Here is a 279,280-nt window from a genome sequence, read left to right as displayed (position 1 = left end):
GGCAGTAGTGGGCAGTCGCTTCGAACTTTTATTTGAGAAAAACAGAAGATAGACGTATCAAAAAAGCATACAGATTGGCAGGTAGGGATGGTCAGTGATGGCTACTGAGGTGGGGGTGCGGCCAGCAGGGCTACGTAAGGCCTTTACTTGGCTCCAGGCTGCTCCGACTTTCCAGCTTCTGGGCCCCCAATCTGGGCACGTGCCTCGAAGGTGACAGGAATAGTGATTTCTGCAGACTGGGTGGCTGGCTTGGGCAGCGGGGCCTCCACGGTGAGCGTGCCCTCAGGGGACAGGGAGGAGGAGACCAGGGTGGGGTCCACACCAGGGGGCAGCCTAGACAGGAGGACAAGAGTTAACACACCTGGGCCTCACTGGCCCCCGCCCCCTGCATCCCTCCTCAGGTCCCCGTGGATCTGGGGCCAAGACTTACGTGTATTTTCGAGTGAAACACCGGGAGATGTAGCCATGCTCGTCCTGCCTCTCTTCGTGCTTGCCTGGGGAGAGAAGGACCGGTCAGAAGCTGCCCGGAGGGGCCCCACCCAAATCCACACACGCCCCCATGGGTGCTCGGACTGTCTCAGGGCCCCTCAGAAGCTCCTGGAAAGTTGGGTTCAGTGCTTTGGAGGGTTGGTGGGGATCGGAGCGCCACAAAGAAGGGCACACGCCCCCTCCGCAGACCCGGTTTTAGGGACAAGGAACAGGAACTGCGCCAGGGGACAATGGCCTTTTCGCCCGGGCCTGTGGGTGGCCCCAGGGAGACCTGGTCATTTGGGGGCGGGGCTCGGAGGGGGTCTGCGCTAGAAGGTGGATTTCTCCCCTCCATAGAGCTTTTTTTCAGGCCAGAGGGGCCCTGAACTACTCTCAGTGCCCCGTTCTAGAGTCTAGAGTCGGGGCCGCAAGCCCGGGGGCAGGGCGAGTCCCAAGTCTTCTGGGTCCCTGGTGGAGTCTCCCTGCCCCCTTCCCGCCCTGCCAGCCGGGTCCCCGCAGGGCCGGGGGCTCACCGGTGATCTCCACCACGCCGTCCTTCGTCTTGACCGTCAGCTCTTCGGGGGCGAAGTGGTTGACGTCCAGGGAGACGCGCCAGCGGTCGGCCGTCTGCCGGATCTCCGAGACGCCGCTGCTGAGCTGCCGGCTGAGCGCGCGGCTGTAGGCGGGCGCGGCCACCGCGGCGGGGCCCTCGACCGTAGCCGGGGGCAGCGGGCGCACGTAGCCCGGCCAACCGCTGTGGCCGAACCACTGCGCCCACTCCTCGGGCAGCCGGGGCAGCCCGAAGGCCTGGTCGAACAGGCGGCTGTGGGCCGGGTACCAGTCGCGGAAAGGGTCCCAGCTGGGGCTCCGCAGGAGCGAGAAGGGCACTCGGCGCTCGGTCATGCTGGCTTGGCTCCGCGCTTCTGGCTGAGGCTTGGAGAAGTGTGGAACGTCGGACCCGCAGCGCTTTTATGCGGCTCCAGCCGGGTATTTTTAGCAGGCGGTGTTTCAGGTCTCTATTAAAGGCAATGACGGGCTGGGGGCAGCCCCTCCCCCTGCATTCCTCCCCCTGCACACGGGGCGGGGGCGGGGGCGGGCCGAGGAAGGCCCTGCCCACATCTGGAACCTTCTCTAGTTCAAAAAAAACAAGTGACTGGAGCACCGGTCCTGGTGCACTGCCCACTGCTGGACACTGGCGGGCCCGGGCTCTAAGGCCGGTGGACAGTCCCATCCTTTGGTCCAGGAGCACAAAGTCCAGAGGGGCTGGGCTCCTTGTCCCAGACCACATGGATCTAGAAGTGGCAGAGTCAGGATTTGAACCACCAGGCGTCCATGAAATAGTGTCTTAAAAACCAGCCTGGCGTCGCAGATAAGAGTGTGGGCTTTGGAGCCAGACTGTCTGGCTTCACATCCTGTTCTGCCACTAATCGGATGAACCTGTGCAAGTTGGACTCTGGGCCTCAGTTTCCCCATCTAGAGAACGGACATGATGATGACCATAGTAATAAAAACGCTTACATCATTGGGTTGATGTGAGGATTCAGCAACTTAGTGCAAGTAATGACTTTAGTCCAGGGGCCTAGTACCTGATAATTGTTCACTATTGTTATGTTATCTATCTGCAATTAAAAGGGGTGGGGGCAGCGGAAGGAGAGTGTTTAAGTATCCCTGTTACAGAGGCAGTGACCCAGGTCAGAAACCCAGCGCAGAGAGGGTTTCAGGAGGAAGGTTGTTGTCAAATCCAGCCACGTAGCTACTGCTCCTTGAGGAGCCCTGGACAGGGGACTTGAAAGGCAGTAACCTTGAACCTAGGCTGGGCTTTGCTGTTGACTTACTGTGATTTGGGGCAAGGCCCCTCCTTTCTCTAAACCTCAGTTTCCCTTTTTGGAGATTATGATCTCAAAGACCCTTTTGTTTATGATTTGCAAGGGACCAAGGAGGGGAGATCTCCAGCACAGTTCACTCAAACTTGCTTGGAGCCCGAGGCCTACCCCTGGACCCCCCTCCCCCCACCTCCTGTCTGACCACCGATGGGATCCGGGCCCCCATCTCCCACCTCAGAGAGGGTGCTGCACCTAGGCTGTCTCTGACTTTCCCTCTCTCCTGCCTTCACAGGCATGAGCCCCCTCCAGTCGTCCTTCTCCCGATTTACACCCTGTTATACCTCCTTTTTAAGACGAGGAAACGAATTCAAAGAGCTACAGTGATGGGTGCCCGGTCTCCTGTAAGGCACTTAGCAGAGCAATCCTCTTGCCTGTCTGGTGCCCATGGCTCTCACCCTCGCAGGACTCCCACCTTGGGGTCCCCCACTTCCTCTCTTTCTGAGGCCCGCTCTGCTTGCTGCCCTGTTCCCAGGGCTGGGCTGAGGCTGAACCCCCCACCAGTTTTACTGGGGGCCTTGCCCTGCCCAGGACACCTGAGAAACCAGAACACAGACTCCAGCTACTCGCTTTGATGAGCTGGGGGTAGCAGCAAATCTCATGCCCTCTCTGTGTCTGCTTCCGCTTCAAGAAGGAGCTCCTGGATGCCTGCCGGACCCCATTTCTGTTCCACCTCCCTTGCTGGATCAGGTCATGGGTCCAGTGGGTCTCCTTTGGCTGCTACTGGCTACCCCCACCCCCAACAAGGGTCTCAGCTTCAGCAAGCCCCAGGTCTTGGCTCCCTGGTACTTCCAGCCCCACCCATTCCCAGCTCTATAAAGTAGAGGTGAGGTCAGGACCAGGGAGGGCACTCATCCGCCTCTGCTTGCTCACCTTGGCCCAGACTGGAGCCCAGGAACCCCACCCTACAGGAGCTGTCAGGTGTGGTCATGGATGCTTTCAAGTGTGGTCCTGCCAGGCCCAGCCACGCTTTGGGTGGGGGCGGCCAGGTTGCCTTCCCTGCCAACCCTTTGTAGACAGAGGCTCCCTTTAGTAGCGCCCTGCATCTTGCCCGAAGCCAGGGCAGGGAGGGTCCATTCCTGCTGCCCCAGCCAGGATGTTGTGCCAACCAGGACCTAGCTCCCAGCACCCTGCCCACGGTGGGTGGGGGAGCCCGGGCTGAGACTTCATATCCATCTTCAGTGGATCTGTTCTTGAGGGACCTTGTCAGTCACAAGGGAGGGGACATAGGTGGCTCTGAGCGGTGGTAAGAGGGGGCAGGGTTGCAGGAAAAACTGGGTTTTGGGGTCAGACAGGCTGGGCTTGAACTTGGGTGCTGCTATTCACCGGCCTGGTGACCTCTTTGAGCCTGCTGTCCCCATCTGCAAAACGTGGGTGGTAGTGACACACCCATCTTGTAGGGTTGTGGTGGGTCCGAAATGCAATCATGTGTGGGAAGTGCTTGGTGCTTGGTAGGTGTTCATCATTATTAACGAAAGAGGGCCTTTAATTTTGGAATACTGAGACTTAGACTAATAAGAATTATATGCAGTTGGATGTACTTTGTGGCAAGTCCAAGTATCTTATCAGAGTCCCATTTTTGAGAGGAGAAGACTGAGCTGGACCTGGCCCAAGGTCACAAAGTTGGTGAGGGGTAGAGGGATTGGAACTTAAGGGTCCTGACTCTCCGTGAGCAGGGGAGAGACTTCCTACGCAGTCCGGGGAGGGCTGTGGGCTGTGGGCTGGTGGGCCTTGGGGGAGGTGTGCAACCGAGGGGCGGGGAAGGTCGGGCCGGCCTCTCTGGAGTCCCTTCCAGCCCTGACCAGGCGCCCTTTCCAGAGGCCGCAGCCAGGGCACAGGGCAAGAGGAGCGAGGGCCGAATGTCAGCCCACCTGCCGGCGTGTTCTTTGACAATCTTCCACTCCAGCATTCTGGCCACTGAGCTGCCAAGGCTAGTTTTTCTGGGATTAAGAGGACAACTCCACCCACCCAGGGATTTCCCAGTAGCTACAGGGGCAGTGGTGGGGGGAGGCAAGCTTGGGTCTGGGATTCCTTAATCAGAGGGGGCCTTCCCCTTGCCCCCACCCCCCCGGCCCCAGAGTCTGTGGTACTCCACAGCAGCCTGAGACCAGCCTCCCGGCCTCCTTGCCTGGCACTGAGGCCTAGGCCTTGGCCACACTGGCCACACCTTTGACAGGCCTTTGCCAGCTGCTGCTGAGCCAGCCCCTCCTTCTCTGGCTCAGCTTCAGAGAAAGCGCGAGAGTCTTCAGGCAGCTGCCCGAGCTCCCTGGAGAGACCTGACAACTGATGGATTGCGCCAGTCACTGGGCTTACTGGGAATTAAAAATGTGGGCAACAGTAATTAGAGCACATGGGGGCGGGGGGGCACCAGGTCTTTCTGGAAGCATCTAGACACTGCCTCTCTGGGAGTCCCTCTCCAGCCTGCCTATCCCCTAGGCTTCTGCTAGCCTTAGATGTCACCTCACCCCCTCACCACTGAAGGGGGACCAAGGAAGGGCCATGTGGGGACGGCTGGTGATCCATCGTCTGGCCCCTCCCGCTCTGATGTCTAGCAGAAACAATCTGTCTAGCTGGGGAGTCTGGGGACCCGCATGTCTCTGGCTCTGTGACCTTGGCCAGCAGCCGGCTCCCGTGACTCATTTTCTTCATCTGTACAATGAGACCATTGGACTGGATGTTCTCGAAGGCTCCTTCCAGCATAATGAATCAACAGTTTTTCCTCCACTTCCCCCCCCCTGTCTGCACTGCTTGCTCTGCGGGAGGGGGTGTGTGTGTGGTGAGTGGTCGGAGGGGGTGAGGGAGGACCTGGCCTCCCCTGTGGTGGCTGTGGGGGTGGGAGGCTCTATGGCTAGAGCGCTCTCAAGTCTTGGATGTCCTTGAGTGGAGAGGGGCCTGGAGAAGGAAGGGCAAGTGCCTGGTGGTGGGGCTGGTTTGCTGAATATGCCGGCAGCATATTCACTCACTGGCTGGTGGGAGGCTGGGGGGGCTTCCGAGAGCATCTCAGAGAGGCAGGGGATGGGAGATGCTCGCTCCCAAACTGGGCGTGTGCACTGACTTGCTACCCTGGGTCTGGGGCTGCAGGAAGCCAGTAAAGGAGAAGAGAAAATATCTAACAGGACACAGGAAGCCCTGCCCTGCCTGACTCCGGCTGCTGTGTGTTCCGGAAGGGGAAGCACAGCGGGGTCCCTGAGGCCCCCATCTGCAGAGACGCGAGGAGAGGACCTACGTACAACACCCCAAAGGCCCACATCCTGAGAAGTTTCCCCCGTGCAGACACCCCACCTCCCCCCCCAACCCCTGACTACCAGATGCAGAAGTGGAGTTTCCTGTTCCTTTTTGCCCTCCTGGATGTATTTTTCCCTTTGCCCAAGGTATAGGACAGAGTTCAGGCTGAACCCTCAGTCTGTGGGAAGGCAGAGGCTTGGTACTGTCCCCATTCTTCCCCGGGGATTGGACACCGCTTCCCCAAGTAGCCAGGATGGGTGCGGAGGGCAGAAGCTCTCGGTTTGCCGGCTGACATGGACCCTCTGCTGGTGGCTCGCTCTGTTCCCGCCTGCTGGGTGCCATTCCTGGCCAGCCACGGACCGGCAATTTTCCGCCTCTCTGTCGCCCTCTAGTGTCTATCTGCCACCACCACACCTTGCCTTTGGTCCCTCCCCTCCCCCAAGGTTTCGGAACCAGCTCACTCCCTGGCTCCCCAGTTCACTTGTTTACTCATTTGCCGAACAAGAGCTTGGGACCCTAAAGGCAGGTACAGACCCGAAAGAGCTGGAGGGACCCAGAGGTGAGCGTGGCCCCTGCAGCCGGGGACCAGGAAGTCTCCTTGGAGTAGGAGGCAGCTGAGCTCATGGGTGGAGAGGCACGAGGAGGCCAGTCAGCAGGACATGGGTGTATTGGAGTCGAAGACAGTGATGGAAGAGGAAGCTAGGTGGGGTGTGCTGGAGAAGGGAAGTGGGGATGTTCAAAGCCCCCAGAATCTCCAGGCTGAAAGGAAGGTCTTCCTGGGTCCCTGTTTTCCTCCCCACTAAGCTGCCTGTTCTGCTTCTGCACTGAGCTTCTGGCTCATTGGTACCAGGTCTCTCTGGGGTGGAGTCTGCACCCCTCCCACTTCTTGGAGGGAAGGACCCCAGGCCCCTATGCCCTCCCCACATGCCCCAGGTGCCCAAATCCACAGAGGCCTGGTCTCACCACCTGCCATCCGGGCACCAAGTGTTTTATTAGAGTCCAATTTTTATCCGCACCGCGGAGAAAGAGGGAGGGGGGAATAGAGAGAGGGGGAACCCGGACCAGACCCCAGACCCCTCCCCCCATGGGAGCCCAGGGCAGGTGCCCTGTTGGGCCAAGGAAGACTTTGTGAGATCCCTGAGGGCCCCAGGAGGAGTGGGCTGGGAGCAGCAGCAGAGGGCTGGCGGGGGGAGGGCCACTGCTTCCCCAGGGATGCCCAGGCCAAGGCCCTCAGTCTAGATCTTACCCTTTCTTCAAAGGGCTGTAGCACCCTTCTCTGGGTAGCCTCCACTGACCACCTCCCCACCAAACCCAAGAAGGAAGTGCTCCCTTGGGCAGGCCCTGAAGTGCGTGTTATCCTATGCCGGTGATCCTGTGGCACCCTCCGGCCCATGTCCCAGACACAGGGCACACCGGGACACCAGGCCTTGCTCGGTCATCGGACTGCACTGCCCTCTCCTGCTCCTCCAGGCTCTTCTATCTACCCCTCTCTCCTCCACCTTCTGATCCGAACCCCTTTAGGCCTCATGGCCAGATACATTGTGGTCTGAATGTCCCACCTCTTGTCATGCAGAAGGCCTGGCTGCTGTGGCCTTGGCCCAGGGCATGGGGTGAGCGCTGAAGAGGAGAGCCTGGCCTGGAGAGGAGAGGGGGGACTAAGAGTGAGCTCCCCAGCTCCTCAGGCTGGGGCCCACCCGCTCGGTCTGGGGACTCCTGGGCCAGGGGAAGGGCTGCTGGAGACTGTGGAGCCGGCTTCCAGCTCTGAGCCAGGATCCTGCAACCGGTCTAGAAGGAAGCAGCATCCCAGTCTGGGTGGTGATGCACCGAAGGTTGGGCCATTCTTCCTTCTGTCTAACTTAGATCCTGCTTGCCTTCCCACGGCTTTGTCTGCCCATTGGTAGAGAGGATCCCAGGGCGCTGTGGAGAGGGTAGGGGAGGCTCCCAGGTCTGGCACCTTCCGAGGTGTTCCTGGGTCCACTGAGCTGTCCCCAGCCTGGCGAGCTGGCATCAAGCAGGAAGGGGGACAGGGTGATCCCTGTGTTCGCAAAGGCTCTTTGTTCCCTGGACACGGTGGGCAGGCAGGAGGTGGGGGTGGGGACCCTCTAGAAGCAGCAGAACCCAGCTCCTCCTCCTCTGCAGGGCACCCACCCTCAAGGTCTTCCCTGGCCTGGGGACCTCTTTGTAGCAGAGGGGTGCAGGCCCCCTCACAGGTCCTGGGGCCTGACCCCTCGCCTTTCCCTATGCCGGGGGCACCAAGCTCGGTCTCTCTGGGCTCAGAAGCCCCCACTCTCTGAGCTGCTCCGGCTGTGGTAGCTGGGACTGGGGGTCCGGGAGGGGCTGCGCGTGCGGCTGCGGGTCCCACGGCTGCGGCTGCTGTAGCTTCCGTGGCTGTGGCCTGGGCTGGGGCTGCGGCTGGGGCTCCGGCTTGAGTAGTCGCTGCTCAGGCAGCTGGAGGAGGACGATGGGCTGGGCCGGTAGTAGGGGATGGGGCGCTTTCGGGCACTGCCGGGAGGGAAAAAGCTGATTACAGGCCATTCAGCAGCCTGAGCTCTGTCCTGAGCTCTTTCTTGGGCCCTCATTCAGGCCCCGAGCCCTTTCCCAGCAGTGGCCAGGGCTTCCCTGCCTCAGTTTCCCCTGAGCTCTGGCCTTGGAGTGCCCCCTGCCCCAAAGGGATTGGACAGTTTCATCGTTTTATTTTTCCTCACTTGTCTTCAGAGAAAGGGGACCAACTCTCTGTTTGGCCCAAGAAGATGCTCGATAAATACTTGTTGAGTAAATTCAACTTTTAAATATAGACACCTCGGGGTACCTGGGTGGCTCAGTGGGTTAAAGTCTCTGCCTTCAGCTCAAGTCATGATCCCAGGGTCTTGGGATTGAGCCCCGCATCAGGCTCTCTGCTCATGGGGGAGCCTGCTTCCCCCTCTCTGCCTGCTTCTCTGCCTACTTGTGATCTCTGTCTGTCAAATAAATAAAATCTTAAAAAATAAATAAATAAATAAATAAATATATATATATATATATATATATATATATAGAGAGAGAGAGAGAGAGAGAGAGAGAGACACCTCACATCAACCAAGCTAAGCAGTTTCTGGACATGGAAAGGGTTGGGGATGGCCCAGCCCTGCTTCTCTGGTTCCCACAGAATCGAGGGTTTGGGTTTGTCAAGTCACTTTGAGGGGACAAGGAGGAAAGCCCTGGCCATTGCTGCCCATGGCCACAGCCCTGCCCAGTCCCGCTGGCCCCTTCTCACTCAGCTACCTCCCGCCGGCCCAGAGTTAGTTTGAAGCCAGGAGGCTGTGACCCAGAGAAAGAAAAGAGAGTGGTTAAGGGGGCAACAGTGCCCCATGGCGTGGGGTTAATTCTGAGGAAGAAAACAGGTGTAGTTAGTGGGAGGAGGAGGCAGCCTGGGAGAGGGGCGAAGGGGGGTGCCAGGTGGAGGGTGCAGAACTCCAGCAGGCTAGGGCCCTCCGCATACAGGTGAGGCACATGGCCTGTTTGGGGGTGTCCCAAGCCTGGCCATCTGGCCTCTAGCTCTGGGCTGAGCGCAGGAGCCGATGCTCTCTCCTCCCTGAGCCATCTACGTCACCAAGGACTTGGAGGGGCTCGTTTGAGAATCCGTCCATGTTAGAGCTGAAAAGATGCTCAGGGAGCTCTGCTCATCGTTCAGACAGGGACACCCAGAGCCAGAGAGGCACACCCATCTCCCAAGGCTGCCCAACAAGGTCTGTGGCAGAGCTGGGCTCAGAATTTTGCCTGTAGCCCTGGACCCCAAGTCAGAGGTCTAGGGCTTCAGAGTAATTTCCACAAACACAGACCATAATTTCACAGGGAGACTTAGGCCCACACTGTCGAGTCCTGGCAGAGAAGCTCTCTGCTGTGGCTTCTGCCATTATCTGCCACACACTCCCCAGGGCCCCACTGGACTGGGGTGGGGGTAGGGGAGAGTGGAAGGGACAGGCCCTCCCACAGCTGCCCCAGAGAGCAGGCTGCTGGTGCCCCCTCCTCTGAATTCCTGGGAGGGGGGAGGACGCTGGGAGGTGAGCACTGAGGTTAGTGACAAAAGGAGAGGCAGACAGATGACAGCTGAACAGAGCCAGATCAGCTCACATGGGCATCTCCCCGGCAGCCTGTGGGGAGGGGGTCCACCCGGCCCCCAGGCTGGCCACAGGCCACTCGGCAGGCTGGACCTTGAGATGAAGGAGAAAAGGAAACATCATTGTCGGGAGATGGACGCGGGGAGGACGGAGAGAGGGAGGGGCTCCAGGAGGGACTGCTGGGATCTTCCGGAGCTCAACTGCAAGCCCGCTGCTGCCCCACTCAGACCCAAGTACACAGCCCCCTCCCCACCGTGCGTCTTCAGACCGCGGCGTCTGCGTCCCGCCCTCCCCAGCACCTCCGGCTCTAGCCTCTCTCCTCCTACGGGGGCCTCTAGCCCTCACCAGGCCCTCTTCCTCCCCCCAACCCCACCTCCCCTCCCTTCACCGGGCTCAGTGCGTCGCGCCCAGGCCCCTCCGCACCTGGTGATGCGCCGCGGCTCCATGAAGCTGGGCGAGTCCCGGCGCCGCTTGCGGATGGGCGAGTAGCTGCGGGAGCGGCGCCGCGCGCGGGCGGCCTCGGCCTCGGCGTGCCTCGCGCGGCCCTCGCCGTCCTTGTCCCTGCGGGCGCGCGGCCGAGGTGAGCGACGCGGTCCGGCCCGGCCGCCCGGGCCCGGCCCCGCCGCCGCCCCTGCGCCCGGCGGGACCCCGGGCCCGCACTTACCGGCCCAGGGTTTTCTTGGGCGACGGCGAGCGGCTGGGGCTGCGGGTCCTCTTCTCCGCCGAGCGCGAGCGGGACTTGGAGGGCGAGCGGCTGGAGCTCCACGAGCGCGGGTGGGGGCCCGGGCTGCGCGACGAGCTCTTCCCCTCCGGGCCGCCGTGCCTGCCGTGCGCGCCCGGGGACGGGGAGGTGCTGGCCGGCCGGGCGCGCGGGGGCCGCTCCTTGGCCCTGGTGGAGAGTCAGGGAGACAGGGACTCAGCTAGAGAGACAGTGGGCTGGGCGGGGGCGGGGCGGCAGAGAGGGATTTAAAGGGGCGCGGGTGACAGGGAGGGGGCTCAGCCAGGGATTAAGGGGGTTCAGTGGGGGGGGGTGGGGATTCGGTAGGGAAGGAATTCTACGGAGGAGATGTGGATGGGAAGGGTTAGCGAGGGAGAAGTGGTGCTTGAGTTCGTGGGACGGACTCGATTCCCAAAGGAGGGAAAAGGGCTGGGGGTGGGTGTGGGGTGGTGACATAAGTATGGAAGAGTGTTCCGTGGTGTCAGGGAGGGTGATCAGTGTGAGGAGAGTGACCGCTGTGGGGAAGGGAGAGCTCCTGGGCGGGGAGAGTGATCAGTGAGGGGGAACTAGTGACTGGGGAAGGAGAATGATCGAGTGACGGGGAGAGAGGTCGTCGGGTGGGGAAGGGTGCTCCATGGTTGGGGGGATTAGAGATCACGGACGGGAGAGAGCTTACTGAGACCGGAGAGTGGTCAGTGCTGGGCGAGGGGTCCGTGGGCGGGGGGGGGGGTGTCGGTGCGGGGACTGTTCCGTGGGGAGGAGGGGGGGAGTCAGTGCCGGGAAAGGTGTTCCACGGGGATGGAGGGGGCGGGTGGGGGCCGGTGTTCCGTGGGGGCGGGGCAGGGCTCAGGGCAGGGAGGGGAGCCCCGTGCGGGCCCGGTCGAGGGCGGGGGGGCGGACCGCTCACCGTTTCCCGTGCGCGCCGTGGCCTCGCTCGGAACCGGGCTCCGGCCCGGGACCCGGGGCGCCGCCGCCGCCGCCGCCGCCACCGCCGCCGCCGCCGGAGTCGCTGCTGGAGCGGGCCCTGCTGAGCGAGCGCGACGAGCCCCGGGGCGGTGCGGGCCGGGCGCGCCGGCGGCCCTTGCGGCGGGGCGCGGACGCCGAGGACCGGGAGCGCCGCCGCCGCCGCCGCCGCCGCCTGGCCGCTCCGCCCGCCGCGCGGCCTCCTCTGCCCTGAGACGACGGCGCCGAGCGCGGGCTCGGGCTCTCCTTGCCCCGCGCGGGCGGCGTGGCTGCGCCGGCCTCCGCCTGGTCGCGGGCCCTGGGCGAGGGCGAGCTGGGCTTCTGACGGGGAGAGAGGCAGAGAGGGCACGGAGGGGGTGGAGAGGGGACGGAGGCACAGACAGAGACGGGGCGAGAGAGACGCCCGCCGAGACGGAGAGAAGCGACGAGGTCGAGAGTCCAGAGCAGAGAGAGAGAGAGACAGAGGGAGAGGGAGAGCCGAGGACACAGAGCAGGGGGGAGTCAGAGAAGCGGGGAGAGGAGAGGGCGGCGGGCAGAGAGAGGGGAAGAGGAGAGACGGAGAGGACAGACCAAGAGAAGGAGCGATGTCGGGGGCGAGAGAGCGGGCGGGTGGGGTGGGGGGAGAGAAGGAGAGGGGGCTTTCACCGGGCCCAGGCCGGGGGCTGCCAGTCCCGGAGCATCGCACAAACGGTTCCCCGCGCCTGCCCTGCCTCTGCCTCTCCTGAGTGTCCACCTTCTGGCCTCAACAGTGCAGCTCATGCAAGGTTCTCGGCATGCAAAACACAAGAGGGACGGAGCGGTGGGGGGAGGGGGGCTGAAACGGAGGGGGCTCCAGGACGGGCACGGGGGCTGGCATTGGCCCCCCGATGGGACGGACGATCCCGGCAGAGAGTAGAGAGAGGGCGGGCACCGGGAGGCCGGGCCAGGGCCAGCCCCCCCAGGCCAGGCCCCCCAGCGCGTGGGGGTGGGTGAGGGGATGGAGGGGGGCACACGGCACACAGATGGGGTGGGGGCGGGGCGGGACAACTGAACTCAAAACTGAACCGAAGAAAGGGAGGAAAAACAGAAAATATAAAATAAAAACAAAACAAAACCAAAATCCACAAATGTCATTAGATACCAAAATCAAAAACAATGTCTGAACTCCTGGGGAACTGACATTTTTTTCTGTTAACATTTTTCTTTCTTTGTTTTCCGGCCCTGCAGAGACCTGTGGAACTGTCAGTAGCACCCGACTGTCTTTCTGTTTCTCTCTTTTCTTTTCCTTTTTTTTTTTTTTTAAAGTTCTGATTTTTTTTTTTTAAGTCCCTCTTGGTTAACGTCCACTTACCAATAAAGTGGCACTTCCTCCTTTAGTAGGTAAGATGTGTAAGAGAAGGGAAAAGTGTGGTAGCGTAAGTTCATCATTAGATTCACAAAAATGCAAGAGATAGAGAGAGAGAGAGAGAAAAACGCAACCACCCCATTCTAGGCCGAGAGGAGAAGGACTGGCAGCGCCCGGCTCCTCGGGCCTGAGCAGACACCTCTGGGGTGACTGCCGGATAGAGATGTCAAATGTTTTTCCAAAAGTGCAGTTAGGACACAAGGGTTGGGATTCAGAAAACCAGAAAGGGAGCCTGGTACCATCAAAAGGTCCCTGGCTGGCCACCAGGGGTCTGAGAGCCTGCCACTACCTCACTGAGTGACCCTGGCTACGTCACCTCCCCATCCTGGGCCTCAGTTTCCCCATTCACAAAATGAGAGGGCTAGGCTTTGCTTCCTGATGTCCCTTCCGGAGAAAATATTTCAGGATTCTCTGTGCACCCCTGACCGCCCTCTCCATCCTCCTACCTTCACAGAACTGACCCCTCCCCCTGTCCTTGGGTTTCCCTCTGATAACAGGTGATTGCACTCCTCTGCTTTAGAAGTCGGTCCCCCAACCCCTGCCCCACCCCCAATCACCAGCACCAACTTGACTTTGAGCACTCCCCGGCAGATTATTGTGTTGGGTTCAGCTCTGTAACCTCGGTTTTGGTCACAGAACTTGGCTTCTAGGAGGGCCTCAATGCCTTCTGTTGAGGAAGGAATAAGTGCCTTTACAAGGGTCGGGGGCCAAACCAGGTCATCCTAGAAGAGGGGCAGGGTCTGGGCCAAGCTTTTTTGGCAGGCTCCTTGGATGGGAGAACAAACCAACTATCACCCCTCAGGGCTTCTTGCTGCCAAGAGACTGGAAGGAGCATGGCTTCCTTGGCATGGCCCTGGCGTTTCCTGCAAGAAGCAAGGTGGTGCCAAGGACTTTCTCTGCAAGTATCCATCCAGCCAGGGCTTGGAGGCAGAGCCAAGAAGTCATTCCCATTGGTAGAAAGGCACAGCCAGCTCATGATTGGCGGCTGAAGCAGCTAATGAACACTGGCCGTAGCAGGTGTGGCAGCTGTCCAGAGTCAAATGGGCCATGAAGGCCTCCTGGGAGAGCCTGGTGTCTCCCTCTGGGGCAGAGTGGATATCGCTGGGTACTGAGATGCCCCCCTGAGCACCCCAAACTCTCCTGATCACCAGCTCATCCCTCATTCTACGCGAGGAGACACGGGAACTGGGCTGACTAGCCATGGCCCCTGTGAGATGGCAGTTCCATTCTCAACAGACCTCACCAGGAGACCCTTGGCTCCCCTGGCACATATCCCCTCCACCCCAGCAGGTGGCCTGTGCCTACAGCTCCCAAGCCCCCAGGGCTAGGTTCTGTCATACAGCATCCTGTTCCCTCCAGGGGAAGCAAATGAGAGAGAAATCTCCAGGCTCTTCAAATTTCCAAGTTCTTTCTATCTCCTGGGTTGTCCGAGCGTGTAAAGTGAACAGATACTAGGTGGGGGAGTGGGACCCCTGGGAGCCAAGGCATAGTGACCCTTGCATACCCAGGAAACACTGGACCCAGCCTTTAAGAAGCCCTTGCTTGCTGTGATGGTGGTGAGGCATAGCAAGGAAAGCAGGCAGAATATTAAACTGGGGGTCAGGGCCTGGCTGTGAACCCTGGCTCGGACCTAGACTCTGGATTTGCACCTCCTCCTCTGACTCCAGGAGAGAGGCCAGCAGCTGGTGAAGGAGACTGAAGGCCTTGATGTTTCTTCCCACGGACACCGTGGGAGTCCTCTCTCCTTCTCACTGTTGGGCTGGGAGTGTGGTGGGAATGTTGGGAACAAAAATGGTCTGGGTTGGGTGGATGCCCGCCACCCCCCAGCCCTACCCCCATCATGTTACTACCCTCTGCACCAGGCACCCTGGGCTCCTCTGGATGCTTCCTGCCTGGCGTGCCTTGAAGTCAAACCCTCTCCCCTCCTCCAAGGAAAATACATAGCTTCAGATGATAGTAACTGGCAAAGTGGAACACCCTGAAATCAGCCCTGATGTGAGTCTGCTGTGAGTCCTCAAGGAAGCAACCTAACTCTTGGGGGCCTCAGTTTCCCCATTGGTAAATTAGGGATAATTGGGGTCTTTGGTGGGTGGGCCTGAATAGGCATTCAGAGGTTCTTTAGAGAGCATCAGTGACTGACAGTCCCCTCACAGATGCACAGGGCCAGACGAGTGCTAGAAGGTCTGGTCATGCCAGGATGGTGGAGGACAGGAGGAAGGTGCTGCTGGGCAGGGTGGCAGATGGTGCCTTCCCTGGGGGAAGATTCTTAGGGTCGATCTCACACCCTTATCACCATCCCTTCTTGGAGAAAGGGTCCCGTTGGAGGGTGGGCCTCATCCTCAGCTTGGCCGGGTCTCGTTCTTCCCAGGAACTGAGGAAGATCCAAGTTCAAAACACCACGGGATTTCATAGCTAGACAGGACTGCTGTGGCCAGGGACCTCCAAACATCTAATCCAGAAGCCTGATCTTTCTGACTCCTGTCCCCTCTTCCCCTTCCCTTCCTCATCCCTCACCCACTCACAGCCTGGCTAATGCCTATGGGTCCTCAGCTCAAGACCACCTCCTCCAGGAAGCCTCCCCTGACCCTCACCCTGAGTCACGTCTTTCCTCTATGATCCCACAGACCCTTGTGGTTTCTTTCCATAGGGACGGTGCCAGGCTGTGTTAGGGCAGGCTGTGAGCAGAGCTTCCCATCCACGCTTCAGCTTTTCTCTCTAATTGTTCTGAGTCATTTTCGCCAGTCCTCTAGCCTGGCAGGTGGGGGCCTCAAACCCCGGTCAGCCTGCCCCTCACCAGGCATGGACACCCAGGCCCGCAGGTGTGCTCAGCAAATGCTGGCTTAGTGTGCGGGCAAACGAATGAATAAATGAGCACACAGGACCTGGCCTATCTTTGAGCCCGGCTTCCAGAAGCGTCTCTGCTCCTTGCTACCTGCTATCTTCTCTTTTGCTTATGTAAAAAATCTCTGAGGGGAAAAGACAATGGAAAAGAGTAGCAAGAGATGGCGCGCTGGCCCAATCCTGGTATTTTTAAGGACAAAAACACTGAGCATCTGGGATGCTTTACCCTTGCTCCTCCCCACAGGGCTCACACAACGACACCCCCTAACTCCGCATCTGACAATCCCATTTCTGGGTCCCTGGTCACATCAGGTCCTCCCGGAAGATGGGGCTTCTACTCCTCCCATCAGGCTGGGACAGAGTCTCCCTGTGGGACCAAAGGCAATTTCTCCTTCCCTGAACAACTTCCTGTCTGCCTTCCCAACCCCCCTCACTGATGAGGAATGTTCTGAGTGGTGGAGCTCCTCACCACCTGCCCTTGGGGCCAGCATCAGGGCAGGGGAGGATAAAGAGCCAGACTTTCTCTTTCCCAAGCTGAGGATGGAGACCCACCAAAGCCTCACAAGGGCTGGGATGTCAGACTTCTGTGGCTACTCCCAGATGGGACAAGAAATAGCTCAAAGAGCCGGGATGGGGAGGTCAGTCCCTTGAGGACCTACTCCTAACCTGCACCCTCAATGGGACTGCATGAGCACTGGGCTGGGAGCTGCAAGTCTCAGGACCTAGGCTCAGTTCTGCTCCAACACTTTAGGGGGAGACTTAGCCCCACTGACTGTCCTTTCTGACTCCTCTGCACATAAGGCTCCAATTCAGAAGACAGAAAGATGCTGGGGTGGGGGGAGTTGAGGGAACCCCTGTCTGGGGTGGGTAGTGGTCCAGGCAGGGGAAGGGTGAGCTGAGAGTCCCCTCCATTCCCCAAATTGCCCTACAGAAACTTTGCTAAGTAAGCCCTCTAAGTCCAGTGCCAACTCACTTGCCCCCTGACGTTCAACTACCATTGCCCCCAAGAGATGGAGCCGGCAGGTTCAGCCCTGAGGCCAGCTGCTGCCCCAGAGTCTGTAGCTCCCACCTAAAGTTCCATCTGCCACCAGGACAGGACCCCTGGGAGCCCAGCAGGCCCTGGAGAAGGGGAGGGGCAGGCAGGGCTCTTTCCTCAGCCAGAACTTCTTCCAGGATCTGGAGGCCAAGAGGCCTGGCACAGGCCCCTCCACCACTGCTTACTGCCCAAATAGGCCCCAGGGGCTGGCAGGGGTGAGGGGCGGGGGGCTTAGCAGCTACTCCAGACAACAGAAATCAGATCGGCTCAACCGCAGCATACAGTTCAGGAAGGGAACAAGGACTTGGAATGCTAACCACACAGAAATGCATTCGGACAACAAAATGAGAAAGAGAGGGGGCGGAGGGGGCTGGGGTGGGAGAGTAAGAAGAAGGAGCAGGGCAGGTGGACGGGAGGAGGGAGAGAATGAACCAGAGAAATTGTCGGGGAGGGGGGAAGGGCGGGGAGTCAAGAAAACCAAATGATAAACCAGGAAACACAGCTTTGTAGCTCATTTGGAGAAAATGCAAGTTTACAAATGAGTAGTCACTAAAATAAAGAGAGAAAAGGGAGAGGGGGAGAAAACCAACCAGAGCGAGATCGAGAGAGAAAGAGAGAGAAAACCACATTCAAACCAAGCAGAGTGGCAGGGCTTATCTGGAGATGGGAGCGAGCGGGCGCACAGCTGAGCCGGGATACCTACCTTCTCAGTGGTCAGGGACAGGAATGCAATAATAAAAAAGAAAAGAAGGTCTCCGCATTGGGAATGCAGAAGGGGGGTGGGGGGAGAGAGACAGTGACTCTAAGCTGCGCTCCCCCTCGGGAACCAGCACCTGTGTAGCCACTGTGGCTTCTGGTCTAGTCCCAGGGATGGGATAGGGCTCCTGCCCAGCAGTTCTGTTTGCCATTTTTTTTCCTTTTTTTTTTTTTTTTTTAAAAACCCACAGGCTCCAATAAGCCAAGCTTTCCTTAACTCTTTAAACAACAGAAAACCTCCAGAAAGCATGCAGGAAGCAGCTGATGGAAGCAGAACCAGAGGGGGGGCCAAGGAGAGGGGCTGGCAGCGTGGGGAGAGAGGCCCATGTTGGGGAGAGAGATGGAGAGAGAGAGAGACAGAGACAGAGAGACACAAAGCGGGTGGGGCAGAAGGAAACAGACAGACAGGCAGGGAATAGAGAGAGGTGGGCCCAGACGGGAAAAGGAGAGAAAAGCTGTTTCAACAAGGCAGAGTGGGTCGATGGGGCGAAGGTGTTGGTACATTTAAAAGGGAAGGCAACCACAGATTCGGTTGGAGGCCAGATCCTGCCTCAGGCCTACCACTTTCCCAGGGCTTCTGCATCATTTTAGGAAAACGCATCCCTCCTGCCTCCTGGCTTCATCCTGGAACAAAGGCCAAGATGCCCCTTCCTATCCTGACTGCCTCCCTCCATCTGTGGTCACGGCTCTTTCCAGGGGCAGGTAAGGGGGGAGGCCTGGGGTGGGACAGGTCAGGCAGTGCCACGGGCACCTCTTCTTGGGGTCACCCTAGGCCGCCCGTGTTGTGATGACATTTGAGTCAAAGGTAGAGGCCAGAGAGAGCCTCTAAGGGCCTTGCTCAGGAACCTTCTCTGCCCCCTTCACTGAATAGTGACACTTCCAGTGCCAGGGACAGGTGGAGCCAAGGCAGGGGCCCTACTTCTAAGTCCTTAAACCCTGCACGCTTTTTCTGGGACTTGGGCTCAGCATCTCACTTCTTCGCCCCAAACTGTGTGACCTCAGGCAGTCCCCTTTCCTCTCTGCCTCACTATTTCTGTCCCCATGGGTGCCCAAACTGGGAGGGCACAGGGTTCCCTGACTGGCTGAAGCAGTTCTCCTATAGAGCTGGGCTCGCTGAATGCTGGGCCCACCTATAACCTGGTCTCCGTGTGGGCAGGGCCCAGTGCCAGGGAGCTGAGAGCTGGGCGTGTGCCATCGGCGTCTGGAAGGGTTCCACCTTCCACAGCCGGCGTCCACCTCCCGAATCCTCCTCTCCTTACTTAGGGTTCCCAGAGTGTGCTTTCCATTGACCACTCTCTCCACGTCTTGGCCGTGGCTGGTGGTCTTGAGGTAAGAGGGCTGGAGTCTCCTTTTGGGTCTACCTCTAAAAAGCTGTGTGACCTGAGCTGGCCACTTGACCTCTCTGGGCTCCAGGGAGCAGTCAATAGCAGAACCCAGAAATCCCTTTGGGGGTTTCTCCTTGGCCTGAGATAGAACAATACAGAAATATGCTGGGAGCCAGCACCCCACTGGCCTTGTTCTCTTGCCTGGGAGGGTCTGACTTTGAAGCCTTCACCTGAACTAAACTCTCTCGGGGGTGTACAGCTCCCTCATCTAGGATCTGAGGCCTGGCACAGAAGGTGCTCAGCAGCTTGGCCTTGTCATGCCCAGCCGTCTTATACTAGATGGAAGCATGGGCTCACTGCCCTGGGATGCTTCCCGGGTGATGGGACAAGGCTCTCTTCCTCCCTGGGTCTCCCAGCTTCCCTCCAAGGTTCCTTCTAGACAGGGACACGGTGGAATGGTCTGGACCCCTTCTGTTCATTCAAAAGCTGAGGCAGTTCCAACCTGTGCCCTGGGGTTGGGAAGAGAGGATTGGCAGCTGCTGCAGATTTGCCAGGAGCTGTTGGCCTGGGAGTCCCTTTTTAAGTTATCTTCCCTTTTAAATTCTGGTCACAAAGGAAAAAAGAATAAGGATATAGAGATATGTATACGATTAATGTTCGCTCGAGACTCAGAACCCATCTGCATTAGGAGAGGCTCCCACAGTGACACGCACAAAAGCGAAATTCTAGAACAACATAGAAGATAGGAAAACAAAAACCAAACCAAACCAGAGAGATCGTTTGCATTTCTGTACATTACCAAAGGAAACGAAAAGAAAGAAAATACAAATAAAAACAAAATACCAGGAAAAGTTACACAAACTTCCCCACCCTCTTCCCTTGCCAACTAAACAAGAAATGGAATCACAGTATTACCACGGTTCAAATGGGAGGCTAAAAAAACAAGCAAAAACATAGACGGGGTTAAAAATGGTGAGCTTTTCTTTCTTTCCTTTTTTTTTTTTTTTCGTTTGTTCTCTCTCTTTTTTTTTTTTTTTTTTTTTAAGGTAGCATCCAAGAATACCCCCGCTCCCCCCAAATAGCTGTCCCCGAAGACATTTTTGGTGAATGGCTAAGTCTAGGACCCCCCAACACCCCCGCCCCCATCTCACCTCCCCGGAGGTACAGGTGAGAGGCCTGGATGTCCTGAGGTCCCAGATCTCGCAGGGCCCAAGGGCAGGGAGAGGATTTGGGGAGCATGCTTCATGAAAGGGGTAACAAAGTGCTGCCTCCCAGGAAAGTCCCAGGGCAGTGCCCAAATGGAATCCCACTCTGGGAGGGAGTCAGGATTTGGGTGCTGTTGAGGTGGAGTCCTCCCCAAGGCTAGAGGCTAGGCCGTCTTCCTTGACTGCTCTCTCCTGGGGTCTGTGGAGACTGTTCTGTCTGTACAAACCCAGGGCCCGTGGTGGTCCATTGCTTAGGGAGGGATGGTACCAGAAGTGGGAAGAGCCCACTATTGGCCCTGGCTGCCTTCTGTGCTTTTCCAGGAGGATGGCAAGCTCTCATGAGAAGGTGTTTGGGACTCTGGCTCTGTGCCCTTAGTGGTGGGGGCCTAGGTACACCCTCTCCTGGATTTTCCCAGAAGGAGTCATTATCTCTGGGGCCTGTGGCACCAGTCCCTGTCCTGGTGTTCAGCTACCTCTGTGTGTCCTCTCCTACCGCGAAGGCAGATCCTGGGACGGGGATGTGATCTTCCCTATGTGATCCAGCCAGGTCCCTAGGAGCTCAGGAGCCTGGTACCCTGTCCAAGTGGGGGCAGTCTCAAAACAGGTAAAGTCCTTTAAATTTAACCTTGAGACCAAGAGCCTTTTGTCAGCTGCCTTTGGTTTTCCTCCCTAAGGCCTTGGGAGTAAGGGTGTTTGAGAAAAGAAAGGGAGTGAAGGAAACAGCCAAAAATCAAAATGAAACTGACCAACACGGACATGTTTGCTGCTGAGACCTGAGGTCTGGGGAGGGGCAGCCCCACCCTCCCTGCTGAGGCCTCTGGGGCAGTTTGGATCTGGTGGGGGGGAACCTGCAGGCCTGCTTACCCCAAGTCCCCCGTGCCCACCCCGAGCCACGCCCACACGGCCAGTACTGCAGCCCCTTCTCCCCAGGGGGGCTCTATCCCCAACTCAAGGAATTCCAGGATCCATAAACAGAACGGGATGTGGGCCTCCCTGGGGGCTCGGGAGAGCCCCACCCCCGACCCCAGCCCAGCCCAGCCACCTGAGAAAGGAGGAGAAGCCTGTCTGTTCTACCAGCCCCTACCATCACCACACTTGCTTGTGGGTCTCAAGGACCCTGTGCCCCTCCGCAAGATGGGTAGGGACGGTTTTTGAGTGGTGTTGGTGCGGCGTCTCCGAGGGAGCAATGGGTACTCTGGCAGGCGCCTTAGGAAGGACAGGACATGGGGACATGGGAACCTGCAGGGTTGAGACATCTGTCTGCGCGCGGGCAGTCCCTGGGAAAAGGACAGACTCTCCTTGCATCAGGGACTTTAGAAATGCAGCTCGGCGCCGGCTCAGGGACAGAGAAAGGGGAGGGCTCTCAGGGAGGGGGAGTGAGGCTGTGAGGGGGTTGAGGGAGGGGGGGGTGCTCAGAGAAGGGGAGAGGGCTTGGTGGGGAGAGGGAGACTCAGGGCCTCAGTGATGCCCAGGGGAGATCCTGTCTCTTGAATCCGGTTCCTGACTGCGACCCCTAGCATCGTCCACGCCCCTCCCACCCCAATATGCCTGTCGGGGAGGGAGGCAGGAGAGACCCTGGGTTCTCCTCAGCTGTGTTCCCAGCTGGCAGAGAGCCCCAGTGGTCAAGCCCCCTCTGGCCTTGCGTTTGCCAAGCTCAAGGGTGGCCCAAGCCTGCAGGGGCCCCCTCCCCGGACACTCTGGCTGGGTGGGCGCAACCACCAAGCATTCCAGGCCGCCCCCGGGCCAGGAGGGGGTCGCGGCGCCTTCCTCCCCGGTTACACGCTCACCGCGCCCGACCCGGCGGGGCCGCCCCCTCCTTCCCCAGGCGCGGCGCAGCCCGCACGGCGCGGGAACCCTCTGCAAAGCGAAGCGTACGTACATCTGGCGGGCTGTGCGCCGAGCCGGGGCGGCCCCCGTGCGCTCCGCTCCGCTGTCTGCTGCCGCCGTTCTGCTGGGGCGACCCCCATCCGCTGCCGCCAGACGGGGGGGGTGACCGGCTCCCGCTGGACCGCTGGCTGCCTGTCTTCCGCCCGTCATCTCGGTGCTTGGGGCTCAGCCTTGGGGAGGAGGGGAGACGGGGGGAGCCGGCGTGGGACGCCCCCTCTGCAAGTGGAACCGCTGCCCCTGCACGTAGGGCAGCCCCTCACCTGCTCTCTCCCTTGCATTTAGCGAACAAGGCCCGAGCCTGCATGTGGCCTTGATTTCCAGTTCAGGGTCTGGGGCATCTCTGGGCAGGCCTTGCCCGTTCACTGCCGGGTGAGGGGGCACCTGCTCACTCCTTGTAGGACCCTCCCGCCCCGGCACTGCTGTTCTGTCCACCATCCTCTTCCCCAGTCCCCTCTCCAGCCCTCCCGAGTGTTCAGTCTGAACCACCTCTGGAACTCCTTCCAGGGGCCCAGGACCTACCTGCTGGGCGATCTGGAATCGCTGTAACGGGAGGAGAGGGAGGGGCTCTGGGAGCTGCCGCTGCTGTGGCGATTGGACCTCCGACCTGGGGACTCCCCGTGTGGCCTGGGAGAGAAACCAGCCAGTACCTAAGTTCTGCCTGACCTCCCCAAGGGGGACCCCACCCCCTTTAGTCTCCTACAGAGATAGCCCCCCTAGTCCAGATGGGTCATTGGTGGGAATTAGGAAAATTAGGATAGGTCTTGGGGACCTCACTGACCCCTCAGCCGGTGCTCTTGTGACTAGGGTGGAGGGATGTGGGGCATAACAAGGGCAGAGCTTGAAAGAACCCTGGACTGGGAGGCAGGAGGCCTGGGTTCCACTTCCCAGCCTGCCGCTGATTCGCAGGGGCTCTTAGCTTCCTGTCTGGGTCTGAAATTTTCCATCTGGGCAGCGGGGACCAAATGGACCTACAAGGACCCAATTATGTGATTCTAGAAGGGGGAAGGGGGAGGAGCTAGAGAACGGGGAAGGGGGAGGGGCTAGAGAACGGGGAAGGGGGAGGGGCTAGAGAACGGGGAAGGGGGAGGGGCTAGAGAACCGGGAAGGGTTCTCACCTCTTCCTCTCTTTGTTCTTCTCTTTTCTTTTGCTCTTGGGGCTTCGAGATCTGTAGGAAGCAGAGGCAAGGTGACTGCTCAGCCTGAGCCTAGCAGGGGGGCAGGAGGAGGACTGTGCCTTGGTCTGGATCTGAGATCTGTTCTTGTCCGGGACCTGAGTCCCCACCTCCAGCCCTGCTGGCCTGCACTTGCTCATCCCACCCCACTGCTTTGCTCATCCAGCTCTCCGGGGGGAGGCCCCACAGTCCTTCTCCTTCTATCTTTGACAAAAGGATTGGAAAGCTTCCTAGTAGGTGTCTGAGGTCTCACTCCGCCCCTGGTCCCTGTGGGCCCTCAACCCCACCCTCCTTGATACCACCAGATTCCAGCTGGATCCTTCTAGCCCTGCACAGATGCCTTCTTCTGACCAAATATCCAGGGGATGCTAAGAAACAACAGGATATGTTTTTCACAGGAGCTGGGCGGGCGGGAGGCAGGCCCAGGAGGCCAAAGATGTCAGTTCCAGAACTCATGTTGCCTGCTTTGGGCCTCATTCTCCCCATCTGGAGCTGGTCTAGCCCTAGGTCACCTCTAGGTCCTTCGCAGGACCCATGGGAGCTGGCCAGAGGATCTGTGTAGACGGATGGTGACCACTAGGGGGCAGTAGCGGGGTGGTCCACAGTGGCTTCCAAGAAGAGGGGAGGAAAGGAAGTGGGGAATGGGAAACTGGGGAAACTGGAAGGTCAGGATCAGATGTTTGTTTAGGCTCCTGCCCCACCTGGCAAGTGGCCATGGGCAAAGTCCCACTGCAAGAGTGAGACTGGGGTCTCTGACCCTCTGCAGGGCCACTGGGAGGGGCCCTGTCTCTCATGTGGGCCCTGGGGATGTGGTGGTCCTACATCTTCCTTCCGTCCATGCTGAGTTTTCTACCCCCCCCCCACCCAAGGGCTCTTGACTTTCATCCCCTCCCCCAGTCCATCCTGAAGGAGTCACTGTCCTGCTCAGAGCCCCATGCTGGCTCCCAGCCCTGTCTGTTAGGAGGCCACCTCCTTGGCCTGGCAGTCAGGCCTTTTGGGGCTGGCACCTGTCTCCCAGACACCACGGCTAGCCACAGCCTGCCGACCGATCTCCTACCCACTGAGCTTTCCTTCTGTACGGGTGCCCTTCCCTGCAAATTTGGGATCCTGATGCTTCTCCCTTCCTGACACCTCTATGGAAACACCCCTTGGATAACAGACCTGCTGTGTTGTCTGGAAAATTCTTAGGACCCCCGAGTCAAGGCTGACTCACGGGACCAGCAAGTGTTGCAAACAGTTGGCCTCCACCCTCCTCCCCCTCCCCCTCCCCTGCTTGGCTCTGGGAAGCAGTCCCAGGAGGGGGGAGGAGGGAGCAGGGCAAGACCCTCCCCACCCTCCTCCCATCATTGCACCCCCTGGGTTTCGGTCCCTGCAGGGCGGCACTAGCCTCTGTCCACATCCTCAGCCGGGCATTGCTCACCTGTGTCGTCTCTTCCTCCGGGACCCGGAATCAGACCTGGAGGGCCACAGAAGAGTTCTCTTGAGCTTGTCTGGGGTGGCTCGGGGACACAAATCTGCACAGCCACAGCCCTGGGCACGCAGAGGGGAAAGGAGGCCCCGGGGGAGGGAAGGTACCTGTCTCTGCGGTGCTTCTTCACACTTTTCTTCTTCTTGCGCAGGGGTGAGGAGCTGCCACAGCTGCGGACACAAGGAGGGGGAGGTGCTCTAGTGAAATGCTGCCTGGGAGGGGAGGGGCGGGGGTGGCTGGACGTGGCTGGAAAGTCAGGGCGCCTGGGGCATCTAGCTGAAGCCTGCTGCCTGTTGTACAAAATGAACTGGGGCCCCGAGGGTCCATCAGGGTCCCTAAGGGTGGGTGACAGAACTGCCTGTGTTGTCCCCTAGCCACGCTTCCGCCACCTTGGCATCGTAAGTGAGGGCTGTTTCACACCCAAGTGTCAGAGGCTCCAGTGGTGGGATTTCTGGCCTCCGGGGGGGAAAGCTAGCACGCGGGCAGTTTCCCGGGTCCAAGCCCTGCTGTGGCAGGCCTCCTGTCTCTGGGGGATGGCCTTGGAGTCTTGCCCACCCAGACATCCCCACCCCTGCCGCCAGCCCCTGCGGGCCTTTATCACTGACCTGCACTCGGAGTCCAGTCTCCTCTTTTTGCTGAGGGCCAGGGAGAGAAAAGGACAGACAGACAGACAGTTGGGGCTCCAGACGTTTGCCAGGGTCTCATGAGGGGCAGGTGAGGAGGACATACAGAGGGGGAACCACAGATGTGACCCAGCTGACCCTTCCTCCCCAGGCCACTCACACTTGGTGAGGGGAGGGAGTGCAGGACGGCTGGTGACCCAGGGGTCACTGTGTCCAGTGGGGGGGGGGCGTTGGGTGAGTGCCAATGAGGGGACTCGGTGAGGGGAGGGGGCTAGGTGCAGGGGTGGAGCCCCGCCAGTGAGGGGCTTGTAAGGGGGCGGGATTCAGTAAAGGCAGAGGGGCTCCGCAAGGGTCAGGGCTCCCCAATGCAGCGTCGGGTCTCCTGCCCACAGAGGGGTGGGCGCCCCGGGGACCACCCCCCTCCCGCCCCCGCCCGCCCCCGCCCCGCGGCGCTCTCACCGGCTTCGTCGGTGGCCGCCTTTCTTTTTCTTCTTCTTCTTGGGAGGGGGCGACGCGGAGCTGCTGGACCAGTGCTTGGTTCTGGGGAAGAGGAGGAGGAGGGGTGAGGGAGGAGGGGCGGCCCCCGGCCCCACCCCCCCGCCGCCCCCTCCCGCGGGGGGCGCTGACCTGTACCCCCGGTGCCCGCGGTAGCAGGCGGCCGGGCAGTCGCAGTCCACGGGGCCGTCGTCCTCGTCCAAGGGCGCGTACTCCAGGCCCGGTTCCGCGCCCTCGAGCAGCCGCGGGGTCTCCGCCACGCTGCCGGCGACAGGGACGCTCACCACCCGCGTTTGGGGGCCGGGCCTTCCGCCTGCCACTTTACCCCCACGCAGCGCCCCCGGGACCTGGTCCCCCACAAGGTCGGCGGGGTGCGGCCCCGTCCCCTAGAGGGTCAGGCGGGGATCTGGATGACCCAAAGGGCTGCCTCCAGGGAAGACACCCCCCGCCCCCCCGCCCCCCCCTCACAGGTGCCCTCCCGCCCCAGTCGTCCTCGCCCCTTCTGTGTTCTCACGGCTCAGCGAGGCCCTCCGCTCACCCAGCCCCTCAGTCCCATCCACGGTGCTCCTCTGCCCCGCCCACCTTTCACACACCGAGCCCCTTTCACCGCCCCTGAGCCCCACCGTCCTACCCTTGGCCCCCTGCCCCTAGCTCTGCCCACTCCCCCTCCGCAGCCCCCCTTGCCCTCGTGAGCTCCCAGAGAGCCCCTTCCCATCTTCTAACGCCCCCTCTCTGGTGTCAGCCTTTCCCTAACCCGGGCTCCCGGGCCAAGTCCCTTTCCTCCCCCACCCCCACCCCCCACCCCCGCCCCGCCTCTCCCTCCACCCACCCCCAACACCCTGTCCCCAGCCCCCGCTGCCGCTCTGAAATATTCACGGCCTGTCCTCGCCCTCGTCTGTCTCTGCGGCCTCTCGAGGCCCGGCTGCTCTTCTCCCGCAGCCTGGCCGTCATCCATCACTGTCCGGCGGCGGCAGCGCGGGCCCCAGGCCTTCGCCGCCGCCTCCGAGGCTCCCCATCCATCTTGCGGAGCCCTCCCAGGGACCGCTGCGGCCCGTCCCCGCTGCCGGCTGGGGGGGGGGCAGCCCCCTCTGCCACAGATGTTTGCTCGCTGGGACACCTGGCGCGCGGGGAAGCTCCCTTACTAAAGGCAGCGGGGGGGGGGGGGGGGGGGGTCCCCACCAGTTCATGAGCTCCGGAGCTGCACAGGAGCCCTCCTTGCCGGGGGGGGGGTGGGGGGGGGGGGGGGGGGGGGGGGGGGGGGGGGGGGGTGGGGGGGGGGGGCGGCGGCAGAGTCCCTGTGTGACTTGGTACCTGTCCTGCCCCCTCTCGGAGCCTCTTCTCCAGGATGACTATGATGAGTTTGTTGTGGGCTGCTGGGCTTCGCTGCGCTATCCAGTACTGTACAAGCTCATTTTTTTTTTTAATTGAACAGGCCCAGACAGGCCCTCTAAAGGCCCACCTCCAGGGCAAGGGCTCCAAGGGGGTGGGGGCCTCCCCACGTGCCATCCTTCCTTCCAGGGTGGTTCAGACAGTGCCCCTCCCGGATGGAGGCTCATCCCTGGTTCATCTCATCCCCTATCCTCACTCCTGTGTGTCCTTTGGCCAGGCTCAGGCTTTCCCTGGCCAGAGGAGGGCAGGCCCGCAGGGGCAGAGCTTTAGGGCTATGACATGAGCTTTTCCATTCACAGACAGCTCTCTACCCAGGCATGACCATGCACACCTCATTGTAGCTCCACAAGCAGGAAACGAATATCCCTGCTAAGGAGAGAGGATTAAGTGAGATTCTGTCTGGAAGGTCCTGCCCACGACAGTAGTCCCATGCATGGTCGCCACTGATAGACGGAGGGACCTCTGGTAGACACTAAGTCACCTCCTCTTCCAGGAGGGGGACACAAGAAAGGAAGACAGAGCAAGGGAGGCAGACCACAGCGATGAGGTGGAAGAATTTCCAGGGACACACGTCCAGGAGAGCACCCATGAATCTGCTCTTTAAAGAACTGATTTTGTATTAAAAAAAAAAAAAAGAAAAAGAAAAAGAATTGGGCGGGGGTTGGGGTGGGGGCTGGGTGGCTCAGTTGGTTAAGCGTCTGACTCTGGATTTCAGCTCAGGTCATGACCTTGGGGTGGTGAGATGGAGCTCCAGGTCAGGCTCCGTGCTGGGCATGGAGACTGCTTGAGATTTTCTCTCTCTCCCTCTCCATCTGTCCCTTCTTCTGCTCTCTCTCTCTCTTTTTTTTTTTAAAGATTTTATTTATTTATTTGACAGAGAGAAATCACAAGTAGATGGAGAGGCAGGCAGAGAGAGAGAGGGGGAAGCAGGCTCCCTGCTGAGCAGAGAGCCCAATGCGGGGACTCGATCCCAGGACCCTGAGATCATGACCTGAGCCGAAGGCAGCATCTTAACCCACTTAGCCACCCAGGCGCCCTCTGCTCTCTCTCTTTAAAAACAAATAACAAACAAACAAACACCTCCCCCCCAAAAGAAGGTAAGCCAAATATGACAGTTAGCTAGCCTTGGGGCCAATATCAAGAATGCCATATGATTTCTTTTTTAAAATATTTTATTTATTTATTTGAGAGAGAGAGAGGGAGAGAGATTACAAGCAGGCAGAGAGGCAGGCAGAGAGAGAGGAGGAAGCAGGCTCCCCACAGAGCAGAGAGCCTGATGCGGAACTTGATCCCAGAACCCTGGGACCATGACCTGAGCTGAAGGCAGAGGCTTAACCCACTGAGCCCCCCAGGCACCCAAGAATGCCCTTTAACTCCTACACACAAACCTGGTCTGGCAACCTGAGGGCACACAGGTAGGATGGGAGATTTTTCTGGGGTGGTGGAGGAGGGGGTCATGTCACCTTCCCTATCCCCACAGAGCCATATGTCCCCCCATCCCTCAGTTCAGATCTCTCTGCTTTTGCCCGCATTGCTCTCTCTGAAGCCAGCGGCTTCCTCCTTCCTGTTCCTAAAATCTCCAGCTCCTCGGTCTGTCCAGCCCCCCTGCCAGCCCCAGCCCTGTCACCCCCACACAGCCCTCAGCCACACAGATGCCTGACACATAAAACACAGTCTTTAGCAAAACTTAAGGGCACCCCAAACATCGTGTGGGTGAGCTGATGGCTGGAGGGAGCCTCCGTTTATCTCGACACAAACGTGATGAAGGGTATTTACAAAATAGAATAGCTCTGTTTGGTCACTGCCTTCCGCAGGGATCCTCTGCTGCCTGTAACATCCAAACTCCTCTTCCCCGAGCTGTGTCCTCCTGCTCTGCTGCCCGCATCCCTACAGACATTTTTCTTTCTCTGGCCTAGGGATAGAGCTTCTGCCTCCTCCCTCCCTGGGATCCTCTCAAGAGGCCTTTCTCACTCTCTGGTCCTTTCTGAGAGGTTTACTCGGGGTCTTGTCTGCTGGGAGCCTTGAAAGACAAGCGTAGAGCATGCGTAGCGGGCTCAGGGAGAGAGGCACAAGGTCTCAGAACCTTCTGGTAAGACTTGCCCTGCATAATCCAAGGGTATAAATAAATGGGCCTAGGCCATGGCCTCTCTTGCTGACTTTGTGCAGCTGGTATCAGGACATCTGTTTTGTAGGCTCTCCCAAGGCTAGGACCCTGGGTTCTCCTAGTCTGCCCCTCCTGCATGATAATGTCACTAACAATGATGTTCTCTAACGTTTCCATGCCTCCCCATGGTCCACAAATCCCAATCCGAGCTACTACCTGGTTGAGAGAAATCGCCCTCCCCTCCCGCTTTACAGATGAATCAACTGAGGCCCAGAGAAGGAAAGGAACATTCCCTACAGTTTTGGAACCTTTAAGTAAAGAACATAAGTTCACTTAGGCAGTCGGCTCTGAGAAATCACGTGCAAACAGACAGACCTTGGCTTTCCCGGCTGGCCTTCGCTGCAGAAGTCCGCTCAGCTACGGCCTCTCTACTTTAGAGACACGGTCGTAGGCGGATGCACTGAATTCCAGACTAGTTCGGCACTTCCTGCTCTTAACCTCGTGTTTGTTAGCTTGCCAAAGCCTCACCACGTCTGTGGACTAGGCAGGGGAGGCCTTCCTCCCTCGTGGCAGAAGACACCAAGCCCCACGGAGCGGGCCAGAGCCAGCCCCACGGTCAGGGGTCTCCTGCAGAGGGACCAAGCGTGGATGGGGGTTCCGCACCGCACAGGATACCTGTCGGACTGGCCGCCCTGGGCAAGGCCCTGCCTGGGTAAAGACTGCCCATCACGTGCCCTTCTCATGCCAGCCATTTCTCCGATGGACTGGTTCCGTCTGCCATTAGCCGGGCGCAGAGTGGCCAGCTGACAGATGAATGAGTCCAGACAGAGACGGGGAGGACTTCAAGCAAAGGGTCTGCCCTCTCTGCTCATTCTCCCAGCAGCCAGCGAGCCAGACCTGCCTGGGGCCTAGGCGGGTGGACAGGGAGGGAGCAGCGGCAGGAACCAGGGATGAGTCAGGCCTGGGGCCTCTCCTCTGGCTCCTCACAGCACCCCGGGGCCTATGGCTATTACCACGATTACTAACTAACCTGTCACTAACAGGTTATAATACTAATGCAGGTGTTAGGGACTAGCCCAAGCACCTGACGTGTGTTTATCTCATTTAGTCATTTAATGCACAGAACAGGTCTGTGACATGGGTACCATCGTTAATATTCCCATTTTATGGATAAAATAATGAGGTCCAGAGACGTGGCTGGATGCAGAAAATTAGATACACAGGGAAAAAACAACAACAACAACAAACCCAAAACACTGGAATCTGCTCACTGTGTGAGGGAGTAGCTTATGAATATTGTTTTCCATAAACCCTCTCCCTCCCAAGCATTTTGTCCTGTTACGTAACTATGAAAGCAATTATTCTTAAAGGTTGTCTATCAGAGCGAGGGAGGGAAAAATAAAAACGGACCGATAGCCACTAGAAGAACTGACAGCACTAGAAGTAAGAAAGCATTGTGTGGATTCCAAGGTGGAGAAGGTTTTACTTTTATCCTGAGAATATTAGGAAAGTGGTTGTTAGATGCAGGCCGGGCGCATGGGGTGAATGTGAACCGAGGGCAGAAGGGGCCAGGAGGAGCAAAGGCTTGGACAGGAGGGCGTGCAGGAGGGACCTGGGATCTGCCAGCAGGTCGGGCTGCTGCTGTGTGAGGCTGGGAGTGGGGCGCCAGGCTGGGCTGAGAGTGCGGACAGCCTCTAGTGCTGGGCCTCCCGAGTCCAGCCTTGGCTGTGTGGATGGGGACGGAGGAGCCACAGAGGGTTTCTGCAGCAAAACAGGCTCCCCAGGTAGACCAGTGTCCAAGGACAAAGGTGAGTTCTCCCTCATGGTCTCTGGGACTTCCTCTCTCTCACCTTGCTTCCCGATTAGCGGGCCAGCTGCCCCATGATCTCCCTGCCGGGTTCCCCTTCTGATTCCTCTTCCCAAGAAGAAAGCCCCCAGATACCAGTCTGACCACATCACACCTCTCAGAAACCTTCCACTGGCTCCCATCACCTATGGAGTGGATGTCCCGTATCCAGTGTGGAGACTAGACCCAAGGGGGTCTGTCTCAAGAGACTGTCACTCAGACCAGCCCATTACCTTAAGGAAAAAAGATCCCTGGGGACAAAAAGCTTTAGGAGTGACTCGGCCCCTTTGAGACTCTTTTCTTGAGTTGGAGGTGCCATAATGGGTGAAAATCAGACTTCCCTCCCCACTTCCTCTCAGTGTGGTGACCCTTCTGCTGGCCCTGGCCTTGTCACCTCACTCTAAGAGGCCATGTGATTTCTCCAGGTCTCAAAAGGCTGGTGTATGAGGGGCTGGGGTCCCAGGGGCAGGAAGCCAGAGGCATGAGGACAGGGATGGCTGGGTGGTCCACTGTGTAAATAAAGAAGTTGGGGCGCCTGGGTGGCTCAGTGGGTTAAGGCCTCTGCCTTCGGCTCAGATCATGATCCCAGGGTCCTGGGATTGAGCCTCGTGTTGGGCTCTGTGCTGAGCAGAGAGCTTGCTTCCCTTCCTCTCTCTCTGCCTGCCTCTTTACCTACTTGTGATCTCTGTCTGTCAAATAAATAAATAAGATCTTTAAAAAAAAATAAAGAAGTGAAGGCCCAGAGAAGTCAAGGACCTGCCCACGTCACACAGCTGGGGTGTGGCGGAGCTGGGATCCAGGGCCCAGGGGGTTCACACTGAGCTTAGAGGTTACACAGGGGAGGTGTCCGGTGCCAGAGCCCACACTCACCCTCCAGTACCCCAGACTCTGAGGTAGGAAGTGAGGCCTGCTCAGAGGCCAGCTCGGCAGGAAGGCAAGGACCAATCTGTCACCAGCTCCCTATCACCTCTCTGCCTTGGGCCTTGGGTTCAGCACGGCAAACAGCTAGCGCCCCCCGCCCCCTCCAGCCTTCAAGGATTCCAGTCAGCCATCAGACTCCTTGGCTTGCTGTAGTCACCAGAGTGCTATTTTCACACTGTTGGGGCTGTCTGAGCTAAGAGAAGCCTCTGGCCCCGTCTCTTTCCCCATGTAGAGGAGGAAACAGACTTCAGGGGGAATCAGGCAGGCTGCACTGTTCTAGGCCCCAAGGAGATAGCAGTAAACAAACCTATAAAGATCTCATCTTCAATGTATTTGAACACAGGAGTGGGTCCCAGGACCCAGCCAAGGCTACGTTCTCCTCTGTCTCCAGAACAGGAGTCCTCCCTGACCCCCGAGTCTTCCGGACACTGCCCCTTCCAAGGGACCCTTCCCGACTGAACACCCTAGCCCGCCTCTCTCTTCCCCCACTGAGCACACACAGGCCTGAGGGCTAAGGGGTACCAGGGGCCACGCTGTTGTCTCTTCTGGTCAGGAGTTACTGCTAATTCCTGGTTTCAGGCTGCAGAGGGTGGGGGTGGCCTCACCTGCCCCCCTCTTTCTCCCTACTCCTAGCCCCAGCACAGGGGGAGGTTCGCAGCACAGACCCTCAAGCACATTTCTGCTGATGATGGACACTCTGGCAGATTTCCCAGCCCATCCCCTGTTCTTAAATGCATCAATCCTTCATCTAAAGGAAGACGAGATCAAGACGACTGGAGAAGACTGGAGAGTCACCCGCTCATAGGAGGCAGTCCTAGCTAGCACAGAGATGAGGTCCCCCGCCAGGGAGTGGAGGGAAGGGCCCAACATCTGGGATGGGGGCAGCAGCAGGAGACACAGAGAGAGCCCCCCGGGGGAGGAGGGGGACACAGAGATGCATCCTGGAAGCCAAGGGAAAAGGAAGCTTCCAGAAGGGGAAGCCCAGGGATGGCACCTGCCAGAGAGAGGCCAGGTCTGCAGAGAGAGGCACAGGCCAGGAGGAGTAGGGCTCTGGTGGCCACGGGGTAAGCGGGTCACAATGATAGTGTGGAAACCCACCATGGCTCCGTGGCCTAAGGAAGTGGAAGCGATGTGTGCCACATGCTCTACGGAAATCCAGCTGAGAAAGGAGAAAACAAGGTAGGGTGGTGGTGGAGGAAGAAGCGGAGTTGAGGAAGGCTGGGAATTTCATTAAAAGGAAGGAGCCCAGGGGTGCCTGGGTGGCTCAGTGGGTTAAAGCCTCTGCCTTTGGCTCAGGTCATGATCTCAGGGGCCTGGGATCGAGCCCCACATCGGGCTCTCTGCTCGGCGGGGAGCCTGCTTCCTCCTCTCTCTCTGCCTGCCTCTCTGCCTGCTTGTGATCTCTGTCTGTCAAATAAATAACTAAAATCTTAAAAAAAAAAAAAGTTAATGAAATACAAAAGTCTTAGTTTAAAAAAAAAAAAAAAAGGGAGGAGCCCAGGAGAGGGGAGAATGGCAGGGTTGTTGCCGGAAGGGCCGAGGAAAGTCCACATGGGCCTCCCGCCCTCACACTGTGTGGAAAAGCATGACCTTCCAGAAAAGCTCTCGGCTGATTTGAGGGGGCACAGGTCAGAAAGCCAGGACCTCTTGGTTTGGAGGAGGATCTGGTTGTCGGGAGCTCTGGGGAGGGGAGGGAGGCCTGGCCCTGCTCCTGGGGTGGGGGGCATCACCGAAGGGAGGGCACAGGAGTGGCCGAGGGTGCTGTGAGTTTGGGGTGGCCGGAGAGAGGGACCTCATCGCCTCTGAGGCTGGCTCCCTCAGATCACCCGCGAGCCCTCCACGAGCCTTCGGCTGCTCTGGCCATGTTTGCTCCTACCCATCCCCGAGCCGGAGAGGTGAGGTTTAGGTGAGGTAAGGTGACACTCCCCCTCAGCTGCCAGAAGGAAGAAGAAAGGGCTTCTCCGCTGCCCACCCAGGTCCGTCTACACCCGCAATGCCGCCTGTCCTTACGACAACAGCTGCGGGAAAATCTCCCAAAAGCTGCTGTCCTTTTCATTGGTGTGACATAAGGTGACAGGGATTTAGGGCCTCAGCAAGATGCCTGCTCCCCAAGTTAGTCCCACCGCGGAGGAAATGCCAGGAGCGTTTACCTCGCCTGAGTCCGGGTGGGGGCTCCCAGGCTTAGCAAGGGGAAGGTCCGCTGGGTGGATTCCATGATGCTCTCTCTGTGCCCACTGCCTGCCGGATATGGGGCTCGGGCAGCCATTCCCTGACCCCCGCCCCCGGGCCTGGACAGGCCGCCTCAATCCTCCTACAGCAGCCTGCTGCATTCTCGTCTGGCTTCAGGTGGTTCCCAGTTCTCTGACACGAGACAAACCTGCTTCCCCATCACTTCCCTGTTTGATGCCCAGGGGCACGCCGTACACTCCTCCTGGCCCTTGACAGGTGCCAGAGGGGACCCCAGCAGAGACCTTGCTCTCGTTACCCATGAGACTTTGGCCACGCGAGCAATGGCATTTGGTGGGTTGGTTCCTACTTTCCAGAAGCCATGTTTCCTCTGGGGCCCATTTTACAGGTGGTAATAGTTGGGGAAGACGGACTGGCCTGGGGCCACACTGTCAACCAGCGGCACTCCCCTGGGGTCAGAGTATTTCTAGGTTTCCCTGATTTATAGCGCAGGATCCGCAAGTTGGGCTCTGGGCTGCTTCTCTCACTGCTGAGCCATAGATAGAACCCAGAGCATCAGCGGAGCTCTGGGGGATGCCGGGGTCCCAGTGGTCCCTGATTTCTGTCCGGGCCAGACGGGAGCTTCCGGTAGATGGGTTGCACGCCCTCTCCTCCACCTTGCATTCCCGCCCCGGCCCCCAGAGGGAGCTTGGAAAGGCCCTTCTGGCACCCCATTGCTGCCTGAACTCACATTCTCCCTTGCCCCGCTCCCAGGCAGGGGAGCACTCACATGTGGCCCCCAGGTCGGTCCTCCCTGGCGAGCATTCCCTCCTTCTCCATCAGCATCTGCCGGAAAGTCCTGACCTTCTGCCGGGTCTCCTCCTCTGAGTACCTGTAGGGGCACAGGGACAGTGAGGGCTGCTTTCTTGGCTTTCCTTCCCCGCCTGCCTGCCCCCGCCCCCCCCATCACCGGTGAACCTTCCAGCTTGCAAGGACCTTTCCGAGGTCCCAGCACCAAGCAAGGGTTTCAGCGCTGGGGACGCTCAAGCCCTACCCATCTGGCACCACACCAGACAACCCACCAGCCAAACAAACAAGCAACGACTAGCCGAACAACCAAATGGACTAAAGGAGCTGTTGTTCCTAGAGGTGGGGAGACGGTTCAGCGGAGGCCATGCCCTTCCTCCCTGGCATCCTCCACTCCCACGGCAGCCCGCACTCCCACAGCCAGACTACAGGCGCTCTCTGGGGACATATTAAGGGAGAAATGAAGATCCAGGCCTTGTCTGCTTTCCTAGCCTCGAGGACATCTGATCCTCACAATGGCCTTGGGAAGGCCTCAAGATCATCCCGACCTCTGCATGAGCATGGCTGCCTAGTGGCTTGTCCCAGATCCCAGAGCTAGACCCACGGCTTCCTCGTCTGGCGCGGGAGGTGGGGGAAGTCTGGTCTGGAATGAATGCCCTGACTTCTCTGTTCCCTTCCCCCTTACTCACCTAAGCCCGGGCTCAGGCTAGGGACCAAAGTCCAGAAGGACCAGCCCTGCTTCCATGCCCCGGGGTCCATCACGACCCTCTCCTCCTGCACAGCTCTGGAGGGCTTCTCAGCTCCTCTGGAATGTCCCCTTCCAGCCTGTGTCCGCACTGCCCGGGGGGGCAGGCTTGTGGGGGAAATCTTTGCTCACCCAGCCCCTTGCCCTGTGCCTGGCACATAGCAGGCGTCTGTTCCTGAATGAATCTCAGGGTCTTTAACCCCTCCCCCCGCTTCCTGGGTTACAGGTCATTATCCCAGATGGAAAATTCGGCGGCAAAATACAAACGGGTTCCCTTCCTGTCTCCGTTCACCATCCTCTGTCCACACAGCAGGCCCAGGCCTCCGCGTGGAGCTTCTATGGAAACGGCCGGGTGCTGTCCTTCAGGGACCCCACGGCTGCCCCTCCTCAACTCCTCCCACCTTCCCTCCCCTTCTCCGACCCGCATTTGGGATTGGCCCAGGCCTTTTGGGAGAGCAATTTGGCAAGTCCTTGCAAAATCCTTAAAAAAGGAGCGCATCTTTTGACTCATAAAATTAACTTGCAGGTTTACCCTGTGGAAATAGTCATGGCCCAAGCACAAAGGCGTGACTCATGGGATGTTTACAGCAGGACGGACACCCCCCCCCCACCAGGTTAGGTGCCCACGTTTGCGTTTCCATAGCAACCTGTACCTCCAGGGGCCGGCAGGTGGCTCACAAGCTAGTCTACCTGTGACTGACTCCTCTGTATCCTGCGCAGGCCTGGGAGATCCCTGAGGGCAGGGGTCTTGTCTGTCTGGATTGCCATCGTGTCCCCAGCATCAGACATCTTGTCTGCCAAACGTGGGGTCCACATTTTTTTTTTTTAGACAGACGAGTGGCTGGTGATGGAGACGCATCAAACCGTTCGCAGGTTGGATGTTCCTTTTGGACATCCAACAGGGATGGTGGCTGCGTGGCTGGAGGGGAGGGATCTGGAGGCCAGGAGGCTGGCCCTGGGCTACTGCAGGGGTCTGTGCAATCGGAGGGAGAGAGTGGCCATGAGGATGCAGGGGAGAAGCGGACAACAATCTATCAAGGACGCAGGATGACTGGGGTCTGGGGACCGGCTGGAGATGTCAGGGCCTGCATGAGAAGCATAAGCTGCTTCTTAGCCACATATCGCCTGACCCCAGCTGAGGTCTGTCCCTCCGCAGGTTCAAGCACCTGTGATGTGGCCCACCATCGGGAGGATTAAGTCCTGCCTCCCTGGGGCAGGGGCCCCTCTCTTCCAAGCCTGGGTCTTAGATCATTCACATCCACCCCAGTCCCTGTTAGCCTCAGACCTGCGTTTGGTTGGAGGTGCCTTGGCCTTGCTCGTTGGGCAGTGCTCAGCTGGGCTGTCCTGGTGCCCAGGAAGAAGGGGTGGTGGCGCGTTCTGAGCAGTGGAGGCACGGAGGAGCTCCTCCCCGCCCCCCTCGGGAGACCAGCTTGTCATTGGCACTGGCATAGAGACAAATAGTAGTGGCCCTTTGGTACTGCCCAGCCCCTGACTCACAGGGCTCTGGGAGGGAGAGACAGGCTGGCTGGGCCGTTAGGCACGGGGCCCTGGGCCCGGAGGGGTTGGGGAGGAGATGGTCCAAGAACGAGGCTGGGCCAGATCCTCAGTTGAATGGGAGGAGCTTCAGGCCAGGGTCAATTTCCCCAGACTCCTGGGATCTGTGGAGGCTGGGAGGTAGGAGTAGAAGTCAGGGTTTCATTGATACGCGGAGCAGAACACATACAGGGACTGAGGGCTGAGCTCACAGCTGGTAGGTCCAAGGCAAGCTCACAGACTCCAGCATGTGTCATTGGGAGGCCGGAAGGGCTGGGCTGAATGGACGTGGAGGCATGAGGAGGACCCCTCTATGTCTCGGGACATCTTGCTGGGAGAAGCTGGGGACCCAGGGCTGGGCAAGGAGGTCTCAGGTACAACCACTACCTCCAAGTCTCCTGCTCCTTCAAGCCTCTTGAGGTCAACCCTCAGCTGGGGCCACGTTGGACAGCGATTAAGGGAAGAGGCCGAGAGCCAGGCTGTCCTATTTTTGAGTCCTGGCAACCCCCACTTCCTAGCTCTGTGACCTTGGACGAGTCCATACACCTCTCTTAGCCTCAGCCTCTACATCTGTGAAATGGGATAGTAGCTTGTCTTTCATGGCTGTCGTAAGGACTGCGGGAAATGATGCTTACAAAGCACTTTGTGCAGTGTGGGGGGGGCACGTAGTAGCTGCTCAATAAATAGTAACGACCAAGGACTATTTGTCTCAGAGCAGGAGGGACAGAGGGTCTCATGGTCCTAGGCCCCCTGCCTTTTTCCATGCCACACCCCTGCCAGGTCAGCATCATCCCAGGTTGGGAATCACCTGGGCCTCTTCTCCATGTTCTCCTCGAGGCAAGGGCCGAGATAGGAAGCTGGTGCCCAAACTGTCTACTCCTTGTGGGGGCAGCGGCACCTGCCAACTTAAGGCCATGCAGGGGTCTAGCGGCCATGCCAAAGTCTCAGACTAAAAGTCAAAGGCTTGGCCAGGGAACGAACTGGGGACAGGGAGGACGGCGACACCCGTCTCAGTGTCCCCACCCCCTTGCTCCAGCCCTCAGGCTCTCTTGTCTCCCCTCCACTCTAGGGACCACAAGGGAGGGACAGGCCAAATTCGTTGTTGCTCCCTGGACCACCCTCTGAGGTTGGAGTGTGGTTAAGGAGACACTGCATTTTCAAGGAGGTCCCCAGAGTACAAAATGTGTCATTCTGCCTGTCTCTGCCCAGACCTGGATGTTCCTGCAGAGTCACTTTCTCCGCCACTACTTGGTTCTTCCCCCGCAGCTCTGAGGCGGTGGGTGGCCTTCCTCTTCCCATTTGACAGATGAGGAAACAGAATAGGGAGAAGGGAAGCTTCCAGGCTCCAAGGCCCGGGGCAGAGCCATGCTCTGTGCACCCCGGGAGTCCTCAAAGGAAGGGGCATAGGTGGGTGTGTGTGTGGCGGGGAGTTGGGGCTGGGGTGGGTGGGAGCAGCACCCCACACAGGCCTGGGGCTCCGGCCCTAGCCTTCCGGGGAGTACAGGCCGCCCTCGGAGGCTGCCGGGAAGGCGACTCCCAGACGGCATCAATCACCAGTGAATTAGCCGGCCATCCATCAGTATTAGGGAAGGGATTGCTTTTTAATGGGGCCGAAGAATGTGTGTTCCTGTGACTAGTGGGAATATTTGTCAAATGCCTGAGAACCTGGTAAATAAGCTCGCATGCAGTGTTTGTGGAAATGGATATTAATGACCGGATGTCATGACAAGCGAGGGTGCCCAGGGCTGGTGGAACACCTTCCCGGGACTGGCCGGAGGTGGGGGAGCCCCAAACATCTCTAACTCGCAGGACTCTCGGAACGGCTCCCTATTTCCTAGGCCAGGAGCTGCGGCTTGCTCATGCCTGGACTGTGGGCTTCCAGAGCAGTTGTGCTGCTAAGGGTTGGGAGTGGCGGGGCTGGTGACTTGAGAGCTAGCTTTCCGGGGGACTCCTGTCTAAGGACCACCTGGAGTGAGGGCTTGGGTGGGAGAAAGGGCCCTGACTGGAGACCTAGTGGGTGCCTCCCAGAGAGGCATGGGTCCTCGAGGCTAGGGGGCCAGCATCAAAGACATGGCCAATGCCATCCCCTTCTGCCTGAGGCTGTCCGAATCTGAGAATGACCCTCTTGTATGCAGAGAGGGGCTGGGGGCTCCTGGAGGAGAAGGAGATTCAGCGGGGGAAGGGGGCGGGGCTTGAGTAGGGGAGGAGTGCCATGAGAGCGGGCCTTCGGAGTTCCCTGAGAGGATGGGGCTTTGCAAGCGGGAGGGAGGGGGCTCAGGAAGGTGGTGGGGCTCCAGGAGGACAAGGGGGGCAGTTTCCGAGAATATAGTATAGAAGGCTGGCCCTCTTCTGGCCTAGGCAGCCCTCCTGTTCCCTGACCGTGCCCACCTGTTCACAATCCCTTCAAGGCCTGAGTCTCCCAACTTAGCAGGATTTGTAGGTTGAATTAAGGTCCTCAGCTTCTCCTCTTCCCACCCCCTACTTGACCCTGTCCCTAATGGATCTCATTTCTTCTGTCCATATCCACGGCTCATCAAATGGGGTTTCATTGCCAGCTGGGAGCCTCCTTGCCTTCCGCCTTCAGCTGCCTTCCATCCTTTTATCGCTGTCTGTGGGGACCCTCCCCAACCCCACCTGGTCCCCAGCTGGAGATGGAAACCAAGTCTACGTGCCCCAGGGGCCCTGCTTGGCCGATGTCCCCTGAGGACCCTGGATCCAGGCCCAGCCTTGGCTCTGCTTGCAGCCAATGACTGTCTCTGAACCTCGGTGTCATGCTGGGCTCTCTGGTGATGGTGAGCCATGTCTTGGCTGCCTCTTGGAGAGCAGGAGGCCTGGATGCACAAAGAAGTGGTTTGGAAGCACTTTGGGGACACAGGCGTCTGCCGCCATGTGGCTTCGGGGCCCCAATGCACTGGGCATTTCTGATTTCTCAGTTCACGGACAGTTCAAAACTGATGGGTGAGGGGCGCCTGGGTGGCTCAGTGGGTTGGGCCTCTACCTTCGGCTCAAGTCATGATCCCAGGGGCCTGGGATCGAGTCCCGCATAGGGCTCTCTGCTCAGCAGGGAGCCTGCTTCTCCTCATCTCTCTCTCTGTCTGTCTCTCTGCCTATTTGTGATCTCTCTCTCTGTCAAATAAATAAATAAAATCTTAAAAAAAAAAAAAACTAATGGGTGAGCCCTGCTCCCCGCTTTGACTCCCTTGGCAGCCAGTTCACTAGTTTCAAAATACTCAGGGAAGATGCAAAATGGAACGTTGGGACCACCGGCTTTCTTGGAGCTGCACAAAAGGGAACAGCTTAATTCTGTTTCTTTGCCTCCAGCTCCACGTAGTAGGCTTGTCCTGTCTCCACTGGACTTTTGAGGCAAGTCCCTAAAAAGAACCTTACTGACTGATCAATGCACAAGCTCTGACGAACTCCTACTCATCCTTCAAGGTCCATTCAAATTTCTTTTCTCAGAGTCTCTCCTCTGAGCTCCTGAAGCACTTGACCCTCTCCTGTCCTGTCCCAGAACCATGATTCTAATCTATTTTATGGTGGAGCTGGTTGTAAACATGCTTGTTTCTCTTCTGAGATGGGGAGGGAGTGTGGGGGCGGGTGAGGGATGGTCTTTGAGGAAGTGACTCCAGTCTGGCTCTGGGGCCCAACATTGCCCAGCACAGTGACCGGCACCCTTGCGTGTCCCTGTGACTGGTTCTGAACTGCACAGGTAAAACGGAAGCTTCCAGATGTGGCTGCTGGCTGGGACTTCTCTGCTGAAACCACAGACAGCCTCCACGGGACCCCTACCCCCACCCCCAGTCAGGGCCCACTGTGCTCTTGTGCCTGGCTGCAGCACCTGCTTGCCAGAGTCCGGGAAGCTCGACAGAGCCATTTTAGGTATAAATTTTTTAAAAAAATTATTTTTATTAATATACGCTCTCTCTGATAGAGCCATTTTAGAGAAGCGCAAACTGAGACCTAGACTTGTCATGGATGTTTCATTACTTCTCTCCGCACTCCCCCTCCCCATCCCTCCCGGGGACTGAATGTTTCTGGAAGACATGGACTGGGTCTCGCTGGCGTCAGTGAATCTGAGCGTAGCTCAGAGCTCGCCCTAGAGCAGGCGTTCAAGACAGCTTATTGGCTGAATGAACTAATAAACTAATGTAGTTCCTCTGGCTTGGCAAGGGCCCCACCCCGACCCCGCCTGACTGCAGGGTTTCGAGCCCCTCCCGCCCCGCCCGGCCCCGGCCGGCCCCGCCCCGCCCCGCCCACCCAGCCCCGCCCCCGCCCCGCCCCGCCCCCAGCCCGCTCACCCCTGCTCCTCCATCATCTCCTGCAGCTCCATGCACTTGAGCTCCACGCGCCGCTTGCGCTCGTGGTCCAGGATCTCGCGGTGCGCGCGCTTCACCAGGCCCGGCTCGGCGGCGCGCAACTCCTCCTCCGTCCGCGGCCAGGCCCCCGAGGAGGCGCCGGGCTGCGGGAAGCCGTTCGCCGCGTCCGGTGGGGAGGGCATGCTGGCCGCCCCGTTGTTGACTGTGGAGGACATCGCGGCTGGCCTCGGCCCTGCGAGACAGACACCAGGCGGTGGTCACTTCTCGGCCACCTGCTAAGCTCCTGTGCGCGCGGGTTAATCCTGGAGATTTAAAGGCCCACTCATGGCTCTAATCCGCTTCCCCTCATGCTGCGGAAGGCCGGGGGCGGATGTCAGGTTAGCACCTTTGGGTCACACCTCAGGGCATTGGCGGAGGGGGGTGGATATTGGACACCAGGCTTTCCCATCTGCAAAGTGGGTGGATGCTGGACCAGAAGGCCTCCAAGGGCCGCGAGCTTAGAATAGTCCTCTCCAGGGACCTAGTAACCACCCAGGCAATGCATTCTTCCTTGTATCAGTTCCTGGGTCCCTGCTTGCACACCTGCTTGTAACTTGCCCCAGGCAACTACATCGGTCTCTGGGAAAATTTATTGTCTTTTTTTTTTTTTTGAGTTTATTTATTTAAGTAATCTATACCCAAGGTGGGGCTCAAACTCACAACCCTGAGATCAAGAGTTTCATCCTCTTCCAGCTGAGCCAGCCAGGTGCCCCAGGTGAAATCTGTTAGTTTTGTCTTTCCTTCAGTCTCAGTTAAACCTCCTAACACCCTGGGGTCACAGGCTGCATGGGGTCCCAGGCAGCCCTGCAGGAGACAGGGAGACTCAGTCCCACCACCCATGCCGTTTTCAGTCGATCTGGCCAACGTCTCCAAAGCCAGCCTTCCAGGTGTGGGCCAGGTCCAGAGGGAAGCCTGCAGGTCTGTCCCCTCCTTTGTTCTGGAAACACTGCTCCTGCACATATGACCAAAATGGCACTGACATGACCTTCTAGGACAACCGCATCTTCCTGCAGGCTCAGACTGATCTGGGAGGTAGCCCGGCCAGGAAGGTAGGCAGCCCTGGCTTCACACTAGGGCTCAGAGTAGCGTATGCACACGCACCCATGCAAGCCCACTCATGTGCACCGACAGGACCTATCTGGACAGAGGGGGGCACCTCCAGCTATTTCCACTTCCTTTCTCCTAGGCTCCAGCTAGTTGCTAAGCAACAGGGAGGCCTCCTTCCCCGGGAGTGGGATGGGAGAGAGGCAAGAGTGGAGGGAGGTGGGAAGAAGAGATTGGGCAAGTCTGGACATCCCGGATGGGGCCTTTCCTGCAACACACGCTCACCAAGCCCCACACAGAGCACTGGGAGCCCTGTTCTCCACCTGCCTTGACCATGGTGCTTGGCCGTGGGTGACCCTCCTGGCTGTTGGTCTCCTGCCCCAGGGACATGTGTGGAGCTTGGAGACCCCTCTTGCCCTGGCCCACCACCTGTCACCCAGTTTGGTTCCCTAGCCCGTCTTCTCAACATTGCTTCCATGCCTGTCACCAGCAAAATCCAAGCCCCTCACTCTGCTCCTCTGCCTCCCATATCCTGGCTCCCCCTACCCCCCGCCCTCCACCCTGCGTCCACCTTCACCATCAGTAACCTGAGAGTCAGTCCAGGAGCACACCAGACTGTGTCATGCCCTAATAGCCTCTAGTGGCTTCCCATCGCTTAAAGTCAGACACAGCCTGCCTTCTGGTCTCGCTGTAACCACACTCCCACTGCCACAGATTCTCCATCTCTCTGGTGTCCAGGCTTCTCCACTTGGTGCTTCTGTCCCCTGGGACACCTTTTTGACTCCTTTGTGTCCTCGGAGTCACTGCTCATAGGCATCACCACCTTCTCGAAGGCGTCCCTTACCCCTCTAGCTGGGGATACCAGGCCAGAGCTCCTGCCACTCACTGTTGGCCCCGAGGGCTCACAGGTCTGTGCCCCACCCCCGCCGCCCCCAAGAGGGCTGCCTAGCTTTAATTCCTAGTGCCAGCGACCTGCCTGAGTGAGCCAGGGGAGCTCGATGCCCTTGTGTGGAACCAATAGAAGACAGTTACAGTGGGAGGCGGGATTGAGGAATACTGGGCAGAGTCCTCAACAGGGTCCAAGACCTCTTCACATTTTGCCTTATACTATCTGACAACCTCCTCTCTCGCTCCGTCTCATGGTGCAACCAACATCCAGCCCCTCAGCCTTGGTCATCGGTCCCCAGACTTTGGTCATCGGTCCCCAGACATGTGCTCTCACACCTCTAGGCCCTTGCCCATAGAGTTCCACTGTGCAGGAATTCCATTTCCTCTCTTTTCCACTGGGGAGCTTCTGCTCATCGTTCAGGGTCCAGCCCAAATGTCACCTCCTCCGGGAAACTGTCCAGGCTTCTCAGGAAGAATGAGCCATTATCTATTCCTTCTATTTGGGCTCCAGCTTTTGTCCTCACCTCTTTAGATACTGAAGTTCAACTTGTTTGCATCTGATCCCATCTCCTGAACCATGAGCCCTTTGAGGGGAGGGATCCCCTCATTCTGGCTCCCCAGAGCCTACCCAGCCCCTGGCCATGGAAGAGGCCCCCGGAGGGTATAGGGAGAAAGTGCTTAGGCTCCAGGGGAGCCCAAGGAGCCAGGCTCTGAGCCATGCTGCCGGGCATGCTTCCCCTCTGACATGGAGGAGGCTCCCCAGCCTAGAAGTTGGCCTGAGCTCCTTGAGGGCAGGGGAGAGGGGAAGCTGGTGGCAGCAGTTCTGAGCACACTCAGATCTCCAGACTGCCCCCACCCCTGTCCCCAGCAGTTCTGTCTCCAGCTCTAGGAGAACACCTGGCTAAGATTGCCAGAAGGCTGAGGGCTATCCTTCAGGAATGGCTCTAAGAAGGAAAAGAGAGGGTACATGGGTACAGGGGCAGGGGTAATCTAGATTTTCACTGGGACAGACGGCGGATTCTGCCAGCTTCACTGGGTGTGTTGCAGGCGGCGCCACCAGGCAGGAATCAGAGATAGGTCATTGAGGGATGACCCCTGAGCACCAAGAGGAGGGGCTGGGCCCCTCAGAACAATCCCTGCATGTGCAGCCCATTTCCTTCCAAGCTGTAGGTGCTGGGGCAGCAGACCAGGGAGTTACTGCGGGCACAAGCTCTCTCTGAGAGGCATCTGACCTTATCTTTTATGGAATCGCTGTGAAATTGCATAAGGAGAGAGACTGATCGTGGTTATTGGAACGAATATTCTGCACTGTAGTAATTGGTCGATAGACTGACCTGTGCTCCAAGGGAGCCGATTCATGGGTTGGTATGACATTAGATGGACACGTTTAGTGGAGGACCACAAGGCTCTGTCTTCACCTATGTCTGATGTGATATGTTCGCCATTGACTGGATGGAACACTGATAATCTGATGATCTGATTCATTGATGACAGCACCTGGGAGCCTCATAAATAGAGTCATTTTCTTTTTTTTCCTTTATTTTTTAAAAAAATATTTATTTATTTGATAGAGATCACAAGTAGGCAGAGAGGCAGGCAGAGAGAGGAAGGGAAGCAGGCTCCCCGCCAAGCAGAGAGCCTGACATGAAGCTCGATCCCAGGACCCTGGGATCATGACCTGAGCAGAGGCTTCACCCACTGAGCCACCAATGCGCCCCTAGAGTCATTTTCTAAAAGGACTCACTAGACTGGACAGATGGAAACATTGAAGAAGGTGGAACAGGACAGAGAAAATTCCCTCACTCCGAAGCCAGATCCCAAGCAAACTCTCTAAAATTGGAATAGGATAGACATGATGGAGACGCAGCATATTTAGGAAGGATTCAGGGGTCTTCAATGATCACCGAAACGATCTGAATCAATACTATCCTGTGGCTGCCAAAAGTGCTTCTTATCTTAGGCTGCATCAACAAAGACATGATGTCTAGAATGGGGAGGTGATAAGAAATATACAGGTGGTCAGAATTCCTATCTTCAAATACTTGAAGGATTATAGAGGATTTAGGCCAAACCTGGCTGAATCTGTGGGGAAGCTTGTTAGGATCAGATAGGGTTGGGAAGCCTGGGTGGTTCAGTCTGTCAAGTGTCCAACTCTTGATTTTGGCCCAGGTCGTGATCTCAGGGTCCTGAGATCAAGCCCCACAATAGGCTCTGTGCTGAGCTTGGAGCCTGCTTAAGATTCTCTCTCTCCCTCTCCCCCTCGCACGTTAGTCCACACTGTCTCTAAGAAAAATAATTAGGTGGGGTTTCCAGATTTGGCAAATAAAAAACACTAGGGAAGGGCCCCTGGATGGCTCAGTGGGTTAAGCGTATGCCTTTGGCTCAAGTCATGATCCCAGGGTCTTGGGATCGAACCCCACATGGGAGTCTCTGCTCAGCAGGGAGCCTGCTTCCTCCTTTTCCCTCTGCCTCGCCACCCTGCTTGTGCGCGCTCTCTCTCTCTCTCAAATAAATAAATACAAGTCTTTAAGAAAAATACTAAGATGCAAGTTAAATTAAATTTGAATTTCATTAATTTCATATTTGGGGCATACTTATACAAAAAAAAAAAATCATTGTTTATTTGAAACTCAAATCTAACCGGGTATCTTGTAGTTTCTAGGTCAGTCCTGCCTGGGACCCACACCCCAGACCTACTGAACCCGAGTCTTTTGGGGATCGTTCATGTCTCCCCGAGTGATTCTGATACAGACTCTCTCTGGACCAGCCGTGGGGCGCAGGTGTCTGGAGCAGCAGTTCTCAGATTTTATTCTGCATCAGAGTCACCCAGAGGGTTTATTAAAACACAGCTTCGGAGTTTCTGGTTCAGTAGATCTGGGGTGGTGTCTAAGCATTTGCATTTGTAACACGTTCCCAAGTGTCCTTGATTCTGCCTGTCCCCCTGTCACACTGAGAAGAGGAAGGACTTGGGCAATCTGGGCTGTTCCAGAAGAAAGCCAGGACTCCTGCGGGGAAGTCAGCTCTAGCGGACTTCAACTAAGCCCAAGCCAGGATTTTTTTTCCCCCCTTAACAATCAAACCTTTAAGAGAAAAACTAAGCAGTTCAGTTCATAAACGAGTTCCCCATCACAGGAATGTTGGAACAGGAGGTAGACATCTTATCCGCTCGACAAACACCCACCCAGCATCTTCTTGGGCCCGATCCTATGAAAGGCAAGGCATTTGGAGATGAACATGACCCTATCCTAGCCATCTGGGAGCTCATGGACCAGTTTGGGAGACCAGATGGATGGTGCAGCCGTTTCCGGTGATGGGGAACATGGAGGGCAAATTGGGGGTGCACTGAGAGCGAGAAGCTTGTGGGGTCAAGCAGGCAGGTGTGGAACCAGAGCCCCAACTCTCACCCTGACCCTAATAGGATAAGGTCCTTGGGGACAATTACATTGAGTCTCTTTGGGGATACAGTAGGAAATGGGGGAGTCTTTTCTGCGGATTGGCTGTGAGACCCTGAGAAAGTCAATCCCCCTCTCTGGACCCTTCCCCCTAACCCCCCACAGGTCAATGAGGGCTATAGACTCAAAGATCCTGCACATGCTTTCCCCTCTGGAAATCTAAGTAATACTAACGCCTGTGTATACTACAAAACCTCCAGCCCAGTCCCTTCCTGCTGATGTGGTCAGTGGCCAGAGCCGCACCAGCCACCCCCAGAGCTCAACCCTGAGGATGTTCTCAGCATCCAAGGATCCAAGGTCCCAAGGGCAAGCCCAGATGCAGGGCCAGGTCCCAAGGGCAAGCCCAGATGCAGGGCCAGCCACATGCATGTGCACGTTAAGAATCTGGCTGATGGGCTGACTGGGGTGGGGGCATCTCCTCTCCTGCTGCTGGCTGGAAAGTGGTTCAAGGGCCAGAGCCCTGACTTCCAAGGCTTGTGGCTGAGTCCCTGGGCTGGCCTCCATCCCCCCAGACCCCAGCTGGGCTCCCCTGAGCTGCCCTGCTTGAGAACAGGATGGAATGCAGTCTGGATGCGGGTACCTTCAAGTCCAGCTCTGCTGGGAGAGATTAATGGAAGGTGAAACAGCCCATCCGTATGGCAGGGTCCAGTCTGCTGACAGGCTCAGTGCAGCTAATGAGCTCATCACTCAGCCCAGGGCTCAGAAGGGGAAGATGCTCAGGGCCTGGCCAGGTCTGGGAGAGAAGGCAGTGGACCACATATGCGTCTGATGGGGGAGAGTGGGACAGGTTCCCGGGAGCCCCTTGGTCAGATGACTAAAACTCTGTGCCTCAGTTTCCTTGCCTGTAACATGGAACTAATAATAGCATCCTCCCTCTGGGTTTGTTGTAAAGGACTAACCCCTGGGAAATGCTATCGGGGTGCCTGGTATGCAATGAGCATCTCATAGGTAGTACTCATCATCACTATCATTGCTTGTCGGGGCGACTGTCCTCTTCTGGATACAGCGGGTGTGAGGAACCCCTACACGTCCTGGTGAAGATGCCTAGGGAGCCTTATATCAGGTCTGGCACTGGGGAGGAGGCTATGACCTGGGCCTCACTTGGGAGATGTCATTACATTGGGAAGACTGAAACCCAGGAGTGGACCAGGTACTCGACTGGGGAGGGAAGAGAGGGCAGAGGTTGGCCGGGGCAGGGCGGTGGGCACCATTCCGAGGAGTTTGCTGGACTGACCTCAGCCACTTTCCCTTCCCTCTCTGCTGGCCACTTCCCCTACTCCCCATCTCAGCCTCCAGCACTGGGACACCCCCAAGGCAGGCACCCCAGGGTCCCCTCTGCTCCCTAGAGAACAGCACCCTTCCATTGGGGTTCCTTCAGCTGTCCCTGCCAGCAAGAGGCCCATCTCCCCAGATATAGTGCAGGACTCAGGGCCACCACCCCATCAAGATACAGATTTCCATGGCTTCCAGCAAGCCCTGGATCCATGGTCACACAATTTAACCACTATCCTGCCACTAAGGTCCTTCTGTCTCCCACTGGCCCAAGATAAGAATTGGGAATAGTCAAGGAGCACTGGACTCGGAGCCAGAAGACTTGGGCTTGAATTCCAGTTCTACCGCTTCAGTCTGGATGACTAGGGGAAACCCTTAAAACTCCCTAAGGCTCATTTTTCTCATCTGTAAAATGGAGATGATGCCCCCTACTTCCTAATGTAGCGGGACAGTTCATTCTTTCCATGACAAGCTTGCTATGAAGACAGGTCCCGATGACCCTCTTGACCCCACCCCGTGCTGGGGGAACAAGAAACAGACCAGAGGGGTCTTTGTTTGCGAAGCTCTGAGAAGGCAACGGTGTTTGAACTGGCCCTTCCAAAGATGAGTCTTGTCGGTGGAAGGGAGAGGGAGTGGAGGCGGGGCACCGCACAGGCCGAGGGCAAAGGCCTGGCAGGGCCCAGGGACATGGGACTCAGAGGGGCAGGGTGTGTGGGACGCACAGTGTCGTGAAGGTGAGGTCTCTGAACAGAGGGGGAGCCCTCCCAGAGCAGGAGCCCAGTGTGTGGACAGGGGGTGGGCAGGGGCAGGCCTCCTGAGTTTCCCGGACAAAAAAGATTCTGATGGGGCCCATCAGAAATGTGATGGAACTTATAAATTCATAGGAAACCAGGTACTCTGTTGGGAAACTAAGTCTGGATCTTTGTAAAAGTGAGTGTGCGACCATCCCCCCTGGGTCCAAGGAATCCGAGGGTGCCCCTACCCCACTCCCATCCCTGGCGCTGACATGTCCCCTGGAGCAGAAGGGGGAGGTTGCTCTCCTAGTAACCCTCCCCTCCCTGGGGGTCCCTTCTCCCAAACTCCAGGCCATAAACATGAGCATGGGGAGAGGGGCAAAGTCATCAAGTAGTGGGTAGAACAAACTAGAAGCCTTCCCATGCAACCTGTCCAAGAGGGTAGAGCTGGGGGCTAAGGGCCACTGGGCCATGGAACAACCCCCCACAGCCCAAGGTTTGGGCCACTCATTTGTGTCACATCTGTTCACCAAGTGGCCACTCTGGGCCCCCCCCCCCCAGAGGATAAGAGATCCAGGGGAAGGGGCACTGATGCTGAGTGCTGGGACGAGGGATGGGGCAGAGACAGCAACTGAGTTGGGGTGTGTGGGGAGGAGCATAGCTGGGAGGTCTTCCTGGAGGCAAGATGTGAAAGCATAAGGAGGAGTTTATGGGGGGCGCCTGGGTGGCTCAGTGGGTTAAGCCGCTGCCTTCGGCTCAGGTCATGATCTCAGGGTCCCGGGATCGAGTCCCGCATCGGGCTCTCTGCTCGGCAGGGAGCCTGCTTCCCTCTCTCTCTCTCTGCCTGCCTCTCCGTCTACTTATGATCTCTCTCTGTCAAATAAATAAATAAAATCTTTAAAAAAAAAAAAAAGGAGTTTATGGGACAAGGAAGGGGAGGAAGGATGTCCTGGGCAGAATGTGGAGATGTGTGGGAAGAAGACTTGAAGAGGAAAGATAGGAGAGTGTGGGCTCGTGCCTTGTGCATGGCTGAGCACAGAGGACCGGGGGACAGGGTGCTGGGGAGCTGAGGAGCTAGGTCAAACCCTGCAGGTCATGGGGAGCTAGTGAGGGCTGTTGAGCTGGGGAGGTCCTGGTCAGGTTTGCATTTTTGGAAAGATCTCTCTTGCTGCCCAGTGCCCTCACTTTTAGGGGTCCCTGCCCTTTGGAGAGAGGTCTGACCCTAAGGGTCAGTCCAGCCCAGGCATAGACCTGCAAGTGGCTGTTCAAAGTCACTTACTATGTGCCCTAAACTGACTTAACTCCTGTGCTCAGTTTCCTCATCTGTAAAATGGGATTAATATAAATGCCTCCCCAGCTTAGGGGTGAAGTAATTAGCCCTCAAATTAAGGGTAGGCAGAAGTATTAACTGCCAGTTTTACCCATAAACAATGCCAACCAGTCTAAAGCATTATAGGCGGGAATTAATCAGTAAGACCTGTAGATCAGTATAAATCAGAACAGATCAGGTGGATAAGTACCATTCCAGATCAGCATCAGCTTGCAAAACAAAGACCAGCAGGCCAACACGGGCAGCTGCTCACAGAGACCAACCCACACAGACCCCTTTTAGCTGGTAAGAGACCCTACAGCAGGAGGCTGGGGGGTAAAGTATTCAGACAGGCCGGCAATGAGAGGGTTAAGCAGAGTGCGCAGCCTCTTGGAATCTCTTGGGAGGTGCTGGCACTGCTGTTTGTTACCCAACCCTCGGGAAGATGCTGCAGCGGGAGGGAGAGCCTCAGAAAGCCTTCCTCTTAATTATTCAGCAGCCGGAGCTTCCTGCTGCCCCCGGAGGAGGAGGAGCCGGGAAGCAGGCTCTGGCCTGAGCCCCCCCAGGGCTGGGTCTGGCAGGGGGGTTGGAGGAAGGGGCAGACAGCCTGGCCCATGGGGGTGCTGGCCCCACAGCTTGGGCTGCAGGGTCCCACTCCTGCCCCTGCAGGTCCAGAGCTACGGCCAGGCCCAGGAAGGCCCCCAGGCCCCGGGCGGGGCTTGGAGCTGTCCTCTGCCAACAGTCTGGGTCTGCTGTAGCATGGAAAAGGCGGGGTTGGCCAAGCTTCTAGAGCCAGGGAGGGGTGTCCGGGGCAAACAAGAGAGGGAGGGCAAGCCCAGTGTCCAGGGGACAAAGCCCAGGCTGCTTAGCTGACACCTGGGTCCTGAACAACCTGTCCGGCCCCACTGGGTCTCAGACACACGGCTCAAGCATCTCCTCCTCTGTGAAGCTTTCCCTGACCTCCAGTGGCAGGTGCACCTCTGCTATGCTCCCAGAGCCTTACCCTCGGGCTGCCACTCTCTGCCTTTACTTCTTTCTACCATGACTTGTCCCTGGCCTAGTGGAGGCTCTCCCAGGGCAGTGGCTCCAAGGGCTCTCCAAGGGTAACATCCATCTTTGTGTCCCTCGTGCCCAGCACCGATCTTGGCACAACGCAACCACGTTGTGAACCTTACTTAAACCATCTGTGAACCTTTGTTGAAATCCAGCCTGGGTTTGCGCTGACGGGGAGCTCAGTACTTGTTTTTTACCACTTCCAGAGACCTCAGCAGGAGAGGTCTCTGGTTCCTGCTTCAGTGTGCCCAGACTTTGTGTGTCCGTTGGCATTTTTACACAGGTCACATTGTCATATACTTGGTAAACCTTGGAGTTCAGCTTTGTCTTTGGGTAGAAAGGACTTGCTTGGCACCCAGGCTCTTGCCGATCAGTCCAGGGCCTCTGTCCCTGTTCTGTTGGCTCTGATGTGGGGTCCCAGAGCAGAGATCTTGGGTGGCTGCTCCCTAAGGACAGGAGGCCTCAGCTGTCAGCTCCCCACAGAGGAGCCCACAGCAGAGGCGGTACAGCCCGAACGAGACCAGTACAGACCAGCGTAGCCCAGGACAGGCCACGGAGAGTCTGAAGCCAGAGTTCAGCCCAGACTCATCCACAGAGGCCGGGGGTGGGGAGAACCCACAGACCAAGGCACACCAGCATTACAGACCAGTGGAAGAGAGCAGACCAAGCAAACTGGTCATCGAAAATAATGCAGACGGGTCCAACCTGGAAAGCAGATCTGTACACACCGGTGCTGATGCCAAACAAGCAAGTAGTCTTTTAGTCCCCCTTCCCGTACTCCGCTGGAACAAAGGAACCCCTTCCCACCCGGCCCACTCTGCCTCTCTTCAGGGTCCCCTCTGGCCTTTAGATAGCAGATAGCATCCCCCTGGCTGCCTGAGCTCGGATGGAGATTTGAGGTTCAGGGGGTGGAGGCGGGTGGGGCAGTAACCTGAGAAAGAAGCTTTTCATGGCTGAGCTGTCACTGACAGCATGGGCTGCTAGGGAGTGATCTCTGTGTCCTGGGGAGGGTCCAAGCCAGATGGCCTTGGCGAGGCACCCTAGGGAGAGACACCTGTGTGCCAGGACTCCGTACTCTCGGAGGCCTCTCCCTCCCTGGCCTCTGGGGCTGAAGCTGCAGTGAAAGCAGCTGAGCCCCGGGGCCCACATCAGTTTCTACCACCCCCTTCCCCACCTTCTCCCTGTAAGGATCAGATCCTTCAGGCTCACACCTGGGAGCTGGACTGAGAAAGAGTAAGACGGGCCAGAAGCTGTAGGATCAGATCTCTTTTCCTTGTTGAGACTCAGTTTCCTCATCTGGACAAAGTGTCAGTGGCCCGGCTGTTACTACTACTGGGGCCAGGGTAGCTCTGGGCTCTGAGTCTCTGGTGGTCTAAGACTTAGAAGAGTCAAAGTTGGTGGTGAGGGGCTGGCCTGGGAGCTCTCAGCAGGAAGGATGTGTGCGGGACAGATAGACAAGCCCCTTCCACCCACTGGGGAGGGTGACGGGAGAAGGCAGGGCAGCTGCCTCCACTGCCCACACAATCTCATTATGGAAAATTCCCTCTATTGACTCAGCTCTAATCAAGCAGGCTGCCCTGGGCATCCCCCCCCCCCCCCCAGGTTTCTGCTGGGCCGGGTGAGATCAAAGACAGAGCCGAGCCGGGCTGGGGGCTGGAGGCGCCTCTGCCTTTCCCATCGATCCAGATGCGCCTCCTGTTGCTAGGCAACCGCCTCCAGTCTCTTCTGGTCCTTCCTCCCCCAGGGGCCGCAGGATTGGGCAGTAAAGAGGGAGAGAGAGAGACCCCACGTTCATTCTCTAGGTCTTCCCTTACCGAGCTAGAGATCTCTGTCACCAACGCCCTCCTCTTACCTGGGGAACACCCTTCCTAGCCTGGCAGCTTGACCCTCCCCCAGAAATGGACCCCTTTTCTCCCCTCACATTTGTATTAATCCCCAGAATACTTGAAATTCACACCTCCTGTGCTGCTCATAAGCACTCTGTCAGGAAGACAGGCCCTGCGATTCTGGAGGGGAGGAGACCCCACGGGGGTCTGCAGAAAAAGTCAAGGCTACCAACTTCCAGCCCAGTGTTGGGCTCCTAGATATAGGAGCCATTTAAGCTTAAGGGAGTGGCTCTGAATTCACACTCCCAGTTTTGAGTGGGTTGGCGCTTTTTTTTTCTCCTTCTTCCAAAACGTAGGATGCATTTCATAGTAGTTTTTTTTTCTTTTTTGTTTCAAGTGCTGTAATTTAAAACTGTAAGTTGTGTTTTAAAACAGGCATAAGAATGTACTGTGGGTTTTGGGGGCTGTAATTGACCAAATGCAAATCTGTTCACTTGATCACATTTTAATATTTTGCATATTTCATCTATCCTATACTGCTCATCTTTCCCTTTTTTTTTTTTTTCTTTAACCAAATATATGCATGCCATCCAGCAGGGATGTGCTGACCTACTTATATAATGGCTTATTTAGGATTTTAAGGTCTCTCCCCGTTCTGAGGTCTTTACAGCCCTCAGGGATGGAAAGTATCTCCCTTTCTCTCTGGTCCCTCATTAGACCTTTTCTTTCTTTCTTTCTTTTTTTTTTTTAAATAAAGATTTTTATTTATTTGTTTGACAGAGATCACAAGTAGGCAGAGAGGTAGGCAGAGAAAACGGGTTCCCTGGTGAGCAGAGAGCCAGATGCAGGGCTCGATCCCAGGACCCTGGGATCATGACCTGAGCCAAAGGCAGAGGCTTTAACCCACTGAGCCACCCAGGCGGCCCCCTCATTAGACCTTTTCTTAATGCAACTAAGAGACAGGAAGAGGGATGTGTTCCCCAAAGTATGAAGAGCCAGAACTTGGGAGTTCAAGGGACCAGCCCCACAGAGGGCCACCAGGAGATGCACGGTCTGTGTGCAGCCATCTGGGTGCCCCTGGTCCTGCCACTGCCTGCCACCTGCTCCCCCAGCTCTGCTGTACGGTGACAGCTCCTCCCTGACTCCCCTGCTCAGCCCCCATCACACTTCAACTCTGAGAGGCACAGCTTTCCAGGGTCCTTGACAAATGGTAGCCAATTAATGTCAATTAATCTGATTAGCCTAAATAGTTAATTAAGCAGTTAATTAACAACATCATTGACAATAACCTATGGCTCCCAAGGGATTGTGGGTGGGAGGCAGGGATGGTGGGGGGCTCTCCTCGTTCTGGAAGGGGTGAGTCCCTTAAGGTCAGACTGGGTGACTGGGCAGGGGCTGCTCTCTGGGTCTCCACCTTGCTCTATCATCAGCCGCAGAATCTTCATTGCGGCCTCGTCTGACACCTTCCCCCTTCCTCCGCTGCCAGCAAGCCCGCCCCTGGTCCCTGGCCAGGATTGAGAGGGTCTGATTTATGCTGGAGAGGCCACACCTCAGCACAGCAGAGGAGAGCTATTGTCTAGAAACCTGTTCTGCCCTAAAATCCCAGACAGGCATCCCTGTCTCTGTTGCTACTACCCCCACTCCAGACTGTGTCCCCTCAATGCCTCAACCCTTGTCAGGGCCATGGACTTCCCCAAGCTGCCAATCAGCCCTGGAGGAGAATCATTGCCCTTAAGCCCATCCTACAGATGACTGCCCTGAACCCCTCCCAGAGGCCAGACCCTGTGTTTGCCCTGGGGACCCACAACAGTAACTAACACAGGGTTTCTGCCCTCTAGGAGCTCCTAGTCTGTGGTATCAACAAACGGTGAGGCCTCTTTTTTACTACCGTGTCTTAGCTGGGTGATGCTAGGCACCGCTCTGTGCCTCAGTATCCCCCTGCTGTGTGGCCTGACTACCTCCTAGGACCTTGTGAGAGCTCATGAGTTAGTCCATGGGAAACCCTTAGAGCAGGACCCAAGCACATGGGAAATGGGGTGTTTACGGTGATTACCAAGGGAGCCAGGAGGGTAGATGACCAGCCAGGACAGAGAACAAGAGGGGCCGAGAAGGACGTAGCACGGGACCCTTGGGGGCACACGGCAGGAGGAGAGCTTGGAACAAGGTATTGTCCAGAAAACACATGAGCAGAGGCTGAAATTCAAAGAGGTAGAGGAAGGGAGAAGAAGAGCATCCAGACAAAGAAAACAGCACGAGCAGAGTGAGGAAGTGCTGGTTCCCGACTCTGGCACGGACACTTGCCTGGGAGCTTTAAAAAAAATGCAGATCCCCAGGCCCCATACCGAATCCATCGTTACGGGTGAGCCCCAGGAATCTGCTTTTCATAGGCTGTTCTGGAAACCCGATGTGGCTACCCTGCACCTAGAGACCCATGGCTGCCGTGGATCTGGGTGTCCCAGGTCGGGAGGAGCTGAGCTGCAGTAGGAGAGGCCCCTGGCCACGTGACACATGTCGCAGGCCCCCAGTTCTCTCCATCTGTCCACATCATGCTTGCCCTTCGGGGGTGACCTTCCTGAAACAGCTCTGGCCATTTGCTCACCTGCTGGAAACATCCCTGGCTTTCTCCACTGCCCACAGGAGAAAGACCAGACCCCATCCCCCACCCCCTGGACTGGCACTAAGACGCTTCATGAGGCCCCCCTCTTTAGCCTGGTCCTCAGCCTCTGGGCCCAGACCCCGACTCTCCAGCCACACTATCCCCCAAGAGCTTGGTGTTTTCCCTCCGCACCTCGGCGCATGCTGTTCCCTCTGCCAGAAATACCTTCCCCTTTCCCTCCCCTGGCAAACCTGTCCTCCTATCAAGTCCATCTGCGAAGCCCGCTCCAAAGTCAGCTGGGCAAGCAAACTCCCCCACTGCCAGTGCCCCAGCTGTCCTTGGAACGCTCCCTCATTAACCCATATTCTGTCTCAAAACATTCACCAGTTTATAGGCCTCGCTCCCCACTGGACGGACGGCTGCTCCTCCCTTTCTCCAGTGCCTAGCACAGAATTTGGGGATGCCTATATTAATTCAGCTATTGAGTTCAGAAGACTACTGAGCCAAAGTCTGATGAATGAATGAATGAATGAATGATCGTCTCTGCTTTCTGGTACACGAGGAGCAGGGGACAGAGGGAGAGAGCATTTGGAGGCAGGGAAGAGAGGAATTCTGATGGGTCACTGATGGGTCACAGGGATCAATAAGCATGTGTCAGACCGGGCCAAACAGGGAGAGGGGACCGGGCTGCCTGGAGGCAGGACCAGCTGAGTTTTCCAGCTTCCTTCCCATTCCAGAAGTCCCCCTCTGGTGCCCTCTTGGGAGAAGGGGTGGCTTGGCTCCTCTGCCAGTCATGAAACCTCCTCCCCCAGCCTGGGGGTCTCTGATTATGAGGGCTGGACCAGTAGCCGAGGCTGGGCCCTCCCATTCTGCCCTGCCACTGGCCCACAAGTCTTTCTTTCTTTCTCCCACGTGCACGTACACCCTTGTCAGATCTCCCAGCGGCGTGTCTCCAGTGCCTGTCCCCTTTGCAATCACCTCCTCCCAACCCCTGGCCTGTTCCTCTTTGGTCTCTTTCTTTCCACCCCCCGCCCCCCCACCCCCCCGCGCCGACCAAATGCAACCAGAGTGGGCTTCCTAGAGTGCAGATCTGACTATTTCGTGACAATGCTCCAAAGCCTTTTTCGACTTCCATTGCTTTCCAAATAAATCCCCAGCTCTTACAGTGGTTCTTAAGATCCTTCCTGACCTGGCCAGGCCTATCCCTGCCCCCTGGGCTGCCTTCCACCTTCTACTCCCAAGCGTGCCCTGCGTGCCATGGCCACATTAGATCATTCCTTATCCTCTTAGCTCACCAGGACTTTTCATTCCTTTGTGCCCACGCTGTTCTCTGGAGTGTCATGCCCCTGCCTTCTCTGTCTGGCACCTTCCCTGTTGTTCTCGAAAGCCCAACCTCAATGCTCCCCTCCCAGAAGCCTCCTCTGGCTGCCCACCGTGGTCCTCTCAGTCCGACCAGAACATCAGCTCTGTTCCCTCGTGCCTGCCTTTCCCACTAGTTTGGGCGCTCCTCAAGGTCATGGTTGGTGTCCGGTTCACCTGGGTCCTCAGCGCTCAGGCTGGGACCAGCAAATAGGAGGCAGCCAGTAGATCCTGACTATGTGGTCTCACATTCAGATGTCTGGGGGGAGTGCCCTGGATTTAATCCTGGCCCAAGTCACTTCTCATCGCACGTCTGGAGGCAGGTATCCTTATGCCCATTGTACAGGGGAGGAAACAGACCTGAGTGTAGAGGGCCCAAAGGAGATCAGAGCCCAGGAGACTGGTAATTGCCTGATTCCCCATTCTGAGCTTTCTTCTGAGGTCTTGCTGGATCCAAGGGGATGTAAGACCCTCACATGCTCCTTCTCCCCCAGCAGCTTTGGTTCTACCCTCCTCCATCCCTGGTTGACTGTCACAGGGCCCAAGGCCATCTCTCCAAGGGAAACCCTCCCTCTCCTGGCCAGAAGACCTGAAAGGTGTGCCCCACCCAAGAAGGAAGGACTGGGGTAGGGAGCAAGATTCTCTTCCCAGCTCTCACGGGCTCCCTTGGGAAGCAGCCCCAGCCTTCAAATAGCCATTGAAAGCAAGCTTTTTGAAAAATCTTTAAAGACATCAGAGAATTCTCATGATAGAGTGAAAAATAGAATGCCGGCTTCCCCCAACAGTGTGTTCCCAGTCATTTAACTCCATGTCACTATGAACACATGGAAAAAAATCCTGGAGACACCATCCGCTGTGTTCACTGTGGTTCTCTCTGGGCAGTGGGACTATAGATGAGCTTTATTTTCTCCTTGGCTTCTCTATTTTCTCAAGTCTTGTACAAGGAAGATGTGCCATTCTTCGAATCACAAGAATTCAGTGAAATTTGCTTTTTACCTGGCTCCAACCCCGGGCAGTTTTGGGGGGTGGGGTGGGGATGGAGCTCAGTACGGGGGGGTGGGGTCTCAGAGCCACAGGCCCTACTTGAAGCTAGAAATAAAATAGGTAGGCCAAGAGCTCCCCGGCTCAGGAAGCTGCCTGCTCCCCAGGGTCCGGTTCACTGGACCCAGACCCCCTCGTAGGCCTCAAAGATGCCAGCAGGATGCTAAGGGAACTGTGGTCCCGCTTGCCAGCTTCTTCTGGAAGAGCAGCCTCTGCAGCGGGCAGGAGGCCAGGGAGGGGCTAGCAGGAGACTGAGGCCAAGCAGGACGCCTGGGAGGCAGCGCCGCAGGTGGATGGGCTGGTAGCGTTTGGCGGGGGGTAGGGGTGACCCTGGGGTCGGGGGCTGCTCTGCGCTAAGGCACACATGACCACTGTGGCCTTCCCCCTCAGGCCAAGAGAATCAGTTTGGGCAGCCTGGACCTGCTCACCTGCCCCGGCCCCCTAAGGGCTCCCCCCCACCCCCACCCCACCCCGCTCTGGATGGCATGGGGTCAACAGGGCTTGGCCTCTGGGATTGGAGCTGTCCCCCTCCTGTGCCCAGAAGAAGGTGAAGGAGCAGAACCCCAAGGTGTTGGCAGGCCCTGAGCCACAGTGAGAACTCGGCTGGGCCAGCCTGGGGTCTGTAACTGTTGGTGATGAGCCGCTCCCCGTCATAATCCCTCTGCTCATCCCTCACTGACCCCTCTCCCCCCTCACAGAGCAGCCCACCCCCCCCTGCCTCTCTGAACCCACCTCAGTGAGTGCCCTCTCTGATCCTTCCACCTCTGTGAGCCCCCTACCTTTCCACACCTAACACAGGTGGGTGTTAGAATCGAGAAGGAATGTACTTGCCTGACATCCTCTCCCCGCTCAGACCGGACTCGTCCCCAGACCAGCTCACGCCCTCTCTGGGGCCCTGCACCGGCTTTTCAGAGCAACAGCTGCAAAACCCTTCCCTCCCACCCAGACGCCACGGATAAGCCTCAACTACCTCACCCCTGCCGATTCCCTGGGTTTGGGGCCTGTGCACTTGTGTCCTGGGAGCCTCCTGGAGTTTGGTGAACAACTCAGGGAGGGCCTCTTCAAAGTGTCCCTGTAAGTCACCTCCGATCCTGGGCCAGGATGGCTAAATCCTGGCTCAGAGAAAGAACCTGGGGTCTCCACGTAAGCCACTGGGCCTCTCCAAGTCATATTCTCCCTGTTTAGCCAAGATTGCAGATGAGAGGGACAGTGAATTTTAAATCTCAGCTTCAACTAGTAAGTCAAACTCTGAAACACTTGGAGGTGACTTCTACCTCTGCCCATAGCACCACAGGCTTCCCGACATCCAGATTTACAGAGCAGAGAGATCTTAAAATCGTGCTGCTTGGCAGGGCTTTCAGGGGTCATCCAGTCAAACCCCATCATTTTATGGCTGAGGACACTGAGGCCCGGAGACAGGCAGGGACCTGCTCAAGGTCACACATGGAACCAGGGGTGGAGATGGGCGCAGAAAGAAGGTCCTCAGACTCCTGTCCCAGGGCCCTTCAGCTACCTCTCCCTCCCGTCTCCTCCCACCTCCCGCCGGCCCACTGTGCCCCGGCTGACCGTCACCCAGGAGAGCCTAGGGAACTGAGGACAGAGTGATGTTGTGGAAGCCACACGGGGCCCCTGCGGCAGTGGGTGTGGGCTGCACCAAGACCTTGCTCTGTGACCTTGGGAAAGTCACATCACTTCCAGGCCCTGTTTTGCTCCTCTGTGAAAGGGAGCAAAAACACCTTTGAATACCAGGTTTGGGGAGGGTGAAATGAGGTCATGTATGTGAAGTGACAGGTGCATGGCTGGAGCTCGGAGGGTGTGAGGGAGTTAAGGAAGAGAGGGTGGGCTCCCCTCCTCTCCTCAACACAGCCCCCATGGCTGCTGGGACAGGAGGAGCCTTGGGGACAGTAAGAAGTGGGCAGAGGAAAGGTACAGTCAGTAGAGCAGGCTGACCCCAGCAGCGCTGGCAGTGGCTTGTGACCATGGCCCCGTCTCAGGGGGTGGGGGCTATCCACTCAGAAAGGAACAGCCAGTCTCTGGCTTGCTGAGGTCAACAAGAGGCTGGCAGGCAGAGGAAGTGAAAAGTGGGCATGGCAGTGAGCAGATGGGCCTGCCAGACCCAGGGTCCCGCTCTGGCAGGCGTGACAGCGGTAGGGGTGAGTTGTGCTGGGGGCACCCAGCTGGCCGGTTCAAAGCACGTTCCACCTCCAAATATCCCAGTGACCTTGGGGGAGTCAGCTCCCCACTGCGCTGCACACCCTCACTCCTAGTCTCAGGTTCCCCACCTGGAAAGCCGGCATCCCGAGTCAAGAAACTAGCATTTAATTGGGCCTTGCTAACAAGGGGCTAGGACAGGTCATCAGCTGCACTTCCGTCCCAGAGAAGACGGCTTGGGTGGCTTTGTGACCTTGGGGAAGATACTCCAATCTCATTTCTCAGCTGCGAAATAGGGACAACGGTGCCTTCCTTGGGAAGATTTTTTGAGGACTGACTGAGTCATCTGTAGCCCTGTGCCTAGCACGGAGCCTGGTACCAGGCCGTGGGCCAAAGTCCACCTCCTCTGGGAAAACACAGACATGCTTCAAACAATGCTGAAAACTTTCCCACCTTTACCCAGCTCCTCCTGAAGAAATTCTTACTTGCCTTTCATCGACTAACATTTGCCCAGCATTTTCCAGCCCCAAAGTCATCTCCCTTCTATTATCTGGATTATGCCTTGAAACAGCAAAGTAGATGCTGTTAATGTGACACCTGTTTTACAAATCGGGAAACAGGTTCAGGAAGGAGAAGTAGCTTACCTGAAGTCATGCAGCTGAGATCTGAACCCATCTCTCAGACTTCAGAGTCCGTGACACCCTACCTACTTACCCCCACCTCTTAAAATCCAATCAAATCTTTATTCACCCTTCAAGAATTCCTCCTCCACCCCTCACAGGAGAGTGGGATGGGGCATAAAGTTAAGAAACCCCAAAGCTGGTAATGTGTGGGAGCAAGTTCCTAGCCAGCTTGGTCCTATTTCTGGCTGAGGTAGAATTGTGTACCTGCCGGGGCCACGACCTTAAGATGCACAGAGAAAGTCTCCAGTCCCTGCCCTGCTCTCCGTCTAAGTTCCTGCCTTTTCTCTTGACATAGGACCAACGGCCAGCCCAGGCCCTCTGATGCCAGAAGTGGGTGAATGAGTGAGGTCTTAGGGGAGTGAGAAGTCGTGGCTGGGCTAGAGCACAGGCATTGGAGTAGCAGGCTAGACCTGGGTGCCCTTCTCTTGCTTCCCACCAAACCCATGCCCACAATGGACCTGCTGCCAGGAGCAGGAACTGCAGGAGGCTTCGACACTGCCCTGGCAGGAGCCCTGGGAGGGAGGGGGAGGAGGCTGCGAGGCAGAGGCTGCGTCTCTTCTCTCAACTCTCCTTTTGACCAGGAATTTGCTCTGAGCTTGGGCCCACTCTGAGCTTCAGAAACTCTCCCTGGGCGTTTGGGGAGGCCACAGAGAACCCCCTGAAACTCCTTGTGGTTATTTTCTCTTCTGTGCCCTCCATCCTCTTTCCAGTGTGAGAGTAAATGCCATCCTGTGTGAGACCCAGTTCTCGTTGCCAGGCCTGCCTCCCTAGGGGCATTTGGGCAGCTGGGAAAGGGGCCAGCCTGTCCCCTGTGCTGCCACCCTCTGCTGGACAGAAGCCCAGCATTCAGGTGGGGACTTGCTCCCTCCACCCCTGCCAGGGACCAGCATCTCCATGGGGTCCCTGCATTGATCTCTCCCTCCCCTAGGGAGCAGGTCCTTCTCTTCATTTGGGGGGAGGGCAATTGGACTGCAGTTGGGGGCCTCCCTAGCATCCTCGTGGGACAGGCCATGGTCATTTATGCCCAGGGGAGTCCTGCCCATGACCCCGCAGTGTTCCCACTTTCTCCATTCCGCTCAGTGAAATGAACAATGTTCCTTATCTCTGTTTCCCAGTACCTCGCACCCCCGGATCAAACACTCTTGCAGTCCCCCCAACCTGCCCCCTGCTCTGGGGCCTGCGGACTCTTGAGCCCCTGTCCGACTGTGGAGGCCCGAGGTTCAACACAGCCCCAGCCCCTCTGGGAAATGCCCCCGCCCCACTAGGGGCTCTCACCTCCCCGCTGACCGCCGCGCTCCGCCGGGTGCTGAAACCAGGCCCTCCGGCCCCGCTAGTCCCGGCTCCTTCCTCCGCTCGGCTCGGCAGCGCAGCTCGGCGGCCCCCGCGGCCCCGCGCCCTCCGTCTCCCCGCGGACGCCGCCGCCGCCGCCGCCGATTGCTGAAATGCTGGACAGCGCACCACCATGGAGGTGGCCTCCCTGCCCGTCCGCCGGCCAGAGAGGCCCGGCCCCCACAGCGCCCCCCGCAGGACCGGAGGGCCCCCCGCAGGGGAAGCAAGGAACGGGGCGTCGGGCAAGGACTCGCCACCGCAGCGACATCAGTTCCACTCCCCGCGGGTGGGAGCACGCCAGCTCCCAGGGGCGCCCCGGGCCAGGGAGGTTATTAATTTGGAACTGGAAGCCGAACTCGCTAGTCTGAGTTCTCGCCAGGACTCTGACTGCGCCGCTGGTGTCTAATAGGGCCCTGGAATCCAAAGGGGGACCCCCCAGGAGCCCCCTGTTATCGTGCATCCTGCATCCCGGTAGCTGCTAACCAAGGCTGAGAGGGGCGGGGATGGGCCATCCTAACTGGGAGAGGAATTTGAGAATGGATCCTCTGGATCATCAGTGGTGCTTGGTTGGGCGTCTGGAGTCGGGAGTTCAAGTCACCCTTTGGTTTCTCTTTTCGTGACTTTGGGTGGCCTGTCGGTCCTGCAGCTTCCACCTTCCTTTCCTTGGCCGAACAGGAACAGCGAGCAGGCAGAGTGTGGGGAATTCAGGGGTAGGGCAGGCTCCTGAAGAGGCTTTGGAAGCCCAGAGACCTTTCTCTAGTGGAAGCCAGGAACATGAGGTCTTTGTGGGGTTGGGCGTGGGGCCATTAGTGGTGTCCCCCTACAAGCTTTCTGTCCCAAGGAACAGGGCTGGAAGTGCCAGATCAGGCCTGAGCAGCATCCAGACGTGGCGGTCTTAGGGAGCAGGTTTTAAGGAGGCATTTATAGGACATGGAGAGTCTTCCCTGAATGGAGTGTGTTTGTGGTGTGTGTGGCTTTATGTGCCTGTGTGCCCGTCAGTATATATGAGTGTCTGTGTGTGCCTCCTCCCCTCGCTGCTCCCCCCCCCCCCACACGTTCTTCACCCGCATGTGTTTTTGGAGTGTGTTCAGGTTTGAGTGGTTGGGATCCTGGCGCTGCTGGCCCTTTCCAGTCTGCAGAACAAAGCTTGGGGTGGGGAGAAAGGGGTGGGCTACAGCTGCTGCCTCCATTACCAAAGCCTCGTAGCCCCAGGGGCGAGTCCTCTGCTGGTCTCCTGCCTTCTGGCTGCATGAATATTTCATCTGCTGGGGCCTGGGTCTGGCTTAGCACCAGTGTGCTCGCTCCTCCTGCCCCCTTTGCCTGGCCAGCCAGGCCTCCCAAAGCAGAGCGGGTTGTAGACAGATCAAGGGCTGGGAGAGGGCCCTGGAGGGGGACTTGCCTTGCCTGGGGAGCCATGGCTGAGTGTGTGGAGGGGCTGTGGGGGAGGCCAGGGAAGGGGCAGGGAGGGCACATTCTCAGAGGGAAGCCCATTCCTTAAATAGAGTCATGTTGGTTTTAGGAAACTGCATCACACTGATTTGTTTCTTGGGCAGCCCTGGCCTCAACAGTTTGGGCCTAGTGCCTGGGCACACCTTGTCCTGGCCCGGCACACCCCTTCTGCAACCCCTGCCCACCCCCCCAGCTTCACTGTGGGAGGTAGTTCAGGGCAGAAGGGGAGGGGGTCCTGCAGCTGGCGCAGGCTAGCCTTCCCAGCTGCCTTGGGCCCTCTTTCTATTAGACCTGAGATAGGGGAACCCCGGGTGCCTGGGCAGCCCCTCAGCCCCAGTACCTCACCCCCACCCCTTGTACCTCCTTGCCCTTACCTCAAAGGAATAGGTCTCTACCTTGGGCTCGCTACTGGCCAGCTAATTTTCCAAAGAGGGCTCCTACCTTTGTGCTAGTCATTTCATCACACGGCATCAATATCTGTGCTGGGTTTTCTCTATTTGCCCCTCTGGGTCCATTCTCCTCCCTTCTCTGCCCTCCTCGGGGCCTTACGAGGCTGACCTCTGCAGACCAGTTACCCAGGTTCCCTTACCCTTGGCTACTGCTTAGGTTCATTCATGGGGGAGCATCACCAGGAGAATGAAAAGCAGGAAGAAAGAGAAGCGAGGTATTTATTCCCCTGATGGGTTCCTCTCTGGCTCTGGTCCGGTGACCCCTCCTCTGGGGCTCCTGGCCTGACTCTGGCATTGTTTCCTCTCTGTAGCCTTTCAGGCAGTGTTGTTGGCTCCTACTGCTCTGAATCTGGGTGCTTTTCTGTTGTTCTTGGCTTGTTCTCAGATCCTGATCTACAGCTCTGCGCAAAGTCCCTTTATCAAGGCCTCTTCATTTCCTACTTGATACCGGGTCCCTGCCCCATGCACCTCCCTGCCCCACGCCCAGCCTCTAAGTTAGAACCTTGTGAGGCCTTAAGCCCTCTGGATTTTCTTCTCCTGCAGACCTTCTTCCCCCTGGAACTGTCTTCCTCCTTCACCTCCATGCTGTCTGCCTGGTCCAGGTGCTGGAGTCCTGTCCAGTGTCCGTTCTCTTCCCCATTCCCTCTCCCCTGGAACATACATCTCTACTCGAATCCCCGTATAGATCAGCATGCCCCTGCCCAGCGCTATTGTTCCCTCTTACCCTCCTTTAAAAAAAAAAAAAAAAAAAAAAATATATATATATATATATATATATATATATATATATCGTGGCAAAATAGACATACATAAAATTTACCCTTTAAACCATTTCAAGCGTATAGTTCAGTGGCACTGAGTTCATGCACACGGTTCTGCAGGCATCACCCAAAGCCAGACTGGAGCTCTACACTCGAAACACGAACTCCCCATCTCCTCCCCCCTCAGCGCCCTGGCACCTTTCTCTTTACTGTCGCTCTCTGTGAACGTGACCACTCTGGGGACCTCGTGTACATGGGATCCTATAGTATCTGCCCTTTTGTGACTGGCTTATTTCGTTTAGCATCATGTCATCCAGTTTTCTTGGTTAAGATTTGATTGATTGACTGATTGATTGAGCATGAGCCTGGGGGTGGGGTCGAGGGAGAGGGAGAAAAAGAATCTCTGGCGGACTCCGTGCCGATCGTGGAGCCCGACGTGGGGCCGATCCCACAGCCCTGAGATCACAACCTGATGCTCCCCCACTGAACCACCCAAGTGTCCCCCCCACTCTTTAAAATTGTTAATAATAGGTGTGAAGCTGGTGTCTCTTTTTGGTTTCTATTTGTATTTCCCTGATGACTAGTGATGTCAAATGCCTCTTTGTGTGCTTAGCGGCCGTTTGTCTATCTTCTGCGGAGAACCTCCCTCGTGTTTATCTTGTCAGCCACCATCCTATTACTCACCTGCTTGTGTTTTTTTTCTGCCCTCACACCCCTAAACCTTGAGCTCCATGAGGGGCGAGGACTCTGTTCCCAGTTCTCACACATGGTGGGTCTGCTCACTAAATAGTTACTGACTGGGGCGCTTCAGTGGGTCAGTGGGTTAAGCCTCTGCCTTCGGCTCAGGTCATTATCTCAGGGTCCTGGGATCGAGACCCACATCGGCCCCTCTGCTCAGCAGGGAGCCTGCTTCCCCCTCTCTCTCTCTGCCTCTCTCTCTGCCTACTTGTGATCTGTCTCTGTCAAATAAATAAATAATATCTTTAAAAAAAAAAGTTACTGGTCAGATGTCTAAATGTGTTCTGTGATGTTTTCCCAGTCCCTCTTCTGTCTAGTCTCAGCAGCCAAAAGTAGGTCTGCCTCACATCCTGCCATTTGTATCATGAGGACAATAAGGACATCCATGAGGGGCACCTGGGGGGCTCAGTCGGGTGAATGTCCAACTCTTTCTTGATTTTGCCTGGGGTCATGGTCTCAGGGTCCTAGAGTCGATGATAAGGATGGAGCCTACGTGGGATTCTCTCTCTCTCTCTCTCTCTCCCTTGTTGGCTCTCTGTATTTCTCTCTCTCTCAAAAAAATAATAATTAAAAAAATATTTTTATTTATTTATTTGACAAAGAGAGATCACAAGTAGGCAGAGAGGCAGGCAGAGAGAGAGGAGGAAGCAGGCTCCCTGCTGAGCAGAGAGCCCGATGCGGGACTCGATCCCAGGACCCCGGGATCATGACCCGAGCCGAAGGCAGCGGCTTAACCCACTGAGCCACCCAGGCGCCCTGCATGCTTGTTGAATACGCTGCTGTCCAAGTCTCTGTCCAGACTTATGCTAACGATAGCTATTGCTGTGTAACAAATACTCCAAAACTTAACGACTCAAGACAACACCAATTTTATTATGTCTCACAAGTTTGGGGGTCAGAAATTTGGGCAGGGATTGGCTAGGTGATTCTTTTGCTCCACAAGGCATTGAATGGGGTCACTTTTCATGGGATGGTTTTCAGCAAAGGGGTGGCTTGTGGATTGGAAGTTCCAGGACACTTTCCTTCACATGCCCGGGGCCCCTGGCGGGGACGGCTATGGGGCGGGACTCAGCGCGCCGTCTCTCCTTCTCTTGGGTCTCTCCGTGTGGTGTTTCCAGTGGAGTCTTCAGACTTCTCCCACGGCAGCTCAGGACTCTGAACGCAAGTGTTCCGAAGAAGAGGATGTAGGGCACGACACAATTTTCCCCATTTTTTATTGGCCAAAGCAGTTAGAGACCGCAGTGGGTTTAGAAGAGTGCGTTGGCACTCGTATTCAAAGGTGGGGGACATAGATCCCACCTCTTGATGGAAGGAGGAGCAAGCCGTGGCTGGCCATCTTTTTTTGTTTGTTTGTTTTCATTTTAAGATTTTATTTTTAGGGAACACCTGGGTGGCTCAGTCAGTAAAGTGTCTGCCTTCAGCTCAGGTCATGATCTCAGGATCCCGGGATCGAGCCCCACATCCGGCTCTCTGTTCAGCAGGGAGTCTGCTTCTCCCTCTCCTTCTTCCCCTCCCCTGGCTCATGCTTTCTCTTTCTCTCAAATAAATAAATAAAATAATTAAAAAAATATTTTATTAAGTATTTATTTATTTGACAGAGAGAGATCACAAGCAGGCAGAGAGGCAGGCAGAGGGGGAGGTGAGGTAGGCAGGCTCCCTGCTGAGCGGAGAGCCCAATGTGGGGCTTGAACCCAGGACCCTGGGATCATGACTTGAGCCAAAGGCAGAGGCTTAACCCACTGAGCCACCCAGGCACCCCCAATAAACAAAATCTTTACATTTATTTTTATGTAATCTCTGCACCCAGGGTAGAGCTCAAACTCATAACCCTGAGATCAAGAGTCCCATGGTCCCGGCACCTGGGTGGCTCAGTGGGTTGAGTCGCTGCCTTTGGCTCGGGTCATGATCTCGGGGTCCTGGGATCGAGCCCCACGTCGGGCTCTCTGCTCAGCGGGGAGCCTGCTTCCCTTCCTCTCTCTCTGCCTGCCTTTCTGCCTACTTGTGATCTCTGTCTGTCAAATAAATAAATAAAAATTCTAAAAAAAAAAAAAAAAAAAACAGAGTCCCATGGTCCACTGACTGAGCCAGCTGGGCGCCCCTTGGCGGCCATCTTTAATCCACTGTATCTACAGTCATACTCTGCAGTAGACCCCCAGATCATCCTCCTGAACTTGAAGACCCAATGCTGTGGCCCTCACCTGCCCGAGAGCTCATACCCCTCCAGCCCTGGGCTGTTCCTTCGCCTGGCATGCCTCCCGGCCCTGTCACCATGGATTTAGACTGCATTCAGCAGTCCCCTTCTTTGGCCTACCTCCGCACAGCACACGGTGACACTTGTGTGAGACACGTGGGTCGGCCACAGAAGGATGGCAGGATTCAAGCACACGCGGCCAGCAGGCGTTTGCAAGAGACGGCACCAGCCGGGCGGTGGATGTTGGGCGATTGCATAATCCTGTTCTCACCGGAGAGAAAGGCCTGGAACTGGGAGATAAAAATAGTCCCTTGAACCTCAACTCCAGGGGATTTGTGCAAAGCCACCCAGGGCACATAAGACAAGAGGTGACTGTCTGAGGCCACCTGGACTTGTTGGTCCTCCAGGAGGTGAAGAGTGTGTGTCTGGTGTGTCCCTGTCGGCTGTGGCTCTGCGGACTCTGAAGGCACGGCCACTGTCCTCCATGCAGGCAGAGGAGGGGTCAAGGTGCCTGAAATGTCTTCCAAGACTGGCTGGACTTGAGCCCTCAGGAAGCGATGGGAACAATCTGGGAGGTATTTTTGGAGGAGAGTCTTGAGTTGGGCCCAAAGCGTGGGGAGGGTGTGACAGACTCCGTGGGAAGAGTGGGGTCTGGAGCCAGATTTGCCACTGACTAGCTGTGTAGATTTGGAAGAGTGATCTAAGCCTTGCAGAGTCTCAGTTTTCTCATCTGCAAAATGGGGCCAGTAATACCTGCCTGACTGTCGTGCTCCTTTTCTAATTATTATAGTTCTTCTCAGGATGAGAGCCTGAAGTAAATTGGTGATGTGTGTGTTAAGCCAGTGATGTTCTGGCAAATGATAAGCCCTGGGCATCTGGGTCACTCGCCCTGTCCTGGTACCTTAACTGCTTACTCTGCCCCCAGCTTAACCCATCAGCGTTTCTCTGAAGTGGTCCTTTTCCTTGGTCCCATCCGTGACACCCTGGTGCCTCGTCTATGCCCAGCACTATGTGGGGTCTACACTGCATTCAGGGGGCCGTCACTTCTCTCCTAGTGCCCCTGCCTAGCCCACCACAGGCTTCCTCTTCCGGTCCATTTCCTTCTCCTCCTCTGGCACATCTCTCTCCCTCTCTCTTTCTCTCTCTCTCCAGAGCCTAGGAAATTGAGGAGTCCCCTGTGGCCGACGGGCAGGGCTGACCTTGAAGTGGATCTTTAATAAAAAATGAGCAGAAGCGGCCGCTTCCCCTGCTCGCCGCCCCTCCTCCCTCTTGCCTCCTGCTCTCTTCGCCTTCGCCTGTGAATCTCCCATAGGGGGCACTTGGTCCGGGGTAAGCATCGCCTTCATTAGGGAACTTTTGGAGGGTACAAATCCCTGGGGTGTGGGCACGTGAAGGAAGGGAGCTTTTGATGGCACTGGCGACGTGGTATGAAGAGGGGGTTCCTCTCTGAGGCTATGGGCCCTGCCTGATTCTGCCTTAGAGCTTTGCAGGGGACTTCACCCCCACCAAGCCTCACAACTGTCCCAGGGGTTCCGCCCCCACCGTGGCCCAAGGCCATCGTGGACTAGAGGTGGGGGGCCGGCAGCAGCAGCAGCAGCAGCATCAAGCGGACTCAGGAGCGGGAGTGGCTCACACTCTCGACTCGCCGTGGTCCCAGCAGTGTGTTCATTTCTCAGTCTTTCAAATCCTCGTGATGAGCCTGTGAGCTGGAGATCATTGTCCTATCTCACAGATGAGGACGCCGGGGATGAGAGAGGTTCAGAGCTGCCCACAGCCCCCTAGTCCGTAGGTGACCAGGGCAATGATTTGAGTCCAAAACCCAACTGTCCCCCCAAAACCACTGGCCTCAGAGCTGCACACAGTCTTACCTTTCCTCCCTGGGCCTGGGGCAACCAGCTTCCCTTCCCCACTAACGCTGGAACCCACTTAGGCTCTTGAATGTAGTCCCCGCAGGAGAGACAGGGCTCCCAGAACCAGGTTGCCAATTCCCTGGCTCCTCAGTACGTCCTTCTTTCCACCGGGGTCTTTTGGGACCCCGACCTCTGAACGGTGCCCATGGTGGGTGTGTGACCCTCGCTGGCTCAGCCACGGTGCCCTTAGGGCTTGACTAGGTCTTACAGGTATACGGGAGGTATAGACACGTGTATGGATGCGTGTGCACAGATGAGCAAATATAGCACGTGGAAAGCAGGCAGGGGAAAATGACTATATGAATTTGCAATTGAAGGAATGAGTGAGTCATTTAAATGGATAAGTGAATGAGGCGTTGAGTCAGTGAACTCTGCTTGCCAGGCAAGGTAGATGCAAGGGCAGACACCATGTCCTTTCTGGGCCCTCCCTTCCCACGAGGCCCGCAGTGACAGAGATGCCCCCCACCTGTTCACGCTCCCCTTCCAGAGAGGATAGTCATCAATGGAATGGGAATACCCATCCAAGGACTACAACTCCCAGCATTCTTTGCACGCAGACAGACCATGTGACTAATTCTCACCAATGGACTGTGAGCAGAAGGGACATTTTGCTGGCAGAGGAGCCTAAGAAGCAGGTGTGCCCTCTTTCCCCTCTCTTCCCCCACCTGCTGGCAGGATGCACAAAGCCCTGCAGAGGGGTGAGGGAGCCACAAGCGGGAAAGAGTCTGGGTCCCTGTGTTGTCACGTGGAGGAGAGCTTGCCTGCCTACCAGGCACATCAGCCCAGGACTGTTAGAGACTGAGAAATGATGAGTAGTGATAAGTCGCTGACACTTGTCATTCCCTGTCATAGCAGTTAGCTGCCTCAACGAACACACAGAAGCCACTTGTTCCTTGTCAAGCTATGGAACTTAGTGGGGGCCGTGGAGACGTCAACAGGTGTCTGTGACGAGGGTAGACAGCACAGTCTGGTGGCTTTCCCCTCACTCCCGCATTCAGGGACGAGTTCGTGCTGCTTCTGGGTTGAGGGAGGGGCTCCAATGTGGGGGCTAAAACTGACCCATGAGCCAAAACTAACCTATGGTGTCAGAAGTCGGGATGCTGGGGCGCCTGGGTGGCTCAGTGGGTGGCGCCTCTGCCTTCGGCTCCCGTCATGATCCCAGGGTCCTGGGATCGAGCCCCGCATCCGGCTCTCTGCTCAGCGGGGAGCCTGCTTCCCTGCCTCTCTCTCTGCCTGCCTCTCTGCCTGCTTGTGATCTCTGTCAAATAAATAAACAAAATCTTAAAAAAAAAAAAAAAAAAAAGAAGTCAGGATGCTGGTTTTCCCTGGAGCCGGGGACTAGAAGGAGCGCACGGAGGGCTGGGAGTGTTCTGTTCCTCGAACTAGATGCGGGGTGCTTGGGTGTGTCCTGTTTGTGAAAATTCAGGGAGCTGTATCTGTACAATTTCTGCACTTCCTGTATGTTTATTGTATTTTGAGAAAACGCATTTTTAAATGCCCAGCGGAGGGAAGGCAGGGTGTGGAGAGAAAAGGGTGGCCGGAGGTGGGGTGGGTGTCAGCAGAGGGAGGGGGGAGGGGCAGCGAGACGGACGCCCCCCCTCTCCATAGCAGGCCACCGGAGGCCCTCGCACACCAGCCATTGTCCCTTCATCCTGTGTCCAGGTCCAGGAAGCATCCAAGCTGTCCCCCTGGGCAAGTGCCATGGCTTGGGGACCCTCAGCCCCGGAGAGTGTACAGGGCCTAGAGCACCCCACCCCCCGGGTCCATGTGCCTGGGACAGGGCACACAGGGTGGGGGTCAGGGTCAGGGTCAGGGTCAGGGGGAGGGGAGTGGGGAGGATGGCTGCGGAGAGAGCAGCTGAGGCTGTCCTGGAGGATGTGACCCGGTTTCATTTCCCGTGTCCGCCTGCCAGCAGACTAGATTCTGGTCGTCTGAACCCCCTGCACACGTCTACACAGCATGCACACCAGACTCATGCACAACTCGACTATACCTCGTGTACGTGCCCCACGCACTGTCCCATACGTGCGCCATGTGTGTCCCCGCACTCCTTCATACCCTCCACACACGCCCGTACACACGCCCCCCACACATGTCCCGTACCCGTGCCTCAGGTACACACCCTGCACACGTGTCCACACTCAGGTCACGTGCACGCCTCATACCAGCCCCGCCCCCCTCACGCCATATCCACTCGTCCCACACACCTCGGTCGTGAAATGGCCGCACCTTCCGGTAACACGCGGCTGCACGCCACAGCGCACATGTCCTGACACACAGCACATACACACTCGGCATGCACACGTGTGTGCGTGCACCAGCACATCAGACCCCGGGATAGAGAGATGCCTGCCTTGGAAGGAGGACACCCACAGCAACCGGGACCCCCAGGCACCCAGAGGCGGATCGATCAAGGGTCCTTCCGTGGGTCTTAACCCAGGCTCTGTGGCTCCTAGGAGGGCCTTTCCCGACTGTCCTGCCTCACGTGAAAGGCGTCCTTGTCGGGATCCGCCAGAGCCCCAAGCCCCACCCCAGCAGCGGGGGCAGCAGCCAGAGTGGGCTGGGGGCAGGACTCGAGGCAGAGCTAGGTGGGAGCCCCCTGGGAAGCTCCAGGGTCCCTCAGCTTTCCCCAAGCCCAGCACACCCACTGGGGTGCCCCGTTCCGGGGAGGTGCAGATGGCTTGGAGCAGGCTGTCGGGGGGACAGGGAGACAGCCATCTACCTGGGAAAGATTGTGCATGTGTCCGTGCCCACATGTGGCGACTGGCTCAAGCGTGGTGCACTTCATTGCACGCTACCAAAGATCTCCGGCTCAACTGACTGCAGCAGCACCTCCTTCTCCCCCCGGCCCTGCTTTAATGACTTCTGCAGGGCCGCTGGCTGGCTGAGTTTGCCTCCCGAGCCCGAGGCCTGCTCCGGCAAAGCAGGACAGGGTACGGGTAGGTCCTGCTTGTCTGCTCTGCCTGTGGCTGGCCCATGGACCCCCACTTCTTTATCTCTGACTCCCGCTGGACCTGGCCAGAGCCTTCCTTCCAGCAGCCCCTGTTCTCAGACCAGGAGCCTGCCCGTGAGCCCCAGGAGGGCCCTGACCTCCAAGGAAGGAAAGTGACAAAGACAGTCACCATTTATCGAGTGAATGCCCATGGTGTGCTGTGGACTTCGTTACTTAGTTTTCGCCACGAGCCTGGCAGTGGGCAGTGTCAGCTCCGTGTTCCTAGTGAGGAAGCTGGGGCCCAGAGAGGTTTAGTAATTTGCTCAAGGCTCCACAGCCTCGGCAGGGTGGGCAGGTTGAGGTTGGGCAAGAGGTCTGGGGTCTGGAGTGAGATGACCTCCTGTTGGCCCTCAGCAGCCTCCTCTTCCAGGCTGTCCTTCCGGACTAACTCTTCTGGAAGGGTCTGCCGCCCTGGGGAGTATAGAGTCAAACTTATAATGTAGCATGTTGCCCGTGAAATTTTGAGCAATTCGAGAGTTCCACATTCTCATTCCCCCGAGTGCCTTCTCTGCGGCTTGCTATCAAGCGCTTTCTCGAAATCAGTTCGTGTTTGAGCTCAGCCTCGGGTGAGCCACGCGGCCCAGGATGAGGCAGGCTTGACGTGCTGGTTTCCAACATTGAGATCCACATCGCAGTACATATGCCCAAGCCATGCCAGGGCCCCGTGGAGAAGCCTGGCCTGGTGCCCAGCACCAGCGTGTGGTCCCTGTGCCCCGCCCTGAGGCCTCTCCCACCTGCAGTGACAGTCAGGCTGCTGACCCTGCTCCTCCCTGTGGAAAGCCCCCTGGGCTGGGGTCACAGGTCCCAGCGAGCAATCACCATGGGCAAGGTCACTTGACTTGAGCCTCAGTTGGCTAATTGTCCTCACACCATTCCCATGCCTAGTAGGTATGTGGTGCAGAGTAGCGGTCCCACCAAGGCGGCTGTGGTTGCCCTGGGCTCCCGCAGGGAAGGGGAAGGGGCGGCCAGGCAGTGTCTGTGCCTCACCCTTTGTCATAGAGCCCTCGGCACAGGCAGCTGTGGAAAGTTCTGGTAGGACAGGAAGCTCTGGGAGGCACCCGGGCACTTCTTGGCTTGCTCCAAATGGGCACCAGCGGGGACTCAAGGGTCCCACCGCACCCCCTCTTTTCCCTGAGCCCAGCCCAATGCAGGTACACCAGGCATTTGCTTTCGAAGCTTCTAGCGTCGCCCCCCCAACACATACACACACCCACATGTCCACCTGCACCACACACACACAGTCACCCCGGTCCACAAAAAAAGCATTTGCAATCACCCCGGGCCCAGGCACCCAACCAGCCAACCTCCCTAGCAGGAGGGGAGTTAACCTAATTACCGGCCTGGTCTGGCTGTCGCCTGGCTGGGAGAATGTTAACACCAGCAGGAGCCTGGGAGGGAGAGAGCAGGGCGGAGAGGAGTTATTTTAGGCGATGGGGTGGAGTTTGCAGAGGAGCTGGGTCCTTGGCTTAGGGAGGAGGGGGCTCAGAGGACTGGAGGGCTCAGGTCAGAGGATGGAGGCAGCCTGGCTGTGGCCTCCTGAAGAGGGACCAGGCCAGCCTGGGGCTCCCAGGGATGGGGGGAGGGGATTTGCCAATGCTCCCTAGCAGCGGGGTCCCACTGGGTGGGGGCGGGGGCTGGGGAGAAGGCTGAGCTGACAGCCCCTGCTCCTACACCCACACACACAGAGACAGGGTCGGGGAGCGGGGTGGGTCCTCTCTGTCCGGCCTTTGAGAGTAGCCGGGCAGTGGCAGGGACTGTGATGTGACATCTCAGCCGTGCCAGTTCCCCTGCGAATGGCCTCTGTTTAGGCCCCAAGCAGGGATCCATCCATCTGCCAAGAGTCTGCCTCCTGGGGGTGGGGTGGGCTACACCTCCCCCGAGTACCCCCCCCACCCCGACACCCCGACATCAAAGCACCAGCGAGCCAGGACCTCAAGAAATCCAAGGGTCTGGTTTCAAGGGACAGAACCAACCCACGTGCAGGAAGGGTTTGCCCCGCAGTGGAGGGAACTAGTAAGAGGTAAGATGTCTGAGACGCGGACATGCCGGGACTGCGGGCCCCTTACTGAAGGCGTTCGAATCCCGGCTCATTTCACCCGCTGTGTGACCTTGGGCAAGTTCCTCGGCCTCTCTGAGCATCAGTTCTCTTGGCTGTGGAACGGAGATGCTAATTGTGCCCACTGGAGAAGGGTGTGGTGAAGGTTAAAAGGAATATGCCTGCCAACACCTAGGACGGGGGCGCCAGCTTCCTGTGGCAGCCGCAGCAATCACCACAGACTCAGTGGTTTATTATCTAACAATTATCTAACAGTTCCGGAGGTCAGAAGTTCTAACACCAAAGTGGCAGCCGGGCTGCTGTTGTTCCGGAGGTCTAGGAGGATCTGTCTCCTTGCCTGCCTGCCTTGGCTGGTGGCCCCTGCCCGTTCTCCAGGCTCCAAGCAGCACCTTCCAATCTCGCTCTGACCTGCTTCTGGCCTCCCGCCTCCTCCTCTGGTTCTGACCTTCTGTCCTCCTGCTGTGACGCTGCAGGAGACTCTCCCCAGCTTGTAATATTGAACCTAATCACAGGTCCCAAGTCCCCTTGGCCATGTAAGTTTCCAGGGTTGAGGAGAGGATGACTTTGCACGGGGTCGGGGGAGGGGGAGCTATTCTTCTGCCTCCTGCAAGACCTGGGAAGTAGGCAGGACTTAGCCGATGGGAAAGAGGAAAAAATTGTGCTCACAGCCTGGACAGGGTGATCCAACTTAAGTGGTGGGAGATGGTGTCACCGGTAGGGCTTTCCAGGGGCAGCCAGGAAAAGTTGACCCTGTTTTAGGCAAAATGTGACATCAGAATAAGGTACCAGACACATCACAACTCCCTGCTGTGCAGGGCTTTATAGTTTGTAAAGGGCTTTTCATGATCTCTTGGAAGAGGAAACTGAGGCTCGGCCAGTGGGCAGTGCTTCCCCCCCAAGGTCACTTGGGTGTAAATGGCAGAGCTAGGACTGAATCCTGGGCTGCTGGATTTCAAGGTTAGGGGGCGTGGGTCTTCCCACCACCCGCTGGGTGCCGCTGTGCCCACCACGGCTGTTGAATGTGGGATGGGTCAGAGGCCGGAACACTGAGAAGAGCAAAGGGGCCTGGGTTTGGGGGCCAGCAGCCTGAGCTCCTGCCCTGCAGGGTCACTCACACTGTGTGAGCTGGGGCAAGTCACCCTCATCCCTAAAAGGGGCAGTAATGGGTGACCACTGCAGCACACGCCAAGACCCAGGGGTGAACACAGGGCGTGGGGCTAGAGTCTGGGGTCTAGCATCTCAATAATGTGCTTTGGAAAGTCACAGGTTTAAATTTAAATTAAAAAAAATTCTTTTTAAGGTTTGGGTTTATGGAGGGCAAATGACCTCTTTATTTATTTATTGGACAGAGAGAGACACAGCGAGAGAAGGAACACAAGCAGGGGGAGTGGGAGAGGGAGAAGCAGGCTTCCTGCTGAGCAGAGAGCCCGATGTGGGGCTCTATTCCAGGACCCCGGAATCCTGACCTGAGCCAAAGGCAGATGCTTAAGGACTGAGCCACCCAGGCGTCCCTCTTTTTTTTTTTTTTTTTTAAGATTTATTTATTTGAGAGAGAGGAGCGAGCGCTTGCCAATGCCTACACACAAAAGTGGGGGGAGGGGCAGAGAGCGAGAATCTTCAAGCAGACGCCCCCCTGAGTGCGAAGCCCGACCTGGGGCTCAATCTCATGACCCATGAGATCATGATCTGAGCTGAAACCGAGAGTCAGGCTGACCGAGCCACCCAGGTGCCCCGAATTTTCATTTCATAGGTGCCCCGAATTTTCATTTCATAAGTGATACTCATTATGCATTCCGACCTCTGTTGGGAGGGATCTCTTTCTCCCGGTGCAATATTTAGCTCTACAAAGTGTGTTGGTGTGTTGGGACTGCTGGATCAAACCACTGCAGAGAGGTTCAGGCAACAGGAATTTATAGCCTCACAGTTCTGGGGGCCAGACCCAGGCGTCTGGTGCTATCAAGTCCTTTGGGGGGGCCACCCCGTCCGACACCTCTCCCCTGGCTTCTGATGGTCCTCTGGCAATATGTGGCATTCCTTGGCTTGCAGATGCATCGCCCATTTCTGCTTTTGTGTTCACATGATGTTCTCGTTGCGTGTGTGTCTGTGCACAAATGTCCCTTTTACATAAGGACACCAGTCAGCTTGGATTAGGGGCCCCACCCGACTCTGGTGTGGCCTCCTCGTACCTAATTCCGTCTGCAACGATCCTATTTCCAAAGAAGGTGGCACCCTGAGGTGCTTGGGGCTAGGACTCCAATGAGAATTTTTAGGGGTGCAGTTCAGCCCATAACACAAAGCATATGGATGGAAAGCTGAGGGTACCCTACATAAAGCATAGACTCCAAAGACAATTCCCTTCCTCGTTCTCAAAATTAATACCAAGCTAACTGGTATGAATTCCTTGGAGAGCTTTTCCTACACGTTTACATTCACACACAAATGGGTATTTGGGGGGTTCTGTGGGACTTTTAAAAATATTGTGGTTTTTCTACCCTACATGCAATCATATTACACAGTTTCGTTCTCATTTATCAGGTGGGGGAGAGTCTTTTATGTCAAATCGGTGCTTCAATTATTAGCTTTGGCCCTGGGGAAGGAGATGGGGTGGGTGAAGCTGTTGGAAACTACCCCAAAACCAGGGCCTGGACCCCACCCTCCCCGGCCTGAAGCCAGGCTGGGCGCGCCCCCGCACCCCGCGGTGAGCACCACCAGGGGGCGCTGTGCAGGGAGAGGCACCTGTTCTCCCCAATCCCTCTCAGGTTCCCCTGCAGAAGGGGACCCGCTCCAGGGTGGTATTAAAATATTTAACCAGCCCCCCCCAAATAATAATAAAATTAAAAATTAAAAATAAATGTAACCACCAAAAGCACGTCGGCACTGGCTAATGGGTTCGGGAGAAGCTATGCTGCCAGGCGTTACCTCTGCACGTTGCGGAGGCCCCGGGGGTCCCAGGGGAGGGGCCAGGGGCCTGGGGCAGAAGCTATTTACTAGTCAGTTTCAGGGATTTATTTCCCAAACCAGATTAGCTGTACTGGGGCAAACCAGCCAAAGATGGGCAAACCCACCTGGCCCTACTCCGGGCATCCGGTTCTGCGTGACCCTGCCGGATTTTTCGGGGGAATTCGGCTAAGCATCCAGAAAGAAAGGGCACGCAGGAACACGTTTCTGGTTGGCCAGCTCGGGCTGCTGTTAGGAGTTTGCCCCAGGCAGCGAGCCCGCAGGCCCAGGGGGAGCTCCGGCGAAGCCCCGGGGGAGTAGACACTGCAGAGGTTGGGAAGGCGCGGCCTGGGAACTCGGGCAAGCACCTGGAGGCCCCAGGTCACTCCCCTTGCAGGGCCTGGCGAGGTCCTGAGGCTTTCTCCTTAACAGATGAGCCGAGCTATCCTTCCTGCGGCTCCGCCAACTGCCCGGGGGTGGGGTGTGGAGGGGAGGAGGGGGGCTGGGCCTTGGGTCTTGGGCCAGGTAAATGGTGAGGGGATGTTCTTCCCGCACCCCAACCTCCGGCCACCTCCTCCCTGCCCGTTATGTGTCTCAGCCGGTTTTCGCAGACCTCCCTGGGCTGGCCCCCAGCTCCTCTCCCCCAGTCAAGGCAGCCGCCGCTCGAGTCTGGGTGTGCAGAAGCGACGCAGGGCAGAGAGCCGGATTTGGCTCTGGAATGCTAATCCTCGCTCCGCGGCCACCTGGCCCGCCGGTCCCTCAGAGTCGCTTTGCGGCCTCCAGCTCCCTCTCCAGGCAATTTGGGAGAACTGCAGAGGAGGGGGGCTGCGCCCAAGTCCCTCCTAAGCGGGCTCAGGGTCATTCCAGGTTAAGCTGTTCAGCCGCCGCCGTCAGGGCGCCATGCTCCTTTCCTTGCATTTAGCCAGCCTGGCGGTGTCCACCCTTGACTTCCACGCGGTCCCTCTGCACGACCAAGTCTTCGGCCACGTAATTACCCCTCGGTGCGGGAGGTGCAGGCGCCCAGGCGACTTTTGTACTGGGTGTCCCTGAGCTCTCTAAAGCCTGGTCATTACCACCGTACACTCAATCCCTGGGTTTTCGTTCCTTGTTGAGGGACCAGAAGGTGGGGATGGTGACCAGTCCGGGGACCAGGAGGCACTTCACTGGAGCTTGCAAGCGCGGGCGCACTTAGCTTAACCCTGCCCGGTACCTGGCATAGGGACCCCCAAGTGGTGGGACCGGAGCTGGGAGATGAGGCTTTGTCCCCGTGTCCCTGTCATCCTTTCCCTCCTGCTCACTGCCACCCTGTTTTGGACCCTCAGCCCTCCTGCTGCTGAGCGTCCTGAGTGGGCCCTAAGTGGGCCCTTTCCTGCTTAGAGGACAGCCTGCAGGCCTGGAGCAAGGGGGTCCCCTGGGCCCCACCCCAGGCCCCTGGGATCGTGTCACCCTCCCTGTCCCCACTTCCATAGAAGGAGGTCCAAACTCTTCAGCCTGGCATTCCAGACCGTCCCCAGAACAGTCCCAGTCCCTCCTCCCGTGCCCTAGGCCACAAGCCCAACACTCGGCCCTTCCTCAAGCCGGATCCAGCCCATCCTCTGAAGCCCAGGCACTCCAGCGGCTGCCAGGCGAGCCCGTCCTGCTCTCCCTGCCGTGGGCATCAAGGCAGCCTTGCAGAACCTGCTCAAACGCTCCCCTCCTCCCTCCCGAGCTTGCTCGCTGCCTCTGCCAAAATATCCAGAAAGACCTGGGTCTTGAGTCCTGCACTACCGTATCCACGCTCTCCTCACAGGCTGTCCCGTACCCGACCTGAGCCCTGGAAGGCAGGAGGCCTGCATAGTAGAAAGAGCTCTCGGGTAGCCAGCACTGAGAGCGCGGTGTCTCATCTCCCTTCCCCAGCAAATTCTGGAAGAGCCTGCAGTGTTTTCTGTCCTTGGCCACCCCCCTTCTCAGACTGCTAGGTCAGAACTTTCGAGGGGTAGGGGGCTGGCATCTTTAGCAAAGCATCTAGGAGCTCCCCCCGCCCCCCGCCCCCATCCCCATGCGGTGACCGCTGGTACACAGCGATGCACAGGGATCTTCTTGAACGAGACAGCCTCCTCTGAGTCACCTGCACCAGGGTTGCAGCAAGGATCCCATGACGCAGCGAATGACCCCAGAGATGCTGGCGTGGCGTTTCACACATAGAGCTTCTGGGAGGAGTTAGTCCGAAGGCAGTGTCCAGAGTCGAGCTCTTTACAGTAGAAAAACCCTCAGCAACCTAATTAACCAACGGCAGTGGTGTAGTTACTGTGGGCTCCCTGTTAAGGGTGACCCCGTGGTGACAAGCGATAAGGGAAAATACATCTGGGGGCACCTGGGGGCTCAGTCGCTGGGTGACCGCCTTTGGCTCAGGTCATGATCCCCGGGTCCAGGGATCAAGCTCCGCACGGGGCTCCCTGCTCAGCGGGAAGCCTGCTTCTCCCTCTCCCGATCCCCCTGCTTGTGTTCCCTCTCTCCCTGTCAAATAAAGGAATACCATCTTAAAAAAAAGGGAGGGGGAAAGGAATACACCTGTGCTTATAGTGGTAGCGCGCCTCCCAAGTTGGCCCCCAAAGAACCAGGCCTTCCCAGGACTCCTGCCCTTGTGGGGCTGGTCCGCTCCCACTACACGCCCTGGCCTGCCCGTGGACTTGCTTCCACCTCGAGGATGGGACCGGTTCTGGCCTGTCCTACCGCCAGGCAGTTTCTGGCCCCAAGCCATCCAGTAAGAGATCTGCCCGCTCTGCAGGAGAGGCCCCGTGAAGGACAAGCCCGGCCGCCCGGCATCCCTACACCGCAGCCACGCTCCAGCCACCACCTCGGTGGTGCTGGCCTGCTGTGCCCTCCAGCTGGGGAAGCAGCAGCCAGTGGAGCCTCATCGACCTGCAGAGGGGCTGTGGGGGGACAACAGATGACGACACGGAAAATGGCTTTAAAGCAACTAGACCAGGTGCGTGTGCACGTGTTTCACAGGAAGAGCGGCGGGCCACAAAATGGCACCTGAGGCCCTATCTCAACTTATGAAAGCAGCAAAATTAAGAGGACAAATCCCATCTGATCTGGGATTATTTTCTGCTGTTTTGGGGCTACATTTTAGGTTTTATTTTTTCATTATTCTTTTTTAAGGTTTTATTTGACAGAGAGAACAAGCTTGGGGGTGCAGCAAAGGAGGGAGATGCTGAGCAGGGGCCCGATGTGGGACTCGAGCCCAGGACCCCAGGATCATGACCTGAGCTGAACGCAGACGCTTAACAGACTGAGCCACCCAGGTGCCCCACATTTTAGGTTTTAAACAGTGGATGCCTGTGACTCTTATAAGGAAATAATGATGTCACGGTAATACCCATTTTAAGGAAAGCAGCTGTAGATGGAGAAGTATCCCCGCCCAGGGCAGAGCTCCGCCCCCACCTGCCCTTTGACCATGTCACTAGGTCATCACCTGCTGCCGCCCAAGTTCCTTCCCAAGAGTGGGGCTCTCAGCTCCCCCTTCCACTGAACAGAGCACACCAGACGCTAACGGGAACAGGTCCTGCTCTAACCCCCATTTACCCCAAGCCCAGAGGATACAACCAAGTTCTTGTTCGGCCCCCAATGGGGACAGGAGGCCAGCCCTCCTGTGTCCCCCACGCTGCCTCGGCGGCTGGCATGGTGATTCCCGCCCCTGCTCCCGCCTTCACCCCAACTCTGGCCTAGCACGGCCCCCTGCCCGGAGACCGGGCTGGGCGGGGGAGGAGGAGACTCGGAGCAGGACAGAGGTCAGCTGAGGCAGCTCCGATGGGAGAAGCCGGAGCTGTAGGCTGAGCCAGAGTCTGCCACATGAACCTGGGAAGGGCAGCTGGGCATGGGCCACCAGCTGTCACCTTGGGACACTGAAGAGCCGGGCCGGAGCCGAGCCTTCCCCGGGCTCGTCAGCGGAGGGAGGCAGCGCTGCGGAGCAGGGTCAGGAGGGACAGCTACTGCTCAACTTTTCACACGTTCTCAGAGCTGCTGCTGGAACCAGCACGCGTCAGCCTGATATTTAAAGTCATCTCTCATTCTGGTTCACGGAGACACCAGACGGCCCCCCCAAGCAGCAGCCTGAACGGGGAAGAAATCACGCTTGCCGAGACCTTGAAAAAGAAAACCAAAGCCTGCTTTTACTGATGCGTCCAGAGTCGGTCCAGGGAGGACGACGCCAGCACGACACTCGTGTTTAACAGACACGAACACGGGGGCGGGAAACGGCTTTACAGAGACACGATGCTTTCACGAGTTAGGGCGACGGACCGCCGCGGGCCGCCCGCTCACTTCATGTTCTTCACGAAGTCCTCACCCTTCTTGATGGACGCCTTCAGCTCGGGGATGGCTTCCGCTATCATCTTCTCTTCGAAAGGGGAGATCTTGCCGATGCCCAGATTCTTCTCGATGCCCTTTTTCTGGAGGAGACGGGAGGGGATAAAATCGGACAATTTAAAAAAATTAAGAAAGATCACTGTGATGCTGTAAATTTTACACCAGGTTTCCATGAACGAGGCTGTTGAGGAAAACCTGATGCGTAACTTCACAACCCTGCCTGGCCCACCCACCCGGGAGGGAGCCCGACCACCATGTGTGAGCTGCGCGTGGAGCCCGGGGTTCGGGCAAGCTGCCCCCATCCGGACCCCAGCACTCACTCCATGCGCACCTTAGCCAAGGCGGTTTCCTTATCCAGAAAACGGGCGGACTATCCACCCCAGAGGAGGCCGTGAGAACGCCTGTGGGCGGCTTGGGCCACGGAGCACTCAATCCCCAGCAGCACCGAATGTCATTCTCCCGGGCATGGAGCAGACTTTCGGGTTCTCGGCTGCCACCAAATTGGTAATATCCACCCAAGTCCAATGTAATCACGTAGGGAGAGGGGAGACGTCAGGAAAACAGGTGTCTGTCACTGTCACCCGCACGGCTGAGTGGGTGTGCCTGCGCCAGCAGCCGAAGCTTCCCAGTCGCCTCCCCAGAGAGCCTGCCCTGACCCCAGGGCCTGCACAGCCTGCCACACCCCACAGTTCCAGAATTAGTCTGCTTAGTGACTGTCTCTCCACCCCACGGGGTCCCTGAGGCCTGGGGCCACGTTCTCAGGGATCTTTGGACATTGGGGCGTCTGTGGGAAGGGTTTCTGGGTGGCACGGAACGTCGACAGACCGTTTCATTCTGGGCAAGAGATGAAGGCAACCACCCTTCTGCCTGACGTCGGCAGCTGCGTCGGAAACAGAAAGCTGGCTAGACCGTGTGCGTGCAAGAGCCCCGGTGGGGTCTGCTCCCCGAACACTCGGGCAGTCACTAGACTGGACAGCTGCCCCTCAACAGCCTGGCCAAGCAACGGGACCGGAAGGGCTCCATCCTAGACGCCAGCACTTTGAGGGGACAACCTAGACCATGCTCCAGAAGAAAACCCGTGGCGGTAAGGCAGGGAAGCAGGAAACCCTCAGTTGGGCATCCTCTCTGGGTCTGGTGGAGGGAGGCCTTTCCTTCGGGACAGTCACGGCTGCCTTGAGGTAGAGCGAGTGTCTCATCAAGAAACACAGAGACGCAGCCGATACGCACCCCCAGCAGTAAGGGCGTGGAGAAGTAGCCGCAGTCTGCCTCCTGGGACTTCACGAAGGAACACTCGACGACGCCTTCCTTTCCGTTCATCGCATCCACGAGGGAGAAGACAAACCGCGCTCCGGCATACGCCATGGACAGGGTGGCGGAGCCTAGGAGAACCAGGCGGGTCAAATAAGCATCGTGGCCAGCCACAAGATCCAGACCAGCCGGCCCTGCAGCTAAACCCAGCAGCTGCAAAGCCCTCTGCGTCGGCTGTGCAGGATCTGGGTCGGCATCTCGTGCCTTGACAAACGCAGGGATGGCACGACCTTCAGCGCCGAGCCACTCCACAAAGCCGGGCTGCTCCCGGCCATCAGGCTGGCTCAGCCAGAGAACATATAGGAAGCCGAGAAAAGCATTCGCTGCCTGCCCGGGCCTTTCCAGTCTTCAGCTGGGAACTGCTGCGGGGCCTCTGGCATCAGCAGCCCACCCGGGCGCTGCCCCCGGGAACCCACCTGCTCCAGCTTTGGCCTTCACCACCTCCGTGCCGGCCTCCTGGATCCGCCCCGTCACGGCTGTCAGCTGGTCCTGGGGAAGGTCTACCTTGGGAGTGCACTGCGGGCCAAAGCCACAGGGACCACGTGAGCCACCAGTCCCAGACCCCACGCTCTCCTCCCCCACTCAGGGGAGACACTCCCCACCCCGCCCCGCACTGCCACTACACAGAAACCGAGACCGACTCTGCTTTAAAGAAAAAGTCAACTTTGCTGTAACGTGGCCCTTACACCCACCCCCCGCTGCACCTTTTTTCAAAGTAGGCTCCACACTCAATGCGGGGCTTGAACCCACGACCTGAAATGGAGTCACGTGTTCCACCAATGGAGTCAGCTAGGCGCCACCCACCACCCATCCCTACTCATTTTAAAAGACCCTTTAATATTTTGGACTAATTTTAGAGAGAAGTTGTAAAAACAGCACAGAGCTTTCCCACACTCGGCTTACCCTAACCTTAGCATCTTACGTAACCACAGCGCAATTATGAAGACCAGGAAGTTATCACCGATACATGACGTACAGACCTTACACAAATGTCACCCACTCGCTCACTGCTGTCCCTTTCCTGTCCCCAGTTCCCATGCAGGGGCCCACCTCAGTTGGTCCCCTAGCAGTCCTGTCTTCCCAGACACTTGTCAAGAGGGCTGGCTGCTGGTTTTGTAGAACCTCCACGATGTTAGATTTTATAGAAGGTTTTTTTCATGCTTTTCTCATAAAGTTATATGCACTTTTGGCAGGAACAGCATAAATATTTTGCGTCCTCCTCAGTGCGTTTTACTCAGGGACAGAAATTGACTTAATTTATCTTATCCTTGGTGGTACTCACCTTGTCTCCACTCAATTTATTATTTTTTTAAATTGTAAGTAATCTATACACCCAGCGTGGGGCTCAAACTCATAAAGCTGAGATCAAGGGTGCCAAATTCTACTAATGGGAGTCAGCTGGGCACCCCTCTAATCATTTTTAAATAAAGCAGCTGTGCCTGCCCTGACCCAACTGCGATTTCGGGGATTTCTTACAGCAGTTTTCGTTGTGTGCTGGGTGTCGGCCGCTGTGAGCACCTTCTGACCACACTCACTGCCACAGGCATGGACCCCTGAAGTGCTGGACCCTGACCACAGCCCCACAGGCCACTCAAGAATCCGCCTGCCCCACCCCCAACCCTGGACAATGGCTGGGGCTGTCTGTATCCCTAGCAGGAATCTTCTCAAAGTATGACAGATGCTTAGTTCTTTGTCCCTCTGTCTTCAGTACCTCGAGGCAGAAGCTCCTGAAGGTGTGGCTTCCTGGCACAGTGACACACTTACCTGCGAGATCAGGGGGATGATGGTCTTCCCGGCATGGCCGCCAATGACTGGAACATTGACTCGTGCAGGATCCAGACCCTGGCCATCAAAGTATGAAGCTCTGTTAATTTTTTTTTTTTTTTTTTTACTTATTTGACAGAGATCACAAGTAGACAGAGAGGCAGGCAGAGAGAGAGAGGAGAAAGCAGGCTCCCCACCGAGCACAGAGCCTGATGCGGGGCTCGATCCCAGGACCCTGGATCATGACCTGAGCTGAAGGCAGAGGCTTTAACCCACTGAGCCACCCAGGCACCCCTGGAGCTGTTAATTTTTAAAGCTCTTTGAGAATAAACTATGTCATATCCTCCTAAAGCACCAACACTGGAAAAATCCACAGAAGCCAGAACAAAGACACCACAGAAGCCCGAGTCCAGCTGTGGTCTGATCGCCTACCATGGCCCGCCACCTGTGGAACATCACGGAGAGGAGTACGGGTCACCCGGTGAGGTCCCTATGGGGGTCTTCCTTTACAGGGAGCAGAATTCTGCCTCCTTGCAGGGTCCCCACATTGGTCCCCGTCAGTCTGGTATCTTCTGAGAATCAGAGGATAGTCGTTTCCCCAGAGCTAAGGTCATTCGTCACGCACCAGCCCAGATTCACGTCCCCACCCTCTGTCACAGAGAACGAGTCCAATTCCCTCCCTCTGACTGGAGAGCAAAATTCAGAACAATTCCAGAAAACCCCGGGGGTGAGAAGTCTGTCACCTCAAACAGTGATCAGGACAGAATAAAACGGAGCTGCAAGGGGCCAGAACATCATGGTTCTTTGTCAGGGCTTAACAGGAGAGGCTGATTCATGGGTTAAACGGGAGGCACAACGCCCCCACAAATCTGTGGACCAGGTATTTCTTCCACTGGCCCGCAAAAGAAAAAAAAGAAAAGAAAAGAAAAACTCAGGTGGGAGTTATGGGAGGAAGTGAGCAGTCCCCCATGACGTCACCTTCCCCAAACGCCGCAGCTGCTGGAGAGAGCAGCCCCAAGTTGGGAACCCGCCTTGTCCCAAGAAGGGAGACCCAGCATCGAGAGGGGGCAGACCCTCAGGACCAAGTCCACAGAGCAGGATGCTCACACAGCGGCGCCTCTGTGCCAAGGCAGTGTGCTGGTGACCAGCGACACAGGTGTGGACAGAGCCCCTGCTTTTGAGACCCTCACCGTCGATTATGAGGCAGACTCAAGTGGCGCCCCTGAGATGGCCACACGGGGTGGCCCTGGCAGCAAGGGGAACACTTCATCAGCCTGGGAGAAGCTTTCTGGGACAGACGTCACGTCATCTGGGAAGGAAAGGCAGGACTTTGCCAAAGGAAGGCTGTTCCAGGCAAAAGCAGCATCAAGAGCAAAGGCCTGGGGCGTCAAGAAAACGAATCTATCCCAAAAGCCGAGAAGGTGGCCAAGGAGGCGGAATATGGCCGAGAGGACCGAAGGAGGCTCCAGACACTGGAGCTTTAAGGGTCAACTTTCATTCCTGATACAATTCAAGATATTTCCAGAATGCCCGAGAGCCTGAGGGAGAGGACACGTCCCTGAACTGAAGCTCGATAAGCACTAGGTTCTCTCCCAGGGCCCAAGATGCCCTTTCCTCCACCGCAGAAAGAACTTCCCAGTCTGTGACAGCCCCGTCCCACAGAGCTGTCTGTGACAATGCAGGAGTCTATGTCGCCACCGAGGATCTGAAATGTGGCTGGTGCAACAGAGGACAGGGATTTCTCATTTTCTGTAATTCTAAGTCATCTAAGTCATGTGCAGTTAGCCTGTGGCAGCAGGACCAGAGGCCGGGGGAGATGGCGTGCTTTGGGCCCCAAGAGCTGGAAGCACCCAGAGAGCCCAGACAATGAACACTGGGGCTCCCAGGAAGCAGCGCCGGGAGCCCCAGGAGGCTCGACCCCCACCTACCGGCCTGTTCTTGGTCAGACTCAGTGGGAGCGCACGCTCCTCGGGAAAGCCTGTCCTGACTCAACCACCCTCCACATCCGCACCCAAGTGCTGATCCAATTCTGCTGGCTCTTGAGTCACAAGGGACCCCCGTCCCTCGGAGAGGGGCTGCAGCATGAACGAGAGCAGGGCACCCCACTCCAGGGCGGACCTGTCTGGGGCACGGGGCAGTAAGATCAAGGTCAACAGTCTTATGGGTGCAGGACAACTGCTCCTACTGGCCCCCTCCTCTGCAAAGGCAGAAAAAGACGGCCCGAAGCTCCAGAGGGACACTGCTTCAGGCCTAAAGAAGCGGTGCTGCTGGATCCACCAACGAGCTGCGAGGGGCACGGAGGACACCAGGGCTGGCACTGGTGCTAACACCCCCTGCCCCCCAGCAAGGGCCCAGTGAGCCAGAGGTGACTGCAGTCAGAACGACTGCTGGGAACGACGATCCTGACATCTCGGGAGTTCAGGAATGACCCCCAATACTTCATGTTTGCCAATTTTATCATTTCTCTACCAATCAGCAGGCGAATCCTGTTCCAGTTTTCAGAGGCCATGAACTTCGAGACTATAGCCCAGCTGAGGCAACGAGAAACCCGAGGAAAAAGCCCGGACCCTCCCACGCACCAGGGGGACAGAGAGGGAGTGGCGTGAACACTCTGGCTGGCTGTGGTTGAAACGTGCGGGGGGCTGGGTGGACCCCCCCCCCCAACGAAACCTGAGAGCTCCTCTCCCCGACAGAGGCAGCTCCAAGAGCACTGGAGACCCCCTGGTCTCCTATGTCTGCCGCTCAGCCTCGGACGGCTGAGGGGGAGCCTGAGGGACACCCGATGCGGCTCTTACCTTCAGTTCTGCAATGAACGTGTTGGCTCTGACGATGTCCAGGGTCGTCACCCCAAAGATTTTATTGGGATTGTATGCCCCGTGTTTCTTGAAAACTTCCGTTGCGATTGGGATGGTGGAGTTCACCTGGCAAATGCAAGAGACAGGCGGGACTTGCCTTGCATCCTGAGAGACGAGCTACACACGACATCTTTTCCCCAGACCGGGGGCCAAGTCCTAAGGGGCCAAACCGTCCCGATAACATTTTCTGTGGGCAACCCGCCGTCACTACGGAACAGGTCAGTGTGCTGACTTCCTATTCTCCCCTCCTCAAACAACCCTTCGAGGGCCCGCAGTTCGGAAGTGCACGTGACCTTCAGGCTGTCAACCTAACAGGTGAGGCTGGCCCCACGAGACATGGCCCGTGCCCACTGGGGCCGACACCTGGACACAGCACCGCACTACACAGGGCCAAGACCTCAGGCAGCCCCGGGAACAAGTCCCAGCTCAGCCACCCTGTGAGGTTAAGCCCAGGAGAGTGGTTTCCTCACAGCAGAGACGACCACCTCCTTGAGGCCGTGAAGGTTCTGGAACTTAATATACAGCAAGTGCTAACACAGCGCCTGGTGCCCAGAGAGGGCATCATGAAGATGGACACAGCCACGGGATTTCCGTCAGGTGCTAGGCAAGCGTCCCAGCCAAAGTGGTGACCGCCCCGAGGGAGAGCTACTTGGCGATCGGCTCCCCAGAGGCCCTGGGAACAAGCTCTAGGGGAGGCCTGGCAGGCACGTCCTCAGTCAACATCACTGTCACTGCGCTTCCACCCCGGGAGGGAGGCAAGAATAATAAATGCGACCCATGGCACTGCTGGGGGGCCGCGGGGGGGTGCCGCGGTCTTCTCGGGGAGGGTGCAGCACATGCGCTTTTGAGATTGAAGGAGAAGCTCCCACAAAAGCCGTGAGCAGGGCCCGGGGTGGCTGAGCAAGCCTGATGGGGGAACCAGAAGCTGCAAACCCCGAGCAGAACAGGGTAAGGGAAGTGAATGGGCCACCACGTTCAGGCCTCAACAAGGGACGTTGTGCATGGGGAACGGACACAGAGAGGGGAAGTGATGTGTCCAAAGGCACGCGGTGGTGGGAAAAAGTAGGCTGGAATTCACACTTGGTTCATCCGATGTGTCTGCTGCGGCCCCTTCACTGTATTTTGGTCCCCGTAAGCACCTCCTGCCTCCTCCTCCTGCTCACTGGGGGCGTCAGGAATGGCATCAGTGGCCTCTGCCAGCAGAACTCACCGGATTCGAAATGATGCAGATCATGGCCTCGGGGCAATGCTGGGCGCAGGCCGCGGTCAGGGTGGCCACGATGGAGGCATTGGTGTTGAACAGGTCATCCCGGGTCATGCCTGAGAGTGATCCAAATCAAGATGTTCACAGAGCACGGGATGATCTGCCCGCTGCCTGCCCGGCGCCGTGTGGCAGTTGTTAGAGGGAAGCCAAGTGTGAGCGGGACAGGGTCCCTCTTCCAAGCCAATCTATCTTGTAGGAAAGGCAGCCTAGAGTGACAAGTTCTCACACAGCGGCTTGTGGGGGGCTGGAGCGTGGGGAGGGGGCTTAGGGAGGGAGCGACCTGAGGAGGCTCCAAAAGGGCCAGTAAGAGCTCCAGAGCAGCAGGTGGGGGAAGGGCACTCCGGGAAGACAGGGTGCCTGGGAGCACCAGACCGGGAGCACCAGACCGGGCAGGGCACAGACACGGCAGACATGGGCCAGGCCAAGAAAGGGATTTCTCTGGAATTCTTCTCTGCCACAGAGACACGGACTCAGTCCGGTGTAAGGGAAAACCACGTCCCCACCGGACGGGCAGGGGGATGCGAGGCAAGGCAAGGCCTCCGAACACGCACCTGGTTTTCTGGGGACTCCGGCTGGGATAACCACCACATCGCAGCCTTTCAGGCAATCCGGCAGCTGCTCAGGTCCGAGGTAGCCTAGACACCGCCCCAGGAGAGAGAAAGTTCACATTCTCTGATCTGGAGAGCCGAGGACATCTGTGGGGATGGAGCCAGGGCAAGACGGCACCTGCTGGGTCCAGTGTCAACCCCAGGCCCCCAGAAGGGCCGCAAAGCCCCCCTGCGAAGTGCTCCCTGACCACTGCCGCTCGCGGGTCTGACGGTCCCAGCCCCGCTTCATACCGCTTTCCCCCAGCCTCCCACTGCCTGGGGCCCACCCCCGTGGAAAGGATCAACCCTTTCGCCACCCCCCTCCCCCACCAAACCAAGCTCAGCCGCTTGTCTTTACTGGACCCGCTGGTACCTCTAAGGCCTTCCTGGCTCCCAGTTCCAAGAGCGGCTTATTCCCTCTCCCCCCACCACCGCCCAGTCGTCCTAACAAAAGCTCCATCTCCGTGGGGTCAGATCATAAGACACGCCGAAAGCTCCATGAGAAAATCATGGTGCTGCTAAAGTAATACATCTAATACTGGTATCTCTTTTGTTTATTCCTATCATCTGAGGGGAAAAAGGTCCATTTTCAAAGGTTACCAGGGAAATTTGCTCCAATGACTAAAATCTGCTTTGATTTAGGCTTTTCCCTTATGGCAGGAGCTTTCAGAAGCTCCAAAAGACAACGAGCAAACACATTCAGAGACTCCAGAAGGCACATAAACGTCCCAGCTCACAGCTGACCTCCCGAGTTGTGCCTGCAGGCGGAAGACGCGTGTGGATACCGTCCCGCGGGGCAACCCCACACGCCGGCAGCAGAGACAGGAATTACTACCACCTCTCTGGCCCGCAATCTGGGACTTTACAGGAAGAGCAGCTTTCCCAAAGAAGGCTGTGCTTCTAAGAAGCTGGAAGAGGAGCCCGGGGTGATGGGCCGGCCGGCCCACAGCACATGAAGGCAACGTGCAGCCCACGGGAGACAGCATTCCTATGGCCCCCCAACTCTGGAAGTCCCTGAAAGTTCCCCTTCCCCATCCTATTACTTTTTACATGAGGAAAAAAACTAAAAATGGGAAGATTAGACCACCTCTGTTTTTCTGAAAGACGCTATTTAAATCTTTACAGGCTCAAGTACAGAAAGACGTAGTCATTCGTGAATTCAACTCCATGATGAACGTGGAAACTGAGTCTCTGATCTACTTCCACTGAGGAACCGTGTCCTATCACCTGGACTCTGGTCTGCTGGGGAGAAGGGGAGCAAAGTCTCCAGGCACAGCGTGTCTGGTTACCTTTCACGGTCGCTCTGGTCTCGATGTGGCTCAGATCTGCGGCCACCCCGGGCGTATGAGCGATATCGTAGAGGGTCAGGCGGCTCACTAAGGGACTGTTCTTGAGGAGAAGCGCCAGGGGCTGCCCGATTCCTCCAGAAGCCCCCAGCACGGCCACTTTAGCATTTTTCTAAAAAGAGACACAGAGAAAGGACTCAATACAGAATCAGTATTAGAAGTAGTCACATGAACGCCTATAAAATACACCGCACTAGGCGTCTTTTATTGCGCTGGTGCCTGGTCCAAAGGTCCAGTTTCCTTCTGAAGCAGAGAGGCTTATCTCAGGAAAACAGGGAACTTAGGTCCACAGATGTTGTGACAGTCAGGGTCCTACCGCAAACAGCCCCCGAAAGATGAACAAGCTTTACTCAGGCAACCTTCCCTTCAACCTCCAGTTTTAAAAACTAGAAACAACCATACTGGGCACCTACTGACAGGCCGGTCATGTGGGGAAGCAGGAATGGGAAGAGCCCTGCTGGCTCTGGCAGGGGACAGGGAGCTGATGAGGGGTGCACGGAGCATCAGGAGGGATGCACGTTTCGGAAGGCTCCTTGCCCCACAGTTCAGTCGATCTGCAGCCTCGGTACCCGTGCCCCACACTCTGGGTCTAGCAGGATCACCCACCGGGCTGACAACGCCCACAGAGAGCCAGGCTCTTTGAAGCAGGACAGGGCTCAGGCCTCTGTGTTTCCAGCCAGATTTCTGGGTGACTCTGGCACTGGCTGGAGCCTGAGATCACTGTGGCCCCACACCACGCCCGGCAGAACACGCAGCAGGTGGCTCTGGGCATGTCAGCTGCAGGAAGGGTTAAAAAGTGACAGCTGAGAGACTCGACTGCCTTGCCAGCACCTAGAAGGCTGGAGCTAGCAGGGTTTCTGTCAGTTTATTGGTCACCTTAGTGGAGCTAAAAGTCTAAAGACAGCAGCCACTCCAGAGCTAAGTACATCTAAGGACTGGCAATCGCTTAATCCCCTTCTTTTTCTTATACCAAGGAGTGGGACTGAGGAGTCAGGTGGCAACTCCACGTTTAATCTTTGAGGAAGTGCCAGACTGTCTTCCAAAAGGGGCTGCTTATTCATGTTTAAGGCTCACCTCCAATTCAACAGGCACGGACTTCCTACCTGCCACACGCCAGACTGACTTGCCAGCACCAACAAGACCTGCGAACCCAAAGGCGTGCGGACCAAAAAACAGCATCTAGTGTGACAAGTGCCAGGGAGGGAGACACTAGGAGAGAAAGTGTGAGAGGGGGCTTTGGAGGAGGAGCAGTTTACCAGATGGATGCTAGGGGGGAGGAGCTGTGGAGTATGGCCCAGCGAAGGGAAGCAGTCCCCTATGGCTCGGGCGTTGTTGGATGCATGTGGAGGAAGAAGGTAGGGCCGAAGCTGAGAGCCTAGCAGAGTCTATCTGGTCCTTCTGGGCAACAGGGAACGGTGAAAGGCCTTAGAAGCTGAGAAAAACGTGTCCAGAACTGCATTTCATTATTTATTTATTTTTAAAAGATTTCATTTTTATTTGACAGAGAAGCACACGAGAGAACACAAGTAGGGGTAGCAGCTGAGGGAGAAGCAGGCTCCCCAGTGAGCAGGGAGCCCCCTGCCCAGGACCCTGGGATCATGACCTGAGCTGAAGGCAGTCACTTAACTGACTGAGCCACCCAGACACCCCAGTGTTTTAAAAAGGTTATGAGGCAGCATGGAAGATGGCCTGGAAATATCCAAGAACAGAGGCAGAGAGACTACTGCAACAGTCCAAGCATGACTCAAGGGTGGGATCCAGGCAAGCAAGGATGGGCAGGCTACAAGAGATTCAGTCACCCCCTTCCACTTCCATACAGCTGCTGAGTGGAGGGAGGAACCTGCGATGACAACTTGCCGGCCTGAGTGGACAACATTGCCTTGAAGCAAGATACGGAACTGAGGAGGGGTAAGGGGTCTTGGAGAAAGGATAATGAGTCTCATTTTGCATGCTGGGTTTGAGCCCCTTGAAACATCCAGACACACACGTGCCAGTAGGCTAAAGGCTTGGTCTGGAGGCGCGATGCATCTGCACTGAGATTACTGGCAGCCCCAGAAAGCACAAAGGGGAACACAGTGACAGGCGCACTAGGGACAGAGCCCTGTGAACACCAGCATTTAGGGAGGAAGAGGAGTCTGTGAAGGATGGTGACCAAATGGGGCTTACCACCACCCCCACCCCATCCATTTCCAACAACTAAGTCAATGACTGCCTCCTGGTAACCTTTCCCACGAGGGGCAGAATTTATTATACAGTAGGACTTCACCTGAAACTCACACCACCCAGCAACCTTATCTACTGGGAATACCAAAAGCAAAATGGTAGCCAAGGGCCATGTGTCAGTCTGTCCTGTAGCTGGAACTGAGCTAGGTCTTTCCTTATCTGACGCTCAGAACTCCATTAAGCAATATTAACTGACTCATTTTACAGATGAGGAACTGAGGCCCAGAAGTCGTAATACACCTGGGCCCCAAAAGATAGCAAATGAGGATGTGGGACACAAGCCAAACACGGGCAACTTGACCCTTCAATCTGGGCTTAAAAAAACCCCATCTAGTCTAAGCCATGGCCTACAGCTCACTCTCATTATATAAAAGGTACCCTTTCCCATTAGGGCTCACTCAAGGCCCAAACAAAACAGTCCTCAGTGAGCTTATTTGTACCCTAACCTTATGAATGAGAAGGGAGCCTACTCTGGGCCAGCAGACAGCTGCCAGGGAAAGAGACAGACTAATAGCGGGGACAGGAACCCAAAGTCCCACACATGTCCTCTTGGACAGCCATCTGCTTTGGGTCCCTAGACTCTCACCACAGACTGTATTTTACAACAATGGCCCCTAGTAATAATGGACTTTGGTTATCAAACCCTGAAACCAAAGCCCAAACAAAACCCAAGCTGTGTCATCTGCTTAAGAAAGGTAAACTCTAAAAGCACATAAAACCAAAAATCTTGACTTCAGTTTTGATTTTTTTTTTTTTTAAATTGGTGCTATAAAGGGGGACCCTTGACTTCCCAGGAAACTTAACTAGCCAGATCAACCCAGAACTGAGGTCTGGCAGTCTCTACTTCTAGATCGTCAGTCATGACTCACATCTTGTCTCTGTTCCTAGGGACCTCTGATTCCAACTCTCACATTCCCAGCTCTGTTAGGCACTCCAGGGGTCCCATAAACCTAACTGTCTAAATAAATGTATGCTTTCTACCTCTCCCACCCTGCTCCCAAATAGGACCGGTGTTCTCCCAAATTCAAACCCTCAGAACCATTTCCTGCCTCTTCCCTTATCAGAGACACCCAGTTAGGACACGGAAAACCTGACATCTCAAACACCTCCCTTACCTTCCGTTCCCATTCTATTATCTACGGCTCTACCTCAAAACCATCTTTCTGAAAATTAACTTTTAATCATTTCATTTCCTCACTGAAAAATCTCCTCGAAGTCCCTTATGGCCAGATTACTCAGCCCGACTTCCAAGGTTCTGCTGCGGAGCCCAACATCAGAGAGAGAGAGAAGAGAAGAGAAGGAAGAAAAGACAGGAAGAGGGATGGAGGGAGGGAAGAAAGAAAGCAAGAGGGAGCAAAGAAGGGAAAGGAAAAGAAAGAAAAAGAGAAAGAGAAGGAACGGAATGGAAGAAAAGGAAAGAAAGGAGAGAGACTGACTTGATGACCTCACTAGGGTCTTTAAGTAAATCAGTCCCTTACAATACCTAAGATGACCTCACTCATTCTGTTGCTTTGTGTTGAGGTGATGTCATTATTTGTATATTACAAAGTTTCAACAATTTCGTTAATATGGATAAAAACACAGCCCTTCAGGGGTGGAATCTTCACAGTGTAGACAGAATCTGCAGTACTGTGGAGATTAACTTGTGATCTCTTTGCAGAAGACCAGTCACCAAACCTGCAGATCTTCTCTGCATTGAGGAGTTGGTTGTCAACAGCACACACGCAGCAACTTCTGCAAAGGGGTAACACTTCCCTCATTTCTAAGTTTGCTCTACAATGTAAGTCTATTATGGTTTGCTTTTAAAGTTCTATTTCTTGTGTTATAACATATATATTAGTGTACACCCACAGAAATAAATATATCGAGGCCATGCTCTTGATACATTTTTACTCCCTTTTTAAAAAAAATTTATTTATTTGACAGAAAGAGATCACAAGCAGGCAGAGAGAGAGAGAGGAGGAAGCAGGCTCCTCTGCTGAGCAGAGAGCCCGATGTGCGACTCGTCCCAGGACCCTGGGATCATGACCTGAGCTGAAGGCAGAGGCGTTAATCCACTGAGCCACCCAGGGGCCCCTACATTTTTACTCTTAAGGATACCAGATTCAGGAGCACCTAGGTGGCTTGGTTAGTTAAGCCTCTTGATTTCCACTTGGGTCGTGATCTCAGGGCTGTGGGATTGAACCCCAGACTCTGCACTAGGTATGGGCTCTGCACAAGATTCTTTCTCCCTCTACCTCTCCCCCTCCCGACTCTCTTAAAAAAAAAAAAAAAAAAGGACACAGGATCCAAAGTCTCTAGACCAATGTACTTCTTTCTCTCAATCTCATCATTCTGACTTACTCCAGTTCCTTCTCAGCATCACCACCTCTATGTCCCATACGCATTTTAAACTTAACATCTCAAACGGAGCTCCTAATATCCTTCCCTACCCAAACCCACTCTCCTCCAACAGCCTTTCTCATCCCAGCAATTTCCAAAGCCCGACGTCTTGGTGACCTTCATTCTGGTCCCCCTCAGCCAACCGTCCCTCAGCAAATCCCACAATCTTACCGGAGCTCGGTTCCCTTCCTTCCCCCGCTCCTCAGCATCAGCCTCGGGCACCTCCACCGGTCCTAAGTTGGGGCCTCTCTCACTCAAGTGCTGCTCCTTACTCATCTTGGTCTCTCCTGCAGCGCCCAGCAGGGGCAGGGCGAGCCCGGACACTCGGTGCTCCTGTGTATTTCTTTTTCAAATGAATCTTATAAACAGGAAACCGAGCTGAAGGACAGAACCTAAAACAGAAATCTGGACTCTCCTTTACTAATCAACTCCCTCCTGGGTGCGATACTTGAAAGAGGCAACGTGGGTTCGCCAACTTTAGTTCTATTAGAATCACCGGGGCACCTGGCCCACATGCAAAAGGGGGCAGGTCCTACCCTCCTTCCGTGCACCCGGCCCCGGGCCTCATCAGCTTGCAGGTGATTCTAACACACGCCATCCTTCAGGTGCCTAAAAATAGCTTCGGCTCGCGCACTCCCAGAAGCCTTGCACAGTCACCACACCTGGGGGCAGGCCCAGGCCGCCCACCGCAAGCAGGATCCTACAAAAGGGTCCCGAGGAGCAGGCCGCATCTTCACGTTCTCAGAGGGAAAGCTGGGTTATCCAAGCCCCCCGGACAGTGCCCGGGAGAGCGGACTTGTAGTTGTCCAGCCCGGAGACTGCAAGCTTGGACCAGTGCCCCACCCCCGGTATCTCAGTCCGCCTGCACTGGGGAGTTAACGGGGACACGCTATTTGCACGGATGCCACAAGAACCAGGTTAGTGGCCTCAAGGACGACAGGAAGTTGCAAACAATCGTGAATTCTTTTCGGCGCTACAGCCCCGAAGCTTCCCAACCCTGAAGCTGTGCAGACCCAGGGCGGGCTCTCTGGGGGGTCCGGGGGGACGAGCCGGGGCTGGGGGGCTTCCCCCCTCCCTCTCCCGGACTTTCTCTCCGCACTGCCCTCCCGGTATCCCGGCCGGCCCACGGCGCCACAGGCGCGGGTCGGTACTCGACGACCCTGCGGTCTAGGCTGGCCCGGGGACCCGTCGTCCGGCCTACCTGGGCCGAGGTGCTGAAGCTGCGGCGGAGAGCGGCGCCGGCAGGGCGGGCGAGGGCGGAGAACATGGCTGGAGCGGGCGGGGAGCGGAACGACAGGCGAAGGAACGGGCGGCTGGCAAGTGACACCAACGACCTCCACACGGCAACCGGCCTCCCGGTGCCGCTTCGCCGGGTCTCGCGAGAGGGGCCCGGCTTCCGGCCCCGCCCACCTCCCAGATCTCGCGGTATCCGGTCCGTCGTGGGGCTCGGCGAGGAAGGAAGGTGCAGGGCCGCTTCCTGCGCACGGGGAGCGTGGTCCGGGCGGGGTCGTAGCGCGCCTCGCGTTCCGTGCGGCCGCTGGGGGAGACGCGGTCGCGAGTGGGAGGGACAGTCCGCACCAGACAGGTGGAAGAGGACGGGATTTAGGCTGGAAGAGCCTTAGAGGAGCCGTTTCCAGGTGGGGCTCCACACGCAGGCTCTGACAAGGAGACAGGTCAAGGTCGCCCCGCGGGCCGGGCGGAGAGGGTGCAGTCCGGGCCCTGGACCTCAGCCCAGACCACCCCTCCTGCTCCTGGCTCCGGAAGGCTCTGGGAAGGAGCGTGCGGAGAGGAGGTTGAGTTTTGGGGGTGGAGTGCGAGGATGGGGTCCCCCGTGATCAGTCATTTCGGTGCAAAGCGCCCCTCCCCCCATCCTCCCACCCCGCACGGCCCAGCAGCCAGTGCCCTCGGCCCTCAGGGGGCACAGGACCCGCGCAGACCCCGCCAGTGGGAATGGCGGACGCAGCCCCGAGGGCCAGGCCCTGCTCCACGAGTTTGCGGGAGAGCAGCCTCGTGTTGCAAGACGAGGAGCCTGGTATCGAGGTGGTAATTTGCAGGGTCCCCCGGCCCCTGCTCCTCAGGTCTGCGCAGCCACATTGTTGCAGCTTTAGGTGCGGAAGGACCTGGGGCTGGGCTTGTTGAGTTGATCCGGATGGAAACGCGAAGCTGCGGTTCTGGCTCCCCAGGAATGTATCGTTTACATTGACAAGTTGAATTAGAAGCTTCGTTCCCCGCCCCCCGCCCCCCCCATCTCATCAATTTTCTGGAAATACCGAATTCCTCAAGGAGTTCAGGCAGGTGGGGCAGAGGAGTGTGCCGCAGGCTGGTGGTTTCACAAGAGCCGCCCCATTTTCTGCCTTCTAAGGAGCTGAGTCTATGCGGGGGAGACCTATGCTGCAGGCAGCATGATTGGGGCAACATTAGGGAAGTTAAGAACTATGGTGGGAATGAAAGGAGATGCATCTTTTTTTTTTAAAGATTTTATTTATTTATTTGACAGGCAGAGAGAGAGAGGGGGAAGCGGGTTCCCTCCTGAGCAGAGACCCCGATGCAGGGCACCCAGGACCCTGAGATCGTGACCTGAGCCCAAGGCAGAGGCCCAACCCACTGAGCCACCCAGGTGCCCCAGGAGGTGCATCTAATCCACATTTGGGGTGGGGGCCATGTGAGAACCACCTCAGGATCAAACAGGGAGGTAGAGACATACAGGAAAGAGTTACTCTGGGGGACCATTCAGCTGCAGGAGGGTGAGATCCTCTTCACCTGGGCATGGGAGTTCAAGCCTTTAGATGAGCCCAAAGTCAAACCTGGGGGTGGAAAAACCCAAGTCCACGGATGGTGAACAGATCCTCTGTGGGAGTGGGGGACATGCAGAGGAGCAGTGTCCTTTATCTTAACACTGTTCTCTGGTTCATCACTTACCCTACATCTTAACCACTGGAACTGAGAGTTCCTTGTGGTCAGATAATGTCTGTCCTCTCTGAGTCTTTATTGTCCAGCCACAGCACCGGGCCGAGAGTGGGTCTCTGTTTTGGAAGAGTTGGATAGTTTTAGATAAGGCTGGCCAAAGCAGGGCGTGCAGGACCTCCAAAGGTTCACTGAGAATCTTGTATTTTATTCGTGGGGCAGCAAGTGTTCATCAGAGGTCTTTATGAGGCCACCGGGTTTATGAGAAAGATCGGATTGATCTTCGTGTGCCAAGGCTTCCAGTGGAAGGATACGGAACGCAGGGAGATTATTCAGGAGGCTGTCTTAGGAGAGAAAGACCTGAGTTATGATGGTGGCCATAGAAATGGAGGAAGTGATGGTGAGTCGTCCACATAGAACTGCCAGTGGGCAGATGGGGAGTTACTCCCAACATCAAATGTGGGACTGAATGCCGGAGAGAGGGTAGGGACGAAGGCATCTTTGTAAAGGGGAGAGGGGAGGCCATGAGACAGAGGAGAATCCTAGATTCTCCGGCTCACTCCCGGCACCAGGGGTTCAAGTCCTTCCCCATCCCTGCCAAGTGCTCTACTCAAGGCCACCCCAAACGACTTGACTGTTAGGAAAACCAGCTTCACATTCAGTTCCCAGCTTCTTCCCTTTCTATCCCAAGATGGTTCATAACCGTATTAACCGCTACTGTATTAAGCACTGACTCTGACTTTGCAAAGCATGTGTACTTAACACTGAACATGTTTAGGAAGCCCCTTGCAGTCCTAAAACAGCTTTGTCATCTTCCCACACATTCTTGCTTTGTTTCTTTGCCTGTTCCTGGGTCCCCCCGAGGCACGAGAACAGACTCGTCATTGCCTCCATGTCCAGTTTACATTAGTTGTCAAATCTCAACTTGATTCAGTGTCAAAACTTCTCTTCCCCTCTCAAGCTTGCTTTAGGCTCCTAGTCTTGGAGGGGAAGGTGCTGGGCTTCTCCATTTCCCTATCTTGCTTCCTCACAGCCCCTCCTCCCCCGATAGACTGTGGCTCCAGAGCCTTGGAGGTTGTAGAAGTAGACATGGAGGAAGGCAAGGTCCCCCCGTCATGTGGCTTTACTATTCTGAGCCGGACAGGAGTTTGTAGCAGATCCCCTCCATGTGGTGCTTTTGGGGTGCGGTACCTTTGACCTAGGTGGTGATGCCTCAGTCTCGCTGCTTTCCATTGTTCCTTCAGGCCCTGGTTTCTGGAATTCTGTAGTACCTGCAGCTGACCGATCGTTCCCCCAGGTGGCAAGTCTTGGGCAAAGTCTCTTTACAATGGCTTCTGGTTGACTGCCTCACTTGCCCGTATTTGATCTACAGGAAACACTTATGCCTCCTTTGCCCCAGCAATCCTGGGGATGTGTGGTGCAGGGCATTTCAAATGCCTCTGCCTCTCCAGGTAGCCAGCCTCAGACTTTTCCAGCACCAGCCTCTCTGCCTACACTAGCTCCAGGGGGTGCCGGCCAAGCTATTCGGAGGGTTTTCTGGTTTCATGAATTGTTTCAAGCAAGCTAAGGCTTGTGAGTGCTGGAATTCAGAAGGATGCTAATGGAGGGAGAAAGCTTTGAGATTACCGAAAGGAGAGAAAGTTTAGGTGGAAGAGGATGAGGTCAGAGGATTCCAGGAGGAAGCGTGAAGCCCCCTCACCCCTACCGCCCCCAGGGACAGCTGGCCGAGGAGGGTGGTTCACACTCAGGGGACTTACCCCTCCCGAGCAAGAACCAGGAAATGAGAGAAGTTGCTCCATGGGGACCCAAGGAGGGCTGAGGAGGTTTGGATAATAGTTAACAGCAATTGGGAAAATTCTGGGCAAATGAGCAGCAAGACAGACATTTGCTGGTAGCTGTGAAGGCTGGGCTGAATTCCGCAGGGTGTACTTTATGTGTGTCCTAGTCCACATGGTTCCCACAGCCCAGACCCCACACCAAGGTCATCGGTGTGTATGTAGGGCTACACACACAGGCTCCTATTCACACACACCTGCATACTCGTATCCCTGAACACAGGCACCTGGATCTACCTGGGATTCCTTTTTATGGCAACATAGTTTATATACAATACAGTAAACAGATTTTAAGTGTTCAGTTGGATGGTTTTGACAATTTACGCCATTAATCACCACCCCCCAAAACAATCTTTAGAACATTTTCATTGTTCCAGAAAGTTCCTTCATGCTCCTTTCCAGCAGGCCCCCAGGACTGCTACTTCCTGATTCCTATCCCCATAGTTTCATTTTTGTCTGTTCTGATAGCAACAATGTCCACAATAGCCAAACGATAGAAAGAACCTAGATGTCCATCAACAGATCGGATCAAGAAGATGTAGTATACGTATACAATGGAATACTATGCATCCCCATCATCGTAAATGACAAGCTTTCATTTCTTTTGATGGCTGCATAGTATTCCATTGTATACGTATACTACATCTTCTTGGGGGTCGTGGGGGCTAGGGAAGGAAAAAAATGTGGACATTGTTGCTATAAACATTTGGGTGCACATGCCCCTTTGGATCACTACGTCTGCATCTTTAAGATTCATACCCAGTAGTGCTGGGTCATAGGGTAGCTCTATTTTCAACTTTTTGAGGAAACTCCATGCTGTTTTCCAGAGTGGCTGTACCGGCTTGCATTCCCACCAACATTGTAGGAGGGTTCCCCTTTTTCCACATCCTCGCCAACATCTCTCGTTTCCTGACTGGTTCATTTTAGCCATTCTGACTGGTGTGAGCTGGTATCTCACTGTGGTTTTGATTTGTATTTCCCTGATGCCGGATGACGTGGAGCACTTTTTCATGGGTCTGTTGGCTGTCTGGATGTCTTCTTTGCAGAAGAGTGATAAGAGTGATATTTTATTTTATTTATTTATTTTAAAAGATTTTATTTATTTGACAGAGAGAAATCACAAGTAGATGGAGAGGCAGGCAGAGAGAGAGAGGGAAGCAGGCTCCCTGCTGAGCAGAGAGCCCGATGCGGGACTCAATCCCAGGACCCTGAGATCATGACCTGAGCCGAAGGCAGCGGCTTAACCCACTGAGCCACCCAGGCGCCCCAATAAGAGTGATATTTTAAAGTGATATTTTAAACCTCTTCTTTCGGATCCTTGGAGCTAGTGAAAAGTCAGAAAGGTGGTAATCACTCCACCTTGCACAGGAGTTTTATTTTTCTCTAGGTGCTCTAGGATATTTTAAAATGGAACTGTATTTGGGTAAATAGCTTTAAGTAGCCACATTGTGGCTCGTGCCTACCGGCAGCCCAAGGATTTGACTTCCAAGATACATTCCAGTGGAACAAGTGGGCAGTGGTGGCCTAGCAGGGGCAGAGGCAGCAGGAAGCACCAGGAGGAGCTCCCAAGAGCGGAGAAGATCGGGGTCAGGACCAGAGCCTTTGGTCTCACAGATCGGTCAGAGGTCAGGGAACTTGGAGCAAAGCCGAGTCCAGAGGCTGGTCAGGGCTGAGGATCTGTGTGAGGGGAGCGGAGGGTGTGGCCTAAGCCTGATCAAGGCACAGAGGAGAAGCAAGTGCTGAGGGCAGAGTTGGAGGCGGTGAGACCAGATGTCATGGTCACGGGCTTTGGGAGACCGCGTTACAGTTGACCGACCCCTGTGCCTGCCAGGTGAACTGCGTGGAACACACTCTCCCAGGACTGCAGGGGTTTCTCTCAGGTGTGTAGTGCGCCTAGGTTTGGGGATAGGGACGGGGGATCGCCTGGGTCTGGGCCTCTGGCCCAAACTTGTTGCTTCTGAAATTCAGAGATACATACTAGCGATCCCGAACAATAGGACCGGGTGCTTCTCTGAAACGAGAGACTGATAGCGAGGCCACTTCTCACCTCCACATCTCGGGGGTGCTCTAGCCTGCAGCTATGTCCTCTAGCTTTGTCAAGGTTCAGGCCACAAGGAAGGTGTCACCTGGATCCCAGGATCCCAGATTCCCGGGGGAGCCTGCCCCTCAGGCAGCAGCCAGAGCTCCGTCCACTTACAAATATGGCCAGCTCCTGTCCTGCTCCTTGGCCTAAGAGTCTCTGAATGGTGCTCTCTGTGGGATTTGTAGCTATTGGAGGCTGCTGGGTGAAGTTGGGAGGAGAGAGCTAAGGTAGCAGTAAAGGGTTACCTGTTTCCTAAGCTCCCGCCCGTGCCGGACAGTTGGTGTTGGTCATCTCGACATAACCTTCCTACAGCCTTTCCAGTAGAATTCCGTGTCAACTGCCTCCCTTTTCAGGCGAGCGTGTTGAAGTCTGTCCCTGTATTAAGCTTTGGCCATCTGCTTCATACAGAGAGTTGTGGCATAGTGGGGTTATCTCTGGGTCCTGAACCCTGTCTGTGCAGTCCCCTGGTCCCTGCTCAGCCTGAGCCCAGAGCCCAAAGTAAAGCTTACGCCTGGCTTCTCCAGGAACACTGTGCCTCTCCTCTCCACCGGAAGCAAATGGCCATCAGCTGTGTCCGCCCAGACTGCCTGCGGCTGAGCAGTAGATCAGGCTCTATGTCCTGGAAGTCCTTTGAGAGGCCTGGTGGGAGGCCTGGCCCCTGACAGCTGTGCCATCAGTCAGAATGGGAAGGCCTCATGTGTTGGTCAAGGCCAGGGAGGGAAGAAGGGCTGAGTCTGGCCAGTTTCCAGCTTCATTTCCGGCCATGCTGACCCTTAAGGAAACATCCCTTCCCTGGTTGGCTTTTGTTCCCCAAATATAGACATGTGTTCTCACTGGAGTTGCGTTCAGCAGCCCGGCTGTGTCCAGACAGCTCTGGGCCGACAGCCACACACAAACCTCCTGGTTTGGAGATAGGCCAGGTCCCTGCAGGGGAGGGTGAAGAACTTTCCTACCAGTGGATGTCCAGTATGCAAGGACCAGGCTGCTGCTGGCCCCTGGCTCTCCCAATAGAGTTCACGGCTTTGCTTGCCACCCAAAAAGCTGTGTGGATTTCCCGGCTGGTCAGTTCATAGGAAGGTCGGTCTCTCTGATCCCATGAAGCCAGATCTTCAAAGTGCTCCCTCTGGCCACTCTTCCCATCTGCCTGCCCCATTCACCTGCAAGGACCATCACACTGAACCCCTCCTGAAAGTCTCCGAGTGCCATCTGTGCTCAAAGAATCCACAGGAAGCTGTCTTCAACTTGCCACTTTGACGCTACTGTTTTGAACAGGTCACTAGGAAAGTCACTACATATAAAACAGTGGCAGAAACCATACCAGGTCAGTGCTGCTAGCATGAAAATCTGACTAAGGAATCAGATTTTTTTTCTCTATTTTTTTAAGATTATTTGGCAGAGCACGCAAGCACACAAGCAGGGGAAAAAGCAGGCTCCCCGCTGAGCAAGGAGCCTGATGTGGGATTTAATCCCAGGACCCTGAGATCATGACCTGAGCTGAAGGCAGACGCTTAACCCACTGAGCCACCCAGGCGTCCCTAAGGCATCAAATCTTTATTGTGAAATTCACACAAGAAAAAGACTTGAGCTTAGGAAAACTGATTTTGGCTAAACAAAATTGAAAGTAAAAAAAAGTCAGAATGGGTTAACCGTGAAATGTGAAATCGAGGAATTAAATTGGCTTAACGGAGCTCACCAAGGAAAATACTTTTGGCAGAAACTTGTCAATGTTCGTTTAATGGTCTATGTAGAAGCTCAAAGTCCAAGTATTCTTAGGACGCAAATGGCAGAGCCAGGAACATCTGAAACCTTGTAGAGTTTGGAGTAGCGCTGAAAGTGGGGAGGTGAGCACTCTGTCCACCTGCCCAGGCTAGCAGCGCCCCGATCTCCGCTCACAGGGCTGCATCCTCTCTCCGAACTGTGTTGTTAGGTTAGGAACGGTCCTCTTCCTCTATCAGCAGGTGAGGGGTCCTTGCTTGACCAGGAAGAGTGCTGCTTTTGGGAAGGAAAGAAGTCTCGAGGAGTTGGTTCCTGGAGCTGGCTTGACCCCTGGATGCCTGAAGACCATCCCCTCCCCCACTAGTGAATAAAGGGATGGAGGCTTTAGTGGGGAGAAAGCGCGTGGGAATTTGAGGATGGGCTCTGAGCTAGGGATGGGTTAGGTGAGGAGCCAGCCTTTAGGTTGGCTTACGGAAGCTGTAGGACTAGATCCAAAGCTTGTCCTCTCTCCTCGACCCACGGCCTCCCAAATGCCCTGAGCACTGGGCTTTCTTTCAGGAACAGAGGATCTGGGATCTGACTGGGCACCGGTGGGAGTGGGGAGGTCCTTAGGTACAATCCGCCAGTGGTATCGGTGGGTGTGGCATCAAGTCAAGGTGACCCCATCAGTGAGGAAGGCAGGAATGGTGACTAAGGATTTACTCAGTCCGTGCAGTAATGTCGGATGGTGGCGGCCACGTAAAGATTAGATTGTAGGGAGAAAACCGGAAGCAGGAAGTATGACATCCTCCGAGAGAGAGGACAGTATCTTAGTCTAGGATGTTAGCCCTGGAGCTGCAGCGAAGTGCTAGGTTTGGAATATATTTAAGTACTGAAGCTAATCGATTGGGGTGCGAGAAGCCAAGGAAAAGAGGAATTCAGGGTGTGGACTTGAGCAACTGGGTAGATAATGGTGCTGTCCTCCGAGGCTGAAAAGACAAAGACAGGTATTGGAGGCGGGGGCTCGTGTGGATGGAAAGTTCTGTTTTGGCCGTGTTGCATTTGAGACGCCCATGAGACATCCAGGTGGGGTCCAGATCCGTGGAGACATCAAGTAAGGGCTACGATTTGGGACTCCCTGGTGTACAAATGGGATTCAGGTCCCTTAGGCTCTAGCTCTTAGGGCGGTGATTCTCCAGTGGTGGGTGACTTGCCGCCTTCTGCCGGGGGACATCTGGCGACATCTGGAAACCTCTTTGGTGGTTACACCTGGGTTGGGGGAAATTGGCTACTGGTTGGAGGCCAGGGGTGCTGCTAGGAATCCTGCTGTACCCCCCCCACACACAGCACGGAATTACCTGGCCCCGAATGCCAGTGGTGCTGAGGTGGAGAGCCCTGTCCTAGAGCGAGTGTAGACAGAGAAGGAGAGAGAGGACAGCCACAGGACCTGCCTAATGTGAGAAGGTAGAGCTTGCCCCACGGAGCACTGAGTGGAGTGTCCTGGAGGTGGAGAGTGTAGGGAAGGAGTGGAGCTAAACCGGGTGGAGTGTGGACAGACTCCATCCTTCAAGCCCAGAGAGAAGCAACAAATGGCGTAGGCAAGACAGACATGGTTGATGACCTTGACAAAAGCGGTTCCTGTGGTCTGATGGGTTAGAAGCTCCAGCTTGGAAAAGGTTGTATTTCTTCCCTGATCAGAATGTCTCGTGTGTGCTTTCATTAATCCACACCCAACAGGGGGGTTCTGTTATCGTGGCCTTACAGAACAGGCAATACTATTCCGCCCATTTTACAGAGGTAGAAACTGAGGCGCAGAGAGGCTAATTACTCCCCATGGTCAAGCAGCCCACAGTAAGTGGCAAGGCTAGGAGGGTTTGGAGGGGAGGCATTGAAGGCAGTGAGCGGTGTCTCTGTACAGGAGAATGGAGTCAGGTACAGAGGAGGTTTGCCCGCTGATGGGAATGATCCACGTGGAGGCTGAAATGGACCATGTTGGAGGGGAGGCTGAGAACCGAAGTCTGAGTTCCTGAGGATCTCAGGATCTCAGGATCCCAGGGCCCATGTTGAGTGGTTGACCTTTCCCAGGAGCCCTCCCCGTTTTGAGCAAGACTAACCCTCGACTCCCCTTCTCTCCCACATGCCCGCCCCCCACCACAGCCCCACTAGGCAGCTCTCTGTAGCTGCCCACCCTGCTAACAGGTAGCCTCCTTGTAGGAAGTGGCTGCGTGGCCCCAGCCCTTCCCACTCCGTGTCTTGGGGCACCAGAGGCCAGATGGGCTCGGGAACCAGGATTGCAAGTAAGGGCAGCCCTGCGGTCAGGAGCCAGAGCCCGGGCTGGCTGCAGTTCTATCAGTACACATCAGCGATTTTCCTACCCAAACTTGACTGCCGCCATCCTTATCCTAAGCCTACAAGGCTGTCCCCAGGGTCTTCGCTCATCACTCTCTCCCTGCGGTGGTCACCGCACCAGCCTCCTGTAGACTCTCCCGAGGACTGAATGTTCTTGCTTGCTTCACCCTCTCTCCCTTCTCTACCCGGCTGAGTCTTGGCATAGCCTCCTGATTCGGGAGGCTCAGCTAGCGAGGGCTGTCTGGGAGGTGCTAACAGCCTCAACTAGATGATGCCCTCCTGTTAGCGCATCCGACAACGGCTGCTTCTTCGGTAGCCCTATTCCTGCATATAATGTGGTTTTTTGGTGTGGTGTCCGTATTCCATGCTGGGCTGTAAACTTCACGAGGCTGGGTCTAGTTTACCAGTTATTTCCGGGACCTGGCACACAGTAGGTGCTCAGTCCCTATTTGCTGAAAGAGGAAATGAATCGCTGACTGTGTTATAGCCCGTTTGGCATTTCTCTGGCTGGCGCCTACATGTTGCATTCAACACGTTATTCCACTCAGCACACCTCTTACTACAGATTCTTGAAGCTTGCCTGATCCCCCGTGTGATTACTTCCATCTTTGTCTGAAGGCGTATAAAGAAGTTTAATCCGGTATCTTTGGCACCATTCATTTCAAATAGAAAGCGAGGGATGCCTGGGTGGCTCAGTGGGTTAAGCCTCTGCCTTCGGCTCAGGTCGTGATCTCAGGGTCCTGGGATCGAGCCCTGCATCGGGCTTCCTGCTCAGTGGGGAGCCTGCTTCCCCCCACCCCTCTGCCTGCCTCTCTGCCTGCTTGTGATCTCGCTCTCTCTGTAAAATAGATAAAATATTAAAAAAAAAAAAAGAAAGCGATACTAAACTTGTATGTTATTGGTTCATCCCAATAGGATGGCTGGTTTGGTGTTGTGTGAACCGACAGAGCTTTACAACATCCTGAATCAGGTCACAAAACTATCCCGACTGACTGAACCCAACTATCTCTGCTTATTGGGTAAGTGCCTTAAACACACACACACACACACACCAACCTATGTTGTGTTCAGTGCCCTTCAAATACCATTTTAGGTAAAGCAATAAACTTATGAGACTTGGAATAAATGACTTTGGAAAACTCTTTTGCTTAAAATGCTACCACTAATTGTCACTTGACTTGGAATGAACTCCAGATGGAATGTAGAAGTTCTTGGAAGACGTGTGTTCTTATTGAGTGAAACATCTCAAACATCTAACACCTGCGTAGTAAGGCTAATAAATGCCCATGTACCATTGCTCAGATGTAACATGATAAACGTTATGCATAGATATGTACCCCTCTTTTGTGTCCCCATCCCAAACCCATTGCTTCTCCTCCCCCAAAGATGACATCTTCTGTATTTCTTACCTTTTTACTATATTTGTGCAGGCATCCCAAAATGTGAGGCTTAAACATTTACACACATTGTACCATCATGTACAATTACTCTGCAACTTGCTTTTTCTTGAAGTTTTTTGAAGTTCCCCCCCCAAATCTAAATGGGAAGATCTGTTTTAACTGTGAGTTGGGGCAGCAGCCATTCCTAATCAGTTGTGGCGTGCTGCTGGCATTTGTGTTTCTGTTCAGAACAGTGCGGCACAGCCCGGGAGACCCTTGACCTCTTATTTATATGCAGGAGTTTCTTCCGGATGCCTCCCTAGAAATGGAATTGCAAGTTGCAAGTTCTGCTTCATTACGTTGTCCAGTTGCCTTCCCAAAAGACTGTATCCGTCTGCATTCCTGTCCTCTGTGTAGGAAACCTACCTACCCCTACCTGGTTTTGTCAGCCTTTAGAATTTTTGCAGTCTGATTGGTGTGAACTTGTGTTGTAATGTTTCCTCCCCCCATTTAAAAAAAATTGTGATAAAATACACATAAAACGTACCAACGTTTTTAAAAGATTTTATTTATTTGACAGAGAGAGAGAGATCCCAAGTAGGCAGAGAGGCAGGCAGAGAGAGAGGGGAAAGCAGGCTCCCCGCTGAGCAGAGAGCCCCATGCGAAGTTTGATCCCAGGACCCTGAGATCATGACCTAAGCCGAAGGCAGAGGCCCAACCCACTGAGCCACCCAGGCGCCCCCAAAATACCAACTTTCAAATGTACAATTCGGAGGTGTTAAACCTGTGCATGTTTTACCGCCTTATGGGCACCACTTTCCCTCTCTGTAACTCTTCTCTTGTAAACTTGGAAACGAGCTCTGTACCCATTAAATACTAACGGTCCTTCCTCAATCCCTTATCCCCTGGAGATTCCCTTTCTCCCTTCTGTCTCTATGATTTTGACGGCTGTAGGGCACGTAGGTGGTATTCTACAGTATCTGTCTTTTGGCTTATTTCATTGAGCTTCGTGATGTCCTTGAGGTTTGTCCTATGGTAGCGTTTTGCTGTCTTCCTCTTTAAGGCTGACTAATATTCCATTGTTTGGATATACCGCATTTCCCCTGTCCATTTATTTATCAGCGGACATTGGGGTTGTTTCCACATCTTAGCTGTTGTGGATGATAATGCTACGATTGTGGGTGTACAAATACTTCTGAGACCTTGGCTTTTAGTTACTTATTTTGGGCACATAAACCAGAAACAGAATCACAGGGTCCTATGGTAACTCTGTAAAGTCTGAGGAGCTTCCCTACTGTTTTTCTATAGTTACATGAGCCCATTTTTCCACGTCATTGTCAACACTTGTTATTTTCTGGTTTTGGGGTGACCGTAATCATTCTAATAGGATGGAGGTAGTATTTCATAATTTTTTAATTTTAAATATTTTATTTATTTATTTGACAGAGATCACAAGTAGGCAGAGAGGCAGGTAGAGAGAGGAAGGAAAGCAGGCTCCCTGCTGAGCAGAGAGCCTGATGCAGGGCTCGATCCCAGGACCCTGGGATCATGACCCGAGCCAAAGGCAGAGGCTTTAACCCACTGAGCCACCCAGGTGCCCCAGTCAGATTTTTTCATCAGTGTTTTCCCAGATCTTTCATATTGTATTGCCAAAATCTGAAACCTGCCTCAAAGAGATCATCCGATAGAAGAAACAAATAATTATTTTGGAATAGAACCCAGGAGATCAGAGTGGTTCAAGATTCCCCATTGGGACCACACTTTATATTTTGCTGCAATGTGTAATGGTTTTCAGTGAGAATTGCCAAAAATCCTACATGCTTTCATACTCTCCGGTGACTGGCTAGAGAGGCTATAAGAAGTTTGGGAGGGGTGCCTGGGTGGCTCAGTGGATTAAAGCCTCTGCCTTCGGCTCAGGTCATGATCTCAGGGTCCTGGGATCGAGCCGTGTCAGGCTCTCTGCTCAGCCTGCTTCCCTTCCTCTCTCTCTGCCTGTCTCTCTGCCTACGTGTGATCTGTCTCTCTGTCAAATAAATAAATAAAATCTTTGGAAAAAAAAAAAGTATGGGAGTCCGTACCCTTTTTCATGTAAGCGCCCCATAGGGTGAGTTATTTGGGGAATAAATACCATTCATTCAAGGCCTCACCAGTAGAAAAGAGCAACCAGGACGCCTACTAGTTTGTGAACATCCTGGAGAAAGCATGATTTTGTAAAGATTTTATATTTTTAAGTTCTCTCCACACCCATGGTGAGGCTTGAACCCACAACCCTGAGATCAAGAGTTGTGTGTTCCATTGAATGAGCCAGCCAAGTGCCCCAAGTGTGAATTTTTTGTCCAAATTATACCTGAGTTTCACCATCCTTTCTCGCTGTATTATTTTTTTTTAAGATTTTATTTATTTGACAGACTGAGATTACATGTAGGCAGAGAGGCAGAGAGAGAGAGAGGGGGGGGGGGAAACAGGCTCCCCGCTGAACAGAGAGCCTGATGCGGCGCTCCATCCCAGGACCCTGAGATCATGACCTGAGCCAAAGGCAGAGGCTTTAACAAACTGAGTCACCCAGGCACCCCGTCCTTTCTCGCTGTATTTAGGGGAAGTTGTAGCGGGTCAGCCAACAACCCCACCACCTCTCTTATCCCGAGTTTGTTCTGAAGCTTTCTAGTCTGTCTGTATCATTTGAAGGAATAATCATGCCTCCCCTCTCCAGCTCTGCAGTTTCCAAATACCACTTAGTTTTTGATTCAGCTGAGTAGTTGATTATGGACAGTAACCGCCTATGAAGAAAGCGTTTTCTCAAATACATGATTTAACACTATGATTTAGGAAGTAGATGCACTGAAATCGGCCGGGAAAAATTACTGACGGTTGGTATTTGATCTAAAACTCCCTTCAACATAGAGCCTAGTCGTTGATCTATTGCAGAATGAAAACTGAGAGCTGTGAATTTACTATATCCATTAAAAACGAAGAACCTAGGAAATACAGATTTGGGCTTAGACAGAAGACAGGAAAATCAAAATCAGTGTATTGAACCTGCGTGTTTCCTTTGCTCACAAACTTTTACACGCAATATTCTACAAAAGAAACTACTATAGCTAAGAGAACTGCTCTTTTGATTTGCTTCATTTCTTTGTCGACCCATTAGCATGCTGTCAGAGGTCTGCCTTTTTGCAAACAAGCTGAAAAGCATCCTTCCAAAGAGACCTATATAAATATTCATATATAGGTCTAGGGTATTACTGTTCAACATAAATGTTATTTCGAGAAAAAACTTAACAGAAGTTAGAACAACGTGTGACATCTTTAGCCACTAAAAAAGTCAAAAAAATTTCAAAATTACTGTTTTTATGACAGTTAATATATACAAATAAATATCGGCCAAAACTCAGGAAATTAATGCCTGGGTTGAATAGTTGGGAGAATTTTTGTTCAATTGAAATGCCTTATCTCTCTCTCTCTTTTTTTTTTTTAAAGATTTTTATTTATTTATTTGACAGAGACAGAGATCACAAGTAGGCAGAGAGGCAGGCAGAGACAGAGGGGGAAGCAGGCTCCCTGCTGAGCGGAGAGCCCGATGATGATGCGGGGCTGGATCCCAGGACACTGAGATCATGACCTGAGCCGAAGGCAGCGGCTTAATCCACTGAGCCACCCAGGCGCCCCTTGCTTGTTTTTTTTTAAACCATCCAGACCATGTATCTGACTTCTTTTGCTCATGGTTATATTGTTAAAATTCACTCCTACTGTTGTATGTAGCTACAAGTGGTTGGTTCATTTTCATTGCTACATCAAGTGTAAACAAAGGCAGGCTGTGGTTAAAGTGGTAACAACACTACCAGGTATTTACACGAAAGATACAAACATAGTGATTTGAAGGGGTGCAGGCACCCCAGTGTTTGCAGCAGCAATGTGTACAATAGCCAAAGTATGGAAAGCGTGCAGATGTCCATCAGCAGATGAGTGGATAAAGTCGTGTGTGTGTAGGTGTGTGTGCGCATGTGTACGTGTGTGCGTATGCATATATAGTGGCCTCTGACTCCGCCATCCAAAAGAATGGAACCTTGCCATTGGCGAGGATGTGGATGGAACTAGAGGGCATTAAGCTAAGCGAAATAAGGCAGTCAGAAAACCGTGATTTCACTCATGTGGAATTTAAGAAGCCAAACAGAAGAACATAGGGGAAGGGAGTGGAAGAAGAAGGTGAAATCAGAGAGGGAGACCAACCAAGAGACTCTTAACTCTAAGAAACAAACTGAGGGCTGCTGGTGGGGAGAGGAGCGGGGTGGGGGTGGGGGTGGGGTAACTGGGGGATGAGCATTAAGGAAGGCACTGGGTGTTCTGTGCCCGCTGTTCTGGACCCCTAAACTCCATCTCTGAAACTAATAATACACTCTATGTTGATTGATTTTAAATAAAAAATAGAAGGAGGGAAGGACAGATTTTAATCAGGAACGGACTGTTTCAATAGGAAAGAGTCCAGCGTGAACCAAGTCTGCTTGGGTTTGTGCAGAGGTGACTGGCTTAGTTAAGGGGGGGGCGGTGAAGGAGTGGGGGGGGAGGGAGTGGGGCTCAGGGGACTGGGGGAGTGAACAATTAGAAGGGGAGGAGATGTGGTTCCTTTGAGACCCATCTGGGTTGGCTAAGTGGCATTTATTAAAGTTAAGCTCCTTCCCTTCCTGGGAGACTGGGAGGCAGGTGTTGGCTGGGACAGAGAGAAAGTTCTTTCAGTAGCCTTGAGTTTTTTTCCAGACCAGCACTGTCAGGGGAGCTGGGCCAGCCCCGGGCTGTGTGGCCTTAAGCTGTGTCTGAAGATGTCTTAAAGGTATCTTTATGGGGCGCCTGGGTGGCTCAGTGGGTTAAAGCCTCTGCCTTCAGCTCAGGTCATGATCCCAGGGTCGCGGGATCGAGCCCCACGTTGGGCTCTCTGCTCAGCAGGGAGCCTGCTTCCTCCTCTCTGCCTACTTGTGATCTCTGTCTGTCAAATAAATAAATAAAATCTTTAAAAAAAAAAAAAGGTATCTTTAGATGTCCGAAGTGTTTGTTACTGGGGTTTTTTTTTTTTTCCCCAGCCACTGAAAAACTCTGGATAGAAGTCTTCTGTTACTTTATCGCAGATCTTTTTTTCTCACTCTGTGCCTTGCCTTGTCACCTTTTTTTTTTTTTTTTTTAAGATTTTATTTTCAAAAGATTTTATTTACTTTTTTGACAGATGGAGAGCCAGAGAGCACCAGCAGGGGGAGTGGCAGAGAGAGAGGAGGAAGCAGGCTCCCTGCTGAGCAAGGGAGCCCACCGCAGGGCGCGATCTCAGGACCCTGGGATCATGACCCCAGCGGAAGGCAGATGCTTAACTGACTGAGCCACCCAGGCGCCCCAAAGATTTTATTTATTTATTTGAGAGAGAGACAGAGAGAGAGCAAGCGAGCATGAACAGGGGGGAGGAGCAGAGGGAGAGGGATCAGCAGACTCCCCACTCGGCAGGGATTCTGGGACTTGATTCCACAGCCTTGAGATCCTGATGCTTGACTGACTGAGCCCCCCCAAGCACCCCTGCCCTCTCACCTTCTTAATGTCATATATATTTTTTAAAGATTTTATTTAACAGACAGAGATCACAAGTAGGCAGAGAGGCAGGCAGAGAGAGGGGAAGCAGGCTCCCCGCTGAGCAGAGAGCCCGATGCGGGGCTCAATCCCAGGACCCTGGGATCATGACCTGAGCCGAAGGCAGTGGCTTAACCCACTGAGCCACCCAGGCGCCCCACATTTTTTTTTAAAGAAATAGACTATGTTGGGGAGCAGTTTTAGGTTCACAGCAAAATTGAGCAGAAAGTGCAGAGATTTCCTAAGTACCTCTGTCCACCCACGTCAGCACGGCCTCTCTGACTATCCTCAGCCCCTGCCAGAGCGCTGTTTGTCACAGTGGAGGAAACTACACTGGACCCTCGTTATCACCCGAAGCCCCGAGTTTCCAGTCAGGTTAGGGTCGTGCTTCTCTGGGTTTTAACACATTGATGGTGGACGTGTGTTCATCATGACCCAGATCCTATAGAATAGTTTCACTGTCCTAAAAATCCTGAGTGCTCAGCATGTAACTCCCTCCCCCACTCCCCCCACTAACCCCTGGCAACCGCCAATCTTTCCCCTGTCTGTAGGGCTTTGTGTTTTCAGGAATGTCTTCTAGTTGGAACCGTGCAGCAGGTGGCCTGAAACTGACTTGTTTCACTTCCATACGCGTTTCACTCTCCTCCATGGCTTTTCCTGGCTTGATCGCTCTGGGCAGGCATATGCACGCGTGTGCGCGGGCGTGTGCGCGCGTGGTCAGTACCATCCCATTGTCTGGATGTACCACGGTTTCTCCATTCAGTTATTTAAGGACCTCTTCCTTGCTTTGAACATTTGACCAACCCGAAAAAAGCTGTCCTAAACAATTGTGGTCCTAGATTCTCAACTAATGTGGGTAAATACCAAGGACCTTAATGGCCGATAAGAGTTTGAGTTTTCTTAGAAATTGCCCAGTTAGGGCGCCTAGGTGGCTCAGTGGGTTAAAGCCTCTGCCTTCGGCTCAGGTTATGGTCTCAGGGTCTCAGGGTCCTGGATCGAGCCCCGCATCGGGCTCTCTGTTCAGCGGGGAGCCTGCTTCCCCCTCTCTCTCTGCCTGCCTCTCTGCCTACTTGTGATCTCTGCCTGTCAAATAAATAAAATCTTAAGAAAAAGAAAGAAACTGCCCCACCGGTCTTCATAGTGACTACGATTCTGCGTTCCCACTAGCAGTGATGAGAATTCCTGTTGCTCCACATCCTCACCAGCATTTGGTGGTGACGGCTTTTTGGATTTTTGACGTTCAAGAGGCAAGTAGGGGTCTCTTTATTTGTTGTTTCAATTTGCATTTCTTTGAGGATAGACGTGCAGTGTATTTCCTGAGGCTTGTTTGCCACCTGCGTATCTTCCGTAGTGTGCTGTGTCTGTTCAAATCTTTTGCCCATTTTTATTTGAGAGAGAGAGAGAGAGTGTGTGAGCGAGCCAGGGAGAGGGGGGTGAAAAGCAGAGGGAGAACCAGACTCCCCGCTGAGCAGGGAGCCTGACGCGGGACTCGATCCCGGGACTCCAGGATCATGACCTGAGCCAAAGGCAGACACCCAACCAAAATGGGCACCCCTTGCCCATTTTAACAACCTTGCCATCAGGTTGTTTTTTTCTCTTGTTGAATTTAAGAATGATGTTTCGGGGCCCCTGGTGGGCTCAGTCAGTAGTAGAACATGCGACTCTTTATCTCGGGGTTGTGAGGTCGAGCCTCACGCTGGGTGTGGAAATTAAAAATCTTAAACAAAGCAAAACAAAACAATGTTTTGGATACCCTCCCTTTTTAGGATTTATGGATGAGGCTCTGTCCCTGTTCCACATCCCCCCCCAAACTCTGAGGACATCAGTTCTACCTTCTGCCCTAGCAGGGACATTAGGACCTCAGTTCTTGGGTTTTATTTTTTTTTTTTTTAAGATTTTATTTATTTACTTGAGAGAGAGACAGTGAGAGAGAGCATGAATGAGGAGAAGGTCAGAGAGAGAAGCAGACTCCCCATGGAGCTGGGAGTCCGATGCGGGACTCGATCCCGGGACTCCAGGATCATGACCTGAGCTGAAGGCAGTCGTCCAACCAACTGAGCCACCCAGGCGTCCCTCAGTTCTTGGGTTTTAGAGTCTGAATTTGGATCTAAAATTCTAGGGGGGCATGAGCTCACTTCCTACTTTTCTGGACCTCAGAGAAAACTTCCCTTAAATCAAAGATAGAAAATTTCACTACCCTTAAGTGGATGTGGAGGCATGGGTATGATGGGGCAGAGGCGTCCTGCGGGTCACCTAGAATAGTGGAACAACATCCCTCGAGTTTTATTTTTTCTTATTTTTTGAAGATTTATTAGAGAGCATGCACTCGGGGCGGGGGGCTAGGGGGCGGTGAGGAGGGGCAGAGGGAGAGGGAAAGAGAATCCCAAGCGGACTTCCTGCTGAGCGTGGAGCTTGACATAAGGTCCTCTCAAAACCCTGATGTCACAACCTGAGCAGAAACAGGAGTTGCATGTTCCCACTGTGGAGTCACATGCCTTGAGTTCTAAATGGACAATTACTGTCCCCTAACTGCCAAACAAATATCTGTCGGGGATGGTGCAAGTATTCCAAGTAGTTTGGTCATACGCTCCTTTGCAAATACGGCTCTTAAATACTTCTCCTTTCTAGATGTGCGTTCCAAACGGGAGTATGACGAAAGCCACGTGATCACAGCCCGTCGAGTGAAGAAGGTAGAGTGGCAGAGTGGGAATGCCCATGGGGCAGGCTGGCTATCTGACGAGGGCGGGCAATGGGAGATTTTACCCAGATCTGGGAGGCAGCATGGTGGGGGACACTGTGGGCAGCAGAGGTAGGACCACGCTGGGTGGGATGCTGGTCTCCCAGGCCCCTCCCATGCTCCCTGAGGTGTTCCCGCCAACCCCATCACGGCCAGCAGCTTCCCTGAGCAAATGTTGATTTAATTCCTTGACGGGCCAGCACTGTTCCAGACCTTGGGGGCTACAACCGAATGCAAGATGCCCCTGGCTCACTGTTTTCTGTCCTACTTACGGAACAGACAGTAAGAAAGCATCGAGGTAATTACTATAACCCAGATTGGCTCAGACCAGAGGCAAGCAACTCTTGATCTGGGGTTGCAGGTTGGAGCCCCACACTGGGCAGAGATTATTTGTATAAATAAACTTTAAAAAATTAGAATCCAAAGATGGAAACCACTTCCCTGCCCCTCCCCCATGCGCCTTTTAAAAAAAAATATTTACTTGAGAGAGAGCGTGGAAGTATGCGCAAGATTGCCCAAGCAGGGGTGGGGCAGAGGGAAAGGGAGAAGCAGACGCCCCACGGAGCAGGGAGCCCGACCAGGAGATCCCAGGACTCTGGGATCATGACTTGAGCCCGAGGCAAATGCTTAACCGACTGAGCCACCCAGGGGCCCTGCACTGAGCCCTGCACGCAGTCACCATGCTCCCCCACCCCCCCGCTCCTGCAGTGAGCCCCCTTTCTCTACCCCCACGGGGTTTCTTCTCTCTCTGGTCATCACCAAGCCGGGCAGCCTCGGCTTAGGATCCATCTCTGTCCTCTGTCCTGACCGCATTCTCCGCCGCCTTCTCCCAAGGTCCATCTGTCTTCCCTGGTTTCTCCTCTGTGTCCCTGCCTGGTTCAGCTTCCTTTTTCTCCTGGCGCTGCCTGAAGAAAATCACTGGTTGGTCCTCGGTCTCCTTCAGATCTGTCAGTGCACCTGCCTGCTCAGAGACCTCCCTCAGGCTTCCAGCTTCCGCTGTCCAGCCACAATCCGCCGTCCTGTCAGTTTTGCTTCTAAAGTTTAGTCCGGCAACACTGACCCCTGCGCTTCCCACCGAGGGCTGTGCTGGGATGACTCTCTGGCCCTTTGCCCCGGGCAACTTGATGGGGAGCCTGGGCCCTGGCTCATGTATTTTTCCAGGGTCAGCTCTATGCTACTTGGAGGTATAGCTCAGTGGTAGAGCCTTTGACTGCAGGATAAGCCTAAGACCCCCCTCTCCCAAACTCATGGTTACCTGCTGCCCCCACCCCACCCCCTGGGGGGCGGGTTTCAACTGTCTGGCTTCAACCTTTAGCCCTTAATCCGCATTTCAGAACTTTCTCTGCTTTCTGCAGCCTGTGCAGAGCCAGCCCCTTTGTCATGTGTGGCCCTTGGTTTCTGGTTCCACTCCCAGATCTGCAGATCCCTTTGATTCCAGCAGCACCCCCAACCCTGGAAGAGACCTTCTCTGGGGCTCAGTCAGGTTGACACCTCTTGCCTCCCCTCCCCAACTTTCCTGCCAGCAGCCCCAGCATGGCCACAGCAGGACATAACCCTCAGCTTTGGGGGGAGTGCCTCTGTCTCCAGCAGGCATACTTCTGCTCTCTCCCACACCTCAGTAGCATTGCCCTGGCTGCATTTCCTTGGTTCTAAATGCACAGACCCACTCCCCATATTTGAACATTTCTGAAATTGAAATATACCCTACAATTGATATGCACTTATTTATTTTATTTTAATTTTATTTTATTTTAAAGATTTTATTCATTTATTTGACAGACAAATAGGCAGAGAAGCAGACAGAGAGAGAGGAGGCAGCAGGCTCCCTGCCGAGCAGAGAGCCCGATGCGGGGCTCGATCCCAGGACCCCGGGATCATGACCTGAGCCGAAGGCAGAGGCTTTAACCCACTGAGCCACCCAGGCTCCCCCACTTATTTATTTTTTTAAGTATTTATTTGAAAGAGAGCAGTAGCAAGAGACTCCAGGATCATGACCTGAGCCAGAGGCAGATGCTTCACCAACTGAGCCATCCAGGCGCCCCCACCAACGGTCTAGTGTACATGCAGCCCCCCTGAGAGCTGCTCTCTCAGACTTCCAGGCCTTTCGCTGGGAGCACAGGGTTGCTGGGTGCCGTATCTCGCTCGTCTCTGTCCCGGAGGCGCTATCTGGTCCTTGGCATCTGGGATGTGCTCCACAGGTTTGCTGACTGACGTGAACCACTGGAAGCCGTTCCTTCCGTCTGGAACGTTCTCCCCACCCTCGTCCAACCAGCAGGTTTCCCCTCGCCTTTGCAGCCCCAGCTCCAATCCCTCCCGCCCCGCCGTGGCCTTTCGGAGTCCTCAGGGCCAACTTGGGGGTTTCCTGGGCCACCTTGAACCTCTGTATTCCAGACCCCCCCCACGGCGTAAGTGTAGACCTTCCGCCTACGCTTACTGAGCGAACAGGCGAGTGTCCAGCCGCGTCCGTCCTGCCCACGGCTGCTCCTGCTCCCCCCTCTACTCCCCTCTACTCCCCCCTCTACTCCCTTCCCCTTCGCGCAGGTTCTGCTCCGCATCCAGGAGCCTCCGTGCACCCCCTGCTCGCACCTGCTCTCTCCTTCCTCCGGACAAATAGGACTCCTGCTCTCTCCGTCCCAGAGAACCTTCTGGTCTGTCCTTCCGCGGGCCTTGCTTGATTGCCTTGTGGTAGAATCAACAGAAGCTCCCCCTCCCCCTCCCCCCCTGCACGTCCTCTGGGGGGCCGTCTTTGTCCGCCAGACAAGGGCGCAAGGGGCAGGGTCAGGCCCAGCGCCCCTGCCCCTGCGTAGCGGGGGCCTTCGGGAAGCATGCAAACGTGTGAAGACTAACCTCCCGCTGCCACCCAGCCAGGCCTCCTTGAGCTCTGGGACACCCTTTGAGGTCCCGGACATGGTTCCTGCCCCCGTGGCCCACCTTCCTGGCAACTCAGCCGCTCCTGGCTGCTCACTGTAGCCGCTCCCCAGCCGCTCACCATAGCCACAGGGGCGTGGAAGGTGCTCGGCGTCCTGCGCACTCTCCAGTCCCTTCTCGGTGCTTCCAGGCTTGTGTGTGTAGTTGGCGGGGGTTGGGGGAGGCAGGGCTGGAGTGCGGGGAGCATGTGCCCCGCTGAACCCACCCGCCAACAGACCTCTCCTCCGGTTTCTTTATTTTTTTTTAAGATTTTATTTATTTATTTGACAGAGAGAGATCACAAGTAGGCAGAGAGGCAGGCAGAGAGAGAGAGGGGAGGAAGCAGGCTCCCCGCTGAGCAGAGAGCCCGATGCGGGACTCGATCCCAGGACCCTGAGATCATGACCCGAGCCGAAGGCAGCGGCTTAACCCACTGAGCCACCCAGGCGCCCCTCTCCTCCGGTTTCTTTAGAGGGCGAATGAGTATCTCATCCCGGAGTCCGTGGATCTGGAGTGCGTGAGACACTGTGTGGTGTACGACAACAACACCAGCACGCTGGAGATCATCTTTCGAAGGGAGAACGAGGAGGAACAGCAGCAGCAGCAGCTCTCTGACAAGAGTAGACAAGGTAGGTTTTTACACGCATGGCCGGAACAGCAGCTGGCTGTGGTCTGGCCCTTTTGAGGCGCGCCGGGAACCACACCAGAGGCTCTCCCTGGGTCAGCTCCTGGGGTCTGCAGAACATGCCCCCGAGAAATGGGTTATGCCAAGGCCAGGGGAGGGCCTGGGAGGTTTCCTTCCTTGCAAGATGACAGGTGAGCCTGTCTCAGTCTCACGAGTGCTGCCAGAAGACGTGAGGCTCCTGGGTCAGTCGATGGAGTTTATTACTCAGAGCAGTGAAGGTAGCTGGAATGTTCTTTCCTTGACCTGGAGCCCAAGCCCCCATTCTTACAGGGTGACAGGAAGAGGGCCCAGGAAACCCTACCCACATAGTGGGTTGCATTAAAGGAGAGCTCTGAGCTTAGGGGACTGAAATCTTTTCTTTTTTAAAAGATTTTATTTATTTATTTGACAGACAGATCACAAGTAGGCAGAGAGGCAGGCAGAGAGAGAGAGAGGAGGAAGCAGGCTCCCTGCTGAGCAGAGAGCCCAATATGGGGCTCGATCCCAGGACCCTGGGATCATGACCCGAGCTGAAGGCAGAGGCTTTAACCCACTGAGCCATCTAGGCACCCTGAAATCTTTTTTTCTTTAAAGGTTTTATTTATTTGAGAGAGAGCGTGAGAACCAGCAAGAGGAGGGGCAGAGTTCTTGCCAAGCAGGGAGCCAGATGCGGGGCTCGATCTCAAGACCCTGAGATCATGACCTGAGCCGAAGTCAGATGCTTAGCTGAGTGAGCCACCCAGGTGCTCCCAGGGCCTGAATTTTTTATAGTGGGCAAAGCCCCTGGCTCTTGAGGGAGAAATGGTCTAGTTTCCCAGGCTCTTTGATATATAGATACTTTTGAAAAGCTAGTACCTTTGCTCACAGGACACTTAGAAACCTGGGAGGCCATGGAGAATGGTCTCTAATAGGTAACACCCCCATTTTATAGATGCGGAGATTGAGGCCCAGAAAGGCACATGCAGTAACTTGCTCAAGGTCCCATGTGTTGTGTTAGCTGTTTATTGCCATGTAATGAATTACCCGCAAACTCAGTAGCTTAACAGAGCAAACCTTAATGAATTAACAGTACCAGGTTCTGGTACAGCGTGCCTCCTGAGATCACAGTTGAGATGGTGGCCAAGGTCACTGTCCTCCGAAGGTCTGACTGGGATGATCTGTGCGCAAGGTGTGCCCCACTCTCATGGGTATGGCTGGGAGGCCTCGGTCTGCCACCTGGATCTCTCTGTAGGACCGCTTGTATGGCCTTGTAACACGGCCGCTGGTTTCCCCCGGAGCAGGCCATCTAGGAGACTGGGAGAGCCAGGGACAGCCACATGCCTCTTGCGCCTGAGTCCTGAGACTTCTGGTCCCTCCTGCCCCATTTTGTTCGTTAGAAGGAAGTCACGGAGTCCAGCCTTCCCTCAAGGGGTGGGGAATCAAACTCCACCTCCCTTTATAGTCTTTCAAACATTCTTCCTTGTGTTTGGAAGAATCTGTGGACTGTTACTGGAACCACCACATTTAGTAAGCAGTGGGGCCGGGATTTGAACTTCGGGCAGGTTGGCTCTGGTCTCGCGAGGCCTGGAGAGCAATGCAGAGTCACTCCAGTCCGGAGCCCGAGTGTGGTCGGCTCTAATCTTCTGTTTTCTGAGGCCCCCTGCACGGTCCATCCAGCCCCCGGTTTGGGGCTGACAAGCCCTCGCCATTGCCATGGCCCGGGTGTTCATGGCGGCGGTCACTGGGTGGCGCTAGGCTTCCATCTTTAATCAAACCTGTCTTCCCAGGAGGTCTTTTGCCAGGATTTCTTCCCAGGCTTATCCGGTTGGGTTCCGGTCTGCAATCCTAGGATTATAGGCTGGACCCTAAAACCATAGGAAACCGTGGTCAATAAAGAGAAACCTCTCTGTGTTCTACAGATGACCTCGCGGAGCCCCCATTTCACCCAGTAGGAAACCACACCAGTGAAACAACACAGCAAAACCCCAAACTGTGCACGTGCATGTACACACACACACACACACACACACACACACACACACACTCACCTTGTCCACTCAAGGCACTTTCCTCCTTTAAAATGGCATCTTCCAGGGCGCCTGGGTGGCTCCGTGGGTTAAGCCTCTGCCTTCATGACCTCAGGGTCCTGAGATCGAACCCCGCATCGGGCTCTCTGCTCGGCGGGGAGCCTGCTTCCTCCTCTCTGCCTGCCTCTCTGCCTGCTTGTGATCTCTCTGTCAAATAAATAAATAAAATTAAGAAAAAATCATCTTCCAGGTGAACACGGAGTTTCTGGGGTAAAAGACCATTTTGAGGCTTCTCTCTCCAGCCCCTTTCCGCTGGTAACCATTCACCTCCCGCCTTCCAGGGGAGTCTGGTTGAGGGCGAAGCCTCCATTAGCTCCTAGAACCAGGGATCTGGCTGTGTTCCTTTTACCAGGCAAAGGGTGGCCCCTTTCTTGGAAGAGACCTTTCCCTTATATTAAGCCAGCCTTTTGTCCTTACCACATGTGGATTATAGACCACATGTGGGCTGGGCCTTCACCAGGACTGTGGGGGGAAGCTTAGGGAATGTGGGCATGTTTCTTTTCTTCCTCTCTGAGCAAAGCCTGACTTTCAAGCCAGTTGCCTGGCAAAGGACCAAAAGTAACTGAACTTAAAACTCACTGCTAAGTAGAGAGCCCCTTGGCCTGGATGGGGTTTCCTGTCCTCCTGGAGCAGTGGGTGCCCCAATTCAAAGTGAGAAGCTTTGGGTCATTGGAGAACTCAAGATTAATGGGATTAAAAATAAATTTAATGTTAATAACCCCGTCCTATCTGTGGCCGGGTAGCCTGGGCCCTGGACTGTCCTCCTGGCTTTCCTCTGGAGTCTCTAATCATTCTCCTGGAAACTGGCCTTTCTCCAGCACTGACCCCTGTGGCACCCCAGTGAATGGGCCCCCGGCAGGTCATATGACCTTGGGGGGAGCAGCTGTCTGGTTTAAAGGCAGCAGCAGTGTTCCTGGGACTCCCCTCTCCTGAACCCTCTGACCCCTCTGCCATTATTCAGTCTGTTGCTCAAGAGGGAGATGGTGTTGGGACACCCGGGGACTCTGGCTTCGAAGCCGGGCCTTCTAGGATAGGGTTTGGCTCCTGTCTTCGCCAGCTACAGTGCCTCTCCTGGCCTGGCTGTGGACTCCAAGGTTCTGGATCCTCCAGATCCAGTCCCCGAGACCCGTCTCAGGCCCCCACTGTCCTCAGCAGCCCCTTTCAGCGGGCTCCAGCGAGGCATTTGTCTTTAGGGCTTAGATCCTGGCCTGGGGTTGGGTGGGGAGTCTCTTAGCTTGGCCTTAATCATGCAAACTTGCTGATAGATATCTAATTTGTATACAGTCTCCCAGTGATTCTGCAGAGCAGTGAAGGCATTTAAGATTAAATCAATGTCAAAAGCACAGTGCACTGTCCCTCCACTCCCATGAGAATGGCCGCGAGCACAAAGATGGATACTCACGGGTTGATGAGGCGGTCGAGAAACTAAAACACCCCTGCTCCACGGGTCAGAGCTGTCAGATCGGGTGCTAGGGACCAGTTTGGTGTTTCCGTCAAAAAGTTAAACGCAGAGTTATGGTGTGCACAGCTCAGTTCTCCGAGGTACGGACCCAAGGGAGGGGAAGACACGTGCACACGAGTGTCCACCCATCCACAGCAGCCGGGAAGCGGACATGACCCCGTGCACCGCGACGGACACGCGGATAAACGCAGAGGAGGACTCAGCCCTGAAAGGGAACGCAGTACTGACAGCGATGAACTTGGGAGACCCCTCTGTGAGGCAGAAGAAGCCAGACACAAAACCAGACACCATAGGACTCCGTCTGTACGAGACGTCCACAACAGGCGAATCCCCAGAGAGAAACTGGGTCAGTGGTCGCCTCCGGCTGGGTGTTTGAAGAAAGAAGAGTAAAACCTTCTAACCCGTACGGGTTTCTTTTGGGGGGTGATGGTCGCACAGCGCTGTGGATATGCTGAGAACCATTACCTTCCCGCTTCGGGGGAACGGTACGGTACACCATAGGTGATGCGTATAGAGACCAGTCCCTTCTGTTAAATCCTTTCTCCTCGAGGTAACGCAGAGATCTAGGTGGTCTGAGGGTTTACAGAGGGGAAGGGTCAGCTTACTTGGTAGCAGGTAGCTTTTTAAATTTGAGCTGCTTCGGGGTCCTAGACCGCTACGTTTCCAAATCGAGTGGCCCTCGGCCAGAGCTTTAGGCAAACGGTGAGCACGCGGGGGGCCATTCACCTCTGTGGTCTCTGTTCTTAGAACTGGTGCCCGGAGCGGCCGTGGAGTGTGGCAGAGCGCTGGCCGCCCTCACCCGTCACCCCGTGTGCATCCTGAGAGGGGGCTACGAGCACTTCTCGGCCACGTACCACTTCCTCCGGACGCAGAAGATCATCTGGATGCCGCAGGTGAGGCGGGGTGCTGAGCCCAGGCCTGCTTGGATGGATGCGTTGTCTCCCCCGCCCCCACCCCGGGGACCGAGGGATGGGGAGCCGGGTAGGGGAAGGCGAGGCGGGCGACGCGGATGGAAGGGGTGGAGGACACTGGTTGGGAAGTAGACCTGGGGCAGCCAGGAGGTCCAGGCCACGAGGGTACAGGTGAGGCCCGCCCAGGGGGCAGGGGTCTCGGGAGAGCTTTGGAGGGCGGGCTGTTGTCGTCAAAGACAGGCAAGGGCGCCTCTCCGTTCTCAGCTGTCTGGACCCACAAGCCCAGAGGACACAAAAAACATGGGTTAGCACAAAAAAGATGAGGAGTTCTTGCCTAGAGGGAACAGCAAGTGTCTGGAACGCAGAGGTGAGGCCCCTCCTGGAGCCAGCCCCGAAGGAGGAGGAGGAGCTTGCCAGGAAGAGAGATGTGTGGAGGCAGGCTGAGGCAGGCCCGGGTAGCCATGGCCTACAGGTGGGCGCTGGTCCCTGGAGGGCAGCAAGCAGGGTGGTGGGTGCTTACTGGAGTCTGGGTGCAGTGGGCTGTAGACACGCGGGGGCTTCATTCTTTCTAGTAATTACCTTTGGCTCTTAGCCCTTAGCCGCATCTTGGGCAGATTCTGGAAGTTCTGGCCACTGCCAACCTGACCATAAAGTGATCGGGGAAATGTGTGTGTGTTACCCGGATCTTTCAGAGATACAGAATGAAACGTTTATGGGGTTAAACAGCATGACTCCTGGCATTTCCTTCAGGATAATCCGGGTGTGTTGGGGAATGGTGAGGATAGGGTTAAAACTAAACAGGCCGTTAGCGGAGGATGTTTTGCAAACGGGCAATCCACCGGGGGTTTATTACACTGTTCTCTCTACTTAGGCGTGCTTTCGAAATAATTTCCTAAAAGAAAGGAAAAGCAATGGGGCCAGTACAAGCCGGGCTATGTTAGCATTCCAGTGTCCGCTCTGAGTCAAGTCTCGGCTCTTCCCATCCCCCCCAAAGCTGGGCAGTCTTCAGTTGTGGGGGGGTGGGGGCCTGGGGGGGTGGGAGTGGCCAGGGGTGTGGGTTAGCTGTGGGGACCTCTCCTCTCTTCCCTGCTTTCAACCCACCTGTGACTTCGGTGCTGGGGGTCCAGGGTGGGGCGTGTCTTGAGGGACGGGCTGCCCGTCAGTGTTAGGGCCGTGCCCCCTCACTCTGTCCAACCCCATTCTGGATGTTGCTGGTGGCCTGAGCTGCTGGTTTCCTTGGGGCCCAGCTCAGGGGCCCCTTCTGCTACTAAGGATCTTTCAGAGAAAGCCAGCTGGGACTTCCTGCCACGAGCCCTCCCCTCCCCCCAATTCCTGGTTTCACTGGGGCAGTCCATGACCCCCCCGCCCCCATCTGCTTTCCTTCACACAATGATCTCTAGCTCTGCTGGTGGACATCAGTCTCCCCGTCCTGCCCAAGTCCTGCTCACGCCTAGAGGAGCAGCCTTTACTGGCTTTTCCATGTGCAAAATAAGCATTTCTCTAAAAACCTCATCCTGCTGATAACTCCCTTCCCTTGGAAAACAAGCTTCCGTAAGGCTCGGTAACCTGTAAGTACGTTTGTCGACATCGAAGGAACAGCACGTAATTAACCGTATGTTTTGGTCCATGTTGATGTGTGTCTACACCTGTGACTTACCCTTGCCCCGCTTGTGTAGACTGGGAAGCGTGGTGCGTGGATTCTTGGTGGTGGCAGCTAGCAGGGGCTCTGCCCTAGGGGTCTGTGGCCTTCCATAGAGTGTAGGCACCTCGTGTTAGTCTCTCCCCGCTTCCGGACCTTTGTGAGTCGTTCCGGGGCAAGGATGAAAGCCCCAGTTCCCTCCTACATGTTCTGAGATGGTGGAAAACAGGGGTATCCCTGCTGCTCCCCAAGGAGCTCCTTCTAGGAGGGCGGGTGGCGGTGCTGAACGTGGCCTTTAGACAGAGCGACTTCTCATTTCCTCTGCTTTACACGTGGCCTCCCTTAAATGAGATTTCGCTGGGAGCAAGAGGTGTTGGGGCTACAACGTGAGCCCTGGGGTTTGGGGAGGACTGGCGCTCGACAAAGTTCCGCAGCGGTCATGGTTTTGGAAAGCAGACCCGTAGGGGCTGCTGGGTGGGTCTGGGGAAGGTGGAAGCCCCTGATGGCGAGTAGGTGACAGATTCGGGAAGCACTTGGGCAGTGGCACTGATGAGACACGGGGTGGGTGAGTGAGACTTCGGGGGGGGGGAGGAGCCTGGGGGGGGGAGGAGCCTGGGATCAGTGCCCGGGTTCTTGGTGTGGGTGACAGGTGGGGGGCACGGGAGGTGGAGGCAGTGTGGGGGAGGGCTGCGGGCTCAGTTTGGACATCCTCATGGATATGGGCGTCAAAGGCATGGCATCTAGAACTAACACACGCTTGCTCTCACCAGCCCGGCCTGTTTTCCCCTGCCACGCAGCCGCAGGAAAGGAAGCGGGTTTGGAAGCAGCAGGAAGAGTTGATAGGTCTGTGTCGGGTGTTTAGGGACATTTTCTGGATGACGCTGGGGGATGTCCTTTGGCTCCAGCAAGCTGAGCGTCCTGGGTGCAGTCAGCCCGAGCCCTGGGGAAGCTTTGGGTCGTATGGAGCGGGCCTGCCTGCAGGTAGAAGTGTCCTGTGTCCCTTTTGCGCACTTAAGCATTGGCTTGGCTTGCCGTCTGTTCTTCGAGAAAGGCTTTTTGAGGCTGACAGCTTGGGAAGGATGTCGGCTTGCAGTTAAGCTCACTGGGAGGGGTGTGGGCTAAGGGCAGGAGGCCTGCGGTTCTTCTGAGTCCCACTCGGAGCCCGAGGAATTTTAGAACTAGGTTTGACCTTTGAAATTACATAGGTCAGCATTTCCCGTGGAACATTCACACCCAAAAGGACTTCTAAACAGATTGTATTGGAAACCACAATTTATACAACGTGGGTGGGGGTTTTATTTGTTTTCTTGAGGTTATGCCTAGTTTTTTTTTTTTTTAAAGATTTTATTTATTTATTTGTCAAAGAGAGATCACAAGTAGGCAGAGAGGCAGGCAGAGAGAGAGAGAGGAGGAAGCAGGCTCCCCGCTGAGCAGAGAGCCCGATGTGGGACTCGATCCCAGGACCCTGGGATCATGACCTGAGCCGAAGGCAGTGGCTTAACCCACTGAGCCACCCAGGCGCCCCTGTCTAGTTTTTATTGTACTAAATACCACAAATAATTTGCAACCCATGTAAATAATAAACCTGTAGCCACTGTGCCATTATAAACATCTGGGCTACAAAACGTCTGCCCAAGGAACCACTAGGAAGGTTTTCCGCAGTTCCCAGGAGGTACCATTTGGGAATAGCATTAGCCTGCCATGTTTTACTGGCTGTTTTCCAACTAGTTTATAAATTATATTTATAAATATATATATTATAAATTATAAATTACTATTCGATGACAATTTTTTTTTAAACGACTTGGTTGACATTCTTGGAACAATCAGATTCTGTAAAATTTCCCTTCAATTTTCTTGAGATAAAATTGACACAGAACACATGTAAGTTTCAGGTGCATGAGGTGTTGACTTGATACATCTATATATTGTGAAAGGATCAACCCAGTAGGGTTGAGTAACCCATCCATCATCTTAACCAGTTGCCATTTTGTGTACTTGATGGTGAGAACGTTTAAGATCTACTCTCCCAGCAACTTTCAAGTATGTAATACGGTATTGTTAACTGAAGTCCCCATGCTGTGACCAGATTGCCAAAACTTGCGCCTCTTACGTCTGGAAGTCCGTGCCCTTTTGACCAACATCTCCCATTTTCCCCACTCCTGAGCCCCTGCCAACCACCGTTCTGCTCTCTGTTTCTGTGAATTTGGCCTTTTCAGCTCCCGCGTATAAGTGAGATCCTGCAGTAGCTTTCTCCGTGTGACTTATGGGCATGCCTTGAGAATATTGTGGGTTTGGTTCCAGACCACTACAATAAAGCCCATATTGTAGTAAAGCAAGGCAAATGAATTTTTTGCTGTGTATAAAAGTTGTGTTTAGACTGTACTGTAGTCTGTTAAGTGGGCAAGAACATTATGTCTAAAAAAATGGACATACCTTTTTGTTTTTTAAGATTTTATTTATTTATTTGACAGATCACAAGTAGGCAGAGAGGCAGGCAGAGAGAGGAAGGGAAGCAGGCTTCCTGCTGAGCAGAGAGCCCGATGCAGGACTCGATCCCAGGACCCTGAAATCATGACCCGAGCCGAAGGCAAAGGCTTAACCCACTGAGCCACCCAGGCATCCCAAAATGGCAGCATCTTCAAAGCAAAATAAAATGAAGCAATAAGATGCCATATTCCTGTGCCCTCAGGGCCTACCCACATTGTCAGGAATGGTGGGAGATCTTTCTTTCTGACGCCTGAGTAATAGCCCATTCTGGACACAGGCCGTGTTTTCTTTATCTGTTCATCTGTTGGTGGACACTGAGGTTGTTTCTGTGTCTTGGCTGCTGTGAGTAATGCTGGAGGGAGCACGGGAGGTACTCAACACCGTGATTTCCTCTCCTTTGGATATGTCCCAAGAAGTGGCATGGCTCGATCATTTGGTAGTTCTATTTTTAAGTTTTTGAAAAGACTCCATACTGTTTTCCACAGTGGCTGTGGTTAGTGGATTTTTTTTTTTTTTTTTTTTTTTTTTTTTTTTTTTTTTTTTACTGCTTTTTCCTTCTCCTGCCGTTCCTTGGTTACGTGCGTTGTGAATTTCTGAGACCGGGATATCCTAGGTGCTGTTCCCCGTATGTCTTTGATTCTTTACACCCCTTTTCCCCAGAGTGCCTCGGAAGGGACCACCGTTTCCTAGGACACATTTTGGAGGAATGTGGGATTAGTTTTTCTCATCGTGTCTTTGTTTTCCAAAGAGACCCCAATTTTTCGTATCATAACTTTGGACCTGGGATTCCAGGGAGCTTCCATGAGGTGGTGTCCTGGCCTCCCTACCTGCCTACGTCAGAACTCGCCAGAATTCACTTCCTAATGACACATAGGCTCTCTGTGAGTAGTTTCAGTGTGGGTGTTTTTTTGTTTTTTTTGTTTTTTGTTTTTTTTTTTGTTTGTTTGTTTGTTTTTTTGTTTTTTGTTTTTTTGCTTTTAAAAAGGTGTTAAAATTCTGGTGGCCTCCAGAAATATAGTACAATTATGTCATTAATATAAATATATAATTATATAATAAAGGAGCTGTCCCTTCAATGATAATAGAATATAATTATATGTAATAATGTAATGGGTGGCTCAGTGGGCTAAGTCTCTGCCTTCGGCTCAGGTCATGATCTCAGAGTCCTGGGATCGAGTCCCGCATCGGGCTCTCTGCTCAGAAGGGAGCCTGCTTCCCCCTCTCTCTCTGCCTGCCTCTCTGCCTACTTGTGATCTCTGTCAAATAAATGAATAAAATCTTTTTAAAAAATGTAATAATACAGGGGCGCCTGGGTGGCTCCGTGGGTTAAGCCGCTGCCTTCGGCTCAGGTCATGATCTCAGGGTCCTGGGATCGAGTCCCGCATCGGGCTCTCTGCTCAGCGGGGAGCCTGCTTCCCTCTCTCTCTCTCTCTACCTGCCTCTCCATCTACTTGTGATTTCTCTCTGTCAAATAAATAAATAAAACCTTAAAAAAAATGTAATAATACAAATCTTCCCACCCTCCCCTTTCCCCCTACTGGATATACCCTGGATTTATGCAGTTCTGCATCGAGGGGTATCAGAGGCCAATCTTTGTGCACCCAGAAAAGTGCCCACAGGTGCCATGGGGGGTAAGTGGGGTGTCCGTGTTGGGATGCAGCGTGCTGTCCTGTGGCTCAGTGACCCCATCCTATGACTATCAGCCTTCTCACTCCTCCTGCCAGTCAGTCTCATTTATTATTCTAGATTATCTTTCTAACACCGAGCCACATTTCAAGAGACAGAAAACAAAAACCGTTTCTTCCCTGGGGAAAGAATATCTCACCCTATGGCCTACAGCTCATGTATTCTGTACAGCAGCCTCTCTCCTTCCTCTCCCTCAGGAACTGGATGCCTTTCAGCCCTACCCTGCTGAAATAATTCCAGGCAAGCTCTACCTGGGCAATTTCAGGCAAGCCTGCGACCCGAAAATTCAGAAGGATTTGAAAATCAAAGCACATGTCAATGTCTCCATGGAGACGGGGCCATTGTGAGTAGAAATACTATTGATTTTCTTTTTTTTAAATTAAGCATTTACATAAGATTCCTAGTTCCATGCATTTCTAGAGCGGAAAGGGCCTTAGAAATCGGCATCCGCTAGTATAGGCTCTGTACTTCCTTCCTCTGTTTGTGGTTTGTAGTCTGTTTCCTGGCTTGGCCATGGCGTCCTCTGCCTCGAGACCCATTACTTACCCTTCAGATCTCAGCAAAAGGAGGGTTTTCCTGGTGTTTACCATTATGGTGCAGAGAATTCCATTTACCCAACTTCTCAGGGCCTCTGAGAAGTGACCCCTTAGTCCACTGGGGCTCCTATAGCAGACTGCTGGTTCATAAACAAATTCCTATGTTGGATAAAAACCATAAACAAAGTTTATCACCAGAAATAATTATGTAGATAAATGTAAAACACTTTCGCTGTCACTGTTAGATCTCTTCGAAACATAACTGATCACAAGGGGCACCTGGGTGGCTCCGTCAGTTAAAACATCTGACTCTTGATTTTGGTTCAGGTCATGATCCCAGGTTCATGAGTTTGAGCCCCTTGTCAGGCTTGTGCTGGGCCTGGAACCTGCTTAAGATTCTCCCTCTCCCCCTCCCTCTGCCTCCCACCCTCTAAAACAACAAAAACAAGACAAAAAAAAACCTAATTGGCCACAGAAAAAATAGTAACAATGTATTTTGAGATTATGACATGTGTAGAAGTAATATGTGTGCCCACAGCTTCCTAGGCAGGAAGAGGCTGAATAGAAGTAGACCCTTGGGGGACACCTGGGTGGCTCAGTTGGTTGGGCGGCAGCCTTCAGCTCAGGTCATGATCTCAGCATCCTGGGATCGAGTCCCACATCGGGCTCCTTGCTCGGCAGGGAGCCTGCTTCTCCCTCTGCCTCTGCCTGCCACTCTTGTCTGCCTGTACTCGCTCTCTCTCTCTAAATAAATAAATAAAATCTAAAAAAAAAAAAGAAGAAGAAGAAGAAGTAGACCCTTGGAAGGGTCTTACTCTACATGAAGTGGTATAGGTGTGAAAGGTTGAAGATGTGTTCTGGAAATTCTGAAGTAACTACCAAAAGCTAGAACAAAACAAAAAATAAAACAGTTATAATTCATAAGACAAAAAAAAGAAAAAATGGAATTTAAAATATCCCAAAGAAGGCAAGAAAAAAGGAACAAAACAGAGATGAGGCCAATAGAAAAGAAACAGCAGGATGATTGTCAACGATCACACTAAGTGAAAGTGGTCTAATTACCCCCAATTTAAAGGCAGAGGTGTTGTAGGCGATCTACAAGAAACTTTATCTTTTTTTAAAGTTTATATATTTAAGTAATCTCTGCACCCAGTGTGAGGCTTGAACCCATGACCCTATGATCATGAGTTGAATGCTTCTCTGACTGAGCCTGTCAGGTGCCCCAGAAACATACTTTTTATTTTTATTATTTTTTAAAGATTTTATTTATTTATTTGACAGAGAGAGATCACAAGTAGGCAGAGAGGCAGGCAGAGAGGAGGAAGCAGGCTCCCTGCTGAGCAGAGAGCCTGATGTGGGGCTCGATCCCAGGATGCTGATCTATGACCTGAGCCAAAGGCAGAGGCTTTAGCCCACTGAGCCACCCAGGTGCCTCAAAACATACTTTTAAAATAAAAAATGAAGATAGGTTAAAATGGATGGAAAAAGATACTTAAGGCTATGACTAATTAAAACAAAACAAAACAAAAAAACAACTTTTGGAGTGACTGCATTATTAGATAAACTGAACTTTATAGCAAAGAATACAACCAGATCTAGAGGGTCATTTCATTATGAGAAGATGATCAACTAATCTGGACCATAGATTCTAGAGTAATCCACAGTTATAATCAGATTTTAATCTCTCTATCAATACACAGAAAATAGGTCATAATTTCAAAGACTAGAAGAGCAAAATTGCCTAACTGACAATTATAGGACATTTCACCCAATAACAGTAGTGTTCTTCTGGTCTTTGAATGTGTTCTATAGGATACATTCTTCTCAAGAGAACATGGAATATTTTTGACAAGATATACTATTCTGGGTATTAAAACAAATATCAAAAGAAAAATAATTTGTTATAAAAAATTATGCTCTCTGACTACAGTGGAGTTAAGTTAGAAGCCAATAAACCAAACAAGAAATATGGGAAGAATCCCAAATGCTTGGAAACTAAGCAGTACATTTCTTTCTTTTTTTTTTTTTTTTTTTTAAAGATTTTATTTATTTATTTCACAGAGAGAAATTACAAGTACACTGAGAGGCAGGCAGAGAGAGAGAGAGAAGGAAGCAGGCTCCCTGCTGAGCAGAGAGCCCGATGTGGGACTCGATCCCAGGACCCTGAGATCATGACCTGAGCCGAAGGTAGTGGCTTAACCCACTGAGCCACCCAGGCGCCCCATAAGCAGTACATTTCTAAGTAGCCTATGGGTCACAAAGAAACCAAAAGGGAAGTCAGAAGGTATTTTGGACTGAATGAAAATAAAACCCCACATATCAAAATTTGTGGGTGCAGCTAAAGCAGTACATAGAGGGAAATTTATAGCCTAAATGCCTCTATTAGAAGAGTTTCAAATCAAATCAAGGTCCTAAACTTCCAACTTAAAAAAAAAAAAAATTAAAATACATAAGAAGGAGGAAGGAAGGAAATTATATGATAAGAGCAGAAGTAAGTGAATAGAAAACAACACACACACACACACACACACACATGCACACTTGAACAAAATACAAGCAAAACTGGGGAGATCTGAATACAATTGATGGATTGTATCAGCATCAATATCCTGGTTGTGCTCTTACAGTTCTGCAGAATGTTACCACTGGGGAAACTATGCAAACAAAGGGTACAGTAGATCTCTCTGTATTTCTTACAACTGTAAGTGAATCTACAGTGATCTCAGTAAAACTTTACCTGAAAATTTAAAAATAATTAGGAAATGTTATGAGTGATTTTCTGTCAGTGTGTTTGAAATTTAAATTAAATGAACCAATTCCTTGAAGGACTCAAGCTATCCATGCTCGTTTAACAAAAAAATGCATCATAGAATAGACCCCTACCTGTTAAAGGAATTGAATTCATAGTTAAAAACCTTTTCACAACGAGGACTCCAGGCCCATATAGCTTCACTGGTGAGTTCAGCTGAACATTTAAGGAAGAAATAATACTGATCTACATAGTCTTCCAGAAAACAGGAGAAGACACTTTCTTATTCACTTATGTGAGACCATCATTACTCTGATACCCGAAGCTGACAGAGACTTTATAATAAAGGAAAACCACAAACCTCGTGAACACCGGTATAAAAATCCTTGATAAAAATTTTAGCAAACTTAACAAAATTATATAAAGAGAAATACATGACCATGTATTTCTTCCAGGAAGGTCTCTTTGGTTCAACGTGAGGAAATCAATGTAATTTACCATATTAACAGACTAGAAAAGAAAAAAAAATTATCTTTATAAGAGAAACAGAAAAATGGCATCCTGCAACTGCTGAGTCTGTATTTTTAAAAACATTTACACGGAGGGGGACGCCGGGGTGGCTCAGTAGGTTGGGTGTCCGACTCTTGATTTTGGTTCAGGTCATGATCTCGTGGGAGGGGATGGTGTGGTGGTTATAGGATCAAGCCCCAGGTCAGGCTTCCTCAGTGGAGAGTCTGCTTCTCTCCCTCTCCCCCTTCCCTCACTCACACTCGCAGATAAATAAAATCTTAAAAAAAAAAAATAAGTTTCCGTGGGGGGAGCATTTATAAAACTCGACAGCATGAGGGTCCATAACGTAAGACTCCACCAATTTCAGAAGATTTAAAATCACATACAGTTGTTTTTCAACGTAGAAGGTTAGAAGTTAGAAAACTTATTAGGAGTTAGAAAGCAAGAATTTAAAAATATAACCAGAAAATTACTGGACACTTAGAAATAAATTTTTATTTTTATTTATTTCAGCAGGCTCCATGCCCAGCATGAAGGGCTGTGGGGCTTGAGTGAATGCGGGACTTGAACTCACAACCCCGAGATCAAGACCTGAGCTGAGACCAGGAGTTGGGGCCATCCAGGTGCCCCTAGAAATAAATTTTTAAATAGCATGGGTTAAAGAAGGACTCCTGATGGAAATGAGGAAATATTTTCAACTACAGGATAGCAAAGATATAATGTATCAAAACTTGTAGAGTGCAGTTAAGCTGTGGGTAAAGGGAAATTTATAGTCTTAAATGCATCTATTAAAAAGCAGGGCTAGTCATTTCAAGGAAGGACCAAAGGAACAGTAATCTAACCCAAATAATGAAGAGGGAAGGAATAGTAGTAGAGATTATTGAAATAGAAACAACGAAATGGAGAAGTTTAAGAAAGTCACAGTAGTTTTTAAAAAAACTAATAAATCTGATAAATCATTGGCAAAAAAAGGGTACAAATAGCCATTTTTAAAAAGAGCCCCTACTTATTCTATAAACATTAAAAGGATCTTAGGATATATGAACACCTAACTATAAGTATGAAAATTTAGATGAATGAATTTTTTAAAAATACAACCTATCAAAATTGACATCCTACAAAATGGAAAATTTGATTAGTATCAATAACTAACAAATTTCTTCTAGAGAAAATTCAGGCTTCAGTGAAGAATTTTACCCAATGGTTAAGGAGGAAATAAGCCAATATTAAATTTCTCTTTTAGAGAATAAAGGAGAGGAATAATTTTCACCGTTTTATGAGACTAGGATAACTCTGATTTTACAATCTGACAACATAATGCAAGAGAACTGTAGACTAATTTTCTTCATACACAGAGATGTAAAAATCCTACACAAAACATTAGCACGCTGACCACAGAGCAAGAGGAGAAGGCGGATATGTGATCACTAAATTGGGTTTATTCCAAGGGTACAGGGGTGTTTCAGCGTCTGAAAAATCTGTCCATGTAGTTAACCGTATCAATAACCTAAAGGAAAAGTCAGGATTATTTCAATAGATGCAGTGAAAGCATTTAATATTTACTGTACATTCACGATTTAAAGAAAAACTCTAAGCAAACTGGGAATCGAGGGGAATTTTGATCAAATGAAAAAAAATCTATAAAAATCTCTACAGCGAACATCACATTTAATGATAAAATATTGGAAATTTTCCCTCTGGGTCTGGAAACCAGGCAAAGATGCCGAGCTGTCACTGTTTAACACTGTATTAGAGGTTCTGGTTAGTGAATTTGACAGAAAGAAGATAGGAATTGAAAGGAAAAAAATTAATCAGGCAATATAATTATATAAGCAGAGAAGCGGAAACAAGTTACGGAGAGATTATTAGACTTAAATAAGTCTTCTGGGTTCCAGAAATATACGAACATCAATTGTTTTTTTGCAAACAAGAAACAAACTGAACATTTAAAAACACACAATAGGGGCGCCTGGGTGGCTCAGTGGGTTAAGCCGCTGCCTTCGGCTCAGGTCATGATCTCAGAGTCCTGGGATCAAGTCCCGCATCGGGCTCTCTGCTCAGCAGGGAGCCTGCTTCCTCCTCTCTCTCTGCCTGCCTCTCTGCCTACTTGTGATCTCTGTCTGTCAAATAAATAAATAAAATCTTTAAAAAAATAAAAAAATAAAAAAAATAAAAACACACAATAGCATAAAAATATTAAGTGCCTAGGATTCTACCTGATTAAGGATGTGTAAGATCTTACCAGAAAATTACACAACACGACTGGGAATTATTAAGGTACCTGAATAGGGGCGCCTGGGTGGCTCAGTCATTAAGTGTCTGCCTTTGGCTGAGGTCAGGATCCCAGGGTCCTGGGATCGAGCCCTGAGTAGGGCTCCCTGCTTTGTGGGGAGCCTGCTTCTCCCTTTCCCGCTTCCCCTGCTTGTGTTCCCTCCCTCTCTGTTTCCACCCCCTACCCTGATCAAATAAATAAATAAAATCCTAAAAAAGGATTTTACCTGAACAAACAGGTTTTATTTTATATTTTTATAAGAATTTTTTTTTAAAGATTTTATTTTTTTACTTGACAGAGAAAGAGAGTACAGGCAGGGGGGCGGGCAGCAGGCAGAGAGAGGGAGAAGCAAGCTCCCCACTGAACAAGGATTGCCCAATGCGGGGCTTGATCTCAGGACCCTGGACCCATGACCTGAGCTGAAGGCAGATGCTTAAGCGACTGAGCCACAGGTGCCCTATTAAAAAAATTTTTTTTAAGTAACCTCAATACCCAATGTGGGGCTTGAACTCACAACCCTGAGGTCAAGAGTTGCATATTCTACTGACTGAGCCATACAGGGGCCCCATAGAAGATATTATTTTATTTTTAAAATTTTATTTATTTATTTGACAGAGAGATCACAAGTAGGCAGAGAGGCAGGCATAGAGAGAGGCGGAAGCAGGCTCCCCTCTGAGCAGAGAGCCCAATGTGGGGCTCGATCCCAGGACCCTGAGATCACGACCTGAGCCAAAGGCAGAGGCTTAACCCACTGAGCCACCCAGTCGCCCCTAAGATATTATTTTAAATTACCTGAATAAATGGAGGATGTACTGTGGGTGTGGATTAGAAGCTCCATTTTGTAAAGATCTTGGTTCTTGTCCAATTGATCTATTGATTCTGTGTAGTGCCCATAAGAGTCCAGTAGGTTTTAGAGTAATTCTAAAATTTATATGGAAATGCAAAGAGTCAAAGTAGCTGAATATCAAAGAACAACAAATAGGAAACTTGTTTGACCAGATACCAAGTCTTAAGCAACAAGAAAGTCGTGATATTGGTACAGGATAGAAGCATATACCAATGGAGCAGAACGGAGTCCTAGGAGACCCGTGCTTGTATAGACACTTGAGTTTCAACAAGGATTTTCTCCTATATTTTTTGCTAAAAGTTTTATGGTTATACCTTTAACAACTTGTGATCCATTTTGAAATAATTCTTACATATAGTGCCAGATGGAGAATAAAGTTCATTGTTTTGCATATGGAGGCCATTATTGGGTGGGAAAAAAAGAGATCCTTTTCCTGTTGTCTGATTAGATATCTTTGTTGAAAATCAGTTGTCCATGTGTGTGTGTGTGTGTGGTATTATAACTGGAGTTTTTTTAAATCAGTAAATTGTTTAAATTAACATATAATGTATTATTTGCCCCAGGGGTACAGGTCTGTGAATTGTCAGTCTTACACATTTCACAACACTCACCATAGCCCATACCCTCCCCAATGTCCATAACCCAGCCACCCATCCCTCCCCCACCCCCCAGCAACCCTCAGTTTGTTTCCCGAGATTAAAAGTCTCTTAGGTTTTTCTCCCTCCCGATCCCATCTTGTTTCATTTTTTCCTTCCCTACCCTACCCTCCACAACCTCCGGCCCTGCTCTCAAATTCCTCATATCCGGGAGATCATATGACAATTGTCTTTCTCTGATTAACTTATTTCGCGCAGCATAATGCCCTCTAGCTGCCTCCATGTCATATAACTGGATTTTTGATTCTCTTGCATTGGTCTGTGTTTTTCTTTCAATCAATTCTGCACTCTTGTCTACTATAGCTTTATAATTGTAAAATCCAGGAGAGCTGGTCCTCTCCTTCTGTTCTTTTTCACAGTTGTCTCCTTTGCATACCCAATACACTTTGGAATCCTCTTGTCAGTCTTTACAAAGACCTTGCTGGAATATTGCTCAGGATAGAATTGAATCCAGAGGCCAATGTGGGGAGAACTGACATCCTTACCCATGTTGAGTCTCCCGGTTGTGAGCACGGTCTGCCCCTTCATTTACTCTGCTCTTTGATTTCTTTTGAAAATGTTTCCAGGGTACAGGAAACTTGCGCATCTTGTGTCAGCTTTTTTCCCAAGTATTTGGTGTTTTTGAGGTGGTCATTAATGGTATTTTTAAAATTTCACTTTCTGGCTGTTTGTTGCCAATGTATAGAAATGCAGTTGATATTTACATAGTAACCTTGAATCCTTCCACCTTCTCCACCTAGATGCCTCCTACCTTGTGAAGCTTTCCCCAGCTTCCTCGTCTTCTCCCTGCCCTTCCTCTCCAGTATCATGTGCAGGGCTTTATCCGTAAACCTAGCCCATTGGATTGGGGCTATTTCTTTCTAGGTCCACCTCCCCCACTAGACTGGGAACTCCTTGAAGCTGGGAGATGCCGGCCCTCTTTGGTTCAGCTTCTGTCCATTAAGGTCCAGCTCAAATTCTGGCACACAGTAGGCATTGAGTGTCTGAGGGAAGAAGGAATGGATGGTTGGATGGATGGATGGATGGATGGATGGATGGATGGTTGGGTGGATGGTTGGATGTATGTATGTATGGTTGGATGTATGTATGTATGTATGTATGGATGGATGGATGGTCAGATGGATGGTCAGATGGATGGACGGATGGATGGATGGTTGGATGGATGGATGGATGGATGGACGGATGGTTGGATGGATGGTTGGATGGATGGATGGTTGGATGGACGGATGGATGGATGGTTGGATGGACAGATGGATGGATGGATTGATGGTTGGATGGATGGATGGATAGATGGGGGAGGGAGAGAGAGAGTGAGAGATAGGGAGGAAAGGATGAACAGACAGATGGATGGATGGGAATTGTTCTTGTAAGTGCCGAAACTAAACCAGCCTCTTTTTGTTTCTGAATCTGCTGCAGCTTTCTGCATGCTACAGAGGTCTACATGCTGCCCAATGTCACCAGCAGACCAGTCTTCATAACTAACATTGCCCACATACTATGTGCCACACATTCTGCAGGCTCCTTGTAGGCCTCCTCTCCTAGAACCTGCTGCATGCCTCCTCCCCCTCTTCTCTCCCCCTTGTTCAGAAGTTCTAGTAACTCACCTCTCTGTTGTTTCTTGAATTCATTAAACATGCTGCCTCTCCGCACCTTCGCACTTGTGTTCTCCCCTACCCAGAACCCTCTTTCCTCAGATGGCTGCCTGGCTTGCTCCGTCACCTCCTTTAGCCTCTGCTCAAAGCCTTCCCTGACCACCCCATCTCAGAGAACCCCCCGCCACCCCAACACTCTCCATCGCTCTTACCTGGCTTTCTCCATTCAACATAGCAGGTTCATTCTCCAAGCTCATTACCGGTTCCTTCCCTTCCTCATTTGGTCTTCTGCACCATACTCCAAGGAAGCACCATGAGTGGTTGACGATAATGATGTCACATTTATTGAGCAGTTACTATGTGCCAAGCAGATTGCCAAATGCTTTCCATGGAGTAACTGACTTCACCTAACGGACACCCCCACGAGGCAGGTGCCAGTTTCTGAGACAGCTCGGCATTTGCCCACCTACTTATCCTCGACATCCCTTCCATGTGGTCCCGTCTGCACGAGGCTCACTCTGGTGGGGATGGGGGGGGGGTGGTCTGCGAATCTGCCTGATTTCCTGGGCTTTCCTTCTGTTTAGTTTCGTGGACGACAGTGACAAACTTCTGCACATCAAGATAGAAGATTCCCCAGAAGCCAACATTTCCCCCTTTTTACGGCACCTCTGCCACTTCCTTGGTAAGGAATGATCTCTGACCAGGCAGTGGCTTCCCTGTGCCCAGGGACCAGAGGGGGCTGTGGCACCTTGTCCACAGGCCTGTTCCTGAGGGTGACAGCCAGCACTGAGGAGAGGAAGGGCAGGGCCCAGCACCAGCCCAGCCAGGGCAGCCGGGCCCCAGGACAAGCTTGGCCCTCGGGAGCTCTCGGAGTGTGGACAGACACGTTTACCTTGGGGGACGTGGGGCTGAATAAGAGCTCCACATTGCCCATTGAGTGCCCCGTGTTATGGCCCTGGCTGGACTGCTAGGCCCTCTAGGGTCTGGCCAGGCCCCAGTCCTGGCCTCACCGAGCCTCTTGGTCAGTGAGCACCTGTTGGTCCACTGTGGGTGCAGGCGTTCAGGGAGGCCTGCTCGGGCCTGGGCTCCGTCCCTGCCCTCCTGTCTGGTCTGCGGGTGGGGGGAGGGTAGAAAGAAAGCTCTGGGACCCTCCCAGCTCTGATCTCCGCGATCCCCCCATGTGTGCAGTGCCCCTTTAGCTCTCCCACCACACCTGGCCATGACCGCTCATGGAAGGTGGAACTGTCAGTCATTCGGGTCTCAGGATTGCCCCAGAGCACAGTGGCTGGAGAGAGTGAGGTCGAGTCGGGTCCAGGGCCCCGGCCTGGGACTACCTGCTGTACCGCAGTGCAGCCCCTGCTCGTCTGGCCGCCTGTGGTGGCTGGAAGAGGACGTCCCTTATCTGCCCAGGAGGTTCAGCTATCACTTGACTAGGATCTGAGGTTGCCACTTGGCCGTGTGTCCTGCCGCAGGGTGGCAGAGCCCTGTGGCCGAGAGGGTCCCTCTCCAGCCCTGCCTTGCTGGGTGGCTCTGGGCGAGCCCTTAACTGTTCTGTGCTTCTGTTTCCTTGTCCATATGATGAGGCACTGGCTCATGAGCTCGTGGTCCTCTTCCAGTGCTGACGGTCTGTGATTATCTCCGGTGCTTGGGGGGTGATGGGACTAGCCTAGGAAGCCCGCTTGGCCTTCCTCTGCACCTACAAGATAGCCTCAGGGGCTTCTTTTGGTGTGATTATAGCTGACCTCCCTGGGCCAGGTGCTGGGCTGGGTACAGCACAGAGTCTCATAGGTAGTCTCACAGGTAGTCTACTGACCCCCCGGGTTCTAGTTGACAGAACGGTGGCTTGGAGTACCACGCTCAGGCCCCACACCCTGTGAGTGGCAGGGTCAGGGTTCACACCTAGGCCAGGCCACGCTGCCTCTGTCGGTCCCCGAGTGCTGGGGTTGGGGGTGTGTGTGGAGGGACCATCCCTTCGTCCATCCCAGCCGGAGAGGCCAGCTGGTGGTGGAGCTTCCTGGGCTGGAAGCCTGGAGAGCCAAGAAAAGACCTTTGCACGATCATGCTGACCCCCCCAGGGTGGTTCTCTTGAACTGCCAGTGAGGTCTGAGGGTCCCTGTTTGCCAGGTGACACAAGCGTGTCCCAGAGAGGTGACATGGCCAGCCAGGACCCTGCTGTGCTGGGTCTGAACTCGCTCCTGGACCTCGGGCCCACTGAACGCAGCAACTCACATTCAAGCCCCCACTGGCCTCCTACCCCTTTCTCTCCTTTTGCAGAAATTCACCTCCAGCTTGGCTCGGTCATCCTGGTCTTTTCCACCCTGGGCATCAACCGCGGCTGCGTGGCCGTCTTGGCCTTCCTCATGCACTGGAACGAGCAGACCTTGAAGGTACGCATTGCCTGGTCAAGGCTCGGACTGCAGCTCCCTCCAGCAGGCAGGGTCAGAGCTGGACCTGGGAGGAAGGCGGCCCTAACTAGAAGGTGGGAAGAGAAGGATCTGGAAAGGGAACTGCACGTCCAGTGCTTTACCCAGCATAGCACACCCAAGGTCAAGATCCCCAAGGTCTAGGCCAGAGGCTGAGGCTATTGCATGAGGGCTTGGGGCTTGGCGTAGGGGACAGGCCCAGGGACTCAGGCTGGGCAAGGCCATGGCCAGCAGCACATCTGCGTATCCCCCGCTGCTGTCTGTCTGTCTACCAGGGTCCTTTCAGCCTTCTCCAAGGAAGGTGCATTTTGGCTATTGGTTGGAGCCGGAGAACTATGACCCTGGCAGGGCTCCAAGGGCACCTGCTCCAACGGTCTTAATCCGGACTGGAGAAGGGTTTAGGGACCTGTCACCACAAACCCCATGGAACCAGTGCTCCTGACGCCGAGGGCAGTGCCTTTCCATGGCATGAGGAGATGGTAGCTGGCCCTTAGGGAGACATAGTTTGTGCCAGACTTCAGAGGGCTTCGGTGGAGCCCCAAAACTCCCCTGTATGCCTGAGGCTATGCTGGAAGGAAGGGGAGGGTCAAAGAAAGACCTTGGTCAAGCCCATTGCCAATGGTTTTGGATATTGGCCCCCTGTGCTCTTTGGAGAAATTGATGGCTAGGAAGAGTGTCAGATGGCCAGCAATCCCACCGGGAGGTACCTACCCGAAGGGAGCAGAGCCAGGGCTCAGATGTTTGTGGGGTCCTGTTCGTAGCAGCGGGGCTCACCATCGCCAAGATGTAGGAGTAACCCAGGTGTCCATGACACACGACAGGATACTACACAGGTGATCTCTCCACACTACGGAGTAGTCCTCAGCCTTACAAAGGAAGGACATTTTGATACCTGCTGCCACATGAATGAACCAGGAGGACGTTAGGTGGCGGGAATGGGGCGTTGTTTCCTGGATGTGAACGTTCTGGAGGTGGACAGTGGTGACGGTCGCACAGCGTGGTGAATTCTTCCGTTGAACCGTAGCTCCAAACACGGTGACAATGGGCTGTTCTCTGTTATGTCTGTTTTACCACGACTGAAAGAGAAAAGTGGACGCAGAGTCATGAGGCCTGGAGCGAGGCCCAGAGCCCGGGTCTCACCCTGTGCAAGGTGAATGGTCGGGGGTCCCTGCCTGCTGGAGTGTTCTGGGGGTGTGCCGGGGGGAGGGGTGAAGTTGCTGGCACATCCTCTCCTTTGCTGCCTTGTTGAGCTGGAACCGGAGGAAGAGAAGCAGGGGGAGCTGGGGGGAGGCAGGCCGAGCTCTCTGCCTGCAGGGGGCGTTCCAGGACTTGAACTCGCCCGGAGTTTGAATGGGGCCATTTGGAGCCCCGGGGCCTGCGGTGGTCCTGGCTCCCTGATCACTCACGGGACATCTGGGCACGACAAGGTTGACAGCCTTGCAACTCTGATGTTTCGTGATGCTCCTCGGCCTTGACCAGCCAGCCATGGCCCGAGTGGCTTCCAGAGCTGGCTGGGCCGAGAACAGAGAGCGAGGACTCCCACCTGGCTCTGAGTTCTCCAGCAGCGAGGGCCAGGCCCCCCTGGTGACAGCGCACGTGTTGGCCCGCACCCTGACCTTTACTGGCCCCCGCATGACCCCAGGAGGGAGGTTGAGGCCCATCCGGGTGTGGCTGTCCGGCTCAGTGGTCAGTGGGAGGGCAGGCGCCTGGGCCCCTGAGGGCCAGATTGTCCTTGCTCTTGGGAGAAGCCCCGGGGCTCCCATCCTGGGGCAGCAAACTCTGCCTCACGTACAGGAAAGTCCTGTTGCTGGGCGTTCTGCCCAGAGTCGCCGTCTAGAGAACTCGCGACAGAAGGAGCTGTGGGCAGGACGGACTGCCGCGGGGACCTTGCTGGGTTCTTTCCAGACTCAGTCAGTCCTGGGTGGCGCTTAGGTTTTCTTGCTACCAAGCAATGCCCTGGGTTGCTGACAGAGGTTGACCGGGGCTCAGCTCTGCTGCCGCCTGGGGTCCAGAGAGACGGTCCCCCTGCCTGTTGTCTTTGTGGTCTTGGAGGCAGCTCAGAGGTGATGGTCAGAGCCCAGGGCACTGGCAAGAAAAAGGGGAGCAAAGTGTGGGCCACTCTTGGGCAATATACTGCTTCCTGGGGTTTATGGTCCCTACTCCGTTCCTTGGGGTACCAAGACCAGGAATGGGAAGCTGAGGGGTGAACTGGAGGAATCTGGCACCCGGGGCCACTGTGCCTGTCCTTGGCTTTCAAAGCTTTGGCACAAGAGTGGATGGGCTCCCAGAGCCAGCGAGCCCTTAAGAAACCTATTTCAGCTCCTTTAACCTACTGGGAATAACTTTGTTCCTTAAAGGTCTTCAAAGTGGGGGAAAAAAAAAAAGAACAAAAACACAAACCAACTGCTGAGGCATTGTACTAGCTAACATTGGCAGAGGGCTTCCCACTTGTGTTTGCGAGGACTTCATGTGTGTTGAAAACCCAGTGACCCCACAGCATGTTATTAACTGTTTGGCAGGAGGTCTAGAGAGGCTGAATAATTTGCCCAAGGCCCCCCAGTTGTAAGTAGCAGAATCCAAAGCCACATGCCCCAGTTAGTTTCAGAATCTGGGCTTTCCACGGGGCTCTAAGGCAGGAGGGGGAGCACTGGCCTGTCGTCTGAAGAACCGTGCAGTGAGCTGGCTGCCGCCCGTTTCTGAGAGTTACCTGGCCATGACTCCCCACACCGCCCCAAACCGCTTCTACCCACAGGTGTTCGCTGTGTCCCAGCAGGTGCTCTGTGGGCTGGAAAGGGGTTGTGAACCAATCTGACCTGACCAGGACTTAATAAACCTTGCAACTACGTAGCTCTGCCCAGGGTACCGTGGATTTTCCCCTCCATAACGGCAAAATGCACATATTACATCTGTCATTTTTTTTTTTTTTTAGATTTTTAAAAAAAAATTATTTGACAGACAGAGATCACAAGTAGGCAGAGAGGCAGGCAGAGAGAGAGGAGGAAGCAGGCTCCCTGCTGAGCAGAGAGCCTGATGCGGGGCTTGATTCCAGGACCCCGAGACCATGACCTGAGCCGAAGGCAGAGGCTCAACCCACTGAGCCACCCAGGTGCTCCACACCTGATGTTTGTACATGGATTTTGTATCCCGTAACTTTACTGAATTTGTTCATTAGCGCTAACGCTTTTTAGATGGAGACTTTAAGGCCTTTTTTTCTTTTTCTTTTCCTTTTCATTTTTTCTTTCTTAGGTTTTAAGGTTCTAAGTAATCTCTATACCCAGTGTGGGGCTCAAACCCACAGCCCTGAAATTAAGAGTTGTATACTCCACCAACGGAGTCAACCACATACCCTTCAAGATATTTTTGGTTTCTCTTTTGATTTCTTCATTGACCCGTGGGTTGTTCAGTAATATCCATATATGTGTGCATTTTCCAATTTTTTCTTAAAATCACTTTGTAGTTTTATACCATAAAACTAGGAAAGATGCTTGATAATATTTCAGTCTTCTCAAATTTATTATGATTTGTTTTGTGGCCTAACATGTGATCTGTCCTAGAGGCTGTTCCATGTGCACTTGAGAGGAATGTGTAGTCTACTGCTTTGGGGTAGAACATTCTGTAAATGTCTGTTAAGTCCATCTGGCTTATTGTATCATTTAAGGCCAGTGTTTCCTTATTGATTTTCTGTCTGGATGACCTATCTGTTGATGAAAGTGGGGGACTAGGGCACCTGGGTGGCTCAGTTGGTTAGGTGACTGCCTTTGGCTCGGATCATGATCTCAGAGTTCCAGGATCGAGTCCTGCATTGGGCTCCCAGCTCCATGGGGAGTCGGCTTCTCCCTCTGACCTTCTCCCCTCTCATGCTCTCTCTCTCTCAAACAAATAAATAAAATCTTAAAAAAGAAAGAAAGTGGGATATTAAAGTCCCCTACTATTAACATATTATTGTCCGTTTCTCTCTTTAGGTCCATTAATATTTACTTTGTATATTTAGGTGCTCCTTTGTTGGGTGCATAAATATTTATAAATGTTATATCTCTTTGTTGAACTGATTCATTTATCATTACATAATGACATTTTTTGTCTCGTATTGCAGTCTTTGTCTTAAAGTCTATTTTTTCTTTTTCTTTCTTTTTTTTTTAAAGATTTTATTTATGTATTTGTCAGAGAGAGAGAGAGAGAGAGAGCGCAGTAGGCAGAGGGAGAAGCAGGATTCCCGTCGAGCAGGGAGCCCGATAATAGTCTGTCTTTAGTTAATAACAACTTAAATTTGCACACAGCCTAAGCTCTGCATCTTTACTCCGCAGCCCCCACGTTTTGTGGTTTCGATGTTGCAATCTACATCTTTTTGTCTTTTATGTCATTACAGAATTATTGGAGGTACAGCTGTTTGTACTATTTTTGTCTTTGAACCTTCATGCTAGATTTATAAGTGAACCCACCATGTCCACATTAGATTATTCTGAATTTTACTTTATCAGTGATATTTATGGGTGCCTGTTTTCCCGTTACTAGTCAGTGCCATTTCATTTCAGCCTAAAGAAGTAAAGACCAGTAAAGCTGGTCTAGTGGTGATTAACGTCTTCAACTCTTTTTTTTTTTTTTTTTTTGACAGAGAGAGCACAAGTAGGCAGAGAGGCAGGCGGGGTGGGGGGAGCAGGCTCCCTGCTGAGCAGAGAGCCCGATGTGGGGCTCGATCCCAGGACCCTGGGATTATGACCCGAGCTGAAGGCAGAGGCTTAACCCACTGAGCCACCCAGGCGCCCCTCTGTACAGTATTCTTGGTGGGCAGGTTTTTTTCTTTCAGCACTTTGAATCTATCCCCTCACTTCCTTCTGATCTGCAGGGTTTCTGCTGAAAATCTGCTGAGAGTTTAATGGGGCTTCCCTCGTGTGTACCAAGTTGTTTTTCCCTTGTTGCTCTCAAGATTCCCTCCTTGTCTTTAACTTTTGACAATTTAATTGCGATGGGGCTTGGTGTGGATCTCTTTGGGTGCATCTTTTTTGGAATTCTTTGGACTCTGGGTATCTATTTCCTTTTCCAGGCTAGAGAAGTATGCAGTATTATTTTTTTCAGAGAAGTTGTCTGTCCCTTTCTCTTTCTTGTCCTTCTGGGACCCGTGTAATGTCAATGTTGATTCTCTTGGTATTGCCCGTAAGTCCCTTAAGATATGCTCACTCTTTTTCTTTTCCTTCCTTTCTTCTCTTCTCCTGCTTTGGTTCTGCTCCGCTGTCCTTCAGTCCACAGACCTTTTCTTCCACTTCATGTGTCTGTGGTTGAATCTTTCCATTGTATTTTTTCAGTTCCGTTATCGTATTCCTCAACCCCGTGACTTGTTGGGTACTTCGTTTTCTCTCTCTTAGCTGGATTCTCATTTTGTTCATGCAATGTTTTCCGGAACTTGGTGAGCATCTTTATGGCATGAACTCTTTATCCGGTAAATCACTGGTCCCCGTTTCATTAAGATGTTTTTATGAGATTTTATCTTTTTTTTTTTTTTTAAAGATTTTATGTATTTATTGGACAGAGAGAGATCACCAGCAGGCAGAGAGGCAGGCAGAGAGAGAGGAGGAAGCAGGCTCCCCGCTGAGCACAGAGCCTGATGCGGGGCTCGATCCCAGGACCCTGGGACCATGACCTGAGCCGAAGGCAGCGGCTTAACCCACTGAGCCACCCAGTTGCCCCATATGAGATTTTATCTTTTTCTTTCATTTGATTGTATTCCTGGTTTTTGTTTTTGTTTTTCGTTTTCTTTGACGCTGTTGGTTTCTATGCATTAGGGAAAGCAGCCACCTTTAGAGTGACCTGGTGTCAGAAATGAACCTTCTGGTTCAGCCCTTTCCTAGTTCTTGGTTGTCAAACATTTCCCAGCTTGCTTTGTTCTTAGCGGCTCCCAGTAGCTGAAGGTTTGCCAGGACATTTCAGTGCCCTAAAGGGGATGGTCTCAGTCTGCACCTGGATTCAGGCTGATTGGAAGCAGACTTAAGAATATGTAAATACATCTTTTTCAGGGGAAGACCAGAAGATAGGCATGCCTGTTTGCTCCTTTTGCACTAAGCCCTGAGATGAATTATTTCTTGTTTTGCCACTGTGCTGTTAAACCCATAAACACAAGCCCCACTGGCCACCTGCTTTCAGTTATTTTGGGTAAATATCCAGAGTAGAATTGCTGGATCATATGGTAATTCTATTTTTACTTTTTTGAGTAATCACTATACTGTTTTCCATGCCAGTTACACCATTTTACATTCCCACCAATGGTGCACAAGGGTTCCAGTTTCTCCACATCATTACCAGCACTTGTATTTTCCTGTTGTGGTTTTTTTAAATCAAATAATAGCCATCCTAATGGGTATGAGCTGGTATCTCATTGTAGCTTTTTTCTCTCTTTTTATTGGGTTAAAATACACATAATGTAACATTTAACATCTTAACCACTTTTTTTTTTTTTAAGATTTATTTTAGAGAGAGAGCATGTGCAAGTGGGGGGCAGGCCAGAGGGAGAGAGAATTTCCAGAAGACTCCACACTGACTGTGGAGCATGATATGGGCTTGATCTCATGACCCTGAGATCATGACCTGAGCCAAAACCAAGAGTTGGATGCTTAATTGACTGAACCATCCAGGCGTCCCTAAAACATTTTTTTTTAAAGTGTACAGTTCAGTGGTATTAAATGCTTTCTAAGCATCATCCATCCCCAGAACTCTTCTCGTCTTGTAAAACAAACTCTGTACCCATTAAACAGTAACTTCCTGTTCTCCCCACCCCCGAGCCCTGCAACCACCATTCTGCTCCCTGTGTCTGTGATTTCAGCTACTCTAGACTCCTCCTATCGGTGGATTATACAATATTTGTCTCTTTTTTGCCTGGTTTATATCACTTCTCATAATTGTTGAGAAAATCCATATTGTCGCGTGTGTCAGAATTTCCTTCTTTTTAAAGACGGAATAATATTCCGTGGTGTATGTATGTCATGTTTTGTTTTTCTGTTTGTCCATTGATGGATGCTTGGGTTCCCCCATGTTTTAGACACTGTGAACAGTGCTGCTGCAGATACGGGTGTACTAACATCTCTTCAAGACCCTGGGTTCAGTTCTTTCGGGTAGGTACCCGGAAGTGAAATAGCTCGATTATATGGTATCTCTATTCTTAATTTTTTAAAAAAGATTTTATTTATTTACTTGAGAGAAAGCCAGAGACAGAGCGTGAGCGGAGTGGGAGGGGGAAGAGGAAGAGGCAGAAGCAGGCTCCCCGCTGAGCAGAGAGCCCGATGCGGGGCTCGATCCCAGGACCCTGGGAAAATGACCTGAGCCAAAGGCAGACGCTTAGCCAGCTGAGCCACCCAGGCGCCCCTCTGTTTTTAATTTTTTGAGGAATTTCCATACTGTTTTTCCATAGCGGCTGCACCATTTTACATTCCCACCAACACTGCAGAAGGGTTCAAGTTCTTCACCCCCTTGCCAATGCTTGTTGTGTTCTGGTTTTTAAAAAATATAATAATTATCTTCATGGATGTGAGGTGGTATCTAATTGTAGTTTTGATTTGCATTTCCCTAATGATTAGTGGTGTTGAGCAAATTTTTTTATGTGCTTATTGATCATTTATCTGTCTTTTGGAGAAATGTCTATTCAAGTTCTTTGCCTATTTTTAAATTGGATTGTTTGGGGTTTTTTTTGGTTGAGTTTGAGGAGCTCTTTCTATATTCTTCATATGAACACCTGAACGTAAATCAGATACATGATTTGGCAATGTTTCCTCCTATCCTGTGGCTGCCTTTTCACTCTGTGGATCATGTCTTTTGATGTATAGAAGTTTGTTATTTTTAAAGTTTTAAAATTAGCATGTAATGTATTATTTGCTTCAGGGGTGCAGGTCTGTGAATCATCAGTCTTACAGAATTCACAGCACTCACCATAGCACATACCCTCCCCAATGTCCATCACCAGCCACCCCATCCCTTCCCCCAGCCCCCAGCAACCTTCTGTCTGTTTCCCGAGACTAAGCAAAAGTTCGTTATTTTGATGTAGTCCACTTTGTCCTTTTTTTTTTTTTTTAAGATTTAAAAAAAAATTTGTCAGAGAGAGAGAGCACAAGCAGGCAGAGAGGCAGGCAGGGGGTGGGGGGAAGCAGGCTCCCTGCTAAGCAGAGAGCCCGATGCGGGGCTCGATCCCAGGACCCTGGGATCACGACCTGAGCTGAAGGCAGCGGCTTAACCGACTGAGCCATCCAGGCATCCCAATTTGCCCATTTTTTAATCACCTGTGCTTTTGATGTCTTAGAGAAATCATTGCCAAATCCAAGTTATAAAGCATTTCTCCTCTGTTTTTATCTAGGATTTTTATAGTTTAAGCTCTCACATTTAAGTCTTCAATCATTTTGATCTTTGCACATGCTGTGAAATAGGGGTCCAGCTTGGCTCTTCTGTGTGTGGATTTCCAGCTTTCCCAGCTTCGTTTGTTGACAAGACTGCCCTTTCTTCTCCGAATGGTTTTCGCAGTCTCGTTCAAGCCACTTGGCCCTACGTGTGAGGGCTTATTTCTGGGCCGTCTGTCCTGTTCCTTTGGTCTAAATGTCCGTCTGTGTGCCAACACCACACTGTTTGGATCACTGTAGTTTTGTAATAACTTCAGAGATTTGAAATCAGGAAGCACGAGAATTCTAGTGCGGTTCTCCTTTCTCAAGATTGTTTTGGCATTTGGGGTCTCTTGCGATTTCATATGAAGTTCAGGATGGGTTTCTCAGTTTCTGCAAGAAATGCTGCTGGGATCTGGTAGAGATTGCATTAAATCTACAGAGGCTTTGGGTAGTCCCGGCAGCCTAACAGTATCGTCTTCTGAGCCACGTACAGAGGATGTCTTCCCATTTATTTGTGTCTTTTTAAGTTTCTTCCAACCATGCTTCGTACGGGTCTTTTACCTCCTTGGTTAAATTTATTCCTAAATAATCAGATTCCTTTCGATGCCATTGTAAAGTGGAATTTGTTCTTAATTGGCTTTTCGGATTTCATCATTAATGTATACAGAGGCAACTGATTCGGAGTGTGGGATTTTGTAATGGGGCAACATCGCTAAATTCATTTATTCTGACAGATGTTTGTTTCGGTGTAATCTTTAAAGGGTTTCTACACATACAGCCATGTCATCTGCAAACAGGTAATTTTACTTCTCCAATTTGGACTCCCTGTGGCGCTCCCCCCCCCCCTTTGGTGGTTAGGACTTCTAGTAGAATGTTAAGCAGAAGTGATAAAAGCAGGCATCCTTGTCCTTTTCCTGATCTTAGAGGAAAAGCTTTCCATCTTGCACCAGTATGTCACCCGTGGGCTTGTCGTCTATGGCCTTGATTACGTTTGGGTGCATTTTTCTCTTCCTAGTCTGCTGAGGCCCCGCTTTGACCTTTTCCTTTTTCCTCTGGCTTCAGTCTAGATGGAGACCGGCTTGTCCTCTTCCTTCCTGTGTTTTAAGGTGGACACTTGAGAGCAAGCGGCTCCGGTTTCCCTCCTTTGGAGAATTCCCCCCACAGTGCTCTTCCCGTTCCCGTGAATTTATCCGTTCACAGTGCAAACCCTCGTCGAGGTGGCATTGTGTGCCGGGCGCGGCCGTGGTGTGCTCCTGCCCACGGGAGTTTTCACCCACGTTGTCTGAAGCTTCACGGGGGCCATCTGAAGTAGGAGGGGTCCCTGCCTCCATGTCCAGCAGCAGAGGGACTTGCTCAAGACAGAGCGCGGCTCCCATGACTCTTGCATCGGCGCTGGCCTGCTGCTGGCCCCTGGGCAGATGCCTCTCGTCCCGCCGCTGTATGTAGGTGGAAAGGCCCTGGTCCCATCCCGAAGTCAGCTTTCTCCTCCTTGCATTGACAGAAGTCCTGGGCCCATGTCAAGAAGTGCAAAAACAACGTGCATCCCAGCCAGGGCTTGGTGGCTCAGCTGTCCGAGTGGGAGAAGGTCATCCTCGGAGACTCCGTCACAGACATCTTGGTTCCGCTCTACTGATCTTCCCTGTGGTCCAGCTCCGGGTCCTGAGGGCCGCCCAGGGGGAGTGGGCCAGGCCGTGTAACTGGGTTGGTGTGGAAAGAGAAGGCCTTTGCCGCCTGGAGTCCTGTGTCAGCCTCTTGCAGCTCTGCTCTGGCTCCTCGTCCACACCCTGGAGCAGGTGTTCTCTGCCCAGACTCTGGGAGAACCCCCGTCCCAGGGTCCCCCCCCAACTCGATGGAGGCTGCTTCTGGAAGAGCATTGAGCTTCTGAGCAGCTGTCCCACGTGCCCCCATGACCTTCGGAGGCTGGCTGGGAGGAGCTCCAGGGGTTCCCCCTGTCTTCGGTTGGCTCACAGGCTGTCGCAGTGCCCGTGCACGGGTGGAGATCCGCCGGGCCCAGTCCTGGCCCAGGTGCCAGGCTCTGCAGCGCTGGGAAGCTCCTGGCACAAATACAGTCTTGTCTCACCCCGGGTCCCAGCCCTCCCCACCACTATGCCCATCGATGTCATGTTCGGATTTCCTTTCCTTCCTCCCACTGGTTTCCTCCTGGCTGGGTTCCTCAAGAAGAGATTTCCACCCCTCCTATCTCCTTCACCCCTGTTTCTAGAAATTCCTCAGGTCTTAAAGGGACTGTTCTTCAGAACGCACTTCCCAGCGCTGGAAGCCCCAGTCGGGAGAGGGCAGGCGTCGGGACTGACAGGGAATTTAGGATGTCCACGTCACTCAGCAGACACTCCCTGCCCCCTGTGCCTGCCCCCTGTGCGCAGCTGGGGAGGGACAGAGGTGAAGGTCATCTTCCCTCCCAGGACTCTTTGCAGGAGGGGGGAGCCCCCCCCCCCGGCTCCCCTACGGAAGCCAAGCCCTCAAGGAGTGGGGTTTTGCTCTAAGGTAAGAGCTGTCCCGTGGACTCAGGCTTGGGATCAGTTAGGACAGGAGCCTGGACAGAGACTGGCTGCAAGCGATGGCTCTGTGGGTTGGGGGCACCAGGGCAGAGCCCCGGGAAGTTTCCATCAGGGGCACGATGCGGAATAGCTTGTGCGTTAGGTCCGGCCGTCTGCGGGCTCTGGAAGACCCGCCGCGGCGAGCGTGGGGTCAGGGCGAGCCTAGGGTCAGGGCGACCGGCGGCCGCCGTAGAAGAGAGGTTCAGAATCCTCCCCCTGCAGAGGCGCCGCTTTCCCAAGGACGAGAGTCTTCGAGGCCGGGGTCACCTCCGTGCGTCTCGGTTTACTGCCAGCACGGCGGGCCGGAGCTCTGTGGGCCGCCGCACGCGGCTGGCACAACCCGCCGAGCCCCGGCCGGGAACCAGCGCGCCAGCCCCACGCCCGCCGAGCGCCGCAGGGTGAGCGCCCCCTGCTGCCCTTGGCCCCGCCCCGGCCCCGCCCAGGGCCCCGATTGGCTCGGGCCGGGGGCGGGGCTAGCGCGCTGGCCGCCGCAGGCCTTTTCCCATTGGTGGCGGCGGCGGCGCGAGCCCGGAAGCGGTCGGGGGCGGCGGCGGAGGCGGCGGAGGCTACTCCGGCGGGCCGGGGTTGCGGCGCGGTCCTCGACTCGGCTTGTCCGGCGCGTGGCCCGGCAGCCATGCATCTCCCGGCCCCGGGCCCGCTGGGGGACTGCCTGCGGGACTGGGAGGAGCTGCAGCAGGACTTCCAGAGCATCCAGGTGAGTGCCGGTGCGGGCGCCCAGTGGCCCTGAGCCGCGGCTCTCTGGCTCGAGGTCAAGGGTCGGGCAGCCGCGGGTCAGGTAGTGGGGGGCTCGGGGTCAAGGGTCGTGGGCCCTGGCGTCGCTCCAGAGGGTGGCGAGGCCCCGGGTCCTGGGGGTCCTAGCCGGGACCCTCCCCTCGGCCTGGGTTGCGTGTCCGGCGCTGCCCCCGCGGCCGCGACCCCGGCGCAGACCCGCGGAGCCTGGCGCACCTGGGGCCTTCGTGGAGGCCCCGGAAAGCGGCCCTGACCCAGCCCCGTCCTCTCCCAGGGGAGCGGCCGCCTGAGTCGAAGCCGGCCGGGCCCGGCCTTGGGTCAGTCACTCAGCAAACATGCTGGGGGCGCCGGCGTGGCTGGAGCCGCCCTGGGGCAGCGCTGGGGTCTGGGCTGAGTGCGGCGGGGGAGCGGCCCGGAGGGGGAGCGGTCCCGAGGGCCCGGCCCCGCCAGGGCGAGTGTCCAGGGGCGATGCCTGGGTGGGGGCGGCGCCCGTCCAGCCTGAAGGACAGCACCCGCCGAGGCAGGCTTGTGTGGCCGCTGGAAGGCGAGGGAGGGCAGAAGCGGGTGGACCAGACCCTCCAGGGAGCTCGTGGGCCTGGGCGGGGTTGGGACCTCTCGGATGCGGCCAGGGAGCCCCTGGGAGGAACCGTGGGGATCTGGCTCGTGTGGACCGTGCGCTTCTGTGGGGAGGCAGCAGGGAGCCGGCGGCCGGTCTCAGACAGGAGAGAAGTGGTTGGCAGGCAGATGTGGCCCGTGTTGGGTTCTTACGGGCGTGGTGGCCCCTGCAGGGCACGAGAAACCAGACCGGGGGAGGACGGAGCCCGGACAGCTGTGGACTCGTCCTGCCTTTCTCTTTCCTGGGCTGCTGCCAGCCCCTTCCTGCCGCCCCCAGGCCTGACCAAGGCTGCTCAGGCTAGTGGTCCTGCCCGAGTGCCAGCCGGGCAGACCTGCTTCTCAGCCTGGCCACCCCGGCCTGACCTTCCTCACGCTGCCCCTGGTTGTCTGCAGGCTGCTCTTCTGGAAACTCACCCAGCGGGGCAAAGTGCTCTGGGAGGCTTGGGGCCAAAGGTGCGGGGGGAGGGGTAAAAGGACTGGTCTCCACGGCAGGAGTTCTAGCGCTGAAGCCTGGTGACCTTTAACCTGGGAGGCAGGCTGCTGGGGCAGCCCCGGCTCCCCCTGCAGCAGCAGGCGGGGCAGGCAGGAGGGTCTGAGAGAACCACAGTGGCTTCAGGCAGCCTGACTGGTCCAGAAGGCAGACCCTTGCGCCTGGAAGCCAGACTCTGGGTGGGACCGGGGGGTGGGGACAGCTAGTAGGTGGGCGGAGACTCAGCAAAGCTCCTGGGACCTGGTCTGTTGCTGTGAGGGCTTCTGCGCTTGCAGGGGGAGCCCCCTCTCCTGGCCTGCCTCGGGGAGAGGGCGATCTCAGGGGGTCCCTCGGCTGGCTGACTCCTTTCCCGCTCAGACCCTCCCGGGGAGCCCCGCTCTCTACCCAGCAGGCCCCAGCTCACTCTGGCTCCCTGCCTGCTCCCCAGGAGACCCACCGGCTGTACCGCCTGAAGCTGGAGGAGCTGACCAAGCTGCAAAACGGCTGTACCAGCGCCATCACTCGGCAGAAGAAGCAGCTCCAGGAGCTTGCTCTTGTCCTGAAACAGTGAGGACCCCCCTGCCCGGGACCCCCCCAAGCCTCCATACCCCCTAGCCTAAGGCTGGGGGTCAGATTTGTGGTGCACGGAGAGCAGGCACTGACTCCTGAGTGTCCCAGGGCACGGCTTCTCCCCTCTCCCCGCCCCGTGGGGCCATGTTCATCTCCTGCCCCGCAGGTGTCCTATGTGATACCCTGGGGGAGGGGGGGACCGCCCTGACTCTGGCTTCCGTGCCCCAACCTACAGATGCAAACGCTCCCTGCAGTCAGGGGCCAGGGAGGCCGCCCAGGAGCTGGAGAACCAGATCAAGGAGCGCCAGGGACTCTTCTTCGATATGGAGGCCTATTTGCCCAAAAAGAATGGGTGAGACCCCTTTCCCCCAAGCCCAGTGCCCAGATGCCCCTGGGAGAGCGGCCTGAAGCGTGGGCTCCTCTGCCCCGTCAGTCGGCCGGCAGATGGTCCCTGGACCCGCTGGGGGCTGAGCCGTCAGGCTGGGGAGATGGCTCGAGCGACGGTGACAGCTCCCGGAGACGGGTGTTCTGTGGCGGAAGGACAGGGAATGGGGGAGCGCAGTGAGGGACCCCTCGCCCAGCCTGGAGGTCAGGGAGAGCGGAGAGCTTCGAGGAGGAGGGAGCCTGGCAGGCGCGGGAGGGTGGAGACTGTGCGCGTGCGTGGCCAGGGCTCAGGGTGGCAGGTGGTGATGAGACAGGAGGCGAAGCCAGGCTCGGGCCCAGCAGGCTGGGCAGAGCGACCCTCAGGTCAGCCACAGTCACCGAGGGGGATGGCAGGGGCCAGTGCACAACCCTAGGGTGAGGAAAGATCACCCAGCGGAGGCCTGGGGCAGCAAGACGGCTGCGAAGGGCCATGTCCCTGGGGACGACGGGGGTGAGGGGCGGCCAGTAGCCTCGGTTCAGACGGCCCGGGTGGGGGGGTCAAGAGCCACACAGGAGGGGCGGCGTCTCCGGGGCCTCCGGGGGGTGGAGCGCTCCGCAGGACAGTGGAGGTGGAGGTTGCTAATGGGGGACAGAGAGCTGGGGGGGCCAGGCGGACGCGGCAGCTCTTCAGAAGCTCAGCTGTGAGCAGAAGCGGACGCTCGGGGGTTGGGGTTACTCGGTACCCAGGGAAGACCGGAGCGCCTCTCCCTGCTGAAAGCTGGGGCCAGGGCCCCCGGAGCACAGACCCAGCAAAGGGACACCCTTGGGGAGGTGGGAAGGGCAGGGCGTGGGCCCTTCTCACTTGCAGTGGGAGAGTGTTTGGAGCCGGTGAGGAGGGTCCCCCCCACCCCCTCAGAGATGTCAGCCTGGATGGAGGCTTTGACCAGGCCTCGGCGGGGAGGGTGTAGGGAGCCGGTGGCGACGCCGAGAGGCGGCTGGGCCAAGTGCCTGCTGTACCCCCTCGTCTCTTCGCGGTCTGGGACAAGTCCCTTAACTACCCTGAACCTGTGCCCACAGCCCGAGTGGGTGCGCCGTGTCGTGCACACGTGGGACGTGGTCACCTCTCGGGTTCGCCTGGCCAGACAGGCTCCATCGGTGGGAGGGGCGGCGGCAGGAGGCTGGGGGTGGTCCGGTGGGCAAGAAAGCGGCTGCCGTGGGAGGGGGCCCTGGGGACTCGGCTGGCTCAGGAAAGACCAGGGTCGGGGGGCCCTGGAAGCCTCCGTGAGGGCCAGGGTCCGCCTGGCGAAACCAGCTTGGGATGCCGGGCACTCGGGGTCAGAGCGCGAGCAGAGTTTCGGAGGCGGCCCTTCCCGGCCGGGTGGGGGCCCCGCTATGGCCCTGGTGCGGGTGTCCCGGCGGACTCAGGGCGGAAGGTTCTCGGAGGCAGTGGGAACCTGGGGGCGGGCGTGCACACAGGCATCGAGTGCTGCCCAGGCCCCCGGGGGCCATAGGAGCTTCGGGCCGGCTGCCACGGGGTGGGAGAGCCCGGCTGCCCTGGAGGCCCTTGGGTGGGGAGCTGGGGTTGGGGGTTAGACGAGGGGATGTTGGTTTAGCCAGCAGCAGGCCGGGGAGCGGGCAGAAAGGCTGTGCCCCGTGTTTCCTTCCTGTGGCGCCGGTCTGCACTGCCCCCCAGGTCTGAACCCTAAGCCTCTGGGGGCGTGGAGCTGAGGCCAGGTGGCCCCCCTGCTCTGTGCCACTGGCTTTCCCCTCAGTGGGGGCCTCTCCTTACCTGGCTTCCCCCTCCTGCAGGTTGTACCTGAGCCTGGTCCTGGGCAATGTCAACGTGACACTCCTGAGCAAGCAGGCTAAGTAAGTGCTGTCCCAGCCCTGTGCTCCGCCCTCCTGGTCCTTTCTGTCCTGCCCCCCCGCTTCCCAGGCTCAGCCCTGGGGTGCCGGCCCGAGCCGCCTGCGGAAGCCTGTCCGGACCGGGAGCCTCCCTCCGGCACCCCAGCCTGTGCCCCGGGTGTGCGCCCCCCCCCCAGGTTCGCCTACAAGGACGAGTACGAGAAGTTCAAGCTCTACCTCACCATCATCCTCATCCTCATCTCCTTCACCTGCCGCTTCCTCCTCAACTCCAGGTGGGTGTCCTGCCACTCGGGGCCGCACCCCGCTCCCTGCCGGCGCCGGCGCCCACCCTCTGTGCCCTCTGCAGGGTGACGGACGCCGCCTTCAACTTCCTGCTGGTCTGGTACTACTGCACGCTCACCATCCGCGAGAGCATCCTCATCAACAACGGCTCCCGGTGCGTGAGGCCGGGGCGGGCCTGCTCCGGGGCGGGGGCGGGGCGGGGGACTGGCTTCCTCCCACCGCAGCCTGGCATCCTGTGCCCAAGCTCCGATCCCTCGGGGCCGAGGGGACGGAATGACCGCCGCTCCCCACCACAGGATCAAAGGCTGGTGGGTTTTCCATCACTACGTGTCCACTTTCCTGTCGGGAGTCATGCTGACGTGGTGAGTGGCCAGACTGGCTCCCGGGGCGTGGGGGTTGGGGTGCGGGGGGGCGCGGGGTAGACCCAGGGTGTCCCTGAGTTTCTACCTGCTCTTTCCTCCGCTTTCTGCCTTAGGCCCGACGGCCTCATGTACCAGAAGTTCCGGAACCAGTTCTTGTCCTTCTCCATGTACCAGAGTGAGTGTCGGGGGGCGCTGCTCCACACGGGAACCCCTCCCACAGGGAGCAGGCCGGGGGCGGTGGGGACTTTGGGCCGAGCCCCGTTCCGCTGCTCCCCGGTCCAGGCTTCGTGCAGTTCCTGCAGTACTACTACCAGAGCGGCTGTCTATACCGCCTGCGGGCCTTGGGCGAGAGGCACACCATGGACCTCACTGTGGGTGAGTCGGGTGCGGCCTCCGCTCCCGGGCATCCTGACGGGGGACCTTTCCCGACCACGCGGGGCTGAGACCGTGGCCGCCCCTCCCCCGCAGAGGGCTTCCAGTCCTGGATGTGGCGCGGCCTCACCTTCCTGCTGCCCTTTCTCTTCTTCGGACACGTAAGTTGTCTCTGCCCGGCCCCCGCCTGGCCCCGCCTGGCCCCGCCCCGTCCCCGCCCCGTCCCCCGCCCGTCCCCGCCCCGTCCCCGCCCCGTCCCCGCCCCGCGTGTCCGGCCGCCTCCCCGGCGCTGGCTCTGGGCCGTCGCGGGGACCGGCTTCTGTCTGAAACCCTCCATCCTTCCCAGTTCTGGCAGCTTTTCAACGCGCTGACTTTGTTCAGCCTGGCCCGGGACCCCGAGTGCAAGGAGTGGCAGGTGAGCCCGGGGCCCTGGGCTGGGGGGTGGGGACCCTCAAGGGGCGCCCGGCCCCGCCCTCACCCGCTTCCTCCCGCAGGTGCTCATGTGCGGCTTCCCCTTCCTCCTGCTCTTCCTCGGCAACTTCTTCACCACCCTGCGGGTCGTGCACCAGAAATTCCACAGTCAGAGGCGTGGGAGCAAGAAAGAATGAGTCTGGGCCTGCCTGCCCGGCTCCCTCCGGTGCCCCTGGCCCGGCAGGGGCTTCTGTCCCCTTTGCTGGGGCGGTAGGGGGCTCGCCTCATGCGGGAGGGTCTCTTCTGCTCTCCCTGGGGTTTTGTGGGCCCTGTGGGCCCCGAAGGCGCCGCCGGAGAGGAGGGCCGGGCCTGCAGGGAGCGGGGGGGGGGGGGGGGGGGCAGCCTGAATAAAGGAAGCGTGGCAGAGAGGCGCCCCGAGGTGTGTGCTCTCCGAAGGGTCAGGCGGGGCCTTGGCGCCGCCACGACATGGCCTCTCCAGGTTCTGAGTTAAGTAGACGCGGGGAGACCCCAGACCTACTCAAGCAATAGCAAATACAGAAAACAGAACTTTATTCCAAGGAGCAGAGATTATTTAAAATTATTTACAGTCATTGAAAATAACGTGGAGGGGTTGGGGCTCGGCCGAGCTGCGCAGAGCCCCGGATGTAGAGCCCCGAGGGGCCTGAATGTTCCCCGAACACACCCCGTGCCCCGGGGCCTGGACCGGTCCCCGCTGCCAGCCCACCTCCCAGAACAGGGCCCTGCGGACACCCCCCAGGAGACTGGCGGGAGGGAGTGAGGGCAGGGATCCCAGGAAGCCGGGCTGTGGGGCCCGCGGGGCCGGCCTAGCTCCACACGTCCAGGGAGTAGCGGCCCTTGGTCATCAGCTTCTTAACGTAGTCCACGGCCTGTGCGTGCTCCATGGCCCCCCCTTCGGCCACGATGTCGTAGAAGGTGTTCTGCACGTCCCTCGCCATGTTCCGAGCGTCCCTGGGGCAGGAAGGAAAGCGCTGGGCAAGGGCCCCCCACGGGCCGGCCGGCCTCGCCCCCCCACCGCGCCCTCACTCACCCGCAGACGTAGATGTGGGCGCCGGCCTCGTGGATCAGCTGCCACAGGTGCTCCTTGTCCCTCCGCAGTAAGTGCTGCACGTAGACCTGCGGGTGAGGGCGCACGGTGAGGGCGACGGTCCCCGCACGGTCCCAGCACGGTCCCAGCACCGCGGCGTGGGGGCCGGCCCGAGGCCTCACCTTGTGCGGCTGCTCCCGGGAGAAGGCCACGCTGAGCTGGGTGAGGGAGCCGTCCTTCTGGAACCCGGCCAGCTCCTCGCGGTACAGGTAGTCCTCGTCGGCGCGCCGGCAGCCGTAGTACAGCAGCGTCTCCCCGACCTCCTTGCCTGCGGGGGCCGGGGTGGCGGGCAGGGGTGAGGTGGGGCCTCGGGGCAGGGGTGGGGGTGTGCGCCCGACCTCACGGGACCCGTCCGGCGCGCGCGCTCACCCTGCTGCCGCAGCCAGGCCCGCTCCTGGATGAAGCCGATGAACGGAGCCACCCCGGTGCCGGGGCCCACCATGATGACCGGCGTGGTGGCCTTGAAAGGCAGGCGGAACTGGGACTTGCGCACGAACATGGGCACCAGGGCCCGGCGGCCGTTCTCCCCGGCCGGCTCCTTGGCCCGCAGCCAGCTGGTGGCCACGCCCTTGTTGACGCGGCCGGCCTTGGTCTCGTACTCCACGGCCACGGCACAGATGTGCACGGAGTTGGGGTGGACCTGGTCGGGGCGGGGCCGGGGTAAGTACGCCCCAGGCCCTGGTTCCCCGGGGCCCGTTGCCGGAGTCTCCTCCATACTGGGGTGTCCCCCGACCCCCTGCTTGGTCCTTTGCGGCCCCCACAGCTCCTCAGAAGCCCCTTCCCAGCAGCCGCCTGGCCGGCTCGACACAGGCCGAGCGCCGTCAGCAGCCCCGCGGCCCGGAGCACCCCCGCCCCCCCAAAGCCCGCCCCGCACCTTGGAGGACGAGGCGATGGAGTAGTAGCGGGCCTGGAGGCGGGGCAGCAGCTCGCACAGGTGGTCGATGGGAGGCCGCAGGGACGGGTAGTCCTGCAGGACGGCCAGGATGTGCCTCCGGGCCTCCACCACCCAGCTCAGGTACAGCTCCTGCGGAGGACGGCAGCGGGGTGAGACGCGGGCGCGGGGCACACGGCCGAGGCGGCGGCACCCAGTGCGGGCGGCGGAAGGGCAGGGCCCACCTTGCCCTCGCCCGAGGACGAGGCCATCTTGCGCAGCTGCTCCTGCTCGGAGGGCTCGGAGGCGTACTGGGCCAGCTCGTAGAGCACGTTGGTGCGCGGCGGGTTGGTGATGTCCAGGTAGTAGGTGAGGGCCGTGCGGTACGACGTGGGGCAGGGGAAGGGGTGCTTCTTGTTGGACTCCTCTGCGGGGAGACAGGACGACCGGGCTCAGCGGCCGCTGACCTGTGGGTCTGCTCCAGCACCCGCGACAGTGGGGGCTCGGCAGGGGGGTGGGGGGTGGGCCGTGGATTCGGGGACTCACCGTCGAGATTGTTCAGGGACATGACGACGTCCAGGTCGGCACCCAGGATCTCGCCGAGCTGGCTGACCAGGGTCGAGTCATTGGCTGGGTAAACGGCCACGTGGTCCCCGGACTCATACCTGGGGGGTCGAGGGGAACGTGGGGCTCAGGAGGCGTCTGGGCCGGTGGCGGAGGCAGCCCGGAGGCCCTGGGCGGGCGGAGGCAGGGGGCAGCCGCCGGCACCTGAGTTTGGAGTCGGAGATGTCTAATTCCAGGTGCATGAGGTGACGCTCGGTTCCCTGGTTCAGCTTCCGGTTGGTGGTGACCGCAGCCAAGAACGGATTCTTGGCATCAAAGGGGCTGGGTGGGGAAGAGCGCGGTTCTGTGATTGGCCGGGGCTCGCCTGCATCTCCCCGCCCCCACGGAGCCTTCGGGTTTCACAGGACACAGGGAACCTCAGAGCTGACCTCCAGGGCCCCAGCAAGGCTCTCCCAGTTATGTAAAAGGTTCTCCCAGCCCGATCCAAAGCAGTGCCCCCCAACAACTCCCCAGAGCGGGCAGAGCTAGGTTATCGGTTCCCTGTTTGCAGATCAGGAAACAGGCTGGCCCCTAAAACCCAGGAGACCCTCCACACGCTACCTGTGGGCTGTGTGCACAGGAGAACCAGATGCCCTTGACAATGGCTCCCCCAGACCGAGGGGCCCGGGGTCCCCCGGCAACCACGGAGCAGAACTCCTTCACCCTGCGTGCCCTGCACCGGGCACCAACAGAGCTGAACCCTGCACAGTCACTGAAACGTGCACTTCCCTCTGAAAGCAGGGCCGCTGGTCTAAAATCCTGGGAATACTGGGGGGACTTGCCCTGGGTGGCAGTCGGGGGCCCAAGAGAGGAACGCTGTGTTTGGACAAAGTCCAGATACCAAGGGGGGTATTAAGGCAGGTGAGCCCTTCTGCCAAAGTTCGGCCAGACTTATGCTGTCGTGGTCTGGGCAGATCTGGGCCTCCCCGCCCCAGGGTCTTTCCGGAGCTGTGTCTCCGGAAGTGCTGATGGCCCAGGGCCCATCTCCCAGCTGCTGTGGCCTGGCCTGGGGGGACCACTGGGAGAGGCCGGGGCAGCCTCCGCCTCTCTGCTCTAGGCCTTATGCCCTCCTGGGTGGTGGGGATGAAATCGCGGGTGCCCCCACCCCTGCCCGCTCCGGGGGAGGGTGGAGGTGAAGGGGCTGCCAGGTCCTCCGGGCGCCCGGAGCCCCGAGCGCGCTCAACTCACGGTTTCTGGTTCTCGTAGCTCTTCAGACGGCCCATCTCCCCCACGTACACCTTGGCCGGGTCTATGTCCGGGTGGACCACAAGCTCATACTGGCGGATGCTGGGGAGGGGAGACGGGGTGAGATGGGGAGGGGCCCGAGAGGGGGGAGGCTGCCTCAGGGCCAGGGCCAGAGACCGCACCTTCCAGGGGGAGGGCCCAGGGTGGCGGGAAGGCGAGCGAGCAGACGAGGAGCCGCGGGCTTCGAGGCCGCTTCATAAGAACATAAGGAAGCCCCCTGCCACCCAGCACTTGCAGGCAGAGCCCAAGTGCTGGGACCTGGGGCCCTCGTGCTGTGCCCGAGCTGCTCCTGGCTTCTGGTGTCCTCGCTGGGACCCCACCGGGCGGGCTCTCCCCCCCCCAGCCCACGGGCCCCGTCTCACCTGGACTCCTCTCCGGTGGCCTCCACCCCGAAGTGCTCGCACACGGCCGGCCAGAACTGTTCTCGCCACGTGATGAAGTCCTCCTCCAGGCTGGAGACCAGAGGGAATGAATGAGCCCAGCCCTCGGGAGCCCCCGGCCCCACGCAGCCCGAGGGCCGCTCAGGGATGTAACCCAAGGCGCCGGGCAGCATCTGGAGGGTCTGTGCTAACCGGGCGCAGCTGCCCTCCGCGCAGGGCTGGTGGAGAGGAGGGGGCGAGGCAAAAGTGGGGACAGGGACGGGGCGGGGACTGGGGCGGGGACCGCCTTCCTTTGCCCTGGGTGATGCCCCGCAGGAGGCTTGCTGAGGTGTGGCTTTGCGCTCCGCTCCCCTCGTGTGTGCGGTCGGCCCTGACCCCCGACCCCGCGGGCTCCGGGCGGGACCAGGCACTCACTTCCCATCGTCATCGCCCATGCCCAGCTCGAAGATGCGCTGGGCGCCGAGCTGCTCCAGCCGCTTGTCCACGTACTTGCCCATGGCATTGAAGTGCTCGTAGGTCTTGTTGCCAAGACCAAACACCTGTGTGGACAGAGAGGCGGGTCTGAGGCCAGCTCCGGGGTCGGGGTGAGTACCCCCACCCCCTAGCCAGCCAGGCCACAGGCTCAGGCCTCCACGGCTGCCAGACACCTGGCACTGTGAGGTGGGCCACTGTGACCCCTGGAAGTGGTGGGCTTCCAGGTGACCCGCAGCCTCTAAGCCTCAACCCTGGGAGGGGCAGCAGGCAATTCAGCCCCCGCCCCGGGGCTCCGAATCTGGGCCAGCCTGGTCTACCTTTCTCGCCTGTATTCTGTACCCAGTGTCCCTGGGAGCAAAGTGGCGGGGGGCAGACGACAGGGCCGTCCCAGGAGCAGCCTTCCCCGGGTCTTCCCTGTAGGCACCCCCAGCTCGAAGCCCCTGTTCTCACTCCTGGCTGATGAGCAGGACATGGGAACGGGAAGCTTTCTGCTGGGACACAACGGAGGGCCAGAGGCCCAGGGGAGGTGCCACAGGCTGGGGAGAGGCTGCGGCAGGGAAGCTGGGGTGACTCACCGCATACTTGACTCCGGAGAGGTCCACGTCAGTCTCCTGGAGCCAGTCATAGAAGTCCTGGGCGTTGTCCGTGGGGTCCCCCTCACCATAGGTGGCCATGCAGAACACGGCCAGGGAGTTCTCGATCTCCGGCAAGCTGCCCAGGTCGGCCTGGGGAGACAAGAGCAGGGCCCGGGCCCAGCGACCACGACTGAGCCATGTCAGGTCTTCGCCTGATGGATGCGGACGGGTGAGCCCAGGCCTTGCCTGGGGCAGCTGCCACGTCCCACAGGCTCTGGGAGGGCAAGGGAGTCCTTCAGGAAGGGGCACCAAGCAGTCATGGAGGGCTGCACGGAGGAGGGTGGCGTGTGAACCCGTGAGTGGGACAGTTGGTTCGGAGTGTTGGGAGGAAGCATTTCCAGAGGAAAGGAACAGCAGACACAGATGAAAACCTGCGAGGGCCTGGGTACGGGGCCAGCAGCTGTTCCCAACCTGCTTCCCTGGGCCTTGGGCCTCGGCCCCTGGGGGAGAACCTCCTCGTCCCGCAAAGTCCCAGGAGCACAGTGGGGCCCTAACCAACTGTTGGCCAAATTAACAGAGGGCCGTGGGCAGAGTTGAGGGGCGGTGCGGGCCACGGAGACTGAAGGTTGGGGGTGGGGCCGTCGGGGGACAGGAGCGCGGGTCTGAGAAAGGGCCCTGGGCAGTGTGGTGCGGGAGCTGCAGGAAGGCAACTCCGGATTCACCCAGGACCCCCTGGCTCCCTGGCCGCTGCCTCTACCTGGGGCCGGGGGCCGGGCTGGTCTCGGCTCTCCTACCCCCATCAGGAGGCAAACAGCTGGAAGTTTCCATTGCCATGCTCGGGGAAGGATGAAGAGCCGATGCCAGGAGGCGCCCGAGCAAGGCAAGCCGCGCGGCTCCCCTCTCGGAGAGAGGCTGCGGGCGGGGAGAAGGACACGAGCACCAAGTCCCGCAGACAGGCCTGGGTGGCCTGACGGAGCACCGTGTTGAGGACAGGGGCATACTGTGGCTCCCAACGGGCGGCCTTAACCCCCAATTATCAGGCTCCCCTGGCCCCTTCCCTCTGGCCCTGTTCTGGTTACGGTTAATACACAAGTTACTATGGCCTCATGTTGTGGCCCAGCTGCAGGGCTCCGGGAGGTGCCCCCACCACCGGGGTTGCAGGGACCACCTCCCCTGCCGCCGCAGTTTGGGGGCACAAGGGAGAGGCGGGAAACACTTCCTCCCCGGACTGCTAAGACCCGTTCACTTTTCTTCTTTGTAAAGATTTTGTTTATGTATTTGGCAGGCAGAGATCACAAATAGGCAGAGAGAGATGGGGGGGGAGGCAGGCTCCCTGCTGAGCAGAGAGCCCGATGCGGGGCTCGATCCCAGGACCCTGAGATCATGACCTGAGCTGAAGGCAGAGGCTTAACCCACTGAGCCGCCCAGGCGCCCCCCCCCAATCCACTAGGGGCTTGAGTCCCACCTCCCGGCACCGGCCAGCCCCGGAGAGCCGCGGTGTGCGCGGCCGCGGGAGCTCACACCTGCAGACCCGGGGCCACCAGGCCGGGACCAATGCCAGGGGATGCCCATGCCTGTCCGTCCCTTGGGCTGGCTCAGTCCCTTACACGCCTCTATGCTCCAGACGCCTTGACCAACACTACTGGAAAGGCCGGGGGGCAGGGAGTGCTCACCAAGTCGTACTCCTCGGGGTCCGCGGCCATGCCCCGCAGCCCGTAGCGGTGCGCGTCCTTGGACAAGCGGTTGGCAAATTCCTCCGCCGTCCCCGTCTGGGAGCCGTAGAACACGATAATGTTCCTGCCCTGGAGAAGGCCGGACACGGGGTGTCAGTGAGGGACCTCGAGCCACAGGCTTCACCAGAGCCTCCAGGTGACCGCGGGGCAGGCTGGGCAGGTGGGGTCCCTCCAGGAGACCCCCTTCCTTCCTGCCTCAAGTCCTCCTAAGTCACTCTGGGGCGGTCCCCTCGCTGCCATGGCGACTGTGGCTGTCAGCGACGAAGGCCACCCAGACAAGCAGCTGCTCGAGATCACAGTGTGGACAGATTATTAAATGACACAGGAGAACACATGATGTAATGTTCAGTTAAAAAAAAAAGACCAAACAAAACGTACCATATACTCCTACTTTGTTCTCGACCCACAGCGTGTGTACGTCTGTGTGTGTTTATACTCACGCACACATGAGGGGAAAAGACCAGCCAGAAGTAGAGCAAAAGTCAGTCTCCACGTGGAGAACCGTGCGTGATTACAAAATACTCTTCACAAAAGTCTCGGTGACAGGAAAGGTACCCAGCGGGTGGGCTCCCGCGCTCTCCCCTCCACCTGCCTCCTGCGGCCTTCACAGCCGGAGAGAAGCCGGACCTGTCTTCCCCAGACTCCCTTGCGGCACGGGGTGCAGCCAGTTAGGCCCCGCCGACCGGACAGGTCCTGCAGGATCCGGAAGACAGAAGCGAGGCACAGGCCCCCTTCCGGTCCCTTTACGCAACGTGAGGTTCGCTCTGCGGTAGGATTCCAGTGCCCGCAACCCCTACAGCGCTGTCTGGTTTTTGCCCGGAGCCCAAATGTGTGGCTACAAAGGACAAAAGAAAATGTATGGATTATAACTGCTTTAAAGTGTTCTCTTACCTTTTCTATTTCCCCAATGTCCTATAGATGATCCCAAAACGTTCTTTTAAATAACTGTTAGAAAAACTGCTTAGTAAAACAGGACAGTCTTAGGATTTCAGGCTAATGGAATAAAACAGGATATAAAATAGTAGCTAATTGTTTACAGCAGCGTCGAAACGTAGGAAGCCCTCAGGGAGAAGCGTCCGAGGAACTTGCAAGAAGCTCCCGATGAAGGATTCAGCCACAGCGAGAGGCAGAGTTTGCGCAGAAAGACGCGACTGAATTCAAGAGGTCTGTTCCGCCGGCACCAATCCAGAAAGCACCGCCAGCCAGAGCAACATCCCAACAGCTCTCTCTACCTCCACAGCTTCCTCCTCGAGGTCAAGTGGAGAGAGAAAGCCTTCGGCTGAAGCGTGATTTGGCGGTGAGAAGGAAAGCAGCGCCGGCCCGCGCCATGAGACGGAGCCCGGAGCCATGAGGCTCGGAGAAAGGAGCCGGTCACGGAAGGATTCTGTTTCTAGGAAAGGCCCCCAATGGGCAACCCTCTAAGGGGCCCAGCAAGTAGCTGAATGGTTGCTTCAGGCTGAGGGGGATGCGGGTTAGGGAGTGGGGACTGGTTGCTAATGGGTACAGGGTGGCTTTTTGAGGTACAGAATGTTCTAGAACAGACTGTGGTGGTTGGTGCAAATCTGGGAATACACTGAAAGTTCTTAAGTGTATACTTTAAAAGGTGACCTGTGTGGAACATGAGCTGTTTCTCACTGAAGCGGTTACATATAAAATAAGAGCCAGGGTGGGGCTGGGGGCTGGGGGCAGGGCCCAGCAGTACGGAAATGAAAGCGAGCTTTGTGAAACCTCCTAAACTCAAACAGTACGACACGGTCCACAGATAGCCTGACCATGTACTGCGACAGGAAAAATCTAGAAAAAGGCCCCAATACATCTGGGAATCGTAAGATGGGCCGCGGCACGGAGCTCAGTGCGGAATCAACGGCTCCCATCGGACGCCGGGACAGATTCCCGACAGACCGGATTTTAGCTACGAACAGTGAGAAAGTACTAGAGGGCACTGAAAAGAAAATGTGCAAGAGTTCTCTTCTGTTTACAGTTCATGACTCAAACTGCAAAGAACTGAAGTCCAGAAGTCACGGGAAGAATCAAGCACACGAATAACGACACGGTGACCCGCTCGTGCGCACGAACCGGGGCACGACACGAACGTGTAACCAGGAAAAATATCTGTAACTCATGTCACGAACAGGGTTCATCTCCCTCCTCACTTCCAGGAATTCCTCGAGAAGGACCGACCCCGACAGAAGAGCAGGCGGGAGATTTGCAGCGAGAATCTATAAAACGGGAAATGCTGTCCCAACACGCGGAAACCTGCCGAAACCCATTCATAAGAAAAATGCAAATTGGAAGGACACAGGGAGAGCTTTGTTTAACCTAGAAAACTGGCAAACGCCACACTGGGATGATGAACTCTCCTGGCAAAGCTCAGGGGCACCAGGTTTGCCCACAGCCTGCTAATGCGAGTGCACCGGGGTGACCCCGGGGGCGGTGGCGGGGGGCACCTGGCAGCTTCTACAGCTCAAGTTCAAAAGTGCACGCCTTGGGATCCCACGGTTCCAGTTCTGGGATTTTACTGTGTTTGCTCCTGTGGACATGGGTCGGCAGAGTGCGGGCAGCGCCGTTCCGAAGAGCTAAGGGTTAGAAGGAGTCCAAGGGCCCACTGACGGGGCGGAAAGACAAATGTCACGTTCACGGTCGCAGAATGAAATCACTATGGAGCTCGGTAGAGGAGGCGGCGTCTCTGAACTCTGCGAGGTGCTCTAACACAGACCAGTCACTTAAAGAACAGCAGCTACAGAAGAGCCTGGTTTATGACCACGTGTAATACGCCACCCTTTGTGTTTTAAAGAGACGTGAGAATCTGGGGGCTGGTGGTATTCGCATGCGGGAGCTCTAGAAGGATTCACAAAAGGCTAAGAACCCTGGTGCTGCGTGGCAGGGACAGGAGGAGAGAGGCTTCCTCCTGAAGAGTTTGGGATTTTAAGCGTGTGGATGTAGTACTTTCCCGGAGCATGAAATACTTCATCAAAACCAGAGAAAACCATGGCTGGGCACTGGCCACAGCTGTGTGAGGTTTGTACCCGCCAGGGCCCGGGCCTGGACTGGGCAGGAGGACAGGGGAGAGCCCCGGAGTCGGAGGGAGAAGCTGGTCTCGGTGTGGTTGGTTCAAGAGGTAAACATCCAAAAGACAGCGGAAGCCTTCCGGGCCACGCAGGACAGCTTCCGGGCTTTGGAGAGATGAGAAGGTCCGTGCCTGTCCTCCTGTCTCTCCCCGAGTGGAGCCGGCCTCCCGCCCCCATCCACCAGGGCCTCGACCCCTTGGGGACGGGCACAGACACAGAGAAAACTCACCGTCTTCTTCATCTTTTCCACAAAGCTGCTGTCCTTGACGGAGGACGTCCTGAAAAACAAAAGTACCTGGTGGGCATGGGGTGCGCGTGGCCCCGGGGCAGGACTTCTGAACTGAAAGCCTCCCGAGACCCCCCTCTGCCAGGGCGGGGATGGGGGCCATTTCCCAGGATCAGAGAGAACAAAGAAGGTCAAGGCCGTGTCTCCCATCCCTCACCATCCAGCCAGGGGTCCGGATGGCCCTGTCCCACCTCCAGTCCCCGCAGGCCCCCACGGCCACAGGCCGGGGCACGCAAGCCCCTTCAGAAGCTTCTCCCGCCGCGCCCGCCACTCCGCTCCACACATTCTCTGGGAAGGCTCTCCGCACAGGCGCCCCGGGGGCGTCCAGCCCCTCCCTCCACAGACCCCTGCTTCGCCCCCAAGCCCCCCTTCCCGTCCGAGCACTGGGGCCACAGGGACCTGCTCCCTTCTCCATGGCACCTTCTGGGGACCTGCGCCTCGTCCCCTCCAGACAGCAGCACCACTGCGGCCCACCCTGCCCCTCCCGGCCACTGGCCTCCTGTTCTCTTCTCTTCCTCTGGCCCAGGCCTGCGGAGTCATCTGAAGACGCGCAGTGAGGGGCATCTGGGGGGGCACAGTCAGCTGAGCCTCTGACTCTTGGTTTGGACTCAGGTGGTGGTCTCAGGGTTGTGGGATCGAGCCCCGTGTCGGGCTCCACACGCCATGTGGCGTCTGCTCCAGATTCTCTCTCTCTCCCTATGCCTCTGACCTCCTGCCTGCTCTCTCACTCTCTAAAATAAATAAATCTTTAAAAAATAATCAAAAATCGGGACGCCTGGGTGGCTCAGTTGGTTAAGCCACTGCCTTCGGCTCAGGTCATGATCCCAGCGTCCTGGGATCGAGTCCCACATGGGACTTGCTCAGCAGGGAGCCTGCCTGTCTCTCTGCCTCTGCCTGCCGCTCTGCCTGCTTGTGTGTTCTCGCTCTCTCTCTCTCTCTCTCTCTCTCTCTGACAAATAAATAAATAAATAAAATCTTTAAAAAAAATAATCGAAAATCAAAAATAAAGACCCACCCAGTCAGCCTTGCTAGGGACGCTCAGGCTCAAGGCAGCAAGGCACAAAACCCAGACCTCTCCCTGAAGGGCAAATCTTCGGGAAGCATGCAATGTGGCCAATCTGAATGCAGTGCCCAGTCTGAACACTAAAATGTGGTTGTTTCAAGATGGCACTGTTGAGGACACGAAAAGTGAGCCACGACACAACAGACGTTTGCAATTTCTGTGTATCTGACAAAGGACTTGAGTAAAGAACGTAAGAAAAACCTTTACAGATCAATTAGCAAAAGACGGATAATCCAACAGAAAAAGCTATCAAAAGGGGCGCCTGGGTGGCTCAGTGGGTTAAGCCTCTGCCTTCGGCTCAGGTCATGATCCCAGGGTCCTGGGATCGAGCCCCACATCAGGGTCTCTGCTCAGCGGGGAGCCTGCTTCCCCCTCTCTCTCTGCCTACTTGTGACCTCTCTCTCTCTGTGTGTCAAATAAATAAAAAATATCTTAAAAATTAAAAAAAAAAGCTATCGAAAGACCTGAACAAGCACTTTCTTAAAGAGAGCATCTAAGGCTACTATCGGGAGAAGCGGCCTCATTAGTTACCAGGGAAACAGAAGAGAAGACCACGGCGCAGCAGACGGTGGCTTGGCAGCTCCCCGGTGCTGCTCGGCGGTCTCTCCTGTCTGCCCACACCCCAGCACCTTGCTCCCCGGTGCAGAGCGGATAGAGCGCAGCAGTGCCCGTGCACCAAGATCCGTGTGTAGAATGTTCCAGCAGCGTTAGACATGTGGGTGCCAAATGGGAAACACCCTAATTAACGTCCACCCGCAGAACAAACAGAGAACGACATTCTCCATCGTGGCAAGAATGATCACTGTGCACACGCACGTGAATGAGTCCCGGGGCGGGAGGCCAAGTGCAAGAAGCCAGACGGGGGAGAGAGTGGGAGCATGACTTCGTTGTACAAAGTCCCCAAACAGGCGAAACCCATGCACCGGGACCGGAGTCAGGCCACGGCGAGGGGCAGCCGGGGCTCCCAGGGCGCCGAGAACAATCTGTGCTTTGATCTGGGAGGTAGTTAGCCCTTGCTCATGTGCTGAGGTCATCTCTCTGTGTGTCCCTTTCTGTAGAGACGCTATTTTCATAAAGGTTATGCATCCACAATTTGCTTCCCAAATCTGCTTTTTCCCCACAGACAACACGCTTGGGCCGGCAGGGGCGCAGCGAGGTGGGGGGTCACGCAGAGGCTCGGCAGCCCGGGCTGTCACGGCCATCCTGCCAATCCGCAGCCGAGTGAACTTGAACCTGGGCTTTGTTGTTGCTCATCTAGAACACGGGCCTGACAGATACCACTGTGCAGGCTCTGGCAAATGTCACCGAAGAAAAGGACAAAAAGGTGCTGCGCTGTGTCTGGGGGGACCGGTGTCCATCGTCCAGGGAGGCTGCTTGTGGCCCGGCGGCAGTATTTGTGCCCAGTAAGGGTCTGGCAAGGGCCCGGCCCCAGTCTGACTCCAAGGTCTCTGCTCCTCCCACGACATCCTGTGGCTGCCTGTGCACACGCAAGTGCAATAAAGTCCCAGGGAACACAGACGCAGGCACGTGCGCGTGCAGACACGCACCCCCACCACGGCACGACAGTGCGTCTGTGCGGGCCTGGGGGCTGGAGACCACGGGGAGACCTACCAGGAAGCTTCCTTTGGAGGAGGGCTCTGCCAAGCTGTGTAGACACGTGATTTTGCGAACATAAAGGTAACAGAGCTCCTACCTACGCTCCCTGGGTTTTTCACTACGTTAGGTCCAGGACCAGAGCCATTTTCAGGGCCCCGGAGTTCAAGGGCATTACCTGTGGGGACCCACGGGCCCTGCCCACCACCCGCTGCCCAGACCTTCCCACCCAGACACAACCCCACAGCCCAGGAACCCGGAACAGGCCCTCCCCTCAAGGCGGCAGGGCAAGAGCAGGACCACAGGTCCTCAGGCCTACACCCCTGCCCTCCCCACTCCAAAGGGGCCCGGTGTCTGGACATCTCGAACTGCATGTCTGGCATCTGTCCCTGCCCGGCCTCGAACAACCACGTGTTCCCTGCCTTTCCCGTTCATGCTCCGCCCAGACCACGGCGCTTGCAACCCCGCACGCTCTCCCAGGTTCGGTGCCGGACCCCCACCGCTGCACGCCTGGTGAATTCTGAGCCATGAGAGCTGATGACCTACACTGAGCCAGAAACTCGAGCGTGAACGGACGCTTCGGCGAGGGACACACTGTGATGAGCCGGGGAGAGCAGCGCAGGGACGGAACCACACGTGGCTTCCCTCTGTACGTGGCCACAGCCGCCCGAGAGCCACTGATCTGTACTTAACAAATGGTCAGAACGGCGAAGTTCACAAGGTGTGAACCAACAAACGAAAACAAATGAAATGTACTTAGCTGACACCTAAAAAGCAGCCCCTCAACGGTGCCCCCCACTCCCCCACCTCCCCCCAGCCGCAGACCACCACACGGTCTGGGGTAGGAGGCGCGACCCATAGGATCAAAACAAGAGTCTGTGTCCTTGAAAAACGGAAAGCACACTGCTAATTCCTCCCAGAAACGGCCTCCAGAGAACAACCCCAGCACCCTGAGAGGGGAAATTGCAGGATTCGAACACGAGGCAGGTGGTGCCTATGCTGTTTCCAATTTTGGTTTTTCGTATTATAATTTCGTATTGTAATAATAACAACATAATAATAAAGTGTATCACGAATATACTTTACAGTTATAAAAGTGGGGGGGACACAACTCCAACGTCTAAGAATTAGGGAGAGGCAGGACAGGGGAGCACAGTCCCCACCCACCAGTGGGGAAGGAGACTCGTGACCCGCCGCTAAGCAGACAACGCGGGTTACAGAGTAAGGCAGGGGGCGCGATCCCATTTTGACTAGAAGACGGGAAGGTCTGGAAAGCACAGGCGAGCCCGCCCGCGGAGAACGGTTCTGTCCCAGGGCGGAGCGACTGTCTTTGTTTCCTTCCTTGGCTGACTTCTAAGCCCAAGCCCCCACCCCTCTTCCCTACAGCGAGCACGAAATGTTTCTGCACCGAGAAAATGAAAACCGCAGCGTAGGTTTAGAAACATGCGTGGAGACAGATCGACAACGTCGATGACCAGAACAGCGAGGCCCCAAGCAGAGACCGAAGCAGAGAAGCTACAGAGCCCTCGGGGGCGGGGCGTGCCTCGCACCTTCCAGATGCCCTGGGCCACGCTGACCTCCGGCTCATAGCTGCCTGGTGCCTCCGCCCACAACGCTCTCCGTCCCATGAACTCCTGCGTATCCCTTCCGACACAGCACACCATCTCCTCCTCAGGGCACCCCTCCCGGCTCCTCACGTGGGAAGGTTGTCTGTCACCACCTTCAGCGTGGCACAGGCTTCCATCCGGGCCCGGGACTCCGTGTCCCCGACCCATCGCTCCATCTGCGGCTCGGGGGGGCAGCTGCTTGGGCCTCTGCGCTCAGCCCCAAGCCTGGCACCGAGCACGGCCTCTGGGGCCGTCGGGCCTGAGAAGGTGGCTGGAGGGCTCCCGACCCACCGGACACCCTCCAGGCTTCGACATCAGAAAAGCCAACTCCTGTCACTTCTCAAGGACCGTGGTTCCGTCTGAGGAAGGGGGACGTGAGACTTGCCCGCGGGAGGCATGAGGGGTACCCCCTGCCATGCCAGGAGTGCCAGCGCCGGCCTCCACGGGCAATCTTGGAGGATGGGAGGGCGCAGCCCCCATGGATTCCGGACCTGCCACCAAGTGGGCCTGCGACGGACAAGCGGTGGCCTTGCAAGCCTCAGACTCCTCTTACTGAAAACACCGTGCCTTGGTTTCTGCGGCCTCCCCTCCCTGGCCTTGTACGCCATCTGGAGTCTGGATAACCCTCAAGGACAAAGAGGGTGCTGCCCAGGAGAGAGCCATCTGGGTCACCCTGGGACTTCAAAGACGCCCAGCGGCCCGGGTAGACCAGACCGTCCACCCAGAGGGCATCCCAAGACACCCGCAAAGGCCTCCCAGAAGAACTGGGTTCTATTCTCAGAGACAGAAAACGGCTCCCAAGGGAAAGCCACAGAAACTGGCTGCCAACGGCTCTTGGATGAGGCCCACGCAGTGGGGGAGTGGGGAGGGGGTGGGCGGAGCTGAGCTCTGGCCGCCCTGGGGTGCCTGGCCTCTGCCCCAGGGTGTGTGGCCTCCAGACACAGGCATGGGGCGGGAATTCCAGGCCGGCTGCTCGGAAAGTGGGGGCCGGGACGGGGGCCGGAGCAGGGCCTGCTGGGAACATTCAAGGACGGGCAAGACGGGGCCTGCCCTCCGGGGAGAAGGACGTTCTCTCTAGAAGCGCGAGCACCTCTGGAGGCCAGCTGGGGCTCCTTCAGTAGCTTCAGCCCGGACCCTCTCCCCTGGGCTCCGGGGGTGGCTTCCAGAGATGTGGGGTGGACCGTGCTGCATGGGGAGAAGGAGAAAGCCGAGGAGACTCAGGGCGACCCCGCGCCTCCAGGCACCGCCCCGACACGACTGGATGCCGTTTGCTGATGCTCCCACAGGCTACATGTGGCCTCGGGGAGCAGCAGAACCTGCCCCCATCCCTGCCCCGCCAAGCCTGGCTGCTAGGCTCAGGGTGGCAGAGCTCACCAGCTGTCCACGTGGGGCCACACCTGAGTGCCCTCGACTGGCCCCACCCTGCCAGACGGCTCCACACTGGCTGGTGCACCTGGATCCTGCTCTTTCCCAGGCCGGGGAGCCCGCGACCGGGGCCTTCCTGGTTTCCAGCCCAAATCTCTTCCTTTGGAAGCAGAGAATGCAGCTTGCAAACCAGAACCCAAGAGACTGGGGGTCCCACGAACCGGATGAGCCCCCCGGGGACCACCCGACTCTGCTGGTCAGCTCCACAGGGCGCCCCCTCATGCCTCCACGGCGAGCCTGCCCAGGCAGGGGCCCTTCCCGAGGGGCATCGGTGTGGGCTGCTGCGGGGACACGTCCGAAACTAACCTTCTCAGGGTGGGCTCGTCCCGCGGAGAGGAGTACGTGCACCCCATGGCTTCTCTTCCGACCCCAGGACTTAAGGGAGAAGGCAGGTTCCGGCCGGCTCCCGGAAACGGGCAGGGAGCCAGCGGCCAGGAACGCGGGCTCTGTCCATCCCTCCGCAGACGGCAGACGGGCCGTGACCTCGGGGAGTGCCCCGGGCACCCCAGCCCCGCCGGAGCCTCTGCCGAGCCCCTGCCTGCACCCGTCCCCCCGGGGCGGACTCGCCACTCCAGCCCAGGACCTCCCGTGATCCCCTGCGTTGGGGCAACCCCCCCCTTCTGTATGGACCGAGGGAAGGAGAAAACCTTTCCAACCCCGACTCGGGTCTCCTTGGTAACTGTTTATATCGGAGCCCTACTTCCTCCCCCTTTTCCAAATAAAAAAAAAGCAAATCCTAAGGCTGAACACAGCCCTTCTGGACCCTAGAAGGCGGCTGTGCACGTTGCTATGGCGAGGCCGACTGCACAAAGGAAGCCGCATCGATCCCGCTGCCGGGGCACGTCAGGATCGTAGTAAATTAGCTGTGGTTCCTGTCTTCCTCGCCACAAAAGAACTGTGGCCCACGGAGCCCCCAGCGCCGGGCCCATATCACCCAGGGCAGGCACCCCGCACGGCGGGCCCCCATCTACTGCCGAGACGGCTTCCCCATAGGGGCGGCCCTGCAGAGGCCCCCGGAGTACAGAGAGTCAGCGGACCGGCCCAGGCTCGGAGCCCAGAGACCACACGGGTCCAATTAGGGCTTTCCACTCCTAAATTGGGAGCAGGAGTCTCTCTGGTTTGGGCCCCAGAAGTCAGCTGCAGGGCGCCGTTGGGGGAGGACAAAGGGCGGGGAGGGCGAAGGCACTGAGTCACTTGGAAGGAGATAAAGCCCACCGTCCCCGTGAGTCACTTCGTCTCCAGTCCCGGCAGCACGCGGAGGAGGTCGCCACACTCCCAGCTCAAATGTGATTCTCTCGGGGCGCGGATTCCTGCTGAGACCTCCCTGCCCTTGGCGACACGGGGTGGGGGGGCAGCTGCTGGGGACCGGCTGCCCTCCAGAGCCGGCGTGGGGGCAGGTTCTCCACTCCCCGGGGCCGAGGCGCCCGCGACCAGAGACGGGTGAGCACGGAGCCGCGCCGTGGCGGGCAGAGCCGGGGGCAGGCTGGCTGGCATGGGCTCCACGACGCGGGCCCAGCATCTCAGCCGTGGGCAGAGCAGTGCCCGGGCCCCGGGGCTGAAAGCGAGAGCTACCCTGGGTGGAAAGAGAGTGACTTGCTGGGGCTTCCACGCGACCCATCAGCTCCCTCGCCTAAGGAAACAAGAACAGACCCGCAGGGGTGCACCCAGTGCGGATGGTGCTCCCTGCTGTGGCCGCCGGCCAGAGGCCTGTGGGGGGGCACGGGTCAAAGCCAAAACAGAGAATGGGCACTCGGACGTACTGAGTGCCTACCGTATGCCAGCTAGTACTCAAGGGGCTCTACATCCTATTTCTTTTAACTCCCCCACCCTGCCAAGTGGGCAAGGACTTCTATGCCCATTTCTCAGGCAAGGATGGGGCCGGAGGGGAGCAGGAAGCCAGCTTCAGGCCATGAGAGCCCAGAGCCGTGGCAGGCCACGACCGCCCACCAGCAGAGCAGGCTGTGCCTCCCCCCAGCCTGCGGGGCTGAGCACCGCTCACAGGAATCCCCAGACAGGCTCCGCAAGCCCTTCACAGCCCTTCCCAGGGGTCTTCAGGGATCCTCAGGCCTCATCACATGGGGCGCTCTGAGGCTCTAAGGGGCTGCTGTCTCCCTCAGGGACAGCCTCCCATTCAGCCTTCGGCGGGAGTCACCATCACGCGGATCGGGACTCCCCACCGGCCACGCGTGGCCCCGCTGGCCTGCTCTCCCCACAGCATGGGGCAGCATGCTGGCTTCACCCCTCCAGCCCTGCAGACCCCCGGGTCAGGGCCCCCATTTCCCTCAGTGACCCTCAACTCCCTTCCTGACAACCAACTCCCTTGGTGACCTCGCCTGGGGACGCCCCTCCCAGAGCCGTCCCGCCCGTGCTCGCCCTGAGCTCCTGCTCACGCTTCTGCTCGACGCGCCCTGCTGCGTTCAGAGGCCTCCCCCCTGCACCTGCCGCCTCGTCCCGCTCGTGTGTGCTCCTGTGTTCCCGTCCGCCAGAGCCCAGCACGTCTCTCTAGAGAGAGTGGCCCCGAGTTGGGCGTGGAAAACTACTTTACACGGACGGACACGACGCTGTCAGCCTCGACTCCCAGCCTTCCCGGCCCTTCGGTCGAGAGCAAGCCCCGAGACGAAGGTCACGCTGGAAAATGAGCTCCTTTGTGGCTTTTCAGAAGCAAGCCCCAGTGGGATGCCATCAGCAAAACCCAGACTGTGGGAAACCGAAACAGACGGTCTGGTCTCTGGAACAAAACCGCTGCGGGGAGACACGAGGGATGGAGGGTAGCCCGTCCGGGACGAGACTTCCTGCCACGCTGAGGAGGAGGAGGCAGGCGTGAAAGGCCGTAGCTACGTCATTCCATTCGCAGGACATCCGGGAAAAGGCAAAAACTACAGGGACAGAAATAAGATTGCGGTCGGTCACTCGTGGGGGTGGGTGGGTGTTCACTGCACAGGGTCACAGGGAATTTGAGGAACGGAGGAATGTTTTCTGTCTTGACTGTGACACTGGTTCTACAGCCATACCTCTGGCAGAACTCATCAAACCGGACTGTTTTTTGTTTTTGTTTTTTTTTTAAAGTAGGCTCCGTGGCCCCCCATGGAGCCCAGCACAGGGTTTGAACTCACAACCCTGAGATCAAGCCAGAAGCCGAGATCAAGAGTCGGACGTGTCACCGGCTGAGCCACCCTGGAGTCCTGAACCGTAAACTTTAAAATGGCGTGTTTTGCTGCAGGCAGATGATAGCCCAACGTACCTGAACCCCCAGGAGAGGGACTTATAAGATCTAATTATCAACTGCCGTTTTGCTTAGATCCTGAATTTTTTTAAAAAAAGTGTTAAAAAAAAATCCATCTGTTAATCAGGAACTATAAACATGTGCTCCTGAGGGTCTGGGGATCCGGGAGCTTGGGGCTGGCTTTCCTGGCTGTGAGGGCAGCCCCGAGCTGCGTGCAGACAGGAGGGCCCTCGGATTTTATTTATTTTTTTTAAAGATTTTTTTTTTTTTAATTTATTTATCAGAGGGAGAGAGGGAGAGAGAGCGAGCACAGGCAGACAGAGTGGCAGGCAGAGGCAGAGGGAGAAGTAGGCTCCCTGCTGAGCAAGGAGCCCGATGTGGGACTCGATCCCAGGACGCTGGGACCATGACCTGAGCCGAAGGCAGCTGCTTAACCAACTGAGCCACCCAGGCGTCCCAGGGCCCTCAGATTTTAGAAGGAAGGACTATTTTCACATTTCACATCATCTCATAGGGAAGATCTCTGTGATCTGCTACGAAATCATTCCTTTTTTCAGATTTCACCCGGATGGCAGGGCTGCTCCTGAAATACGATGGCTCTCAGACAAGCCAGGAGCCACAGGGAGGGGGGACACGGCTCCGGCTGGCTGGAGAGCTGTGTCCGCCCGCCACCGGCGCTGGCGCTCGCTCTTCTGTGCTCTCTGTGCGTCGGGGTTTGTTTGAAAGGCTCCACAATAAAAAGCTTTGTTTTTCTTTAAAGCTCTCTGGGGCGCCAGGCATGAAGCCGAGGTACGTGTGGGGGCTCCACAGTGCCCATCACCTCCAACAGAGCAGAAGAAGAGCCCAGCGGCCTGGGTGGGGTACAGACCCCCTACAAGGGTGACCCCGTTCAGCTCCACCGCTCCTCTGATGGTTTTCTTTTTCTAAGAGAAGCTGTAAGTCTGGGTTTTATGTGCCAGCCTTTTCAATGTTCTGATTTATTTTTTATTTATTTTTTGGGGGGGGGGGTAGAGAGACAGGGAGAGAGAGACTCTTTTTTTTTTTTTTTAAAGATTTTATTTATTTATTTGACAGAGAGAAATCACAAGTAGACGTAGAGGCAGGCAGAGAGAGAGAGAGAAGGAAGCAGGCTCCCTGCTGAGCAGAGAGCCCGATGCGGGACTCGATCCCGGGACCCTGAGATCATGACCTGAGCCGAAGGCAGCGGCTTAACCCACTGAGCCACCCAGGCGCCTGAGAGAGGCGCCCTAGCTTGATCTCATGATCCCAAGATCTTGACCTGAGCCGAAATCAAGAGTCAGACACTTAACTGACTGAGCCAGCCAGATGCCCCAAATGTTCTAATTTAAAACAATGTTCTAATTCCAAGATCTAAAACCCCCAGGCAAGCCAAGGCCAGCCTCTAGGCCAGTCCGCACCAGGAACAGACTTAGCGCTAGTAACCGCTGTTCTCTGAAAGTCCCACACGAGGGTCCCACGCGGGTGAGAGGCTCTCACTGCCCCAGGGCAGGCAGAAACACAAATGGCCAACCGACAAGACAGGTGCCCCACGCAGAGTGCTGTGTTCCATGGGTAGGCAAAGTGGGGTCGGTGGGGAACCCTGGGGCTTCAGACTCCTGCGGGAACCATCATACCCAGTGGTCTCTGACCAGGAGCCACCCTGGAACGTTCTGTCCCGGGGCACGAGCCGGGTGGAGGCTGAGGACAAAGTGGGAGCGGGTCGGAGTTACCACCAGCATCATTAGAAGGACGCGCCGCTCTCCTTAACAAGCCTTTAATTGCTACTACAAACGGTTCGAAAGGCCTCTCCAGGGCATACAACCATGTTTGTGGACCAGGAGACTCCATAGTATAAGGCGCCAGTTAATTTATACACGCGAGCCGATCCCGACTAAAACCCCAGCAGGGCTGGTTTTAGTCCCTCTTCAGTTTTGGTGGACACTGACATGCTGGTTTCTACACGGAAGTGTCAGGGCCCAAAGAAGCCAAGAGATTCCTTAAAGAACAAAGCTGGATGTGACTTGCCAGATACAAAGTCAAGAGTGACTTCAAAATCACAGAAAACAGAACAGTGCGGTGTTGACGAAGGGACAAAAAAGCGCATCAAAGGGACAGAACAGTCCAGAAACTGACCGGCATTTCACAGGTCAGTCATGGGTATCTGACTGATGTCAACACTGATGCTGAAGGACGACGGGAAGACAAGGGCCTTTTTCAGTAGCTGGTGCTGGGTGCCGTGGATGGACGCCCACGAGGGACAGAAAGAACCTCAAGTGCCACACACACCCAGCCGATACCAAGTCACCGTCCGCTGGATGCAGGTCGAAGTTCAAAAGCTATACCAGAGGGGCACGTGGGTGGCTCAGTCGGTTCAGCACCAGCCTTTGGCTCAGGTCATGATCTCGGGGTCCTGGGACCGAGCCTCGAACCTCCCACGGGGCTCCCTGCTCGGCGGGGAGTCTGCTTCTCTCCCTGCCTTTCTCCCTGCTTGTGGTTTCTCTCCCTCTCTTCCTCTCAAATAAATGGACAAAATCTTCAAAATAAATAAATAAAAGCTACACTGAAGGAAGCTTTTTTATTTTAAAAAAATGTATTTATTTATTTATTTTAGAGCGAGAAAGAGAGTGCACAAGCAGGAGGAGGGGCAGAGGGAGAAGCTGGGTGTGGAGCTTGATCTCAGGACCCACAGATCATGGCCTGAGCCGAAACCAACAGTCAGATGCTTAAACGACTGAGCCATCCTAAGAATCCTAAAAGGTGCCCCTCAAGGAAGTTTTTTTTTTTTTTTAGAGATGACCAAGCTTTTATTTTTTTAAATAATAGGCTAAAACCAGTGATCCAACTGTATGCAGTACATACAAATTTTTTTTACTAACATAGAATGTAGTATTTGCCCCGGGGGTACAGGTGTGTGAATCATCAGGCTCACACACCGCACAGCGCTCACCATGGCACACACCCACCCAGGGTCCATCACCCGGCCACCCCATCCCTCCCACTCGCCTCCACCCCATCACGGAAGCTTTCAGGAAAAAAAAACGTAAAAAGAACATCTTTATGACCGTGGGATAAGTTAACCTGGGCAGAAAAACATCAGCCGTGAAGGTTTAAGGTCAACCAAAAGGTTGAGGAATGGGACTAAGCGTAAGTCAAGCACTTCTGACCGTCCGAAGACATGCGTAAGAGGGTAAGGAGGCAGCGTTTACCATCTGTCCCGCTAACGAAGGCCCCGTATCTAGAACATAAAGAACCCCGACAAACCGGCTGGGCCAACAACCCACTGGGAGATGATGGGCAAAGTCTGGAAAGGCCCTTCACCCCAGGTTTCTAAATGGCCCGTAAAACATACGACAAGGTCATGGGTCTTCAGAGAAATGCTGGTCGAGACAGGGTGCCTCCACATGCCTGTTGGAATGGCCACAAGAAGAAAGGTGACAAAAGCACGTGTGAGGACGGGACGTGCCGGCGGCGGGCCGGACACCGGGACAAACACGCTGGCACACCGCTTAGCAGGACCCACTAGAGCTGGATTAAACCTTCCCCACGACTCGCCAGCTCCACGTCACGGCACACACGGAACAGAGCAATGTCCGTTCGGCAACCAAACGCACCTACTAGAATGTTCACGGCGGTGCTGTTGGTAACTGTCCTCCCGACCGGAAAGCCTCGGAAAGTCAGTCATCAGAATGAAGAGATTATGGTAATTCACAGGACGGAAAACCAAATCGAGACCGAAGAACACCACTCCCGCCGCAGAGTGGGTGCTCTGACACAGACGACGCGGGGGCCATTCTGGTGACTCGTCCGTCAAAGCACGCGTGAGTTAAATACACTCCGGCAGCAAGGTGACCCGCAGAAACAAGGCAGCCCTTCTGGAACCGACCTTCCCTCTGACCTCCCTGGTCTCCTGCTCCTCATTGCCCGCCCCCCCAGGGCCAAGGGCACTAGACAAAGGGGCGGTTAGAGAGTGTGGTTAGAGACCTAACCGCAGCTCTCTCTCGGCTTTAACACAAAAAACAAAAGACAAAAAAAAAAAAAAAAAAAAAAGGTCTTCCTTCTAGCCACCTGGCCTCCCTCTTGTCTGGTCGTGCCATCCCCCACTGCTTGCAAAGGATCCAAATCTCATAACTTTGGGTTTTGCTCGGCTCCCTTGTCCCGCCTCGTTCCTCCCAGAGGCTTCCTCAGTTTCCCCAATCCCCAAGCCTGCCCTGAGCGGCTGCCTGGCGCCGACTCCCCCGCGCCTTCCCGGCTCTTCACACCCAGGCCCCCACGTCCCATCGACTGTGCCTTCGCTGTGTGAGCCCCAGGACTCCCTTCCCTGGCCTCCCCATCTCTCTCAGGCCCGCTTCCTGGAGCGCCCCCTCCACCCGCCTCCCGACAGCCCCTCATCCACCCTCGTCCACCCCCCACGCAGCCCATGGGTAGCCCTGCCGGTCAGCTCTGCCTGCCTCGTCCACGCCCCGGCCCCACCCCATGCTAGTCACGCAGCCCAGGGCCACGCACAGTCCCCACACTAAGCCCTGAGACTCCCCACTGAGCCGGTGGCCCCTGAGGCTCTGTGCTGCAGCGGAGACCGCGTGTGCTAGCTGGGGACCGAAGTGGTCAGGGACAGAGGTGCAGGCTTTACAGCAGGAGGGCCAGGCTTGTGTCCCTGGGGGCCAGCCGAGTGACCGCTCGGAGTGTTTTCTCTCAGGTGTGAAACAGGGCACTGGTGCCACCTTAAGAGGCCGAGGGCATTGTGGCAAACAGGGAAGCGTGGCCTGTGGAGTCTGCCGGTCTGGCCTGCTCTGCTCCCTGTAGGTCAGGTGACCTGGGTCCTCGGTCACTGGAGTCTCGGTATGCTCATCTGCAAAGTGGGGTGAGCCCTTGAAGGGCTCTGGTGAGACTCGACAGGGTACTAACAGGAGGGATAAAGATAATGACACACGCCATCTGGGGACGGGGTCACGGCCATCTGCACCTGGCCGAAGTGCTAACCCGCGACCGAGAGTCACGTGATTAGAGTGGTTCAGTTTGCCGTCTAGGAGATAAGGAAGGAAGGGCAAGGACTCGGAAAGGTTAAGTCACGGGAAGCATCGCACGACTACTAGGAGGTAGAGGCAGAACTCGAACCTTCGTCGCCCAGACCCCTGCATTGGGAAGGGGTCCCCCGCAGAGGGCCTGCGCGAGCCAGCCCCAGCCGGCTTCCTCACAGTACAGTTAGCGACAAGAGGTGCTGTGCAGCGGCAGACACGCCGCAGAGAAGCCAGAACCTCACCGTTATAAGGAGGGACGCCCGGTTTCCCATCCCGGCAAAGAGACAGACTCGACAAGCCACCAGCGCCCCTGGCCTAGCAGTTTTATGTCAGGCTCGTTTTGCAAGGCCAGAGCGGTGCCGGGAGGATGGTGGCCTCAAGTGCTCCCATGGCACATGCACGTCCTCCCGTGGTACATGCACGTCCTCTCCTGGGGCCCAACTGTGCAGGGGACATCTCCACTTTACAGACCAACAAACTCAGGGCGACTGGAAACGGGGACCTGGTCACTGGTCCCTTACCACGCGTTTTCTCCCCAAAATACCTTCCACGTCAGGAAGGCACGTGGGCCAGTCACCACGCAAGAGGCTGGAGTCCTACTCGCTGGCTGGTCTGGTCCTCTGCAGGCAAAGCCCTCCAAGCCTCGGGGCATGACAGCACCTTCTAGAACCGCTCAACCCCACCTCCCTAAGCATACCTTGCAGGTCCCTCTTGGTATTCCTGGAGCCTGCCTGGCTCGTGGGGCCGTGGCAGATACCTTGATTGGACAATGCACACGAGGGCATTTCCTAAAGCGTTTCTACAAAGCACCCCCTGAGGTCCTGACACACATTTTCTTCCATGCCAATGCCACCTTCTTGTGTCTTTGCAGTGCCCCACGCAGGGCTTGACACAAAATACACTCTGACACGCTGCAGCCACCAGCACCAGGAACACACCAGGTGATATCACCTAACGCCCACGTAAGCCCCAGCGGATGGGGTCATTGCCTCCATTTAGCAGATGGGGAAACTGAGGCAGGGCAAAGGAAGGGTCTCGCCCAGGCCCCGCCCAGCGACAGACTGAGAGCCTGATAAACACAGGGGCTTCCCCTATTTTGTTCGCGGCTTTCGTGGCTACCAGGGGCAGAGTGGGGCCTCAGGAGATCTTCGCTTAAGAGTCTAAAAATGGAAAACTATTGTCCTGTCCGTAGTACGAGGACTGTGTTCTCTAAGCACCGGCTCTGATGTCTGAACCGTAACTTTTCCAGGAGAGGCAACAGTCAGGACTGGAACAGGGAATGAGGAGCCTGTGGGACCCGGAGCGCCCAACCTGGGTATTCTGGCCGGAGTGCGGCCCCACGGCCTAAACCCGAGACTGGCTCTGGGCAGGACTCAGGGCACCCCCTGAGGGCAGGCCTGGGTCTGTGTCTCAGCTCAGCAACCGTCCGCCTTGGGCCCCCAAACCTGCCCGCAGGCCCCTTGGGTTGGAGTCTGGGTAAAACACAGGCAACAGCCAGCGTGACAAAGCGACCTGGTTACAGGAATGATTTGGAATTCAGCCTTGGGGGGACAGTGGTTTCATCTTTGTCACACTGTCATTTTTCTAAATCCAAAAACCAGCTGCACTCTTCCTTAATACTTGCTTTCAACGAATCTGCCTTTTTACTTAAACCTTTTTCCAAGGCAGCTTTATGGAAGGTTGAAAAAGAAAATCAGTAAAGCAAAAAGAAAACACTGTTACGAATAAAATCGAGCGGGACACTGTCTGTGACATCACGACTTATAATAACTACGCGTTTGGTCTTGGGACCCTCTCTGGCACAGGACTCCTAAAACCCTCGCCTTCGCTAAGTGACAAGAGCGACCGTCCCTCCGAACCGGCCCCTTCAGCCACACCAGAGTTTATGGTAAGAAAGCCACTTCTGGAAAGCCCCTAAGGATGGGCCGGTTGGCAGGCGACCCAAGCACGTGACCAGAGGGCTTGAACTTTCAGGCCCGCTGCTGACCTCCAGGGAGGGGAGAGGAGCAGAAGGTCAGCGAGTCCCCAGGGCAAAGGATTTCATCAGTCACACCTGCACCGAGGCACGGACGCCTCCATTCAAACCCAAGGGCACGGGGTTTGGAGAGCTCTGGTTTCAGGGTGCTGAGCACTTCCTTGGGGGTGCTGGGAGGGTGGCACCCCCAGCAAGGGCAGGAAGCATCACAGCCCCCCACCAACGCACCTCTTCGCTCTGGCTGTTCTGACTTACATCCTTAATGATAAACCTGTAACCTAGTAAGGAAACTGCTCTCCTGAACTCTAAGAGCCACGTAAGCCAATGACTCAAACCTGGGGCGGGGCGGGGGTGGGGTGGGGAGTTCTGGCAACTTCTGCTTCATAGCTGGTGACGCTGGGACGTGCGACTGGTGTCTAAGATGGGGTGCTTGGGGGAACCCATGGTAACTCCAGGCAAGCACACCCGGTGGTGTCCCGGCTGGGAGACAACTCCCGACACATCCGGGCACAGAAATGGTCAGTGTGGGTCTCGAGAAGAGGCAAAAAACAGTTCTCCTCCGCTGCCGTCCCGTCCCCCCCCCGCCGCCCAGAGCGCTAAGCTTGAGGGCTGAAGCGCGATCCTGCCCACGTCAGCAAGGCCATGGGACCGAAAGGCAACTGTCTGCATCTCCATGTGTGGCCCCGTGCAAGCGGCCCCTCCCCATCCCATCACTTCCTGCGACAAGACCACGGGCCTTGGAAGGAAATATTAATTGGGTGCCGGCTGTAGCTCTGACGACCTTTCATGCCGCCGAGCCTCCGATGAGCTACCCGTGGAACTGGTCCCTGGGAGGTTCCATCGAGAAAGGAGAACAAGAAACAGACCCAAAAGAACCTCGTGAGCCCCCACGCGCTGTGGACACACAAGGGGTTAAGAGAGAGCCCAAGCCCAGGCCACCAGTAAGGCACCACCCGTGCAACTCGACCCAAAATGCTGCAAGGAAGCTCGCACCTCTCGCCTGGCTCCCTCCTGCCCCGGGCCCGCAGACAGGGCCCCGCCGGGACCCACGGACAGGCTCTGGAGGGCCGAGAGAAGGATCCTGAGTAGGGTCACTTACATTGGTTGAATTTTGGTGAACTCCGGGATTTCATCTTTTTTCTTTCTGAAGAGGAACCAGTAGGTCATGAGGCCCACAATGAGGGAAAACAGAATCATGTCTGTCATGCTGAGAAAAGACACTTCTTCGGCCACGGTCTCCGACACGGTGGCGCTGGCGTCCATGCTGGAGTCCCCCATGTTGACAGGAAACTGCAGCAAGAAAGGACAGGGGTCAGTGGGGAGAAGCAGGGTCTGCCTGAGGCCTGTTGGGGAGCATCCCGAGCCCCAGAAGCTTCATTTTGGGTCTGTAGGTCCCAAGACGGGGGCAGCACCAGGGGCAGGAGCTGCTGGCCCCACACATGGCCTCTGGCCCCTCCGAGACACAGCTACAGCCTCAGACTGAAACTCAAGTAGCAAACAGCCCTGTGGTGTTCACGGGGGTCCTACCGCTGGAGCAGGGACTGGGCCCCTGCAAACACAGAGAACGGAAGCCACAGATTTCCAGTACCACCGAGCACCCTCCAGCCCAATAAGGGCTTGGAAGGGTTGGTTCCACACGAGAGCGGGGGCCACTCAGAGGCAATCTTTCCTCCGGCTATGCGACAGGCCTGGGCTGCTCCAAACCCTGCCCCTTTCCAAGGCCTTCAGGACTGGCCCTTGGATGGCTCCTGGGAAATCCCTTCTGAGCTGGAAATATGCTGCCTGCGGAGTGTCCCTGTACACCTGAGACCGTAGGCCACGTGGCTGATTTACTCCAACCCTGTCATTCGGGATGAACCCCAAGGGCTCTGAATCCCATCACATGGGTGTGACGTCTGGGGTGCTGGAGCCTGAGCAGATAAGGTTAGAGACACGGAGCTCCATGCCTCCAAGGCTGACTCCCAGCACAAGACCTGCACACCAAGGCACCCGTGAACTCCCATGGTGAGTAACCCTTTATATGTGTGGCCAGGCATGGTTGCTGGGAGCGCTGAGCCCCCGTGACTCCAGTGGCCAGGGACAGCGGGAAGCTCGTGCCTGGTTTCTCCTGGACTCAGTCCTGAGGAGCCTCTCCCTTTGCTGGGTTCGGTCTGTATCCTGCCATAATACACCGTAACGGGGGTAAAAGAGCTTTTCTGAGTTCAGGGAGTCCTGGGGAACCACTGAGGACCCCCTGCACCCTAACCTTGTTTGTTCCCTTGACAGATGCCTAGCCAAGGCGTCCACCACTGACACCTGGCCAGGAAGCAGATCTGAGTCCGCGCAGGTCGGTGGGGAGTACCCCGAGCCCAGCAGTGCACTTCTGCACTGGGCACGGCTGGCCTCAGCCCCGGGGTGCACATCACTCCATTTTGCAATCCCCACGGTTACCCACAGACACGGCTCCCAGGCTCAGTGGGGAAAGCCTCAGTCCTGCCTCAGCAGCTCAGGCCTGGGAGACAGCCTCACGTCTCACCTCTGCTCACTGTCTCTGCCTCTGGGAGACACCAGGGCCGGCTCCCCACAGCTGCCCTCGCATCCGCAGGCCCCAGGCACCAGCTCTGCCCTCCTAGGGCCCGTGGGGCATCGGCCCGCTTGGAGCAGACCCCCAAGCTTGGCTCTCTGCTTTCTCATTTGCCCAAGGTGCTTTTCGAACAGCGGAGTCCCCGTGATCATCTCAATACACCCTCCTTGCTCCCTGATGCTACAGGACAAATCTACCTCTAGAGCCCGCTGTCGACAATTAAGGATGAGCGCACTTAGGTCGCATTATCTAGCCCGTTTTCGTTTGGCATGTCTTCCTGTCCAGCCCTGCTGGACACCACACCTCCTGCTGGCCAGGGTCGTCTGGCACACCCACAAGCCTCTGTGTGTCAAGCTCTCACAGAGCTATGGGGGGAGAGGGCCCGGCCCACAGAGTCATGCCACGCAGACCCTTGGGGCCCGGCCGACACAGGAGAGCGCCCGCTGCCATCCGTCACATAGCAGCAGTCGGCCACTGTCTGCTCCCTGTCCCATTACCCTTCTCCGTCCAGCCCCGGTCACCTAGCCCCCTTACTTTACTGAGGGGAGACTTGTGGCCACGAAGCAAAATGACCAATGATCATTTCCTGATACATACGCGAGCTGCCCACACCTCCCAGAAAAGCTGGTCCTTGGGGGTCCCTGCAGGGATGGTGTGCTGGAAGGCTGGGGACCCACACAGTCCCACACGTCCCATATTTGGTTCCAGGCCACTTCCACAGACTCCTAAGGGGCCAGCTCCGAAGAGGAGCTGGAGAGAGCTTTTTAAAAAGTAAGCCAGATCATGTCCCTAAGCAGACCCTCAGATGGCTTCGTGTCCTACTTAGCACCAAATCTAAAGGCCTTAGCTGGCCTCTAGGCTCCATAGGGTCCAGTCCCTCACCTTCCCTCACTCCTCACCAGTCACACTGGCATCCCTGCTACCCCTCCAGCCTCTGCTCCTGCCCCAGGGCCTGCTCCTGCACCAGGGCCTTTGCACATGTTAATGCCGTGGCCCAGACTTTGTTCCTTCAGTTATCTGCAGGGTTCTCTCCCCTTCATTCAGGTCTCGGCTCGTGTGTCACCACCTCAGAGGGACTCTTCCTCAGTATAGTGTCTCATCCTCCCTGCCCGAGCCCACTCCCAGCACAGATCACTACCTGAAGGTCTCGGCTCGTGTGTCACCACCTCAGAGGGACTCTTCCTCAGTATAGTGTCTCGTCCTCCCTGCCCGAGCCCACTCCCAGCACAGATCACTACCTGGCACTGTGTCGTGCGTCCTTCCTGCTGGCCATCTCCCCGACTGCAGGGTCACCCCACAAGAGCAGGGACTCCACTGCTCACAGCCTGACACGATGAACACCTAACGTCAACTCGTTGAAAAAATCACCATGTGATTCCAGAGGGGGTGGCTTGGCAACGCCCGGCACACACATTACCCAGTGGTTTTATAACCCGCAAAGCACAACACAGGGACGTCATTGCCACAGTGTGTGAGGCTACATTCATTCTCCTTCAGTCTGGCTGTGTCGCCGCTACCCTCACTTACTGCTTCCGTCAGCGTCCGGGCCACTCTCCTCAAGCTCAGAGTAAGGCCCCCACGCATTCTCGCCCCTTGTGCAAACGCCCAGGTGCTGCCCGCTGGGACGCCGACTCCCTGCAGTGAGCCAGGGCAGGGCTCCGGCCCTAAGGTCCCACCAGAACAGCGACAGTGCTGGCACTCGGGGGTCTCAGGAGCACTGAGAAGGTCCCCAGCAGCTCTGACTGCGAGGCATAAAACTTCAGACAAGAGATGCAGAGGAACAGTAGAAAGGACCTGGTGACCATTTTATCGAGGCCTCCTTCTGCCGTGGGGGACGGAAGGCTCAGCCGAGTGAAAACTAGGAAGGGGCCCCAGCTTCCCGGGGTGGGGGGTTCTGTGTTCAGTGCCCATCTAAGTAGGATGACTTACTGGACACGGGTCTCGCCCCCATGCTGCTCTGAGCTCCTGAACGAAGGACAGTACCGTAGGTACCTCTGTGCCTGGCACACGGTGGAAAGATAGGCCTGGCGAGCAGGAAGTCGAGGAGAATCCTTACCCGACACTTCCCGTACTAGCACAGGAGCAGCGCGCCTAGGGCTGAAGCCGGGAAGAAGCTGTTAAACCATGACTCTCTTACCAAGCGACTGTTTCCACAATGCAGCTCCCACAGACGCCCACCCATCTCCCCAGCCTGAGCCTCTGCACACCTGCCCCAGTGCCTTTACATGTGCCTGAGCTGCTTTTCCTCTCGTTGCTTCCTGCTTTGGACCGGAGGTCTGTGACCTCGGCTCGACCGTCACTCCCATCCGTCCTACTTTCCTGGCACAGAGCTTAGCACATCATCTGAGGCTTGACAGCTCCCCACGGAGCTTCCCATGGAAGGAGTCCATGAACCTGTCAGCACACACGGAGTGTAAAATTGGCATGAACTGATAACCCAAAACAAGCAGGCTGAAGAGAAATCTGGGGGCCCCCTGCACCTGGGGCTGGTGATGTGCCCGTGTGGTAATCCATGAAGACAGACAGGGCCGAGCTTTCGTAGTGCCCGGAGCCCTGAGACATCATGACATCACAGCAAAATGTCTCTGGTATCCCCAGGCCCACGGGAATACCTAAGAGCTCCATTTACGGAGTAGTTAGGTCCGAACAACCACTGAAAACCCAGCTTGGCAAAGACACAAGTCATCCAGAGGAAGGCATCACGATCGGACATTAAACCCGGAAGCCACGCGAGCTGGTATAAACGTCACACCGAGTTTCACAGACGGCACTTTGGCCGCGCTGATAAATTAGGAGCCTCTGGGAGTCCGTCCCGAGGCACCCCTGCCCAGTCTGGTATAAAATCACTCTCCTCCGCTGTCTGAACTATTCTGATGAGAACATTCTGGACGTCCTGCCAGCCAAGAGTGCCCTCCACATCGAATGCGGCAGGGTGACCGCAAGAGGGTCTACCAGAGACACTCCAAGGAGACTTCGGGAGCCCCTGTGCACCCTTTCTGCCCTAAGAGGGTCTTTAATCTGTGGGCCGTTTCTTCTTTCCACATTTAGTGAAAAGGAGGAACACTGAACAGTGCAGAGCTCTTGGAGCCGAACGTGACACGTGTCAACAACAGAAAGCAAAACAAAACCAACAATGAAACGTACATGATTAAACACAGCGATTTCTTAACTACAGCAGGCCCTGCCGCCCCAGCTGGCTGGGACTCCAGGCGAACCCCTTACAGGCAGCGGGCTTTCACGGGCTCATCTGGAAAATGAGTCACAGGAAAAGGGCGCAGATCAAAAAACCAGCCAGTGAGGTCCTGCTAACCCCAAATAGACCAGAGCATAACGGACCTTTTATTACAAATGAGGTTTGTACATAGAGCTTTCATTTTTATCATAAAAGACATTATCCATACAGGAAAGGACATACATAAATAGGCAGGCATTTAAGAGAGATACCACTTCTCCTGAAGTTCAACAGCTGATGCCACAGGCCAAGGGCAACCCAACCTGGAGCTTCTGAAAAGGGAAGCAAGGGAGAAGGGCCCTTTCTCCGTCTGATGGTTCACAACACTGCAGGGTAAGATGATCCTCTAGGAAGTACTTGTGGCTTTGCCTTTACTGTGTCCAATTTCTTTTTCTTTTCTCCTTTTTTTTTTTTAAGATTTTATTTGACAGAGAGAGTAAGCAAAAGCAGGCAGACGGACAGGGAGAAGCAGGCTCCCTACTGAGCAGGGAGCCCAGTGCGCGGCTAGATCTCAGGACCCTGGGATCACGACCTGAGCAGAAGGCAGACGCTTAACCGACTGAGCCACCCAGGGGCTCCCTGTACACAATTCCTGACCAGTAAACAAGACCGATCAAACAACCGGGCCCCAACACTGGAGTGAGCTGGTCGCTGGAAACAGAGACAAGGAGGGAAGAAGCCTGAGCAAGTGATTTGGGTGGCCTCTGCAGTATGCAAGTCACCCAGTGGTAAACAGTCACGGGCACTTCGTGGCGTCCACTCCCAGGTGCAGTGGGGAACAACACCTACTCATGTTCTCGAACCTCTGCCAACGATTAGTGGTTTCAAGATGAGGGAAAACCCTCGAGGGAGCCACGCTGCATGCAACCGATAGTTTATCCTCCAGGGACAGGGCCCTAGCCAAGACAGCCACTAAAGAGCAGTGCTCCAGAGAGCCATGGACCAGATTCCTCTCTAGCTAGCGTGCCCACAAAGTTTATGCTCCAAACCAAGATAGAGCCGATATGGGTATCACTGGAGTTACGACTTTTAGGGTTTCTTTGGCTTCCTGAATCTGTAGGTTTGAGGACTTAGAGCCATTGTTTCTTTTATAAATGCCTTTTCAGCCCACACTCTTTCTCATTTCCCAGGACCACAATGACATAAATGTGTTTTGTGACTGGTCCCCCAAGTCCCTGAGGCTCAGTCCACTTTTTTTTTTTTTCGTTCTGTCTAGCTTCTCACTGTTGCTCTCCATTGACTGGGTAATTCTGCGATTCTATCTTCAAGTCCTCTGACTTCATCATTCTATGATGAAGCCATCCACACAGTTTTTAATTTTCACTTGGTATTTTTCAGTTCTAAGATGTCTGTTTGGCTCTTCTTTACATCTTGATGCTGGTGTGTGTTGTTTTTTTTCTCATTCAAGTTGAAAGTCTCCTAGTTTTTGGTATGGTGAGTGATCTGTGATCGTATTCTAGACATTCTAGGAATAGTGTTGTTAGAGCCTGAATCTTATTTCCATGCTCTCTTTTGTCAGACAGCCACCATGCGGGGGCATGGAGGGTGCCAACTCATGTCGTCATTCACAGGCATGTCCCAGCAGGTACGATGCCTTGGGGAAAAATCGGGCTCTGAGGAAGGGGAAGACAAGATGGTTGGAAACAGTCAGAGAAGGGCACCCAGGGACTAACATCTGAGCTGAGTCATGGAAAATGACTGGGTCCACCAGCCAGATAAGGAAGATAAGAGGAGTCAGGGGAAGCCCATGCAAAGGCCTGAACTATGGAAGAGCAGAGGTGATAGAATCTGGTGTGACTCAAGTGTGCTATGATGGGATGCATTTGTACGTGCGGGTACAAGGGTGTTCGGCAAGAGATGAGCCTCCTGAAATAACTGAGACCAATGTGCAAAGGGCCCAGGAAGCCTCTACATGTCTGGGGTTTTTGGGCCCCGGCAGCCAGGGACAAGTGGGCGGGGATGTGGGCATGATTACAACTATGTCATAGGTGGGAACCTGGACAAAACTGCCTCCATCTACCATGTCAGTACAATCACAAGGCCATGAGCAAGGCATCCTAGCCTAGGACATGCCAGGCCAATGTTCCACAGAAGACAATAAATGGCCCCAGCCGATGACCTCTCCCCTACATAACAGGGCCTGTGGGTGTGATCCGGAGACATATGACTGACACTGTGTCTGATGCAATGATGTAAAAGAGGAAGGGAGCCAGGAACCCTGGATGTGTGAAAGCATGACTTGGCAAGAAGCAGGCAGGAGAGCCAGCATCACTCAGCACAATTTGAGCTGACCAAGCCTCACAGCAGCAGACCACCGGAAGTGCAGCTGGCACCGAGAGCCACGTGGGCTGGTTTTTTACCATCCCCTCTGGGGCTGCAACCCCTGGCCTGAGCTCCAACTGGGGCGGAACCAGAGCTCCCCTACACCCTTGGCAAATACTCCTGGGCTTTTTGTGGGCAGACTTAGTAACACTATTAAAAGTTAGCACAGGGCAACACATGGGCACAGCATACTTCACAGGAGTTCCGTGAAATAACAGAAAATACATATATTGGTCTCTGATCCTAGTTGCTGGGACAGAGCTCCTAAACCTCCTGTAATTTCTTAAGTGATAAGAGCACTAGGGGCATCTTTTGTTCTAATGTGGCTCTGGGTGGGCTCCTGGATAGGAAATGGTCACCAGAAAGACCAAGCCACAATTAGCTTGGAACTTCCAGCCCTGCCCGTCCCCTTCTCTAGGGAGGGCAGAGGGGTTGGAAGTGGAGTTAATGACTGGTCGTGCGTACCAAGGAGGCCTCTACAAAGACCCTGACAATTCAGGGTGCAGCGAGCATCCAGGTTGGCGAATGCATCCACATACCGGGAGGGCAACACACCCCAACTCCACAGGGACAGAAGCTCCTGGGCCCAGGCCCTCTCCCAAACCTCAGCTTATTTATTTCTTATCTACTTGTTCATTTGTATCCTTTACTGTGTCCTTTAATAAGCTGGTAAATGTAAGTGCTACCCTGAGCTGTGTGAGCTGCTCTAGCAAGTTAACTGAACCCAAGGAGAGTGTGTGGGGAACCCCCATCTACTGCTGATTGGTCAGCAGCACAGGTAAGCACCCAGACTTGTGGCTGCCACCTGAACTGTGGGGAGCAGCCCTGTGGGACAGAGCCCTTAATCTGACACCAGCTCCGGGCAGTGTCAGAACTGACTTAAACGGTAGGGCACGGTACCCAGTCAGTGCCATAGAACTACTTGCTGTGGAGAACCCCCACCCCCACATCTGGGGTCAGGAATGCTGCGTGTGGCCGCAGTGTCACAGGGAATGAGACACTGGAGAAAGAGCTGGGCTTTTCTAACACGAGTTCACGCCAGTTCAACCTCCTGACTACCTCTTCGCCTCAAATTAATTTTGACTACAGATGAGGAAAAGCGAAGCCCGGGAAGCTGGAGGACTTGCCCTGGTTTGCGCGAGTTCTGGGCGGAACAGTTCTGAAGTCTGCTGTGCCTCTAGAGCGTGAGCAAGCCTAAGGAGCGACAGGCTCGTGAGCCCCCGATGGGCAATCAGAGCCCCCCACGCAGGCTATGTTCATGCAGCAAGCCTCGGCAAGGATGACGACACTCCCCCACGTTTTACAGAAATGGGAATGGAATGGGCCAACGCCAGGCTGGCCTCCCCAGATGCTGAGGGCTCACGAAGACAGTTCCAGAAGGGCTCTACACTACACACCAAAGATAAACAGGAACACAATCACAAAGAGTCCCCAAAACCCGCCACATGGGAAACAGCACAGAACTGGAGAGGTTTACCTTAAAGACAAGAAGATTCAGAGGCAACAGGCCGATCCCTTCTCTGGGGAGTCATCAAACAGGATGGAGAGGGCCCTGCGGGCAGAAGTCAGGCCTGGTTATGGAGGGCAGAGATTTACACACTGTCGGGAGAGCTTTGTAAACAAAGGTGACTGAAGACAGAATGAGCAGCTGTGAGGCAGGGCACCCAGCACAGATGTGACAACAGAAGGCTGCGTAACTTAGTGACAGAGAAGGCACCTGCCACCCCAGGAGCCAGTGACGCAGACCTGGCTGAGGCTGGTGACAGTGCTGGGGGGGGGGGGGGGGCAAAACCCAAGTCTCGCGACCTGAGTTAATAAATAATGATTCCTGAGTCTCTTTCACTGAACCCTTTGAAACACACACGCACAGAGTTCCAGTTCACGATCAACAAGGGCCACAGAAAGCAGAGACAGACTACAACACAGTGATGAGGACCCCGTGGCAGAGCCCGGGGACTCAGGAAAGAGGAAGAGAAGCAGGGAGGCCCAGAACAGAGCTCTGAAAAAGGCAGGAAGGGGGATGTACTGACTCTCTGCATTAAAAAAAAACAAAAAAACCAGTTCCAAGAACTGTGTGTGCTTCACACAGAGCGGGGCTTTCAGCATTAATGAGGAGCCTCCTGGTGGGGGGTGGGAAGTGAGGCTCCCGGCCCCCCAGGCACACCAGCACCCCCTCTGCACTGTGCCTGTTCCCATCCACCTCAGTTTGCACAGACACAAGAAGCTGCTCCCGGATGGTCCTTGCCCTGCTCCTCTGGCAGCGAGGGGGAAGCCTGGGAATCTGTAAACCGTGACGGAGAGGAAGGAATCCCACACTCCATGCCGTAGGCTGCAACAAGCATTTGTGCCCAGGAACTTTAGCCTTCGCCTGACAGCCTCCAGCCACAGAGGCCTTACCACTTCCCATACTAGCCTCCCCCTGCTCAAATGCTATTTGTTAAAGGGTAAAAGCCACAGAGCTGTTTTCCTTCTGGATTTTTTCTTCATTTCTTCCATACATAAATACATCACACGTACACATATACACACGTTCATACAAAAAGCAGATAAAAGGTACAGTTGAGCCTTGAAAAACATGGGGGTCACGGCCAACCAATGCCCTGCAGAGTCAGAAATCCATGTGTCACCTTTGATTCCCCCCAAATCTTACTACCACAAGCCGACCGTTGACTGGAAGCCTTACCAATAAGAGAAATAATCAATTAACATACTTTGTATGTTATATGAATACTATACTGAATCTTACAGTCACATAAGTATAAAAAAGAAAACATCATTAAAATAATCATAAGGAGGTGGGGCACCTGGGTGGCTCAGTGGGTTAAGCCGCTGCCTTCGGCTCGGGTCATGATCTCAGGGTCCTGGGATCGAGTCCCGCATCGGGCTCTCTGCTCAGCAAGGAGCCTGCTTCCCCCTCTCTCTCTGCCTGCCTCTCAGTCTACTTGTGATTTCTCTCTGTCAAATAAATAAATAAAATCTTTAAAAAAAAAAAAAAAAAGAAAGAAAGAAAATCATAAGGAGGGGTGCCTGGGTGGCTCAGTGAGTTAAAGCCTCTGCCTTCGGCTCAGGTCATGATCTCAGGGTCCTGGGATCGAGCTGCACATAGGGCTCTCCACTCAGCAGGGAGCCTGCTTCCTCCTCTCTCTCTGCCTACTTGTGATCTCTCTCTCTATATCGAATAAATAAAATCTTAAAAAAAAAAAATCATAAGGAAAGGACGCCTGGGTGGCTCAATCACTTAAACATCCAACTCTTGATTTCAGCTCAGGTCATGATCTCAGGGTCACAAGATCGAGCCCTGTGTTGGGCTTTGTACTGAGCATGGTATCTGCTTAAGACTCTCTCTCTCTTTCTTAAAAAAGGGGGCTGGGGAGCACCTGGGTGGCTCAGTCAGTTAAGCGTCCGCCTTCGGCTCAGGTCATGATCCTGGAGTCCCCAGATCGAGCTCCAGGTCAGGCTCCCTGCTCAGCGGGAAGCCTGCTTTTCCCTCCTCCACTCCCCCTGCTTATATTCCCTCTCTGGCTGTCTCTCTCTCTGTCAAATAAATAAATAAATCATAAGGGAGAGGGATTGTATTTACAGTACCACGTGTGTACGTACTGACAACATCCACGTAGAAGTGGACCCGTGCAGTTCACACCCAACTTGTTCCAGCGTCAGCCGTATTCTATTTTGTCAACCATTCTTCCGTGTTGCTGGGGGGCCCCTTATAATGATATCCTCTTTGGCTGCCACCGATCTGTTGTACCGTTGTTTACTTAATTCCCTGTTCTTCGTTCATTCAAGTAGGTTTGATCACTTAAAATATACATGGGCACGAGGGAGAAAAGATGAGGAAACCCCTTCCCACGGTGAGGAAGTTTGCAGCCTGATCAAGGGAACTGTGGTCCAATGTGGGCAACGCTGCAAAAATCAACGTTTACCGAGTGCCATGGGACAGAGGGGAAGAAGTCCCGGGGAGAGGAGGAACCAGTGCTCTCCGGGCTGTTCCCAATATCCCCCTTTGCTGGCGACCCGCAGCATGGGGGCCCACCGCAAGCAGATGCTGGGCCGGACACTTGTGGGGCACCCCTTCGTGGCTCAGCCGACTCAGAAGTTACTGTGACCTCCTCAAAGCCACTGAGGTCAGAGCTCTGACCGGCCTATGGGGTGGGTCCAAGGCCACACGGCTGACAGGTGCTGGCGCCTGAATTAAAAATGTGGGTCTGGTTTTCTGAGGTCTACCCTGATGTCTGCTCTGAATAGAAAAGGATCTTGAAACAAAGCTTTTCTCTTAAAAAAAAAAAAAAATCCTTGGATTCTTAAGGAGATAATGAATTTTTATAACTCTGGATACAAAACATTGCCCTCAAACAGGACCAACCTCTAGACAGATGGATGAGCGAAGAAAGAAAAAAAGAGCGTAAATTGCCAATACAGGGAATGAAAGTGCGGAAAGCGTTAGAGTCTGCCCAGATTACAAATGTAACATGGGAAATTAGGACCCACTTGGCGCCAACATTTGATAACTTTGATAATGTGGATAAATTTTTTGATAGACATAAACCACCAGAGCTCACCCAAGAGAAATAGCCCTGTAAAAGAAGGCAGATTAGTAGTTAAAACCTTCACCAGAAGCGAACTCCAGGAGCAGACAGCTTCACGAACACAGTGGGCCAAACATCTGAGGAAGACGTGACACCAGTTCCATACAAATTCTTCCAGAAAAGAGAACGGGAGGCTGCCCTGCTTGTTTTATGAGGCCTGTATCACCCTGATACCACAACCAGACAAAGAAACAGGCGATGGGCCAATATGCCCGTGGGGCGAGAGTCATGAGTGGGGGACACGAGCGGAGCTGCTGGCACGCCGGACGACGTGTAGGATCTCGCTCGCTGCAGAGAGCCTGTGCGTGTACGAATTTCCCAAACCGCACACTGTACTGTAGGTCAGTTACACTGTAGCGTCCGCGCACGTCCACAATCACGCGTGCGCTCTGCCCCCAGTGATGGAAGAGTGTGGACGCACACGCATAAAACGGTATGTGAGAGGATCATCACAGAAATGGCATCTCAGGGAGGAGATTTAAATTTTCTGCTCGCTTTCTTTTTAATGTATTATTTGCTTGGTTTTCAAATTACGAGTGTGTGCTATTTACTTCATCAGAAGACCATCTTAGGGGCGCCTGGGTGGCTCAGTGGGTTAAGCCTCTGCCTTCGGCTCAGGTCATGATCCCAGGGTCCTAGGATCGAGCCCCGCATCGGGCTCCCTGCTCAGCAGGGAGCGTGCTTCTTTCTCTGCCTCTGCCTGCTCGTATGCGCACACTCTCTCTCTCTGACAAATGAATAAATAAATAAAATCTTAAAAAAAAAAAAAGACTATTTTAAAGCTATTTTCTCAGGGAAACAAGTGTCCAGCCCTCAGGGTGCAGTGACTCTCTTCACCTGGGCTGTGCCTCTCACCGGGACCACAGGAACATTCCACATAGCACCGCTGGGAAGGGCCCCAACCTGCTTAGGTCTTCAGTTCCGAACAACGGAGTGCTATGCAGCGGTTAATAGAGAAGGAGGTGGGGGGGCGCCTGGGTGGCTAAGTGGCCGACTCTTGATTTTGGCTCAGGTTGTGATCCCAGGGTTCTGGGATGAAGCCCTGTGTCCAGCTCCGCGGTCAGCAGGGCATCTGCTTGGGATTCTCCCTCTCTGCCACTTCCCCCATATACTCTTTTTCTCTCTCATAATAAATGAATAAATCTAAAAAAAAATAATAAGTAGGTGGACTATAGTACTCTCACTGAAAGACTGCCCAAACGTACGGAATTTAAAGAAGCTATTTTCTCACGATGAAATTATTAATGAAATAAAAAGTATGTATTTCTCCAGGAAAGTGACCCATCGTGATATCCTCTCGGGAGTGTCAACTAATATGAGTGGGGTGGTGGGTGTCTCAAGGGCTCTTTGCTTTGTCCTTTTCCAACGAGATGGCTGGTATTCTCAGTATTCACATGTTAGTACTAAAAAGAAATCCACACCAGCCAGGCTTCCTGCCACAGAAGAGGGGAGCCACAAATGTGGAGAGAGCGAAAGGGACAGAGAATGCGGTGTGCACTGGAACGGGAGGTGTGAACGCACACAGACGTGTGCACACGGATGGTCTACTTCTCACCTAGCTCCCAGACCCTGGTTTCTAAACACTGTTCTCCATCCGAAGGAACCAGGGTTTCTTGGAGGGTTGGCAGACTCCCGAACCAGGGCAGGAAAAGCAGTGACTGAGCCCGGATCACTTTGCTGTGCCAACGAGGAAAGAAAGGCTCAAAGAATGACAGAGGACATGTCAAAAGGCCACAGGATCCTGGAAGGGGTTCCCACTAGCCAAATCTGAGACCCTATGAGCACCGAAATAAACCTCAGCGTGACAGATCAGAACCATTAGGACAAAAGGATCACACACAAGTCAATACTGGTATGAATACTTACACCAATCAATAAATACACCCAGGTGACTAAAGAAAGTTCTTCCGTACGTAGAATACCAACTAATAAAATGACAGACTTAGAAAATCACCAACTGGTAATCTCGGTAGTAATAACCGTTTCAGGCAAGGATCGTGAGCGCTCCAACTTGAGGGTCAAAGTTTGATGAGAAGTTTACTGATTGCGTAGGGCGGGACAGCACTTTACAGAGGACAACCAGGCTGACACCAAGTGATCAAAGGTAAAGGCTCCAGTCCTGGGTCAGGGACACTGCCACCACTTGCTATGTCGCTCTAAAGGACACAACGCCATTTCTGTGATATGTAGCCAAAAATACACAATCTTATCATTGTCTTATCAGCAGACAAATCAGCAGACAAATCCACACAGGGGACATACTACAAAGTGATGGCCTGACTTTTTGGAAAATGTCAAGGGTAAATATGATAAAGAAACAGTGCATCGCTTCGGGGCATAGAGGAGTGGTTACGGTTCAGCGCAACCTTGGGCCAGGAAAAGAAAAGGGAAGAAAAGATTTTTCTTTTGCTATAAAAGACGTGAATGGCAAAATATGAATAAACTCCACATTCGGAAAAACAGTGTGTTGATGTGAATCTCCTGGTGGGAATTACTGGACTACAGTTCCGTAAGAAAATGTCCTTGAATTTTAGAAAGTAAACACTGAAGTACTTAGGGGTAAAAGAGCGTCCTAATCGTAACCTACTCTCAAGTAGATCCGTGAAAAAAATATTTAAGAAATACACACACACACAGAGAATGATAAAACAAACATGGTAAAATGTTAATAACTGGGGAAACTGAGTAAAGAGAATTCAAGAATTCAAGATTTTTGCAACTTTCCTGTAAATCTGAAGCTATTTCAAAATAGAACAAGTTAATCATATACATGTTCGGGGTGCCTAGGTGGCTTAGTGGATTAAACATCGGACTTCACCTCAGGTCATGATCTCAGGGTCCTGGGTTCGAGCCCCGCACCCAGCTCCCCGCTCACTCCAGAGCTGCCTCTCCTTCTCTTTCTTCCTGCCTGTTCTCTCGCTCTCTCTCAAATAAAGAAAATCTTTAAAACAAAATGCATGATCATTGAAAAAATATGCTAAATTTAGAAACATGAAGCAAAAGAATGTAACTCAAATGTGTACTGTTTTTCTTCTACTAGTTTTTTGTTGTTTTGGTTTTTTTCTTTACAGATTTAATTTTTTAGGAATCTCTACACGCCACATGGGGGTCAAACTCACAACCCTGAAATCAACAGTCACATTCTCCACTGACTGAGCCAGTCAGGTGCCCCTGTTCTACCAGGTTTTTTTTAAAATATGTATATTATAAATTCACTTTTACTATTATTGGTTTTATACTACATACAATTTTGTCCTGCCTTTTTTCACATGTGAAACTGGGAACATTATAAATTCTCAAATGTTCTCTTAGCCTGTGAACATACAAGTCGCTTGCTGGATATTTTCACTATTACAAATAATGCCATGATAATCACGACTGCTAGCTTTTCAAGACAAGTCAGTGTGCACCTCTGACTACTTCCTTAGAATGGAGTTTCCGAAAATATCTTGGAAATATCTCTGAATCAAAAGGAATAAATATTTTTAAGGCTGTTAAATTATGTTCCAAAAAGCAATTTATTTTCAACATATTTCTGGTGCTTTCCCTGCGCGAGACCCCCTGCTGACCTGGAGCGAAGGGAAGCGACTTTACAAAGCACCCGGCTCACAGAAGCCTGGGAGGAAAAGAAGTAAAAAAACCAACCCTAAGTACCAGAATCAGTAAGCACTCTGGGGAGGCCACCACACCTGTGCCCCAGAGGGGTGAGCAGAGGGAAGAAACTGGAAAGACAGGTGTGCAGACCAGACAGGCCTTCTCAGCCAAGGAAATCCTTTCCAGGAAGTAAGACCCCAAGTGGCAGAATGTGGGACAGGTGTGCACGGGGCGGTGCTGGCCCAGGGTCACAGGCACACACCAACCCAAGCACCACAGCTTAGGGGCATCCGAGTTCCACGCTCAGCGCTCTACTCGCCACATGCGGCTCCGCAGGCCCCCTGAGGCCTTCCCAGGGAGGGGCGGGGAAGACTCACGGCAGGGCACTGGGTAACACAGGGAGGGAGAACTGGAGTCTTAAGAGGGGAAACACATTTCAATAATCATATCCACCACTCGTGTCTGGAAATGGGTATGTTTAAACTCCTTATGTCAAGACAACATCACACACACACACACACACACCCTCAAAGCCTCTCTGAGCTTCAGTTTTTTCCTCTATAAAATAAGGATATTACCACTGACATCACAGGGCTGTTGGCAGAAATCCGAAAGACAAAGATATGTGCAGGGTGAATTCTGCATAACCAAGACGGGAACAATTGCTCCGTGCCTAGCGTACTGAGTGTGCTCGAGCTACGGGAAAGGACACTGATGCCAGAGTACTTAGGCTCTGCCCCTGGAAGCCAGCCTAGAACTCCCAGAAGCTCTTCAGTTTCCTTGAGTTTAGAGAAAACAATCTAGAGAAACCCAAAAGCTCCAGAGAAACCCAACCTTGACTGAGGGGAAAGTAAGCTTTGGGTTCTGGGGTCTAGAACTCCAGAATCTATCCAATTCTGCCTTTCACCTACCAGCAGGCTTACCCAGAGATCTGCCTCCAGCTGGGCTGGAACTGGGCGGACCAGCTCCCCTCTTTCAACCACTGCCCCTAGGGCCAAGAGGAGCAGGGTGAGTGCTCACGCAATGTCTTTCAACCGTCCTTGATCAGCTCACCTTGACTTTCAACAAGAAAGCCTTAACTTATGTCTAGGCCCAGTCACTTTACAGCTGATGCAGTACAAGTCCCTCTAACTAAAGGGGCAGAGGGTGGGGAGCGGACAAAGGCCCCAGAGGCTACTGTGAGGGGGACAAAAGACAATGCCTGGGGAAGGGCAGACACAGAAGAACCCAGAAGGCCTTCAGCCACTCTAAAAGGTACTGCAACAGCTCTTACGGCCTCAGAGCTCCTGCCAAGTCCAGTGTCCCTCTGGCCCAATTTTTCTACCACCTGTAGACAAGCTTAGCTCAGTTTTTCAAACTTCCACGAGCCAGAATGGAAACTGATGGCACTTTTACCCCACCTCACCTGTTTTCTGGCGTGAAGAAAAGCCTGCATTATTTCAGCAGGAAGACAAAACAAAACCAAACAAAAACCAAACAAAAACCTACCTCCCTTTTAAGTATTCCTCTACAATGACAGTATTACGTCAAAATTTCAAATGCCCCCGTTCCAGGATCCCCTAAAGAAAGGGAATATAAACTCTTTCTGCATCATCTACTGATTCTGGAATTTCTATATTCTATTTCTATTATTTTTATATATATATATATATATATATATATATATATATATATTATTTCTATATATGGTATTTCTGCCATCGCAAAGGAAATCAAGATTACTTTCCAAAAGTAATACTTGAGCTTCTACTAAAATCATGACTTTTCTGGCTAGAAGTGGTTCCACAGAGAAGAGACCGTAACATTGAGGGGAGCAAAACAGCCCCAGCCTTTGCTCTGGTTTCTTTCTAGTCCACTGGATTATAAAACACTATCAGTAGCCCAACGGGCTAGGGACATAATGAAGAGGGTGTGGGACTTGTGGGAGTTCAGGGAACCGAATTTGAGTATTGGCTTTCCCACCATCTTGGTAAATCATTTCTCCTCACCGAGGCTTGGCCAACAAGACGGGCACTCGTACTAAAGAACGGCTCTCCCGCAGCCACCAAGTATGCTACGTGCCCAGCACGGCACCCACTGGACAAGCAAAGACAGACTAAGTCAGGGAATGTTCTCAGCCCTTCCTGCGGAAAGAGACACATGGCAGCTACTTCCTTGCCAGAACGAACGGTACAGATGGCTAGAACCAGTTCACAGCTGGGTGAGGCTGCTGTGAGTCTAAGTGGCTAGGCAGGGCTTCTTGGCAGAGGGAGGCACGAAATGGCAGGTCACAGAAAGGCTGGGGGGAAGAGTGTCCAGAGGGGCCTGAAGGGAAAGTGGGTTCACAGCTTTGGGGGAGCGGGGGTGGGGGTGGGGGAAGCCAGTTCAAAACTGCCCTGCCACGTAATGGTTCTAGGACTTTGCGCAAATCTCAACTTCCCATGGCTCCTTTTCTTCCTAAAGTGGAGTATCCCCACCACGGAGAACTCTAATGGGGGAAGCGGCAGACACACAAGGAACCCTGGATTTCTGTCCCTCCCTTCTTATTCTCCGGAGCGGATCAGAGGGAAAATCAGCACTGTCCCCAAAGCACCCACATTTTGGTTTCTAAAGATCATTCTCCAATAAAAGGAATGAGGGCTTCTTAAAGAACTAGCTGGTTCCAGGGCTGTTGTGTGGGAAACAAAAGATGAGCCCGGAACATCTCACAGTGTCATAAATTAAGGAAAAGCTCAAGGAAACATGGGGCTTGAACCAGAAGACATCCCAAAGGAGGTCTCAATGGTTAAAGCAATTAGCCATTGCTAATTTAAGTGCCCATATAAATAATGTTCTTGGATTGGGGGGGTGGGTTTGTGATTCATCTCTAAGGTTATTTTTTTTTTAATTGTGACAAAATACACATAACCTAAAATTTGCCATCTTAAAGTGTATAGCACAGTGGGATTGAGCACATTTAAATGGACGTATCAGCCATTGCTATGGAAGTTTTTCACCGCCCCAAAGGAAACACAGTACCCAGGAAGCAATCAATCTCCATTGGTCAGCCCCTGGCAACCTCTAATCTGTCTCTGTGAATTTGCTTATTACAAATGTTTCACATGAATGGAATCCTGCTATCAGCAAGTCCTTTGTGACCGGCTTCTTTCACTGAGCAGGATGTGTTCAAAGTTCACCATATTGTAGCAAGCGTCAGCCATTTGTTCTTGTTCGTGGCTGAATACTATTCCGAGGTACGGATCTACCACACTTTACTTATTCATCCATTAGATGATGGAATTTGGGTTGTCTTCACTTTTTGGCTATCACAAATAATGCTGCTACATTCACGTACAAGCACTGGTCTGAGTGTCTGTACTCAGTTCGCTGGGTTTATAACTAGACGTGGAATTGCTGCGTCATACGGTCACGCTAAGCTTAACGTGCAGAGGAACTGCCATGCTGTTTTCCCCGGTGGATGCACCACTTTGCATTGCCATCGGTAACATATGAGAGTTCCAATTTCTCCATGTTCCCACCAACATCAGTCACTTTCCGATTTAGTTTTTGTTCTAAGTAGTCATGCTAGTGGGTATGATACAGTATCTCACTGGGCTTCAGATCTGCCTTTCCCTAATGACCAAAGATGTTGAGAATCACGAATGAGGCTGAGAATCTTTTCATGTGCTTGTGGTCATTTGTGTATCTTCTTTGGGAAAATATTCAGATCCTTTGCTCATTTTTCAGTTGGGTTGTTTTCTTGTTGTTGAGTTATGACTGTTCTTTACATATGCTAGACACCTGAACTTTATCAAATATATAATTTGCAAGTACTTCTCCTCATTATGTGAGTTGTCCTTTTACTTTCTTGATAGGTTCCTTTGATGCATCAAAGTTTTTAATTTTTATTAAGTCCATGTCTTGCTCAGGCTGCTGTAACAAAGATCCTAGATTAGGCAGCAAACAAGGAGCACTTATTTCTCACAGTTCTGGAGGGTGGGGAATCCAGATCAAGGCACCAGGAGAGCCAGTGTGTGGGGAGAGCTTACTGCCCAGCTTGTAGAGAACTGCTTTCTCATATTCACACAGGACAGAAAGCAGAAAGAGAAAGCAAGCCCTCTTGTCACTTTTTTTTAAAAAAAGGATTTATTTATTTTTAGGGGGGGGTGGGGTGGAAGGGCAGAGGGAGAGAGAAGATCCTTAATCAGACTCCCCACTGAGCAGGAGCCTGATGTGGGGCTCAATCCCAGGACCCTGAGATCATGACCTGAGCCATAATCAAGAGTCAGCTGCTTAACCAACTGAGCCACCCAGGCACCCCACTCTCCTGTCACTTCTTATAAGTGCACTAATCCCATTCATGAGGGTTCCATCCTTATAAACTATTTACCTCCCCAAAGCCCCACGTCAATACCATCACATTAAAGGTTAAGCTTTCAACAGATGACTACTAGGGGCATACGTTCAGTGCAAAACAACGCAATTTATCTGCTTTTTCTTTTGTTGCATATGATTCTGGTGTCATATCTGAGAAACCACTGCCTAGTCCAAGGTCATTAAGATTAACCTCTATGTTTTCTCCTAAGAGTTTTATAGATTTATCTCTGACATTTGTTTAGGTCTTTGATCCACCTTGAGCTGATTTTGGTATATGGTGTAAAGTCAGGTAAGGGGTCCAGCTTCATTCTTGCTGTGTGCGGATATCTACTGTCCCAGTACCATTTGCTGAAGACTAGTTCCCTTTATCGAATGGCCCTGGTATAAGTCTTTTTTATTTTCTTCCAGCAATGTTTTGTAGTTCCAGTGGAAAAGTCTTCAACCTCCTTGCTTAAATTTATTCCCAAGTATCTGACTCTTTCTGATGCTATTGCAAATAGGACTTTCTCTCAGTTTTTCCTCTTTGGAATGTTCACCACCAGCTAGCGGAGTCCTGGGTCTCGAACAGCAGAATAAATAAATATCCGTGACTCCATAGTGATATAATTGAATAAATACAGCAACAGGAGAGAAGGCACAGCTCTTCCTCCCAGAATTCCAACTAATAAATGTAGGAGGAAAGAGGGAAATATGGAATTGCCATTAGACAGATCCCCAGTAAGAATTATAGCAGATAAGACCTCCCAGCAGATGGGCTCAAATTAACGGTCAAAAGTCTGGGGAAAAAGAGGATTTGCACAGTCTCAAAGTTCTCTCTCCCAAGATACTTATTAACTAAAAAGGGGAAAACAGTAGCTTTGCAGAGGAGAAACCCCAGAGACACCAAACCAGCCAAGAGCTCTCTGTAGACGTCACTTGTAATGAACCCACTTGCGACAACATACTCAGAAGGACATGGCACCATCTTGGGGGTTTTCTTGCCACGGATGCATAACCTCCCTCCAACACGACAAAACAATGGCCAAACCCCAACTGGGGTGCATTCTATAAGATACCACGGTGAGGACAGGCAAAGGGACTGTCACAGATGGGAAGAGACTAAGGAGGTATGACAACTTGGGTGCAGGGCAGGCTCTTGGACAGGACCCTAGGACAGAAGGAGGGCTTTAGTGGAAAAACAACTAGTAAAATTCTAATAAGGGATGTTTAGTTCAGGGGATGGCAAATATGGTCAAGCACTGACCCAGGCTGCTGACTACTTTTGAAAATAAATTTTTATTAGAATACAGTCAACTCATTTATAGGTGACCTATGACTGCTTTCTTGCTCAAGCACCAGAGTCGGGAAGGTGTGACAGACATCTTACAACACACGAAACCTGAAGTATTTACTTTCTGGATCTTTACAGAAAAGGTCTGCTTGACCTGGTTTGCAGGTTTGCACCTGGGCGGCTCAGGTCATGACGCCGGAGTCCCACCTTGGGCTGCCTGTGGAGCAGGGAGTCTGCTTCTGCCCCTCCCCCTGCTCCTTCTATCACTCACTTTCTCTCTCAAATAAATAAATAAAATTTTTAAAGAAAGAGAAAGGAAAAAAAAGTTTGCCCACCCTTGGTTTATAGTTAATAATACCATACCAGTGTTAATTTCCTGTTCCTGGTAACTGTATTATAATTTTAAAAGATATTAACACCAAAGGAAGCCAGATTGGGGGAAAAAAAAAAAAAAAGACTGGTTTTGTACCATTTTGGCAACTTCTCTGTAAGTCAAAAATAAGTTAAAAATAAAAAGTTGAAAAAAAATGACCCCAGGGCATCGTCCCCGCGAGGCCTTCCCACCAGCTTCCCTAGACACATCTCACACACTGCTGCCTCTTTTTGCTTCACTGCTCTTCCTCCTAAGAATGTTCTTCGGTAGCCACCAAAGCTGTGTCTTCAAGGATGAACTCTCGTGCCGCCTCCTTCATAAAACCTGCCCCGGCTGCTTCCTGCGCGTGCTCGGGGACGGCAGGAAGCAGCCCCTGCCCTGAAGGAAAGTCCTTTCCTTGCCCATCTCCTTCTCTCACCTGATCAACAGCAACTTAGGATCAAGAGTTATGGCTCAGGGGCACCCCGGTGGCTCAGATGGTGACATGTTTGCCTTCAGCTCAGGTCACGATGCCGGGGTGGGCCGAGTCCTGGCTCACAGCGGTCCCAGTTAGTTCCCATGCTGGGTCACCCTAGGTTCGGCCAGCAGTAGGCCAGGGCAGCCAGGGCAGCGAGGACCAGGCAGCCACGGAAGGCTGCTCTGGGCAACAGCTCCACATTCAGAGCAGGACTCGGACAGGAGGTCTTCTTGTCGTTCACCAGGCGGCTTCACAACCCACCATCCTGCCTAGCGGACAGGAAGCCAGGGTTCTGATGGCAGACTGTGGAGGAGATGTAGGCATCCCCCTCCTGGGGACCAGCCTGGGGACAGGCCAACACTGTCCACAGATCAAGCAAGACTGCTGTCAGGCTGAGGCCTCAGCCGGCACCGCGTAGAACCCCCAGTTCCACCCGTGCTTCACCTTGACCTTCGGCCAGGCGGCGCATCAGATCAAATGTGTACTGAGGTCACTTCTGTGATCTGTGTCTACGGACTCGCGCCATGCTTGTAAGCCACAAGGTTTGGGGAGCCGGTTTATGAGTCACAACAACCTGAGCAAGTCCATAATAACTGATAGAGGACCAGCCCGTGATGTCTATAAAAGCACCCACGATGACCAGACCATTTACGGGACTGTCCGCCAGCACTAAAGCATTAGCTCGTAACCCTTCCTTACTGCCCCGACCACGCTCTCTTTGAGGGCAGGAAAACCACCCTCTGCTGCCGGGCTGACCTCACCCTGTGCTGTCACCTGGGATACCGGGTCACGCAAGGTGCTCCCGAGCCTGACAGTTGAATCTGCCCCCTGACAGATGTGGCCAGGACAGCTGCCGCGTCCTGAGCCACTGCCAGCCTCCCCTGCAGGGGTCCTGAAAGCCAGGGCTCCCACTGCACCTGCTGTGGCTTCCTGCTGGGAGAGAGGCGCCCCACATTACACCGCCCCCTCCCGGGGGGAGAGGCAAGGAGGACAGCTTTCTAGGCCGCCGCACTGGGCCCAGGTGTCTCCCTCTGACACCCGCACACACCCCGAGGAGGAGCTCACTGCCTCATGTGACACAGTGTCCGGTGAAGGCCAGGTGACTCTGCCCAGCTCTTGGCTCCCCCGAGGGGACTCAGTAGCGCAAGTAGCTCTTCCCATGTGACTCCATGAGCCCAGTGTAAAAAGTCCAGGCGGCTGCGGTGGGAGGAAGCCCGTGAGAGGGACCAGCCCCCGCTCTACAGTGCTTCGGCTGGCAGGACACACGCTGCTCCCTCTCAAGAGGGCTAAAAATTTGGGGAAGCTCAGAGACAGGCGGCCCCCATCTGCCGCTGGTGTACACAACCTGCTTGAGGTGACGGGCAGCCGGCGGCAGGATCGGTGGGAGCCCGCCTGCTCAAGGACTCATGGCTTATTATTATTATTTTTTTTTTAAGATTTATTTATTTGAGAGAGAGGGAGAGAGAGAGTGCACGAGCAGGGGAAGGGGCAGAGAGAAAGAATCCCAAGCCCATGCCCATTGTAGCACAGAGCCAGACTCAGGACTCAATCCCAGGACCCTGAGATCACAATCTGAGCCGAAAAGTTGCTCGCTTAACCAACAGAGTCACCCAGGCACCCCAAGGACGGTGGCTGATTAACTGGATTTTTAAAAATGGAGATCTAATTCACGTACCATAAAATTCATCATTTTAGAAGGTGCAACTCAGCAGCTCTCAATATACTCCCCCCCACGGCACAACAGTGAGGCGACCCCAGTGCCGACTAATTCACGAGCGTTTCCATCCCCCGCCAAAGAAAACCCCATACCCATCGGCAGTCACGCCCCTTCCTGCTCTGTCCTCCCCTTGCTCTGGACAGCTAGCTCCAGGCATCACTGGCAGCCACACACCCTAGGTCCCCACCACCATCACTTTCCAATTGCCTCATCTATTTACATCTAAATAAATACCAACCGCAGTGACAACGAACAGGCATTAAGCACCTGTACTACAATGTTCTTCCATTTCGTTTCATCCTTGCAACAACCCTCTGAGCTACAGGAGCTCTAACTGCCGCAGAGGTTAGGGACCTTGGCCAAAGGCAGGGATAAGAGGTCACATTGGGATTCGAACCCAGACCAGCGGGCATCAGAGCCGCCCTCTCCTCCATTTCTTTGCCCTGCAAAACCTTATCAGAACAGGGCAAAGTTATGGCTAAAAGTTGTTTTGATGAATGACCTGGGGTGTGTTTCGCAGTTAACATCCCAGCGGTACCCTCAGGAGATGGCGCTGCTCTGAACAAAAGCACCCCCGGAGACAGGGGAGAGGCCGGTGTCCGGCAGGAGCCACCTCCTGTCTCCGAGCTCCCAGTACCAGGAGGCCTAGCCTAACAGGCGCCTGGCTGACGGCTGCCGAATGGCTGCGTCAACCCAGTCATCAGTCCAACTGGGGGGTACAGCCTGCTGACCCCACGGCTGGGAGCACTGGGATGGGGTCAGCACTGCCTCTGACATGTCCTGGCTCCACTGTGGTCACTCACGAAGGGGCAAGAAGCCAAGCCAGGCTTTTTGACTTTCCTAGCACAATGACAGGACACTGCACGTGGGGTGTGCTGAGAGCCTCACGACCTCACTTTGGCCTGCCTGCCTCCCACCTGGCAGAGGGACTCTCCCCACCCACTCTCCAGTCTCCTGCTTTCCTCCTCTCCTGCCGGAACACGGCCCAGCAAGTCTCCTCTTGCTCCCACCCCGCAAAGGTCCGCCTGTGCTGTATTATAATGGAGACCGAAGTTCTTTGCCCTTACCGGAGCAGGTCCCAGGGAGTGCTCCCTGTGGGCCATGCTCCTCTGTTCCATGGAACATTCCCTCCGCCAGGGGCCTGCGCCACCATCATCCTATCGGGCCTATCCACACACAAGCATGGTCCCAGCACCTCTAAGAGGGCCTGGTACTCATAGGTGGGCTACATATGCCTGCTGCATATGGACACTACTGGCCACTGCCTTGTTCTACAAGCCCCGGGGGAAGGCCCGGAGAAAAGTGCTTCTCTTGCTAAGCTGACCCGCTTCCTCTTCCCAGTACTGCTGGCTGTTCAATCCCCTCCTTCTTCAGCCTGCCTTCTAGGAAGCTCTGAGCTGAGTTTTACGCTTAATCCAACAGCTTGCCTTGACTGCCCTTTCACAAGATTACCTGCCTCCCAGGGTCCGCTCAACTACTAGGCTCTCAGCTTTTAGTTATTTCCTTCGGGGTCTGGCTGAGTAGACGGCCTTGGAATTCAACTGACTTAGAACCCAGGTAAGCCATGAAAGAACATGGGTCTTAGAGGTAGATGGACCTCAGTTCAAACCCTGGATCTGCCGCCTCCACACGCTGGGACCCTGGGCACATGACTACTCAGTCTCAGGCCCCTCACTGACCATCCTCACGGGTGTTCTGATGATTACACGAGACATAAAATACCCAGCACGGGGCCTGACACACAACAGACACTCAAAGGTTACCCTAGAACCCCTTTTATTTATTGCAGTAGCATTTCAAAAATAAACACACTGATTCATGTTTTTGGCCTCCAAATAACAATCTAGAAATATCTAGAGAGACTTAGGATAGTATGGGGGAGCCAAGTTCCTCCTCTTTCTCAATTATAAAATGATTCATTACTGAATTACTGAAAAAACCAGTAACTGCAGAAGGAACTTGAGACATTTCAACCGTCACACCGAGCTGCAAAATTAAAATTGGCCCCAAAGTTCATACTGCACTCAGAGTAATCCTAAAAAACACAGATCAGCCCTAACATGGGTATCTGGGCTCAGTTCATATGCAGGAGGAAGCAAGAGACTACGGAGAGAGAAGTCATGATCGCTCATTAGCCCACTCGCTCCCCTGGTCAGCCAGTTAGCACTCAGTGAGCGCCTACCTTACGCCTGGCTGCAGACCACGCACTGGCTTACTCTCGTGGCAGTGATGGGGAGGTTCCCTGTTCCCACTGAATTCACATTCTGTTCCAACCACACTGCCATTAGAGAGAGGGAAGATTAGGCTCCTTCAATTACGAGCCACTTCCGTATCCTTTGTGGGGGGCACATGGAGGAGGAAAGGAAAGGCAGCAAATGATTCGACAGCGAGAGGGACCGTAAGTATTTGAGCAAAGGGGGGCTGATACTAGCAGGGCCTGGAGACCAATCCAGCGTGGATGGACCCTGAGAAGCAGCGGGGAGGAGCGGGAAGGAATTACGGACTCAGGGAAGCCAATTAGGGGCGAGTGTGGCAGGAAATGAAGGGGCTTTAGTAAGACCACAGCAGGGGAAAAACAGAGCGCACGGAACACTAAAAATGGACAGGACTGACAGGACTGCCTGGTGGTGGAAACCCAGAACGCAGAGGAAGGCAGAGGCCAACCAGTCTTTTGTCTTTAGAGCATTCAGGTACCAGGAAGACAGTGAGGTCGCTAAGAGGGAGAAAGAGACCTCCTGGGCGGGGAGAGAGGGGAGCCACGAGGGATGGGTGTTTTCACCTCTGTTGCCCTGCTAAACGGCTGGTTTAGAGTTTGCAAATCACATTACATAAAGCCAGCCACGCAGCCTGCCCACGTGACACTGTTTGGTTTCTTAAACAATCACAGAGGTTCTGACACCCCTAACTGAAACCAGCAAACACTCTTCTTTGCTGGACCGCAAATTCCTGATGGGGAAAACCTGCTGATGCCTGAGATGTGTCCCAATCTACACCCCACCCCTAGAAGAAACTGGGCACAATTGGCTGGAACGTTCTTCCGTGTACTCAAGAAGCACTATCCCTGTTTGCAGTGCTGAAAACCGACCCCGGTGACCTACGGATAGCGTCAACACCCCTGAATTCAGGGGTGAGCACAGTTCATGTGTTCCTACCCAGCCCTCAAACCTTTGTACAGACCCAGCCTACCCAGTGCCCTGTTGATGTGTGCCAGCAAGGACCAAAGTATCACAAGGTCACATGGCTGTTACGTGAGCACCGAAGGGACAGGTCATGGGGAAGGCAGAGCTTGGGTGGGGGCTGGAGGGGTCACGGGAAAAGGCAGCGAAGATAAAAAAAGGGGAGATAAGAAAGTGACTAAACAGAATTCATAAATTTCACCCAGAAGCAAATGACATAAGTCCCACATCAGAGGGCACACCCTACAGAGTCCATCTTTCCTGGGAGGACAACTAGACAAACAAAAGCCAACTTTTTCCACTCGATTTTCCTACCAAAGGGTCTCTTAAAGCATCCAGTTCTTTGAGAAGCAATCCGTGGCCAATGACACCAGCATTTGGCCCATCATTCTCATCCAGTTTGGCCTTGAAACGAATTCGTTTCTGGGAGGCACCTGATTCTCTGAGCTGTGTACAGACGCTATGCAAAGATCAGAATGCCTCCCCCTTCCAGCACCCCAATTAAAGGAGATTTCCCCCGCCATATAAGTGAAACAAGACCATACCAGCAATTTTCTCCACAAGACACCCAGAAGAAGGACTGGGACCCCCACGCACCCTGTTCACAACCTACTCTGGAGCTAGCCGACTTGGCACACCGACCGGCATCAGTCGTAACAGGCTGATGTATTAGGCTCTAGTGGACCCAACCAACAGACCAGCCTTCAGAGAGCCACGGTCTGCCCCACGGGACTCCACCACCACCTACACACACACACACACACACACACACACGACAGCCCCTTGGGAGGGGCTAGGGAAAGGAAAAACGCTTTGAGAACGCAGAACGCCGGGAACAGTAGCAGACAGACTGAAGCAGAGTAGGATTCCCAAATGATGCATTCACCCAGAAAGGAAGATACTGACCATAGAAAAGTCTGAAAACCCAACATGAGAAATGCTGCTCTGTGCTGGTCACATCACTGACCTATTTCAGAGCCTTCTCGTCGGGAGTGTTCAGTCGGTAAAGTGTTCAACTCTTGACTTTGGCTCAGGTTGCGATCCTGGAGTGGCGGGAGGGAGCCCTGCACTGAACGTGGACACTGCTTAAGATTCTCTCCCTCTTCTGCTCATGATCTCTCTTTCTTTCTCTCTCTCAAATAAATAAATGCCTTCTCCTCGCTTAGCATGGTTCACAAGACCCCGAAGGCTTCCTAGCCTCATACAACCTACACTCTACACGGCCCCCACCGGGGGAGGTGAGCCTTGGTGGGCTCAGTGAACTCCTACCTAACCTCCAAGGCCCCAAACATTACTTCTTCTGCGGAGCCTGCGTGACCCCCCCCCCCCCAGTAAAGGCCCAACCTGAGTGCTCCCCAGCGCACTGTGGGCTCAGGACCAAGGACAAGCACTTCACACGCATTATCTCAAGAATGAGCCCCACAGGCCCTGCCCTAACCGCTTATGTTTGCTCCCCGCCGTGTCCGACCTGTCGAGGGCCTGAAGCAGGCCCTAAACATAGACGCCTAGACCCTGAGGGTCAGAGATGTGTTTCTGAAGTGTCATTCCACAGGGACGGAAACACTGCCAAGAATGGCGAGAATCAGCTGCCGGAAAAAGAAACACCTTCTGAACTGTTCCGGGAGGCAGGTGAAGCAGGTTTCTTTTCCCCATTGCATGGCTGAAGACAGAAGGCCTGGCGGGGGCCAACGCCTGTATAAGCTGGTCGGCTACCTCTCCCCCAGGAGCCTCTCCCCGCCCTCCATCTATCAAATGCTGGACAACAGAACTGCACAGAAAAGGCAGCTTTGTTCTGTAGCTTATATAATAATAATAGAGAACTGGCATTACTTCTCTCGCCACAAGATACTCATTTCATTTGTGGTTCTTCCACTAGAGTGAAATGGACAGTGGGACCTACAAACAGACATACTGAGGGGCACCGAAGCCAGTAGAACATACACTCCTCCCACTCCCTCCCAGTTAGCCTCCCAGCATCCGAGGACAACCTTTATATATGGCCTTTTATGGTAACCATCCTCTTCTTTCTTTTCTTTTCTTTCTTTGAGATAGAAAGCATGAGGGGGATGTGGCGGTGTGGGGGAGAGGGAGAAACAGAGAGGGTTTTAAGCAAGCTCCACACCCAGTGTGGAGCCCGAAGCAGGTCCGAACGCACGACCTTGAGATCAAGACCTGAGCTGAGATCAAGAGTCGGACACTTAACCGAATGAACCACCCCAGGGCGCACGCCTTCCCCCGCCAACTGCCAAAAATTGTTGTAATTAAGAGACAGACATGGGGCACCTGGGTGGCTCAGTGGGTTAAGCCCCTGCCTTCGGCTCAGGTCATGATCTCAGGGTTCTGGGCTTGAGCCCCGCATCCGGCTCTCTGCTCAGCAGGGAGCCTGCTTCCTCCTCTCTATCTGCCCACCTGTCTGTCTACTTGTAATCTCTCTCTGTCAAATAAATAAATAAAATCTTAAAAAAAAAAAGAGAGAGAGAGAGACAGACAGACATACTTATTGGTGCTCTGGTACTGGAAACGAGGAGGAATAGTCATATTATTAAGTAATTATATTATATGTATTAGGTGATTTCCCTTCCACCAAAATAAAAAGACACTCCTCTACAGTCAGACAATGAGATAACACAGCACAAAAGGGAAGTGAGGGCTCTGGAAGCAGACGGTCCTGGGTGAGGCCTCAGCTTCACCCCTTAGCCTTGAGCAAATGATGCCAAACTTCAGAAAGAGTCTAGCATAAATTTTCCTAAAATAAAAGCATCTCTGCCATGAGCAGCTCGTCTTCACAACGGACCTGAGGATTCTGACTTTAAAAACGTTGAGTCTCTGCTGGTGGGAACATAACACGGGAATGTTTCTGGAGGGGAGTTTAGTACCGCTAAGCTCAAAAGTCACACCATTTCTACAAACACACGCACACACGCGCCCTTTTGTATTATTTTTCTCAGTCAAGAAAATGTCTTAGTGGAAGGCTCCGACTATATGACGGATTCACTGTCTATAAGACATATTCCTATGACTTTTTTTTTTAAATAATGAACATTTAGTTTTTCTGTAAACAGAAAAAAATACATTCTTATTATATAAAGTCACTTCTCCGTTTCACTTTTTTGCGGATTTAAATTTTTTTTTTTGCGGATTTTAATTTTTAAATGAATCTGGTATGTCACCAAAAGCTAAGTCTCAAATTACGTATCATCATTTGACAATCGTGTGCGTTGTTTGCCCCCAGGAAGAGATTAGACCCACGGAGGATTTGTGTTTTGTTGACTGCTAAAACTCCAACACCTAAATAGTCCCTGGCGTGGAGTACTCAGTATCTGCTAAGTGAGGACACTGAGAAGTTCATGAACATTGATCCAGCTCTTCCAGGAGTTCATCAAACAAAAATATTTGCCCAATCATACAAAGATAAAGAACAGAGGTTACTCACTGTCCCAGAATTCATGAGAGCAAAAGCTGCAAAAAAACACATTTTTGTCCACAATACCAGGGACTCAAATATTCTATCATTTTAAAAAAAGAATGAGATTTTTAAAAAGAATGAGTTGGGAAAAAAAAAATGAGGTAGAAAAAAAATGAGATAGAGCTTTAGACAGTGATCTATCATGGTAATTAAATGCAAGCCTCAAAACAGTATGACAGTACGACTTCATGTTTCAAATTTACGGTAAAATTAAACAGCAACACATTTCTGTTTAAAGTAAAAAAACTAGATAATAAATGTCTTTATATGTGAAGAAAATATCTGCAGAACTTATACTATACCACTAGTGGTGATTTTTTTTTTTTAATCTCAGTATAAGGCTATGAGGGAGGCTCACTAACCACACTGTGTATTTAACAGTTTGATTTTTTAATAATGAGCACTTATTATTTCCGTCAACAGAAAAAAATACATTTTTTTATATAAACAGCCATTTCTCCATTTCATTTTTTTCCCTGATTTTAATTTTTAAATGAACCTGACATATAAGGTAAATCCCAAAGCACTAAGTGGAGGCTCACTGGCCTGGGGCGGTTCGCCAGAAGGTGCTAGTGCCTGAGCTGTAAGTCAGGATCCTTGACCCCTGCCTCCCTAGCCCGACAGATGCTTCGCTCCTTTCTAAAACACAAGAAAGCAACGATGCTGCAGGAGCACCTGGGCTCTCTGGAGACATGGAAGGTCCTAAAACTACAGAAGCTTCCATGAGGGGGAAAAGAACTGCTTGAAGAGCTAAATTCTCACGAACCTGAACCGTTCCACAGGTTTAGCCAATAAATATTAGATGGGCCCAGCCGTTCTGATTCCAAAACACTCTCCTGAACACAGGTGGCCTTACCTAATTCAGATCCTGACTTTCAAGGAGTTCAGGGAGTCACTGGCAGGTCCTCAGATTTCAGGTTTGTCAGGAAACCCAAGGAACCAACAAATCCTGTGGCCGCTTCCAAACTCGTACCACCCAGGAGGATCCACCTGCCTTACTCACGCCGGCTGAGATCAACCCTGTCTTCTGGTGCTGAAGTATGTCCCTGGGCTTCCTTGCATCTCAAACCCAACGGCTCTTTTTCCAAGTGCCAGACACGAAGAATTGCAGAGAGTAAAGAGCCCACCACCCGGGCGGTTTTCAACGCCCCCCAACACAACCGGAAGCTAATATTCCACTCTCTGACACGCCGCCCTGTTTTCTGGGCAACGGAGACAATGACCAAGCTATCTGCCCAATGACACAGTTTCCCATCACAGCTGCTAAGCAAACCCCTGAGAAGCTGGAGAACTCCCCACTCCCTCCAAAAGAAAAGACTTCTTTAGAGGGACGCTGAGAAAAGCAAGGGATCCCTTCTGGGTTCGCTGCTCTGCCAACTGGGGCTTTGGGGCTGTTTTCCGGATCGAGCCAACCCCGCCACCACTCCGAGGGGATCTGTAGGGGCACAACTTCGAAGGACTTAACCAAGGTCTTGTCTGCCAACGAGAGGGCCTCAGGAATTACGGCACTGCACGGGGAGGATGCTGGATCCCGGAGGGTCAGTTAACCGCTCCGCATGTAGGGAATATCCCAATCCTCAATGTCACCCCCCAAGACCAAGACCTTCTCTTTGGAGCCTCAGAACCTCAGTCCTGCGTAGGCGGCAGAGTGGGCTGTGTCACTAGCTGTCCTCCTTGGGGACGAAACGAAGGCTCCAAGAAGGTAAGTGTCCTGCCAAGGGGGCCGAGATTCAAATCCAGAACTACCCACCCCAGCCCCGTCTCCCTCCGGGCGCGAGCACAAAATTCTCCAGTTTGGCGGAGCTCAGAGGAAGGCTGTTATTTCATAAAAGTCGAAGACAAGGGGGCAGCCACGTTCTCTGAACTGGACCCAAACTCTTCAGTACCGTTCTCCAGCTTACACAACGGTCTTGAGAAATGTAAGCAAAAAGTCGAGGTCAAGTTCCTGCAGCCCCCTCGCCTCCCAGGAGACCTTGACCTCTTACCCAATTGCTCCCACGAACTAAGGGTGTCACGGCTGCCCAGCGGAGCCCAGCAAAGATGGGTCGCAGCGGCCACCGAGGCACCTGCCCTGGAGAGCCACTGCCCGCCCCCACCCCCACCCCCACCCCCCGCCCAGGGATGCCCTTGCCTGTACCCAGAGTGATGCCCAGGAGAGGCAGGGCTGGCAGGGTCCCTGGAGCCCTCAGCGGAGCCCACCTGATGCTGCAGGGTCAGACTCGGGTCGTAGACGCATTCATCGAGCGTCTCCTCCGTGAGTTACCTCAATAACTGGCCTCTTCCTCGGGCCCATTGTACAGACAGGGAAACTGAGCCCCAGAGAGGAAAAGTGGCTTAGCGGAGCATGGCGACGCGGCGGAGACTGGAGCCCGAGCCCTCGGACGCCGAGACTGGGCCCTCGCCCGTGGGGTCCGTCGGGCGCCCCGGGCCGCGGAAACCACCCCCCTCAGCCCAAGCTGAGACGTCAGCTTGAGGCGAAAGGCCGCCCCGGGAACGACCGGGGTCGAAGCCGCGCTCTCCGCGCAACCGTCCGTCGTGAGAGGCAGCGACGCGGCCCGAGAGCCCGCCCTAGCGTGAGGGCCCGGGCAGCCAAAGCGGCCGAAAGCCGTCGGGTCTCGGACCCCGGCCCCCTGAACCCCGGCGCCCTGACCTCCCAACCCCGCGACCGCGACCGCGACCGCGACCGCGACCGCGCGCACTCACCCGGGGCGGCCAGGCAGCACTCTGGCCACCTGAGCAGGACGCAGGCCCGCACCACTGAGGCGCTACCACCGCCCGCGCCGGCCGCGGGGGTGGAGGCGTGGCCGCCCGGGGGCGCCGCCCCGCCCAACCGAGCCGCGCGCGCGCTCTCGGGGCCCGCCTCCCCCCGGCGAATTCTGAGCTCTTGGTACAGCCCGGCCCCGCCCCCTCGGCGGCCCCGCCCCGGCCGGGCCCCGGAGCCTGGCCCAGCGCTCTGCAGGCGGCTGGAGTCTGGCCGCCGGCGGTACTTGGTGTCGCCCACGACGCTGCTGCTGCCCCGGCCTGCTACTCCGCCTCGTGGGCCTCGGCGGGGCCGTGGCTGTGCGCCGCGGGGCCTGGCCTGCTGCCGCCGGCTCCCGTTCGCGCGTGTTCGCGCTCTCTCTCTTCCGCCGCCTAGTACCCCCACCCCCTTACCTGGGTCTGGGCGACCGATCGCAGAGGCCCGGGACGGGAATGCGAAGCGGCTTGGGGCGGAGGAAGGGAAGTGACCAGGCAGGGGGCGCGGACTGGACCGAAGAGGCGGGGAGAGGGCGGAGGGCCTCGGGCGTGAAAGGTCTGGCTGCCTGGGTGGTGGGTCAGAGTCCCACTTCTGCCTCTTGCTGTGGTTCTTACTTAATAGGGTCAGGAGGATCAGGCCTCGGAACTCGTGCTCCTGAGGAATGTAACTCAATGCGGTAGTAAGTCTCTAGAAATGGAAGTCCCTGCCCTTGGTAGTAGTAGTACGTGCTCTGTTGCGAATTCCTTTCCGAACAGTCAGCAACTCCCCGCCTCCAGAGGCCGTTCTCCACCTTTAAAAACAGGACCAACCACCAACAACCAATACGTTGAAAATAGTAAAGTCCTGTGTAAACAGAGGATTATTCCCGGGGCCCCCGTTTTAGACTTCCAGGTCCAGTCTGTCAGGAACCAGTCCTTCCAACAGATGAAATGAATGCCGTCGCCCTCGGGGTGGGGCGCACCCTGTCCAGCCAAGGAACAGAACGTGTAACTCCTTCGCTTGGCCCTCAAGAGAGCAGGGAGGAATTCCTTCTGCGGATCTCTGATACTCCCTCCCACCTATCCAACACCCTTGAACATCTTGTGGGGGTGTCCCAGGGAATCTGCAGTGTTTGATTCTGAATCCTCGTACCTTGCTTCTGTGAGGCCAGAAATGACAACTCAAGAGTTCTCTCTGCTAATAATAGATCACCCAGGCAGGAACAGGTGTTTTTTTTTTTTTTTTTTCTTTTCCCCACTAAACCAGTAAGTGAGTCCTGTGGCTTCTATTTCTAGGACCCTCTCCCCACTTCTTAGCTTATCTGCTGCCCCTGCCCTAGTTCAGGCCTCCCTGGGTTCACCTCTCACTTGAATGATCTCAGCGATTCCTGACTGTACGTGTCACTCCGGTTTCTTCTACACCCACTGCCAGGGAAACTTCTTCACTCTGCCCACAGCCTTACCTTCCTGACTCTATACCCATCCTCCCCAAAATACATTCTCACTAGCCCGCTGGAAAAAAAGAAGAAAAAGTAGGTTAGATGCGCACCTCACACTTCCATGAAGAGACATTCTTGGTAGAGAAAAGATTTAAATAATAGAGAAGAAAGAGGAAAAGTCCTACAAAAAAAATAATGGGAGAGTTTCTGTTACTTTCCAAGAGGCCTGAGTTATGACACAGACCCCAGAAGACATAACTGAAAAGACTGGAAAATCTGCCTACGGAAAACTCAAAGCCTGTTGTGTGACAAAGACCTACAGGCAGTCAAAAGACCAATGGGAGATATTTGCTATTATTAAGTGTCGAAGGACACGTTTTGCTCATAAGGATACCCACTAACTAGTGAGAAAAAAAAATCAACAAAAATGGACAAAAGATACAAATGATCAGTGCACAGAAAAAAAGAAATACAAATGGCTTTTAACCCTACGAAGAGATTTCCAACCCCACACGTTAAAGAAACGCAAATCAAAACTCGAGCTGGGAAACTTTCTTCCCCTATGACGATGACAAACCCGAAGCTTGATGACACACCGCTGGTGCAGGTGTGGGGAAACGTGCTGGCATTTCTTGTTGCTACACCCGAATGTGAATATCACTCAGCTATTTAAAAAAAAAAAAAAAAGGAAATGAGGAAGCTCATTGCTGAGATGAGTTGACAAAAGGAAAGGGAAGTAATGACAGCACTTGTAGAAAGCTACTGTTTTTAGAAAACATCCTAGCGGGGAGGAAAGTGGAGGAAGGATGTACAGACTGTGTATAGATTTGGTTGAACTCCCACTGCCTCTCTTGAGAGACGAGAAGGTGCTAACACCGGTTGTCTCGAGGGGAGACTAGGAAAATTGGGATGGAGCGGCGGGTAATGAAGGAGGTATCTTTGACACATTGTGCCTTGCGAATGTTCACTTACCTGAAGTTGAATACCTAAACACTTAAAAAAATAAATAACCAAACAATCCATTCTCTGGCAGAAGAACCAATTCTATTGACTACACACTTCATTTTTCTGAAATCAAAATCAGACACAGGTGGGTTACAGATAACGAGTTTCCTGTCAGTTCCCCACCATTTCTCCTTTATCTTCTTCACTGCCCAGAAAGAATCACCTTTTACCTTGCTGAGCACTTTATTCTGGTCCTTCCTTCCACGCTGGTAAAGAAATGCCTTTGTGGCTGGCTGTTGTCCTACATTTTATGTGCTACCTCTTGAGTCCGGCTAACGGTGGGGGAGGTCATTAAAACCGCAGCTTGGCTCCCGTGCTCACACAGTTCAACATGATTGTGTATATTTCTACTTGACCTTCTACTTGGCCTCCTCCGTCGATCCACGGCAGGCACATTATCAGCATCCTTGTCCATCTCTTTGCTCTGTGCCCCCACCTCTGCTTCCCACCGTTAGCTGCCCGACCTAGTTTTTTGCCCTGTCGATGGCTCAGGTCACACGTGGGGTTTCCGGTCGACAAGCCGCACTGACGCCATTGTAACATTGGCAGAGTGTGCACAGAGGAGCCAAATCATCCCTACGGGGCTCTTCTTGTACAGCTGTAGTTTCCCCCACCCCTGACCCTGGCATGGTTTAAAAGAAACAGATTCCCAATCTCACCCTGGAAGTGGTTTATCAAACTTTTTCCAGATACCGCTTTCAGGGTTCTCGGACAAACCCCGCTGCTCCCATCCAGATAGGTCACTGTCAAGGATGAGGTCTGAAATACTGTTTCCGTTCTCACAGCAGGTGCGCAAAGTGTGTGGGGCGGACGGATCGCCTCGGTCCGGAATGCAAGGGCATTCAAAAGCTGGCCCTGACTCATCTTTCAAGCTTTATCTTCATAATTTTCCTCCAAAAACTCTTTACTTCCAGCAAGATTGGACAAATTCTGGTACATTCTGTAAATTTTAATCGTAGCCTCTGAGCTCTCAAGAATGTCATTTTTTTTTTCATGTGTTTTATGTCCCTTAAGGGTTCATCAACAATGTGTGGTCTTCAAAGGAAGTGATGAGGGGCTAGTGGGGTGCCTTTCTCGGCTGTAGGCAGTCCAGTCCTACACCTGCCCCGAATAAGATTCTCTCAAATGTGAACCACGTCAAAGCTCATTGCACCCGCGACAGACAAAGCGTCTGTCCCTGGGAGCAGCTGTTAAACATGTAGCATCCCACAAAGCTCGTCTTACCTTCTATCAGTACCTTTTGATCTCCGTGATCCCTTGGAGTCTTCCCTTGTCCTATACCTGAACATTTACTTAGCACTTGCGATGCGCTCCCGCTTGCTGTGGGATAGAGGGGACTAACCATTGTTTACTGAGTACCAAATAGATCCCAAGCACTGTGCTTAAAATTCTATACACGTTAGTGCAAATCTTCTCAAAAGTATCCCTTTTTGGGGTGCCTGGGTGGCTCATTGGCCCAGGTCATGGTCTCAGGGTCCTGGGATCGAACCCCGCATCGGGCTCGCTGTTCAGCAGGGAGACTGCTTCCCCCTCTCTCCCTGCCTGCCTCTCTGCCTACTTGTGATCTCTGTCTGTCAAATAAATAAATAAAATCTTTAAAAAAAAAAAGTATCCCTTTTTATCTCCACTTGACAGAGGAGTAGACAAAGGCTCAGAGCACGAAGGGATTTGTCCCAAGTTCCCTGAGATCCTACAACTAGGAAGTGTACACTGTGATAAGCCTGGTGCCCATCAGCAAGCTTGTCAAGTCTGTTCAAACCCTTTTCACCGCCCTCCATCCCTGGGAGTGCCAGGCCTGGCTCCCCTGGGGCAACCACTCAGCCCTGGAAGTCTATGTTCAGCTCTCAACTTTGGAGGGAAACCCTTCCCCATGCTGGTGCGGGCTCCCCGCCCTTGCACCCAGGGCAGCCCCTTCTCCTGAGGGCTCCAGACTTAACCTCTAAGTCAGGAGTGTCCCAGCAGCCTGATTCTAACCCACTCCCTCTGACTCAGGTCTCCTCCTACATGGGCACACAGACTTGTAAAGAATCTCCAAGGTCATGCCTTGCAAGCTCTTGTCTCGAGCAGGAACTCCCTCCAAGCGTGCCTGAAAGGGGCTGGCCTGTCCTCTTATAAGAAAAAGAGGATCCCAGATTGGAGAAGTTGGGTTGACATCCCCCACAGATGCAGAGGGATGAGGCTGGTAAACTTGGAGCCTCCTCTATGCCCAAACACACTCAGGGTCACACCAGCTCTCCAGCGGGATGTCTGAAATGCCACCAGGGGCCCTCCAAGTCTTTATTAGGCATTTCTCTGGCCCTTTTCCACTGGGAGGCTTCCAGGCGTGTGCAGGGGAAATGGTTTTGTCGATTTCCTGATGCCTCCAGGGCCAGGGCAGTCCCCAAAGCACAGAGGTACAGAACCCCCATCAGGAGATAAAGACGCAAATTCTGCTTTGACTGTGATGTGTGAGGAGTCTCTTTATGTCCCTTCCTGGACAAGAAATCAGTTTCCGGGGCACCTGGGTGGCTCAGTGGATTAAGCCGCTGCCTTCGGCTCAGGTCATGATCTCAGTGTCCTGGGATCGAGCCCCGCATTGGGCTCTCTGCTCAGCCTGCCTCTCTGTCTCTGCCTGCCTCTCTGCCTACTTGTGATCTCTCTCTCTGTCAAATAAAATAAATAAAATCGTTTAAAAAAAACGTTAAAAAAAAAAAAAGAAATCAGTTTCCTTCTCAGCAAAATGGCGGGGGGGGGGCTCCCCCCAAACTCACACCTGAGCTTGTCCCTAGGAGGACTCTGGACTTCCCGAAGCTCTTTGATAAGCACGTGGTCTTCTCCCTACTTTTTCAGGTGAGGGATCTGAGACATGGAATTGTATCCTCTGCCCCCTCTGCCTGGTGCACCCCAAAGTCAGTTTTTTCTGCACAGAGACGGTAGGCTTCTCTGCCTGAGTCCCTTTTCCATAGGGCTCCAGACCTAATTCCTTTCAGAGGTCAGGGACGCCTGGCTCGGCCTGCCCAAAGCCTCCTAGCTCTCAGGTGTCCTGTCTGGTCCTGAGCCAGGTCCTTTTTGGAACAAGCACAGGGCCTGGCCACTGGGCTGAATGTCCCAGGTGTGTGTAGCCAGCTGGCTGCGGGGTGACCTGGCCAACTGGGGACAAGTGTGGCTCTGCTGTGTGGACACAGTGCTATGAGGGCAGGACAAACTGTTCCTAGAGAAAGCTGGAGGCAGCTGGGGCACTGGGCCAAATAAATCCCTGAAACCTGGACCCTACAGGGGAAAGCACGGGCCCTGGATGTCTCAGAGGCCGGTGAGTGGGCTGTCTCCATCAGAATCATCACGGGGCTGTCCACCGGTTCAGTGCCCATTCCTAGGGCAGCCCTACCCCAGCCACTAGAGCAGGATCTCTGGAGGCACGGCAGAAATTGAAGTTTTAAATAACCTTTGTTCTTAGCCACCTGGGAATAGGAGAACCGCTGCCTGATTGGGTTAACTCGGCCCCGGAACTGGGGGGTGTCCAAAGTCTGGCTCAGAAAGAGCCAAACACAAAACCAGATTGAGAAGGCAGAGCTGGGGGTTTGCTAGGAAGAGTGAAGCCCAAATGATGACCGGCCTGCCTCCCTGAGGTGTTCAAAACATTCCCCCAGACCTTCCTCCCAGCCTCCCTGCCCCTCCCCCACACTGGGGCCCCCTCTTCACCACATCCCAAGTCCCACGATTTCAAAGAGGCAGCCCTGAAATGAAGGAACGGACGGTCTTTGGCAACAGCAGATGGGGCTTCCAATCTGGACACCGCCAAGGCCCCACAGGCTGTGTGACCTTGGACAGATCCCAGGGGGCCCTTGCAACGTGGCCCCTTGGGGTCTGGGTGAGGAACGCAGGTTCCTGTGTGTAAAGGCCAAATGCATGGTCGTTCTCCAGGGCCATGATTCCTTCCTCTTTCTGACTCCCCACCCGGGCCCCCCCTCACCCTCCCTTTGTTCCTCTCTCGGTTATGCAACTGAAGGTAAATCCTTTGTGGGTTCCTCTGCAGCTAGAGCTGAGGGGCTGGCATCTGGCCACAGCAGAGCAAACAGGAGGGGGGCCCTGTAAGGGGAGGCTTTGAAAACCACACTGTCCACATTCTTGTCCACGTGCGGCTAGACCACAGATCTTGGCCCTCTTTCCCCCAATATTGCAAAAAGGCCCGTGATTATGTTCCCCAAACCGTCTGGCGGCGGCCAGCTGCTATCGTGAGAACCAGCTCCCATGGACAACCATTTGGGAAAGGCCTCTAAGGACGAGCCTGCTTGGCTTCTGTACACTCGTGGTTCAAACCGTCACACGCGGAGAGTGTCTACCCATGCCCGCCCCGAGCAGCCACTTCACAGAAACCAAAGCGGCTTAGAGCTGGTCCCTGGCCCTGAGGGGCTGGTGACTGATGTCCTGGCCAACTCCCCATTGAGAACCCACGAGTAGTTCCGCGATTCTCCAAGTGTGGTCCCCAACCCGGGATCATCGGCCCACCTGGGAATTTGTTAACAATGCCCGATTTTGGACCCCTTCCCCAGTCCACTGAGTCAGAAACCCCGGGGGGAGAGGGGACCCTGAACTCTGTGTGTCAAGGAAAGCCCCCCTCTTCCAAGAGATGCTGTTGTAGGTCGCAGATCTCGTTAAAACCTCACACAATCCCAAAAGAGGACTACTACTGTGTCCAGGAAAAGAGGCTCTGACCTGGTCTGGGGTGTGGGCGAGCTCGCAGTGCAGGAAGGGTCGGACTCTTGGGTCCCCCCTGGCGTCACAGTCTACCTCTGCAGCATCTGTGTTACGAAAAACTTCTTCCTGGGTCCCACCTGGAGAAGCCCAGGCCCCCGGAGGTATCTCACACCTCATTCAGCAGGGGTAGAGGCTGAGCGAGGCCTGAGCATCAAGGTAGGAGCGCCGGCTCTCAGAAGGCAAGAGCCTCACCATGGGGACAGAGAAGAGCCGGGAGGAAGGGGTGAGCAGCCCCGGTGACAGCGACTTGCCCCAAATGTAGCAACAACACTGAGCTGACATAAGGTCCCCGAGTTGAGGCCATCACGGCTTCCAAGCCTCTTCTGCCCAAACCCCACCCTGAGAACTTTTCTCCTGTGCTCACTTACCTCTATGATCAACTGGTCCCTTTCCGTGCACCTGCCGGAAATGGAAACTCTCAGGGTCCCCTCTTAAACCCACAGCATCTGCCCGAACACCACCCCCAATACGGAATCACTTCTTCAACTAATGGCTCTAAGGTTCTTTTTTGCATCCATGCTGCGACTGAGCACTCACTGCCTTTTCGGGCCACCCATGCGTCTACGAAATCTCCGACAGGCTTGAGTTCCCTTGGAACGAGCCGACGTACCTCTATCCCCGTGTCGCTTCTACCTTTCATAAGAGGAGTTAATCTAATCCCCTCCAACAGAGATTACAGGCTTATTTCAAAGTCTGATTGATATGAGGTAAGAATACTATGCCATTGGGTTCCCATGAACCTACCACCCACCTCTGCACAGGAACGAAGCAGGTGAAACATACCAACCCATCACTTCGAGGACAGTAGGAACAAGACTGGACTGGGCGTAGGGAGGGGCAGGAGGAAGGCCAGCAGGAGGTGGAAGGAAAAACAGCCACCATCCCGTCACCTACCCCCTGAGCGACCCTGGCAGGACTGGAGGAGGTCTTGCAGGGCCTGATGCATACTGGGGCCCCTTCAAGAGAAAGGATGCGATATTACCGATACAAACACCCGAAGCTTGTCCCATTTGGAGAAATAAAGTCACAGACGGATGGCCTGTAATGACGGGAAAGCTAGAACTCACGCTCGGTGTCTTTCCGCAATGATTTTCAGGTGGATTCTTTCTTTCGGCAAGTGGGGATCGTGGGTAGGTGGTCCCCATGTCCTGGCCTATTTTCTCATCTGTAAAACAGGTCTGGGCCCACCTGCTTTCCAAAGCTCAGCACTTTGTACGTGGGAGGCCCCCAACCATAGCTTCCCTGGAGAACCAGTAAGTTCGGAGGACTAGCGCTCTAGTAAAAGACAGTAATCGACCCCTTGACACCAATCACTATGCTGGTTTTCAGATTATTTTTCAAAAAAACTTCTTCCCAGGTGGTCGTCCCTTAGTGCATTTCTGAGGAAGAGGCTTTGCCCCGAATTGGGACCCTGAGAGACTCCCCCACCCCCAACCCCCTCTCCCCACAGAGGCAGCTCCCCCATGGCCTGTGAGAAACCCTTTGCCTTTGGGGGGCTCATGCCCCACAAGGAAGGAAACCCGATCTGGCCCCTCCTGGAGATCCGATGGGCCAATAATAGGATTACTTGAATCATTTTGGCAACGTTGGATCTGCCAAAGCTGCCAAGAGGAAAAGACGCTGTTGCTCAGGAAAGAGAAAACAATCGTGACCTCGTTGCCCAGAGCGTGTTTTGCAAGAAAGCTTCATGTTTAGCAGGAGGAGGAAGGAGCCCTAGAAACTCCCTCCTCGCTCCCGGCCCAAGCCAGGAGCCTTGGGCTGCCCAGTTCCAGAGAGCTGCCGACCCAGCTGCAACATGGGGGCCGTCGAGCCTACCAGGCTGCAGGCAGCAACCCCGTCTGCCTGTAGAGGGGACTCAGCCTCTCCCCCGCCCCTTCCCAGGTCCCCTAAGGCGGTGGTTTCCAAACTTCAGGAGGCAGAACAATCCCCATTCACCCTGCCAGGGGGACCATTCAAGGGGCCAGGGATCTGCCTTACATTTTCACTCCCTGGGGAGCCCAGGAAGCACAGAGCTGGAAAAATGAAGGCTCGTTTCCCAGGAACTCCGCCTGAGAGCTTGCATAAGGCCGGCACCCTTCTGGCTCCCCCAGGCCCGCTGGAAGCACGGAACAAACACTGTCCTTGACACGCGGGCCGCACAGCCTTGTGTGGCCAGCCTTCAGGAGGCAGAGAAGATGACCATGGAAAAAGGCCCTGGAAAATTCCTCAGAGTCACCCGTCTCTGGGCTGGGGACTCAGGGCCAGAAATTGGAAATGGCTGAAGGACAGGACGAGGGTAGCGGCGGGTGAGGCCGAGGTGGCGGCAGGAATGGGAGCACGTCACCCCGTCCTCCCTCTGACTTGGAGCGGAGGGCGTCAGCCCAGAGGAAACTTCCAGACCATCCCGTGACACCTCCTCATTTTAGAGATGCGACAACTCAGCCCAGAGAGGTCGAAGCTTCTGCCCGAGGTCACACAATCAATCAGTCGGCAGGGCTGGGACTAGAGCCCTCGGTTCAGTATCTCTGTCCAGAACTTGCCCCACGGTAGTGCCAGGCCCGGGTGCAGGTCGGAGACGGGCCCCACACAAGCTCCTTCCTCCCCTCCACGGCCAGCTTGGGACAGACAGAGGACACGGAAGAGCCCCTCCAGCTACCCTGACTCCTCACACAGGCTCCTCCAGGCCATTCTGCCCGCCCCCAGTTGCCTCGGTACCACGGGTCCAGTCGTCCCATCAATTATGCACAGCCTGCACCTGGCCCTCCACGGGATCCAGCCTCCCCTCGGAGGGGTGAGGAGTGCTGCCACCTGTTAGCACTTGGCGCCCAGTCCCCTAACCCCCAGCATCCTGCCCTGCACCCACCTGGGCCGCGAGGGGTGGGGGTGTCCTCGGCAGGGCGGATCAGCAGGGTCAGGTCCTATGTGGGCACCGGCCTGCCTTCCCCAGACTCAAGCCCCATAGTGGCCTTTTATGGGGCCCAGGGGCGTGGTGTGAGGGATTAGTCCCAGGGTATCTGTGTCTAAGAAATGTCCCCACCCTAAGGACCCCTGCTGGGCACTGAAAACATCAGGCTGAGCCTAGAGCTGGTTCCCTGGCCAGGCCCTTCCCCCTCACAAAACAGCACAGAGCCGCAGGCTTACTGTGCACCTGCGAACAGGGCCCTGGAGAGTTCGCGCTGGAGAGCCTCAGACCCCCGCATCGGGAGTCAGGTATGACGATTCCCACCCACTCTGGGACCTTGAACGAGTTATGCCACCCCCAAAACCTCAGTTCCTTTATCCCTAAGCTAGCAATAGTTATAATAACTCACCTCAAAGCATTGGCACGAGACCCAGCATGTAGGGACTCAGTCACTGCTGGACGATTAGGACAGCGAGGTGTCTGCAGACTGGTCCAAACAGACCTCAGCTGCCTTGTTTCCTCAACGCATCACCTTGCGTGGGCTGGAGAGACGGGGGCGGCCAGTCATGGGGCTGAGTGCCCTACCTGGGAGTCTGTGTCCACTGGGGAGCCAACGAAGGTTGTAGGTAACATGTACACCCTGGATCAGAGGATCCTGGGTGCTCAGGACAGAAGCGAGGAGGATTTTCCCTGGCTAGGGCCAGTGAGGGGGGATTGGGGACCTGGCATCATAGAGGCCCAATGATGGGCCTTGGTGACAAAGGAGAGAGCAAGGGAGAAGGAAGAAGGGAAGGTTCTGGCATAAGAGGGAGGAGAGGTAAGTCCTGGGCCAGAGGACTGTGGCCACCAGTCTCCAGGCTGGTCCCCCATGATCCTGCCTCTGGCTACCCCATGCCGTATCAGGACTGGCCTCTGTGACGGCTAGCATCCACAGAAAGGATGACATGTGACCCAAAGCTAGGTCCCCAAAGACTTCTGCATCACTCTCTTTTTGGGGACCAGCTCTGGGGAAAAGCCAGCCTCATGAAGAGACCCCAAGTCTTAAGACAGGCACTGGGCTCTCCCGGCAGTGGCCATGGGAGCCAGCAATCATGGAAACAGACCCTCTGGCCCCAGTCACCTCCCTGGGTGACACTGGCAGTCCCAGCTGTAACCCAGCTGTGAGGAGAGCCATCTGGAGAAGGTGCTCCCAATTCTTCTGACCTACAGCAACTGCAGGGTAATATATATCTGGTTTTTCAGGCTGCTGGGATCTGGGATCCCTTGTTATACGGCAAGAGACAGCTCACGCAGGCACCAAGAGCTCCGTGATCTTGCTCCCCTGCTGTCCCTCCCTAGAGTAGGGAAGGTTATCATTACCACGATGTGGGGTGCCCCCCAGCCTTGTGACCCACACCTTTGTCTACCTCTCTTTGCGGCTCACAGAGCGTTTTCACACAGACAAACTTGTTGCGACACACCGCAGGAGGTGATTATAATCCCTGTCTTACATGGGGGGAAGCTGAGGCACAGTGAGGACTGGGGTGACTTGCACAAGGTGATACAGCTTGTCAGTGGCAGGGCCTGGGGCCTGAGTGCCTGGGTGCCAAGGCCGGAGAGCCCGACCACAGACAGGAGCCTGTGCCCGGGGGGCTACTCTGGCCTCCTGGCCAGCCAACGGCCAACGTGCCCCATGGGGATCTCTCCAGAGTCGGGAATGTCTCTAGGCTGTGGCCCTCTGGAGATGGTTCTAGAGCTGGGCAGGTTAAAGATTCATGGCGTGGCCTTTGCGGTGACCTTACAAGGCCACCTGGGGTCAGATGACACCCCTGTTTTAGGTGGCTATTCAGGGAACCCAGCTTCCTCTTCTTTCTGGAGCTCGTGTCCCGGCCTAGGAGTCCCTGACGGCAGGGAGCAGGGGGCCAATCCCATGGTTGAAGAGCTGTGTGCAGTGAAATGGTTAGAAAGGGAGCCCGGGGTGTGCTCACTTGGTGCTGAAGGAAGCAGGCACGGCACCCTTGCCTTGGCCTCATGCTCCTCATTCCCTTTTCCAGAGCATTCCATGCCATGCCAGGTGGGGGGCAGAGGACAGGAGGTTCCGGGGGCTGGCTCTGTGGAAAGACTTCATCCATACAAAGTCAGTAGCTGGGAGGTAGTTTCCACAAGGAAGAAAGCAGGGGAGGAGGTGACAAATCACAGGGCGCTCTTCTAGATACGGGGCATCTCCCCAGGGTTCATTAAGACTCTGCCTTTACCAGCCACGTCACAGCCTTCCTTGAGCCTCAGTATGCTCATCTGTAAGATGGTCCCAGGGTGGGATGACAGGCTCAGGATCGCCGAAAGCCCTGAGACCGGGCTCCCAGCCCCCGGAGAGGGCCGGCACGGTTACGTAACACCGCCCAGAGCCTCCCAGGGTGAGCGGCAACCTGAGCTCCAGCCGCCATCTCCCTGCAGCCCACGGCAACCTGACTCCTGCCAGACTCTGGTTCTCAGGAAAGCTGACCCTCTTCCAGGTGCAGAAGCCTCCAGGAGGGCCCAGCGCCCTTGGGGAAGGAGGGGCCCAGGGCCTTCGAGGGAGGGACTGCCGCAGGAGGGCTCGAGGCTGGACTCCAGGCAGGCAGGGACACCTCAAACCTCCCAGAGGGCCTGCGGACACCAGGACGGACTGAGCTGTAGTGGCTCCAGAGGCCTGGGTGGGAGCCGCCTCCAGGGGACGCAGTCTCTGGGCCGAAAGGGAGGCTGGTGTGTGGGACTTTCCTCTGTGCCCCGTGCAGCTGCGGGACAGGCTTGTTTCCTCTTGGGACCAGGGGGGGATTGGAGGGTCTTTCTGGCACAGCCATCAGGGCCCCTAGGCCGAGCCAGCCTGCACAAGGGGCTTTCCCACCGGAAGAATGTTCCAGTAGGTGAGTCACTGTGCTGTGTCACCTGCACCTTCGAACTTGTCCTCCTGTTCCCACGTTGAACACGCACACAGGGACACAGCCACTTCGGACGTCCCTAGGCTGCCACACTCACACGAACGCTCTTTCCCTGCCCAGGATGGGGTGACCCCAGGGAAGAAAGACCGATGGGGTGCTGGTACTGGGAACCACCGCCCTCCCCCTACCCAGGCCCCAGGAGAGGCTCCCTCTTTGAATCCCAGGTAAGAAGGGAAACCAGATTAGCGGGATTTGACACCTGCGGTTGGGGCCAGCTGTCTTCCCTTACAGGACAGGGAGGGACTTGGGCTCTGTGGGCTCCCAGCACTCATGGCCATGGTGACAGAGAGCTTCACCCTGCCCCCACCCCCCATCCCCAGCAGCAGAGCCCTCCGGATCTCTCTAGGACAGCAGGGACAGGGAGTTTGGGGCAGGTGGGACCGGGGCTTTGGCCTTACGTCCAGGACAGTCAGACCACCTCTGAGGCCAGGTGACCCTTCTGTGCACCCAGAGCCCTGAGACTTAGAGAGGGGCCACACCTGGGCGTGGAGACCAACAAAAAACAAACAGGAGGATCAAGGGTTTTAGATTTCTTCTCTGCCAACCACAGGAACGCCCCTGGCTGGCCCAACCCACGGGACACCCAGAGAGAGCTGTTTCCCCCTTTGGCAAAGATTTCAGGCCTGTGGTTGGACCTTGTTCTGTCCCTAAACACCCTCCCTCCGAGGGTTCCCGGAGCCCTGGGTGCACCGAGGCAGCCTCAGTCCGCTCTATCGCTCGGTGGATTTGTGTGTCTCCCCTCGGACCCCAGCACCGTAAAACAAGTAGGGAAGGGTCCCAGGGGTCTCCTCTACCTGCAGCATTAAATCCAGGCCCTTAGTTGGAGCCCAAGAACCCTTCCCACTTGGCCTCTCCACGACCACATGCCCCTGCGGACCCTTTCTGGTCCAGCCAGGCTGAACACCCCCACCCTGACACACGCTCGTCCCTCGTCCCGGAACACCCTTCTCTTCAGTCGATTTTGGGGAGGTCTGCTCTGCCCCCCTCCCCCTGCCTGGGCCAGGTTCAGGGATCACCTCCTCTGGGACGCCTCCTGTGGGTCCTGCAGGGCTGGCTGTCCACTTCTCCGCGCTCTGCACAACGTGGGCAGACGTCTCTCCCGGAGCCTCCCGGGGCTGCCGTGGGTTCTTTCTCCCTCACCGGAACCCACTGGGACCAAGCCCTGCCGTCTTTGCATCCCCAGCGCGTGGGATGAGGCCCAAGAGATAGCAGGTGCTCAGGTGCTATTTGGTGAGAGAAGGAAGGAAGGAAGGAAGGAGAAGGGGAGTGGGGAGGGGGGTAGGTAGGGAGAGGCGAAAGGGTCAGGATGGCCACTGCCAGGGCTCAGGCTCCGAGCATCTATGATCCTTGGCCAGGCGGGCTCAGAGCACCAAGCCATCAGCAGGAGCAGAGCCTCCTAAGCCATATGCGATTCCCAGGGCAATAAGCACTGACTGAGCGCCTGCTGTATACTTCACGCCCCACCATTCTGTCCCATCCTGAGCGCATCCCCGGCCTCCTGCTCTTGTTCCTCCGTCTCCCTGGAACATTCTTCCCCCTGACCCTCTGGTGGCTGCTCCTCAGATTCCTTCAGGTCCCAGCAGAGATGGGGCCTCCTCCAGGAGGCCTTCTCTGATCTACAGTTGCCATTCTCTGTGTCGTCACCCAGCTTTGATGCCCGGGCGCTGTGCTATCACTAGTTCAAGGTTTCTTGTTTGTCTGTTTGCTGATTAGCTTTCCCTCCCTGGCCACACACACACACACACACACACGCACATCCTTAAGCTCCTTGAAGGTAAGCGGACATTGGCCCCCTCTCTCCTGCCACATCCCCACGCCTGGAATGGTGCCTGGTACACAGTAGGTGTTCAGCAGATGTTCAGTGAATGAGTGGACGCAGGCTTTGCCAGGTGGTCCCGTCCTTCAGGAGATCACGGGGACAAATGGACAGACACCTATCTGGAGACGGCCACCATGAATGGCCCAGTTTGTCACAGCTGCCAGAGCCTTTCTGCCCCCAGCAGGGGCTGTTTGTTGAATGCACAGCCCAGCAGGCATCTCTGTCCCGGCCTCTCATGCTGACGGCCTCCTATTTCTCCTCTGCCGGTAGGGGGACAGAAGGTCAGACAGGAGCAGTACCCCGCCTGCAAGCTGAACTCTAGAAAGAACCATTTTTCACCCCCTCCCCTTCATTTGCATCGATAATCTCCCTCCAGCGGGGCAGGCACAAAGCTCTCTCTTTCCAGACAAAGCTCTCTCTTTCCAGACGAGGACCTGAGGCTCAGAGAAGCCCAATGACTTGCCCCTGTAGCCAGGGAGAGCAGATGGAGCCTCGCCCCCCCCCCGCCCCCCACCCCCCTGCCTCCTGATCAGAGAGCCTCCCTTGGGCCTTAATGGCACCAGTCCTCAGGATGGGGTCTGAAGACGCAGCAGGGGCCGGGTCCTACCATCATCTCTGCCTGCACACCCCTGGGGAATTACACAATCAGACCTAAGTGGCAAAACCTCCTCTCCCCACCCCTGCCCGGAGACCACCTTTCTCTTCCAGCCTTCCCATTCCCCGCAGGCTGCCAGTCACCCAAGCTCAAAATGTCACTTCTCTTCCGCTTCCCCTTCTCCTCTTCCTCCCGCCATGAGAGGCTGCTTCGGAGCCAAGCAGGGAGGTGGCCAGGGCTGGGGTGAGGGCCTGGGGTGTCAGCTTGGGGAGGCTCCTGGGGTTCTGTGCAGGACGGGGATGGGCCGAATGCAGGCGCCTGGGGAGCCTGTTTTCGTCTCCCAACACTGCTGTAACAAATCACCCCGGGCTGGCTTCACGTAGCAGAAATGTTTTGTCTCATCATTCTGAAGGTCAGAAGCCCCAAATTGAGGCACTGACAGGGCCGTGCAACCTCTGAAGGCTCTAGGAAGGAATCTGTCCCTTGCCTCTTCTTGGCTTCTGGAGCCTTCCAGAAATCCTGGGTGTTCCTTGGCTTGTAGACTCGTCCTCCAATCTCTGCCTCTGTCTTCACAGGGCTGCCCCTTCCCTGAGTCTCTGGGTCCCTGTGTCCCCATGTACGCTTCTTACAAGGATGCCAGTGACCAGATTTAGGACCCGCCGTACTCCAGTGTGACCTGTCTTAACTAAGTGACATCTGCAAGGACCTTACTTCCAAAGAAGATCACGTTCACAGGGACCAGGGTTGGGTCTTCAACATATTTTTCTGAGGAACATGGTTCAGTCCACAGCACTAACTGAGGGGTGCTGGGGGCTGGGCACGATTGAATCTGGGCCAGGAGGCTGCACTGATGGGGTGGGGGGAGACTGAAGCGCGCGCCCTGGGGAGGGGACTCTTGCCTCGGTGGTGGGTGGGCTGCTGTGGTCTCATGTGCAGGGGGCCACCCTGTGCTCCCCAACATCCTGGTCTGCTTCTTCCTGGGTGAGGCCTGGGCTCTGCGGAGGGTATGGGGGTGTGGCCCTGCATGGGGCAGGGGGCAGGACCAGGGTCTAGGGAAGAGAATGTTTCTCTTGTGCCCTTATGGCCTCTGCCGAAATCTCTCTTCAGGAGCCTGAGTGGAGGTGGGGCTGGTCTCTGCGAGGGGCCAGGATTACGGGAGTGGGGGGCAGCAGAGGGCAGTCCCATCCGGGCTCAGGAGGGGCCCTCTCTGCTCACTGCTCCCCAGGGAGATCCCAGGGTGCAGTTCGGCCAGGGCCTGGCCCAGCCTGGTGGGAGAAGGGGTCCCTCCGCAGAGTCCCCCTCCCCCCAAAGGGTTTGGAGTGCTCCCCCACACCAATGCCACTGCCCGCCACAGCGGGTGGGTCTGTTGGAAGGGGGCCCTGGGATGCCCTGTGAGTACCAGGCCCCCGGTCTCTCTGCCTGGGCTCCTGGCGTCAACACACTCCAGCAGGCTCAAGAGAGTCCCCACCTGTGGTCCCGGCTGTCTGCCAGCCCACTCCTCCAACCAGCGACCAGAACAGCAGAACAGAGACAAGAGTCGGGGAACCTGGGTTCTCTGCTGGCCCCGTCACAGATTCACTGTGTGTCCTTAGCCAAAGAAGTTCCCCTTTCTGTGCCGTACATTTCTGGGCGCAGTGTGAGCTCTGGACCCGGGTCTTTGCCAGCGTCCCATTAGGGATGAAGCTCCAGGAGCCCGATTCACAGGAATGGGCCTCTGATGGTCGAATTCCGGGCAGTGCAAGAGAGGCACACGGAAGGGGAGGTTTGGGCCGGGAGGGCTTTCCTAGTGCCCTGCTCATCACAAGCCACAAGTGGCCGTGCCCATTTCTGAAGAGTTTGCTCATTTTCAGATGCTTCCTGCCGGTCGTCTGTTCAATTCGCACCAGTACCGGTACTGCTGGTCAGTCCCGGCAGCAGGGGGGTGGGGGAAAGGCGTGAGGGTGGTCGGAGAGAAGGCCGGGGAGATAGGCTAGGGTCAGATTGGGCAAGGCAGGGGGACGAAAGGGTTAGCGGGTCCCTACCCAGGAAGCAACGTGTATACAGTGTGTACTTGTGCACCGATGGGCTCGTGCGAGACTTTGTGCACGAACGGGTATGAATACGTCTAGGTATGCGCCTTAACCACATATGTGTGCACTTTGCAAACCAACCTGTTTGAACTGATGTGGGGGAGAGCCCAGGTATGTGAGTTCAAAATGCCGCGTCCGCTGAAGCGTGCCTGTGTAGGGTGTGTGCGCGCATGCACGTGCGTCTGCCCTTTGCGGTTCCCACCAACAGGTGCACCGGGGAAGCTGGAACCGTCCCAGCGCCCCCTCCTGGACAGCCAGCCTGGCCTTGGGCTCCTCGGCGGGGCTGTAGCTAGGCCCCCAGGAGAAGGAGTTTGAATATGGAGGCGGCCTTAGGAAGTGACTTGGCCATGGCTCAAGGGCAGGGTTGGGCGGGCAGCCCTTGGAGATCTTTCCTGGGGAGGGGCTCTAGGCTCACAAAGGGACCTTGCAGCAAGGTGTCCGGCGGCCTGTGCTCTGGAGATGGTGGGGTGGTTCCACAGGAGTCCAGCTCTGGGTCCAGGTTGGGGCCCTGCTTTTGCAGCTGGCATCTGTCCAGGTGTGGACTGGCACATCAGACTCGGGAAGCACCCTGGGATGGAGGCCTGGGGAGGGGCCCCTGTGGGTCTCAGGAGCCCCAGGTCCAGCACCCAGCTCGGAGGCCAGCTCCCCCTTCTCCCCCGCCCCCACCTCTCATGCTTGAGGTATCCTACAGCATTGTCCTGTTTCCCAGCCGACTCTGGGGATCCCCATCCCACCCTGTTCAGCAGGAGTGAGCGGGCACCTTCAGGCAGGGCAGGAGCACCAGGCTTCAGGTGGGAGAAGCGGAGTGATGTTTTGCGTTCTCGGCTCTTTCCATCTGTCCAGCCCCACTGCCGCGGCCTCAAGCAGGCTCTCACCATGTCCAGCTCTGGCTACTGCAACCATCTCTTGTCCACTGCCCTGTCGGCATCCATACTCACATGCTCCCCCCGGCCCTGGAGGGGGCTAGTGGAGCCTCACCTTCTGGTCTTCGCTGAGGGTGTAGCCCTCTGTCCGCCTGATGCCGGCCCTTGCTCAGTTACCTCTCAGGAGGATCTTCTCTGACTCCCCAGATGGGTTCCCGTCTGTCTCTCACTCCAGGTCTATAAATCACATCTCCCTTAACCAACTGTGAGTGCGTCAAAGGCAGGGCTGGTTCTTTTCCACCTTCAGGTCCCCAGAGCCTAACCCAGGCTTGGACCTCAGCAGTAGCTCTCAGCGTTCACACTTCCCTCAGTGTGTGAGGGAAGGAAGCCTCTCACAGCTCTCCGGTTAGCATTACCTGCAGATCTGAGGACAGAAGCCCGATCTGTTATCTGCAGATCTGAGATCCTCAGAGGACAGAGGCCAGCCAGGAGGGAAACTCCTGGACCCCCAGCCTCCAGAGCACGGCCCACTCCAGGGGACGTTTGTGGAGGCCGCCCCCTGCTGACCAAGCAGGGAAACTAGACAAGGTCTGGAAGCTTCTCTGGAGGCAGGGAGTCCTGCTTTGCCCAGGGATAGAAGAGGTCTCTAGTGAGCAGGGAATAATGGCTTTCCCTTAAGCTGAACGTGCTGTATTCTTCCTTTTCCTAACAATGGTCACAGTTAGTGTCTCCCTTCCTCCCTCTCCCCAAACAGAAGGGTGTGTGCTTGGGATCCAACTGGTTTCCAGCTCTCTAGACTGGTCTGGGGGCCTCCAACTAGTGCCCAAAGAGCATTGAGTTTCAAGTCCATGTTTGGCCATCGCTCCCAGCCCCGAGCTCCCCAAGGGCAGAGACCACCTGCTCATTTATCCACCCAGTAACTATCTACTGAGCACCTTCACCGGAGTCTCTAGTCCCAGCCCGAGCCTCAGCACAGCTTAATGCCCACGGACAGTGGGCGCCCCAGTGTTGCATTCAACAGGTAAAAGGGGAAGGGCTTGCGATCCGCTCCAGGCCCTAGAAAGTAAATCGTGCTTATTTTTTATTGTGGGGGAAATGCCCTCCTCTACCCTGGCTCCTGGCTGCCAGCGGAGAACTGCGGCCAAACCAGGGAAAGTTCCAGAAAACGCACAGACTTGGAATCAGAGCAGCCATTGCCGGGGGCTGCTGGCGGCTGCTCTGCTAGACCAGGTCTGCAGAAACCACGAGTAAAACAGGGGTGGAGATGGTTGCACTGAATGACCACGGAGGCCCCTCCCAGCCGTGTGACTCGGGGACCCAGGATGGGGCTCTCCAGCCCGACCATACCCATGGCCCATGGTGTCCATAAGCAGGCAGGCCAGAGGCAAGGGAAGTGACCCTGTCAGGCTGGGAGCAGATGGTCCCCTCACTTGCTTCTGGATACAGACCAGGACTGGAAAGTGTTGAGGCACACAGAGCAGCCTGTACGCACCTAGTGACCCTGAGGGACTGGTGCCCAGTGTGCTTGGAGAACAGATGCCCCAGGCTGGGCCCTGCCAGACTTGCTCGGGGACTACAGACGACTCTCAGCTGCCGTCGGGGCACCCAGCTCCCGGCCGGGGAATCCTACTTGATGGTCACTCCCCCATCCCCCTCACCCAGGGCAGGCCACCCAGGTGTGTGCCCGTCACCATCTGGCCCTCCCTGGGCTGGGAGCACCTGTGGGTGTGTCTTACTCACCTGTGATACTCAGGACCTACTAAAAAGCCAGCCCAGAGCTGGCCATCCAGCTTATGGAACAGACGAAGATCACACATCGTAAGGTCTATGACACCACCTGCGGCCAGTCTGCGGGCTTTCTTGGCCGCTTTGAGGAGCTCCAGCCGACGTCTGGTTGACCAGAAGTCATGCTTCTCAGGCCGGGCAGGTGCCTGTGGGCTCAGAAGCACATTCCTGTCCTCCATCTGCCCTGTGTCAGAGGGGCCGACCCTGCCAACTCCATTTCCTGGGCTAGTTTGCCAGTGGGCTCTGGCAGACCCGGTCCACGGGAAGCCGTGACGGTAGGTCAGACGGTAAATGAGACGACGGGCAGAGGGCCCGGCCTCTTCTCAGAGCCTCTGGCTTCATGACCAGGATGAGGTCATGCCACACAGCCCTCCTCGTGCGGTCCCAGCTTGGAGGTGCCCACTAGGGGGCAGCAGTGGTCCCCGCTGTTGCCAATCCCAGGGCTGTCCAAGCTTCCCGTTTCCCTCTTCAGCTACCCCAGCACCTGCGCCATTCACCCCCCACCCCATGTCCCATCTCCACTGGGTGGAGGTCGTCGGCCTGGCTCAACCTGATCTACTTGTCTTCACCATCACACCCGACACTGCTGCCCCCCAAACTCCCAACTCTGCTCTCTCTCACCCAGCCGGATCCCAGAGACAGCACACGCCACACGCAGGTTGGAGGTGGGTTCTTTATACAAAGGTAATCAACACTGTGGTGCCACCAGCAGGCCACCGCGGTTCGCAATGGCCCGCCTCACCACTCCTGGGGCAGAAGGCAATGGGGGGTCCATGGTGGGGGGGTGACACTACATGGGCCCCAGGACTGCTGAGCTAGGAGCTCCTGAAGGGCACACACAGACACACGGACACTAGAACCAAGAGCACCACGCACGAAGACAGGCAGGAAATGCAGAGCTAGAACGAGCCCCTGGCAGCCACGGACCACCCCAGGGTGCTCTTCTCCTAGGCGTTCGGGAGGCGGCGTGGCGGGTGGGAGCCAAGGAGCCCAGCTGGGCCGCTACGGAGCTACGGGACCTAATCACGGAGCGCCTTGCCCGCTGCATCTGTAAAGTGGGGACAATCCAATGCACTTCACAAGCGGTCATGACGACTGCCACAGGGATAGATATCAAAATACTCGACACAGAGCCTGGCACATAGAGGTGTTCGATAAATAATTTTTTGTCAAGAGAATCTTGGCTCCGCTCAGAGAGGACCTTCTTCAGAACGCCAAGATGCAGGACAACTTCCCTAGAAATTCTTTCAGGGGATCAGGACCCTCGAGCACTCCTTGGAGCCTGCAGCCGCCGTCGTGGCCAGCGCCCCAGAATACATAGTGCCAGGGCAGTTGAGGGGGGTGGGGGGCTGGACCCCCAGGGAGGCACCCGCGGAAGCCGGGTAGACGCCGGAGGAGTTGGGGGTTGTGCCAAAATGGTTCTGTACGTAACACAGGCCGGAGGCTGGCTGGTACGGAGGCAGGCTGGGCATGTGGCCAGGAGAGCAAGCCGGCCAGGCAGCTAGTTTCTGGCCACTGGCGTGCTGCATCTGGGCGACAGGGTGGCTCGGGGACAGGTGAGGGTGGCCACTCTGTGTGGGGTAGGAGCCGGGCACGGGGTTCAGCCTGGAACGGAACAAGAGAAGATGGTCACTCCGCCGGCAATGCCCAGGCCCCAGCAGTCACTGGACGTGAGCAAGGCTCGGGTCACTGGACCACTCTGTGTGACAACCTGCTCTGGAGATTTGCTGCAACTAGCTCCAAGCACCAAGCGAGGAGACCGGTTAAGCTCACCCGGTGAGAAAGCATCCCCCGAGAGGGGAGGGCAAACTCACAGTCCCACGGTAAGCCGGGAGGATCAGGGGACACGGCGCTCGTGACTGAGGCCACCTGAGGCATAACTGTTCACAGTAGTTTGTCCCCCGGATGGAGACAGGACCTGTTCGCAGTGGTCACTGTGTCTGTGACCAGCTCGGCGATGCTACCCAAGGAGAACGGGCCAACTTCTGTGGGAGGGAGGGCAAGAGGGCTCGAATGGGGGTAACACAGGGCTTGGGCCCAGGCCTCGTCTGCTGTGAGGTTTCTACCTATGGCTTTGGGAGTGAAGACTCACAGCTCCAAGTCCCGACCGGCATGAACCGATGAGCCAGATGTGTGCAGCTGCCCATTTGAAGATGAAAGAACCAGCACCCTCCCCCCACACCCACCACAGACACGTGTGGCTGGGACCACAAATGGAGACACAGCCTGTGGGTTTTGTCCTCTGAGCCTCTGCACAGAGTTTTAAATATGGAGAACAACCGCCAACACCACTGGTGTTTGTTAGGGGACTGGACTGAATCCACGCACAGTTCAGCTAAAACCTGACTTGACAAATGAGCCGCTTAAGGGGATACGTGGGTGGCTCAGTCAGTTGGGCATCTGACTCTTGGTTTTGACTCAGGTCACAATCTCAGGAGACCCCGGCCAGCTTCATGCTTGGCAGGGAGTCTGTGTGAGGGTCTCTCTCCCTCTGCCTCTCCCCACCCTCTCTAAAATCAGTCAGTCAATCTTACAAACAAAAACCCATCAAATCAGCTGCGTTAAGTACAGGAACAGAGCAGTTAACATTAACATCTCACTTCTTCTGCGACTCTTGAAAACGCAGAGAATCTGGATTACCAGAAGTTCACCAGAAGCTTCTGGGAGGCAAAAGCGTCCAGACCGCTGTGTAAGTGTCAAAGCAGACACGCGTGTTGTGACGCCTGTGTCCCACTGCTGGGCCCGCCGAGACGTCATGCTCTGTTCTGGGGGCCTGGGGCAGGCCAGGATGATGAGGGAGCGTATACCACGCTATGTGAGGGGCACGGAAGGCCCTGAAGGGTCACCACCTCCCTGCCCCAGATCTGTCCGGCACGATGAGAAGGCATCCGACCTGGCATGGACATGTCCCAGGTGCACAGGGCAGCTGCGGCTGTGCGTGGAAGGACTTTCTCATCAAGAGCTGCCTTGGCGATGAGCCTCCAGCCAGGACAGGGGCGTAAGTGGAGGTCAGGGGACCACCCTCAGCTGTCTGAGAGGAGGCTCCTTCACAGGGGGCGAGTTTGTACCCAAGGACCCCTGAAGTCCCCTCTTGAGCCTATGAGAACAATTAAAAGCCTAAAAGCTTCAATACTCCTCTAACTAAATTTCCACAGTCTCCCATGTATTTTGACACCAGGGATCACGTGCCTGAAATTGGGTGCGGGTGTCATTTCTGGTTCTCCCAGTACCTCCAATACCCCAGCCCCTGAGGTCCCCCGCCTTTGAAGTCAAGGTCAAAGGCCCTGAGCTGATCAAGGCTGGGGGTACCTACCTCCTCAAATAAGCTACAAACATCAATTCAGCCAAAATCTTGCACCCGGGCCGGCGTGGAGCGCAGACCCTATCCCACAGCTGGCTGAAGGCAGAAGAGGGCCGCCCGCCAAGCACCTGAACTTCACATGTGTCCCTTCTGTTGCGGGGACCCCGAAGGAAAGAGAGTCTCCTGCGTGGAGAGGTCCCAGCACGGCTGCCCCCAGGGAAGGGCACAAGAGGCCGGCGGTGGGGAACAGCAGAAAGGGGGTGAACAGGACCCGGAAGAAGAGACCCCAGCTGTGGACGGGGCTCTCCTGCCTCTGCGTTACCTCAAGACGCTCCTGTCCTCCTTGGGCCTCCTCTGCGCTAGGACGGACTGAGGCTGCGTGAGCCTGGGCGGCTGGCCTAGCAGCTCCCGCAGTTAGCGAACCTGGACTGCAAGACCTGACACCCGGCCTTCTCTTGCCGGGCGGCCAGGAACACGCCACCCCCCAGCTCCTGCGCGGCCTCACGTCCAAGCTGCCTGGTCGGCTGTGCAGACAGGCGGCTTCTCACCGACGCGCTGTGCCTGGCAGCAACGAGAGCTGGTGACACGCTCGGTGGCGCCTCTCCCTCCCACCGTCTGTCCCACACCACTCGGTGGATACAGGAGCACTTGAGATGCCTTCCCTTTCCCCTTTCGGCTCAGTGCCTACTTCAGATGCAGCCAGGCAGGATCCAGAATGCTTGGGAGACATCTGTGCGAGGACATTCCAGGCCCAGGACCATCCGCACCCTGTTCCCTTTCCCCACGACACTCTACACTCTCTCTACAGGCCCTGGAACAGCTTCAAGAATAAGCACTAAGAGTCCTGCAACTTGGACGCCTGGGTGGCTCAGTGGGTTAAGCCGCTGCCTTCGGCTCAGGTCATGATCTCAGGGTCCTGGGATCGAGCCCCGCATCCAGCTCTCTGCTCAGCGGGGAGCCTGCTTCCCTCTCTCTCTGCCTGCCTCTCTGCCTAGTTGTGCTCTCTCTGTCAAATAAATACATAAAATCTTTAAAAGAGATTTCTGCAACTTACTTCCGGCTGTGGGCTGCCCTTCTTTCGGCCGAAGAGCCCGAGATGTACTTGAACACCGAAATCCTCCTCATGAGGCTGAAGGGGAACTTCTGGTCGAGCTTCAGCGCGACACGCTCGGAGAGGTCGATGGAGTAGCAGTAGGTGAGGCCGTCTGAGGTCGGCGTGTTAAGTAAAACTGAGGCAGCTCACAGGAGGAGGGCGGACGCGTCCCCGTAGCACACACGTTCCCACATTTATCCCACAGGGGGATGAGCACTCACTCTATACTATGCGGACGCGGACGCTCGGGGGAAACCAAAGGTCGCGCTTCTGTCCCCTGCCCCTCAGAGGGAACAAGGCCCAGCAGTCGAGGATGGAGGCGGTCTCGATACCCTCCGCAGGGTACTGACAGTTTCTTGTCAGCTTGTCCCCAGACTGAAGGCACCCTGCCTCGATGCGACCAAGTGAGCCTCAAGTGGGACTCGCTGGCAGTACTTTCCCCACGTGGTCACCACCCCCCGGAAGTGATCTGAGGTCATCCAACCTGTGTCAACCTGCCACCCCTGAGGCGGCCATAAAGACTTTCGTCTTTCTGACGATCGTCAGCTTTCGTCTGTCCGTCCATCCATCTATCCATCCCTTTGACAAACACTTACTGAACACCTGTGATACACCAGGAACTGAGGAATGAGCGCCAGACAAGGAGTAAGTCTTTGGGACAGAGGAAGTGGTGATAAGCCATAGCTTATCTCGGCAACAGCAGGCTGGGGACCCTCACCGAGCGTAGGCAGATCGAGAAGGCTTTCCCCGGGAGGCGAGGTGCGTGCGGAACCCTGCAGTGTGAGCGGCAGCAGCTGGCGGAGGGCAGTGGTGCAGAGAAGGTAAGGAAGCCCCGGGAGCTGTTCCTGGAGGCCGTGATCTCTGCTGGATGCTACTGGCAGTCTGATCAAGATGAGACTGCTGGTGAGACTGGTCCACTCAGTACTGGACATTCGGTGTCCGTGTCCCCAGTCACCGGCCACCAAGTGGCAGCAGCACCTGGCCACTGTGATACCCAAAAATGCCCCCGCACGCTTCTATGGCCTCTCTGGGAGGGCAGTATTATTTCCAAAGACTGATTTCCAGTGACAACCAGGGCTGCGAGGAAGTCCGAAGTTGTCCCGGTTGCTGACTTCGGAATGCTCTTAATAATCAATTCTGTTTCTGACTCTGACTAAGTCCTGGTACCAGACTAGTCCACCCCCCATAGATAACTGTAAGCCAGACACAGTGTTTTACGCAACTGTCTTCACACTTTGGACAGCAAACACTGAACAATACTAAGTAGTCTAATGCATGTGGTACCCTAGAAGGAGAGGAGGAAACAGGATAGGAAAAAAAATCTTGGGGACTTAGTGATGCTAATTTTTTTAGACTAGATGAAAACTCTACATTCAAAGATCCGAGATCCAATGATCAACTCCAAGCAAGGCCAACACAAAGAATATCACCACAAAGGTGTACGATAATTAAATAGCTGAAAACCAGTGATAAAAAATAGTGAAAGGAGTCAGAGAAAAACAACGAATTATGTATGGAAAATAGTAAGAATGATTACTGATGTCTCATCAGAAAATGATACAAACCATTAAGTCATGCAATGACATCTTCAAAAGTGAAGGAAGATCAGAGAAGGCCAGAATTCTGTATTTAGTGAAATAAAGGCATTTTTTAGAACCCAAAGCTGAATTTGTCCCCAGCATACCCGCTGTACAAGAAATGTTAAGTGAGGTTCTTCAGGCAAGTGGAAAATGATACCAGATGGAAACTTGGATCCACACAAAAGAATGAAGAGAATTAGAAGGGGGCCTGGGTGGCTCAGTCAGTTAAGCCTTTGGCGCAGGTCATGATCCCAGGGTCGGCATCGAGCCCTACCTCGGGCTCCCTGCTCAATGGGGAGTCTGCCTCTGCCCCTGCCCCACTCACGCTCACTCTCTCGCTTTCCTTCTCTTCCAAATAAAATCTTAAAAAAATAAAATAAAAATGTTACTTTTTTAAATTAAGAAATACATAATTGACTGTTTAAACAAAAGTAATAGTGATGTACTATGAGGTTTACATGTGATAGCAGCAGAAATAAAACGCAGACACCACCACAAAGGATGGAAAAAAAATGTGTACTGGAACCTCTAGAGCAACCACTAAAAAATAAGACAAAAAGGTATAGTTAATAGCAAATAGAGCAAACCTGTAAGAGCCTATCTTTAAAAAACGAAATACTGAAAGGGCACCTGGGTGGCTCAGTCTGCTACGTGTCCAAGTCTTGGTTACAGCTCAGGTCTGACCTCAGGATCGTGAGATCAAGCCCCGTGTTGGGCTCTGTGCTCAGTGCACAGTCTGCTTGAGTTTCCCTCTCCCTCTGTGCTTCCCCTACTTCAAATAAATAAAAAACATCTTAAAAAAAAATACAACTAGAAAAATACTCAACTGAGTCAGGAAAAGAAGGAAAAAGGAACAAAGAGAAAACAAAGGGCAAGACTTAACCTCAACCACATCAATAATTATACTAAATGTACATGAGCTAAACATCCCATTTAAAAGGCAAAGAAGATCAGATTGGAGAGCTAACTACATGCTGTGTATAAGAAACATGTTTTAAATACAAGGACACAGACATGTGAGAAATACAAAGATGGAACAAGAGATACCACATAAATCCTCATTTTAAGAAAGAAAGCTCGAGTAACTACATAGTAATGTCAGAAAACAAAGACTTTAGAGCAAAGAATATTACCAGAGATTAAAATGGTCCATTTCACAATAATAAAAGGTGAGTTCACTGAGATGACATAATAATCCTAAATGTGTATGCATCCAGTCATAGAACTTCAAAATACTAGACTGAGAAGAATTGAAAGGACAAGACACACAAATCCACAATTTTAGTTGGAGATATCAATAGTCCCCTTTCAGTAACTGACAGAACAAGGGTAACTGTATAGAAGGCTAGAACAGTGTCAACACCTTGACCTAAGTGACATACATTGAACATGACACCCACCAACTGCAGAATGTCCATTCTTTTTTAAGTACACACAGAACATTCACCAAGATATATCAAATGCTGGGCCAGAAAAATCTCAAAAAAAAAGTTCTCTGACCACATGAAAGGAAATTAGAAATCATCAACAAAAGGAAATCTGAAAAATCACCTAAAACTGAGAAATTAAGAAACTCATTTGTAAATAACCCTTGGATCAAAGAAATCCCAAGGAAACTCGGAAAATACTTCTACGTCAACATAAAAATATAACATCCAAATGTGTGGGATGCAGCCAGAGTGGTGTGTACAGGGGAGTTCATAGCTTTAGATTTCTTATTAGAAAAAAAAGGTACAAAATTAACAAAATAAAAATTTTAGAACAAGATAAACAAACTATGTGATCAATGTGTATTTACACACTGCCTACCCTGATAGCTTACAGAATCACAGATTAAAAGAGATTTTGGGAACGTACCTTATTCAACCTCCAACACTACCAATTCTGGTATTTAAAAAAAGGAACCTGGGTGCCTGGGTGGCTCAGTGGGTTAAGCCGCTGCCTTCGGCTCAGGTCATGATCCCAGGGACCAGGGATCGAGCCCCGCATCGGGCTCTCTCTGTTCAGCAGGGAGTCTGCTTCCTCCTCTCTCTCTCTCTCTGCCTGCCTCTCTGCCTACTTGTGATCTCTGTCTGTCAAATAAATAAATAAAATCTTAAAAAAATAATAAAAATAAAAAAATAAAATAAGGAACCCACATTAGGGCTCCTGGCTGGCTCAGTCAATAGAGTGTGTGACTCTTGATCTCGGGCTTGTGAGTTCAAGCCTCATGCTGGGTGTAGAGATTACTTAAAAACATTTTTTTGTGGGGGGCGCCTGGGTGGCTCAGTGGGTTAAGCCTCTGCCTTCAGCTCGGGTCATGATCCCAGGGTCCTGGGATCGAGCCCCACTTCAGGCTCTCTGCTCTTTGGGGAGCCTGCTTCCCCCTTTCTCTCTGCCTGCCTCTCTGCCTACTTGTGATCTCTGTCTGCCAAATAAATAAAAAATATAAAAAAAAAATTTGTTTTTTAATATCATAAAGAGGAGTGCCTGGGTGGCTCATTCAGTTAAGTGTCCGACTCCTGATTTCTGCTCAGGTCAGGGTCTCAGGGTCGTGGGACTGGGCCCCACGTTGGGCTCAGTGCTCAGTGCAGAGTCTGCTCGTCCCTCTCCCTCTGCCCCTCCCCCCACCCTTCTTCTCCCTCTCTAAAAAAAAATAAATAAAATCTTAAAAAAAAAAAAAAAAAAACACCAACTTTAGAACTCCAACCTCCAACCTCCCCTGCCACTCGCCGCCAGCCGTCACTGCCAGAATACTTACACAAGGGATGTTGTTTAGCTTCAGTTTCTAATCACCCATAAAAGCCTATCTCTAAAAAAATTCTTTTCTGACAGACTGAATCAAACCAAGCCAAAGCAAACAAACCCGCCTCCTCTTCCCTTCCTGGTAGATCTCCAGCTCATGGGTCTTTCAGATTCTTTCAGTGAAGCTTCTTACCATAATTAGCCAAATGTAGGTTTACACTTCAGTTACGAGGGGAAAAAAACCCCAAATCAGAGTATTTCAAAGTGGCAGTGCTAAGCTGGGGTGAGGAGATAGCTACCTATGTTGATGGTTTTCCAGTTGGGGAAATTCTGGCCTAGAGGGGAAGTGACCCACCCAAGACCACGTGGTTTTCAAAGCTGAAGCTCGAATCTAGATTACCTACATCTGAGCCCACGGTTCTAGCTCCGAACCCCCAGACCCTCCACCCTGGTTCACTCTTTGGCATGTCACCACCCTCCAGTTCCCTTCTGGAAAGGATACACGTTAGCCCAATTCCGAGTCCACAGACATTACTGAGGAATGAGGTCTGGGGAATGAGCCAGGAGGCGCACAGGAGCAGCCACGGCACTAGCATCGAGGGCACAACCACGCCGAAGACCAGGGCCCTTCTCATCCGAGAGCGGACAGAGTTGACTCCCAGCATGGCAAAAGCCACGGGGGTGAAACCTCTGGCATCTTCCACCTCCCCCAGCTTCGACAGCGACGACACAGCTTCAAACGACAGGAAGATGATGGCGGAGAAGATGGCGAAGATCACGGTGAAGAAGCAGTGGCGGACGGTGCCCACGGTTCTCTCGAAATTGCCAGCAAAGCGCCAGATGACAATAGCGCCGCAGAGCAGGGAGACCGGGTTCTCATAGACGAAGATGTATGTCACCAGCCTGTAAACTGCAGGGGGAGGAGGGTTAGAGGCCTGGCAGCAGAGGGGCTCTAAGGAGGGCGAGCCAGGTTACAACCCACCTCGGAAAGGGGGCGTAGCTGGCTGTCGGTGCCGCGGAAAATCAGCCAGGAGCCACGACAGGCGGGGGTGGGGGAGGCAACAGTGGAGGACCCAAGACTCAAAAGCAGAGCTGTGAACATCCAATCCTTGCTCTTTCCCGGACCTGGAGCAAGTCCGTGACTGGCTTCCACGTGGGGGGAAAGAAATAGAACCCTTTTTAGCATGGGATCGTGTTTGAATTGGTAATGTGCTTTAGAATCCCTTTTTTTTTTTTTAAAGGTTTGCATACTGACCTATCTCACCGGGCAGTTTGAGGATTAATTAATTGTAACAGCTTCAGGGGTGGACTGAGTGGGTGTCACTTAACACTCTTTGTGCCAGTCTCCTCGGCTGTAATCCTGACCTCTCCTTCCATAGGGGCTGTTCAGAGGAAGAAAAAAGGGACCATGAATTATTTTGTACCTAAAAAGACCGTAAAACTACCACTAAGAAAATAGAGAACGCAGACGTCTTTCTTGAACGCGCTTATCCGATCTTACAGGTACAGCGGGGCCTGAGACGCAGTACAACTGCCAAGAAACTCACTCGTGTCTCTCTCTTATGTCCCCGCAGGCCAAAATGCTAAAATGGAGGAGGTGACTGGTGATGTCGCAGTAATATTGAACCTTGGGGGTGGAAAGGCTAAGCCATGGCATCTTGGCTCGGTCACGTCCAGGCTGGCGGAGGGTTCAGTCCAGTCACGGGCCTGTCAGCGTTAGTGTCTTCATTGTCAAATAACAGGATCACAGCAGAGGCCTTGGAAGGTCTCTTACATGTCCAATACTCCCACGCCCATGAACCCCACAGTCAGAGAAGCTGTGAACTAAAGCGGGGAGAGGGGAGCTCAGTTGACGCATTTTGTGTTTGTTTAGGGGGGTATGCTCTGCGTATCTACGTTGGGGAGAACGGTCTGAGCAGGGAGGCAGGCTACGAACTACCTCGGCCTTCTCCATAAGGCTGCACCATCTCGAGTACTTGAGAAATCATTCCAATTACAAAGTGAAATCCCAAAGCATGAATGTGAAGATTCTAGAAGCAACTCTATAGGGCTTGGGTATTCGACACCCCCAAGGCTCCAGTTCCAAAACATCACACAGTAAGCAAAGCAAAGCAAAACAAAACAAAACAAAACCTGTTGCCGTCTCAATTGCCTGACTTGATAGCTCTGCGACTCCCCCGCATTAAAGCCTGTTTTCACCCAAATGCTGGCGAATAATAAAGCCTACTACGTCACTGGGATGGACATTAATGCTCCTGAGTGTGCTTTGCGAAATAACAAAAGGGATACAGCTTTCCCATTTTCCTCCCCAGAAATGAAGGGGGGAAGAGACAGAGCCCAGGGATGTCTCTCGCGGGCGGGTGTTTCTCCTGAATCGATCTGCAAAATTTCTCAGCCGCAGATTACACAAACACCTGTTTCCCAAGGCACAAGACGTCTCCTCGTTGGGGAGTTGGGAATGGGAGTCAGGGTTCAGATGCACACTTGAGAGGAAGCAGAAGACGTTCTAAACCCCAAAAGAGGCCGGGACGCTTCCAGGGGTGGCCACAGACGATGCTCAAGCGTGTCGACGAAGGAGAGAAACACGGTTCCCGGGGTGCGGGGCAGGGCGGTGGGGGTGGGGGTCAGGCCCCCCAGCAGACGTCGGTGTGCATGTGACCGGGAGCGGGGGCAGACGAACCCTTCTCGGGGAGCGAGCATGGGCGAACGAAGCGAACGGACGCGGGGCCTCCACCAGGGCTGTGGCGCGGGAAAGGGGGGGCGATTTCGGGCAGGGGAGGACCTCAGCGACGACGGGGGCGCGACTCCGGAGGGACAAAGCCGCGGGACGCGAGGCCGGCCCTCCCGGCGGGGAGGACGATGGCGCGGGCGGCGTGGCTGGCGGTGAGGCCCGACGGCGCGGGCGCGGGGAGGCCGGAGCCCGGAGCCCGGGGCCTGGCGAGCTGCGGGGAAGCGGGGGGCGCCCCGCGGCCCGGCCCGCCCCTGCTCACCTTGCCAGTTGCGCAGGGCCTCGGAGCGCAGCGAGAGCCCCGACGGCGCCAGGGGAGGCTGCAGCAGGAACACGCGGGGCCCGGACACCAGCAGCGAGAGCAGCGCGGTGAAGAAGGTGGCGGACGGCACCTCGGGACAAAAGGACCAGCTCCGGTACCCGGGCTCCGAGGCCGCCATGGCCGCCGTCGCTCCCGCGCCCCTTCTCGGCGCCGGCGGCTCCTCGGCTCCTTCCGCCTCCCTGCGGCTGTCTCCCCTGGCAACAGCGGCGGAGGCGGCCGGAAGCCCCGCCTCCCCGAAGCCCCGAAGCCCCGCCCCGCGCCGAGCCGCCCAATCCAGTCGCGCAAGGCCACGGGGAGTCGGAACAGCGCCCTCTGGCGTGCAAAGGGCTGGGACCTCGCGCAGGTGCCGGGGCCGCGTCCGCTTGCGGGGCGCGGGTTTGGATCTCGTGGGCTCCGCTCCAGACGCCGAAAGATTACGGTGTTGCAGTTTACAGAACTCTTTCACACGCACGCGCACGCACTGCCTTATTTGTGCTTATGCCCATTCCACCGATGAGGAAGCTGAGGTCTGGGGAGGGCCCTGGGTAATTCAGTTGAATGGCAAAGGCAGATTTCGAACTCAGGTCCTGCCTCTGCTAGGGCCTGGAATTGGCCGGGAGTACAGCCGAGGCAGGCTTCGTGGCTGGATTGGAGAGGAGCGGGCAGATGAGGGCGAAGCGTAGAACGTAATGGAAGGGAACCTGAGATTCTTTCCATCCTCTATGTGCAGTGCTAAAATATAACTATGATTTTTCAGATGTTAATATAAAGCAACGGGACACGTTTAATCGAACACTGGGTGTTTCTAAACTCGTGCTGCTCATGGTGCAGCGGTGGGCATAAAAATTAATTGAGGTTTATCTCTCCAGAAACAGGAAGCAAAAATATGAATCAGGGGTGTGGCAGAGCTGGTAAAATCAGCAAATGGGAACTTGGGTTGCTGGAACCAGGCGCAGGCCCTGAAAGAGGAAGGGGGTGCTGGTCCCGGCTCCTCGGTGCCAGTCCCGCAGCTCCAGGAGCTCTGGGACTACTTCTAGACACACACTCTGGAAAAGGATGTAGAAAATTAGAGTTAGGGCACCTGGGTGACTCAGTGGGTTAAGCATCTGCCTTCAGCTCAAGTCGTGATCCCAGCGTCCCCATATCAACTCCTGCCTCTGGTTCAGCAGAGAGCTTGCTTCTCCCTCTGCCTGTGGCTCCCCCTGCTTGTAATTTCTCTCTCTCTGACAAATAAATAAATACAATCTTAAACAAGAAGAAAGATAGATAGATAGAAAGAAAGAAAGAAAAAGTTTTCTTTAACAAAAGGAGCCCAGATTGGGAAGGAAGGGGGAGGGAGGACTTCAAATCATATCTGATAACGAACAATTAATTAAAGGAACCAGAGAGACGTCTCTGGAGAAGCTTCAGGGGTCCTGAACGCTGCCTGGGAACTATGTCAAGAGTTGTCCCTAAGGTGAGGGAGTAGATTTATTCTGTGCCACTCCAGAGGAGAGCACTGAGACAGAAAGGTAGAAAAGACAGAGAGACCATGTGACATAAGGAAGACCTTTATGACGGTTTGGGTTGTCCCTCTACGGACTACGCTGCCTTGCTAAGTAGTGAGCTCCCCGTCACTAGCAGTGTGCAAGCAGAGGCCATGTGATGACTTGGTGAGAATATTGAAGATATGCAAGCATCAGGTTGGACGTGGAAGTAAATGGCTTTTAAAATCCCTTTGGATACTCCAGTTCTAAGTCTGCGTAAACAAACACAAACACATATGGAGGGCTGATACATTTGCTACTTACCAGGGGGTCCAGGATAATTGCATTTGGTCCCCTGATAGAATGAGAATTGTAGGGATTTCACACATCCTATAGTCAAGGGAGCCTCCAACAGTCTATCTCTCTGACTCTGCCTCCTTCTCGTTTTTCTTCCAATTATCTCTCCAGAAAACCCCAAGACCTCTTAAGCTTGGGGGACAGAAAACTGGAATGAGCAAAGCAGAGCCTTCATTAGCAGCAGGCTCGAGAATGGGGCACCGAGGGACTGTGAATCGTTTCTGTTCTATCCATTTTGCCCTTGGTCTGCTAAGAGACTTCTAGGCCTCCAACGTGCTACCCAGGGACGCCTCTGTCTCTGGTTCCACCAAGTATCCTCTGCCCTCCTGGAGAGTGTCTGGCTCTTCAGGTGCCAGACTTTCAGGCTTTGGGACAGAAAACACACACATCAGTGTGGATGTTTTCAGATCAAATCCACGAGCAAATGCTGTTGGCTCTGCCTCTCACTCCCTATCTGGCTTCATGGGTGTTTTGAGGTTTTTTGGTTTGTTTGTTTTTTAAGATTTATTTATTTATTTATTGTAGAGAGAGAGCAAGAGCAAGTGCAGGGGGCAGGGGAGGGGAGAAGGGGGTAAGGAGCCGAGGGAGAGAATCTTCAAGCAGACTCCCTGGAGAGCTTGGAGCCTGATGTAGGGCTTGATCGTATGACCGGTTAGATCCCTATATGAGCCAAAACAAAGAGTCAGATGCTTAACTAACTGAGCCACCCAGGCGACCCTGGGGATGGTTTTTTAAAAAGTAAATCAGGGGTGCCTGCTTGGCTCAGTTGGTTAAGCTGCGACCTTCAGCTCAGGTTGCAATCCCCAGGTCCTGGGATCGAGCCCTGCGTGGGGCTCCCTGCTCAGCAGAAAGTCTGCTTAAAAAATAATAATAATAATAAAGTAAATCATGGGACACTTGGGTGGCTCAGTCGGTTAAGCATCTGCCTTCCGCTCAGGTCACGATCCTAGGGTCCTGGGATTGAGCCTCGCATCGGGCTCCCTGCTCACTGGGGAGTCTGCTTCTCCCTTTCCTTCTCTGTGTGCTCCCCCCAAATAAATAAGTAAATCTTAAAGAGAAAAAAACAACTCAGAAGAGCCAAGGTGCACCCCATGTGTCCTGTTCGCTGAGAATCTTCCTCTGTCCCTCTTTTACCAGCTTATTTCCCCTGGGGGAGACAGAATAACGGCCCCCCACAGGTGTCCATGTCCTAATCCCCAAATCCCATGTAAATGTTACCCTATGTAGCAAAAGGGACTTTGCCAATGTGCTTAAATTAGGAATCTTGGGATTATCCTGAGCCGATGGAATCATGAGGGTCCTTTTAAGGAGGCAGGAGGGACAGAGGGAGAGAGGCAGTATGAGGACAGAAACAGGGTCGAAGCTTTGTGCTTTGAAGACTAAGGCAGGGGCTGCTAGCCAAGGAATGAGGCGATCTCTAGAAGCAGGAAAACGGACCCCCCCCCAGTCTCCAGGAAGAACGCAGCTCTGCCAACACCCTGATTTTAGTCCCATAAATCCAGTTCGAACTTTGAACCCCAGAAGCATTAAGATTATCAATTTGTGGGGTTTCCTTCCAATTTCAAAATCGTGGCAAAAATACACACATTTACCCTCTTAATCATTTTTAAGTGCATAGTTCAGTGGCGGTAAGTACATTCGCCCTTAGGAGACTGTGAGGTCTGCGACAGCAGACACCTGCTCTGGAGCCCAGGACGCAGTCGGTGCTCAGAAATACTTGGTGGTCCCTCCTCGACGCAGCTGATGTCTTTGCACGGGCAAGAGAAGGTTGTTTGAGGAGCTGGAAACGAGCACCCCCGATGCCTCGCTTGGCACAGCTAAGACAGCTCTGCGACCAGTGCTAACCACCCATCTTGGTAGGTTGGGGTGCTCCTGGATTTGCACCCCCACCCTGATCCCAGGGCATGTCTGCAGAAGGCACAGAATGACTCCAACGCCCCACCCCCCCGGGCCTAGGGATGGGGTGGGGGGCTGCGCCATGGGTGTGGGACATTAGGTCTGGGGCGGGTGTCCCCAAGGGGTCCCAGCCTCTCGGCCCCAGCGCACCGAGCAGCGCGGCTCCTTGTCAGCCAGCGCTGGACTCCTTGACCCCGCAGCTGTGGGAGGATGGCAGCAGAGCAGAACGACAAGGCCTGCCAGATCCCCCTTTCCAGCTTCATTCAGTGGTCGTGGAACCTCCAAGCCACGTCCTTACTGCCCCCTGGTGGACAGCTCGGTGCAGGGCGGGGGAAAGGCCCCGTCCCAGGGCAGAATACTGCCCTCTGCTGGCCCTCTCTGGAAGCGGCTCACATCCAGACGGATAGTTTAATCTTGGGGGTCTGGAGGTAGGGGGCGACCGCTGAGTAGCTCCCTTAGGTCCCAAATCCTGGATGGCGACACTCCACGGCAAGATAACTGCGGCTTCCCACAGCATTCATTTACCACACTATCTCTCTCCAGTTCTCCTGTTCCACACTCCCAGAATGGGGACATCCAGCAGTAAGCCAGGTGCCTAAACTCACGGCCCCCCACAAAGGATGGAAGGCTAGGGCCCTCTCTTCTGATGGCAGCCCGGCTTCCACAGGGATCCTCAAGATCTACCCCCTTGGGATGCCTGGGTGGCTCAGTTGGTTAAGCAGCTGCCTTCAGCTCAGGTCATGATCCCAGAGTCGTGGGATCGAGTCCCATATCGGGCTCCTTGCTCAGCAGGGAGCCTGCTTCTCCCTCTGCCTCTGCCTGCCATTCTGTATGCCTGTGCTCGCTCTCCGCCCCCCCCACAATAAATAAATAAAATCTTAAAAAAAAAAAAAATCTAGCCCTTGCACTTGGCTTCAATGCGTCATGGAAAGTGAGGTAGGCGGGAGCCAGAGAGAAGCTCTCCTGGGCTATGTTGTGGGCTGACTGTTTTAGGCACAGCCGGAAGTGTAAGGGGTTAAGCGAGGGGAGTCATGACCCAGTCATGTTTTAGAAAGTATGGGGAAATGAGCACGGTCAACATTGCTGAGAGGATTGAAAATTGGTACAATTTCTGTGGAAGGAAGTTTTGCAATGTCTTTCAAAATGACTAACACGTCGTATAGCTTTGAGCCAACAACTCCGTCTCTAGGATTTTAAGCTACAGATGTACTTGCCTATTTGGAAAATGTCTTATACAAACCGCCGGTCATTGTGGTGTTGACTGCAATAATAAAACGACAGCGATGTCTGTCACTGCAGGAACGATTAGTATAGTCTGTCCCTTCAAAGGAAGACCCGGTCATAAAAAACCTACAAAATCAGACAAAAAGCAATAGCGAGGAAGCTATATCTCAATATGGAATGTTATCTAAAAGATTTTGCTGAGTGGGAAAAGCAAGGTTAATAACAGTGGATATAGTGCACTACCATAAACATATAGATGTGGGAGAGATAAACATTCATTTTTTAATGCTAAATGACCATTGCAGTTTCACACTCCCCGGGGTCAATGGGGACCCCTAGTGAGACTGCATTATACCCTGGTTTCCCTCCACTGTCCACGTCCTTCCGTTCCCCTGCTGACCCCGAGAGTGCTCCCGCAATAAATTCTAACCTCCATCTCAGGGCGTGCTTCTGGGAAAGCACAAATTTAATTTTACTGGAAGTCACCGGTTTTCCAAAGTGGTCCGCTATTTTATACTCCAACCAACAGTAAATAAAATTTCAGTTGCTTCCTGTCTTTGTCAATACAGTTGTGTGTTCTTTTCGGTTTTACTTGGTCTTTCCATGATGGCTGAGCACTTTCTCAAGAACTTGTTGGCCAAAAAGAGGAAAAGAGATAACTCTGGCTGCTGTGTGGAAGGGGCATGAGTAGAAAGAGGTGGTCCCGTCAGTACCTAGTACAGGGTCCCAGATAGAGATGATGATGGCCGGATACACATCATCGCTGCAGAGATGGAGAGGACGCCTGGGTGGCTCAGTTGGTTAAGCGTCTGCCTTCGGCTCAGGTCATGATCCCAGGGTCCTGTCCCTCTCCCTCTGCTGCTCCCTCTGATTGAGCGCTCTCTCTCTCTCTCAATTAAATAAAATCTTTTTTAAAAATTAGAAAAAAGTAAAAATAAAATAAACTAAACATAAATCAGAGATGGAGAGCCTATGAGATGGCTGATGGAGTGGGTATGCAGGGTAAGGAAAAGAGAGAAATCAAGAGGGGACTCCTTCAAGGTGCCCCTTACAGATCTGGGAACAAGAAAGGGGAGAACAACTTTAGGGGAGTGTAGAAATCAGTTGGAAGGAGAGAAGGATTGGGACAGCTCGAAAGGGCAGGGAAGGCATTGGAGGCAGGGGAACAGGATGAATGGAGAATGAGTCTGAACAAAGTTGTAGAATCAAAATAGTGTGGTACTGGCCTCGGGACAGGCATATGGACCAATGGGATAGAACAGAGAGCCCAGAAATAAACCCTCACATCCACATGCAAAAGAGTGAATTCAGATCCTTTTCTTGTACAAAAAGAACAGAAACAAAATTTAATTCAAAATGGATCAAAACCTTCAAACTCTAAAACTCCTAGAAGAAAAAAACGGGGCGGGGGGGGGGAATCTTTATGACATTCAGTTTGGCAGTGATTTCTTGGATAGGACACCAAGGGAGCAGGCAATAAGGGAAAAAAGAGATACCTCGAACTTCGTCAAAATTAAAAACCTTGCCTGCATCGAAGGACACGATTAAGAGAATGAAAAGACAACCCACAGAATGAAAATATAGGTGATGAAATATAGGTGTAATGAAAATGATGTGATGTAGAAAGAGGTGATGAAAATATAGGTGTAAATCTTTGGGACCTTTGATGAGATACCAGTTTCTTAGTTGTTGTTGTTGTTTTTTAAGATTTTATTTATTTATTTGACAGAGATCACAAGTAGGCAGAGAGGCAGATAGAGAGAGGGGGAGGAGGAAGCAGGCTCCCTGCTGAGCTCGATCCCAAGACCTTGAGATCATGACCTGAGCTAAAGGCAGAGGCTTAACCCTCTGAGTCACCCAGGCTCCCCTAAATCATATATTTGAAAAGGGTCTGGTATCCAGACCATGTAAAGAACTCTCGTAACTCAACCATAAAAAGGCAACTCCATTAAAAACTCGGGCAAGGGATGTGAACGAACATTTCTGCAGAGGAGACAGACAAACACCAATAAATACACGCTCGACCTCATTCATCCCTTGGGAAATGCAAATCACAACTGAATTGAGAGACCTCTCCAGACTCAGTAGGATTTCTGTACTGAAAGAAAGAAGGAAAGAGAGAGACAGAGAGAGAGAGAGAGAAAGCATGGGAGGGAGGGATGAGGGGAATGTAAAATGGTGCCGTTACTGTAACACAGTGACAGTTTTTTCAAACAGAATTACCAAATGGCTCCGCAATTTGAATCCCACACACATACCCAAGGGAATTGAAGGCAGGTGTTCAAACAAAAGTGTACACAGCAATGGGCATATCAGCATTAATCATAATCAGCTTCCAAGTGGAAACAGCCCGACTGTCCGTCAACGGACGCGTGGCCAGATAACACGTGATATATACATACAGAGATGTACTTGGCCCTAAAAAGGAATGAAGGACTAATGCTGAAACACAGATGAATCTTGAAAACGTTAAGTGAGGAAACCAGTCTGAAAGGAGCACAGATTGGGAAATGTCCAGTGTAGGCAAATCCACAGAGACAGAAAACACACTGGTGGTCGCCACGGTGTGGGGGAGAGGGGGGAAAAGGGAAACAGGGCGTGAGCGCTAGTGGGTATGGTGTCTTTTGGGGGAGTGATAAAAATGTCCTAGGATTAATGGTGATGGTTGCCTAGATTTTTTTTTAAGATTTTATTTATTTGACAGAGAGAGATCACAAGTAGGCAGAGAGGCAGGCAGAGAGAGAGGAGGAAGCAGGCTCCATGCTGAGCAGAGAGCCCGATGCGGGACTCCATCCCAGGACCCTGAGATCATGACCTGAGCTGAAGGCAGAGGCTTAACCCACTGAGCCACCCAGGCGCCCCTGCCTAGCTTTTTTTTTTTTGAGAGGGAGAAAACATGTGTGCATGCAGGCACATGGCAGGAGGGACAGAGGAAGGGGGAGAGAGAGAATCTTAAGCAGGCTCCGTGCCCAGCGCCATCTCACAGCCCTGAGATCATGACCTGAGCTGAAATCAAGAGTTGGACACTTTACTGACTGAGTCACCCAGCACCCCTGGCCCTTTTTGCAGAGTGCACAACTTTTTGAATATACTAAAACCTACAGAATCTGTACACTTAATAATGGTGGATTTTATGGTAGGTGAATCAATCTCCACAAAAAAAAATGTGTGCAGAGAAATATAAATGTAAGAATAAATGAAAAACATGGTATTAGAGGCAAGATGGTGGAGGAGTAGGAGACTGAGATGACATCAGGTAGCAGGAGTTCAGCTGGACAGTTATCAAACCATCCCGGACACCGACAAACCCAACAGCAGATGGAAGAGCAGAGCAGCAATTCTAGGAACAGAAAAGCGACCCGGGTCGCACGGAAAAGTGAACCAGAAGCGACAGGAGGACAGACCCCGGCCAGCGAGGGAGCCGGAGCACAGAACCCCACCCTGTAGAGTCGCTCCAAGGAGAGACGTCGCTGCAGAGGCGGAGCGGGGGCGGGGCCCTCGCGGGGACAGCGCGGTCTCAGGTCCCGCGGGGTCACAGAAGGACCGGGGTGTCTGAGGGTGGCAGAGCTTGCGGGTATCCAATGGGGACGCCAGCGCAGAGATGGGGCTGAGGAGGGGCTCTCAGCTCGGGGTCACCTTAACCCGTGACCCAAGGCACAGCTGGGCCATGGCTGTCGGCGCAGGGACCCCACACGCGGCGGATCCGGGAACACTCACCGTCCTTCTCCGGGAGGAGCCTGCGGGAGTGCGCGGCGGGAAGCTGCGGGTGCGCGGACTCCAGACGGGGCCGCGCCGGAGAAGGGGACCCGCAGTCACAGGCCTGTGATAAAGGGGAGCTCGGAGCGTGGCGGAGACCAGGGACACGGGAGGGACCGTTGGCTTTTCTCCCGGGGGCGTGCTGGAGAGTGGGGCCCCAGCTCTCCGCCCCTCCAGGCTGGGGACTAGGAGGCCGCCATCTTCATTCCCGCGCTACGGAGCTCTACGGAAAGCGCTCAGGGAACAAAAGCTCCGAGCGCGAACCCGAGCAGATGACTTAGCCCAGCACCTGGCAAGGGCGATGCAATTCCGCTTCCCGCAGAGACATTTCAGAATCACGGCAACAGGCCCCCCGCCAAAAGATCAGCAAGAACATCCAGCCAAGATCAAGCTCACTGATCAAGGAGAACTGTGGAAGTCCAGAGGAAGGGAAAGCAAAGTATGGATTTCATGGCTTTTCCCCATGATTCTTGCAAATAAATAAATAATACATAAATTTTTTATTTTTTTTCTTATTCTATTTTTAAAATCTTGCCTCTTCCCTCTTTTAACCTTTTTAAAATAGTTCATCTCAACAATACCTTTCTAAAAAAAACTTTTAAAGACTTCATTGTTATAGGCATATTTTATCCCTTCATTGTATTTAACCTTATTTTTTTAATGCATATAGGGTTGTTTTTTTTTTCTAAAAAAATTTGGGATTCAATTTCTTCTAATAGGTCAAAATATACCCTAAATCAGGGTGACTGGGTGGTTCAGTGGGTTAAAGCCTCTGCCTTCAGCTCAGGTCCTGATCCCAGGGTCTTGCTCAGCAGGGAACCTGCTCGCCCCCACCCCTCTCTCTCTGCCTACTTGTGATCTCTGTCTGTCAAATAAATAAATAAAATCTTTTAAAATATATACCCTAAATCTAGCATATGGCTTTGTTCTAGTCTCCAGTCTGAGCGCATTCTCTCTCTCTCTTTTTTTTAAAGATTTGACACAGAGAGTGATCACAAGTAGGCAGAGAGGCAGGCAGAGAGAGAGAGAAGCAAGCTCCCTATTAAGCAGGGAGCCTGATGCGGGACTCGATCCCAGGACCCTGAGATCATGACCTGAGCCAAAGACAGAGGCTTAATCCACTGAGCCACTCAGATGCCCTTCTCTTCTCCTTTTTTTTTTCCAACCAACTTACCTTATCAATTCATTTTTTAGATTTTTAAAAAAATTTTCCTCTTTACAGTCATATTCCATCCCTTCATCGTGTTTACCCTTATTTTTGTACACACACACACACAGATATATACACACACACCCAGTTTTCAGTCTCTTCTGATTTGGTTAGTGTACATTTTTCTGGGGTCTTTGCCACCGTTTTAGTATTTTATTCTCTTATTCATATATTCTTATCTGGATAAAATTACAAGGTGGAAATACCACAGAAATAAGAATAAAAGACAGTACTGATGGCTGGTGGACCTAATCAATATGGACATTGATAATATGTCAGAACTAGAGTTCAGAAAGACAATTCTCAAGGTGCTAGCTGGCCTCAAAAAAGGCATGGAAGATATTAGAGAAATCCTTTCTGGAGAAATAAAAAAAAACTAAAATCTAACCAATTTGAAATTATAAAAGCTATTAATGAGGTGCAATAAGAAACGGAGGCTCTTACTGCTAGGATAAATGAGGCAGAAGAGAGAATTAGTGATATAGAAGATCAAATGATGGAGAGTAAAGAAGGTGAGAAAAAGAGAGACAAACAACTACTGGCCCACGAGGGGAGAATTTGATAGATAAGTGATACCATAAGATGAAACAATATTATAATAATTGGGATTCCAGAAGAAGAAGAAAGAGAAAGAGGGGCAGAAGTTATATTGGAGTGAATTATAGTAGAGAATTTTCCTAATATGGCAAAGGGAAAAAGCATCATGTTCAGGAGGCACAGAGAATCCCCCTCAAAATCAGTTAAAATAGGTCCACACCCCCTCATCTAAGAGTAAAACTTAAAAGTCTTAGTGACAAAGAGAAAATCCTTAGGACAAGAATTCTGTTACATACAAATGTAGAAATATTAGACTGGCAGCAGACTTATCTAGAGAGCTGGCAGGCCAGAAAGGACTGACAAGATATATTCAGAGCACTAAATGAGAAAAATATGCAGCCAAGAATACTATATCCAGCTAGGCTGTCATTGAAAATAGGAGAGATAAAAAGCTTCCAGGACAAACAAAAACTAAAAGAATTTGCAAACACCAAACCAGCCCTACAGGAAATATTGAAAGGGGTCCTCTAAGCAAAGAGAGAGCCTAAAAGTAGTAGACCAGAAAGGAACAGAGACAATATACAGTAACAGTCACCTTACAGGCAATACAATGGCACTAAATTCATATCTTTCCATAGTTAACCTGAATGTAAATGGGCTAAATGCCCCAACCAAAAGACACGGTATCAGAATGGATAAAAAACCAAAACCCATCAATATGCTATCTACAAGAAACTCATTTTAGACCCAAAGACACCTCCAGATTTAAAGTGAGGGTGTGGGAAACAATTTACCATGCTAATGGACACCAAAAGAAAGGTGGGGTGGCAATCCTTATACCAGATAAATTACATTTTAGGCCAAGACTATAATGAGAGATGAGGAAAGACAAACTATATACTCAAAGGGTCTGTCCAACAAGAAGATCTAACAATTTTAAATATCTATGCCCCTAACATGGGAGCAGCCAACTATATAAACCAATGAATAACAAAATCAAAGAAACACATTACAATAATACAATAATAGTAGGGGACTTTAACACCCGCCTCACTGAAATGGACAGATCATCCAAGCAAAAGATCAACAAGGAAATAATGGCCTTAAATGACCCACTAGATCAGATGGACATCACAGATATACTTAGAATATTTCATCCCAAAGCAACAGAATACACATTCTTCTCTAGTGCACATGGAACATTCTCCAGAATAGATCACATCCTGGGTCACAAATCAGATCTCAACCGGTACCAAAAGACTGGGATCATTCCTTGCATACTTTCAGACCACAATACTCTGCTCTGAAGCTAGAGCTCAGTCACAAGAGGAAAATTGGAAAGAATTCAAATACATGGAGGCTAAAGAGCATCCTACTAAAGAATGAATGGGTCTGGGGCACCTGGATGGCTCAGTGGGTTGGGCCTCTGCCTTCAGCTTGGGTCATGATCTCAGGGTCCTGGGATCAAGTCCCACATCGGGCTCTCTGTTCAGTGGGGAGCCTGCTTCCATTCCTCTCTCTCTCTCTGCCTGCCTCTTTGCCTACTTGTGGTCTCTGTCTTTCAAATAAATAAATAAAATATTTAAAAAAAAAGAATGAATGGGTCAACCAGGAAATTAAAGAAGAATTGAAAAAATTCATGGAACCAAATGGAAATGAAAACACAACTGTTCAAAATCTGTGGGACACAGCAAATGCAGTCCTGAGAGGAAAGTATATAGCGATACAAGCCTTTCTCAAGAAACAAGAAAGGTCTCAAGTACACAACCTATTCCTACACCTAAAGGAGCTAGGGGAAGAACATCAAAGAAAGCCTAAATCCAGCAGGAGAAGAGAAATAATAAAGATCAGAGCAGAAATCAATAAAATTGAAACAAAAATGACAGTAGAACAAATCAATGAAACTGGGAACTGTTTCTTTGAAAGCATTAATAAGATTGATAAACCCCTGGCCAGACTTATCAGAAAGAAAAGAAGAAAGGACTCAAATTAATAAAATCATGAATGAAAGAGAAGAATGAAAGAGATCACAACCAACACCAAAGAAATACAATTATAAGAACATATTATGAGCAACTATACATCAGCAAATTTGACAATCTGGAAGAAATGGATGCATTCTTTGAGATGTATAAACTACCAAAACTGAACCAGGAAGAAATATAAAACCTGAACAGACCCATAACCAGTAAGGAGATTGAAGCAGTGATCAAAAATCTCCTAACGGGGCGCCTGGGTGGCTCAGTGGTTAAGCCTCTGCTTTCGGCTCAGGTCATGATCCCAGAGTCCTGGGATCGAGTCCCACATCAGGCTCTCTGCTCAGTGGGGAGCCTGCTTCTTCCTCTCTCTCTGCCTGCCTCTCTGCCTACTTGTGATCTCTGTCTGTCAAATAAATAGATAAAATCTTAAAAAAAAAAAATCTCCCAACAAACAAAATCCCAGGGCCAGATGGCTTCGCAGGGGAATTCTACCAAACATTTAAAGAAGGATTAATACCTATTCTCCTGAAACTGTTGCAAAAAATAGAAATGGAAGGAAAACTTCCAAACTCAATTTATGAGGCCAGCATTACCTTAATCCCAAAACCATACAAAGACCCCATCAAAAAGGAGAATTATAGACCAGTATCCTTGGTGAACATAAATGTGAAAATTCTCATTAAAATACTAGCCAACAGGATCCAACAATACATTAAAAAGATTATTCACTACAATCAAGTGGGATTTATTCCTGGGCTGCAAGGTTGGTTCAATATCCGCAGATCAATCAATGTGATACAATACATTAATAAAGGAAAGAACAAGAACCATGTGATACTCTCAATAGATGCTGAAAAAGCACAGCATCCTTTCTTGTTCAAAACTCTTCAAAGTGTAGCCATAGAAGGTACATACATCCATATCATTAAAACCATCTATGAGGGTGCCTGGGTGGTTCAGTGGGTTAAGCCGCTGCCTTTGGCTCAGGTCAGGATCTCAGAACCCTGGGATCGAGTCCCGCATCGAGCTCTCTGCTCAGCAGGGAGCCTGCTTCCTCCTCTCTCTCTCTCTCTGCCTACCTCTCTGCCTACTTGTGATTTCTCTCTGTCAAATAAATAAATAATAAAAAAATCTTAAAAAAAAAACCATCTATGAAAAACCACAGCGAATATCATTCTCAATGGGGATAAACTGAGAATTTTCCCCTAATGTCAGGAATGCGTCAGAGCTGTCCACTATCACCACTGCTATTCAACATAGTACTAGAAGTCCTAGCCTCAGCAATCAGACAACAACAAGAAATAAAAGGCATTCAAATTGGCAAAGAAGAAGTAAAACTCTTATTCTTTGTAGATGATATGATACTTTATATGGAAAACCCAAAAGACTCCACTCCAAAACTGCTAGAACTCATACAGGAATTCAGTAAAGTGTCAGGATATAAAATCAATGCACAGAAATCAGTTACATTTCTATACACCAAGCAAGAAGAAAGAGAAATTAATAAAAGCCAATCCCATTTACAGTTGCACCTAAAACCATAAGATACCTAGGAATAAACCTAACCAAAGAGGCGAAGACCCTGTACTCAGAAAACTATAAAGTACTCATGAAAGAAATTGATGAAGACACAAAGAAATGGAAAAATGTTCTATGCTCATGGATTGGAAGAACAAATATTGTGAAAATGTCTATGCTACCTAAAGCAATCTACACATTCAATGCAATCCCTATCAAAATACCATCAAATTTTTTCAAAGAAATGGAACAAATAATCTTAAAATTTATATGGAAGCAGAAAAGACCCGGAATAGCCAGAGGAATGTTGAAAAAGAAAGCCGAAGTTGGTGGCATCACAATTCCAGACTTCAAGCTATAGTACAAAGCTGTACTCATCAAGACAGTATGGTACTGGCACAAAAATAGACACATAGATCAGTGGAACAGAACAGAGGGCCCAGAAATGAACCCTCAACTCTATGGTCAACTAATCTTTGACAAAGCAGGAAAGAATGTCTGATGGAAAAAAAAGACAGTCTCTTCAACAACTGGTGTTGGGAAAATTGGACAGCCACATGCAGAAGAATGAAACTGGACTGTTTCCTTACACCATACACAAAAATAGACTCAAAATGGATGAAAGACCTCGATGTGAGACAGGAATCCATCAAAATCCTTGAGGAGAACACAGGCAGCAACCTCTTCGACCTCAGCCGCAGCAACTTCTTCCTGGAAACATTGCCAAAGGCAAGGGAAGCAAGGGCACAAATGAACTATTAGGACTTCATCAAGATCAAAAGCTTTTGCACAGCAAAGGAAACAATCAACAAAACCAAAGGACAACTAACAGAATGAGAGAAGATATTGGCAAATGACGTATCAGATAAAGGGCTAGTATACAAAATCTATAAATAACTTATCAAACTCAGTACCCAAAGAACATATAATCCAATCAAGAAATGGGCAGAGGACATGAACAGACATTTCTGCAAAGAAGACATCCAGATGACCAACAGACACGTGAAAAAGTGCTCCACATCACTCGACATCAGGGAAATACACATCAAAACCACAGTGAGATACCACCTCACACCAGTCAGAATGACTAAAATTAACAAGTCAGGAAATGACAGATGCTGGCGAGGATGCGGAGAAAGGGGAACCCTCCTACTCTGTTGGTGGGAAGGCAAGGTGGTACAGCCACTGTGGAAAACAGCATGGAGGTTCCTCAAAAAGTTGATAATAGAGCTACCCTATCACCCAGCAATCGCACTACTGGGTATTTACCCTGAAGATAAAAATGTAGTGATTCGAAGGGACAGGTGCACCCGAATGTTTATAGCAGCAATGTCCACAATAGCCAAACTATGGAAAGAACCTAGATGTCCATCAACAGATGAATGGGCAAAGAAGATGTGGTGTATATATACAATGGAATACTATGCAGCCATCAAAAGAAATGAAATGTTGCCATTTGCAACGACGTGGATGGAACTAGAGGGTATTATGCTGAGCAAAATAAGTCAATCAGAGAAAGACAATTATCATATGATCTCTCTGATAGGAGGAATTTGAGAGGCAGTGTGGGGGATTGTGGGGGGTAGGGAAGGAAAAAATTAAACAAGATGGGATCGGGAGGGAGACAAACCATAAGAGACTCTTAATCTCGCAAAACAAACTGAGGGTTGTTGGGTGGCAGGGGTGTATGGAGAGGGTATTTGGGTTATGGACACTGGGGAGGGTATGTGCAATGGTGAGTGCTGTGAAGTGTATAAACCTGACGATTCATAGACCTCATCCCTGGGGCTAATAATACATTATATGTTAATAAAAATAATTAATTAAAAAAAGAGAGAGTATGAAACAATGAGAAAAAGAAAAACCTGATAGACCTGTATGCCAAGAAGAATGAATTTTCTTGTATGTAGATTTAAAAATAAATTTCAAATATGACAAAACTTCAGGTTTCTTGACCATGGAGGCTATATCTGAATCAAATGTGTACCTCCTCAGAGAGTCTGGTATGTTGCCCTATGGTTAATAGTCATGTATTAAAGAAAATGATGGTGGTGTGGGGCTGGAGGGTCAGTCTGCTAAGCAGCTGCCTTCTGCTCAGGTTATGATCCCAGAGTGCTGGAATCGAGCCCCGCCATCCCCACCGTGGGGCTCCCTGCTCAGTGGGGAGTCTGCTTCTCTCTCTCTGCCCCTCCCCCCACATGTGCTCTCATGCTCTCCGCTTTCTCTCAAATAAATAAATAAAATCTTTAAATATAAATAAATGATCATATAAATAAATAAATAAATAAATATGAATAAATAAATATAAATAAATAATTAAGGGTGCCTGGGTGGCTCAGTCAGGTTAAGCATCGAACTCTTGATCTCAGCTCAGGACTTAATCTCAAGAGTTGGGAATTCAAGCCCCAGACTGGGCTACTCAACAAAACAAAACCAAAGCCAAATAAAAATAATCTTAAAAAAAGGGGTGGGGGGTGCCTGGGTGGCTCAGTGGATTAAGCTGCTGCCTTCGGCTCAGGTCATGATCTCAGGGTCCTGGGATCGAGCCCCGCATCGGGCTCTCTGAGTCGGGATCCTGCTTTCCCCCCGTTCTCTGCCTGCCTCTCTGCCTTCTTGTGATCTCTCTCTCTGTCAAATAAATAAATAAATAAAATCTTAAAAAAAAAAACCCAAAAACCCAATGTCAAAACAAAACAAAAAAAACATTTAAACTACATGATTAAATCGAAATTACTTTTTGGCGACAAGCATGAACACTTTTAGGGCAATTGTTCTCTCATACCCATAGTCTAATACTGGCAAGAGGTTGCCATTTCTCAAGGACTGACAAGCTTCCTGCTCTAGAGAGAGCACAGTGACCCAGAGAGACACTCCCCGAAGTACTGTCAAGCCAGGTTAGTGTGCCCCGAAGCTTCCAGAGAAACAAACCCTCAGTCTGACCTGACCAGCCATCCACTCTCTCTTCGGCCCATTCTGACTCAATGTCTGGTACCTCCTTCCCAGAATTTCTACGCTGGTGTGTAAACCCGTCCAAGCAATAACCTTTCACTGGGTCACTGAGGTTTGCAGGTGTGACCTTCTCACCAAGGCCCTGGAGCACACAGAGGGCACACACGTCCCAGGTGGAACTTGTTCCCTAGAGTGTGTGATGGGGCCATGGGGGGCGGGGGTGGGGGTGGGGGAGGGGTGGGGATGCATCAGCTTTTGAATCAGAGCATCTGCATTCAAGGGGATGCTGAGACTGACTTTCCAAATCTGTGAAGAGGAACAAACGAGATCCTATTTGTGGAAGTTTTATAAGATACTCTATAAAAATAATTTACTGCAATGAGTTCTTAACTCTGTGTGTCCCTCCCCAGGCTGGCCAGCCCACCCAGACCCTGCATTCCCTAGGACTCAGATCTGCCCCTTCCCAGCATCCTGGCCCCAGCAATTCCCGCTGCGTTACCCTAACCTTGGCCTCTGTTATCACTAGAGGCTTCCCAGGTCACCACCTGGTGGTGGTGCCTCTGGCTTTTTCCTGGAAGGACGCAGATCCGTGTGGGGCTGAATCCTGGTTTGGCTTCTCGCCGTCTGGGGACCTGGCTTTTCATCCTTTCCAGCTGTGAAATGGCCACAATAAAGCTTCCCTGAAAACAGGAGAGGCAATGTAGGTTAGACACCTGGCAAAACAAGCCATCAGTACATTGTAGCTGTTAAGACCGACCCCTCCCCTTCTCCTCCCGCCCCTCTGGTGCCAGATCAACCATCCAAAACCAGGTTGGGCTCCAAATCCACCTGCCGCTGCTCACCGGCCGGAAGTGAAGTAGGATCTCCAGGCTTGGGAAGCACGGAGGGATCTCAAGGGGGAAATCGGAGAGACCGTCCAGCACGCGTGGATGGCTGAGGCATCAAGACCTGCGGGAGGAATCAGGGCTGTGAGTAAGCTGCGGGGGGAGGGGAATGATCGACATCCACCTGATCTCGCAGTGAGAGAGCCAGACCTTGGACGAAAAAAGCAAAATAAGGAGAGGAAAGGAAGCAGAACGAGGGCCTAGTGTGCATTTTTTTGGCAACTAGACTGAGGAAAGGGGGGCCTGGGGGGGCAATCTGAAAAAAAAAACACACAAACCTGGGGCAAAGACACCAGGTTGCCCTGGCAACAGACTCAGCCCTCCCCTCCCCCCCGCAAGTCCGGAGAGTCCTAAGGGAACAGGTAAAATGAGCAAAAAAACAACCTTCCTTTTTTTTTTTTTTCTGTAGGCTGCTGAGATTTTTGGGGGGTGGGGGTGGGGGGGTGGTAGTTGTACCATCATAGTGAACACTGACCTATACGAAAATTCTGGTACCTGGAAGTAAGTACAAAAGTTTAAAAAGAGAGGTATGGGTCCAAGAGGGCTGTCATTCAAGGTTGAGAAAGTCGCAGTCCACGTGGTGCAATGGCAAAGCCTTCGTTAAAATTACCCTCTGAGATGACTTGGTAGGAAGATCATTTAGCTAATAAGGTTTTGGCTTTGGGTAAGGCCATGGGAAAACAGAATTTGGGGTAGCATGAGGGTCTGTTGGGTGCCCTTGAAAAAAAGTCATAAAGCCAACTACATTTTTTAGGAAGCTATAGCATGGAAAGAACCATTAATCTAAACTAAGAGAAACAGTGACTGTTTCGATACTTGAAATAACCCGTGGGTCTCCCAACATTTTACAGGAAGGAAGCAAGCTGAGGTCGTAGCTCAGCCTTCATGGGGGTCCTGTGGTCCCAGATCTGTTTCAGATATGCCCACTGGGTTTGATGGTGTAGATGGAGCCTCCTAGACAGTGGACCCGTGAGCCACACAGAGTGACTTCCAGGGACAGAACCAAGTCACTTCCCCCAGTCCCGGGTAGGCAACCTTCCATCTTTCCCTACCCGAGAAAGTTTATTATGGTTAACCTTTCCTGGTCTACTACTCTGTGTTGGTAAATGTTGGGGAGGGGAGGGTCTGGAAGTCAAGGACTTTCTCCCGATCCCAGGTAGGGAACTTTTGCAAGGTATGCCCAGGGGGATTTTAGAGGGGCTTATGGAAATATATGATAATTAGGGGGGCCTGGGTGGCTCAGTGTGTTAAACCTCTGCCTCAGCTCAGGTCATGATCTCAGGGTCCTGGGATAGAGCCCTGCATAGGGCTCTCTGCTCATCGGGGAGCCTGATTCCCCATCTCTCTCTGCCTGCCTCTCTGCCTGCTTGTGATCTCTCTCTCTGTCAAATAAATAAATATAATCTTAAAAATATATATATATAATTAATTTAAAAGACATCTTCTTTAGCATTACATCAGCAACGGGGCCCCGGTGCTGACAAGAGGTTTGTATTTCTCTGTGACTGATAGGTCATCAGTGACAATGAGCTCGTGCCTACCTTGACGGTCACTTTCTGAGACGTTGCTAAACGACATCTGGGTCAGTGTGTTCCAGGCCTTCCAGAGAAACAAGTCTTCTGTTCTGACTGTTCACCGACCACAACTTCTTCTGCACATTTTCATCCAACTTCCTCTGCTCCCCTTTCCAGCTGCAGCTGAATTTCTCAACACACACACACACACACACACACACACACCCATCCCTTGGTGGCTCCCGGGACCAAAATATTCCCTTCTTGATAGAGGTCGGCTCAGTGGTAAACCTCAACTCAGGTGACCAGCCCAAGTTTAGATCAATCTCTTGCTAAAGATTTGAGAATTCTTCTTCGCACAGAGAACTCATCGTTATGTCATCCAGAGTCCTGAGTCTCCCTCTGAGTCACAAACACAAGCACCAAGATGTGCAAAGGCTGTCCTCTCTGTATGGAAGGGTTGGGTGGAAAATGTCCATTCCCAACAGGCTTGGCCAACAGAGGGCAGAACCCTTTCTTTGGAACCATATCAAACTGGCCTCTTCCCTTTCAGAGGGTGGCCGTTCATGGTATATTCACAGGTGACAGTTAAGACCCCCTAAGTCATATCCCCATGGTTTTCATGGATCTTTATATTTTTAACATTTTGTTTATTTATTTATTTATTTGAGGTTGGGGTGGGGGAGGGAGAGAGAGCATGAGCAGGGGGGAGGGGCTCAGGGAGAGAGAGGAGAGAGAATCTGAAGCAAAGTCCATGCTGAGTCAGACCCTTAAGGACTGAGCCACCCAGGAACCCCTTTGTGTATCTTTCACAGAAAGAGGTTAACCCTTAAGTGTTTCGTAAAACGAGAAGTGAAACACACACGTAAGTTATTGCATTGTCTGGATTCAAAATTCAATCTCCATCCTGGAATCTCTGCTCTGAACACATCTACATCGATTTCCCCACTGAAAAAATAATGCCGACAACTGGCAAGGCTTTGCCTCCTGAATTATTCATCACACCATTAGTTGTAATGGCAAAAAGAATCCAAGAATTGTCTCCAATGTTTGTGTGTTTGCAGCCCGGCAAAGATATCAATGCTGCCGTGTAAAATTGTGTTTATCCACCTGAGAGGAGGGAAAGTGTCTGTCCACGCAAAAATGTGTACCAGGTGTTCACTGTAGCATTATTTGTAATAGCCGAAAGGTAGAAACAAGCCATCTGTGCATGAATGGATAAACCGATGTGGTATATTCACGCAGAATATTATTAGGACACAGACTCTTGTTCAGCCATAAAAAGGAGCAGCCCACGGATATGTGCTACGATACAGAGGCACCTTGAGAAAATGATGGTAAGTAAAAGAAGCCAGACACTCAAGGCTACCTGTTACACGATTCTATTTGTAAAAAATGTCTAGCATAAGCATGTCCACAGAGACAGACATTAGTTTAGTGGTTATCAAAGGTTGAGGGCAGGGAGGAATAGGGAGTGACTGCTAACAGGTATGAGGTTTCTTTTTGGGGTGATGAAAATGTCCTAAAATTGATTGTGGTGGGGCGCCTGGGTGGCTCAGTGGGTTAAGCGCCTGCCCTCGGCTCAGGTCATGATCCCAGGGTCCTGGGATCGAGCCCCACATTGGGTTCCCTGCTCAGCGGGGAGCCTGCTTCTCCCTCTCCCCCTGCCCCTCTTCCTGCTTCCTCTCTCTCAAATAAATAAAATCTTTCAAAGATTTTATTTGTTTATTTGACAGAGATCACAAGTCAGCAGAGAGGGAGGTGACGGCGGCAGCGGGAGCAGACTCCCCACTGAGCAGAGAGCCCGATGTAGGGCTCGATCCCAGGACCCCAGGATCATGACCTGAGCTGAAGGCAGAGGCTTTAACCCACTGAGCCACCCAGGTGCCCGATAAACAAAATCTTTTAAGAAGATTTTAGTTTAGTTTTATGTTTACTGAATAGTTTTCAACTATTAGATGGATCTTTCCAAACCTCCCTGTTTAAAGTCACCTTAGCACTCCACCCACCGTTTTCACGGCTGAGCTAGATCTGGGTTCAGATTCCCCGCCCCGCAGAGCTGCTCACCTGGCGGAGGGGTGCTCTTTTCAGGCTGGTCAGTGGATCACTCAAAAGTCCACCCACAAACCTCTGACTGTCAACATTGGCTTTGGCACCGGCTCTGAAGGTGAACACGACAAGGTTCTGGCCCTCCGTGGCTCATGGTCAGAAGCCCGAGCGGTGCACTCACACGATGTGTGCTTTTCTTGGGCTCCAACCTGCCAGGTGTTTGACTGCACCTTCCACCTCCCGAACCATCCCAGGCTTCTCCACCGTTGGGCGGATGCTCTCGTCCTGAGGGAGAGGAACAGCTTTCCCTCCTTTCCCATCCTTTGCAGATCTACCTGGGAAAGATGGGGAACGCATCGCGGAAATAGTGTCTCCAAGGAAGGAAAGGAATTCACGAGGCTGACTTGGAAGAAAAGGTAATCAGGGCAGAGGGAAGGCATTTGACACATTTGGGGACCTGGAAGCAGTTTAGGGGGCCTTAGTCTATTCCCATACTGCTCTTGTTTTCTGCTTTGTTTTGGGGTCCCTGTGTATCCCAGCCCCTTGTTTTTCTCCATTCATTGCCAGCCTTGCCCTGTGCATTTGGTAATGATCAGAAGTTTCCCTGGCCTGGCCTTCAGTGTTCTTTAAGGACCTGGCTTCTACTTTCCCTCTGCCTCATCCTAGTCCTGGACACTTTGGATAACCTCCATGACCGGCCGTCTTTTCCTCTTGGGACCACAGGCCCAGTCCTCAACAGAGACAACCGGACGGATGCTAACCAGGACATGAAGGGATGGGCTGTAGGGCTCTGTCCTCCTGTCCACGTGCTCTCACTGGTGTCTCAAATAAAGATAGAAAAGCCCTGGTTTTCAAGTGTGTGTGCCCAAATCTGGGGGTAAGGGTGGAGACACTGTGACAGGAGGCATTCAACAACCTGACAGGCTGGAACAAAGGACCAAACGTAAGAAGATGATATCTAGACCTCAGGGTATAAAACCATGCTCAATGCCAGGAAAGGAGGAGCACGGCACAGCAGAACATCATATGAGGAAAGACTTGGGGGGTTTAGAAAGGGAAAAGCTCTGGTTATGCTAATAATCTATGTTTTTAAAGGACTCTCATGGACTCCAGGCTGCATTAATAAAGATCTAATGTCCAGACAAAAGGAGGGGAGAGTCCCATTGTGCTCCTGTCAGACCACACGTGGGCTCTAGTGTCTGGTTCTGGAAGTTACATCGCTATTCATCATATATTTTATCCTATCCTTTCATGAACTGGTAAACGTAGCTGTTTCCCTGAGATCTGTAAGCTGCTCTAGCAAATTAACTGAATCCAAAGTGGGAGTCGGGCTTGGGAACCTCCTGTGTGTAGCCAAGTCAGACAGTTGTGGGTAACCTGGGGACCAGGTCCTTGGCGATTGGCATCTGAAGTGGGGACAAGTCTGACATCAGCTCGAGGTGGTGCTGAGTGAAGTTTTAGGACACCCAGCTGGTGTTAGGCAGAATTTCTTGGTGGGGATAAACCTCCACACATTTGGTGACCAGAAGCGTCAAAAGGGAAGTGTTCTGGGGCGCCTGGCTGGCTCAGTCAGTGGAACCTGTGGCTCTTGATCCTAAGGTCATGAGTTCAAGTCCTAAGTTGGGCCTATTATTTAAACAGTGGGTGGGGAGCCAACTCTTGATTTTGGCTCAGGTCATGATCTCAGGGTCCTGGGATCAGGCGTGGCATCAGGCTCTGCACTCAGTGGGGAGTCTGCTTGGGATTCTCTCTCTCCCTCTCCTTTTGCCCCTCCTCCCCATGCATGTGTGCACTCTCTTGCTCTCCCTCTAAAATAAATGGGTAATTCTTAAAAAAAAAAAAAAGTGTTCTGGGTGAAAGTATGGGAGACTCACAGGAGAAAGGGCGACTGTTTTTCTTTTCCTGATAAAATCTTATTACGAGGGATATTCACTTGATCTTTCGGTTAGAGTGGTGACTTCTGGGACCCTGGGATCATGACCTGAGCCAAAGGCAGAGCCACGCAGGTGTCCCCCTCCCCACCTTTATTCTTAATAAAATCTTGGAGGAGATACTTAGGGACCGTGCAAATATCCTATTTCTCCTCTGACTTTCTCAGGCAGCGATACTCATCAAAGCTCCCTGTGTGTTTCCAGTGAGTAACCACAGCTCAGTACCCCCGGACGAGGAGGTTTTGGGGAGTTGCTAACACGGTGGGTGTGTTTCTGAAAACCCTTGATTAACACCAGCGGTTTCTCCAGAGACTTGCCCCTGCTGCAAGGGCGGAGCCTGAGAATTGGGCGAGAGCCGTGTTGATGGGATCCCGTGGGTAGACCCTGACTGCAGCCCCTTCCAGGACAGGGACGGTCCGCTAAGGGTCAGCCTGAGACAGCCTGCGAGGCCGCCCCAGCCCTAGCCCACTCTGTCCAGCCCAGGATTGAGAGTGGCTTTTATACGTTTAAAGGTTTGTTCAAACAAAGTAAGAGGACGATGTGACCGAAACTCCATGTGACCCGCGGCACCCAAAATATTTATCATTTGGCCCTTCACAGAAACAAGTTTGCCAACATGGCTATGGCCCTCTAACCCTTCGTGTTCAGCATACTCTTACCACATGTTGAAGTCTGATCTCTGCTGTGCTGTGGGGAATTTAAGGGGCATGGGGTGTCAACGGGAGACTGATGGCTTCTCCAGGAGTCGGAGAGGTAGGGGCACCTACTATCAGAGGAAGTGTGTGCCCAGGGCATGAGGGTGTGAGAGCTTGAGAGCATGGTCATATCATAAAAGACAGGTGTGCTTAGAAGGCAGGAGGGGAAAAAAAACCTCCTTGAAACCCTCCTTATAGCCCATGGGAGGCGGCATCTGGAGGTTACATGGGGAAATCTCAGATGCCTAATATGAGACCCATACTTGGTCTCAGTACGGGCAGAGCAGACTTGAAGTAAATCTCATCTGGGTGCTTAATGAAAATAACTTGACCTTATTTAGAAAGGTCTGGACTTACCATTTTGTGGACGGAAGATCAGAATTAACATGGAACTCAAGTTGGTGAGGTGAGACGGTGCGTGGGCAAGGACTTGGCTCCTATGTTGGTAACACTGGGGAGGAGCTGAATGTCGCCAGTCTCTGCTGAGATGTGGAGATGTGGCCCTGCTCCAGGAATGGGGACCACTGTCTAACGACCGGACCCTCTGTTCAATACAGAAATATACCTCAGAGGCTAGAATATGAGAAGACTACAAAGACAAAGCCACTTCTTCTAAAGAAGTCCAAAATAAAGGTTTTTTTTGTCAACTTAAGGGTATACACTTTTAGGGATGCAAATGCCTGTTTGTGATAGATGCTTGTAATGTAATAGTTCTAGTATTCTATTAATTTAGCTACAGATTCACTTTATTTTATTTTATTTATTTATCTATCTATCTATCTATCTATTTATTTATTATTTTATTTATTTGACAGACAGAGATCACAAGTAGGCAGAGGCAGGCAGAGAGAGAGAGAGGGAAGCAGGCTCCCTGATGAGCAGAGAGCCTGATGCGGGGCTTGATCCCAAGACCCTGGGATCATGACCTGAGCCGAAGGCAGAGGCTTTAACCCACTGAGCCACCCGGGCGCCCCAACACACATACCCTTCTGTTGGGGGGTGTTGGTAATGGGGGAGGCTCTGCATGTGTGAGGGCAGAGACTACAGGGGCGATCTCTATCCTTCCATTCTTGCTCTGATCCTAAAACGGCTCTAAAAGATACAGTCTATTTAAAACCCCAAATTGGTCTAGCATTCAGATTTTCTGACTAGGACAGCTTGACCTTCACCACCTATTACCACACTTTATAAAATCTGACTGTAATTAGTTTCAGTAAAGAGGTTTTTCACATCTGTTATCATCTTTACTCAGCCTGAAGAACTTCGGAATTTCTTGTGTGGGCCTGTGGCAATGAATTCCCTCCTCTTTGTTTTTATTTTATTTTTTATTTTTTCTCGTCTTTATGTCTTCCTAACATTGCATTGTCATCAACATTTTATTATAAAACTTTTTTTTTTTTTAATGAGAGAGAGCGGGGGTGGGGGGCAGAGGGAGAGAGAGAATCTCAAGCAGGCTTCCTCAGGGCTCGAACTCACGACCCTGAGATCATGACCTAAGCCAATATTATATTAGTTTCAGGCATATATATATATATATATATATATTACAGATTTTATTTATTTATTTGACAGAGAGAGAGAGTTCACAAGTAGGCAGAGAGGCAGACAGAGAGAGAGGAGGAAACAGGCTCCCCGCTGAGCAGAGAGCCCGATGCGGGGCTCAATCCCAGGACCCTGAGACCATGACCTGAGCTGAAAGCAGAGGCTTTAACCCACTGAGCCACCCAGGCGCCCCCACTTATACATATATATATTGTGACATATTCAGCATGGTAAGTGTGGTTACCATCTGTCACCATCCAAAATTAATACAATATTATTGGCTATATTTCCTCTGCTGCACTCCACATCCCCATGACTTTTTTTTTTTTTAAGATTTTATTTATTTTGACAGAGATCACAAGTAGGCAGAGAGGCAGGCAGAGTGAGAGGGGGAAGCAGGCTCCCTGCTGAGCAGAGAGCCCGATGCGGGGCTCAATCCCAGGACCCTGAGATCATGACCTGAGCCGAAGGCAGAGGCTTTAACCCACTGAGCCACCCAGAAGCCCCCCTACCCCCACCCTATGACTTATTTTATACTGGGAAGGCTGTACCACTTAATCTCCTTCCTTATTTTATCCATCTCCCAACACCCTCCCCTCTGGCAATCGCCAGTTTGTTCTCTGTACTTATGGGTCTGGTTTTTGGTTGTTTACTCATTTTGTTTCAGATTCCACATATACATGAAATCATACAGTGTTTGTCTTTTCTGTCTTACTTACTTCCCTTAGCGTAATACCCTCCGGTCTGTCCATGCTGCTGTAACGGCAAGATTTCTTTTCTTTCTTTGCGGCTGAGTAACATTCCATTGTGTCTACATATCATCTTCTTTTTTAAAATTATTATTATTATTATTTTTAGATTTTATTTATTTTTATTTGACAGGCAGAGATTACAAGTAGGCAGAGAGGCAGGCAGAAAGAGAGAGGAGGAAGCAGGCTCCCCGCTGAGCAGAGAGCCCGATGTGGGGCTCGATCCCAGGACCCCGGGATCACGACCTGAGCCGAGGGCAGGGCTTTAACCCACTGAGCCACCCAGGCGCCCCTCCATCTCATCTTCTTTATCCATTCATCTACTCATGGACACTCGGGCTGCTTCCATGTCTTGGCTATTGTCAATAACACTGCGATGAACCTAGGAGTGCATCTATCTTTTTGAATTAGTGTTTTTATTTTCCTTGGGTAAATACAAGAAGTGGAACTATTGGCTCATATGGTATTTCTATTTTTACTTTTTAAGGAACCTCTATGCTATTTTTAGAAAAAGATTTATTTATTTACTTGAGAGAGAGAGAGAGAGCATGAGTGGGAGAACGGGCTGAGGGAGAGGCAGGGAGAGAGAGAGAGAACCCTGACCAGACTCCCTGCAGAGCACAGAGCCCTGTGAGGGGCTCAATCTCCCACCCTTGAGATCATGACCTGAGCTGAAACCAAGAGTTGTAAAATCAACGGACTGAGCCACCCAGGGCCCCCGTACTATTTTTTATAGTGGGTGCATCAGTTCACATTCTCATTAATAGTGCACAAGCGTTTCTTTTTCTCCACATCCTAGCCCACATTTGTTATTTCTTTTATTTTTGATATTAGCCATTCTGACTGGTGTGAGGTTTTGTTTTGCATTTCCTGATGATCAATGATGTTGACCATATTTTCATGTCTTCTTTAGAAAGAAGTCTATTCACGTCCTTTGCACATTTTAAAAATTGGATTATTAGGGGGCGCCTGGGTGGCTCAGTGGGTTAGAGCCTCTGCCTTTGGCTTAGGTCATGGTCCCAGGGTCCTAAGATCGAGCCCCACATTGGGCTCTCTGCTCAGCGGGGAGCCTGCTTCCTCCTCTCTCTCTCTGCCTGCCTCTCTGCCTACTTGTGATCTCTGTCAAATAAATAAATAAAATATTTAAAAATTTTTTTAAATTTAATAAAATTGGATTATTATTTTTTGAGGGGGGGTGTTGAATTGCAGAAGTTTTTTTATATATTTGGATATTCACCCCTTATAGACTCTATCATTTGCAAGTATCTTCTATGTAATGGGTTGCCTTTTTGTTTTGTTGAGGTTTTCCTCACTGCGCAAAAGCGTTTTAGTTCGAGGTACTCCCAGTTTTTTAATTTTTGCTTTTGTTGTCCTCGCCTGATGAGACAGATCCAAAAAGATATTGCTAAGACCAATGTCCAAGACATCACTGCTCATGTTTTCTTCTAGGATTTCTATGGTTTCATGGCTTACATTTGGATCTTCAGTCCATAGGAGTTTATTTTTACATATGGGGCGATTACATGATCAAGTTTCATTCTTTCGCAAGAAACTGTCCAGTATTCCCAACACCATTTATTGAAAAGACATGGAAAGGTTTTTGACAATGAAAGCAATCTATTTAATAGATACAAAGAGCATCAAATTTTCTAGCACATCTTCAGCAAGTTTTATTGTTCCAGAAATGTGTTCATTTCATGTAACTTGCTGAATTTTCTCATCAAAATGCTCACTTTTTTCGTAGCCGCTTTACTGACATCTATTTTCATATCATAGAATTCAACTATCTGAAAGGCACAATCCAATGGTTTTTAGTATATTACCAACGTTGTGTGACCAACACTATGATCAATTTTAGAATGTTTTCATTGCCTTTCCCCCCCCAAAAACCTGTATTCATTAGTTGTCACTCCTCTTCCCACCCCCTTCCTCATCCCCTACCCCCAAACCGAGGCAACCACTAATATACTTTCTGTCTCTATAGATTTGTCTGTTTATGATATTTCATTTAAATAAAATCATACAATATGTGATCCTTTGCGACGGGTTCCTTTTACGGAGCATAATGTTACCAAGATTCATCTGCATAACCTGAACGAGAACATCATTTTTTTTTGCCAAGTAATATTCCATCGTAGGGATATGCTACATTTTATTTTCCCATTCATCAGTTGGATAGCTGGGTTGTTTCTACTTTTTGGCCATCGTGAATACTGTTGCAATGAACATGCATATACAAACTTTTGCATGGGGCAGAATTGCAGGCTGTATATTTTAACCCACTGAGCCCCCCGGGTGCCCCTTTCACGTCTTTTTAATTGCGGCCATTAGAGCGAGTGTCAAGGACTAAAATACTATCTCTGTGGTTTTGAACTGATTTGAATGATGTGGAGCATCGTTTCCCATGCCTAC

General features: G+C 54.0%; 7 protein-coding genes and 1 long non-coding RNA gene across 18 annotated transcripts; 3 read left to right on the top strand and 5 right to left on the bottom strand.

Moving 5' to 3' along the window:
• Nucleotides 1–8: 8 nt before the first annotated feature.
• HSPB1 (heat shock protein family B (small) member 1) lies at nt 9–1,499 on the bottom strand. The gene is made up of 3 exons (XM_004761627.3): nt 1,002–1,499; nt 431–494; nt 9–333 (listed from the first exon to the last, which is right to left on the bottom strand). The coding sequence occupies exons 1-3, from the start codon at nt 1,369–1,371 to the stop codon at nt 144–146; spliced, it is 624 nt and encodes a 207-aa protein (XP_004761684.2). The 5' UTR covers nt 1,372–1,499; the 3' UTR covers nt 9–143.
• Nucleotides 1,500–6,530: 5,031 nt separating this feature from the next.
• Nucleotides 6,531–62,201, bottom strand: SRRM3 (serine/arginine repetitive matrix 3). Its single transcript, XM_045074982.1, has 15 exons — nt 62,093–62,201; nt 41,353–41,602; nt 34,760–34,861; nt 25,676–25,804; nt 25,508–25,588; nt 25,031–25,060; nt 24,533–24,595; nt 24,378–24,413; nt 22,901–22,951; nt 22,305–22,409; nt 21,778–21,955; nt 11,296–11,672; nt 10,335–10,559; nt 10,094–10,231; nt 6,531–8,075 (listed from the first exon to the last, which is right to left on the bottom strand). The coding sequence occupies exons 2-15, from the start codon at nt 41,583–41,585 to the stop codon at nt 7,847–7,849; spliced, it is 1,977 nt and encodes a 658-aa protein (XP_044930917.1). The 5' UTR covers nt 41,586–41,602; nt 62,093–62,201; the 3' UTR covers nt 6,531–7,846.
• Nucleotides 62,202–81,757: 19,556 nt separating this feature from the next.
• On the bottom strand, nt 81,758–97,105 carry MDH2 (malate dehydrogenase 2). The gene is made up of 9 exons (XM_004761631.3): nt 96,910–97,105; nt 91,047–91,215; nt 89,722–89,805; nt 89,117–89,226; nt 87,847–87,972; nt 85,052–85,129; nt 83,704–83,803; nt 83,207–83,358; nt 81,758–82,062 (listed from the first exon to the last, which is right to left on the bottom strand). Exons 1-9 carry the CDS (start codon nt 96,973–96,975, stop codon nt 81,931–81,933), a joined length of 1,017 nt encoding a protein of 338 aa, XP_004761688.1. The 5' UTR covers nt 96,976–97,105; the 3' UTR covers nt 81,758–81,930.
• STYXL1 (serine/threonine/tyrosine interacting like 1) lies at nt 96,353–152,995 on the top strand. Of its 4 annotated transcripts, none has more exons than XM_045074978.1 (9): nt 96,353–96,625; nt 107,490–107,593; nt 116,183–116,244; nt 119,671–119,827; nt 124,138–124,283; nt 130,314–130,459; nt 139,863–139,960; nt 141,553–141,665; nt 151,557–152,995. In XM_045074978.1, the coding sequence occupies exons 2-9, from the start codon at nt 107,491–107,493 to the stop codon at nt 151,686–151,688; spliced, it is 957 nt and encodes a 318-aa protein (XP_044930913.1). In that variant the 5' UTR covers nt 96,353–96,625; nt 107,490; the 3' UTR covers nt 151,689–152,995. The 4 variants fall into 4 exon arrangements, with proteins under 4 accessions (XP_044930913.1, XP_044930912.1, XP_044930915.1 ...); XM_045074977.1 differs by lacking the exon at nt 96,353–96,625 and adding an exon at nt 97,128–97,345; XM_045074980.1 differs by lacking the exons at nt 96,353–96,625; nt 107,490–107,593; nt 116,183–116,244; nt 119,671–119,827 and adding exons at nt 123,569–123,736; nt 129,179–129,311.
• A 146-nt stretch (nt 152,996–153,141) lies between these two features.
• TMEM120A (transmembrane protein 120A) lies at nt 153,142–159,242 on the top strand. Its single transcript, XM_013061061.2, has 12 exons — nt 153,142–153,325; nt 154,893–155,011; nt 155,250–155,366; nt 157,187–157,246; nt 157,420–157,515; nt 157,590–157,679; nt 157,822–157,887; nt 158,001–158,062; nt 158,170–158,262; nt 158,356–158,420; nt 158,606–158,674; nt 158,754–159,242. The coding sequence occupies exons 1-12, from the start codon at nt 153,245–153,247 to the stop codon at nt 158,865–158,867; spliced, it is 1,032 nt and encodes a 343-aa protein (XP_012916515.1). The 5' UTR covers nt 153,142–153,244; the 3' UTR covers nt 158,868–159,242.
• LOC101674939 (NADPH--cytochrome P450 reductase) lies at nt 159,224–219,438 on the bottom strand. Of its 5 annotated transcripts, none has more exons than XM_004761635.3 (16): nt 219,177–219,438; nt 186,032–186,222; nt 168,975–169,023; nt 165,618–165,746; nt 163,945–164,094; nt 163,310–163,434; nt 162,878–162,967; nt 162,459–162,557; nt 161,436–161,552; nt 161,214–161,332; nt 160,913–161,094; nt 160,671–160,820; nt 160,166–160,436; nt 159,919–160,064; nt 159,740–159,825; nt 159,224–159,660 (listed from the first exon to the last, which is right to left on the bottom strand). In XM_004761635.3, exons 2-16 carry the CDS (start codon nt 186,208–186,210, stop codon nt 159,516–159,518), a joined length of 2,037 nt encoding a protein of 678 aa, XP_004761692.1. In that variant the 5' UTR covers nt 186,211–186,222; nt 219,177–219,438; the 3' UTR covers nt 159,224–159,515. The 5 variants fall into 5 exon arrangements, with proteins under 5 accessions (XP_004761692.1, XP_004761691.1, XP_012916464.1 ...); XM_004761634.3 differs by lacking the exon at nt 219,177–219,438 and adding an exon at nt 218,727–218,840; XM_013061010.2 differs by lacking the exon at nt 219,177–219,438 and adding an exon at nt 218,223–218,670.
• A 12,223-nt stretch (nt 219,439–231,661) lies between these two features.
• Nucleotides 231,662–236,017, top strand: LOC123390687. The gene is made up of 2 exons (XR_006605231.1): nt 231,662–231,918; nt 234,744–236,017. It is a non-coding gene; the product is annotated as an uncharacterized LOC123390687 (long non-coding RNA).
• Nucleotides 236,018–239,544: 3,527 nt separating this feature from the next.
• RHBDD2 (rhomboid domain containing 2) lies at nt 239,545–259,499 on the bottom strand. Of its 4 annotated transcripts, none has more exons than XM_013061042.2 (5): nt 259,273–259,499; nt 248,839–248,965; nt 248,086–248,493; nt 243,241–243,391; nt 239,545–240,490 (listed from the first exon to the last, which is right to left on the bottom strand). In XM_013061042.2, the coding sequence occupies exons 3-5, from the start codon at nt 248,246–248,248 to the stop codon at nt 240,133–240,135; spliced, it is 672 nt and encodes a 223-aa protein (XP_012916496.1). In that variant the 5' UTR covers nt 248,249–248,493; nt 248,839–248,965; nt 259,273–259,499; the 3' UTR covers nt 239,545–240,132. The 4 variants fall into 4 exon arrangements, with proteins under 4 accessions (XP_012916496.1, XP_044930909.1, XP_044930908.1 ...); XM_045074974.1 differs by lacking the exon at nt 259,273–259,499 and adding an exon at nt 250,574–250,712; XM_045074973.1 differs by lacking the exons at nt 248,839–248,965; nt 259,273–259,499 and adding an exon at nt 250,574–250,845.
• Nucleotides 259,500–279,280: the final 19,781 nt, after the last annotated feature.

The sequence above is a fragment of the Mustela putorius genome, unplaced genomic scaffold (genome assembly GCF_011764305.1).
Source record: "Mustela putorius furo isolate JIRA1106 unplaced genomic scaffold, ASM1176430v1.1 tig00000139_pilon_pilon_pilon, whole genome shotgun sequence".
NCBI classification, from domain to species: domain Eukaryota; kingdom Metazoa; phylum Chordata; class Mammalia; order Carnivora; family Mustelidae; genus Mustela; species Mustela putorius.
This window is presented reverse-complemented; position numbering and strand designations above follow the sequence as displayed.

Bases quoted from the DNA above. Each gene is read 5' to 3' on its own strand.
- HSPB1 (XM_004761627.3), bottom strand. From the start codon at position 1,371: ATGACCGAGCGCCGAGTGCCCTTCTCGCTCCTGCGGAGCCCCAGCTGG. The intron at 495-1,001 runs GTGAGCCCCCGG...TTCTCTCCCCAG, and splicing joins CGGCGTGGTGGAGATCACCG to GCAAGCACGAAGAGAGGCAG. The intron at 334-430 runs GTAAGTCTTGGC...CCTCCTGTCTAG, and splicing joins TGTTTCACTCGAAAATACAC to GCTGCCCCCTGGTGTGGACC.
- SRRM3 (XM_045074982.1), bottom strand. From the start codon at position 41,585: ATGTCCTCCACAGTCAACAACGGGGCGGCCAGCATGCCCTCCCCACCG. The intron at 24,414-24,532 runs GTACCTTCCCTC...GTGGCCCTCCAG, and splicing joins AAGAAGCACCGCAGAGACAG to GTCTGATTCCGGGTCCCGGA. The intron at 10,560-11,295 runs GTGAGCGGTCCG...ACTCTCCACCAG, and splicing joins CACGGCGCGCACGGGAAACG to GGCCAAGGAGCGGCCCCCGC.
- MDH2 (XM_004761631.3), bottom strand. From the start codon at position 96,975: ATGTTCTCCGCCCTCGCCCGCCCTGCCGGCGCCGCTCTCCGCCGCAGC. The intron at 91,216-96,909 runs GTAGGCCGGACG...GTCTCTTTTTAG, and splicing joins GCTTCAGCACCTCGGCCCAG to AAAAATGCTAAAGTGGCCGT. The intron at 87,973-89,116 runs GTGAGTTCTGCT...TGCATTTGCCAG, and splicing joins TCTGCATCATTTCGAATCCG to GTGAACTCCACCATCCCAAT.
- STYXL1 (XM_045074978.1), top strand. From the start codon at position 107,491: ATGGCTGGTTTGGTGTTGTGTGAACCGACAGAGCTTTACAACATCCTG. The intron at 124,284-130,313 runs GTGAGGCGGGGT...CCTCTCCCTCAG, and splicing joins AGATCATCTGGATGCCGCAG to GAACTGGATGCCTTTCAGCC. The intron at 139,961-141,552 runs GTAAGGAATGAT...CTCCTTTTGCAG, and splicing joins GCACCTCTGCCACTTCCTTG to AAATTCACCTCCAGCTTGGC.
- TMEM120A (XM_013061061.2), top strand. From the start codon at position 153,245: ATGCATCTCCCGGCCCCGGGCCCGCTGGGGGACTGCCTGCGGGACTGG. The intron at 157,516-157,589 runs GTGGGTGTCCTG...TGCCCTCTGCAG, and splicing joins CGCTTCCTCCTCAACTCCAG to GGTGACGGACGCCGCCTTCA. The intron at 158,063-158,169 runs GTGAGTGTCGGG...TCCCCGGTCCAG, and splicing joins GTCCTTCTCCATGTACCAGA to GCTTCGTGCAGTTCCTGCAG.
- LOC101674939 (XM_004761635.3), bottom strand. From the start codon at position 186,210: ATGGGGGACTCCAGCATGGACGCCAGCGCCACCGTGTCGGAGACCGTG. The intron at 160,437-160,670 runs GTGCGGGGCGGG...CGCCCCGACCAG, and splicing joins CCATCGCCTCGTCCTCCAAG to GTCCACCCCAACTCCGTGCA. The intron at 159,661-159,739 runs GTGAGTGAGGGC...TTCCTGCCCCAG, and splicing joins GCCCACATCTACGTCTGCGG to GGACGCTCGGAACATGGCGA.
- RHBDD2 (XM_045074973.1), bottom strand. From the start codon at position 250,751: ATGGCGGCCTCGGAGCCCGGGTACCGGAGCTGGTCCTTTTGTCCCGAG. The intron at 248,494-250,573 runs GTGAGCAGGGGC...CTCCCCCTGCAG, and splicing joins GGCCCTGCGCAACTGGCAAG to TTTACAGGCTGGTGACATAC. The intron at 240,491-243,240 runs GTAAGTTGCAGA...GTTCCGTTCCAG, and splicing joins AGGGCAGCCCACAGCCGGAA to GCTGAACCCCGTGCCCGGCT.